This window comes from Pantherophis guttatus, chromosome 1 (genome assembly GCF_059756535.1).
Source record: "Pantherophis guttatus breed Tessera chromosome 1, ASM5975653v1, whole genome shotgun sequence".
NCBI classification, from domain to species: domain Eukaryota; kingdom Metazoa; phylum Chordata; class Lepidosauria; order Squamata; family Colubridae; genus Pantherophis; species Pantherophis guttatus.
The window spans coordinates 247,394,817-247,603,365 of NC_142063.1; the positions used below are offsets into that span (position 1 = coordinate 247,394,817).

At 37.9% G+C, this 208,549-nt stretch overlaps 3 protein-coding genes across 39 annotated transcripts; 1 reads left to right on the forward strand and 2 right to left on the reverse strand.

Annotated features, from left to right (window-relative positions):
* Positions 1–19,381: 19,381 nt before the first annotated feature.
* Positions 19,382–139,708, reverse strand: FYN (FYN proto-oncogene, Src family tyrosine kinase). 33 transcript variants are annotated; one of them, XM_087882661.1, is made up of 16 exons: positions 139,128–139,708; positions 86,201–86,272; positions 85,429–85,466; positions 56,220–56,293; positions 52,577–52,670; positions 43,683–43,940; positions 42,327–42,423; positions 40,142–40,240; positions 39,232–39,335; positions 38,355–38,504; positions 30,708–30,863; positions 28,999–29,178; positions 25,808–25,884; positions 25,562–25,715; positions 21,278–21,409; positions 19,382–20,952 (listed from the first exon to the last, which is right to left on the reverse strand). In XM_087882661.1, exons 6-16 carry the CDS (start codon positions 43,927–43,929, stop codon positions 20,744–20,746), a joined length of 1,605 nt encoding a protein of 534 aa, XP_087738787.1. In that variant the 5' UTR covers positions 43,930–43,940; positions 52,577–52,670; positions 56,220–56,293; positions 85,429–85,466; positions 86,201–86,272; positions 139,128–139,708; the 3' UTR covers positions 19,382–20,743. The 33 variants fall into 33 exon arrangements, with proteins under 33 accessions (XP_087738787.1, XP_087738786.1, XP_087738775.1 ...); XM_087882660.1 differs by having other exon boundaries at positions 52,564–52,670; XM_087882649.1 differs by lacking the exon at positions 30,708–30,863 and adding an exon at positions 31,281–31,445 and having other exon boundaries at positions 52,564–52,670.
* Positions 139,709–172,822: 33,114 nt separating this feature from the next.
* On the forward strand, positions 172,823–180,564 carry CCN6 (cellular communication network factor 6). Of its 3 annotated transcripts, none has more exons than XM_087882672.1 (5): positions 172,823–173,111; positions 176,773–177,064; positions 177,700–177,942; positions 179,252–179,445; positions 179,977–180,564. In XM_087882672.1, the coding sequence occupies exons 1-5, from the start codon at positions 173,061–173,063 to the stop codon at positions 180,256–180,258; spliced, it is 1,062 nt and encodes a 353-aa protein (XP_087738798.1). In that variant the 5' UTR covers positions 172,823–173,060; the 3' UTR covers positions 180,259–180,564. The 3 variants fall into 3 exon arrangements, with proteins under 3 accessions (XP_087738798.1, XP_087738799.1, XP_034265082.2); XM_087882673.1 differs by having other exon boundaries at positions 172,824–173,111; positions 176,784–177,064; XM_034409191.2 differs by having other exon boundaries at positions 172,827–177,041.
* Positions 178,742–192,745, reverse strand: TUBE1 (tubulin epsilon 1). 3 transcript variants are annotated; one of them, XM_034409189.2, is made up of 12 exons: positions 192,577–192,745; positions 192,380–192,453; positions 190,776–190,828; positions 189,691–189,748; positions 188,418–188,533; positions 187,282–187,403; positions 186,434–186,621; positions 184,922–185,097; positions 184,187–184,327; positions 183,205–183,345; positions 182,220–182,394; positions 178,742–181,775 (listed from the first exon to the last, which is right to left on the reverse strand). In XM_034409189.2, exons 1-12 carry the CDS (start codon positions 192,599–192,601, stop codon positions 181,617–181,619), a joined length of 1,428 nt encoding a protein of 475 aa, XP_034265080.2. In that variant the 5' UTR covers positions 192,602–192,745; the 3' UTR covers positions 178,742–181,616. The 3 variants fall into 3 exon arrangements, with proteins under 3 accessions (XP_034265080.2, XP_034265081.2, XP_087738797.1); XM_034409190.2 differs by having other exon boundaries at positions 189,691–189,743; positions 192,577–192,711; XM_087882671.1 differs by having other exon boundaries at positions 192,380–192,709.
* Positions 192,746–208,549: the final 15,804 nt, after the last annotated feature.

The window sequence follows — 208,549 nt, forward strand, 5'->3', positions numbered from 1 at the left end:
AATAACAAATTTATAGTATCCAGAACAGCTGTGTTCCATGAACAGGCCAATTGGTCAAAATTGCACCTTAATGAAATATTTCCTAATAAATGTAAAGATACGATATCTTGCGAGGAAGGAACAACAGAAAATCAAAATATTAACAAAAGTAAGAACAAAACCAAAACTTGGACTAATAGTCAGCATAAAATAAAGACAGACACATTAACAAAAAAGGAAGCTAGATATTTGCATGATAACCATAGCAAGCCTGAAAGAACTATTAGAAACAATAGAAACCAAATACCAAATAAATACAAAGATTACATAATGCATATGAATGGAGAACAAATAACACCTTGTATCATTGGGAAGCTGTCAAAAGAATTCTAAGATATCTGAAGGGTACATTAGATTTTTGTTTAATGTTGGAACCCAATAATGACAGAGAACCAAAAATTACTTGTTATGCTGATGCAGATTGGGCTGGTGATACAACATGCAGAAAGAGTACTTCTGGTTATGTTTTTCTATTGAATGATTGTCCAGTTTACTGGTATACTGGTAAACAAGAACTAGTAGCCACTTCTACTACAGAAGCGGAATATGTTTGTTTGTCCAAAGCTGCAAATAACCTTGTATGGTTCAATGATCTGATCACTGATGTTTGGAAGAAACCCACCTTACCATTTATTATGCATGAAGACAATAAAGCGGCCATTGAAATATCCAGATCCGATGCAATTGGACAAAGGTCCAGGCATATTGATATAAAGTTTAAGCATGTGAGACAACTGTCTCAAGACGGATTCATTAAAGCAATACATTGCGATACTTCTGAACAATTAGCTGACATATTAACAAAACCCTTACCTTCTAAACAACACAAATATTTAACTTCTAAATTATATGTATTATATTGTCCTGAATCAGAATGTAATTGGTGTTGTGTAACGAACCGGCATTTAGAGGGGGATTTGTCAGATGTAAATGCCTTATTCTCCAATGTGTAAATAATGTATATATGGAACATCAGAGGTTAACTTATTCTTTGGACTTTAATGTATTCATAACTTACCACTCCCATTCCTAGCTCCACCCCTTGTATATATAAGGAGCCACCCTCACCATTCTCGTCGCTTCTACCTCGAATATTCAGTGAATATAGAATGCCTATCATAATTAAAAAGAAATATATTTAAAGCTTTAACTTCTATTATCTTTATTGAGTCTGATCCTGAAAATATTGCAACAGTTTTAAATTGGTATTTTTCAAACTTTTCAACTCTTAAGATGTGTGGAATTCTGGGAATTGGTCAACACTGCTTTAAAGAAAGAGGTGTCAATTTTTTAGCAGCCAGGAGGGGCAGAAAGACTGATGTGGTTAAGGTGTGGAAATACCCCCCCCCCCAGGTTCTGGTTCACCCTCTCTCTCTCTCTCTCTCTCAAATTCAAGATTATACGACAGCAGATTAGGAGGATATACCATTATGAAACAAACAATATGTTAAAAAGTTATGATATTTATGTTACTTACCAAGCACATTTACATTACATTAAAGTAACCAAACTGGCATGTCACAACTTTTGAGCATCTTTAAAGTTTGGAAATTGAAAGTTGAAAATTTCATTCGCCCTAAACCATATGTTATAAAAGAAAAGAGCAAGATGGCTACGTATGTCTAAATAGTATTTTGGAAGCCTGACTGAACTATCACTTCAGTACTATGTTCAGGTAGTCCTCAATGTATGACTACAATTGAACCCAAAATTTATGTTGCTAAGTGAGAAATTTGTTAAGTGAGTTTTGTCTCATTTTACAATTTTTCTTGCCATGATTGTTAAGTGAATCACTCTATTCTTAAATTAGTAACACAGTTGTTAAGTGAATCTGGCTTCCTTGCTGACTTTGCTTGTCAGAAGGTCACAAAACGAGATCATGTGATTCATCGACTTCCTCTTCTTCTGCATCTGAGATAGGGCATAAACTATCATATTAAATGGTTGCCCGTGAAATCTAATTGATATTATTTGGTCATTGACTAAATCGACAAATATTGTCTCAATTATGTCTTGCTATGACTTGAGTATGTTATTATCAAATAATTGCATTATCAAATATAAATGGTATAAGAAGAAATTCAAATGTATACAATTTATGTAACTGAATCCCCAATCATGCTTTGATTTTGTTTAGATAAAAATAGTTTATGGTCATGTCTACAGAACAGGACTCACCCTCTGAGTCCATCACACTCAATTTATTCACCTTAAATGCCAGCAACACTTAGTATAAGATCACTGAGTAGTTTGGCTGGTGCCCATATTTTAAATCTGGCCAACCACCTTAAGATATATCTGGAAATGTATATAGCCTTCCCTGCTTCCTCACTTTTTTATTTTATCCTGTCTCCTATAAAATAGAGATAGTTCAAAGCCTTTTGCAATCAATGTCATGGTGCCTTTAAGAACATATATATTATAATCAGTTGATAAGGTAACTAGTATCTTAAGCCTTCCTTCCTGAGGGAAATGGATATCAGATGTCTGTGCAGTAGAAGCGGATGACTTTTATACTTATGAATCAGCTAGCTTTACGTGATATGGGGGAATCAAATGTTCAGACACTGAAAAGGAATCTTATTTCAATGTGTGAATGCTAATGTATTTGGCATTTATACAGGGATGGGATTAATGTACTAGATTGTAGTTAGATATGTGGGAACTGATAACAGAAATGGTAGGTGGTTGCTATCTATGATAATGATTGAAAACTGGTTACATATATTCCATGCATCCCACAACATGTCTTCATGACATGCAACTATCTCTAACTCAGTTGGATAATGCACATTTTTATCTTTATACAAATTTATATCGAGAGAAACGGAAGTGGTTTGCTTGGGGTTTCTAATTGCTTTTGAATTCTCTGCAGTAGCTTGATTGGCAAGAGAACATGCAAATACTGATATATATTTTATGCTGTTTATATAATTCAGGGGAACTCAGATCTTTAGATTTTCAGGACTGGGCTGCCAGAATTCTTTGCTGCTGTCTAGTGGTTGTCCAGATTTTGCAGACAGATCTCATAAAGTAGTAACTGCAAAGTGATTGTAAAATATAGTACTGCATGCATGACTGAGCTTCCTTATTTCAAATAAAATCCAGTTATAAGAATATCCTTCTGATATTGTGCTTGCTTTTTATTTGGATCATGCCTGGCTTCTGTATGCAGTGGTGGAATAGTTCTGAAGCTCTATTTGAAAGCCTTGTTCATAAATCTGGACATTTGAGGAATGCCTGCAGCTGATAGGCCAATGATGACACCAGGGTTTCTTATATGAGCTCACAGGCTCAAAACTGAAACAACCATAGTCAGAAAGAATGCTTGGTCTGCCTGCAAGTATGTATGTATGTATGTATGTATGTATGTATGTATGTATGTATGTATTTATTTATTTATTTATTTATTTATTTATTTATTTATTTAATTTTTATATCGCCCTTCTCCTGAAGGACTCAGGGCAGTGAACAGTCAGAATAACATACATATAATGTGAAATAAAAATAATTTAAAATAATTAAACCAATTTGGCTCATCAATTAAGATCTTCAGCGTAGAATTTAGATAATCTGAAAAATTTATGCCAGTCCGGCTTGGTGAAATAGAAAGGTCTTCAGGGCACGACGGAAAGTACGGAGATCTGGGATCATTCATATCCCTGGGGGTATCCTGTTCCATAGGGCAGGTGCCCCCACAGAGAAGGCGCTCCTCCTGGGAATCACCAGCAGACATTGCTTTACTGACGGTACTCTGAGGAGGCCCACTCTGTGGGAGCGTACTGGTTGGTGGGAGGTTATCGGTTGCAGAAGGTGGTCTCGTAGGTACCCAGGTCCTAAGCCATGGAGCACTTTAAAGGTAAGAACCAACACCTTGAAGCACACTCGGAAGACCACTGGGAGCCAGTGCAGCTTGCGTAGGAGAGGTGTTACATGTGAGCGCCATGTCGCTCCCATAATCACCCGGCCACATTCTGGACCAGTTGGAGCCTCCGGGTGCACCTCAAGGATAGCCCCATGTAGAGAGCATTACAGTAGTCCAGTCAGGAAGTGACGAGGGCATGAGTGACTGTGCATAAGGAGTTCCGATCTAGAAAGGGGCGCAACTGGCAAATCAGGCGAACCTGATAGAAAGCTCCTCTGGCCACGGCCGTCATATGTTCTTCTAAAGACAGCCGCGTGTCCAGGAGGACACCAAGTTGCGAGCCTTCTCTGTGGGGGCCAATGACTCGCTCCCAATAGTCAACAATGGTATCAGCTGGCTATATCGGGACACTGGCAGCCACAGACACTAGGTCTTGGAAGGATTGAGTCAGAGCCTGTTTCTCCCCATCCAGATCTGCACGGCTTCGAGGCACCGGGACATCACTGCAAGGGCATCATTGGGGTGGTCTGGGGTGGAGATGTACAGTTGAGTATCATCACCGTAAAGATGGCACTGTACCCCAAAACCACAGATGAGCTCACCCAGCTGCTTCACATAAATGTTGAACAGAAGAGGCGAAAGGACCGACCCTTGTGGCACCCCACAAATGAGGTGTCTTGAATTCGACCTCAGCCCTCCTGCCAACACAGACTGCGACCGGTCAGAGAGATAGGAGGAGAACCACCATAGAACAGTGTCTCCCACTTCCAGCCCCTCCAGTCGGCACAGCAAGATACCATGGTCGATGGTGTCAAAAGCCGCTGAGAGATCTAATAGGACCAGGATAGAGGAGCAACCCCTATCCCGGGCTCTCCAGAGATCATCAACCAAAGCGACCAATGCCATTTCAGTGCTGTAACCAGGCCTGAAGCTGGACTGGAACGGATCTAGGTAGACAGTTTCATCCAGGTACTGTGGGAGTTGCTGTGCCACCACACTCCAACAACCTTTGCCAAAAAGCGAAGTTTGGAGACTGGACGGTAGTTTGCTAAAACAGCCGGGTCCAGAGAGGGCTTCTTGAGGAGGGGCCTCACCACCGCCTCTAAGTATAATAGTTCTTAACTTTGTTAGACCTGCCCCTGTCCCTCTGACTGATGATGACATCCTACTTCTCTGGGAAAAATCCAAGAGCTACATTCTCATGTACATCTTTGATGGCACCATTGGAAGTAAAACCAAAAGGTGCTTGAGGAATAGGTGGTATAGTTTGTGAATAGGTCTAGTGAATAGATAGGAAGTTCTAGTTATCAGTCAATATATTTTTCAGGAAATAACTTCATGGTGCAGTCCTCACTGAACCTTCCATAGACTGTTAACATATGTAAAACTGATCTCTATTGTTCATGCTCTAATGAGAGGGTAAATCTGAAAGATAGGACTGGGATGGAAATGGGGGGAGGAGTTTCCCCTTTCCAGTCATTTCTGATTCTAGGAGGCAGTGCTCATTTCCGTTTCTTAGCCGAGGAAGCCAGCTAAAGACATTTGTGGTCTGAAGACCTTTCCGTGGTCATGTGGCCAGCATGACTATCCCAAGGAGCAAAGAATGCTGTTACATTCCAACCAATGTGGTACTTGTTTATCTACTCACATTTGCATGCTTTCTAACTTCTAGATCTGCAGGAGGAAGTAACGGGAGCTTACCCCATTGCACAGTGCTCGGGTCTCAAACCCAGGGTGTCAGCTTTCCCGGATTTAAGAACCTTTAAAAGTTTATACAGTATTTGGTCATTTCTTTATTGTTTCACTACAAATAAAAATAACAACACCAACCCACCCCCTGGCCTCTTTTATATGTTTCTAGAAAAGCTAAATTATCCTTTCGAGGGATAAATCCCCCCCCGGTTTATTATTCTCCAAGATACAAACAAAAGAATAAACACAATCCGTTGATTTATAAGCAATTTCCAATTAATTCTGTCTTAATGATAAAATCCTCTCTTGCTATTTATTAAAGTTTTCCCCACAGCAATACATATCTCTTTAATTAAGATCAGCAATGAACTAATGCTTTCCTTATTCCCTGTTGCTTTCAATTAGTCATTCATTGATCATTATCCCAAAGACACATGACAATTTACAGAAGAAGAACAAACATTGGATAGATTCCTTAGAAATTATGCTTCAGGAGATATAATGGGGAAAGAGGTAACAGGGAAGGTATTGCAAGGAAAAATGACTTGCTTCATACAGTACTAAGACAAAACTATAGTAGCATTTAATATCAGTTTAGATTTTGCTCAATGAGACATGCCTTGATTTTATAGAAAAGCGAGCTTCTCTCAACAGATCCTTTTTTTAAATTGGGAATCACTCAGTGGTAGGATTCAGCCAGTTCGCACCACCTCGGGAGAATTTATTGTTAACTTTCTGAGCAGTTTGGCAAACTGGCTGTTGGAAGAAATCATTACGGCAGAGAACCGGTTGTTAAATTACTTGAATCCTACCACTAGAGTCACTGGAATAGTAAAGTATGAGATGTTTTACAAAATATAAAAAAGACAAGGAACAATTTGGCCTATACAGAGAACAATTGGAACTTGATAAGATATAACTAGGATCCGGAGACAAAATAATCACAAAAATGTATAATTTTTTGTTAAAACTTAAAATAGAAGAAGAAACCGTGAAAGAAACAATGATTATTTGGGCAAGAAATTTTGGACATTATATTTATTTGGATCAATGGGATAGATTATGGGAGAGAAACTATAAACTAACGATGTCAGCTGCTTATAAAGAAAAACTTTACAAAATGTTCTATCGATGGCACCTGCCACCAGTGAGATTGTCCAGGATGTTCTTGAACAGATTGTCTCCGAATTGTTGGAGGTGTGGTCACAAGCAAGGGACGTTCTACTACATGTGGTGGACCTGCCCTAAGATTAGGAAATTTTGGGCTAAAATAAAAAAATGGCTGGATGAAATAACAGGATGGAAGATAGAAAGAAAACCGGAACTATTTCTCCTGGGTATTCTGGAAGGGAAAATGGGAAAAAATATACAATATATCATATTACACATACTAACGGCGAATAGAATTTTGATAGCACAAAATTGGAAACAACCAGATATCCCTCTGGACCAAATTATAATAAAAAAAAATATATGAATGTGCAGAAATGGACAGATTATCTATGGAAATGAAGGAGAGGGAGGACTCCGAGTGCTATTTAATATGGAATAAATGGTATTCCTGGCTGGAGAGTAAACATAAAACTTAAGGGAAACTTTTATTATGAGATCGAATTGTAAATAGAAGTTAAGATAATTTAAACAAGGATGTAGTTTAAGATAGAGATATTTTGTGTAGAGGTTAAATAGGTTAGAGATACCGATGCAGAAAAGTTGTTACTAGTATTGAAAATTTGATACGTTTGCTTTTATATATATATATATATATATATATATATATATATATATATATATATATATATATATATATATGAGTGTGTCTTGTTTTTTCTGTATTATGTTTCTTTTTGTACTGTGTATTTTAATCTTTGGAAATTTAATAAACATTTTTTTTTTTTTTAAAAAGATGTTTTACATGGTAATAATGCTATCCCTTCTGAAGCTCCAATCAACATTATCATGGGAATTAACCTGGAATTTCTCATGTTTGACTGCAGAAATGTGCTGTTCTTACAAATAGGAGGCTGTATATTTAGCCCCCTTTCATAATGAGGAAATGAATTTCAAAATATTTCTTTTTTTTACCTTTATGTATTTATTGAATTTATTTGCCACCCATCTCATAATGAACTGACTCTGGATGGCTTCCAGCATTAAAGCATTAAAACCCTAACAAATAAGGCATACATTATTTTCTGTTGGACAATTCAGACATTTGAAGTTCAGATGATAAATCTCTTTCCTTACTGCAGTTGAAACCAGTTAAAGCTGCATTCAACAACGGACAAAGGTCACAGAGTAAGCAGAATCACCGATATGGTCCTTCCCTTTGCTCAGTTACACAGTGGCTATGTTGCCATGATTTACTGATGGCAAAAGAGCCAATCACATTTTAATCTATTATGTGGCGCAAACCTAGCCTGAATGGTTTGATCATTGTTCAGTGATTTGTACTAGTAATTGTGCTGAGTAAACTTGATTAAGTTAATCCTGAGTAAACATACTAAAAGGACACAGATAAAAAGAAAAAGAGACACTTGCATCATGGCATATTTCTTCCCCGGCTTCTGCAAGGTTCTTTTCATCTGTTTTGCAGGATTTTTTTTTTTTAAATGCTTCTTTAAAAAATAAAATAGAACCCACGGGGGAAAAACTGCTCTTCAGGTATTAGACAGAACATCAATAGCCTACCTGGCAGATTGGGAGAAGACTGATATCTGGTTTGAGACCTCTGGTTTGGGAAGAATGTGATGGATAATCTGGATTTTCCTTACTCCCCATCTAAAGGAGCTGCTAGTCTTGTTTCGGTTCTGACCTAGGCTTCCTGAGTCAGTAAAACACAAGAGTAGTCCCAAAAACCTGTTTTATTTTAACAGCTATGAATTCTGTTCATTCACAGATGAGTCCCAAATAGTTGTAAAGAGTCCTTCGGGATAAGGCTGATAATCACCCACCTTTATCTCTCTTGACAGGCTGCCAAAGACCTAATTGGCAAAGCCACATGGAGTCCAGAATCAAACAGAGTTTCAGACTTTAAACTGCACAGAATTAACAACGTTGCTTCCTGCAAAGGCCCACATGCCTTTGCTCCTCTTTTAAGGCTTATGGGAGGGGCCAATCATCTCCCAAGCCCTACTCCCGAATCGTCCCTTTTGTTTTAACTGTTCTTGCCTTCTGGCAGCTCTGCGCATGCATGCACTGGGAACAGGCTCTCCCTGTTCCTCTGCCTCGCTGAGGTCCGACTCTGGAGGCTCCGGAGGCAGCACGTACCTCCCAGATGGCCCTTTCTCTGCCTCCAACGCAGAGCCCTCGTCCGAGCCTTTCCCAGACTCCAGGACTGGCCCATGTTCCTCCCCAGCCTCCTCACTGTCTGACTCTGCTGCCAGCTCCGCAGGCTGCTGGCAGACCACAACAGTTTCCAAGGAGATCTATCTCTCATTTTTACTCTACACTTACTTGTGTACTCAAGGGTTGCAAGAAAGAAGCTCCTGGCTTGCTTTCTCTAAGAAACTTTGTAAAAAGGTGTGGTAGAAGCAAAAATACTGAAATAAAGCAATGGAGAAATGTTTGGTGACAATCACAGAATTTGCTGAGATCGCAAAACTGACATGTTTGATTAGACAAAGGACAAATGTCGGTGACTGGAAACCCTTGATTAGAGAAAGGACAAATGTCAGTGATTTATGGACTTTATGGACTTTTTGCTGAAAATGGGAAAAAACCCATAAATTTGTGATTTATGGGTTTGATGGTTAGAAAGGGTAGACAATAAGGGAGAATATTTGTAGCTCAGGGTTAGGATATCAGATTAGGAAGAGTTGAAAGGGACCTTGTAGGTCAGGGGTGTCAAACTCGATTTCATTGAGGGCCGTATCAGGGTTGTGTTTGACCTTGGGGAACAGGGTGGGTGTGGCTGGGATGGGCATGGCCAGCTCGATGTTACTTGTGTCGGGGGCATCTGTGGTGGCCCATGTGGGGGCTGGGGGATCCATTGTCTCCTTCCTTCCTTCCTTCCTTCCTTCCTTCCTTCCTTCCTTCCTTCCTTCCTTTCCTTCCTTCCTTTCCTTCCTCCCTCCCTTCCCCTTTCTTCTTCTTTCCCCTCTTTCCTTCTTTTTCCTTCCTTGCTTTCTTCCTATTTTTCCTTCTTTTTCTTTCTTCTTTCCCTTTCTCCTTTCCTGTCCCTTCTTGGATGCTCAAATGCAAAAGGGGAAACATTACTCCTTTTGTTTTGTTTTGCTTTTAGCTTGTTTTGCTAGTCCTCTGCCAGCAAAAATGGAGCCCTCTCAAGCTCCATTTTTGCTGGCAGAGGCATCGCGGGCCGGTCATTCGCTGTTTCCAGGGCAGCCTTGCGGGCCAGTTCTAAGCACCCCACGGTCTGGATCCGGCCAGCAGGCCTTGAGTTTGACACCCCTGTTGTTAGGTCATCTGGTCCAGGATGATCATGGTTTCCCAGTTGAAACTATGGTTAAGTCTGTCCTTATGTTCTGAAATTAAAGAGTTCTCACCATGTCTTCTGATTACTAGTTAAGTGTTCATGAATGCATTCTGCTAATCTTTTGCCTGTTTGTCCTACATAGTGTCTGTTGCAGTCTTTACACTATACAGATTATCTTCAAATTACAACCATTCATTTAGTGACCAAAGTTACAATGGCACTGAAAAAAGTGAGTTATGCCTCTTTTTCACACCTACACCCATTGCAGTATCCCCATAAGCACATGATCAATATTTAGATGTTTGGCAACTGACTCATATTTGTAGTCAGTGTCCCAGGATCATGTGATTACCTTTTGTGACCACCTGACAAGCCAGATTCACTTAAGAACCTTGTTACTAACTTAACAACTGCAGTGATTCACTTAACTGTGGCAAGAAAGGTCGTAAAATGGGGCAAACCTCCATTTTAACAACTGTCTTGCTTACAATTTTGGATTCAGTTATGCTTGTAAGTTGAGGTCGCGTATGTTGTAAATGACTCCTATTTTTTCTTCTGGGGTTGCTGGGTTTTTTGGTTTACTTAGGATGTTTTAGACAGCTTTCGTTCATTTGTGTGCTATAATGATGTCATTTGGTTGTAATAGTCTGTTGGTGGTTTCTGACATATTTTTGAGGTATGGTAGTGCTACTCTTTATACAATTTGTCTTGGTTTTGCTATATTGGGTTGCATGGAAAGGCGCTTTCTGTTGAAGTTGTGTGGATATCCATTTTGTTGGAAGATGTTGTATAGATGACCTGTTTTCTTTCCTGCTGTTCAGGGTTGCTGTAGTGTGTATGTCCTCATCTAAATACAAGCTCTTACACAAGTGAAAGAAACAGGTCATGTAAATCTACCGGTAAATATATCTGTGATGAGGGCTACATTCATTACAGGGCCAGTTCTTTTATTTCCATGTATGAATCCATAATCACTAATCTCATGCCACAGATCAGTGATGGGTTGCTCCCAGTTCGGCCCGGTTTGGCCGAGCCGGTAGCAGTGACGCTATTATGTCACCGAACCGGTTCTCTTTTTTCGGGAGCTGGGCCCTCCTGCCCGCCCCCGCATTATTCCAACCTTATATTTCTTCTTTTTTCACCCAGCTGAGAGGTGTGGCAGAGCAGATTGCCGCACCTCAGCTGGGCAGATTCGCAACGCGCTTGCGCAAAGCGTGCAACCAAAGAGGAAATCGCGCGCGAAGCACGCGCACAAAGAGAACTGGTAGTAAAGCTGGTTAGAACCCACCCCTGCCACAGATGAAAGGTTCACATCATCATTTCATCCATTTGCTTTCTGAAACAATTCCATCTATTACTCCTTCTTTGCCCCATCTGCCTCAGAATTTCCTCCCACCCATTTTATCATCTTTCCATCTTTCAAAAGACCGTTTTTTCAAGTAAATATTTGTCATAGTAGCAATCGCCAAACCATATTCTACTACTATCTTATGGACATCTCTCTAAAAATCCAATGAGTTGAATGTGCCTGGCTTCAGGAAAATATGTGCAAGATTTAAGCTACCTCTCCCTGCAGTTTTATAAACTAGTGTGCAGGAGAGCAAAGGAAAAAAAAGTAATAGGCCAAGAAGAAGAAAAAAATAAGGAAACGAAGCTCAAATTATATTGTAAGCCATCTTGGGACACTGTAAACTTTCTTGAGTAAAAAGGAAAGAGTACACACCCTTGATGTCATTCATGTCACACAATCAATCTACCCAACATCCACAGGCACAGAATAATACCTGTAGAAGTGAATTTGAGCACAAAAACATATGGAGGCCTTTGCATGAGCTGAAACCATACAGCTTGGAGTTCTTTTGCACAGAGACCCAAAGCCCTTTCCCTGTAGACTTTTATGGTGTAAACATAGACATCCAGAAGAATGGCTCGGTAACCCTTGGGAGATTTCCTGCTCTGTTCCACACTCTCACCCCTGGATTATAATATAATTGGGTAAAAAATAGGGAGGGAATACTAACAAATTATTCTAGGGACAGAGGAGAAATTGCTGAGTGGGAGAAACTAATTATCTTAGGAACCAACATTTTGTTCTTCAAATCTCTATGTTAAAAGGATTTACACTTTGCAGTATCTACATTGTTCTGTTTGTAGTCTTCTCTAACAATGCGTGATTATGCTTCCCCCCACCCCCTCATTCATAAATATTCCCATAGCTTCCTAGCTTTTAGTATTTGTTTCTCTTCCCATGAAAGGTTGATATAGATGAACAATACTAGTCCTTCCATCTGGAAGCACCTTTGTTGCCAACTCTAAGGTGAGACTACAGAGCATGACAAGATGTGGTTTCAATATTGCACATGAAATAAACTGAGCACCCTGCGTATCAGATGGAGGCATCATAAGCACTTTCATTGCACCGGGTTCCTCCTCATGTGACAGTGTGGTTTCGTGCAAATGGAAACTTTTGTTTGCATCACTGTTGCAGCAGGAAGAAGCCAGGAACTGACTTTCAGCAGCAGGAAGGTGGGTTCTGCCAATGGAAAAAAAAAAAGTCAATGGCATCAGTGCCTGATAAGCATGAGGTTTAATTTGCTTCCTGTGCAGAACTGAAAGCTACATTTGATGATGGCTTCTGATGATCTTGCAGTTATAATCTGTTTGCTTTAATTTTCCCAAGACACTGCACTACAATTAATTTTGGGGCCTGAGATTTTTCTTGAAGAAAAATCACCATCTCCCAGGTTGTCTTAAAACCAATCATGTTTTGCTAATGACTATTATTGAGTGTCTCCAAGCATGAGGATAATAGGGGAGTACCAGAGTGTTGAGATGTGCAAAGATGTTTTAAAATTCAAAACACTTTAAAGCTTGGAACGGGCTATTTTGTCAAATAGACTATTTCAGATTTGAAAGAATATTCAGAACTAAAGGGAAATGGATCTAAATCTCTGCCACTGATCTGGTAACTAAAAACTAGTGGGGAGCTGTGCCCTGGACTTTCAGAAATAGCTTAATGGCAAGAATAAAAACCAGGCCCATCTTTAGTTTAGAGAAAAAGCAGTTCTTGGTTGCTTGCTTCCTCTTCCATGCTAGAAAGATCACTCAGTCTCCCCTCTGGCACACAAAGACACTAGCCAGTTGCTATGGGAACTAATACAGACTTACTCCCCCATCCTCACTTGGCGGCTCCCCAGAGTCACCAGTCTTGCCATGCAGTCGGTTGGAGGTGGAGAGTCCCCCCCCCTCTTCCTTCCTGTTGACCTGAGCTGGAGATCATCATGGTGGAAAGGACAGAATCTTCTTGGTCCTGGGCTCACTTCCTATTGAAAGTTGGGTATATTACAGATATGAGGCTTGTCTGAGAATTTTCAATGAAACTGCTGTGCAAGAAGTGGTCATCTGTTGGTCATCTCTCACGACCTCCCAGGGTAAGGATTTCAGTAAACCAGATATTCCAAACAATCCTGGCTTCATTGCCCAAAGTACATTCCACTTCATATTCTTCTTTGTTCATCAATATAGGAAGGGGAAGGGGAGGAACAGTTTTCAAAAGTAAGGTACACAGGGGCTTCTCATAAACCAACAAGGCACAATGGAAGACCAGATGAATTCTAACAGAGTAGACAATTGCAAAGAAAAGGTCACAGGATTAATTTGCTAGGTAACTGGGAAGGAACCAATAATCTTTTGAGTCCAGCTTTTTAGATGAGCAGGCAGAAAGTAAAAATGTAATGGAAAGCCACATCAAATCCTCCAAAACAATCTTGCCTGTGTGCATATGTGGTCTGCTTGTATGTAGCCTTTGCTAAATCTGACAATTGAAATGATTGGAGTAGCCTGCTTCTCCTGCAGGAAGTCTGAGGCTCAAGGAACCTCAGATGCTGGCATTCTGAAAAGTAAGATGGGAGGTGGAAGTGGTGGTAGCCATAGACTGCCTGAAAGAGAGACATGCCTATGGAGAAAGGTATTAAGATGTGATATACAAATTCCACAAGAAGCAACAGTTCAATCTAATTGCCTTGCTGATAATAGACCTAGCAGTTCAAGTAACTGTTCTAGGAATTGGTTTTTACCCTCTCTGTTAATAGACTTAGCATTTTTAAGTAGCTGTTCTAACAATTGGTTTATTCTCTCTCTTTTCCCATTAAAGCCCCGTTAGAGGTTGGATCACAAATGAATTTGAATGTCTAACTGCTGGAATCGCACTTTTCAAAACTGAATCTACTGTAAATCAAGAGCTGTAATCTAGGATCACATAATTGACTAGGCCCCTGTACATAAAAGTACACAAAATGTTGTGCGGTCACCTAGGCTGATGGAAAGCTATTGCAGGTAATAAAAATGAGCTATCTTGGTAAACAAATTGTTTACCACAAAAAAGGGTAGTAGAAAAGAGCCATGGTGGTGCAGTGGTTAGAATGCAGTATTGCAAGCTATCTCTGGCCACTGCCAGTAGTTTGATTCTGACCGGCTCAAAGTTGACTCAGCCTTCCATCCTTCCGAGGTCAGTAAAATGAGAACTCAGATTGTTGGGGGCTGTTAGGATATGGTGTATGCCTAACAGGTTGTCCAGGCAATATATGCGTTTTATGACTTTAACATGAATATGTATTCTATGGCTTTAAGAAGTACTACTGAGTCATTGTAATGCTGAGTCATTGTAATGCTGAGTCATTGTATTCTGATTGGATAAGCTCTGTTGTAACTGTATTTAAGAAGGGAGCGGAAATGTAGTCATTTATGATATGCTATCATCGTGGGTGGATATGCTACCAGCGTGAATGTGCTGCTGTTTTTATTACCTACTGCTGTTTTGTATGGTAAGAAGACTTTTGTATCACTGGACTGATTTGATTGGCTAAGACTTGGATTGATTAAAGACTATGAGATTGTTTTTCACTACAAAGTAAAAACTTTGATAAATCAGTTTATATGTATTTTATTCATTATTGCTCTCAGCACCGTTTCCATGTGCTCTACGCTCTGCTGGTTGTTAACACAACAATATCCTTAACAGGGGCAACATGCTGACTCTGTAAACTGTTTAGAGTGGGCTGTAAAGCACTATGAAGGGATATATAAGTGCTATTGCTATTATACTGTACATGAGAAAGATCAGCAATAAAACCCATTGAAACAGTATCCCACACTCCCAATAGATAAGGGAGGAGTTAAGGTAAACCGGCCAGACCTTCCGAAATACTCTAACCTCAGCCACCAAATTTCTCTGACTACTTTATGGGCAAACATTTTAGCTATTCGATTCATAAAGCCACAGTGTCACTGCTCTTCGTGTTTTCAATAATTCTACTCCATATGATCAGATCACCTTAGAAGAACAACAGAATTGAAGTGACTGTGGAGATCTTCTAGTCCAAACCTCTGCTCAAGTAGAAAACCCTACACCATTTCAGACAAATGGTTGTCCTATTTCTTTTTAAAAACCTCCAGTGATGCAACATCATCTTCCCAATCCACCATTTCTGTTCACTTGCACAATACAATCATTTTGAAGAGCTTGTCCACCATTCATTTCTACAAACATAGGTTTCTCTACAAATTGTATGGACAGTTTATATCCTTACACTGGGGACTCACATACGAAGCTGGCTATTGCACCTGGGTCTAGAGGAACTAAGAATTGAATATGCACAAAACATAAAAGGGATAATAAAATATACTTGCCTGTTGTCAGCTGCCAAAGCTCTTCTTAATTGTCTTGAGGTCAAACCTGCTGAGCTCTTGAGAGCGAGCCCTGCAAACATGTCAAAAGATGAGGCTCAGGCACTTGCCTGCAGTTCCACAAGTGTGGCACTTAGCAACTGAGGCCTATACCTTAATGGGGCAAACCTTAACTCGGTGTCCTGGGGCTCCAATACAGAAATGCAAACCAAGACCTTTCTTCTTCTGCTTTTCTGTTATGGATAGAATCTTACTGCTTCTTTTGCATGGATGGTCCAGCACTCACCTCCAAGGCTATGGAGAGGAAGAGGTGAATAGAGTCCATAAAAGTTATTTCCCTTTTCTCTCCCGTGTCTTGTCTCCTCCATTCACCCATGAATTTGGAACAATTTCTCCAAATTCTCTGGTGTGCTTGTTTCATTCATTCATTCCCAAGTTCTTCTTGGAATTGATCAATCAGAGCAAGATCACTCCACCACATATCCCTAACGTGATTGCAAATCTGACGCACTCTCTCAAACTCTGTGGTTGCCCTGTTTGCAACCTTGCAAATCTCTCCATTTCCTGTTGCTGTCCTGAATTATTAAATGCAGCTATACATTTTTGCATGCAGTTCTCATACTTATCCAGCAATGGATCCATGCCTTCAATGAGGGGCATAGCTCATTTGGCTGAGGACACTCAGAACAAAAGTTGGAACGATCTGTAAAAAAAAATATGTTTGCTGACATTCCCTAAAATAAATTACAATGAGTTGTGAAAGTCAGAAACTAGTTCTGGGTTCTTCCAACTTCTCCAGAAAAATCTTATGAGAGTGAAGAAATACCACTTGGGCTGCAGCTGTTGAGACACTCCTGGCTGAACAGCAAGCTGTGTCCCAAATGCAGAATTACTTGTACTATGACCTATTTGCTGTTGAAGTTGTTACAATGCTTCGGCAGGTTCTACTGTAATCTTGAGTTTCTCAAAGATAAACTGCCACCTCCATAATGAAAGAGAAGGGCTGGTGTTTCTCTGAATAAATAATAGGACCTGAATAATATCAAAACTCGATACTAGCTCTTTGATATAGGTTAGGAAGCAGACACGACAGAACGACTGGAACTCTTCTCTACTGTTGGGAGGGTATAACAACAGACTCTTGAAAGCCTTACTAAATTTCCTTCTGCATCCTCTTATTCTAAAAAGAATCAAGGTGGGACTGCATTCCTTCAAAGTTAGCTCTGTATTCCCCCACAAAGTGCAAAAGTTTCTTCCTGGATTTTCTTAATCAAGGTTTGGCATCAAAGTCTCAGCAGGACTGTTTTCCTTAGCTGGATTTAACCTCTCCAGTTTAGTTATCCTGGTGAATTCGTCTTGGGTTTCTACTTCTGTGAAACGAGGGAGCTTGAGGTTCACAAATGTCCCCTCTAAGGAACAACCTCCTGCTGGAAATCAGATTGGCTCCCACATTACTGACCTTTTTAAAGCTTCAAAAATTGTTTCACATTGCCTCAGGGGGATGAGAAGATACCTTTGGCTTATGATGCTATTGTTCCTTGATTTATTTTGATCTTATAGTGTGAATATTTTATTATGATGATACTATATTGCTTATTGCCATGTGGTCTGAGTGCAGTGGCAGGTAAATATCTAATAAACAAATAATAATCATTCCATTTTTCAAACAGAGTTTACATGCCACAATGATTATCTGATTTTTAATACCACCGACAAAATGCACAATATGATCACATTAGAAATTATGGCAGTTCACTGCTGTAGTTATATGCTGAAATTCATTCACAACAGATTGTCCCATTTTCTTTGAAAATGGTCGACAATGAATGAAAAATGCTACCTTTGTCACCATTAAAAAAAAATCTTACAGGGAAAACAGAGCTAGAAATGGAATACTGATCTACAGTGTGTGAAATAGCGCAGCACTACATATATGTCAAGAACCAGTATGGTATAGTGGTTAAGGCACCAGGAGGACTGTGATTTCTAGTCCAGCCTTATGCACAAAACCAGCTGGGACACCTTGAGCCAGCCACTCTCTCTCAGCCCTAGGAAGAAGGCAAGAGCAAACTACTTCCAAAATCTTGCCAAGAAAACTGTAGGAACTTGTCCAGACAGTCATCAGGAGTCAAGATTGGCTCAAAGACACAGACACATTTATACACCTTATTGAAGAACTGCCCCTTTCTAAGGCTAAGACTAAGAATACTTGTTCGTCAGGAATCAGACAAAGTTTTAACATTTAATGAAAAGCTAGCTCTTAGAAATCACACCAAATGGACATACATGTCTTCAATTTTATCACAAAGTGGACTGCAAGTATTTCCAATTGCTTTTAAGGGTGGTTCAGACAATGCCTTCCATTTAACATTCCTTTGTTTCCCCTCCATGTTTTCCTTATACAACATCAACAACAAAGAGTTGAGCAGGGCAAAACAAAGTAAATGGACAATGCATTTTGACTGATTTGTCAACCTTCAGGTATATTAAATCTCTTCCCTTAAGGAAGGGCTGTCAAACTTGGATGCGTCATGCACTGGCCATGCCCACACCCAGTTTAGCAGAGGGGTGAAGTCATGATATGTCATGTGATGGCGTTGTGACAACGCGAGTTTGATACCCTTTCCTTAAGGCATCTCTAAGAACTAAATGGGTGACTTATTTGACTAGAATAGAAAATCTTTTTATTCTTTCATTTTAAGAATTTGAGGATTTGTATCCTCAAACTATGAAACAACTAACCACTGGTTTCCTCTACTTAATGTAACATTTAGAAATTACAGCAATAAAGTAGCATATTTATCTAAAGTGGATATTCTTAAGGCTACAATAGATATACATTTTTCTTGCACTAGTATCTTAGCAACAAGACAAAGGCATTCATGAAACTGTTTTTAAGTTCTTTGTCTACAATTGAGTATGCAAAGGCAAATTCTGAAGACAACAATTTAATAATACTCATTACTTGCAAATAAATAATGTGAGTTTTATGAACAAAAACCTCCTAGTTTCTTCTTTCCATAAGAATAAAGCAGCGATAAATGGTGAATGTATATATATATATAGAATAAAAAAAAATAATCTGTACTATAACATCACAGAAATTCTGAGAGAGAAAAAATATATATTTCTTTTCTGCCAAAAAGGTAATAATGGAAGAATACATGAAAGCATTTGTTTTTTAAAATGAAGGCTGATTGATAGCAGTGTTGTCAAATGGAGACCTTTCTTTGCATTTTTGAAGATCCAGTGACACCTAGTGATATTCTGGAAGGCCAACCGATGCTTGATATAATGCTTGAGAGGCATGGATTTGCATGACTGCTTCTAAGAATACTTCTTTATCTTACGTTATCATTGGTTTACTTCAACTATTTTTGGGAAGGAATTTCCAGGTTAATTGTTGTGCACAGTTAATTGTTGTTCTCTTACACAAATTCTACCCAATGCTCCCGGTCCATCTCATGACAACATACAATCTAATATTAAAGATGTAATTCCGGAATAATAGCAGAGAAAACAATGTTCAACATCCTCTAAAGTTGGAATCCAGATAAGTCACACAGTGTCTGGGAATAACCATGCCCAATAGCCAAATAACCGTAGACGTTCCTCCTCTACCACAAACTCTACCTCTGGCTGTAATTTAAACAAATCAACGAAAATCCAAATGTAAAATGGTCTTTTTAATTACTAAATTAAGACAGTTAAACATTTAAAAAACATAAAACTTGCAAATAAAACAATAACAAAATGTAATTAAGTTCATAGCATTATTTTAAAAAAACTTAAAAGAGAAGTAGAAAGGACTGGGGTTTTTGTTTCTTTTTGGTTAGAAAGAAAGAAGGAAAGAATTCAAGGTTGATAGAGACAATTGAAGAAGTAATATTTTTGTGCATCCCACTGCTCTCGTTTCCCAGAAAAGAAGTGCATAGTAATTCTACTGAAACACTTGCAGACATATTGAAAGTAATTTCATTAGCAGTACAGGACATTTAAAACACCTATATAATGATGGAAAATGGTACACAGAAAAGATATTCTAGCTGAGCTTGATGAATGAAAAAGCATCTCGATATGACTAAAAGGCTATGAGGTTGAGACTATTGCATGGGGTTACAATGTTTATTATTTTTTTAAAAAAAAAATCAGAAAATTCAGTTTACATATTTTGATACACAAAAGCACTTGCAGTTTCAACCTTCCGGTCCAGGCAGGGGTACTTTTCATTAATTAAGTCTGCTTTAATTCTAATCCCAAAATCAAACGACACACTTGGCAAATGTTGTTGAAATGTTGTACATGAGTTTTGAAAAATCAAAACTTACAACAACCTACGGGTATATAGTAAAACCAAAAAGTGCAATCCAATTTAAAAAGTCATGCTGGGCAAAAGCCAAATATTCAGTCACCGGTTTTAGAATCATCACCAGTGTTCAATGTCCCCAGGGAAATCTTTCAGGGTGCTTCAGCATTATGGAATCCGTTTCTGAAATGAATTTCCTTTAGCTATAGCACCTGTGGACTATATATACAGGTATGTATATATTTTACATATTTCTATATATAAAAGAAACAAAACCAAACCCCCAAACACTGGTCCTGATTTTATTTTGTTAGAACATGAAAAAATGTAGACAAAAAGAGGCCACTTCTGGAAAATAATACTTTAGTTGAATCAGGAGAAAACTAGTTAAAATCACATAATTCTGCATTTTTTTTTTAAAAAAGGAAAGCACTAGGATAAATTATTGGCACTGAATTACTATTTACAGTGAACAAAGATTTTGCAGTTTACATAACATTAAAACAATGCAGTTTCAAAGTCTTTGATTAAGAAAAAAAACCCCCACGTGTTCACCTTTCTGTTCGGAGAAGATATTCAGAATTTTAGGACACATAGTTTTAGAAGTTCTCATCTTCTGGCTTCAGTATATTTGGTGCTCTAAGATACAGCCTTGAACCATTCAACCTATGTCAATTGCAAATGGAACACCTGGTAACTGGCTTGCGCAGCCCACCCCAAATTACAGGTTATCACCTGGCTGGTACTGGGGTTCAGTTGCCGTAAAGTAGTCTTCCAGGAAACCCTGTAAGTACTCAAAAGTCGGGCGTTCTTCTGGGTCTTTTTTCCAGCAATGGATCATGAGCTCATGTAGAGAGATTGGGCAATCTTGAGGACATGGCATTCTGTATCCTCTTTCTACCTGTTCTAGGACTTCACGATTATTCATACCTAGGAAATATAAACAATGTTGAAGAGATGTAAAGCATATAATCTGAGCAGGGTTGCAATATAATTTTTATTTGAATTTGTATTATTTGGAAAATGGATTTTTTCCCAATGTTTATGGAAGTTTTATTGGACATGAACCCCTAACCACCACTGCTATGTCATGTGTGCTCTATGTAATTGATCTTAAATGATCAGGATCCTGAAATAGTCAAAGATAGCGTTTTTCATGCAAAATATCATGAATCTATCACTTATTTGGATCTATCAATTAAAATGCTTGATTTCACTTTGGTTCTCTTTTCTTTAATTTGTATTTTTCTCTTACCTGGATATGGTACTCTCCCTTTTGTTACCAATTCTGTTAGTAATATCCCAAAGGACCAAACATCAGATTTTATTGTAAATCTTCCATATAATGCAGCTTCCGGAGCAGTCCACTTGATAGGAAATTTTGCACCTGAGGCACAACAGAAATTATCAGTAAGCCTTTCATTGTGAATTAATGGCTAATAAACTTACATAATTCATGAGAATGAAAAATAAATAAAATTATTCACTACCTTCTTGTGAAAAACCTTGTCTTATATTTTAATAAATGACCCAATTTGAAACATAATTCAAACCTTTTTATCTGACACTGAAGTCTGAACTTTTGGAGCACAATGCTAACCTGTTTCTACAATTCTCAAGCCATGATTGTATTTTCAAATAAAGGAAAGGTAGAACTTTAAAGTAGTGTATTTGTATTCATAGAAACCATATTTATGTTCTACGATCTAAATGCTCAATTACTTAAGCATTCTAATTGTTTTCCTGATTATTAAGTCTACAGCCCCATTACACTCCAACTGTTAGACTTTGAAGTGTTTTGATGTAGCTCTAAATCTTTATTATGGCTGGTTGCACAGTCAGCCAGATGTTTGGGTTTGGCATTTTTATTGCCTATCTTTCGGATATGCAGATACTATTGTTTAATGGTGTTAAAGGTATCATTGCAGGATGTAAGCTGTTCCAAATAAAGCTGCCTTTTGCAATTGACTGATGGTGATTGTGTCAATGCCAATGGTGTTCAATGGTGCCCCAGAAGTTAGGAGACTGTACCCAAGTGCCTATTATTGTTAATGCTCTCCTTTGCCACAGTCACTCTATTTTATTTGCAGGGTTTTTGTATTTTGTTGTCTTCTCCAATTCTTTCTCTTCTATTCTGCCATCTAAAAGTACTGCAATGCCCACTATCCAGACGTTTGGCTTTATTGATAATCGTTAAATCGGGGATTTATGTGGCAGATGCTTTGTGTGTTTGAGTTCTAAAGCACCAGAACAATTTAGCGTCTTCATTTTCAATTTACTTGATTTATTTTGTGATACCACCAGTTGCTTGCAGGCAGATAGTATTTCTTGCAGATATTCCAATGTACCATTGTTGCTATATGCTGTAGTTTGCAGTCAGTCTATGCGATCTTCTTGCAGCACCTAATGGTTTATCTTGGATGTGAAACAACTGCTTTGAACATGAAATGGGAAATAGTCCTTTATGACTATTTATTTATGACCATTTATTTAACAGTGGTCCAGATTATGACAACCACAAAATGGATGCTTTATGGCCTATAATACACACTTCTGGCCACTGCAAAATGTTGCACCACCACCATCATATGATCATGACCAGAGTGCATGGCTGGGTACTGTTTTCATTTATGACCAGTTGCCAAACATCCCGTGAACATGTGATTGCCATTTGCAATCTTTTCTGCCGGCCTCCCAAGAAAATCAATCGAGAGAAAGGAAAGTCTCCAGTGAGTTGCAGAAATGGAGCTCAGAACCTGAAGATCTGAGTTTTGTTCCTGCAGTGCTTCAAAGAAATTCCCTTGCATGCATATAGGGCAGTGATGGCTAACCTTTTTGCCATCGCGTGCCAGGAAAGGGGGGGGGAGGGTCGCGGGCACGTGTGCTCACACCCATAATTCTATGGGCCCTGCCCCTGCGCATGCGTGTGCGACCCCCCCACTCCTGGCACGTAATGGCCTGGTGGGCCCGGTAGGCCTGTTTTTCTCTCTCCCCAGACTCCAGAGCCTTTCTAGGAGCTTGGGGAGGGCGAAAACAGCCTTCCCCACCCCCTCAGAGGCCCTCCGGAGGCAGGAAACAGCCTGTTTCCCTACTTCCAGTGGGCTCAAAAGGCCCCAAAATCAGTTGCCCGGTGCTTACATGCGCGCCAGAGCTGAGCTCACATGCCCAACGATATGGCTACATGTGCTACCTGTGGCATGTGTGCCATAGGTTCACCATCACAGATATAGGGAGTTGAAATCGGCAAGCAGCTCTTTAGCTCTATCTGCTTGGATTACTGCTTAACAACTGCAACCAGTAGTGCCAGGATTGTGCTCATTGATTGAAGCAGTCATGTGGGCATTTTGCTTAATGACCACTTTGCCCAATGGCTGACATTCTGATTCCAATTGTGGTTATAAGTCAAGGATTACCTGCACTTGGAACATTTTGAAAGCTTGAAGCAAAGTTCTCTTGATCATGAAACTTTTCTAAAGTGCTTTAAAGATTTTAAAACTGCTTGAAACATGTTTTATGTTCAAAGTGGTTTATTTCATTTGTCAAGATGGCCATTTTGAATTCAAAATGCTTTGTACATTCTTATTATGGAGGGTTCTTTGAATTATCTACCGTCTGGCTTTAATTGAAATTACTAGAAATCCCATGTCTGGCCTACAGCTATATTAGCACAATAGAAACCAAGTAATATGTGTAGAGATCATCCAAATAAGCATTTGGGAAAGCATTTTTCCATCTATACCAAATCTTCCTGTTTTATTAAACAGTATCTACCAATTTGCCATTTCACACACAGGACAAAAAAACATAAGCATCTCCTCCTTTATGTTTGTCATTATCAAAGTTACTATAACCGTGTTATAACTGTATCAGTGTTAGGAGAAACCTGTTTGTAATATTCCCCCAAAATGACAATTTGTACATAGCTTAAATTAACACAAAGAAATTCCAAGCGCCTAACGTACAGCAGATCCTCAGAATATATCCAATGTTCCCACTGTTTTAGCTAACTCCAGTTGTTTTCGCACTCACTGAAAATTTCATTAACCCTTTTGTGTTATACAAACACATAGCCTTTCAATACTTTAATCCTTCAATCCCATCTCTATAACCTTTTAGCCTTTCTAGGAAACATCTAGAAATATTTTAACATGACTTGATCAATTATTTATCTAGGATGAGGCAGGGTAATGAAGATGGAATTCAGAAATAATTTTATTGGCCAATGTACATTCATCTCTTGCTTATGATTTATGGAAAATAACGTTGATAATCCTATTGGCTCTCAACTATAGTCAGCATAGCTGTTAGAAATCAATACAAAAAGAATCAGACTGAACTCAAAATTCTATGTCCTGCAAATTAACTGGGGATGGGTATCTTAACACCATCTGCTTCCTTTAGTAATGTCTTCAGGGATTCAAGAAAGCTTTTGGGGGATGGAAAAGGCAGGAAGTCAGCCCAGTTAATGTCAAGTACACAATACTGGTAAGAAAAAGAAAAGTCTGTTTTTGAAATTCAGTCTTCAACTTTTCACAGGGGTGAGTACTTCCTGTCTCTAGAAGCTACTGCCAGCCTGTATCACATTTTCCCAGCCAGTCTTCAGTTCCTGCATGTCAAAACCCTACAGGAACACTAGCTAGTTAGATAAACAATCAGTCCTCTAGTTGTACCCCAGTGGAAAATCTATGTGACAGAATCATAGGGGGTGGGGAGGGGGACGGGAGAATGCGTGCCAGAGCCTCTAGAATTAAGTTACTATGAGCAGCAGAAAAGCATTTGATTGCTGTATTTTAAATATAAAGAGCATATTTAGAGAAATACTTAATTCTATAATACTATAAGAAGAGAAAACTAAAAGTGTATCTATGATTGTTTTCAATATACCTAGATAGTTTTTCAAACTGATTACAGTTTTCATTATGAAAAGATTTTCTATTTCATACTGTACGGGTAAATTTCCAGAATACAATCAATGCATTTTAACTTTATTTGAAGAGGAAATCACTTAGTTCCATTTGTGGAAGCCATAATTGGCCAACAATCTATGAAGACCTAGTATTTAATAGTATAAATAATTAGGATTCCTCATGTTTGTTTTTTTAAAAAGTGAAGTCACTGTGAGAGATAATCTATTCTGAGATGTGTTCAAAGGCAGCAGACATTTTTTTAAACGAGAGGGTCCCTCCCTCCCATTTACAGAAACTACTGATCACAAAAGTTGGTAATCAATTATTTCTGTTGCTTAAATGTTTGAAGTTATTTCTTTTAAATGTTTGGAGTTATTAAGCTGTTCTAATTGTAATCTGTTTTGCTGAAGACTACTATTTCCAAATTTGCCAGAGAGGTCATGGATAAAATAATGATACATAACTTTTCTATCCAGCGGATTTGGCAATAACAATTCTTTATCTCAAACATTAAATGCAGATTATATTTAAAACATATATGCATCAGAAAGATACCCACTTTGGGTATGTCTTTCTGCACATAATACTCACAAGTACAATATAACAATGGTTATATTAGCCACTTATCCTACCTTGTCTGGCTGTGTATTCATTGTCTTCAATTAATCTTGCTAATCCAAAATCAGCAATTTTGCATATTAGACCATTCCCCACCAGGATGTTTGCAGAACGCAGATCTCTATGTATGTAATTCATTCGCTCTATATAAGCCATACCTGCAGCAACCTGTTTAATTCACAATACGTGATATACACTAGTTAATAAATACAACTTGCTTTCACATGCATAGCTTGGATTAATGACATATTTATATTTACCTGTGCTGCCATGTCTACCAGATTTGGTAATTTCAGAGCTCTTCCTTCACCATCTTTTAGGAAATCAAGCAAGCTTCCTGCAATACAAATAAAAATAGGTTTTTTTTATTTGTAAAATATTATCTTAAATAATATTTGATTGTCTCAAAATAGTTAAAAATTACATTCATAAAGTGTTAATACAATAATAATAAATAGAAATTTACTCCTCCCAAGCAATGGGGATTAAGGGAAAGCTGGGAATTTATTTCATGATCAAAAGAACTCAATTTCTCCTTGTTTTTTGTTTTTCCCCAAATCTCTTATTCATATGATGACAAATTATATGTATGAGGTATAGAGTTGTTTTTCCAATGGTGTATTAATAATTCTTTAGCCATCTCCATATACAAATATAATTCAAAGTTTTAAAACCAGCAATCATTTAAAGTTTATCAACATAATTTTATGGACTGTAACTCTGGAAAACATGTACTACGTGTTTACTTATTTATTCATTGCATATATCTTTAATCTTTAGATTAAAGATTAAAGTCATGGAAAATGTCAGGTTAATATAAAATCCTACTGAATTCTAGGGTTAACCCAAAGGCAATTTTCAGTGATTCCACCTTCCCTGTGCAGCCAAAATATTTCAGCAAACCATCAACAGCTGCAGCAGATTTAATATATCATCCCACTTCAGAGGTAGAACATGTTTGATAATGAGGCAAACTTTTTAAATTTGTTTTTGGACTAGCAATGGATGCCAGGAAGTGCAGAAATGATATAATGATATGGGTGATGCCTGAATTTCTATGTTAAGAGATTAGAGTGTGTTGGTTTTGGTGATTAAAGCTGAATACACTTTAAAAGCCCCCTCCCCTTTTGGGAGGAGGGAGTACCTTGGAGTTATTCTTAACTTCTGGCAACTGTCTGGAAAGTTCCTGAAGTTTTTTCTTGGCAACATTTTTGGAAGTGTTTTTCATTACCTTCTTTCTAAGGCTGAGATAGCCCAAGTCACTCAGCTGGATGCAAGAAAGGACCAGAATCCAAGCTTTCTATTTACTAGCTTGGCACCTTTAACCAGTCCATCCATCTGGTTCTATCCTCTGCTACCCACTTCCCTCTGCATACACAGGGAAATTTTTGCCTCTTGATGATCTCCTACCAAAAACACTGTTGCAATTTCTCATTGCTTAGGAAATCAAGCGATTCACTACTGAACTATGGAAAAGAGCAGAAAATGCTACCCTTTATCTAAAGCACCATTAGATGCAGGCTTAAGTTCCACATAGCTTTGGATTCAGGTTCTCCCCCTCTCCCCCCAATATAGTTATTCTACCCCTAACCAAAAATAATTCTCCACAATGAAGAACAGAAGTGATAAAGTTCCTGGAAAACTGATTTGTGTGAAGTAAGTACCAGCTGAAGAAAAAAAAAAGTACATTCTGTAATATCAGTTTGCATAAGGCAAACACAACAAAGAGGAATCCTTATTAGGACAAGCAAAGTGTTCTACATTATTATTTAAAGAAGCAGCAGTGCCCAGTCATGGGTAAATCATTAAAAGGAACTCTTCCCACCACTTTATCATCTGCACAGAACTTTTGTGTAGATAATATATTTAAAGAATAAGTTCAGAATGCTTACTTAAGCATTTCTGGAAGGAGAAAGTAGCTTGATCATGCAGCAGTGCTGAGCTCAGCAAATTCATGAAGCCAGGATATAATTACTTTAGGGTGTGGAAATCAATAACCCTTGCCATTTAAGGGAGAGTAAGATGCAATAATATATAGATATTTTAAGATATTGTGATAACAGCCTGATATGAATTGTCAAATAGAATCAGAAGAATGGAAAAGAAGAAAACTGAGCATCTTAAAATATTTCTGTGAAAGGTAATCACAAAGCTATAAAAAACTAAAGGAAATAAAAAAATAAAATTGTTGTGGATATTCTCACAAAATACTGAAATATGAAATAACTGTGAAATGGTATTGTTTGGAAAGGCCTTAACAATTCTATCTGGATCAGTCAATAATTTCCAAAAATGTCATTTTTGCTGTCTGTAGATTAGATTCCTTAGATTCCATTCAGCCCTCTCAAATCTGTGTGATTCCAGTCAAAGAGACAATGCCAATTTTTGAAGTTCAAACCATGGGTATTTGAAAATGTGGATACAACAGGCAAATGGTTATGACCACAGGAATATATGAACATTTGATTAAGGTTCTTGTCCAATATAAACTCCTAACTAATATATGAGGGAACATTCATTCTTTTTACTCACACAAACAATATTTTCTTTTCAACAATTTAAAATTGGGATGTAAAACAAACAAAATCTGTGCTAGATTTTTACTCAGAATGAAGCACAAGAAAAAATATACAAGTGGAAGGATTTCATAAAGGAATAAATCAGAATTTGGATATTGCAGCTCAAACAGATTTTATGTTGTCTTTCAGTAAGCAACTAAAATGGTAAGGGTATGAAGAGAAAGAAGTAGTTTTAGTTCTTTGTTGGCAATAAAACTTTTTGTGTAGTTATGGAGATCTTTCTAGTATTACAAGGAAATCTTAATTCTTTATTCCTTACCTTTATTTATCTTACCGGTAATTTCTAACCCTTATGTTCCTTCTTTCTACTCATTATAACTATTACACTGCAATGGTGCTTAAGAGTTGGAAAGGATTCTAGAGGCATGTTTTAATGCCTTATTATTTCATTATTTTAATATTTGACATAGGACACTTTGTCAAAAAATTATCTGCTTGTTATATTCTAACACAGAAACATACAAGCTACTTACAAAGATGGGTTTGACGGTAAGAGTCTAGTTAAGAAAAAGATATAATTATAGTTAAGAGTTTACATTTAATGAAATGATAGCTTGTGGTCAATTTCTGCATGCTGCAAAAACTATTTTATGTCACCGTCTTGTTAGTTCATCAATTACATTTTAAAAGATAAAGAATTCTAGAAGCCACACCCTACATGCTTTCTCTACATTGTTTAATTAGTGTATATTGCAGTGATTTGAGGGATTGGGTTTTCATTTATGCATTACTATTTATTTTATGTTTTACTCCTAACAGCCAAGAGTCAATTGGTATAAACATTGTACAATTAATTAAATACAAGGTAGGATTAATAGCACAGTTTAATTTGCACTCCGCAATCTATTGAGTACACATGCTTCTCATCTTACCTTTACCCATATATTCTGTGACAATGTAGATGGGTTCTTCTGACACCACTGCATAAAGTTGTACCAGTTTGTCATGCTTTAGCTTTTTCATGATCTGGGCTTCTTCTAGGAATGATTCTGGGGACATAGTGCCAGGCTTCAATGTCTTTATTGCCACTTTAGTATTCCCATTCCAAGTACCTATTAACAGATGGATAGATAAATAAATAAATTTTAGACATTCCTGACTGAGAGCTAAACTACAGAATGCTATTTGCAGATATTAACACAGCCTTTCCCAATCTGATTATCCTCCAAATGCATTGCCTTTCAACTGTCAGCATTCTTAAACCACAGATCTGAAGAGCACCAAGTTAGGGAAGGCTGCTGTGATACAGAAAACAAGTTGGAAAGATTAATCCATAAATGTTACATATAAGAAGCAGTGAACACTAATGCAGCTGCAGAACATTGGTGATACAACTACTTCAAGTTAGGTTCATCCTCTACAGTTGAAAGAGGGATGAGTACAAACATGAAAAACTTGATGACTTAGCTCATTGGGTGACCTAGAACAAGTTACGTGAGGCAAATGTATTTCATAAAGCTATTGCCCAGCCAAGGCATAGCACCAAGCTCCTGGGGGTGGGGTGGGAATGAATTCACCTTCATTAGAAGGTTCCAAATTATTGAACAAATTTATTAGGGTGAAATGTATTGATAAATATTCTCCTGCTAACATTGCTATCACTTTTTTTGAAAAGTCATTATAAAGAACTCTTTCTACTGGAGAAAGACTGCACAAAGGGTCAAAGCAACATACAACATAGTATTCTTTACAATATAAATAATAGTAAAAAATGAAGATAAGGATCCCATGGACTCTTGTGCAAATTAATTCTCCTCTGAGCTTAGAAATTTTGAGGATACTAATGAATAGGAAAATTTATATATCAGCTAAAAAAAATTGTGATTTGATCTGTCTACAGCTCAGAACAGTTTTATTTCATAATCATCTATGGAATTATTTTTGTTAATATTCCAAAACTAGGAACTTTTATTTTTGAAGGAGGAAAAAAAAGACTGAAAGCTAGACAAATGTTAACTAATATAATGAATTCATTTTCATGTTTGCTCTAGAGTTGACAGTTTGTATACTGAAAGAAAGCTACAGCCATGTGACTCAGCTACTTATTAGTAACTAGCAAAAGACTGCCCCAATAATTATATGCATATAGAAGCTATTTTGCTATAAGGGATAGGGAAAGGGTGAGTCCACAAAAAAGCCTTGTTTGAGATTAAATCTTGATTACTATATCAAAAGGATTTGCATCCCAAATTATAAGACACTTTATTTTGTCTTATAAATGCTAACAAGAGCTCCAATAAATGAACCAGCACCCAATAATGGTATGGACTCTACCCAATCTTGGACCATATAAATAATGGTGGAACTTGAGAACTGGAAATCTCCAGTTCTAGAATCAACAATGCATATTTTTACAAGATAACACAGAAGACAACATATAATGTTTTCTTTCTGTGCTTGTATGGACTAGAAAAATAAGCCTAGCCTTCTCCACTTAAGGGCCTTATCAAATGTTACTCTTAGGTGATAATATTAGTTCATTGGAACTTGTGTTCATAATGCCTTTCTTGTTCTGAAATTGGCTTCTTTCCTGATGGCTTTAAGCATCCATCCCAAACCAGAACAGTTTTCGCTGCCTTACCACTCCACACTTCAGCGAAACAGCCCTGACCCAGCTTCTTTTCCAGAAACAATGAATCTCGTGCAACTTCCCATGCATCCTTAGCCAATCCGACAGTTTGTGGAGTATAATTCGATGCAATCACAGTTAAGTTAAAACATAAACCATCAGCTTTCTCTAAGAAAAGGAAATTAATAAAAGAAATACTTATAATTCATAGAGTAATTGCATGCACAGGGAAAGATGGAAGGTGCTTCTTTTCCTCATTAGTTATCATTCAGTAGTAGTTTGATTCTAGATAGTAGGCTCACAATAAATATTTGCATAGCTATCCAATTAGTATATTTGAAAACTGAAGCAGCTTGTCAAAGCTAGTAACTAAACTCACGAAGCCCATTGCATCACTTGTCTTTTTATCAATTTTTTTAAAAAATGGTAAGTTTTTCAGAGAGAAGCGTATTACTCTAAGTAATGGAAGACATCTGCTCTTCCTACTACTGATTCCTATTACTTTTGTTTCCACCTTCCATCTTCCTCACCTGTCCCCAATAGCTGGGGGCTGACTAAATAAATTAAAATATTTTCTCAGCATACCCATCCATACTTCCCCAAACTGCCCATTTCCCAGTCTCTTGATCAACTGTAGTGATTCTCGTGGAATTTCCCAGACATCTTTGGTTTTGACAGACAGGTCAGTGAGCCTTGGCATTCCTTTATGACAAGGGACTACTAAGCGGCAGCAAAGACCCGCAGCTCTCTCTGATGAAGGAGAAGTAAAGCACAGGGAAAGAAAAGAGTAACAAACATCAAACAAACATAGCAAGCACAGAAGAAAAAACAAACAAAAATAGTGCTAGTAAACAAGTTAAAACGTCTGTTAGTAGCATTCCAAAATCAGCTTGAAGATTAATAATTCCTGCATACCACTGGAGGTGAGAACTGCTTCCATTCTTTTGGAAGACTATAAAAACTTGGCTTTGCTGGTTGGCCTAGGGTCCCAAGGGGGCCGCCGAACACTGGAGGTGGCTGACAGGATAACAGGAACTCATCCCCGTCCCGTCAGTATCTTAGTTCTGGCTTCAGCATAGTTTAAATTTTTTAATCTGTGTAGTTTTAATGTCTTAATATTTTAAATATTTTTCTACTTGTTTTATAATTTGTAAACCATCCAGAGCCACCTTATGGGGAGATGCGTGGCATAACAAACAAACAAATAAATCCCTAAAATTTGTACTTCCATTAATTCTGAGACCTCTGTATTTTAGATGCCACACTGCTTTCTTTTGCTTCGTTTGAATAGGAGACGGTTATAAAACGTAAAGAGATGAGACAAGATTCTTAGCCTAATCCTGATTTCTGCTTTGCATCTATTTACTTTAAGAGTCTTTTTCACAACTTCCCCAGAATGTCACATATTAATAAGAATGACTCTTTAACAGAAATCACTAGTCTCATTCAACTTCATTCTGTATTACTGTTTCTTTCTTAATTGATTGGAATGGCATTCAAATGTTGGCATGACCTACTTCAACCTGCCTTCTTTTCTCTCTATTATATTTCTATTCCTTTCCATTCCTCTATTCTTCTCTATTACCACTGTTAACAGGAGCATCAGTATTAATTTTGGTTGTATTTTAAAGTTAATCAGACCTTAGACTTGAGAAGAAGTGGGGGACATATACAATCATGTGAAAAAATTCATGTAAAGTTTCCTCCCCTTTCTTTAAACATATATGGATATATAAATATTTTATCTTCATTACACAGTATAGGAAGAAAATGTGACCAAACAGCTATGAAAAACTGACATTTATCCACTAAAAAAAATTAACACATATGCCATTCCCTTCTATGGAAAAAATAAATATACCCTCAGCGCTGATACCTTCTACTTTTCCTCTTTGGTAGAAATAATTTCAAATATAGCCTTTCTTGTAACTGTTTGCCAGTCTCTTGACATCAACTGGGAGGGGATTTTTTCCCCCTACTCTTCCATACAGAATTTTTTTCATCTGTGAAATGTTTGAGGGATTTCTTGTGTGAACAGCTTGAGTCAAATTACCTCATGTCACCTCAGTGGGATTAGATCCAGGTCATTCTAGAACCCTTCACTTCTTTTTTTTCAGCCCTTCTTTGGTGGATTTACTGCAGTGTTTAGGGTCACTGCCATTTTGCAAGGGTCACTTTTGGCTGAGCATCAGTCTTCTGACAGATGGCCCCACATTTCAACCTCTGTACGAGGAAGAATTTATAGTGAATTCTAGGATAGTGAGTTGCCCAGGTCCTGATTAAGCAAAGCAGCCCCCAAACCCTAACATTTTCACCACTGTGCTTTATAGTTGGTATCAGGTTTTTTCCCCTGGGGAATGCTCTCTTTGGCTTCCACCAAATATGACTTTTGGTATTGTGGCCAAATAATTCTATTTCTGCCTTAGCTATCCAGAGTACATGTTCCATAAATCACGTTCTTTGCCTAGATGCCAATGAGCAAACTTTAGACTTGCCCTGTTGTGTCTTTGGACAGCAAATGTTTTCTTCCGGCATACCTCTCACATAGATCTAATTTGTGCAGGTTCTTTCTAATAGTAGACTCTTGCACGTTGGGGAGAGCTACCTGTATGTCCCGTGATGAAATTTTGCGGTTCTTAGAAACTACTATCAACATTTTATATTCTGCTCTCAGGTTGCTGGCCTGGTCTGGCTAAGTTGGCAGTTGTTGGAAATCTTGTCCATTGTAGATGATCTTCCAGACAGTAGAATGATTGATGTTAATTATTAGGCAATGTTTTAATATTCCTTCCCAAATCTATTGACATATATAATCTTCTTTCTGAATGCCTCAGCGCGCTCTTTCAATTTAGGAATAGCAATCCCACAAACTTCAACAACAAAAAGCATTTAAATGAGGTTTAAATAAGACTGGTTTCTCCCAAAGCCTCTCTCATGATGTTGTTTATATACAATTATACAATTGTATATTCAATTATATACAATTAGCAATTATGTTTATTTAAATTACAGAATGGACTACAAAATTTAAATAATCTATGTATTTGTTTTATACCCTTCCTCTATCAATATACATTGAAATAAAGATCAAATGCCTATATGTTGAAATATATTAAAAAGGAAAAAAATTCAATAGGGTGTACTTTTTCACATTATTATACATACTATAGATGTTAAATGTTGCTAAGTAGGCATTATGCAAAAATGAAGGATGGAGTTTGGTCATGTGGGTTATACATGAGTATCATGAGTACACATGGGTATTAGAAGTTGAAGTTTTAAATCAGGAATGTTAAAGTAACTCTTAAAATAAAATTTACTCAATTGACTCTTTAGGACTAAATTACTCTTTTTTACATCTTGATATTTCTTTTAAAAAGAGGGGAATATTGAACAAACATCAAAAACAAGAAGCCCTGAAATGGCAGATCTTTAAAGTATTTTTTTTTAAACTCTGGGAAAAGGCAGAGTGCCAGTCACTATTAAGTTTAGGAATATACTGATATCAGACAGTTGTTTCTGAGAAGTGGAAAAAATAGTGTATATCTTCACATAAGGAAACAGTACTTTCAAGTTTGTTCTGTAGACTCCATATTGAGTTAAACATTGCAAATGCAGCAGAACTATGGAAATGCATATGCAGATTTGATTACCAGGAGCCAAATATATTGGCAAGTTCTGGAAGGGTGTATATTATATACATCCAACTGGCTATTTCATTCTTGGATTCAGTTAACATATGGAAATCCTACTCCTATGCTGCCTAAAGCTTCTCTTGCCACACCATAAGAATAATTTCTGACACACAACTTGCTGTTTTGAGAATAGCTGCTCTATTTCTGATATTCCAAACTATTGCAGGGATTAATATGCATAGAAAGTGTTCACTGAAATTGGTGAACATCTGGAGAAGGAAGACAAGGTTTTCTTCAATTACTGGAAGATACAGGGAGGAAGTCAGCTAGAGTAAACCACAGAGGCTACAAACCAATGCAAGCATAGGAAATCCCTTAAAGGGAGTCTTAGATGCAAATAGTTTACATATCTATTTCCAATATTTTTATTCTGATCACTCATTTTACAGTGTGGTTTACATAAAAAGTTGGTTTACATAAAAAGTTGATAACAAATAAACTATCATCTATAAATTCTAATTCTTGATGATATAGACATAGACAAATAGAAAGGTTTTCATCTGACACCAAAAAAGAATTCAGACTTGGCATCAGGAGAATGCATTGTATAATCTGGACTTCACAATCAAGGATGCTTTTCTTTCTTGTCTGGTGAATCCAAAGAAAAAAAATTTCAACAAAGATTATGACAGCTATCAGGTTTATATTTGGTGCAGTTTTATAGATTTAAATTGTGTTTGGGTTAAACTTGGAGCCAACACAGCTGCTTCATGTTGGATGGCAATTCACGCTATTTTGAAAATATGTAGGGCACATCATATATTCTAATAAAATATTAAGATAGCCTGAAGTTACCTCTTTCTTGTTTTATTGTTGTACCCTTCCCCAATTTCTCAGAAGAGACTTGATGTTTGCTGGAGAGTCTATAGGCTGATTTATCTATCTCTTCTACTGTACTGTGACTAAACAAATGGTTCTTAGCCATCCTATTCTTTTTTGTAACAAGAGCCAAGCATTATCTTTTTTCCAAATTGCATTATGGCATGATTGACTCTTGAAGGACAGAATTATTTCTATCACACCTAGCCCGAGAATAATGAATGCTAAAAGCAGGAGAAAGCTGGTCAGGGTTGACAGAAATAGACCCATAACATAAGTCTCAGTTATTGTAGCATGTTTCTGAGCATGCTCAAATAATCTTGGGCCGAAAATGAATTTTTAACACTATTATCCTAAAATGTTTTTATTCATTACTGTCGCCAGAATGCTTCAATGGGAACAAAAGAATCTCTCAGTCAAGTGAATCTCAGTCTTTCTCTCTCTCTTTGTTTTTTCAAGTTATATGAAGAAGTTTAAGAGGGCAGGGGAAAGGAAAGCTGGTGTTGATTTACCAAGGTGGCTTGTGAGATGCAGCAGAAAGTAATCAATGATTGACACTTTATTGTCTGAAGAAGAAACCGCACTTCTTTTGTAAAAACAGCTGGAATGGCATAATGCAAATACAGAGCTGGTAAAACATCATCGGCTCTTGCAAGTGTATTAGCTGATGATATAATTGCCTATGACCAAATACCTTCAACAGGCCCACCATTAATTTTAAGGACTGTCTCCTATTCACTCACTGTTCTCTGGCAATTATGGACTACTTGATAAAACTTCCAGGCAAAACTCCAGATTGACATTCTGGATTCTGATATCCTCTAGAAATACTGCTAGGAAATTACAGATGTTGCTATCTGAACAAGTGCATGGTACCAGGTTGATAACAGTTGATCCTGGATGATACCCCTGGAGAAGCATATACTTTTTAAGTAGAATTTGTCCTATTAGTGACAAAACTATGCCATGGATTACTGCAATATTATAGCAATAGCAAAAAATGAGATTAAAAAAAGAAAAAAATTATTAGAATTGGAAAGATGCAAGTGGACAGAATACATGGAAGCAAAATAGCTTTCTCTGATGCAATAGAGAACAAGGAGACAACATCTAAGAGCTTCATGCAGTATTAATTAATTAATATATTAAACAATAGATGAAACATAAATGTATAAATACACTCTAGTTAGCATGCATCCTTGGGTGAGCAAAAAGAGAAGCATTTTAAAAAGTGCCTGAATATAGAAGAATGAATATTGCATAATGTTACTAAAAAGATAAAATAGTTCAAAAACATTGCTAAACGGATTAACTTCTAAAACAATTTAGAAAACAGTTTAAATATTGAACATTCTTGGAAAGTCATCTTACAATAAGTAAATATATTTCTAAGTGTCTGGAATGTTAAGAACTTTGCACAGAATATTGTATGCATGCATATAGTAACACACAACCATTCTAAGACACAAGAAGGCTATTTTTAAAAAATGAATTGTCCTAGAGACATGCTTTTTTACTTATTTTACAACAGTGAATCAGAGTAGATAGTAATTAGCCAATTAATACCACCTACATTCAATGAAATGAGAAGGACAAGATTTCCCCTCCCAAGTGTTTAGGAATCTTTTAATTGGATGAGGGCAATTAGAAACTTTCAGGGGAAGGAGCAATATTATTAAATGAAAAGAAGCCTACTTGCAAGAAACTGGATCTTCCCCAGTGCTAAAATAAAAACTATGGATTACTGCTCAAGATACAGGAAGTATAATTTTTCCCACCTGCTATCAAATTTATCATTAATTCTAATGTTAAAAAAAAAGAGCGTGTTTAAGGACCTTAGAAAGTATATTACTTTAAAATATTAAACACATTTATTATTTCACCATTATTATGATCCAAAACTGTCTAAAAGAATTAAGACTGTTTTATAATTTGCATCAATATTTGTTAATTAGATGAAGAAAAAATTAAGTTTCTAGGAATGTGGTGTTTTGTTTTGCTTTACCTAAAAACAATTCTGACAGACAGACAGCTCTGTAATTTTAATGTACTATGTACAATCTTTAGAGCCAGTTTGGTACAGTGGTTAAAGTACCAGGCTAAAACCAGGAGATTATGAATTGCAATCCTGCTGGGGACATTGGTCAACCACTTTTTCTTAACTCAATGAAGAAGGCAGTAGCAAATGACTTCCAAAAAATCTTGCCAAGGAAACTGCAAAGGCTAGTCTAGGCTGTTGTCATGAGACAACAATTACTGAAACGCATGCACGCACACAAACACACAAAACCCCAGCAACAAAACCATACTTGCATAAATATAGCACTAAGTGTGGTTTGATCTTAGCCATATCAAGCAATGAGCATGAACTACAAACTTTCTATTTCACCACTGTTTACAGCATTAGCTGTCAAATAAAGGAAAAAGGGGAATATAATATTTGTGGAATGCTTGTACTAAATTGTACAAGATGTACTCAATCAGAATATACAAGCATAATGAGGTGATGATGAGGGTCACTGGAAGGAAGAAAGAATGTTCTGTCACTTACTTAAGGTGGCATGAGCTGACAAGAACAATTTCTTATATATGATCCTGATTTGTTTACTGTCAGCTTCAATCCCAGCATTGCAGAGAATGAGGGAACAGCCTTTATCTGTACAATTTGTCAGAAGAAATATGCTAACAACTATCAAAATTCAAGAACTAAGCAAGTCCATATAAGGTATTCTGATGATAGGTGGATGAAGCTCTTTCTTTTTAAGTGCTCCGAGTTACAGCAAAAAAGCCCGCAACTTTGAGCATCATTAATATGACCATAACTATGGTCTAATATGACCATAACTATGGTTTATATATGCAGGTATATTAAAAAAATTGCTAGTGAAACTGAAGGAGTACAGAAATGCTCTGAGATTTATATAACAAAAGTCACATTTTAAAATGGTGAGTCTTTATGTGTTCATATTAATATCAGAGATTCATCTAAAGTATTTATCTCCAAATTAAAGACCAAAAGAAAAAAGAAGACTGTAATTTCGTTAACGTTTTCTATTTAACAAAAGATAATAGAGAGCCATTATATCAGTAGCATTTTTATTTTAAGGAAGCTGAATTTATTTAACAACTGAATTTTCAAGGTTACCTGAATAATGCTGAACAAGTTGTTGAAGAGTTTCAAACTGCGCCCTGGTTGTAATGTAATATCCTCCACTGTCAAGCTTGCGGATTTTATAATGTTTGACATGATCACCTTTCATATCATCCCAATCACGAATAGACAATGAATAGGCACCTATAATAAGAAAATTTAACAGCTACATGTAAATAAATACATAAATACAATATTCTAACCAAAAATTATTTAAATTATTTTGGTAGCATGTTACTATAAAAATGGAGTATCCAGTATAATTTTTTTGAAATTAAGGAAAGCAGAAAAGGACAGCATTACAGTAATTCTGAACTGCTGAACAATTTAGAGCAGGGGGGTCAAACTCATGTTGTCACGGCGGTGTCACGTGACATATCAGGACTTCCCCCCTTCACTAAACTGGGTGTGGGCGTAGCCAGTGCGTGACGTATCCAGCCAGCGGGCTAAGAGTTTGACAGCCCTGATTTAGAGGTTCTTTTACAATTCTTCCTTGATCATTATAGTCAGAATTAGATCTCTTTACTATTGTTTGCCACTTTCGATTTTTAGAGCAGAATTAAAAAAATAAAATAAAATAAGGCCTTCTGAAAGGTCAACTCATAAGTTAGATGCTATTTTTTTTACTTAAGACACAATCACATCCAGCACAGATTTTATAAACACAATGTGATGTTTATCTACTAGGTTCTGCTGAATTTAAACTTAAATTGCTAAACTGAATGTAATGTTTATCTATTAAGTTCTACTAAATTTAAATTATTATGAAAAATTAATTTTCTTATAGTATTTTTTGTTTCATTTGAGCATGTTCATCACCTTCATTGATGCCTTTTTCTCTGCTTCTTAATTAAAACATAGGCATTACTACCTTTGGTGGTTTCACTTTCACGAATCAAGAAGGTTCCTCGTGGATTTCCAAAGGACAGCAGCTGCCTCTCAGCATCTTTTCGCCCAAGTTTCCCAAAGTACCATCTGAACAAACATGCCAGAAACAAAAGTTTTCTATCTGGAAGTGGAATTGTTTTTTGAGGATCTAAAACACTTAAGCTTGCATAAGGACCATCTGTGAAGATCATTCAAGTTTTTCTTGTGCCTTCATCACACTTATACGCAGATTTATCCCAGCAGTAAAATTTTGATTTCTGATAATGATGTACTAGCAGAAGGAGCCAACACTAATAATATGATTCTTGAGACATGATGAACATATAAAAAGTTGGCAACTGTAGTCAGACTAATTTGCACACTGATAGGCATAACCTCAGAAAGGCCCATTGACAATTGATTATGTATGATCATGTAATCCTAAATCAGCAATTCAATGTAAAACACTGCACAGCATAATCCAATACAAAAAAATATTTCTGATAAGTTATAGATAGCATTGTAGGGCTAGGAGTTCATGTTTATTCAAATACTGCTTTTAGAAAGGTTTCAATATTTCCTTTACTTTTGATATTTAAAACTGAAATAATAAATGTTGTTCCATCTGCCTTTATTATGAATTTAGCTTTGGGCAGATAACTAGAATAAAACCTTTACAATCTCAGTGTGTTTAAAACCACTACACTATAAAGGATATATTTCTAGACCAGAAGATTCTGGATATTTCTACTCGGATCTAGTAAAAGCTAGCTCAACCCCCCCCCCGTCTTTTCTTTAATTACCCAAGCGTTTAGCTGAAAAAGGAAGGTAATATAATGGGTAATTCCTTGAAAGTCACCACAGTTTTAACTGTTCTCTGTCCAAAACAATCCTATTTTTTTTTAAATACATACTCTTCTGCTTGGATGGAGTCAACTGGAGCCACATAATTACTAGGAATATAACCAGTTTCTCCGGTAGTCAGGGATCGGGCTTCCCACCAATCTCCTTCCCTGCAAAGCAAGAGTTAGAAAAACACAACATCGGTTTAAAGATAGCCATCATAATATGCCTACCTTGGTCCTGATTCAGTAAAATAATCTATCCTTTTTGAGCATTCATAATTAAAGAAACAGACAATGGAATGTATTTTTCTTTTGGTACTACTGCCTAGAAATTCCACTAGATGGAGATCTTTTATAACAGCCATAACACACTGTGGTTTGTGCCAGGTTATAACACAGAATCATTCAGAAAACAGAGAAAGCAAGCATTAACTGGTATTGCTGTGTTTGTACAGTTTGCTTCCATGTTAAAAGAATGTAACAGTGTGGGTGGATTCCATAGCTCTCTTGAAAAGATGCCTGCTTGTGTAATTTCACTGATTTTCAAACTACTGCACTCTGAAATGACTGACAAAAGACTGAAAATGTTTAAAGTTGAACTTTAAAAAAGAAACTGGAATAAAAAAAAATATATCCAGCACAACATGGGGAAAAATGATTAGGCATCCTTTGGGCATTTTGCCAGCATAATTATGGAAACTCTAATATCCCCAATAAAAAACTAATATTAATTATATACTATTATGTACTGTTATGTAAATCTGGATAGCCCTACTGCAGATTTAGAAAACTGTAATAAAATTGCTTATTATTCAAGTTTGTTAACTTTAACAACAGGACCATTTTGACGCATAAAGAAAGCAGACATAAATGAAAATTTATAATCAAAATATGATTATGAAAATGATGTTATTCTTAAAGTAAGTTTTAGTTCAACCAACTATGCTTACATAACCAGCAAAGATGTTTAGGCATAAGGAATCATGGAATATTCCACAAATTACTTTGTTTTTTAGTTCAGTTTTATAATCAGCCTGTTATCTCTGGAAAAATACTGTTTTGATTTTCAGAATCTTTATTAATATTTCAAGGATGGAATTGCCACTATATAAACAAGAAGCACATTATGCATTTAAGAAATATTTTAACACTGTAAGGGAAAGGGAAATGTTCCCCTTGCACATATGTGCTAGTCGTTCCTGACTCTAGGGGGCGGTGCCATCTCCGTTTCAAAGCCAAAGAGCCAGCGCTGTCCGAAGACGTCTGCGTTGTCATGTGGCCAGCATGATTAAACACCAAAGGCGCATGGAACGCTGTTATCTTCCCACCAAAGGTGGTCCCTATTTTTCTACTTGCATTTTTTATGTACTTTTGAACTGCTAGGTTGGCAGAAGCTGGGACAAGTAACCCTGTTACACGGCAGTAGGGATTTGAACCGCTGAACTGCCGACCTTTTGATCGACGTTGTAGGGTTTTTTAAAAAAAATGTTTTAAAATAAACACTGCATTTTTAGAAATTCTTAACGGCCTTGTTTTCAGTATTTCTACATTTATTTTAATTTCCAATCTAGGATAGAAATATTAATCCTAGCAAGTCAAGGCCAGCTAAAAGATAGAAGAGTCCAGATTATTCCTCTTCGTAGATGTCCATAACTAACTACAATAACATCAAAACGACAAAATGTTAGATCATAAAATCTGCTTGAGGCATGGAGTTTGCATCATGATGCAGATTTTGTCAGCCCCTTCTCTGGAACACCAGATTCTTTCTGTTCTATGATCAATCAATCAATATTTATGACCAATGACCAGCGAAGTAACTCAGTTCAAAAGTTCCTCTCATCAGCTACCAAGATAATATAAGGGTGAACAGCTCTTGTTTTTTGTATGTGATTTGATGGAAACACATTATTTAGATGAATGGCAATAAATTTGAAAGACATGAAGATATAGGGAGAAAATTAATCTATCCCCCCCATGTTACATACATCAGACATCTACAATATTACTGATTTTATTTATTTATAAGTGAATACTGTTACTCATCAAAGTAATAGTAGCAATAGCTCCAGCATAATTAACGAGTAACTATTTTCTCTCCTCTTTTATTATCTTAAATAATCAATAATCTAAATGTCCTGCCTGATATGGAACATTTCTTAATATCACAAAATAGAATTTAATACATCATTGCAATCAAGGGAACAAACCATCTAGGCATTAAAAAGTAAGTCATATAGTAAACAGAACTTACGAATTGTTAAGTATCTGGAATTTTTCTCCTTTATGAAAACTTAAATCATCTTCTGTTCTTGCTTCATAATCATATAGAGCTACAAAAAGAGTTACACCTATAGAAAGATAATAAAAGTGAATGCAACTTTTACAAATTGCAGTGTTTTTAAAACAAATTCATTATTTCATTTTTTTTTTCATAATGGAAGAAGGAAAAGATAAATTTGAACCTCTCATTTTATTTTTCACACAGCATTTTGCATAGGAAGCCCAAAACATTTGGTTATATATACACTATATAAATTCTAATGCTATCTTTTTCTAAAGTGCTTTGTATGTATTATCTTTGATTAATGTTGTCCAGCAGAACTGGAGATTCTAATGTGGTTTGCAGGGCACCAATGTGTCAGTGGATACTTGTTTTGGTGCTGGGTCAGGCTCTTCATTTATTTAGTGAATTAATCACATTTATTACTACCACATCTGTAAGGCTCTTTCCCTCCCCCATTTTCCTTTGCATATTCGAGAAGAATATAAATTTGAATTAATAAATCATATCTTGGCATATTGCAAATTAAACTGACAACTTCCAGCACTATATTTATTTCCAAGAATGCAACTTAATAATGAGCTTACAAGCATCATAAGCTCACAACATCATTAGATGACCATGGAGCATAAACCTAAGAAACAAACACCATCTCTTTATTCTGGATATCTATAGGAATACAATCATACACCATACAAAATAATAACATGGTTTGTTTGGCTTTGGCATAGTATGTTGTAGGAGCATAGCCACTATAATTTGTAAATCATGGTTAATGGCTTAGTGTGTTATAGATGCTGGCCTGCTGGTATCACACCACAACTTAGTGTCCTGGGTTAATGCATACACTGATATTTTATTTAGGTTCAACTATTAATTCCATGGTTGGTATCAGCAACAAGCAAAATGAACTTCAATGTTATTATCTATATAGCCTTTAAGTTCTTATGCTGCTTCAGAAGTTATAGAAAATTAAATCTTAAATCTAGAAGAAAATATGTTTTCAAAACTTGTATAAGAACTGATTCCATAAGAATGTTGGGCTCGGTATATTGAACATACATGATGAGAAAATAATATCTACTAAACCTATATGACTGATTTTTGCCAGTAGGGAAGCAAACAATGACACCGGAGTATGAATAATAAGTATGTGCACATCTGAATTAATACACTGGTGAACTCTGATAATATTTTCAAGAAGTATGTCTGAGATAAAGGCAAAGGGATTTAAAGAAGAAATCTACACTGATTATTTTTTCTTATTGAGGAACATAAACATGCTTTAGAAAGGGAATGGATGCAGTTCTTGTTGTTATTATTCACCTGTTCCTCCTCTTGTACGCAATGTACCAGTATGTGATGAAGAATTAACACCACCGAAGACCGTCAATCCTTGTCCTCCAGCTGTGGGGAAATTGTTGTAGTTTGGAATTGAAGTCACACCAAAACTTGGGTAATGCTGAGGGGTAGGATCTGTTCCATAGCGATAACCCGAACTCTGGTTTAAACTACCATCCCTCTCATCGGTCAGTTTTGTTGCTTCTTTATCCTTACATTGCACACAGCCCATTATCTAAAATCCTGCAAACAGTAAAACAAAATATACAGTATAACACTTGTACATTTCAACTAAAGTATACAACACATACATATTAGGGAGTTACAGAATTAGAATCATTTTTGGGGGGCGAATACCTAGGCATCAAATTGCTAAAATCAGGCTAACTTTTCTTGGGGTGGAGTCTAAAAAAAGAAATTATTCTTGGACTACAGTGTTAGCATTTACAATAATTTACAACTCTAAATTGTAAATATGATAGGACATCTTACATATTTTTGTAGGATTAAATATACCAATTCAGTTTATGCCAACTCCATTCTTGCTGCAGTGAGGGCAAGAGTGGATATTCTATCAGTGTTGATTATGGCTTTGGATATCAAAGTAATTAATATTATTTGACTTATGCTCAAAAGGCAAGGAATCATAGATTTCATACTCTCTACAATAAACTGGAAAACACCTTCATACCTGTAGGATTTCTACATGTTCATGTTGTTGGCAATGGTATTATTTTTCTTTAGGAACGGTTAAATTGAAAAGATAGTGCCTATGGCATAATTTTATAGAGCATGGAACCCTGACTTCTTGACCCTGTAGCTGAACTCTGAAGATGGGTAGTTAGAATTTCGTCCACTGCCCTTTTTCATCACCAAGCTTTCCCCTTGGCACTCCTCATTTGGGTCATGAACTCCTAACCAGTTTGGCCTTTTCCAAGAATCCTGGATGAGACTGAGCTGTTGGCTGGGAAAAAACTTTACCTAGTACCTTGAGGAGTGAGGCAGATGCAGCCTTAGTCCCTTCTCTTTATTTTATTTTATTTATTATTTTATTTTATTTATTTAGTAAAGTATGTAATAAGTAACAGATATAAGTATAAACATAATTATGAATACATGAAATGGATACATATAAAAGGGAACATTAGGACAGGAATGGTAGAATGGTAGAATGGTGCGCTTATGCACGCCCCTTAGAGACCTCTTAGGAATCGGGTGAGGTCGACAGTAGACAGTCTAAAGTTAAAGTTTTGTGGGTTTGGAGAAGAAACCACAGTCAGGTAGTGCATTCCAGGCATTAATGATTCATTTACTGAAGTAGTATTTTCTGCAAACAAGTTTAGTGCAGTTTACTACAAGTTTGTATCTATTGTGTGCTCATGTATTGTTGTGGTTGAAGCTGAAGTAGTCATTGACAGGTAAGGACATTGTAGCAGATAATTTTATGTGTTACGCTTAGGTCTGACCGAAGACGGCGAAGTTCTAAACTGTCTAATCCCAAAATTTGAAGTCTGGTGGCATAAGGTATTCTATTGCGAGCTGAGGAGTGGAGGACTCTTCTCATGAAATATCTCTGGACTCGTTTGATTGTATTAATGTCCAATATGCAGTACGGGTTCCAGACAGATGAGCTGTATTCAAGAATTAGTCTAGCAAAAGTTTTGTATGCCCTGTTTTGCAGTTCAATATTACCGGAGAAGAAGCTACGCAAGATTAAGTTAACAACTTTTAATGCTTTTTTGGCAATGTTGTTACAGTGCGCTCTGGCACTTACACCATTTGAGATGAGTACTCCAAGGTCCTTGACAGAGTGAGGGTCATCTACAAGGTCGTATCCACCCAGCTTGTATTTAGTGTTTTGATTTTTTTTTGCCAATGTGTAGGACAGAATGTGATTTTGTGACTTTGCGCTCAGCGAGCAGACATCAGCCAGGAAAACAAAAACAAAACAAAACCAAACAACTCACACTGGCTCCCAGTTACTGTACAAATTAGAGGGAAACAGCACAGCAGGATCTCAGATCTTGCAGGTCTTTTATGCTCCCTTTAGTTGGACACAAAGTCACCTTTCCACAAAATTGTGACAAAGCACCTACATTTAACCGTCTGGAGATAATCTATGGAACTTTTCCTTTGGGTTTCACACTATCTGCATGCAATACTTTATAGGTTTCTGAAAAGCTTCTAAAACATGAAGTTAAAAAGGACATGGTTTATGGCAGGGGAAGATGAGAATATGACCAGAGATGTATTATTCACCTGCTGAGCCAACAGAAAATGAATTAACTTTCCAGTTATTAAAAGGTGGGAAGAGAAGAAAGCAAAGAATAAAGTAATTCTTCAAAAATTTATGATCTTAGAAAAGTTATGCCAATAATGAAAATACCTAAAACTTCCAAGCTGTAAAAGATGATGATGGAGAGGATGATGATGATAGTAATACGAGTAATATTTCAAAGAGATAAAAGCCTATCTGTGCAAAAAGGGTACTAAATTAATGGGCTGCGGCCAAATCTCTCCCTTTTTTGCTGGCATGTATTTTCTGTGAAAGAGATGGGGAGGAGTACATGGAAATGTTTAATGGAGAGATTTTTCCCCTTCCTTTTCTGTTGTCTTTTTCAACTTGGCTCCAATATCTAGGCAATGCATTTTTAAAAGCTCCTTGATTGCAGGACTGCATAATTTGTGATGAAGGGTGTAACCTACATGTTTTTTTTTCAAACCAAGACTTAGAAAAGTGGTCCATTCTTTCTTGAAAACCCCATGCATGATATCATTGAAAGCTTAGTTAAGAATCTGGAGGAAGTAACGAAGTATTATTGGATGGGATCCAAAATGACTCCAGGGCTTGTGTAGGTCATTTTAAATGCATCCACTATTCTGCAGTAGCACAGAGCTCTAAACAGCCAGAGGACGAAAAATTAACTCCTACAGTTTTCACATCAGAAACATCACTTGCAGGCATTTCAACCTTTTAGCAAGCTAGAAACATATGGCTTAGCAGGACAATGGTGATATCATTTCACAAAATCTGGAAATCATTACAGCCTACAACCAGCAAATATTATTTTGGTAGTAGTTCTAAAATGTCACATCCCTTCTTAATTATTTGGGCATGTCTGGGTGAAATGAGTGTTTTAGCAAATGACATTGGTTTTACAAAATAAGTGTATTAAGAAGTTCAGTTTGTATGTACTTCTCCAAAGCAAAATGAGGAAGGTGCTAATTAAAGGCCATAGAAATTATGAAACTGAAATACGTATTTCCTCATAAATTCCAGGGTTTGTTTGCTTTATGAAATCAATCAATAATTCTGTGACCACTTGACAGTATGACTGAAGTTGCAGTATGACTGCAATCTTACAATATGCTTTCCTAGAAATAACTCCTAATGAGCATTTAGTAGGTGTGTGTGTAGGTGTGTGTGTGTGTGTGTGTGTGTGTGTGTGTGTGTGTGTGTATCAGACTATTAATTCCTATGCGTATTACCTAAGGGAATACGTTCTATTCTACACTGTACAGAATTACCTTGCAAGTGATAGATTGTCTCCTTGTGCAAGAATATATAGATATACTGATTGGAATGATGCAACAATATGCAGGAGCAGATGGACAAAAATGTAGGTATCAGCAACATTCCACCTCTTACAACAACATCCAGATTTTAAATGTTCTATTTGCCAATATACTTATGTTGCAAAAAGCAAATGTGTCATCATGTTTCAGAATCTAAAGTTAAGCTGTTCATATGTTTGATCATGAGCACTTTGTTACAGTCCAGAAATAAAAGAAAAAGCTCCACATAACATATTGTGTCTTCTTTTGAAATCCAGAAGATTGGAGTTAAATGAGTTTCTACAAAATTGAAAACCAGACAAATGTTTATATAAACTCTTGCTCTTAGTTTCCTCCTACTCACTTTTTATCAATTCTTCCTGGCAAGGAAAAGAGAAGCAAAACAAGCAGAGTTAAATTGAAGCAGGTACTTTTGCTCTGATTCAAGAAACAAGCTACAGTTATGGGCAGTTCAAATGGGATACCAATCTCTCCACAAAAAAATTATGCTCAAATAATTCCACTCACTTGAAGCCTGGAACAACAGCCAGGTCCAAAGATAGAGCCCAACACAGCACACTTTGGGCTTACCCCAGCCCAGCAGTGTGCTGTCCTCCCATTTTTGTGATGAGAGATAAGTATGTTTTCTGGAAAAGCACTGTCCCCGTGCATTCCTATAGCCAGATGTCTGAGATTAGATTGGCAGAGACTTCCTATCAAGAGCTATGGCAGGAAGGCTACTGGCTATAGCACAATAGGTCTGCCTTGCAGTGTCACAACCAATTCATTCATATGCAGAGTACTTGCTAGAAGCCCCGGCACTACCATCATTTCAAAAAGTCAATCCAACTACCTCTTCTTTTCTGTAGAAAGATTGGCAGCAGCTAAGGTGAATGCCCCCTTCCTGAGAAGTGGAAGAGATCAGCTCCAGGAAAATTTACATTGCCTGGAAGGAAGTGGGTTGACTTTGAGGACCATACAGGAAGTGGTGCACTTGAATGAGGACAAAGAAAAGGGAAGTTCTAGGAACTGCCATTGGAAGTTTTGCTAATGCATAGCTGCAATTAGGATAGCTGATCTCTTTATTTTTTGTGTGCACAAAGGGTATTATTGACCTTGTGGAAGACCTTGATATTCCCCTTACTGAAAAAAAAAATTGGCTGCCATATGAAGATCTATTCTTTCCAGCAGCTAAAGCACAGATGGTCATGGAGACATACAGCCCTGAAGCCAAAGGGGAGAAGGGGAACTGGCAATAGATCAACTGGAGCCTTGCAGGTCCTCATCTTCCATTTTTCCTTCCTGCAACATAAAATGTTCCATTTTCCAGTGGAAAACACCAGCATTTCCTGCCAGCTCACCTCCATCCTACTTTAGCCTGACTCAGCAACAGGTTGACACTGAGATGGAGGCATTGTTGGGAGAACTTGCCTGCAACAAAGAGTAAAAAGCCTATCACATTGACAGGGCAAGGTATGTGCATGAATTAATCTTCTGCTAAGATGTTGTGCTCTTGTATGTTTGCATGTAGTGCCAACTATGTAGGACAGGATAAGCTTGCATAATCCAGATTACATGTACATTAAAACTACAAAGCTAGAGTAAAAAGTACATGCAAAGCAGAAAACTCACTGGGACAAAACTTCAGGCAACAAATTAATTCACTTCTGGCTCCTAGAGTAGAACATGTATTCTTTCAAGAAATCACATACAGAAATATTCCAAAAGGTTTTAACAATTATACACTGAAGCAAAGAGCACAAGTGGATTTCCAGTCAACATGTTCATCATGGAAGTTATAATTCAAAGCATCTGAAGAGTGTCAAATTGGGGATAGCTTGTATATGCCAGATTATCTGGGAATTCTTATTTGGAAATAATATTTATTTACAAACAATTATAAATCATTCAACTCAGATGACTTTGTATGACCTACAATAATAAAATGAAAATTAAATATCAAACAATGAAAACTCCATCAAAATAACTGCACATGCAACAAAATGTAGTAATAAGCTATATCATGTGTTCACGAATTGATAACAAATTAAAAAAATATATACAAGAACATTCATATAAAAACAATATTAAAACATAAATTAAAATCTAATCAAATTCTGCTACACTAATAAACTCGGAAGTAATCTTAGCATAAAAAGGCATTCCTCTAATTTGGAACCAATGTAATAATTGCATACCCTACACCTCTAAAAACAGGTCCTCAAAAAAATGTCACTTGCATATTTTGGAATAATGGGACTGCTGTTGGTAGCTTCAATCAAGCAATATGTTCCAGAATTGTCTTAATATCCAGGAATAAACGTGTATCTCTGGAAAGGCTGCAACAATTGAGTCCCTAAGACTGAACTAGTCTGTAAGAACACCAAGACAATAAAACAGTCAAAACTGGCAAGCCATAAATTGGATCGCTTATGTAAAACATAGACCAGGTGTCTTTCAGTCTTAAAATTTGGAAAAGAACAGCCAAGAATCCATTAACTCAAAAAGGTGGGAGGAAAAAGTTTAGCTCAGTCTTATGTATAAGTGTAACCAATATCTTTTCATGTATTCAAATTATGTTTATACTTTTACCTGTTATCTTATATATGCTTGACAAATACATTTACGATTACGATTATGATCTTATCTTCAATAAAGCAACATATTGAGTTGTATCAAGACTGTGTTTCTTTTTGCAAAAACAAGTTTCTTGTTAGGAAACCAAGTGGACTGTTGCACTTTTTTAACTGATCTACCAGTTATGGGCTTATGTGCTATTTATGGTGGATAAATGTCACTAAAATCAAGTCTCCAACTCTATGTAAACTATATATAAAACAACTGGCGTGATTTTTTATCTATTATTGTGTTCATTTATAATAACTCCAAAAATGCCTCTACTCAGATGTTGCCATTTCAGGCCACCTATGGTTACTACCTATTACCTACGGTACATCTATACCCATTTTGCCTCCCCCCTTTCCCAGGAATGCTGAATCTCTTAGTACCTTTTCATGGATCAACTGGATCACACCAGTTGAACACTTGTGCAAGTGTTCTATTGACAGATAGCAGCAGGAAGCATTTCCCTCCCTTCCTCCATTGTTGCTGAAGGTCACATCTGGCTTTGTATCAGATTTCTCTCTGTCACCCAACAGACTAAGAAACTAGATGCAAGTTTATTGAACCATTTGCCATACTTGCATAGATCAATACTATAGACATTATTCTGCAGTTTCCAGCCACACGCAGATTCTTTCCTCCCTTGTGCATCTTTGAACCGCTATTCAGTTTTTGTTATGGGATAAGGGAAGAAGAATTGGCATGGAATGTATTTTAGAGTTTCACTGCAAAAAGACCAGACCTAGAAGACATGATTCATTGGCAGAGTTACCCAGACATAGAAATGCCATGGGATGTGATTGACAACATTCATGCTCTGTACTTTCTCTGACATACCTTTATAACCAAATGACCTAATTGGTGACCCATTCTATCTTTGGCAATAATCTGCAGTTCTGACTCTAAGAGAGAAGTAACCTGTTTGGGGGATGGAAAAGGGGACATCTGTACAATTAACTAATAAGAGATGAAGATTATCCCATTCAAAAGGAAGTTTTGAAATGGGCAATATTCCTAATGAAGAAAATAGATAAGATGGAAACTAAGCTCTGCTATGAGGAGTCAACTGGAAGTGGAGATTGGGACAAAATAGGAAATTCTCTCTTATTGCAGCCAAAGAAGAAATATGATTTATATGTATTATTAAGATCCTTAGGCAGAATGAAGGAGTACAGACTTTGAAGGGGCTTTGTCAGCTTCCAGTTGGCAAAGATATGGAAACAGACAAGGAGACACAATGCCCTTCAGTCTCCCACAAACTGAGGGAGGGGGAAGAGCCATCTGGCACCTTTAAATAGGAAGGAGAAAATAGGAAGGGAGACAATATAAGAGGTGACAGTGGTGATGAAGGAACCAACATAGTTCAGGCCAGCTGCCTGCTAAACTGAAGGCTGGGGAAAAATAAGTAATAGACAGTTAATGCAACAAGGTGAGAAAAAAATGCTTAGGATTTAATCTCTGCCTCTGTCATTCATTCATAATTCAGGCATATAATTCTACATTCTGCAATATGCAGGCTGCCTGCTGGATATTTTTTTTTTTGTCTGCAATAAAGCAATTTATCCAGGTGCATCAAAATGACAAAACGTCTGCTAGATTGAATATGGGCTTGATTTTCTGAAGAGATATTTATTGCTCTGCTTATGTTATCTCACAAACATATAGAACTGAGCACTGCAAAAATGTTCAAGAGAATCAATAGCACAACAATTTTTTTGCCCAATTTCCAGTTCCAGTCATTCACCAGCTGACTGAACAGTGTTAATCCTATTTCCTGGTTGAAAGCCTGAGTGAAATGGGTCCACATAAGAGATGCCATCATACATAGAATAAATAGACCCAAGTCTACAGCTGAGTGAAAATTCCTTATTCCACCCACCATGACATTTTCAGAATGTCATCCAAAGGAATAAGTAGTTTAATGGAAATAGCAATGGGGATGTGTTTCTTCATGTCACATGTGACAAGAAAGCTTTCTATAATTTTCTTCCTCCTCACAAATATATGTAGTCCTCAACTTAAAACCACAACTGGAGCCGAAACTAAGCAAGGTGGTCGTTAAGTGAAACACACTACCGATTTAATGACTTTTTTTTTTGCTTCAGTTGTTAAATGAATCATCATTGTTAAGTGAATCTCATGGTCTTTGAGTGAATCTGGCTTCCTCCCTTGACTCTGCTTGTCAGAAGCTGGATGGGAAGATCACAAATGGTGATTAGGTAAACATGGGATGCTGCAACTGTCATAAACACATGCTGACTGTCAAGTGTCCAAATTTTGATCATGTGACTGTGGTAATGTTGTGATGGTTGTTAAGTGCAAGGACTGGTTTGTAAATCACTTTTTTCAGCACCATTGATGACTAGCAGTTACCTAGTTTGAGTATTGAAATGTCTTCAAGAAAATAACCAAGTGTTGTAATTTTGGACAGTCACTAAACAAATGGTCGTATGTCAAGGACTATCTGTATATCTTAAAAACACATTGATATGACACAGCAGTGTTTTGATAAACTTTCCTGGGGGAAGAGGCAGAGAAGGGCGATCAGTAATGTCTCTATACTCCAGGCAGATATGTGGTTTCTATGGCTCAAAAGTTACTATCAAATTATAATTATTTAGATGACATAAGGGAGAAGTTATTAACACATGGATAGTAATTCTATTAGTATATGAAAAAAATGAAATACATTTTAACTGAACTTTAAATTGAAATGTAGGTTCATCCACTTTGGTTGCGACATGCCATTCAAAGGACAAATGTAGATCTTGACTCCAAAGCCCCTTCAAAGTGATGCTATATAATATGAGGGACACAAAAGAAGCAAAAAGTAAACTATAGCTGCATGTAATTCTGATAAATCAAGTAGCCATCTAAAGGAAAAATGAAGATACCTTGTTCAGAGATGCTTCATCATATTTGCACTTGTAGGACTAGTGAATCTACTAAATATATGCTGTTTATTAGCTGCTAGGTCTAACAGTTCTGAACAGTTAAGTGACTGAAAATTTAGAATTTAAATTACTTTTAATGCTATCAGTCAAAATTTTGTAGGCACCAGGACAAGACTCTCACCATCAAGAAATATCCCCATTTTTTTTTTAGCACCAAGACTGATTTATGCTCAATACTGGAAAAAGGAGGAAATCCCCCCAGAAGAAGAAATAATAAAGAAAATTCTGACATGTGCAGAAATTGATAGGCTGACACTAGAACTTAAAAATAAGGTTGAGACAGAATACTATAAAATTTGGAACAAATTGTACCAATGGCTGAAAAGGAGAAAAGGAGTTGGAACGAAAAAAAGTTAAAGTTTGCAGAACTGACATGGGGCAATATTTTGACAACTATGCAAATGAAGTCAAGGGGTAGTAGCAATGTATGGTAGGTAGTAATTATATTTGTTGTTGTTAAAAAAATATGTATGGATATGATAAAACCAGGATGGCCACACTGTGTCCAATGTTTTTAATATGTACGTAATAATTTTTTTATAGATATATAAAAAAGAAATACTCCATTTTATTTCTGGCTTGCTAATAAGCTCTGGAAAAAAAAAACGAAAACAGTGGCAATACTGGAATAGGAGGGGTTATTTTTCGTTTTTGCTTCACTGGTTTGAGGCTATTTAATGGCTGGTCTTGCTATGCCTTGCAACTGACTCTGTTCTCAATATATATTCATATTACTTTTTCTATCCGCATTTCTCAGAATGCAGAAAGGAATTCCAGTCTTATGATTTTGGAAGTGAAATTCAGGCTTGTTCTGGTTTCTATTCTGAGGGGCACCACACTTTTCAAAGAAGCCTTTTACTGTAGATCCAGTGGGAGGAAGCATCCGAAATTGTCAGTATCTGGCAAGTCTAGACATGAATAAGTGTACATTCCATTCCATTTTGACACTACTTTCTTTTTTCCCAACAGGGCATTAAAACAGAAAAAGAAAAGAAATTCATAAATATATTTTGATCTCATAATTATTACTAATTTCATGCTATATTTTATTATATTTGCTGCATGGAATTTGTAATTCCTAAGGAGATAGGCAAACAAGATTGAAAGAATAATTTGCTCAAATATAAGGCATACACTGGAACCATAAACAAGCATTGCTTGACAAGGAGAGGCATGCTTAGAAACGTGAGAATAGCCGTAACTGAAATTAATAGTAATGAATTTATGAATTATAAACTTAATACATTTGAGGTGAACACCCTACTGAACCTATGAATTATGTGCAGCAGCTGTACTTTAAAAAGTGGGTTAAGGGGAAGAACAAAAGCTAAATTTGATTTAAACTTAGATTTAATTACGGTTTAATGTATTAAATAAAATGTAAGATGATAATTCCCTTGTATTTATCTGACATATTAAAATGATATCCTATAGGGACTCTGGAGATTGTTAACAGCAGTTTGGGGACAGTCTATCAGCTAAAGTGTAGATTTAGGCCCGTGATGGCGAACCTGTGGCACGCAGAGCCCTCTCTGTGGGCATGTGCGCAGTCGCCCCAGCCCAGCTCCAATCGTGTTTCTCCACTGCGTTTCACTCAATCAATTCCAACTTCTTGCGAAAGAAAAAGACATTCTGAAGTTGGATTTGATTGAGCGAACTTTTTCACTCGCACGCTTCACAATAGGGGAGACAGGGTCCTGTCCTCCTCCTGAAGATCATTACAATGCAACCCTGTGTTGGCTCGGCAAAAAAAAAGCAGTTGCTTTTCCTGCAGAGCTGCAGGTGTTGGGATGCCCCATCTCCCTGCCAGCCAGCTGAGTGTGGATGCGCTGCTCCTGGGCTTGTTAGCCTTCAGATGTCATTCCCACCATCCAGCACCAGTTCAGAGGTTCCTTCCCCCCCAAGGGGGGAAACAGAGAGAGAAACAGAGGGAGGCAGAGAGAGAGAGAGAGGAAGGGAAGAGAGAGAAACAGAGAGAGAGGGGGGAAGGAAAGAGAGAGAGGGAAAGAGAAAGAGGAAAAGAGAAATGGTATTACAAAAGTTTTTTTTTAATTGTTGATAAATGTATTGTTTCAAAAGCAGAAAAAGTTGCCCCAAAGGAGTCTTTGAAACTGAACGCTGAGAGGCACCGATTTCCTCTGCCTTCTGCGTTCCCAGCCTGCAAAGCAAATGGCCCAGAGTCTCCTCGCTAAGCGGCCCTGCCGAGGCTGCTTGCAAACTCCGCCAAGTGCGGCTCCAAACATTCAGCTCACATGTCCCTCCCGGCCAGTGCCAGCACCATAGCGGTGGTGGTGAAGGTGCACGCCCTGCCTGCTCTGCTTTCGCTGGCCAGAGGTGGGGCTCCATACCGCCGCCTCCCAGCCAGAGCACCATATTTGTTTGCTTGATGGTTGCCTCCGAAGAGGAGCTGCGCTCAGGCTGCCTGGGCTCCTGCCACGTGGGGTGGGGGGAGAGAGAAGGGGGTCGTCTCCCCAACAGGATCCAGCTTGTAGTTGCCTTATTTTGTGTGGATGTCTAACACTTGGCTTTGGCTGCCAGCCTCCACTCCCCCTCCACAGCCCAAGTGGTTGGATTCACACAACACGTGAAGCTGGGCAGGAGATTATGTATATAAGGATGGATAGATAGAAAGATGAGACAGAGAGACAAAGAAATGGAGGGAGGGAAAGAGAGAAAAGACAGAGAGAGAGAGGGAGGGAAGGAAAGAGAGAGAGGGGGAAAGAAAAAGAGAGAGAGGGCAGGAAAGAGAGAGGGGGAGGGAAAGAGAAATTATATTACAAAAGTTTTTCTTTTTTATTGTTGCTAAACATAATATTTCAAAAGCAGGAAAAAAATGAAGGGGCATAAAAGTGCATTTATCACGTTTTTCTTAGAACAATTAGCTGAACTCTGCATTGTTTATCATTATTTTAGGTAGTAAAACCTCATTATTCAGGTTAAATTGCCATGTTGGCACTTTGTGATAAATAAGTGGGTTTGGGGTTGCAGTTTGGGCACTCGGTCTCTAAAAAGTTTGCCATCACTGCTTTAGGCAGTACTGTGCATTCTGATCCAGCGTATCCATTTTACGACACAAATAAAAATCAAGAAAACTTTATGCACTCTATTACTTAAATCAGTGAAATGTTAGAACATATTGTAATATTTCAACTACCTGAAAAAGTAACTGCTGTAATATGATAAGAAAACAAGCTTTATCAGAACCCTCTCAATTATTTTTTAAAAAATGTTTAGGACCGTTCTGCATGCTGAGCCCAGAGCACTCTCTTCTTATTTCTAAGATAATTTCTTGTGTTCATTATAATAATTTGTACCTATTCCATTTGGCTTAGTATTCCAAAGAAAAGTCTTGAACGTGTTAATAGAATGTAGCTAATCTTGTTCAGCTCACCTTGAATGAGTTTTGCTTCCACCCACTGCTCCTTTGCTTTTACGTTGCTCTTCCAACAACCTTCAGATCCCTTTCTGCCTTTAAATAGAAAAGAAAAATGAAAGACAAGTGACTTCGCAGCAACTATATCTTAGTACTAAATTTTTATTATCTATTAAATACAATGATATAGAATTAGAAAGATAATTCTTCACCAGGAAGTTGAGATGGCAGTGGGAATAAAGCTATCCAGGAGCCTGGATAGCTCAACAGAGCAGACAGAGCACTGTAATTTAACACCAGCTGTCTGCAATTAAAGTAAGATCGAATCTCGCCAGGCTCAAGGTTGACTCAGCCTTCCATCCTTTCAAAGATAGATAAAATGAGGATCCAGTTTGTGGGGGCAATAAGCTGACTTTGTATAAATATACAAAAGTATGAAGGCTATTGCTTAACGCACTGTAAGCCACCCTGAGTCTCCGGAGAAGGGCGGCATATAAATCAAATTTAAAAAAAAAATACCTGGGGCCACGTCCTACCGCTGATTTCACAGTGCTGGAAGTAAGTTATGGTCAGTGGCAAGCCAGGAAGCACTGCTCAAGAATTAATTAGGAACTAAAAGCAAGACCAGAGATCCAAGACACTCTGAATACTGAACTATGTGTGGTTTAGAGCATGGCTCAACTGGAAACAAATAAGCTGTGCATTCTGATCCAGCATATGCATTTTGCGACACAAATAAAAATTAAGAAAACCTGGGGCCACGTCCTAGAAGTAAGTTGCTGGAAGTAAGTTATGGTCAGTGGCAAGCCAGGAGGCACTGCCCAAGAATTAATTAGGACTAGGAACTAAAAGCAAGACCAGAAATCCAAGACGCTCTGAATATCGAACTATGTGTGATTTAGAGCATGGCTCAACTGGAAACAAATAAACTTTTTATACCACATCTTTGTTCAGGGCAGTCCTTTTTCACTAGAGGTTGTAATTAGGTGACTTCCTAGATAGTGGGTTCCTGATATCTCAGAAGGTAAGCTAAGCTAAGCATAGTATACAAAATTGTCTGCTACAACATCTTGCCTGTCAACTTCTTCAGTTTCAACCACAATAGTACACGGGCAAACAATCTACCAACTCAAAGTAAAATGTTCCAAACTCGATAGCAGAAAATACGACTTCAGCAACAAAGTGGTCAATGCCTGGAATGCTCTACCCAATTCTGTTGTTACAGCCTCAAACCTTCACAGTTTCAACCTCAAACTGTTTACTGTGGACTTCACTCCATTCTTTTTTATTATTATTATTAAAAAGTTTTTATTTTATAAACACGCATACATACAATATATAATCAATCAGTGTATCATCTGAATACATCTTTTTTCCTCTTACTCCTCCAATATTTATTATATCTTGATATTATCATTTCATTTGTTGTAACATTTTCCCCACATTTACTTTTATATTTGTACCTTTATCTATTCAACAATTCTATCCCACCCCAACCCTCCCCCCTCCCCATCCACCCCCGACTTCCCAGAGCAAAAGCATTTAACAAGCAAAAGCTAAATTATACTAACCTACTACAAAGTTTAAAACTCCCTCACACTCTTTAACTCCTCTTTTGCAAATTCATCAACCTCCCTATTGTAAATTCTCAAAATCAGTTAGATTAAATTCTTTCTTCCTGAATATAAGAGCCTTTTTCTTGGTATGTAATCCAATAGCTTTAACAATATTACAAGCATTTTTAAACATTTTATCACCTATACCTTTTAAAATAGTATAATCTTATATTAAACATTTAAAAAAAACTCTTTATACATCAATAAGACCTTCTTAGTTCATTCCTCAAAATATAAATTTCAAAACCTTCAGGAAACTATCCCTTAAATTTTTAATTAACCATTTCTATATTTTTTCCAGTCCTTCTTCCTCAATCAACATTGCTCCCTAATGAAGTTCTAAATTAGACATTTATCCTCTTTAATCCTTCATAAAATTAGACATTTTAAAACTTTAAACATTTTATCTCATATACCTTCTTAAAGTACTATAATCTTATGTTAAACATTTTAAAAATCTCTTAATACATCAATAAGACCATTAAGTCATTTCTCAAAATATAAATTTCAAACCCTTCAGAAAGGTGTCCCTCAAATTTTTAATTAACCATTTTGATACCTCGATAACTCTTAAAAAGCTATCATTTTTACCTCGATAACTCTTAAGAAGCTATCATTTTTATATCCAGAACCAACTGTAATAACACACTTCCTTTATATTATCTTAGAATAAACTTTAAAAATATAAATTTAATTAAGCTTTTCAACCTATTGCCGAAAACCTCCCCAAAAAAGATTAATCTTCAGTTCTTCCCTTCTTTCTGTATTTTTTCCAGTCCTTTTTCTTCGATAATTCTTTCTTCTTCAGCATTGCTCCTCCTCCTGCTTTTATTTTCGAGAATTTTAAAATTTGGATTTGAGGTTGATGTCTCTTTGAAAGTTTTTGTATTTCATTTAATTTGAAACCCCCATAAATCTCTCTCAAGTCCTCCTGATTAAACTCTTCCAAATTCCTTTGCTTTCCCCTCTTGGTCTGGAAAGCATCTTTTTTGTCCAAAGTCACATTAAACTGAGTTTCTGCCCCATCTTGTTCCAACAGCTCACGACTGTCTAACAAGCCTTGAAGTGATACTATATTCTCCTTTGTCTCCATGTTTTGAGTCAAAACAGTTTCCTCTTCCTGAGACCTTTCATCAAAAAAACCTTTAAGACTTTCCAGTAAAGCAGTGATTTGTTACTCAAAAATTTCATGTATTATAGCTCTTATTTGTGTATTTGCTGGTGTGTGTAATAATAGTCCTTCAGCACTTTCAAAGGTGCCAGCCATTTTCTTTTTTTTTCTTTTCCAAAGTCCAGTTATTTTTAAATTTGTTCAGCAATCAGGTCAATAAATCCAATAATTTTCCACACAATTTAGAAGTATAAAGTAGTTAAGATCAATACCATAGTCTTTTTCATTTCACTAGCACTTTAAATCTTTTTCTTGCCACGTTTACAATGGTTGCAGCTTTGATGATCACTTTCACTTGTAACTTTAGTTTTAAAACGCCCTTAAGCGCCATCTTTTTTGCTTTTTCTTTTAAACGGAGTTAAAGTTTAATACTTGCATTTCCTGTTCTCCTGATTTGCTCTGCCAGCATCCAGATTCGAATTTTCTCATAATCCTTAAAATTGCGCTGCTGGTGTGGTCGCGACCCCTTGTTCTGCTTAAAGCAGAATTGTCCCGGATCCGGAGCACTGAAGGGCTTTCAGGGAGCTCTCACCCTGCAAACCCCAGGCTTAAAAAAAAAGGCTGGGGGTCTAGGGGAGTTCTACCCAGACCCTTCTGCTCTTCTCTCCCCCTTTTTCCCTGGGGGGGGAGTTTCGAGCCGCTAGAACAGCTGATTTTCGCTGTTCTAGCGGCAAACGGAATCACGGGGCTGGAGCTCCTGAAGGAGCATCCATTCGGGAACGCGGAGCCACCGGAAGTCAACCTCACTCCATTCTTAAGGGGGCATGCATAAGCGCACCAGCGTGCCTACCATCCCTGTCTTACTGTTCCCATTTATTTGTATTTACTTCCTTTGTTTAATTTTATGCTCATACCTATACTTGTTATCTTGTACATGTTTGACAAACAAACAAACAAACAAATAAATAAATAAATTAAATGGCAGTAGACAATAGACAGAGATTTCACTATGTTGTGGTCTATCTTATTTAGAACAAATGAGCAATAGAGATGAATGCAAAACACTGAATGGTGAGTTACTGTATTAGGACATCATCATTGTAATATTGAACTTAGTCTCTATAAATACTTTTATCAACTCAATCTACTTTAAAAATGCAAATGATGACAAATTATTGTTGGTAGGACGATCAATTTCCTGATTATTCAATGGCAAAAAGCCACAAAAACATGGTACTACATGAAGTATGCATCTTATTTTTTTCATTTCTTACTAGCCTCTCTTTTGTGTAAAGTTACAGATCTGTAGCCCCTATCACTTCATTGCATTAGTTCAAACCTAGAATGGTTCCTTCATGCCTACATATATTCACTGGCAATGAATACAATGTCGTTGAAACAGCTCTGGCTGTGTTCCCTTTCTCTGGGAGAAAAATCAGGAACAAGCCCAGATGATTACTCCTTTGCATGTAAATCTCAGGACTAATTGTATATCATGAACTGGATTAACTTCAGAGCCTAAAATCCTTACTTACAAAACTATCCTACATTATACATGTACTAAAAGCTAATTACTACTCCATAGTATAAAGAGTGACGCACACACAGAGACAAAAGTACCTTGCAAAACCTCACCAAAAGCAATCATTTTAGTTCTGGTGTTCTGTGAGCAGTCTTTTAGTCTTGCACTGAGGTACTTTGTTTGTTTAAATTTAGGATATATTCACCACAAGCTGAACACCCCCCCCCCCAGGAATAAAGTGTTCCATTTGGAAAGCAGTAGCAAAAACTGACTTCACTTGCTATGCTTGTTTAAGGAACAGTTACTGTGGTGGAATTGGCTGGGTGCCTGCGAATCAGAGGTCACCTGGCAAATCCACAAGAAAACACATTAGCACAAAGTGGCTGTTTGAGCAGGCGTGATAAAAAAAAAAAACAACCTCTCCATTCGGCCTACCTCCATGGTCTTAACAAAAGGCCACATGCCTGCTTTTCTTGATTTGTTCAGTAGTTTCATTGCCAAATATTTCCATGAGTGGTAAGGACTCTTCCACTCTCCCCCCGCTTTTTTTTTCATTAGGAATTATTTTCATTTGTTTTGTTCCAGTTTCAGACAAGAGAAAAATGAGTTTAAATTGGTGGAATAGCACTGACAAGAATAACTGCTCAACAAAACCACAGACTGTTTTTATTTTTGCTTATGTGAAATACAAACAAATTTATAAACTGAGGAGTTTCCTAATTATATATTATTTTTCCTCTTAGGGTTTTTATTTAAATTCATTTGAATTTGAATGAAATTCCAACTTTATAATAGTGGAATATTAACTGTTGTGAGTTCAGTAGCAAATTCACTTAAGGAAGAACACTGCTTTGATTTGAAGCAGAATTATCGATCAGATATCTTCATTGGAGGCTCCAGCTGGTCCAGAATGCGGCCGAGCGGGTGCGCTCCCATGTGACCTCCTTCCTGCGCGAGCTGCACTGGCTCCCGGTGTTCTTCCGGGTGCGCTTCAAGGTTTTGGTTACCACCTTTAGAGCGCTCCATGGCATCGGACCGGGGTATTTACGAGACCGCCTTCTGCTACCAATAGCCTCTCACCGACCAGTACGCTCCCATAGAGAAGTGCTTCTCAGGGTGCTGTCGGCCAAACAGTGTTGACTGGCGGCCCCCAGGGGGAGAGCCTTCTCTGTGGGGGCACCTACCATCTGGAACAAGCTCTCCCCGGAGATACGGAGGATCCCGGATCTACGCACATTTCGTCGTGCTCTCAAAACATTTTTATTTCAGCAGGCTGGCCTGGCCTAACTCTCCCTTTTAAATTTTTAAATCGTTTAATCTGTTTTACAAATTGGGTGTTTTAAATTTGTTTTTGGCCAAAATATTTAATAATTTTAATGGACTTTTAATGTTTGTATTATCTGTATTTTATCTTGGCTGTTCACCACCCTGAGTCCCTCGGGAGTAGGGCGGTGTAGAAATTTGATAAATAAATAAATAAATAAATTGTTCACTGTTAAAATGTATACTACTGTAATACTGTGCATTGTCTCAGAATTTCTGCCCATTTTGATATATTAAATTTGGATTTTTAACAAATATTTCAAAAGATACTAATTTCTACTTCATGTTCTTGGGAAAGGACAGTAAAATGTTTTTTTAAAGATCATTTTCCTGATTTCTATATTTCATATTTTCTAATGCTCTAAAAATCAAAATGAATCTTACTGTGTGCATTTTTGCAGATGTATTTTCCCCTAAAGCAATCATCGAAGAGCTGTGGTGGCGTTGTGGTTAGAATGCAGTACGGCAGGCTACTTCTGCTGACTTGCTGGCTGCCTGCAATTTGCACCGAGCTCAAGGTTGACTCATCCTTCCGAGGTCGGTAAAATGAGGACCCAGATGGTTGGTGGCAATATTCTTCCCCCAAAAAACAGTTAGATAACAATAATACTGTGGAAGACTGTAGTAAAATAGCCTCCATAAATGGGGAATTATGAGAAATGAAAATGGCACAAAAACAATTTAATTGTCTTCCAAATTCACCAGATCTTCCAAATTTTCCTGGCAAGGGATGGAGAACATTAAGACAATCAAAAACTAAGTCAAACATTCTATCACAAGTCAAAGTCTTCTCAAGATGAAGAAGGTGGATAAAATATACTGGTTTTGGTTAAGTGTTCATTTTCATTTTTTTTTTTGCTGAATTCTTCATTACTTTCATTGTTGAAGTTCTTCTGTCTATCACATAATTTCCAGACTTTTTCCTCTGTTTTCCTCACAATTTTTTTTTCTCTTTTTAGTATTATTGCTATACTTACCAATTTTAAATTTAATTTAAACCTTTAATGCTGCTGCACACATTTCTACTTTTCTTTTACTAATTAGCTTACCATAGTAAGAATTTGCTTTTATTTATTTTAGGAACTAAAAACAATACCTTCTACAGGTAAGTCCTTAGTTAATGGGATTGAAATTGGGAAGTATACTGCAAAGCACCATGGTTATAAAACAAAAAAATCATGTGACCACATTGACTTATGCTGGCAGTTATGGCAACTCCGGTTGCAATCATTAATCATATTATGTGATTGCAACTTGCACCTTCCTGTCTGCTTCCTCATTGACTTAGCTTGTCAGAAGCTGGCTGTGAAGGTTGCAAATGATGATCATGTGACTTTAGGACTATCAAAAATATGCACCAGTTGCCAAGTGCCCAAACTGGAATCACATGATTGCAGGAATGCTGCAACAGCTGCAACTTTGAGAAGTCTTGTTCAGTACAATTGTAACTTTTTCTGGTTGCTGAATGAGTGGTTGCTAACCAAGGTTTACAGTAAATAGATTACAAAAAAGTAAATGAACATTGAGATTCTTGCATATTCACAGGAGGAGTTCTGGATCTTGCGAACCTGTAGTAATGGCGGCGGAAGGCTCCGCCCACCCACCTGGACATCATCACGGACGCTCTGCGCATGCACAGAAGCACGCACGAGAGCGAAGCAAGCACACACATACATGCTCCCATTGTGAACTGGTAGCAAAGGTAAGTGGAACCCACCCCTGAGGAGTTCCATTCTTGCCACTATATTGCAGAAAACAAATGTAATAACCTGCATTGAAAATAGAATTCAGTGAAAGAATGCAGGAAAAACAGTTGGGCAGGAAATAAAACATTAAAAAGATGCAAAAAGGGTTTAAGGATACACCAGCCTGGCAAAACAGGCTGCCATAATATAGCCCAAATAAATGTCAAGGGATCACTTCAAGAAAGGGGATTTTACACCTGACATAACTGTAAATTGAATTCGGACTCTTCAAGGCTACTGTTTAACCAAAAAAAGTGTACAAATTTAAAGGAATGAGCATTTAAAGTAATTTAATTTAAAGGAATGAGTAACATAATACTGAACTCCAAAGAACTCCTTGGAGTTAACCTCCAACTACCAACACTTATTTCTTTTTTATGCAGATATCTGTAATTCTTAGCTGTTGTTACCAGCTTGTCCCTTCAGAGCACTCAAGAGGTACTCTGATATTTTGAAGATTTCCAAGTTATCTCTTAAAAATTCTTGAAGCTATTCCCCAACCACTGATTATTTTATTATTTGGGGATAACATCTCACAATTTTTTTTTTTTTAAATACAACTCCCAATAATGAAAATGTTGCCCATCTTGCTACATGTAGAAGGCATAATCTTAGTAGGAATATATCCTGCAAGAGATGCTGCACACTAACTTTTCAGAGACTTTGTTTTATTCATATGCAAATGAACATGCAAATGTTATTTATTTTAGTGTGCGGTTAATTTAATTGACTGGCAGCCATAGCTTTCTCTGAAGCAGTGAAATCTGTAGTGGTCATCCTAGGGGCAAATTTCACTGCTAACAATACTGTTGAGTTGATTTAGCAGAGAAGTCCTGCAGATAAAGTGACTCGCTCAATAATGAGATTAAAATTCTGGTACTGACAGAAAGAAATGCAGTTTCCAGGGGGTGTGCATGAGATAACAGGAAATCTGTTCATGCTTCTTAACATTTAAATAATGTTCCTATAATCAGGAAATGTATTACTGCTTTCTATTTAATAGCTAATTTATTAATGACTGGTTTAATTGATCAAGATATTGTTTAAAAATTCCCCAGAAATAGTTCTTCTGCAGTATAGGAATCTGCTGATCACCATAAGTTACAGTTACAAAAGATTAGTCTGTCCTACAAAATTATCTGACTATAATGCTGACTGATAACAGTAATGTATTGCTTAAGAACATTTATATTTATCAAATAATTTGCTTTTATATTACCAGCTACAAAATAAGTCAAACATGCGAGCAACGGGCTTGGCAAGAACAAAAATATTTCAGTAAAAATGTGGTGATATCAACATATCTTACTGCAATATAGTAAAATTTTATTTCAAAACATAACAGACCAATTTAATGGACCAAAAGTTTAGCTATCATCTTTTTCACACTCAAGCAATTTTAAACTCTTGTGTTAATGTTTTTATTTGCCTTCTACAAATTTGTCTGGGTAGCCAAACTTACTGTGCAAGAGTGCAACTACTAATAATTTCCCTAGCACTCATTCACACCCTACAAACATCCAGTTTCTGAACTCACCCTTACAGCTATCTTATACAGGAAATATTTAATGTATAATATACTAAATTGTCAAATAATAGTATGTGCTATTAAATCACAAAATTGGTATGCAATGATTTAAACTTAAGTCCTCATTATTTGCTTCCATGATGGTGAGGTTTTACACTTCAGATGCTGCAATATTTTATTTTAACTGAAATGCTAACAAATGCAGAGACTACATCCATTAGAATATGACTGATAATCACTGACTTTGCATTTTAGAAGTCAATTCTTCATAATCGGGACTAAGAGTTTTCAGGCCTCCAACACTCCCTTAGTTTACTACCTCTCCCCCCAACTAAATTTAGCTGTTAGTAACTAGCACTTCATATCTCCAAAAACCAATTTAGATTAGAGCACAACTTCTATTGGCACTCTAGGGTTTATATGGATGCCACTGAAGTATGAAAGCGGGAGAGGACAACTCCCATTTTAGGAGAGAATATCAGAGGTTTTCAAGAGATGAAATGCCCCAAACATCTGCAAGGAAATGACAGTGTTCCTGGCTTTCCTTCCTTTCTATTCCTGGAAAGAGAGAGAAAAGGATAACCCAGGGTGCAGCCCAGGGGTGAAATCTAGCAGATTCTGACAGGTTCTGGATAACCAGTAGCGGAAATTTTGAGCAGTTCGGAGAACCGGCAAATACCACCTCTGGCTGGCCCCAGAATGGGGTGGGAATGGAGATTTTGTAATATTCTTCCCCTGGAGTGGGGTGGAAATGGAAATTTTGCAGTATCCTTCCCCTGTCATGCCCACCAAATCACACCATGCCCACCAAACTACGCCCACAGAACCAGTAATAAAAAAATTTGGATTTCACCACTGGTGCAGCCTAACAGGGTTTTCGTTCCTCAAATGAGACGGGGCCCACCAGAAGTTTGTAACCCTATCAGAATCTCTGTATAAACTGTAGATTTCCTGAAACATCTTTAATGTGCTTCAAAGCACAATAGAAGCTTTGTTGTTTTAATGTACAGGGGCTACAGTTCTATTGATGAACATGAATGGCTGAGATGGGAGGAATGGGAATTATCTGACCTGAGGCATCTGTTATCTACAAGTTATTTTTATTTCTGGAATAAATTCCTCAAAATATAATAGCAAACAACCATCATAATTCTTTCAAGAAAAAAAATCTAAGTAAATGAAAATGAACTTTATCTAGAAGCTGAGTTACATGTTTCAGTTGCTAAGTTAAATACAAAACATTTCAATGAAATATATGTCAATGGTTCAGTACTTATTTGTAAAGAAAATTATTTAGAAGAACTTGTGGTGAGATGGGCAGCAAACAAATTTAATAAATCAAAATTAATTGGGTCTTGAAAGAATCTGAAACTGCATAACTATGTAGGTGGCAATACTATTATTTATATATAGTATTTTTATTAGAAGTATGTTTACATTGCTTCTCACCGCAAAGATCCTGTTTTATTTTATAAAGATAATTTAACTATATTACAATAATTTAAAAAAAGCATTGTGTACAAACACTATAATACACTTACAAGATAAACTAAGAAAACATTTTCAAAACACCAATATTCAACACAAATTTGCAAAACTTTAAATTTGCAAATTTAAAGCTAAAAATTACTTACATGATAATTAAGCCAAGTAGAATCTTAAACATAAATACATCATCAGGACTTTGATTTAATTTCTTATTCTTATAAAGAATATATCTAGCTACTTAAAATCAACATATAAAGTTTTCCTTGGCACTGCAATAGGTTAAATTTAAAATCTTGGTCCTCTGTGAGGGTAAGGATATATTGCTTTGGACTGCTTTGTTGTTTGCTTGCTTGCTTGGTTAAGTAGAAAACTCCTTTTGCCCTTCTTCATTTAAATTACTTTGGTGGTGATAAATTATGCGTCTCAAGTCAAAAATACAAAGCAACTATCACCCCTGTCCTCATCCAAACAACAATCCAAAATTGAATGTATTCCTGACCCAAACAGAAAGCAGCAGGAAAAGCCACATAGAAAGCAAATTAGGTGCAAATTAGATCAACTTAAAAGCTTTCCCCCACAATTTTCATCTTTTAAAATGATTGAATTTATGCACATAGAAATAAAATGAATTTTTTTTTTTTTTTTTTTGGAGAATAGCAGAGACTTGATTATTTAGTGAGAAATACCAGAGTTAAATATCTCAATATCGCTTATATGGAACAGAAACCACAAAGTTTGAAAATTCCGATAAAAAGCACATCACACTGAAACGAAAGAAAGATATTCAAGATTACCTGACCTTTCCACAGGGTCTATTTTACATAAATAATTTATGATTTTTAAATGTTCCATATGACAATGAACAAGGCAAGGTTATAGGAACCTTTAAGAAGAAATTTAGGTGTGAGGTTTTTTTTCACTGCAGCCAGCATACAAGCTGGAATGTGAAATTACTTAGTGAATTTACTAAGTGAAATTACTTAGTACAGGTTTCTCTACTATGTGGTACAAAATGCCATCTGTACTCAGGCAACATTTTAAAAGTCTATAATATTATTATAATTATATAATATATCCATTATATTATAATGGCTTTATTGGGAAGCAAGATCTAGAATGCAAACTTTATTATTTTTTCAGATTTGTTCCCACAAATGAATCAGAAGAAATTTTATTCAAATAAATCTAATTTGGCCAAAAAAAAAAAAAAAAAGTGATTCTCTTATGTCACTTCCTACTTTTCCAATTGTTGGTGGTTGTTTTATTTCAGGATTCCAAGAATCTTTTTAGTTTAAAAACCATTATTGGTACAATTGGAAAGGCATTATGTGGCCCTATCATGAGAGGTGCTTGGTTCCTTTTTTAAGGATTATACCAAATTATACTACATTCATAGCATTTATAGCAACCAAATGATTTAGCAAGAAACATATTTCAGCCACAAGTCTCTTATTTGAGATTCATACAGTACATTTAAAATTTATAAAACTTTCAGATAGCTACATCAACAATGCCTTCACATATAAATATATACAGCAGCAAGAAATATACTATAGTCTTCTTCACTTAAAAACCGTTTCAAATTATCATGGACCCACACCCCAACTAGTTCTAGAGTTCTGATGGATGCACACACACTCTCTCTCTCCGTGGTCACATGACTGCACTTTGCATGCTTGGCGACTTGCTCACTTTATGGCCAGTTCCAGCATTTTGTGGTCACATTATTACAATTTATGAGCCTTTTTTGCTTGTTTCCAGCAAACAACTCGCACTGAAATAGATTGATTTGCTTAATGACTGCAGCATTCATTTAACAACTGCCGCAAAAAAGGTAATAAAATTGGGTGTGATCATGTGGAGTACGTGGACTTATGACCATCACAATATATGATGGAGATTATGGTCATAAATCGAGGACAACCTATTTTTAAAACAATTCATCTCCTTTATATTTAATTGCCATAATTTCTAATGATCTAGTGCTGATCATTTTAATTTTGAGATCTAAATCCGCAACCAAAAAAAAAAAAGATTATTTGGTGGATCCCAGATCCAGCAAAACATTAACCTTATGTAATTTACACTTCAGCGTGTAATGAATTAAATGTTTCACATGAATTGATTCACCAATACAGAGGCATTTCATTATCAGTATCCCTCTGTACCACCCACACACCAATGTGCTAAAGGTTGAAGGTGAAGTTCAGCTAAAGCTTTCTCAAGGATGGGTTTGCCAGAATCAGTAAACATGCTGATATCCCTTCACCCAATTTAATCACACAGAGCCATTCTGAGCATTCTGCTGAAAACTGAGGGCAATCAATCCTTTAAATTAACATTACTTTTGAAATATTACAAACAATCCCAATCCCAGCAGTAACTTTTAAGGTTTATTTCTACAGCTCTATTTAAATAAGCACAATTCCAGTATATCAACTACGTATATCAAGCATCCATGGTCATTGGAAGTCAGATAGTGTACAAATTAAATAAAAACTAATATTTCATAAAACAAGGATTGCCTTGATTCTGTGATAGTAATGTGAAAAGACCCGCCTACATTTCTGCCAAGGCTTAGTGGGAAATCCAGGATGATACATTATATTTATTTTTAATTACTTCCAATTTACTCATTTTCCCCAATCCCAAAATCTTCACACCATACATAACAACAAAACAATTTTTGTTTGGAAGATATTTACGGTAGCTATCACTAAAGGTTCTTCTGGAAGAGGGGAAAAAGTTTCATAGATCTTATCGCTTCCCTCTTTTCATGCGATCTTATTTTAATAATATAAAAGCATACATCTAACATAATCACACGTGTCACATCTTTTCTGAATTAAATAATCTGTCACATATTTGAGTCTTAAAAATATACTTATATCATTATCCTACAAAATCATCTAAAGTTTTATACTGACCCCATGACCTTGGTATTAGATGCCTTTCTGTAATATTGAGAATTTTATTCAATTTCAAAAAATCTCCTTAATTTTCCTTAAAACGTTATTATATTTATGGACACTATTTTGAATATTAAAAAGCAGGGCTGGCAATGTTCAGTTCCAAAAAGTTGCTTTCAGTGTACTGGAATATGCCTCTCTGCAACTTTTCATTCAATCTAAAAAATTCTAATTTGGTCTCATCTGTCCACATAGCATTCTCTTCCAATAGCTTTCTGACTTATCCCCATAGTACACCAGGCTGTCCTTGGTGTTCTCCAACTTGGTTGTTTTTTTGCAGATGTTTCATTACCAAACTAGGTAACATCATCAGTGCAAGGCTTTCTCCTTCCAATCCTTCCACATGCAAATATGTAGCTTTTTCCTCTACAACTAAATAAACAAGTATAATGTTCTTCACTCGTTTATTTAATTGGGTTCTCTTTATTTAGTTTCAGGATTTGTATAGAAAACAGATTACATTTTATGTCATATTTACCCGGAAACATTGAACATCAAAAGGATTCACAAACTTAAGCACCACTACAGTTGACACCTTCAAAAACAAAAACCAAACATTTAAGCACAGGCAAAAATTTAACCGCTAAGATTTAATAGTCTGAGGTGTCGGGTTTTACAATCTGTTTTTATTTTTAACATGCATTTTTTAAAAATCCTCCAAAATAGTATTTTTTTAAAATAAAAAAATTTAAAACTTACAAAAAGAAACATGTATGCCTCTCCTTGATAACTGTCATAATAATACCTTATTCATTACACTTTTTTATTAAAAATAATGGGCTGCAGTTGCTGCAGGAAAAAAAAAGTAGGGTGTCCATCTCTCCTTATCTTTTGCATAGGCATTTTTTTCTTTGGTTTGTTCAGTATCATTGTGCCATCCCTAATGATAAATGATACATACTTGTGCATCTGTTCTTTTACTGAATAGGCTTTTATAATTCTTTGAAGGGCACAGGAAGGATGTGGGATTCTTTTGATTCAATTGAAGCAAATTAGCCTTATGCTGCATGCTACAAAGTAACGCTCATGGTACATTTACGCATGAAAAAAGAAAGGAAACCCACCACACCATCCTATGTAAATTAACAAATTTGCCAAATTCCAAATTGCCTTCCTTCTCATAGTTATTCATAAATGGTTACTTCAAGGTAAAGTATGCATGCGCAGGGGACAGGGCGCATGCATTGGGACGTTTGCATTGCATTTTGGGGGGTGTGCATTTTGGGCTTGGAAGGCCTCCTGCACCAACCTGGAAGCCAAAAATGGGTGAGGGGGGCGGGGTGATGTGCATGGGGGCTCACATTGCGTTTTGTGGTTTCGTGTGTGCATTTGCGTGCACACGCTTTTGGCACTCGGCACCAAAAAGGTTAGCCATCACTGTTCTACCCTCAAGATGCTATAGGACACTGCACACCAAAACAACTAGACACAAGGACAGTTTTTTCCCGAATGCCATCACTCTGCTTAACAACTAATTCCCACAACACTGTCAAATAATTTACTAAGACTGTATTACTATTATTCTTCTCTTCCTTGCTAGTATCTATCTCTTCCCACTTATTACTATAACCATGTTGCTTGTATCTTTCAATTTATATTGTTTTTATTTGTTTCCTAGTACGATCTGATAACTTATTAGTAACCTTGACTATCACTAAGTGTTGTATCTTTTTATTCTTGATGAATGTATTTTATTCTCCTTATGTACACGGAGAGCATATACATCAAAGACAAATTCCTTTGTCTTTGGCCAATCACACTTGGCCAATAAAGAATTCTATCCATAAACCAATCATCCCTCCAAAGAATTGGAACTGCAACTCCAGCAACTGCCAGCCAGTATGATCTTTGGCTAGGAATTTCTCCCAATATATCTGGCAGATGCCAGTTGTAGAGAAGGCTACTATAGACTTTGGTAGGTTCAAAGAAACTAACTGAGTGGGCATCATGTTTCCTTTGATAGAGGGGGAGACATGCCTACTGCCCATGTGAAGCATGGCTGTGTAAAGCCTATAAAAGGCAGGCTCTATAAAACATCTTTAGCATGCCTAAAGCTCAGGAGGATCTTCAGCCCACACAACATATGTACACACTTTAAACCCAAGAATACACTAAGGCAGAAGCTTGTCCAGCCCAAGGATGAAACACCTAGACACAAACTAATCAACATGGTATATGTAGTACAATGCAGTGAGCCAGGTGAAGATCTGTACATCGGGAAAACAAAACAACCACTTCATAAACACATGGCACAACATAGGAGAACAAACCCATCAGGACAAGATTCAGCAGTCCATCCGCATTTGAAAGACAAAGGCCACTCTTTTGTAGACAGCAAACCCTAACTTAACCCTAACCCTTTCAGCAGTTCCAAGAAGCCTCCACACCCATTTGCACTACTCATGTGACCCTGAGGACACAGATAAACCTGCAAGTGGTCTCAATGACTCTTTAAAAGAATGCAAATGACCAGCTGTCTGCAACGAATATAAATCTTTCCATTCCCCACCAGTCAGTCAGAGCTGAAGAAGCTTCTTGGATGAGAAGTGAAACGTCTTCAAAGAAAAAAAAGACAGTCTACTTGCCTCCTGAAAAAACACCTTTGGGGGAACCATGACCTGGGTGACTGAGAATCTCCACAGACATTTAGCATAACTAAAGTGTGCAATCAGTCCTCTGCAAAGTGTGGAGCAGCCAAGCTATATAAAGGCTTGCATAGATGTTTCAAAGGTTGTTCTCAGCTGTCTGCATGTATATGCCAGGGAAGCAAGTGTGCATGCAGCAAATGTGCAAACAGCTGAGGACAATCTCTGAAGCTGGCCTGTAAGCTTTCCAGGGGTTACAGCTGCTTGAATATTTTGAGAAGGCTTGCGCTCACTGTAACATGTTCTGCAAACTTCTCAATTGCAAGCTCAATTGCAAAAATAGGACCGGGGTTACGGGCGACACCCAGGGGGAGAGCCTTCTCTGTGGGGGCACCAGCCCTCTGGAATGAGCTGCCCCTAGAAGTTCGTATGATCCCCGACCTGTGTACCTTTCGCCGCACCCTGAAGACTCTTTTATTCCAACAAGCTGGGCTGGCCTAATAGGAATTTTAAATTGGGTGTCTGTTAGCTTTTAATTCTGTGGGCCAAATTTATATATTTGTTCTTAAATTGTTTTTAAATTTTGTAGTGTATATGTGTTTTAAGATGGCTGTACACCGCCCTGAGTCCTTTGGGAGAAGGGTGGTATAGAAGTGTAATAAAATCTAAAATCTAAATCTAAAATCAAGCATTTCTAGCAGTATAAAGAGAACCACCATTAGATCAGCAGCGTACTCAGTCAACTCTTTCTTTCTCAAGTTAAATAGCAAGGGACAAGTTTGCTAGAGGCTTTCTTTTTGTAATATCCAACAGCATGTGGCTGCACGGAAGGAAAAGAATCTTGTGGTATAAAATCTTTTAAAACTCAGGATAGATTTCATCTAATCCAGACTGCTAGTACATTAAGTGCTCAGAACAGCATTAAGAGTTTGATTATATTACACATGTGCTCAAGACAAATAACTGGCTTCCTTCAAATCTATTTTTTCTGTGAGGCTTAATCTACATTGGTCCCAATGCTGTTTTTTGTTTGGCAAATTCTAATTGTTTTTCTTTTAAGTCTACCATCTGTCCATTTTTATTGCTGTTGTGTGTATATCTAAATCAATGTTAAACAAATATATTAATTGCCATTTTATATCTGGATTTTTAATGTGCAAATAGACAGGTAGTCCTCAACTTATAACCACAACTAGGATCAGAACTTCTGCCGTGAAATGAGGATGTAAGTGACTCACAAACGATTTTATGATCTTTATAGCCATGGTTGTTAAAGTGAATCTCATGGTCGCTAAGTGAATCTGGCTTCCCCCATTGACTTTGCCTGTCAGAAGTCAGCTGGAAAGTCACAAATGGCAATTAAGTGACACTGCAAACTTTGCAAATGCCGGTTGCCAAGTATCCAAAATTTGAACATACGACTGTGGGGATGCTGTGGTGGTTGAAAGTGCAAAGGTCAGCTGTAAGTCACGTTTTTCAGTGCCGTCATAACTTAGAACAGTCGACCAATGAACAATCATAAATCAAGGACTACCTGTATTTCAATAGGCCTTGACCTTATTAGACTGAGTATCAGATAATCGCTTAAGAATATCCTCTCCTATTTCTCAAGTAGCAAAAACTGGCAGGCAGGTTTTTTTGTGTAAATTTTTTTTGGCCTGGTTTCTATCACCCTGAAGGGAAGAAAAGAGGATGGTGGCAGTGAATAACAGTTGAAGGACATTAAATACTGCACTAGCTCAGGCTATCTTAGTTAGATATAGCAACCTAGATAGTGAGTGAAAACCTTGTAGTTTCTTTCGAATGTACTGTAGACTCTTAATACAGAAGCTTTCCCCATTCTCTGAAACAGGATCAAAAACTTTGTAGTTATTGTAAAGTTTACATCACTGAGTATGCTAACATTGAAATAACTGTGTGCACTTTATGTCAGTATTCCAAAGAGGCAAACTTGAAGCTAAAACCACTCATGCTGTAATCACGAAATCTCCAGAACAGTAAAGCCTACAAACTTGAAATTTGCCACATATGTTCCTCTTGGCTTCTAGGTCCTCACTAAAAAAGGATTTTTTGAAATGACCATCAGAGCATTAGTATTTCCTATATTATTATTAACATGCTCTGATGCTAAGGAGTTCTACTCCCCCTCCCTACCTAAAAAGAAATCTGTTCCAAATGCAAAAGGAGAGGAGAGGAGTTTCACTCTCAGTTTTACTTCCACAGCAGGAAGCAGCTTTAATACAGAACACTTGAGCTAAGCCACGGTCAGGTTCTTTCCTGTCTCCTTCTTGCTCACACAGCAAATACTGTTTCACTTTCCAAACAGTCCTCTGATGCTAAGATATTATGCTAAGCATAGTAGAATTATGCTAGTTCTACTCCCGCTCCCCACCTGAAAAGAAATCTGTTCCACACTCTGATGCTAAGGAGTTCTACTCCCCCTCCCCACCTCAAAAGAAATCTGTTCCAAATCCAAAACTCAAGCAGAGGAGAGGAGTTTTACTTTCACTTTCACAGCAGCAACCAGGGGATAGGATAGGAGAGGCTTCTGTGGGGCAAGGCTGGGAGAGAAGGGGATAGGATAGGGAGGCCTCTGTGCTGCAAGCCTGAGGGAGAGAAGGGGGATAGGATAGGATAGGATAGGGTTTTGTGGGGCAAGGCTGAGGGAGAGAAGAGGCCGATCGTAACTACTCAGTAATTTTCAAGCTGTGTCGATTTATCAAGCCCCATCACATAGTTTAAACAGCTAACCCAGCAACCTCCTGACTTCTATGTATTGATGTACTTGAATCAGGATGTTTTTTGTTTTTTAATCTTCCCAGCAGCTCTAAATAATTTTTCTTGCTTTCTTACTTGCTGTCCCTACTTTCATCAGACTGGGGAGGTGGGGGAAGCCTTCTGGTTTTGGCCCCCTTTCATTTTATGTGTAGCAGAAATAATCATAAACTGCAGGATCCAATCCGGGTTGATCATCAGGAGCAGAAGTTTGTTCTTCCAAGCTTTTGGACTTGTGCTGGAGCACCAGCATGAGTCTGAAAACTTGAAAGAACAAACCTCTGGTCCCAGTGACTGACCCAGATTGGATCCTGCAACATTATCCTGGGAAATGTACACTTGCCTTCATTCACATAATCATAAACTGCCTAGAGAAAATCGTTGTCTCTGCCACAGATGGAGATGAGCGTATTTAATCCCTGGTCAGCCACTAGGGTGAACCAGTTGACTGGGGGAATTAATTTAATCCAAGGAAATCAGGTACTGTTTGAAGCTAAATCTAATTGACTTTCATTTAATTGGCTGGAGTGATCCAGTTTGCATGACACACTTCCTCTTTCTAACAACTTACAGCACATCCAAACTTCCAGTTTACCCAAGCATGAACTGCCCACCATTTCTGGAAAGTAGGAATGCATGAGCTTGTCCTCAATCATCTCCCATCAAACAGGCATACATAAAGAGTTCCAGCTCACTCACCTGCTTTTTCCCCAGAATCATAGGGTTGCAATGGACTTTGGAGTCTTCTAGTCCAATCTAATTGACCTCGGGCAGTAATCTTTTAAAATCCTTCTGCATACTGGTAATCCTCTACTTACAACAATCTTTTTTAATGACCATTCACAGTTACAATGGCACTGGAAAGAGTGATTTCTTTTTCACACTTATGACTGTGATCAAAATTTGGTCACTTGGGAACTGGCTCATATTTATGACAATTGCCATATCCTGGAATCATGTGATCATCTTTTGCGAGCTTCTGAGAAGCAAAATCAGTGGGGAGGCCAGATTCACTTAGCAACCATGTTATTAACTTAACAGGTGCAGTGATTCATTTAACAACTGTGGCAAGAAAGGTCGTAAAATGGGGCAAAACTCACTTAACAGTCTTGTTTGGCAACAAAAATTTTGGGTTCGATTGTGATAATAAATTGAGGACTACCTGTACAGATGGACAGAAATGAATACTGATCAACTATGTGAAAAAACACATGAAAAACTGAGGAGTTTCAATAGTTGCTTTTTTCCCCACTCTACTAGAAAAATATTTTTCTTGACAGGTTAGGTGTATTTGGATGTAACTTAATAAGGAATTCCTAGTATTGTATGACTTGCAGACTTATATATTTAACTTTTTTTGAAGGTTATGGTACGTTTTACAGTAAAATTATTACCATCTTATTTCCATACTAGAGATTTTGTAATGTAAATAGAATTCTATTTTAGCAAAAATCGAGTTGGTTGGGAATAATTTTATATCGGGTATAAAGACTGAAACTCAGTGAGACAAATTTTAAGCCAGTTAACATGCTTTGGGTCCTCTCCAAAATCTTTCAGCTGTAAATCAGGTTCTTATCATAAATTTCACACTAAATGCTAACAAAGCTTCCATATAAATAGCTCACTACTCTTGTAGTAATATATGTTAGCAAGAGTGCACGGATACACACATACTATGCTGAAAGTACCATAGAATTTATCTTATTCAGTATATTTATTATGGTTGGGTAATTTATTTGATTTTTCAAGGTAAAAGTGAGAAGACAATAAGTAACTTAAAACTAAAAGAGCTGAATTTGAGGAAGCTAAAGATGCAAAAGAACTAAGATTGAGAGAGGCAAATCATGTATACACCATGGGTGAAATTCAAATTTTTTCCCTACCGGTTCTGTGGGTATGGCTTGGTGGGTGTGGCAGGGGAAGGATATTGCAAAATCTCCATTCCCACCAAGTCTGGGGCCAGCCAGAGATGGTATTTGCCAGTTCTCTGAACTACTCAAAATTTCGGCTACCGGTTCTCCAGAACCTATTAGAAACTGCTGGATTTCACCCCTGATATACACCTTTTAAAAAATTGCATCCAGTTTTTCTATCCAAGAGAAAAAATAGTTGTGCAAATAAGCAGTTAGTGAATTTGATAATGAAGCATTAATTTAAAAATATCTGCTTTCAGAGTAGTACCTTTTTATTGTACTTAGGTTATCCTATGTACTTTTCCAACAAGCAGTTTAATAATAATAAAAAAGGCAAACTTGTTCCAATTTAATTTTAAGACATCTTTAGGAAAACTGGAACAAGGAAGGAAAGATTTGTGCAGGCATGCAGCACAGACTTAGAAAGGTCAGAGCAAGAGTGCAAACAGAATTTGTAAGTGCATGTGCTGAGTGGGTATGGAACAGATTAAAGGAAGCTAAAAGAAAAAAAAAGGAAATCAAGGATGTTTACAAAGGAAGCAAAAATCAATACCACTATTAAATGCATGGTTGAGCATGATAAACTAAGTTATTGTAGTAGACTTAGGCATACCCAATTCTGAACAGGAGGCAAAGTGAAAACCTCAAAGAAACACCGGATTTAACTTAGTCACAGCACATAGGCAGAAAAAGACCGCAGAGAGGGTACATCTGTATAGAAATGTAATTATTCCTGTGTAAAATACATGGTGTCAAAGGAACCATGCTCCAAAATAGTTTGGGCAAATTTTATGAGGCTGATACAGTATCTTGCTTTACTATAATGACGTGTACCAATAATGATGAATTACACTAACCAGCTTTGCGAGAGAGAGATTCTTTTTGATTCACTGCACTCCATTTAAGTTATATATAGCAAAAAAATTAATTTGCTGCGAAGTTACTGGGATTGCCCTATTTTGCCTGAGAAAACACTGAAATCGGTGACATAATAAAAAAAAAAAGAATAATTTATAATAATCAGAATGAGAGTAACCAGCTAAGTAGTAGAGGCAACTTCTGCTGGAGAGTTATAAAGATAAGGTAAAAATGAAACACATACTGCAAAGACCTATGCTTGTGTATGTGCTTTGTGCATGGAAGGGAAGAGCATTACTATTAGAAGAAAGATTGTTTTGGATTTCTTTGCAGAGCTGATTTAATAGCAATGTGGCATGCAGTGTGATGCAGTGATAAGAGTACACAGCTAATGCAAATGCAGGACGGGTGCATACTTATTTGGCTGTAAAAATGATCATTCCTCAGTACAAAACTTGCTTCAGTGAACAAAAGGGCAAGAAGGCCCATCATAAAGAAAGTGAAATAAAGTAGACAAACAGCAAGAGAGAGAATCAGTAGAAAAGATGGCAACAAAAGGGAAAATGGCAAAAAAAGACTTTAACATGTTAGTTTTATTCCCGGTCTTAAACAGTTGTTCAAAGTTGGCAAAAAAAATAAGCAAGGTAGGACAGAGAAAATCCTTAAACAATGTTTTTTAGCCAGTCTTTTTTAATCATACTACTTTGAGCTTCATAAGGGCCTCATAATTCCCCAACCCTTTTTTAATATTGATAGGCAGCGAGTACTGAACCTGTAGGGCATTTTGCTGTTTCCAGTTTATGCAAGGATTCATATTCATGAATACTTACTTATCCTATAATCTTTAGAATAAAAATAAAATTATGCTATTATAAAGTACTCATGGAAGCTTAATAGTAGGCTGAATAATGTGATTTGTAAATGCAACATTTCTAATGAAAGTAATATTCCATAATCATAATGTTAGTTCCTAGACTCTAACATGTTAGTTTTATTCCCAGTCTTAAACAGTTGTTTTTCATAAGGATAGGACAATACCTTAGGCTTAGATGCACAAAATGGAAAGTAGAAAGTTGACTTGAAAAATGCTTTACATTCCATTATCCAAACTTGACTACAGTATAGTTTTAGACTAAACTGTTATTAATGCTTGTATTATACTTTAGAGCAGTGGTCACCAACTAGTGGTCCGTGGACCACTGGTGGTTCGCGAGAAAATTTTGGTGGTCCACAGAAAAATTATTTGCATTTTTTATATTGCAGTAAATCAGGGGTCCTCAAACTACAGCCCCTAGGACAGATATGTGCAATGAACGTTTGTGTTGTTGCAGAGTCTCCCCCTTAGGGGTCTTTTTGTGTGTGTGTGTGTGGGGAGAAATTCTGAATCGGCTTCAGCCTCCTGGTGTGGGGCTTTGGGCAAAGGCTGGAGGGAAGTGCCGCTGGTGGCGAAGAGCTGGAGGGCCTTGTTCCACTGGGACTGCATCATGGCCTGGAACTGGCCGATCATCTCAGCCTGCTGAGCCTCCAGGCACTGGTACCTGGCCTTGGACTCCCGCAGGTCTTCCCTCTGCTTGGAAAACCTATGCTCGTAGTCCTCAGTGAGGTGCTTTTGCTGAGCCCCCTTCTCGGTCAGATCCAATTTGAACTGAGCCAGCTGTTTTGCCAACTCTTTCACATGGTGGTTGCTTAGCTCCAACAACTGCTTCCTGTTGGAGCCCTAAGGAGCCCGGGCGGGGAGGCGAGGAGTGGCTGGGAGGGGAGAGGCGAATAGAGGCTGGCGAGGCACTCCTCGACGTGAGTGACATTGAGTTGTCCACACCCACCCAGTCACATGACCACCTAGCCACGCCCACCCATCTGGTGATTAGGCAGATCGTATTAGTGGTCCGCAGGATTTAAAATTATGAATTTAGTGGTCCCTGAGGTCCACTAGATTTGGTGATCCCTGCTTTAGAGTATTTTAGAGTAGGTCCAAGAGATCTTCAAGATCATCACAAAACAGCAACAGCAACACAAAGCCCAATATCCTGGATGGGAAATCAAGTGTAACATTAAGATAAGAAGGAAGAAAATGAATAAATCTTATGAAGCAGTGACAAATGTTGCCAAGAAAACCTGTCAATAAATCAAACTTTACTGGATGAAACCTTTGTCTTAAAGATCACAAAACACAAGAATTCTATCTTAGTATGAATTATGATATATCCTCTCATATTCTTTGCACATTCCTTTAAAAATTCTGATTGTAGCCTGAGGTTCCAGGGGACCGAAGAGATATCCTGAGAATATAAATGATAGTCACATATGTCTTGATGTGAAATAGGCAGCAGTATTTTTTTTAAGGTACAACAGTAACAAAAAACAGCTGCATTTCTACTTTACTGTTTGCAAGCTTTCAAACACCCCTTTTCAATCAAAGCAGTACTCAAAATCATTGCAACGTTTTTAAAAAGTTAAAGTGATTTAATACTATCAAACTAGAAGAACAAACAGAAGAGCCAAATATAGATTTCAAGCATCACATTTCACAAGCACATTAAAAAGTTAGTTTTGCAAAGCCATTTAGGCTTGTGAAAGACAGAAAAACTGCTTTGACCTTTTCTTCACGCCAGTGGCATTCAATTTAATTGATTATCTACATATACAGGGTAACAATCATGTTAATTACCCAGGGGGTTTAAAGCAATCAAGTTACTGACGAAGTAACAAGATCGGCGCATATGTCTGCATCCAGACAGTCTTTATCCCTGTCCCTCATTTTAGATACTGTGCAGTGTGCTTTAATAGGAGAATCATCTCTGCAGATGTTCCATAAGCAGGCAAGGAATTATTCCTGTTAGTTTACATATAGCTGAAAATTCAAAATCTATGTGGGAAATAACTTTGCAACAGATGCAAAGCAAACACTATCAATTTTGTGCAAAAATGTCTTCTCACGGTATTTGAAATACTTGAAATCACAGGAAAACAGTATCAGCTCTGTCACTTTGCTGCAAGCCTGAAGTAATTCAACATTAGCTTTACAACACAGGCATTTGCAAAATTCATGTTCTAGTCTGGGATAGCTAAACCAAAAGATAAATGACACCTCCAATAATTAAGCATTTATTATGAGTGAATTGAGAGAATTAGTGGAGATGCTAATTAGTGGAGGGCAGGGAACTTCTGCATATGACTATTTCTTGGCAGCATCATATACAGCTGAGAAAATCCATGTGGAAAGGGAAAAAATTAAGATGAAAGTAGAAAAAAAGTAGAATGACTGCAGGGAGAGAAGTATGAGTTGTATGAAAATATTAAAAGAAACTTAATCTTCCAATAGAATGAATGGAAAGAGATTATAGAAGCCAACTGTCACTGAGTGAGGAGTTGCAAACTGCCAGAAAAGTATGTGGATTTAACCAATAGGAAATATTTAAAAAATGGGTGACATGATTTAATGGAAAATGTTGATGAAAACAAATGCATATACAAGAACAATAATTGGAAAAAACCAAGGATGAGTGAAAGGTATTGTGTAATGTATACAGAAAGGGAACGGAATGTAATAAAAATGGAACAATTAAATAAGGCATGGACAATGCAATCTTACTAGTGACTTCCTATTCCTTGTGGACACTTACAGAACTACTCCTTCTACTGTTCCAGTAAGCAGGACCAAAGTTTTTATTTTGAACATGATTGTACAGAGCAACCTCTCAGCCATTTCTGTGTCCAGTAATATTTCAAAGAGTTTCATATCCTTAATACAAATAGATTTAGACACATTACCCCAGAGGCAATTCTTTCCTTAGCATAACAATGCTTTGTATTTACCAAGAGAGGAAAGATCTATAAATCCTTTATCTGTGGTAGGAAAAGCAATTTTAAAGTAAGATTACGGCATTTTTTTTTTGAGGGTGTGCGGTGGCTCAGCAATGAAAGAAGCTGTGCTTGTCAGCTAGAAAACTGATAGCCTGGGTTCAAGATCCAAGTTCCACACAATGGAGAGGGATCCTGTTCCTGCCCCAGCTCCTGCCCACCTAGCAGTTTGAAAGCCCACAAATGTGAGTAGATAAATAGGTACCATCTAATGGATAGATAACAGAGTTCTGTATGCCTTGGCATAATCATGCTGGCCAGTGGTGGGTTGCTACTGGTTCGCTCCGGTTTGGGTGAATGGGTAGCAGCGGCGGCGGGAGGCTCCGCCCACCTGCCCAGATGTCATCAAATGCACTCTGCGCATGCGCAGAAGTGATGCACGTGCAAATGAAGCGAGTGCGCACATGTGAGCAAACCAGGAGCAAAGGTAAGTGAAATTCACCCCTGATGCTGGCCACATGACTGCAGAAATGTCTTCGGATAATGCTGGCTTCCTTAGCTAAGAAACAGAGATGACTGCGCCTACAGTAGAGTCAGACACGATTGGACTAGGGAAACCTTTATCTTTATGGCATTTTTAAAAGAAGTCTGTTATTGTACGGCAGGGTTGTCAAACTTGCATCATCACGGCAGCATCATGTGATGTATCACAACTTCCCCCCCTTCGCTAAACCGGGCGTAGGCGTGGCCAGCACATGACGCATCCGGCCCGCAGGCCACGAGTTTGACAGCCCTGTTGTAGGGCATCCTCCATGTTGGTAGTGAGCGGTGCATCACCAACAAAATGCAAACTACTCACTAGGGAAGCCTGCAAATGAGTCATTATTTGTTGTAGGGCTTGTCAACTGTCAGCCTTTTGAGCACATCAGATTAAGCAATCAAAGTTATGAATACTAATACATTTCTGCCTCAGTCTTTTTTGTGACTATTGTTTTGGTTATAGTTACAGATCTTCCTGTTCCTCGAGGTTATTCTTACTACCCATTACATCAGGTGAAGCAAGCTTTGGGTGAAGCTGTAAAACGTGTAATGCCTAAGAAACAATAGTAAGGGAAATACTGCATAGTAGTATTAATGCAAAAAGAAGTTGAGGTTTGCCATACTCATCCTCCAGGAAAACATCTTGGGTCTAAAGAGGTCAGGGCTGATGGGAAGAACCCAAGTGGAACTTTATGGTCACAGCTGCTTCAGTTATAAAAATCAAGGTTTTCTGGGCCAATTGGAACCTATCATGATGACTTCACACTTTTCCATTTGTGCTTGCTACAAAATGAGAGCTTGCCAGAGGAGTTATAGGAAAGCTAAAGACCCTTACAACATGTAGATATTCAGGCAAGTCTTTTTCCATAGGGATCAGGGTAATGAATTCATGGAATTTGCTGGCTTATAGTCTGAAAAATTCTATGAAGGATTCTATTCCAGGATTGTCCTGGAATACCTGTGGACCTAGGGTTCAACAAAGGGTGAAATCCAGCAAGTTCTAACAGGTTCTGGAGAACCGGTAGCAGAAATTTTGAATAGTTTGGAGAACCGGCAAATAGCACCTCCGGATGGCCCCAGAGTGGGTTAAGAATGGAGATTTTGCAATATCCTTCCTCTGCCACGCCCACCAAGCCACACCCACAGAACTGGTAGGGAAAAACTTTGAATCTCACCCCTGGTTCAATATCCAAGATCCATGATGCTGAAAGAGACAGAATATGGGACTTCGTCTATTACAGCATCCCCTGAAACCTTCCCCATGCAGATGTGAGGCATATCATGAGAGATTTCTTTCAGGACTAGCACACGATGGTGACATAGTAAAGATCAAATTCATAGTAAATATCAAATTTAGAGTGCTGGACTGATTTGTTTATGTCTAGGAAATTTGCACCTTATCAATGATTTGCTAGTTTGATTGTTAAAGTATTGATTTCATGAGTCATCTTTAAAATAATGTAATCATTAGGAAATTTGGGGAAGTCACTCCTATCTCTCTAAACCAAGGAAGCTATTAGAGATCTATCAGTAGTTCCTTTAAAGTTTTTGACATGGTCTGGAACAAACTGTGGTAATGTTTGGCTGTATTCTTGATGAAACTGCTCAGTTTATCAAGGAAGGGTGTATTTGCTGCTGTGTCTGAAGCTACAAGACCTATTTCAGCTACCCAAAATGCAAGAATGACTGGGGTGGTGATGGGATTGTGTTTCTTGAGTGGATTTTATGGATTTAGGAAAATGAAATTGCTCTGATAAATCAACTTCACAGAGTTCGCAGTAGCCTTTTCTACCTCTAGCGCAACCTCTCCTTGCTTCTCTCCTTTAGTTCTCTTTCTTCCCTATTTAAATGCCTGAGCGCGTGCGAGAATCATTGGGTGAGATGGAATCTGAGAAGCCTTGCTCAACATTCCAGGAGATTGTCTTCTTGAGTATGTGAGCTGGGAATTTGCTTCCCACAGAAAGCCTCTTTGGGAAGTCTGAAGATAAAAGCAAAGAGGAAGTGCACTGACACTTTCGTTATAGTCATTTATAAAAGTTGTGTTCCCACTGGGTTCTGAATAGGGTGAGGCTTTCCTCTCCTGGAATTCTTCAAAATGACAAATGCCATATGTTTGATGAAAGCAAAGTAGGACAGCAGCCACAGGTTCCCATAAAAAATGCCACATATTTCGGTGTAGACTTTGAGATCCAAGTGAAGAAGGGAAGATCAAGCAAGGGAGTGAATTATTCCACGTTACATGTGTGAATTCCTGGTAAGGAGAAGGGAGCGATGGAAGGGAATGGTAAATGCAGACTGGCAAGGTAGGTGAACTGAAGGAATGACATCAAGGCTGGGAAGGAAATAGAAAGATTGGACAGATGATATGCCAGAACAGTGGCTGGCTAGAGCCACTGACTGAGTGGGTGAAACAATGAGATATGATCTATGGGCAGCAATGGCAATTCATTTTCCATAGCCTCCTCCAGTCTCAACCCTTCCTTGCTTACTAAGCAACTAGATAAAACAGGGATCCTCAACAGTCTTTATTATGGTGCTTAGTGGACTCAGACCTTCCTCAGAGCTTTTCTTCCTCTAAGAAAGAGCATCTCTTTACTTAACCATTGGGAGAGGAAAATAAAAAAACAGGACCTTTGGATTTAATACCCTGCCCACTATGTTAAATCAATGTACTGTAAATAAATAAGCAAATGATAAATTTCAAGGAATGTGTATGGAAAGGGATTACTATTATGGGATTATTCAAGCCCAATTAATTGAATGTGCTTTTCTAGTGTTTGCTTCATCTGAAGTCAGAAAATTGATTGACAACAGTTCTAAAATTCCATTTTTTCCCACTAAGTACATGAATTATGTAAGAGATTACATAGGGAAGAAAAGGGAAAAAGAAAAAAAGAAACAGGAAGGAATAGGAATGCATTTATCATAAAATGTATATATTTCCCGTAAATTCCAAACTTATTAGCTGGTCTGAATAGTCAATAATGCATAAAAATATTCAAATATATCCTGCAATTAAGGTAGCAGTGTGGATGTACCCTGCATTTAATTTTTTAATATTGGTGGCATTCACATAAAGCATATTGTAGAACAGTGTGAAACTTATTGTGGCAATTGTCTGTCTTAGCTTGAGGCATAAAGCCCATTTATGTAAAAATAAAATGAGTGTTCCTATGATCACACCTTACAATAAAGCTGGAGAAAAAGTAAATTTACTTCATCTTGCCCCCTGTTCGTTGTATAAATCCCCAACAGATTACTTCCTAGCATACACTATATTTCAGTAAATAACTATGGTCCACTAAATATCCTGTCTTGGAGCATACTTTCATTTCAAATGATGCTTTTAAAATATCACTTGAAAATGTAAAGTACACCCACATTATCAACTTAAAAAATTTCTTCAGTGAGTACACTTGAAAACTACTGGACAAAAATAAACACAAATCCTACCTGGATTAACTCCAAGGTACTTTAAGTCAAAGTCCAGTCTAGCAAAAACAAAGAATAAATATTAAAAGAATCAAACTCATTTTTTTAAAAAAACTAGAACAAAAAATAGTCATAGCCTGTCAGTGTCAAGTTTTCCAAATAAAACCATTTCAATGTGCTTTTCTTACAGAATCAAAAATCACTATTCTTAACTCCCAACTGAACTATGAGTTTTCATGGTGATATAATCGATTTGCTTTTTTTTTGAAGCAAGACTTTATAATATATCCCTTCCTTAGATTTTAGCCCCAAGTATTTTATAAAAGCCATAGCACAGTACATACAAGCTAGTTTGACAAATTAAATTCCCCAGTACATTCCTGGCCTGCAGGCTTTGCTAGATTTCTTGCAGATTTAAAAGAAATTAAAAAGAGGAAAATATTGCTAACGTATTAATGGCCAACTTTGTAAAATTATAGTTTCCAATATACCATATTAAACTAAAAATGGCTGAAAAAATAGATTTGAAAATAGAATCATGGTGGCGCAGTGGTTAGAATGCAGTATTGCAGGCCAACTGACTGCTCACTGCCAGGAATTCAATCCTGACTGGCTCAAGGTTGACTCCATACTTCCATGGTCAGTAAAATGAGAACCCAGATTGTTGGTGGCAATATGACGACTCTGTAAACCATTTAGAGAGGGCTGTAAAGTATTATGAAGTGGTATATAAGTCTAAGTGCTATTGCTAATTAACTGCAAATACTCCTATTGTAAAATGAAAATTGCTTACCACAAGTTTCCCTCCTGAAAATGCAACGAGCTTTTATTCACCACATTTTTTCAGCACTTTCTTTAAGAGAGTCTGCAAAAAAAGAAAAGACTTGCTCAGTTATGCCTTTCCATATTGATGGAACACAAACAATCCTAATATTCTGGCATTTCTCATAAAATGTCTTCTTTTAAAACTACTGACATAAGTTTACTATGTGCAATACTGGAGATGGGATATTGGGCCAGTTCTCTTTTAGAAATTTTAACACGTTCTATGCTCAAAAGTTAAAACTTGTAGATAATGAGAGCTCCAAACTTTATTAGCTAAGCGAAGGGCTATCATACACTTTTCAACATACCGAAATTTCAATTAAAAAATTGAAAATATCTACCAATTATCAAATGTACTCAATCGCACAATGAAGCAAAATGTTCCCATAGAATAATGAACACTAACTGAGTGCTAGATACACAAATAAAAGCCCACAGGACTTATTTTAATTGCATTTCCATTAATTCTCTATTTTATATTTTTAACTTTTGCCCATTTTTCCTGAATATAGATTCATTAAATAAAGTGACATTAAAAATCTTCAAAAGGAACTATATTATTAAGCTGGTTTTAAGTCATATTAATATTCCGTGTTACTTCAAAATTGTTTAGCATAGCTTCCTGGGTTGTTGGTTGAAGATGCATGAAAACACCAAAATATACGTTCATACAATATGACCATGGAAACTTGTCTCATCAATCATACCTACTTGACTGTAAACTTTAAAATTTCTGATCTTCAAATCCATCCAAATTCTTAATATTTTATTCTCTCACTCCTTTAAGAACATATATATTGCTATCACTATTTTATAGAACTCTGCAGGTTTATTGTGAATCAACGTTTATTGCAAACAGCAATAAACATTTATCAATTACGGAAAAACTGCTAGACATGCATGATCCAGTTTGGATAATTTGAAAATAAGAAGGCTAAGATAGAAAAATATAACTATTTGCCAATGCTAAAGAAATCTTTGTGGTAGCTATCCCAATTCTTCCCTTAAGCCACTGTATATATAGAACAAAATACCTTACAGTACAGACAATTTACACTGACAGAATAATTTTTATATTAATTATTGGAGAGAAAAAGCATGTGTAAAATGCTGCTGATAAAAAAAAGAGATTTAATATTTTTTCTGTAGTGACTCTAAAACATTTTATCAACTTTGTAATAAAATGCGATTTTGGAACTATGGTGAATTAGCACTTGACTAAAAGCCACTTAGATTGCAGATTATGCCTTGATATATATTTTCATGCCATAATCCAGTTGAATGTAATCACAGCTATTGTTGGTTAATAATAAATTGGATGGCCAAGGATTATATTGATCTGTATACAGAATTTCTGTGTTTCAAATTTGGTTCAGTGTATAACAAGTAAAAATTTCCCTCCAATTGAATTTATTTAATTTCCATATGAATCAAAGAGCATTCTGAACACAACACACAACGAATGCCATTATCTAAATTTTAATAATGCTTTACAACTCTTTCTTAAAGTTAGGTGTAGGAGTGGCAGAACCCGTGGGCAGGGTTAAAAGAGGACTCAGCCTAGAATCCCTACATTGCCACAAATTAACAAAGTACAACTTCCCTTGAATTCTGTTGACCCTTATCTAATCCCAAGCAGTTGAAAAGATTCTTATGCATAGGCATAAGAACATTAAATCAGTTTAATTGGACCTTCACACGTGGACCTGATTTTTCACACCTAACAGTAGGAGAAAATTCCAGAGGAGCTTGCTTTTCCTCTTAAGATCTTCCCTGGTGTACTTCAGAGTTTGATAGATGGATTATCTAGGTAAAACATTTTTCTACTGACAAATGTAGATTAATTTTGGGACAATCATTTATTTCATCAGTTTTATGAATGCTTTTAAAAATTTAAAATTCAAACCTATAATTTGAACAGTCTAAATTTAAAAACTAACTGTATGACCTCCTTTATGTTCCAACTTAACTCACAATGAAATTAAATGATGTATTATTGTTTGAATTCATTTAGATCCCCTTTAAGGCTGAAAAGTATAACTGAGAAAACAGAGGAAAAAAATCCTCTAAAATTTTCTTATATTTTATACAGATAGTCCTTGAATTATGACAATTCAGTCCAAATTTCCACTGCTAGAGTTGTTAAGCAAGTTTTGCCCCATTTTACAACCTTTCTTGCCACAGCTGTTAAGTGAATTTCTGCAATTGTTTTTTTTTTGATAATTTGTTTTTAAATTTTAAAAAAAAAATTATAAAACACATCTTTTCAAAACGAAGCTTTTGCTCCGGTCACAAATTAAAACAAATCATTAACAAATCTTATTTTCAATTAACACAACTCAATATTTTAAACAAATATTTCCCGCAAATCTATTTATATAACTATGCCATTATCCCCAAAAATCCGTTACTTAAATCTTAAATCCTAACCAGTTATCAATTCATTTTTCTCTTTCATTTGCTTAGATGGATATTTTAACAATATAAATCATACAATTATATTAAACAGATTAAACATTCATTATTTAATTATTATTAAACCTAATTTATGCATTTTATCTTAACTATCACTCTCAACATACACCTCCTCATTCTAATTATGCCACCTCTTTTTATTATCTTTGATGCTAAACCAATCATTTCTATTTCTTGACTGTTAATCACAGCATAACCCTTTGTGTTGGCTGTTGAATATAGCGTATTTTTATTTTTTAGCCATTGCCCAGCATGCCCTTTGTTTGGCTGTTAAACACAGCATATTAATTTTGTTTTTTGGCTGTTACATAGCATCTTCAGGTTTGTTTGGCTGTTTAACACAGCATCTCTATTTTTGTTTTTTGGCCATTACATGGCATATTAAGTTTTGTTTTGGCTGATAACCAGCATGACCATTTGTTTGGCTGTTCAATACAGCATATTTTAGCTTTTTGGCTGTTAAATACAGCATATTCATAGTTGGTTTAACAATCTCTACTTTTTTTTTTTTTTAATTTGATTTATATGCCGCCCTTCTCCGGAGACTCAGGGCGGCTTACAATGTGCTCAACAATAGCCTTCATCCTTTTGTATATTTATACAAAGTCAGCTTATTGCCCCCACAACTGGGTCCTCAATTTACCTACCTTAGAAAGGATGGAAGGCTGAGTCAACCTTGAGCCTTGGCGAGATTCGAACCTGCAGTAATTGCAGGCAGCTGGTCTTAATAACCAGCTTAATAACAGGGTGCCTTAGACCACTGTACTACCAAACCTTTCTTTGTTGTTTTCCTCCATCTATGCATTGCTTTTCATTTAATCATATTTTTTTTTATCCTTTTTCATAGCATTCATAACATTTTAACCTTGAGACATGGTTCTTGCTTAAAACATATTTTTAAGTATATTTTTAAATTCCTTTTAGCATTTTCAATTAATCATATTCACCCTATTCTTTACCTTAACATTTTACCATTAAAACATAGTTCTTGCATTAAACATATCTTTACATGTATTAGTTTCATTTAATATTCTTAATTACTATAAAAGCCTCCCTTTAATTTATTACAATCATCTTTACTTTATTTTATTTTTAATCACATTATCTTCATTTCCTCCTCTGCAAACATAAATTTCCTTCCAAGTTTTTAATTTTATTCTCCACAAGTCCAATTAAATCTCTTTTCATATTTTTATTCCGGATATAATGTATCAAATCTCTTTCTTTTAAGGCTGCGCTTAATCCTCCTTCTATTCCTGCACCAACATTCAAATTATTATTTGTTCAACTGTAGGAGTTCCATTGTAGATTCCTTTTCTTTTCAGCAAAGTCCAACTGCTTGCAGTCAGGAAAGAAAAATCCTCCTCCACAGTTCAGCATTTTTTTTCTATAGAGCTCAAAGTTCTCATAACAAAAGGAGGTTACAAAGTTCTTCTTTACGCCAGATGGTTTCTCTCTATAATCCACATTTCCCATTAGTCATGCAAGACTCCATTTTATTTCTTATTATATAACCATCCACTTTATTTTCTTCTTTTAGTTAAAAAAGTATCAAATCTTCTTCCCCCTCCCTTATTCCAATTCAAATTTTTAAAGTGTTTAGTTCTTTTACCATATCTCTAAATTAAGTCTCTTAGTTCTGTGCCAAAATTAGTTGTTTCCCGGGTCTTTGTTCTTTAAAGTTACAGTTTTAAAAATTTCCAAAGCCCCTTTGTTGCTTAGCCGCTGTTTTAGGCCAGGGGTCTTCTAGTTACTAATATAGCTCCAAATATTTTTACAAGCCTGGGCTGTTGTCACTCACCCGGCTTCAAAAGGCTCCGTTTTACTTCGCTTTCCTCCAGCACTTTTCTTGCCCGGTTGTCCCAGCTTCATGGCAGCCGCCATGGCTGCCGCCCCCCGCCATGGCTGCCTCCCCCCTGCCGCCGACTCATAGAGGGTTCCCTCTGACCTCCGAGGAACTTGCCTGTTCCTCTCGGTCTTCCGAGGCGCCCCTCTTCTTCCTCCGTCCCTGCAGGACAGGTTCGGTCCGCAGACCCATCAGTGGCGGTTTGGCAGCCGGGGTTTTTGCGGGACTCATCAGAGCCGGTTTTCGCGGGACTCATCAGAGCCCGTTATTTCCCCGACTGTCTCGCCACGACGTCAACCGGAAGTTCTGCAATTGTTAAATTAGTAACATAGTTAAGTAAATCTGGCTTCCACATTGATTTTGCTTGTCAGAAGATTGCAAAAGACGATCACATGACCCTGGGATACTGCAACTTACATAAATATGTGCTAGTTGCCAAGTATCCAAATTTTGATCACATGACCATGGAGATGCTACAAGTCATGTGAAAAATAATCACAAGTCAAGTTTATAACTTCGAACAGTCACCAAATGAATGGTTGTAAAACAAGGATTACCTGTAATCAAATTCAGCAATTTCATCATGAAATTAAAAACAGATGCAAATGTACTTATAAGCTATGAACTATCATTAAGTGGCAGAAAATATTGGCACTGTGTTGCACAGACATGAATACAATCTTCCTTTCTTTTTCTAAATCTTCTAAATTGGCTCTTATTCCTCAGCAGACGTTATTGGCAGACGATGTCTAAGGAATACCTATCTATCAGCCTTCAAACTGATATAATAAGAAACGTATTTATTCCTGAGGCATGCAAAATGATTATTTATACATATTTATCTACTTTTCAATCTTAAAAACAATTGGCAAGATAGGTAACAAAAGCAATTTACCATACAGTTAAACACCAACAATTAAACATGAAACTAAAAAAGAATCCTTAGAATGATACATTGCTTAAAGAAAATATTGAACCAGATTATAAAGCTAAGCAGTATCTTAGCTTTGATACTGCTTAGCTTCCAATTTGATATCTGGATTATATTGTTTGCCATGATAACTGATCATGGAGTCTAGTTCACAACAAAGATGCTCATATCAAGAATTTTCTCTCTACCCCCCCTCTCTCGTGAGTCATTGACAAATGGGCACCCTCTTCCCTAGATCTTAACTACTTTAACGGCAGATGTATATAATGGAGAAGTTGCCCCTTTAGATAGCCAGGTCTATAATTGCTTTATATTTCTGAAAAGTGCATGAATCCTGCTAGAAAACAGCAATGCCAATTCAGGTAAGATCTTGAACTAAATGAAATGGTTCTTGGGAGTAGTTAATATGCATTCTGTTCAGCTTGTATTCAGGTCATATAAAGAGACATTTACAAAGGTCCTTTATTACAGCAACCCACAAGGAAACACTAACTGCCTACTGCAAGGCTTCCCACCTGCTCTAAACAGGGTGGAGAGGGGGAGGAAAGAGACTATACCCAAGTTTCCGGGGAGAAAAAAAAAAAGAAACTCAAGTTTACATGTTCTCTGAAAACTATACACACCCCCACGCACTATGTAAAAAAAATTAGTCTTTCTCATGTTGAAGTCATACTGAAGCTTATGTATGATATGAAGTGCAATACTGAGTAGAGCCCATAGTTAAAATGTCACTTCTTCCAAAACTTCGCCAGCTGGTTTTAATCACACAAACTGTTGTCTGGCTCCTGCAAATGATTGATCTCTGTTTGATCATAAGTTCATTTTTATCAAGAAGATTAATTCACTCGTTTTAAATTTACAGCTGCTCTATATGAATGCTTTATCAAGAAAAGGATAGCTCTTTATAAAACAGCAAAGCTTGCTTGTATTACACAATCAACAATGTTAAGTTTCCCTGAGGAGCTTTTTCTTTGGTGGGGTGCTAAGACAGAGTTGATGAGACATGTGTTCCCATTGAAATGGGCACACATATTACGTGACAGGCACATTCCAAGCATTTCGAAGGCCAGAACAAGGCTCCTATTTATAGGATTCTTTCAATGAATGGACTTATGTTAAAACACTGAGTTGTTTACAGCGATTTCAACAGACATGAACTGCGCATGGTGACTGTTCTTTTTAAAGAAACTGAATTTCATACTTTGAAAAATGTTTTGAATCCCAATATTTTATAAACTGCAAAGGCTTGTGCTGTTGCATGTACCCACCACTTCCTATTATATAATAGACACAGGATCTCACTGTAAGTCCTGGCACAACGGGAATGGTATTTAGACTAAAGGGAACCAGATGTTTATTTGCACACTATTATCAATTATACTCCATGCTGAGATTCATTGCTTAGGATATTCTTCCCATTCTGGTGATATCTGGTGGAGCATTCAACCCCCATATAGTTTTGACTGGACACCATGGAAGTGAAAATCCTCTATATCCAGAAGGCACCTGATTGAGGAAGTCTGGGGTAGGAATGAGAAGACAAATGGAGAAAGGCAATACTGATTGCTAGGACTCTAATAAAACTATCATATGATTTCAGTATCTTTTTTGTTCAAAATCTTTGCAAATAATAAATCTATACACATTCAGGGCAAAAATATTTTCTGATAATATTTGATACAAATCCTACTAGATTGAATATTTGGGCAGCTTTCAAATCAAATCAATCTATAAATAAGGAAGCATATTGCTTTCAATTTCAAGGGATAGTTTCACTATTATTTATTTATTTATTATTTATTTATTTATTTAAATTTTTATACCGCCCTTCTCCCGAGGGACTCAGGGCGGTGCACAGCCAACAATAAAACACATATATCCATAAAACTAAAAAAAAACAGTTAAAAAACATATTAAATAATTTGGCCCCCAATATTATTAAAAATTAAAACAAACCATTAAAATTCATATGTAAGCCAGCCCAGCTTGTTTAAACAATAATGTCTTGAGGGCACGGCGAAAGGTGTGTAGGTCAGGGATCATACGTATCTCTGGGGGCAATTCATTCCAGAGGGCAGGTGCCCCCACAGAGAAGGCTCTCCCCCTGGGGGTCGCCAGTCGACATTGTTTGACCAATGGCACCCTGAGGAGTCCCTCTCTGTGGAAGCATATTGGCCGGTGGGAGGCTATTGGTGGCAGAAGGCGATCTCGTAAGTACCCAAGTCCTAAACCATGGAGATTTTGGGGAGATAATTGAGAATATGCTCAAACCTAGTTTAATAAAATAAAAAACAAGCAATAGGAGTAGGGAAGCTTTTGTAGCTGGATATGACTTGGAAAGAACTAATGTACATTTAGGGAGTTTTCTTGAACTCTGTACTAATAGGTAAAGTTCAGTTGCAGTGACCAAGAACAGTTTTAAAACAGTTTATACTGATATGCTACCGTAGCACTACAACTCTAAGTGGAGTTTACCTTAGTTAGTCACACGATAGCCTAAGTTCAATAATTATTCCATAAAAAGGAAGTTTTCTCCATGGAGCTATCTTGTAGAACCATGAGGGAGCACTGGCTAGAATGTAGTATTGCAGACTAATTCTGCCGACTGCCAGTAGTTCGATCCTGACTGGCTCAAGGTTGACTCAGCCTTCCATTTTTCCAAGGTAGGTAAAATGAAGAGCCAGATTGTTGGGGACAATATGCTGACTCTGCAAACCACTTAGAAAGGAATCTAGAGCACTATGAAGAAATATATAAGTCTAAGTGCTATTGCTACTGTGGAAAAAAAACACATGGAAAATTCATCCAGTGCAGAACAAGGCTGTACAAGAGTGAAGAACTATTTCAAACACACTTGTGCAGAATAATTAAAAGCCAAACTCTTGGTTTCTTTCCTGTGGTTAGAAAATTCAAACAAATCCCTAGACATCACTGTTGATTTTTTATGGCCATTAGATTAGAAATTCCCAAAAAGGAAAGTGGAAGCCAACCCAAGTAAAGCAATAATAAAAAGAAAGAAAGAAGATAAACTATTGAGATGGCCCTGGTCACATATGAAGCTGGCAGAGCTTTCCAGAACAAAGTAGGACTGGAAATGGAAAAGAAAGCTATCTTCTCCCACAAAAACTGATTTTAGAAGATTTTTCTAGCCCTGCTCTTGGGAATCAGTAGAAAGGAAATATTGGCTTCATAAATACTTTGCCTCCAGTATAGAAAAAAAAATTGTTGATCTTCTGAAATGTTTCTTGGGGAGAATTGAGGAAAAAATCCTCTCCAGTTGATTGTGAGAATCCTTACAAAGCCTAAAACAAACTGATTATTAATGTTGGATGTCAAACATCAAGTTTGTTTATGCAAATATGAAAAAACAACCTCAAGCAATCTTGTAACTGGATAGAATTCTGAACAGCTGCCGGTTTTTTTACATTCATTAGACATGCAATTCTAGGTAAAAGAAATAAAAGGCTTAATTTAGTAAATGTAATTCAGTTTCAGACATTACTTTAAAGAAGATAAATCCAGTAATAATCTATAGTACAGTATGTTGATATGTAGCAAATGTTCCAGAAGATAAGATCTCAATAGTTTTATTGTGTAAGGGGAATCTAATGCCAGCAGGGTGTTCGCAGATTCTTCTTCTAAATAATTTCCTCAAAAAAAATCAGAAAAAGGAACTGTGATTATTAGATGTTAAATCCTTCCTTTTTCACAGTATTTTAATCCAGAGTTCAGTAGAATTAATAGAACTTTTGCCTTAGAGAAATTTACATCCAGTTAAATATATACAAGATTGCCCTATAAAAATGCAGTTGACATTATGAATTCAAAAGCTAACAAGTTTTTAAAACGTTATAACATAGGTTCAAGTTCTATAGTGTTTACTTGCTGACAGTTGCCTAAAGAACAAAATACTTTGCAATGTTCAAATGTTTTTTCTACTTTCTGTCATTCATAGAATTTTAAGGATTTTGATTGTTTTGTTTCTTTTAAAATCCAAATATTACAAACAAATGAAGAACAGGGACATTAACATTACTATTACTATAGATTTTGGATCTTATTGCATTTGAAAAAAACATATAGGCAAATACAAATATCATTTTGTATACAAAATCACTCTCTGATATTCTGCCAGATTCCCCTAAGAAACAATCACTTTCTAATGTGGCTAAAATAGAGAATTCAAGCTGGAGGACATATAAACTCTTAGTTCTGAATAGTTGTAATACCACTGATCTGATTTAGTAGTTTCCATCAATGACGTTCTCAAATAAACTTTGTATATGTATCCATATATAAATGAGCTCTCATTGGAAATAAGTGAATCACCATTTACACGATAACATTATAATTAGGAGCTCTCCATTCACTAATATACTAGCGATCTAGTCCACAATGAAAAAGTGATGCTATAAGCAGATAACCTTTTAGTGTGAAGTCAAGATGTTGTGATAATTACAAAAGAGAAAATAAAAATAATTGAATATAATGGAGTTTCCCCCCACACTTCTATATTGTTATGGTTCCATATACAGCTTAAATATTGCATTGATAACCCCAAAAGAATTCTTACAATGAAAATGTCTTAAAAACATATTCATTTTGTTACATTTCAATTTATATTATAGAGGTACAGCAAGACAGTGCCAGGCCTGCCTTACCCAGATATGATAAAGATCTGGGGATGAAGGAGTTCATTTCTAATTATCTGTAAACTAACATTCTTCAGGTGAAATGATTGCAAAAGCAGAAATAAGATTTTATGATATTCTCATAAAATCAAAACGATAATCTTTATGATATCCGTAGAACTTGCTTCAGCTGAAACTCTTAAGGTAACTCTCGTTTTTGTCCTTTATATGCTACAAATTCTACACAATATTTCTTGGAATAGAGATCCATCTGATCAATCAAAAAACAGCTACATGATTATAGGAAAAGACACAAAAAAGTTGAGTTTCAGACAACGTTCTTAGCATCTTTAGTATCAACAGCCATCTTTTATCAAAGGATGCTGAGAGGTAGTATGTTAATGGGGAGAAGATCTAAAAGCCCTTATATGAGAAAATATTATGCTTTTGTGAAATGCAAAGCTCAACTTAACTAAAGAAACAACTGAGAAGCACAGAAAATAGGAAGTATCAACATTAGAACCAATGCTGATCTTAACAACTCTTTTCTCTTTAGGTAACTGTAGATATTAAATTGTCAACTACAGGTAGTCCGCAACTTATGTCCACAATTAGGACCAGAATTTCCATTGCTAAGCAAGATGGTTGTTAAGAGGGTCATGCCCAATATTATGACCTTTTTGCCATGGTTGTTAAACTGCAGTTTAAATGAATCATGTGCATTTGGCTTCTCCCATTGACTTTGCTTGCCGGAAGCCAGCTGGGAAGATTGCAAATGGCAACCACATGATGGGAATGGGATTCACATGATTCCAGGATGCTGCAACCCTCATAAATATGTGCCAGTTGCCAAGTGCCCAAATATCAATCATGTGATCATAGGGATGCTGCAATGGTTGTAAGTCCAAGGACCAGCTGCAAGTCACTTTTTTCTGTGCCACTGTAACACTGAACGGTCGCTAAACAAATGATTGTAAGTCGAGGAGTACCTATATATTAATTGTAGCCAGCTTTTTTTGTGCTAAGTCATAATTTATAGCCAAGGGTTTTGCAGTAACAAGGAATAAGTTTATAATTACTAGCAATGGCTAATATAAACTTTATTTATGAATAAAATGAAGATAGTGTGAACTAGGGAAGTTCATAAAAAAACAACCACTTTTTTCTTCTTCTCTAAATAGTATTATTGAATGATCATTTCAGGGTACTGCCAACCATTAAGCGTGGACAGGTTCTTGCCATTATAATGTATTCTGTAACATGTTTTTTATGACATCATGGTTCTAGAATAACCCAAAAGACCATGTATATCAGCAACACAAATCTTATGCCATGTTTCAATAGTGAGACCTGGGCAACTACACCGATTGCAGGAAATGTTAAAAAGATAACACATTTTTGTCACACATTTCCTGCTACTTGTAGCAAACAGAAAATACAGTTGTTGCAGACTTTGGGGTTTTTCCTATCTATCACAAAGACCATTTTCTCTGCAACTGTTTTCCTGTTACTACAAAAAACTGCATTTCTCAACATACTACAGCTCCCATTCAAACATATCCAATTCAGGACCGATTTATTAGCTATCAGAATACTTTTTCAAGTTGAAGAATTCCTGCTATTTTAAAAACTTTGCTTTGGCTTTCTAAATGCAGGAACTGCCTTCTAGCAGGTTAGATATATTACTAAATTGAATTCAATGTTAGCTTTACATGTAAGGGAAGCCATGAATGCATTAAGGAGGGAGGGGAAATTGTAAACTATGGTAGCACAAAAGAACCAACAATAAAGACTGCACATCTGCCTATGGAGAGACAAAGTGCTTGGGTTTTGGAGAGGATCCAACAATTCTGATACCAAGTAATTTAACTGCTCATTTCTATGGCTGAAACATCAGTTCAGAGGAAGTCACAGCTGTTGCTTCATCACATCCTAGACTTCACGGGCAGCTGTCAGGCCCCATAAATTCATATCTTGTTTTTAGCAGGAGTATTTGAGAAATTCCATACACTATGATTTTTTTGTAATTTTAGGAATTTAGGAGTATGTGAATTGATAGTGATGATCAAACTACCTTCCCCAGCAAGTTAATGTACCATTTCAAATCTTATCTGCAGTCAAACTACATATACAGACATATTTGATAAGTTAGGTTAGACTGAACATTCAACTAAAACCACAGATGAATGACTTAGCCACACAGAAAGATTTTTTTTAAAAAAATAGTAAAAAGTAAGGCTACAGCCAAAGTATCAGGCCAAAACTGAATGCAGAGAGATAAAGTAAGTGCCCTTCTGACCAAGTGAGGAAAAAAGAACAGGAGATGGTAAGACTTTTCTAGAGATTGCTAGAAATTTAAATTTCATTAAAGAAAAAAATCACGGTGCAAAAAAAAGACAAATATATCTGCGCATAAATGTTTGCAATACATCGGTGTTTCATAAATATAGTGTGCATAATTACTATATATGATTTAATGAACTTTTACATGAATGTATTGTAAGGACTCGTAGGAGAGCAATGCTATTTGACTGATAACCTTTCAATGCAGGCTGCTTAGTAGGCTTTTTAAATGCCTCAGTGAATTCATTGAGGAAGGAAAAAGCCATTTGCTTCTCCTCCTCCAGAGCTCATTGCGTTTCCATTCTGACTGCCAGTGTGAAAATCAAAGCCAGAGGAATGATGAGGCACTGTGTCCTTCTACCACAAGCTTACTCATTCATCGAAGGACACATGCACTCATCACACCAGAATCCTTGGTTGATTATTGCTTTGAGGCAAATTGTCAAATCTGAGCTGAACAATTTTCAATGTATTTGGTTGAACTGGGAAAGAAAACGAGAAAGATAAATGGATTCAGACTTAATCTGAACTGAAGTTAAGTAATTCTGGGCCAGTGTCTACCAATATCTAAATAAGAATTAGAATTTTTCAGAATTATTATAATGTGTAGAGTTGACAGAAAAGTAACAGAAGTTAACAGAAGATGAGAAGACCTGGAAGTCTATTTCTCCATGTCTTAAAAGAGTGGAAAGAAAATAAATTAATACAGACAAAAATTCTGTGTTAATCCAGAGTGGCTAGCTGAAATCAATTTCAAAAACTTTTCCTCAGCAGCATGTTCATATAATTAATTTGTGATATGTGGATTTAAACATACACACATATTCACACACACATATCTCCCTCCCTGCCAACAGAGAAAAAACATCAAACAAACAAATAAATAAAAGCAGGGACCAAGCAACAACAAACAATTTAATAGCATCTGATTAAGTGTAATCTGTAAAGTAAGGTGCCACTTTACAAGATCTATTAGTTCCCTCATTTGCAAAGGCCAATTATTCTTTCACAACAAATCAAGCAAATCCATCTATTCATCCATTTACCCCCTCTCTCATTTTTTATTTTATTTGTCCATTTATATCCTGCCTTTTATTATTTCTACAAATAACTCAAGATGGCAAACATATCCTACACACATTCCTCCTCCTATTTTTCCTAGAACAACCACCCTGTGAGGCGAGTTGGATGAGAGAGAGTGACTGGCCCAAGGTCACCCAGCTGGCTTTTATGGCTAAGACGGAGCTTGAACCCAAGAGTTTCTTGTTTTCTAGCCTGGACCAGGGGTGTCAAACTCACGGCGGCATCATGTATCGGGACTTTTTTCCCCTTTGCTAAACCGGGTGTGACGCATCTGGCCTGCAGGCTGTGAGTGACAGCCCTGCACTAGACCAAACCAAACCGGTGTTCATTTCTGCATAAACAGCAAAAGAGAATATAAAGAGGATGGAAATACAGTGAAATGGAAACAAAACTGGACTGATACACAGAAAACATCACAGGGCAAAAAAGAAACCTGTGTAAGTTTCCAAAAAGAATCAAAACTCACTAAGAAGAGAGATGGGTATTTAGGCTAATCTCCCAATTTTCAGCAGCCAGGGTTGTCTTATTGTAGACAAAATAGTTAAATATTAAACCTACTGCAGGATCTATTGTAAATTCCTCTTGCCTTTGTTTCCAGCAGTTCCTTCTATTCTTATCGTAAATGCTCTCTCTCTCTCTCTTTTTCAATTAATAGGCAATTATTCAGGGGAGGATGATCTCCTACTCATGAAAACCAATTCTTAACCGTACTTAGTGAAACAGAAAGTTCTACCCAGAGAAAATGGCTATGCAGCAAAGTAGAGATGAAATAGTCTGTTAAAAGAAAGATTACACTGTTATAATGAAACAACTGAGTCACTTTGTTTTACTAAATTTAAAAATCAAACCCACTTTAAAAGTGTTTTTAAAGCTTATTCAAATAAACCAAGATAAGTTTGCTTATTGGTATATTTATCTGCACTTGAAGAAAAAACTTCTGCATCATATATCCCAGAAGTAATTATGAGACAATGCATTTTAAACATCAGCTTTTTTCCTACTTGATTTTGTTGTTAGAATTTAGAGCCCTGGCAAAATAATTCAGAACAGAGGTCTAAGAAAAGCACCTGTAAAATAAAATTTGAAAAAGGACGGCTAACTGCTTCACAGATTTTTAGTTAACCATAGTGAACTTCAATCCTACTCACATTAATTTTACAGTATATAAGAATTGTGTAAATTACTTCTATGTAAACACTGTATGTAATAATATATAAAATTCATTCCCAAAAGCACATTTTGATCTTGTCAAAAGAACAAGTTTACTGAATCTTCAATTCAGCAGCATCAGTACTAATATTTCAAACAGAAATATTGCTGTCCTGGCCAGGGGTGGGTTCTAAATATTTTTACTACCGGTTCTGTGGCGTGGCTTATTTTGTGGGCGTGGTTTGATAGTCATATGACAATTCTTTAGGATTTAGCAGAGGTACTGGTCTACCAGGCTTTTAACTGCTTGCAGAGCTGTACTGGTCTACCCATTTGTTCTTGGAGCGTCCTGGTCTACCCATTTGCTTTTGGAGGCACTGGTCTACCCATTTGTTCTTGGAGCGTCCTGGTCTACCCATTTGTTTTTGGAGGCACTGGTCTACCACCCCATTGCCTCTTAACACTGATCAACTGTAGGGCGACCCTTTGAAGCCCCGCGGCAAGAGTTTAAACAGTTTTTTTCCTTCCAGACGATCAGCTGGGACTTGGAGGCAGTGAATAGATTGGAGGCAGGGCCAAATAAAAGGTAAGAATAGCAGGGTGGGGGGAGGGCCCAGCTCCTGAACAAAGAGAACTGGTTCGTGACATCATATCGTCACCGCTACCAGCTCAGCAGAACTGGGCAGAACTGGGAGGAACCCACCACTGCTCCTGGCACATACATCCCCCACAAACAATGATTGATTGCATCAACTAATCCATCTCTAGCCATTGCCTGCCTGCGTATTGGCAAAGAGGCAAAAGATGTAATGAAGGCTTACCAGAACTCTCCTGGCATTAAAGTTATGGGATTCCAAACACATCCTGGAAAATGTGGGTGGGGACTCTATTCCCCAAATGTAAATTTTGACCCAATTTGTATTTTTGTGGGCTGCCAGAAGCACAAGTAAAAAGATTTGGCTGATTGTGGTTAGTGGCTGACTGTCAAACATGCCATAATTTTGCAGATATAAGATACTGTTTTACATATTTTCCTATTAGAGATAAGATGCATCTGGCTCTGATACTCAGACTTTTTTCATTAACAAGGAATAGGCAATGTTGTCATTCAGTACATCCTATCCTGGAAATCTGCATTCCAAATCTTTTGCTTCATTTTAAGTTACATTTTTATGAGACAAACATCAATATTTACCCCAAGGAACTCTTTATCAAATGATTGCCAAATGCAGTATACACCCATATGTCTTTGGAGTGCAAATACTTTCCAACCATTAACTGTGCTGGTTAATCTCCTGGTTTCTAATATGATGCTGTTAACTACTATACTAAATACACACAAGGCACCATCTCAAGTGATGTACTGCATTAACTAACTCAGTTCCACATGACACATAATATTTATGTATTACCAAGTATCTTCAAGTAGCAATGGCAACAAACAGAATTTGGCTACTTTTTTTAGAGATTTCCAGGAACCAATGTTCTAATACAAAAAATTGTCTTCCTCTCACTGGTTGGGACTGTTATTGAGTCAGCTGGTCTGGTCAGGTAGAATGGGCAGCTAAGTAAAACTTTTGTGAATGATTCAAGGTCCCAAGCCAATCAAATCCAAAAGTCATTTTGTATTGGGGGAGTTATCATTTTCCCTTCAGATACATTGGTGGCAAATCTCTGAATTTGATTAATATATAGGTTCTCTAATATGGTTGCATAGAGCAGGGGACCCAAACCCACGATCTGTGGATTGTCACTGGGACAGTGGCATTCGCAAATAAGCGAAGCCCCATCTGTGGAATGCAGGCAGCATGTAAAACCACATCCCCTGTGGAACGTGGTCTGCGGAAAAACCTTTCCCCATGGAACTGGTCCCTGATGTCCAAAAGGTTGGGGACCACTGATATGGAGTATTAGTAAACGGTCATCCAAATATTCATTACAATAATGCAATTTTTATATTCCAATATTTCTAAAAATTAGAATCACACACATTGCTTCAACTCTATAGTGGTTCTCAATCCCAAGTGGAATCAAGGAAGTCTGTAGTGTCTAAGATCAAATTCTATTCCTTTTTACCAGGATGTACAAACTTACACTATATACAAGGATCAATGGAAACAGAGGTTCCTGATTAAAAGACAAATCTAATCAATACCTTAGCTGGCAGAATCTCATGCTTGTCTTTAGTGTAGATGTCAGGCACAAAGAAAAATGGAGAACACCAGGAAGTGTAAAATAAATCCTGTAGGAATTTTGAATCCCCATTCCCACCCCACTCTGGGGCCAGCCAGAAGTGGTATTTGCTGGTTCTCCGAACTACTCAAAATTTCCGCTACCGGTTCTCCAGAACCTGACAGAACCTGCTGGATTTTACCCCTGGTTTGATCCCAGAAATACAAAAGTTGTTTTTTTTTTCTCCTCAAAAAGGATAGCATGGTAAACAGATAAAATACCGTAGTACTGTCTTTACTTTTGTTGATTTTCATCAGAGCAGAAGAAATTCTGCTCTGCAAGACAGGCCATTGGAGAGAATGAAACATACCCCCAAGCATAAAAATCAGTGGATGAATTATAAGAAAAGTGAATAAGTCAGGGAGGAGGATCACAACTGAAACCTTGGCTTTAAAGAAAACAAAACATTGAAATTCAGAGCATACATTCTGGAAGAAAAGGATTAGATGAATGGAAAGAATGGATAAGCAAACTAGTGAAAGAAGATCAAGTGAGAATGTGATTGAGTATTGTAAAAAATAAATATGTTTCTGACAAGCCTATTTATTTAAAAGTTGAAATCAATGAGGTTTGTTATAGAAGGTAATTGTATATCTTTGCTTTCTACCAACTATCCAAAAGGCTGTGTTTGGAACCATCTGTAGCCTGATTATAAGAGTAACTCTGATTTGGGGCTAGACTAATTGACTACTGCCTCCATTAGTGATGACTTGGGTATTTGAATTCTACTTGGGAGAAAAACATTGTAGTTAAACTAGTAAATAAATTAAAAACTTGACATAAACAGGTTGTGGAGTAAGCTTCTCTAAATTTGTTTTTTGCCATTGCATCTGCTCATTTTCACACTTTGATGGGTGGCTGCTTGCACTATTTTGTGGCTTAAGGTTAAATTCTGTGATTGCTTTTACTTCATGCAAAACTATCAACTTAAGCCTATTGTAAAACCACAGAATTGGCAGAAATAAATTGAGCCAAAGGAGGATTAGTTGTGAGGTCTACTGCTTCAGCTGCAGCATTCCACCTACTTTAGTTGACAGTCACACCATCTTTGCACAAATCTGTCATTTTACAAATGCATTTCACCTATATTTATAATTTACCAGTAAATTATCCTTTATAGAAACTAACACACTTGTGATATAATAGTCCATGTGAAGAAGTCCAACTTGAAGTACACGAAGTTGGGGGATATTGTTGTGTAGTCATTTAATAAGTCAAAATATCCAATTGTGTATATTTTTGTTTTTTAGGACTAAAATTCAGATAATGATCTCTATAGAAGGAATGATAATTTTATGTCTGATTATTGTCTCTGGATTCAGGAAAAAAAATGGAAGGCAATAAAATGCTCAACATTTGTTGTTTGAAATGAATAGATGAGTATGTTAATCTGCTTCAAGTAGAAGTCAAATTCATCAGCAAGCTAAATTATACAGTTAACATTTTTGACATTTCTATAAATATAAAAAGCTTGGATTTGAAATTGTAAGGTCTTGAAGAGACAGGCTTGCATTATCTTAGAAGTTACTTAGTATTGGACAATTGCCCCCTCCCCCCAAATGAAAGATTCTACATTTATAATTGAAAGGGTGTAGTTAAAAATAATCTTTGGTGGTTAGAAAGTTGTTAACATTACAGCTGTATTTATGTTACAAAGCTATGGACAAAACCTATAATCATAGCTAGCTTTCTATAAATCTATACTGCTTTGCCTTTTAACTTAAATTCCAAAAGTAAGATATACACCAAATGAAGTTGGTGCTTCATTTCCAACTTCATGAATCTATGTTTACTTTAAAAAATAACTTCATATTTTTATTTCTTTATATTAATTTTGATTCTCAGGTTTGAGAATTGGAGTGGTAATTAGCATAAAAGAAATAAATACTGGTTATCAGAAACAATTTATGAGTCTTTTCTAAAACATGCATTTGACTAATTCATTAAATTAATATGGGAGTATTATGCATCACAACAAACTTTGTTTTCACACAAGGTATGTGAGAAGAAATATACTGCTCAAAAAAATAAAGGAAGACATCTGACATCTGAATGAATGAAATAGCCTTATTAAATACTTTGTTCTTTACATACAGTAGTTTATACACTGCTCAAACAATTAAAGGGAACACAAAACTACTGTATGTAACGAAAGAATAGCATTTCACTTCTTTGACTTTTTTAAAAGTATGGGAAAGAGTTTTCTGTTGGTATTATTTTTACTGAGTTGAAATGAAACTTTATGTAACAAACACCCTTTGTGTAACAAACACCCTACAACCAATGAAACTGAATAAAAGAGCTTATAATAGATACGGTGGCTCGTCAGCCATGGTTTGTGTATTTATTATGGCTTAGCATGTCATCTAAACTCAAGAGTTGCCACCGTTTTCAGTTAATCCTAGCTGGAATAAAGCCAATCTTCCTGATTTCAAATTCTAGTTAGTTCTTACTAAAAATGATGTGCTTGTGTCTTCAACAAGTTTGGAAGACATATTTAATCATAAGAAAGCCATTAAAATCATCATATGAAATGATGATTAGGAAGGCAGCGTGTACATTCCTATCATTACCTTGTTGGCTAAATATGTCATTTGACTATAATCTATTAATTGTATTAATGATCTAACATGCAATGCTAGTATTTAATGGAGGAACTGCTCTACAGTGGTACTGCTTCTTTCTCGGTTGGTGGTTCCAACCAGTAATGCTGGAGGAACAGAATTTGGTCCTTTGGCCCTGTGTGAGGTGCCACAGGGATGCTACTGTGTCACCTCCTGCTGTTTAGCATTTACATGAAGATTATTGACAAAGATCATCAGGACATTTAGGTATGATGCCATAAATACACTGATTCAGCTTTCTGTTGGCACCTCTGGCCCATCCGGAAGTGCTTTCAAAGTCTTGTTCTGGCATCAGGATGTTGGGTCTGACCCAAACAAGATGGAGTTGTGGTTTATTTATTACAATTCTCTGCCAATATTAGAGTTGTCTCTCAATAAGGAAACACTGCCCTTAGAGGTTCCCCTAGAGCCGTGATGGCGAATCTATGGCATGCGTGCCCGAGGTGGCACACAGAGCCATCTTTCCGGGCACGCAAGCTGTCACCCAACTCACCTATAGCTGCACATGCACCTCAGTTGGTGTTCAAGCCTCCAGTGCACATGCACACAATTCAGGGGACCCAGCTGGTCTTTGGAGCTCTCCTGCGCATGCGCATTTGTGCATGTGTGCAAGAGTACATGCATGCAGCACGTGCATGTGTAGATGGCATTTGCATGCATGCATTTTGTGCGCGAAAACCATGTGCACGCAGATGGTGATTGCGCATGCAGTACATGAGTTGTGCGAAAGCCGTGCGCATGTGCAGATGGTGCAATTGTGCACAGTGCACAGGGGAGGAGCCGTGTTAGTGCGGATAGCACGCATGCATGCGAAGCGCATACCTGTTCGGCACTTGGTGAGTAAAAGGTTTGCCACCACTGCCCTAGAGTCATGCTTCCTACTAGATGTACAAGTGGAGGCCATGGTTTGGAGGGCCTTCGCCTTGCTTATAGTGGTGCAGCAGCTGCATCCCTACCTAGAGTGAAAACACCTGACTATAATATACCCTTAGCACCTCTTGATTGAATTTCATAATGCGCTTATAGGGGGCTGCCTTTGAAGACCACCTGGAAAGTGTATTTGATTCAAAAGATAGCATCCAATTCATTGGCCAGAGCTTCGAGTAGGTCTTTTACTGAGTGTATAGCACTGCAAGTTTTAATTTATAAATTGCTTGACAATAAGGTGTTCCAACCAGAAATTGATACACTGAGCCACCCAGGATAAACTGTTTGTGGTTTCTATTTCACGAAGTGAGAAAGGGTGAGGCAAAACAAAAAAAACCTTGTTTTCCAGCTCAACATTAGTGGCACACTAGTTTTTTTTTTAAATGTAGCACTAGTGCTGTGGGACAACATTGGCCTAGATTTCTTTGGTAATGACTTTTCAGAAATTTGCAAAAATGTATCTTTTCTAAGGGGAATTTTGTCACTGTTGTGTTAATATTTTGTTTTATCACATATCTATTTTGACATTGTTGGAGGTAGATGGGTTTCTTTGGCATTATTAACATGACAGCTGTAATTTTTTATTATGTATTTATTAGTCTTGAAAGCCACCAAGAGTCTTGAAGGATTTGGTAATCAACCAATAAAATACATATGCACACAATGCACACATGCACACAATGTATGGCTCTATCTGTTTAATGTGAATATTCAGGCTTTATTTGCTCATGTTGCTCACACTGGTTGCACAAATCCAAAAGTGGTGGAGTCAGTCCTGTTTTGATGAAATTATATAAACTGAATGAGCCAACACAGCATTTTTGTGTGTGACATCTGCTGGTGGGCTGCAAGCCAGTTAGCTAGCTAACCAATGGGGAAAATGTAAAAAGTGGAAAGAGAGATGCATAGAGGTGAACCTGAAGAGAAGAGTGGTTCTATCCATCATTGACCAAGTGGCATCCCTGGAAATAAAATACTTATCTATCAAACTACTATTTTTTCATTCCCTTATCTAGTATAGAACAGAAAGGAAGAGGAAGAATCGGAGCTAAGGAGCAAAATATGTTTTATGCAAATGCTCACGTGGCAGTAATTGGGAACAGAATAAATTCAGTGGAGACGGAGTGCTTTGGTAACATGCAAAACCAGGAATGGAATTGCCCAGCAGGCAAGTACACAGTTAACCCACCCATTAGGAATAGCTGGCTAGCAGTAATTCTGCAGAGGCATACACAGTGTCATTTTGCCATCAGTCAAGCAAAGCAGAGTGAATTTGGGATAGCATCCAAGATCTTGGGTAGAAAGTGATCAAGGGAGCCAAAGATGATATAATGGTGAAACAGGCCCTTACTCAGCAGTTTAAATTAGAGTTTGACTAAACATTTAGAAACATTGAGCTGTAATTGGCATAAGTCAAATTAAAGTTTACATCTGGAGTAGAATGTAGTGAATTCCACTTCTGTTTGAATCTTTTTGGATCTTTTTTGAAGAGATGAAATTAACAAGATAGGCACTAGCAGTAGTTCCAACATTAGATCCCACAAATACAACTCTTGTCCCTGTAATTTGTAAATCAAGTTCAACAAGAACAAATAAAATCTCAATATCCTCATTTTTAATTCAGGAGGCCGACCTGCTCCCCTTTTATTGCTTTTGCATAAAAACATGTTAACATGTTCTTCGTCATAATACAACACTTTATTAGACTAATCAGTGGACTTCAAGATATTGAAAATACATCATTTACACTGGCCTTGTTCGCTGCCAGCAGAAAATGCCACAGAATAAATCAAGTTTGTTCACCCTAGTGAAGTGTCTAGACATCTTAGATGTCTTAGGATGGCAACCCTTAATCAGCATAGATTGAAGCAAGTTAAAGCCTTTTAATATCTAGGAGTTTTTGTTCAATAATCTGTAGTGTGGAAGAAACAAAACCATTTCTGACTAGACTTAAAAGACAGCAAATAAACCATTTGCCAGCAGTAGATTATGTATTACAGTACTGTTTTAAGGCTAAGACTCTTGCTTCATAGCTCTCTAGTTTGTATTTATAAAGTTCTAAGACCTCTAGAGGTAGTACATTTTGCAGTATCCTTCTCCTGAAGTGGGGTGGAAATGGAGATTTTGCAGTATCCTTCCCCTGCCATGCCCACCTAGCCATGCCCACCAAGACACACCACTCCCACCAAGCCACACCACTCCCACCAAGCCACGCCCACAGAACCGGTAGTAAAAAAATTTGGATTTCATTTCACCACTGGATCAAACTGCAGGAAGGACTACTCCCAACCATGTGCATTTTTTTTAAAAAAAAAAGTGCCTTCAGATCAGTTCTTGAATGCTAGTGACTTCCTGCATAGTCCCTCCAGTTTTTTTCCTCCCCAGGGCTTGCTTGCCCTTGTTTCCTTCCTAGGGCTGGGAGTGGGGGTCCCAAGGTTAATCAGCTGTTTTGGTCCCCAAGGTGAAACTAGAACTCAGTGTCTCCTGATTTCTAGCCTAATGCCTTACACACTATACCAAACTGGCTTTTGTATGCAATGGCTATTTTCTCAGCCTTCATTCTGGTGAAAGGGAATAAAGTAGTCTCTGCAGAATTCTACTTTCTACCTTGCCTTGCCTTTTTGTGTGTTATCCCCATTAATCTATCTGATTAATTCTCCCGCTAGTTGTTCTTTAGCAGCAACTGAGTACCAATTATATCAGTGGGTTCTCCTAGGATATGAAGAGTCAAAGGTAGGAGGCTAACACATGAATCATTATATGTACAATGATACTCTGAACATAAAAAAGGATGAAGTGGGTGGGGGGAGTGTGCACCTAATATTTTATTGTTGCTGACAGATGCCAAAAAGAATGAACCTCAAAGAATTAACCTCTTTGTTTAGCAACTGAACAGTTGTGGCAGAGGCTGCTTCTCCCACACTGCTTAATGATTTGGCCGCATTAGAAAGTAGAGGAAAAAAGCTTGTTCTGTTTCCATGACTATTCACCCTTTAGCATCTCAGCTGAAGGGGACAACAACTGATCCTATTGATGTCAACTCCAACCACTACATAGTAAGCTGCAAGCTACAAGTTGCATTTAATATTGGCCAATAAATATGCTAACCACATTCTGACAATACTTGTCTTTTAAAAATGTTTAGGATTTTTGTTTTGTATGTTAAATTGCAACTGAATTTATAAATACTGAGGAAGATATAATGCACAAACATTGGCATACTCTATTACTATACTGTAAATAGAAGAAGACTTAGATATATTATTTGTTATCTGCATTAAATGGAGAAAAATGCCTGCCTTTACTTTTGCTTTTTGTTAGACATGCCATATTGATTCCCAAAATTCTTCTACGGTTGTCAATCCAAGAAGTTTTTTTTTAGAAGAGAAATTACAGTTACGCAAATTTGGCTGACCTATGCAGACTTGTTGACTTTTTCCAAAGGAGAAACCAAATTAAAACCAAGGGAAGAATTGGAAATAAAGGGTCGTATTTGTCAATGACATGCTCAGTTGACAGAAATATTTAAATTGGACAAGTTTGATTGTATAAATAAGAAAACCAATTTTGAATTGGATCTGTGTACCATTGATGAGTATGTTATTAATAAGATGTATACATTTTTACTGAAACTGAATTAGGAATATGTTAACGATTGTGTGACTAAATGGGAAAATGGATATAATATGCCTTATCAATGGGAGAATATATGAAATATATATTGAATTATAATGTGAAAGAGAATTTTTATAAGAAGAAGTACCCTTGGGATTTAACACATGATAAATTATCAAAGATGTATAAGGGTGTGTCAAATATATGTTGGAAGTATAACCTATTTGAAAATACTTTTTATCATTTTTAGGGGACATGTAAAAAAGTTAAAAATATTGGGATCAGATATGTATACTTTAATTCAGAGAATTCTTGGAATAAATGTGCAATTGAAATAAAAAAAATTCTTTTAGGTTTGATTTAGAAAAACATCTTGAAAATAAACATGGGACCCTGTTTTTATGTATAATAACAGCAGCAAAACTTTTCTATGCACTGAGAAAGACTTACAGATTCCCACAATGCAAGTATCTGTATCAAAGGAAGTCAGAAGTTATTTTTTCCCCTTTTTTTGCACCCCTACTCGTTCCCTTCTTGACCTTTGCTTTCCAATTACTCTTTAGTTTTCTGTTTATTTTACTTTTTATTGTTACTTAAGTTTTATGAAACAAATAAACAAAGAAAATAAAATGTGTAGGCTAAAATAATCTCTCCAGCTGCCCATTCAACTTTTTGAAGCCCCACTTATCAGTTTACAGATATGAATTTATTACTAGTTATATTTAAAATTCCACTCCTGATTATCATTCTTTCTTCTATCTGCTGATTACATCCTTTTGTCTTTTTTCAATTGTGCAGAGTTGCATGTGTCTGGCCAAAATCGCTTACAGATATTCCACTGATTATTATTCAGGAAAGTCTACCTACATTGTCTCTGTTAGAATGATGAGACTGATTCCTGGATCATTTCCAGGAAAGTGAAATCACCTATGAGCATATGATCACCAACGATCCAGTCAGCCATTTTCTAAGTCCTTCCAACTGCTGCAAAGCAGGCTAAGAGGTCGTTACTTCCTGCATTTTTACTAAAGAACTGAACAGAAAATTTGAAAAACTACACTATCATGATTAATTTCATACCACACCAGATAGATGGAGGTGGTCTTATCAACCTCCAATTTTTCTGTGTCATTTTCACCCTAAAAAGAAAATCAGGACCCCATATTATTATTTATTAAATTTATATGCTACCCATCTCACTATCAAGCAACTCTATTAGCCTTGGCAGTAGGAAGGGAAGCTAACTTCCTGCACACTTTCAAATGATATAGCAGAGTGGAGGAATTAATTTAGTCCCAAACAGTCAGAGTGGCTCTTAGGGATGAAAACTATATCCTGAATAATAAATGCAGAAACAATCTTAATATAGTAAGTTCAGTGATCATCAAAACAGCATATAATTCTCTCCTTTTGTAACTGCTGCAGTTTCCATCCTTTTTCTTCTTCAACTACAGTGAAACAGATGGCAGAGTGTTGTCGAACTCATCCATATCCTATTGTTCTTTGTCTACATGTTTTACAAGCTCAGTGGCATATATGTGTTTTTATAGCCTCTGCTGCAATGATGGGGGTGGTAGATAAAATGGCAAAGTGACCTACATTGAAAAGGATTTCCCCTGACCATATCTGTTTGATTAGCGATTTGAGATGATGAGATGGAGTGGAAGAAATTAATATACAGCAGAAGCCAATAGCAACGAAAAAGGGGAATTGGGTTAAAAAAAGTTTCACCTCTTAATAATGACTAAAAATCAATTCTCTATATGGAACACAGATATGGAACACAGATTAAAATTTTAAAATCTGTTCTCTAATGAAAAATAGAAGGGCTAAAAATACATCCTTGACTGAAAATATTTTCTTACCCATTACAGGAAAATGCAGAATGAAAAGTGACAGTAACTCATCTTCATTATCTACAAAGCAATCAATTTAAAAACAGGAAGTCAGCACCATTAAAAGTTCATTTTTTTTCCTTTTGTACCAGCTGAAGGGGAGAGCCTTAAGAGCTCATTTTGTCTCTGTGTGAAATCTGTGTCTTGACTTCTTCTGTCTCTGCCTTTATGACTCTTTGCAATGCTTCCTGTTATGTTTGCTGCAGCTGTATCCTCCACATCAGTCAAACTAGCACATTCTTCTTCTCATGGATTCCTTTCACAAAGGATTTCCTAAAACACCCGTCCCATATTTGCTATAATTGGTTACCACTATGGAAGCCAAATCCTGTTTGTTCTTTGTTGTCTAAAATAATGTTTATCTTCTTGATCCATACAACCTTCATTTGTCTTACTATTCAACTGTCATTCATTCTCCCTGTTATGACCAACTACCTCAACATACGTTGTCCTTGTTGATTATTCATTTTGTATTGAACCTGTACTCTTTCAGCACCCATTCATGCTTGACTATGTCTTCTCGTTTTATACAACCATTTATTTTTTTCAGTATGAAGCTACCACTGCATCCAACTTACTTCTATGTTTTTCTTGACATAACTCTTAATTTGATATAACAAAGTGATCAAAAGCACATTCTTATACACAGCCATTTTCATATTTTCTCAATAAAAATGTATTCCATGTGAAAGATCAGACACGATACACAGTACTTTTCTCCTAGCATTTATACAATTTAAGATTTCTCCACCCATTTCCCTACTATAGTAAAGATTCAAAGTTCACAAATTCATATACTTGCTCTAGCTTTTTCGAATCAGTTTACTTTGCAATTATGAATTCCATTTTTCTTGTCAAATATGATCGCTTTGGGCTTTGACACATTAATTTTCAGATACACACCCCTTGTTGCTTCATATAATCTAACATTTGCTGCAAATCATTTGGATTCTAAGCCAATAACACCATATCATCTACTTACAAAAATACAACACATTCATGGCTCCAAACATTACACACATTTTCTAATCATTTATGTATAACAAACAGAAGACAATACACCTCCCTGTCTCTCTATTCGATGTCGAATCATTTGCTAAGCATTACATTTATTTTTTACCTACCTATCTACTAAATTTATTAGGCTGCCGATCTCACTTGCATGTGACTCTGGTTGGCATACACAATTAAAACACACAAAAAAATCAGAGTCGTCTTCTATGAAAAACTATTTACAAAATTAAGTTATATTTAAAGATGCAAGAGGGGAGTGCACTCTAACTACGTACAACAAATCCATTTAAAGGATTCCACAATTCCTTTGGATCTCCAAACCCAGTTGCCACATCCAAGTTTTGAGGGCATTGCAAAGGTACGCAGGGTTGGGGCCAATCTTACCTCTGGGAGAATGAGGTTCTATTTATTCTCATGACTTCTTTCATTTCATTACTCATGTTTTAGTTCCATTATATCCGTCTCTTATCCAATTCAGATGTACGGTAACTTTCAATTACATATTGGAAAAAATATTCCATTATTCAAGCCTATTCATGTTATCATATGCTTTCAACGAATCAACAAATGGGCAATTAATTTTTCATATTCATACATTTCTTAATGATTTGCTGAAGAGCAAAAATCTGGCCCGCACATTCCCTGCCCACTATAAATCTGCACTGTATTAATAGCTGTATGTTTAGTAGAAGTCCCTAAGTCATACAGCTGCTTCTTAAGGGCAGTACCATCCTCTCAAAATATCACTCTGGAGCCAACACACAACGTCAATGAAACAGCAGTTCCACCTTGCTTAAGTTAAATTTCAGATTGTTTTATCCAATCCAGACCTCAACACCCTCCAGGCACAACAAAATTTCAACAGCATCTCTAGATGAACCTGAGGTTGCAATTTACAACTGAATATCATCAGTATATTGACAGCATCTACTCCAAATCTCCTGATTATATCTTTTACTGGTTTCATTTTAAATCTTAGATATTATGGGAAGAGCACCAATTATTCTCTTAGCAGCCTTCTGAGATTCAGCTTCTGAGCATTCCCAGTGCCAGGAAGAATCCAGATAAACTGTTTTTCCTTTCTCTCTCTCTCTCTCTCTCTTTTCTAGATACCTTCCATCACCACCCATTATCTTTTATATTCATGGGCTCTCCGACTTTACCATTCACAAGGTAGCCATCATTCCAGTGGTGGGTTCCTCCCGGTTCGGTCCGGTTCGGCTGAGCCGGTAGCGGTGACGATATGACATCACCGAACCGGTTCTCCCCCCCCCTCCCTCCCACCCACCCATGTTATTCTTACCTTTTATTTGGTCCCACCCCCAATCTATTGCTGCCTCCTGAGTCCCAGCTGATGACTAGAGGGGAAAAAAACTGTTTAAACTCTTGCCGCGGGGCTTCAAAGGGCCGTCCTAGTGTTAAAAGCAAACAAATGAGTCGGGTCGTAAGTGCGAGGACTGGTCGTGTGAGGACCTTCCAGAAATGACTCTGACCAGCTAGCCACGCCCACCTAGTCACATGACCTCCAAGCCACACCCACAAAGTAAGCCATGCCCACAGAACCGGTAGTAAAAAAATTTAGAACCCACCCCTGCATCATTCCTTCTCTTCTGCCATGATTATGTGCCCTATATGGTACAGTAACAACTTAGGCAAAAGGAGAGATGGGACTCTGTGGGAAGGAAAGACCATGGAAGGGCCCAGGGGTGAGATCTAGTTAAAAGAAGATGGCGGTGTAGGGGAGGGAAAGGGGTGAAACTGATTTACATAGTGAATGCAGATAGCATCTTTTAAGCTGTGGTGCTGGATTTTCCATTAGAGAATGCTTGCTGTGCAACAATGATCTTAAGAATGACAAAGACATGAGTGAGATATGGGTTATAAGGGTAATGTATAAAATAGTGGGCAATCACTTAGCTCATGTTTTAAAATGTGATTTAAAGATGCTGGCTTTTCAGCTTTCTTCTCAGAAAAATAAGCAACCAGAATGTCTGAGAGATGATGCAAAATCTGTCTGCAAATGAACTGTCATTTTGCATACCTGCACTGTAATTGTTAACATCCTGTTCCTGTCTAGACTTCAGCTCAAGGAGACTTTGCATAAGATTCTTCTTGCAAGCAAAAATCCAAACAGCCTTTTGAAAAGCAAATCAGAGCAAACTTCTTGCACTCCTAATGAAAAGGTACAACTCTCAATCTAACTGCTTCTTCCATTCACATCATCTTCCTCCTCTTTCTGGTTGTTATGCACATGAAAAAATGAGCTCACTCTTCATCAATTCTATTTGCTGGAAAAAGCTCCAGTGCGGATGCCAAAGCTTCTTCTGATACTACCAAATGCTGCTAGAACTGCTTGTCTACTTCAAGACAAGACTAAGCAGTTCATTAAGGTAAATCGCACTAACTCTGCTTTGATGAAGACAATTGTACTGCCTCCTGGATGTGATACGCCTTAATTTTTTAAAAAATACCCCAAGATCACAGGCTTGGATTGGTAACTTATGATTAGAAAATAAGTGAATTAACACTTCAAACTAAGCCTTAGAATGAGGCAGAATTATTATTCAAAAAGGACTCATGCCACTTTTCAAATTCTTAAAATGGAATACACAAGCCATTTCTTTCCCATCCATTGTCTCCTGAATTATGTGGGTGCAATGGTGTCTTCAGATATACCGGAGAGCCTGTTAGAGATTTTTTAAAACAAGCTTTCATAAGAGATTATTATTTCATAGCAGTTTACAGGTATGAGTAAACGTATAGGTAAAGGTTCCCCTCGCACATACGTGCTAGTTGTTCCCGACTCTAGGGGGCAGTACTCATCTCCGTTTCAAAGCCGAAGAGCCAGCACTGTCCAAAGACGTCTCCTCATGTGGCCGGCATGACTAAAGGCGCATGGAACGCTGTTACTTTCCCACCAAAGGTGGTCCCTATTTTTCTACTTGCATTTTTTACATGCTTTTGAACTGCTAGATTGGCAGAAGCTGGGACAAGTAACGGGAGCTCACCTTGTTATGCAGCACTAGGGATTCGAACCGCTGAACTGCCGATCTTTCGATCGACAAACTCAGCATCTTAGCCACTGAGCCACCGCGTCCCTTCGAGTAAACATATAGAACCATATAAAAACGTTTCAAAAGATCACTCGTAATATAATATCAGTAACGAATCAATCGGATTAAAACAATTGATTTAATTTTTTCTCTTAATAAGCAATTTATGATTTTACTTGATCTGAGTCAAAGGAAATAAAAAACAAAAAGTGGCTTTATATAAAACTAGTTCAACAGTACAACACTGTCATTGAATTAAAATGTTTAACGTGAAAGGGAAGATTAAAATTCATAATAAGCTTTAGCTTCAAGTTTGGCCCTACCAATTTTTGTTCTGGCCCTATTTGATTTTGGGGCTGGGGGGTGGAGGTAGATCTATTTGTTCAATTAGCACAGGAGCCCCCAGGGCTGTGTGCTCTCTCCATTATGCTTCTCTTTATATACTAATCACTGCATCTTGAAGGATCCCTCTGTTAGAGTACTGAAGTTTGCATATGATACAACAGTCATTGGTCTCATTTGAAACAATGTCTGCATATAGAAAAGAGGTAGATGAACTGCTAAGTAGTGCAGCCAGAACAATCTGGAGCTGAACACTCTTAAAACTGTAGAGATAACAGATTTTAGAAGAAGCTTTCCTATTCTACCACCTCTTACAATATTAGGCAACACAGTATCAGCAGTGGAGATCTTCACGTTTCTAGGTTTTATTATCTCCAAAGACTTGAAATGGACATCTAACATTAGAACCATCATTAAAAAGGCACAACAAAGAAAAGTTCTTCCTACGTGAACTCAGAAAGCTCAGATTGTCCAAGGATCTGTTCATAGAGTTCTACAGAGGAATTATTGAGTCTGTCAATTATAATTCAATAACTGTCTAGTATGGCACAGCAACAAAACAGGACAGGTACAGACTTCAACTGATAGTTAGGACTGAAGAAGAAAACAATCGCAACCAGCCTGCCTTCCATTGAAGATCTGTATCTTTGTTGTTTATGACAGTTGCAGTGTCCTAGGGTCATGTGATCAGCTTTTGCGACCTTCTGACAAGCAAAGCCAATGGGGAAGCCAGATTCACTTAACAAACAGGTTACTAACTTAATGACTACAATAATTCACTAATCAATCTAACCAAGGAGAAAGTTCTCACCTGCCCTCCCAGCAGGACAAGCTACTGTAAATAAACAGGGAGCAAATCCCACACTCACTAGCACTGATGTTATCTAATAGGGCCATGATGGCGAACCTATGACACGCGTGCCACAGGTGGCATACATAGCCATATCGGTGGGCACGCGAGCTCAGCTCTGGACCGGAAGTCGGCAAACGGGCCGTTTTTGGCCTCCGGAGGGCCTCCAGGGAGGTGGGGAAGGCCGTTTTCGCCCTCCCCAAGTTCCTAGAAAGGCTCTGGAGCCTGGGAAGAGAGAAAAATGGGCCTACCAGGCCCACCGGGCCATCACGTGCCAGGAGAGGTGGGGAGCGGAGGGTCACGCGTGCATGTGCGAGGCACATAGAATTATGGGTGTGGGCACGTGTGTGACTGACCCTCCTTCCCCTGGCACACAATGGCAAAAAGCTTAGCCATCACTGTAATAGGGTAATGAAAACAACCAATCTCAAAGAGCACCACGGACTTCCCAGTTCAATCCTGAGCTACACATATTCTACTTATTAGTGCTATTTGATGCTATTTTAACAAACTGATTGCCTTTTTCTATATTTTAATTGAGATATTTGAGCTGTAAGACTTTAAAAGAAAGGAACACAATTAAGCCAAGTTCTGAATAACTTAAAGCCATCCTACTGTTCTATTCAGCACCATTTAACACTGTGGAAGTGATTTCAGGAGCCATTTTTAGAATTATTTCTAAAGCCCTTTACAGTATGTCCTATCTTTTTAAAAATGAAATTAGTCATCTAATAGTCACTAATTAAAATAGTATTTTAGCTTAAATTAAATAACTGAAACATTTATTGAAAAGAATAACGCTTTCATAATTGTTCCTTTCCAAGGCATATAACTGTTGTACTGAGTAGTATGAAAATACATATACTACCATATCCCGGAAAATGTATAAAATTATAGACTAATAGTACAAAAGTTTTTTGCAGTTTAAATGCCATTGATTTTACAGTATGTCACATTTTATGAGATGGGTGGCTATATAAATCTAATAAATAAAGTAACCATGAAAGTCAGTTTGGTATAATGGATAAGGCGCCAGGCTAGAAACCATGACTGTAGTCCCATCTTAGGAACAAAGCCAGTTGGGTGACCTTAGACCAGCCATTCTCTCTCAGCCCTCAGAAACAGGCAATGGCAAATCACTTCTGAAATCTTGCCAAGACAATTGCAGACTAACTGAGGAGTCAACCTTGTCTCGGAAACACACATACAACAAAAGTAATAATTCTTCACATTATAAATAATTCTTATTTATGGTTGAGATCAACGTCTGGTAGTAGAGGTAGTCCTCATTTAGCAACTGTTCAAAGTTGCAACAGCTGTCCCCAAAAGCTACTAATGACCTGGTCCAGATTTCCAATGGTGGTAGCCACCCCATGATCACATTTTGAGTGCTTGGCAACCAATCAGCCTTTTCAGCCAGTTTCAGGAAAAAACAAAAAACACCCATAGTAATCCAATGACTCACTTAACAACCATGGTGTTCGCTTTAATGACCACCACAAAAAGGGTTGTAAAATTGGATCAGTCCTGTGGGTGACTCGACTTACGATGGAAATTTTTCCATTATGGTCATAAATCAAGACTACCTGTATTACTGTGCTTTCAGAGTAACAGATCCTAAGACAAAATGACTCGTGACTGAAAAAAAAAAGGCTCATCTTCACCTTTTAATATGAGTCTATTAAGATAAAATAAGAGAATGGATGAAGGAACTCTATGGAAAGCTTTATCTTGGAATGGAATTTCCAAGAATAATTTAATCCCCAAATAAAACATCCATGTGGGGAAAGCATTTCATCTGTTTTCCTTGGCTTTTTTTTTCCTTCTTGAATGTAGGAAGATTGTAGTGCAGGTAGTCCTTGATGTATGACCACAATTGAGCCCAATATTTTTGTTGCTAAGTGAGACAAGTGAGTTTTGCCCCATTTTACGACTCTCATTAAGTAAATTACTGCAGTCATTAAGTTAGTAACCCGAATCTGGCTTCCCCATTGGCTTTGCTTGTCAGAAGGTCGCAAAAGCTGATCACATGACCCCAGGACACTGCAACTGTCATAAATGTGAGAAGTTGTCAAGCATCCAAATGTCGATCACGTGCCCATGAGGATGCAGCAACGGTCATAAGCGTGAAAAATGGTTATAAGTTGCCGTTGTAACTTCGAACAATCACTAAGTGAACTCTTGTAAATTGAGGACTACCTGTATATACATTAATGCAGAGGTCTTCAAACTTGGCAGCTTTAAGACTTGTGGACTTCAACTCCGAGAATTCTGAAAGTTGAAGTCCACAAGTCTTAAAGCTGCCAAGTTTGAAGACCTCTGCATTAATGGAACCCTTCTACTAACCACAATGATATCTTTTATCCTTCTTCCTTCAACTGCTAAGTGTGAAGTTAAGTTCTTGCAGGTTAAAAAAATGCAATATTACAAAAATATTAGTGTCACTAAAATAATATTTCCCTGAAAAAGATTGGGAAAATGAGAATTGTAACACAAGAAACAGTAGCAGCTTCCTCAATATACCTTAGAAAATGAGACATAGCAGTCTGTTCAATGTCATGACTATGTTAAGATTCAGAAAAGTATTTTTTGACTTTTGATTATCAATGGGAAAACTTTTGATCTTATTAGTCATATTATTCAGAGATCTATCTGCATCTAGGAGCATGCATAATGTTTTCATGCTTGCATCAGTGATACCCTCCCTGAGCTACACAGCTCATGAATGACACCACTGATCTGCATTAAGGCATGACATGAATAATGGAATGTAATAAAAAATCAGATGCTTTGTCCTCATATTCCATCTTAATATGCAGCTAATTCAAATATTTTATATCTCATATCATTCAGGACTGCTCATATTTTTTTCTTCCATTCAATTGTATGAAGCCATAAATTTTGGTTATTCACCATATTGTTTATTTTGAAAGCATATATTATTGGACTGACACATTTCCCGTATGTGAACTTCATTTCATGTCCTGTACATGAAGTGTACAGGACATATTTTCATGACTGAAACAGCATATGAGCCTGAGAAATAAACAAATAAAAAATGTAGTGTGTGTGATTTAGCCTACTGTGGTTAGGAATCTAGCCACTGGACTTAGTATCATGGTTTATGACTCAGTGTGTTGTGTCTGTTGTGGTTTATTCAATAAACGATGTTTCAGGGTGAACTTGGTTTCTGCCTATTAACTGTGAGAGTAGGTTGGTGAAGAGCCTTGGTGGCCAGCAGACTAAAGTGCTGTTAAATAGCACCAGCTGCCTGCAATTACTGCAAATTCAAATCTCACCAGCTCAAGGTTGACTCAGCCTTCCATCCTTTCGAGGTAGGTAACATGAGAACCCGGATTGTGGGGGCAATAAACTGACTTTGTATAAAAAAGAACACCACTGGCGGGGGGGGGGGGGCGAAAGCCCTACTAAGCAGGTATATAAAAAAGTATGAAGGCTATTGCTTAACGCATTGTAAGCCGTCCTGAGTCTCTGGAGAAGGGCGGCATATAAATTGAACCAATAAATAAATTGAATTACATTTCAGCTCTTCTCCATGTACAAACTTGTCTCAAAACAATAAACTCAATTATTAGGAAAACAAATTTATTTCTCACATAAAAGTCTTCTATGGGTAATGAATTTTATCCAATAGGGTAAATTCAATTATGCTCATGTACACTTTCTTCAAAAGAATATTATCAGGAAAAAAGTGCCTTGCTTCCATTATACAGACTGATTGGTTTTTAATAACTGTTCAACATAATTAGCGTAGTAGTTCATAAACAATCCATTGCATTATTTGCAATGAATAGAGTAGTGGGGCTCTGCTATTCTATTCATAATACACCATATAGCAATGTCACTTACAGATTAAAAGAGATTCAGGAATTTGGGAATGGTTTTCACCTAGGACCAAGTAAATAGCAATAGCACTTCGACTTATATACTGCTTCACAGTGCTTTAGAGCCCTCTCTAAGCTGTTTAGAGTCAGCATATTGCCCCCAACAATCTGGATCCTCAGTAAAGCTAAAGAAGAAATTCTAGACAAACCTTCCTAAAGAGAAAGTTCCAAAGTTAGAATGCCACCATTACAAAGATTATGTCTCCATTCATTACCTGCTTTATTTCAAAGGAGCTGTTTCACTGCTAATGACTTAAAGTATCTTCAAAGCATCACCCAAGAATATTGTTGAAGTATTATTTTATTTAGTTGTTGAATTTATTTGCCACCTATCTCACCATGTGGCTATTATTGCAGCTTACAATAATAAAAAGAAGAAAATGAAATTAGTGTAAACAGAAGTAAAATAATAGAACCTACAAAATAAGCAATGAAAAAGGAACACAATGAGAATATACTAACTGTGTTTCACCAATAAAACTTTTTCAATAAAAAAAAAAGAGAATATATCAATATAACCAAAAAGATAGATGGGTAGAGAGCAGAGAGCAAGCTGGTAGGAATGGGAATGTGGAGTCTGTCATCAATTCAGCAGCCACCTCCACTCTAAAAGTTTCCCATTTGGACTCCAGGCTAACCGGCAGAGTAGGTATTCAGACACTTGCAGAAAGATGGAGGGTGAGGATAGATCTTAGAGCAGGTGTGTCAAACTCAAGGCTCAGGGGCCAGATCCAACCTGCGGGGTGCTTAGATATGGCCCGCAGGGCCGCCCTGGAAAAGCAAAGGAGCGGCCCCCAGTGCCTCAGCCAGCAAAAATGGAGCTCGGGAGGGCTGCACACAGCCCTCCTGACCTCAATTTTTGCTGCTGGAGGCCATCACAGCCTAAAATAGAGCTGGCAAAAGCCGCTGGTGGCACTCCCAAGCTCCGTTTTCACTGGCAGAGGGTTGCGGGAGACTGTCGCAGCCGAAAATGGAGCTCAGGAGGCCATTTTCGCTGGCAAAGCACTCAGGCCATCACACGTGTGACGTCGAGCTGGCCATGCCATCCCTGACCCCACAAGGTAAAACACAAACCTGATGCAGCCTCAACTCAAATTGAGTTTGACACCCCTGCCTTAGAGGATAAGATATTCCAAAGGGTAGGCACTGCAACAGAGAAGGTTCTTCTTCTGGATCCCAATAGAGTTCTTTGACTGACAGGATCTGAAGTAGATCCTTTCTGACAACATGAATAGGGTGGACCTGTCCTAGCGGGACAAGGCAGTTCGTCCTATTTTGGCTCAAGGATGGTTGGGTAACTGTAGAAGATACTGTAAGCTGAGCAGTTTTAAAACTGGAGCAAGAAACATTGATAACCTGTGCTATGCTAATTTTGCTATCCTGATAGCAAAAATGCAAAGGATCTGCAAACTGTACTAACAGAAATTAAGGAGCACAGAGAAAAAAAGAGGCTACAATTACATATAAAAAAGGCCAATTAATGAGAACAGGTAGAGCAACCAGCCGTAGAATTGGCAATAAAAAAATCAAAGTGATGGATAGCTTCTGCCTTTTAGGATCAACCCTCAAAAGAGTAAAGAAACAAGCAGTCAAAAAAATACGCCACAGCCTAGCACTTGATAGAGAAGCCATGAAGGCCTTGGAAAAGATTTTCAACTCCATGATGTGTCTATACCCACAAATATGAGAATCATAAAAGCCATGGTATTCCCTAAATATACCATGGAACTGAAAGCTGGATTTTAAAGAAGCATTAAAACCAATAGATTACTGAACAAATCAACTCATCTCAGATGATAGGACAATAAATTTTGCTCTACGTTCCAGTTTAATTAATAATAATGGCTTAAATTAACTAATATGGCAATTGCTGAATATTTGTTCTTTAATTCCTCCCGTTTATAAACTTATGTAAAGTATAAATGAAATAAATAGTGGTCTTCCTTCACACAAAACTCATTTCCAAACCATTTCCTTTTCTTTTTCTTTTTCTTTTTTTTTTTATAAATACTTTATTGAGTTTTCCAAAACAAAAAAGAAAATGTACAATCTATCTCTCCTTTCGGAGGTGCAGTGTTTATACAATGTAGTGAAACAAAAGTTTAAAAAAAAGCTTCATCCTTAACTATACATTATTCTATACAATATAACTATAATTCATGTGCTAGGTCAAATTCTAAAGTCATGTTTTCATCTTATTGTTCAACCAGTGATACCAAATACCCCATACATCATAAGACCTTATAGTCTTGGTGTGAGTATTGTAAGATATCTACACGAGGGAAAATTTAACTGGTTGAAAAGGAAATGGTTTGACCTTTTTTGACCTTTTAAAGACCAAACCATTTCCTTTTCAACCAGTTCAATTTTCCCTCGTGTAGATATCTTACAATACTCACACCAAGACTATAAGGTCTTTTGTAATCATCTTAATGTAGTTTTGTCTTTTAATGTGAAAAGCTCAAATGAGATAATTTTGCAGAAGTTGCAGTATTTGGTAAGAACATTAGGGACAAGAGTCCAGCTGTCTAACTTAATTAAGTTTCTTCTTTAGGCAAGGATTTAGGTCAAACTCTGAGAATTACTGGCAGGATTTTAAATTGCTATAATGTTTACTTGAGTTAAAATGATGCAATATAGGCCTAACATTTAAGAATGTAGCCGAATTGGAACAGAAATGACTCCACTAGAGCACATTAAAAAAAAACCACTATCTTGCTATTAAAAATGTCAAGGTTAACTATAAAATACAAAAGTTATAATTATATAATTAAATTTTCTTTAATTATTGTATATAAAATATTTTTATGTATATAATTTATTTAATTGTATAATTTAATATAAAATATGATAAAAATTCCTCAAATAAAAATTCAATAATACAGCATTTTCCAGATTAAACTTGCTTTAGCGCCAGCTCCAGAAAGCTGTCTGAAGAAACAATGTCATTGTTTGCCAATGGAAGGACAAGTGAATTACAGTTAGCTGTTCTTCCTTGGCAGGGAGCTCCAGCACTGGGAAATAACCTCTAGAATCTCCTTCAGGGTCACTAATTTAACATTATCCAGCCCATCACAGTAGCAACTACAAGTTATTATACACTGTCTCCTTGGTCTTTTCTATGGGAAATAGCTAGAGGAATTTCAGTCTAGTTTCAACCTGAATGCTAGCCATAGAGCAACTGTATCTAATTTACATGTTTGATATCTCAGGAGGCTCAAAGCCTAGTGGGCACAAAGGGTAGATTTCCAGTGTTTCATTGTTACTGTAAAGGAAACTTGAAAGATTTGATTAATTTTATTTTTTTTCAAAAATTCATGATTATCAATATTTTTTAGACCAGCTGTTTGTTTTTTCCTACATCCAAAGGGCCAATTCTTGGAAATGCAAACACAGTTTCAGTAGTATCTAGTCTCTGCTCTTTTCATCCAATAAAACAAAGTCCTAATCTCATTAATATCTGTCATCAGCCTACATAAAGTAGTTTATCCTGCTAATATTGCTAAACTACAATTCCCAGCAGTCTCGGACAATGATAAAGGATGAAAAAAACATATTATCAGCCTGTATGAGACAGGCTGATAACATGTTGATGAAATTAAGATTTTATTTTACTGTGTGTGTGTGTGTGTGTGTGTATGTATACACACACACATACGTACATACACATATTTAGGTATTTATTTTGATTTTTTTTATCCTCAGCAGAAGCAAACACTTGCTAAAAAAAACTATGTCATTTTTTATAGCAGCAGAGCTTCTCAATATAGTGCCATCCAGCTATACTAGCGTAAAACTCCACTATTTTCATCCAGCACCAGCAGTGTGTTTCCTTTATCAGAGACTCTAGAAAATAACAAATATTATGTGTTCTGTGAAGTAGATTTTTACGCAAATATACTGCCTGGGGTGGATAAAAAATAATTCAGAAAAGGTGAGCTGAACTTTTCCACATCTGAAAGAAATCCTTAATCTTCTCCAAATTAAAGAAGCAAATGAGATTACTCACTAATGATAAAAAAAGAACACTGTTCATAATTAATATGCAGAAACAATCATATTCACAAAGTATAGTCCTGTATATGTTTACTCAGAAGGAAATCCCATTGCGTTCAATGTGGGATTGAGGCCTATTCATAAACAAAAGTAACACGAAAGGAAACAAAAACATACATAAAAGATTATGTTCAGAAATATAGAGGTTTTCTAGTATTATGTTTGTTTCCAAATCTTGTGAAAGTACTATAATAAATGGAAAAATAAGGTATCAAAGCCTTGTCTAGAACCAATAACTAAAACCAAACTATTCTTAATCAGGAATTTGTATTTCTTTATGGCAGAGTTTTCACCAAAAGTTCTGAAGCCCGTGGCTCCTTGTATAAAGTAAATACATCAAGTGGGAAGAATAAAGCACCATTATAATCAGGGATACTGATCCCATGGATAGTGGAAATCAGCGCTAAGAATTTACAGGCCCCAACTATAAGTAAATATTTAGTCTTGTTTGTGTTCTCTTGTCTTTAATCTAGGTAGAATTGTTAAAAAGTAAAACATGAGTCAGCAACTTTTGCAGCACTCTTTGTTAGATCAAATGTTAGTAGAAAAGAAGACAAAAAGGGCAGGGCAAGAATTCTTAGCATGAGAACCATGTAACTTTGGAGTTTAAAATAGAGACTGCAGAGATTATTAGGCCTCTGTGGCAACTGGGATTTGTTTATATCACTTTGTAATCATTTTGTACAACCGTTTCTTATTTATTTATTTATTTATTTATTTATTTATTTATTTATTTATTTATTTATTTATTTATTTATTTAATATGCCGCCCTTCTCCGGAGACTCAGGGTGGCTTACAATGCGCTAAGCAATAGCCTTCATCCTTTTGTATATTTATACAAAGTCAGCTTATTGCCCCCACAACTGGGTCGTCAAACCACAAAAAATAAAAGAAAAAAAAACAAAGTGCAGAAATATTAATAAAGAAAAACATATAGCAAAGAAAAATGAAATATATAAAGAAGTAACTTAGTTACAACAAGTATAATTTTAACATCATCACTTTTTTAAAAACACAACAAACTTTTCACCCCATATCTCATTTATTATCTATACACATATCCTTAAAATCTTTCAGTCTGGTAAGCAAAAGTCCATTAACAGTTACCAGGAATACGGGTAATCCTCCAATTATGATCAGGGCCCAGAAATTCAGGCCATGATTAACCGAATGAAGCAGTTAAGTGAGATGCCATGTAACCACTTCACTCAATGACTACAATCCTGGTTCTCCCAGTTGCAGTCATTAAGCAACTGCATAGGTTGTTGAGTAGAGCATGGGGGAGAGGGCCCAGGTCTCCTGGGTATGGTGGGATAGGGAGACAGCATGAACTTCCCACCCTATCCAGGAGAATGGATCCTTCCCCCCTCTCTTCAGGGAGAATAATACGAATCATAGTGTTGATTAATGTTTTTGCCATATTTGAGGTCTACTCCTCCAGTGTACTGAGGGATTTCCTTCAGGGGAATCCCCTAGTCCATTGAAGGAATAAACCTCTAATCTGGTGAAAACATTACACTCAATAACAGTGGCATTTGCTAGCGTTTTCTCTTTTGGTGCAGAAAAGGCTAGCAAATACCAGATTAGGAAAGGCTCAGAGTGTTACCATTTGCTAGCATTTTGTTAGATTTGAGGTCCATTCCCTCCCTGTATAGAGGGAAAGGGAAGTCCCTATGTGCATCCAGTAAACAGACTTCAAATTCAATATCCCCTCTGCTTGCGCTTTCTGGGGACTTGACATTCTGGGGAAACCAGCAGAGAAGACTGCAAAGGGTGTTCACATGATCGCAGGGCCCTTGGGAACTGGTTGTAAATGCAAGCAGGTTGCCAAGCACCCAAAAAGTGATCATCTGACCAGGGGGGGCTGGTATGTTTTACGACAGCTGGAAGTGCTTTATGGGCCATAAAGTAACCATTTGGAGGATGTTGTGACTGCAGTTGTCAAACAACTAGTCATTAAGTCAGGGACTGCCTGTAACAACATCTCTATTTTGATTTTGATCAAGTAAACCCACTTTACATTCATTCCTTTTACTTTTAACAATCCTAATCATTAATCTGTTCAAATAATATCCTAGAGCTTGTTTTATTTTTTTTTCTTTGTCCCTTCTCACAAAATCCTTCAGAACTTTCACGTGTCTTTTTTGTAATTCAATATAAGAAAGTTACTCAAGTCACTGTTTTGATTTGCCGTTTGATATTTCTTTTAATTATTAAGACATCAGCTGGCCTTATTTGTATATCTAATGTAACATCTTTTTACGTTTAATTCTTGTAGCTTGCCATTTTTAAATGCAGTTTCAGATTAGACTCAGTCTAGTCTGGTGAAAGTTATTCCTTTTTCTTACCCGAACTAAATTCAAGCTATATATAACAACAGATACTTTTAAAATTAACCTCTGGACCCATTACTCACAAGAATCTTCCAATACATCCAATGTTAAAGTATTTTGCTCCATTCTGTGCTAGTAAGTGAAATTTAAGTGATCTTTTCCTTTAATTGTAATATTTAGTTCCTTCTGATACCCTCTAGTATCTAATATTCAAATTCCCATCCTACCACTTTCTAAGAATAAAAAATACCACTTTCCCATGGGAAGGATTTTAATAATTCAAAATGTTATCTCAAATCTATCTGGATCCTTAATACATTTATAAATTTCTAAAATCAATATCATAATCTCCCCTTTGCTGTTTATTAAAAAAAAGAGTGAGTGGGTTGGTCCTTAAACCCATCTTTAAAACTTCTTTTGCTAAGTATTATGAATCCTCACCAGAAGTCTGTATATCATTTCGTAGTCTTGACAGACGCTTGTAAAAGCTGAAAATGAGATTTCTAGTACTCAAGTGGAAACATCAAAAGACATTTTTGTACTGGCAGAGAAGTCTTTTTCAGATATTGAAAGTACTAATCAAGGATGTGGAAAAGCTTTGGAACAGGACAAAGCAAAGCAACATGGATATTAGTTGTTCTAACTTCAAAAAACAGCTCTAGAGAACTGCTGCATTTGAGGTTTCACTGAAATACTGTCCCTCCTCAAGAATCTACATCCTTATATAGTGAGTTATGAAGTAAGCTTATGGTATATATGGAATAGTGGCATATACACAATATTACAGTCTAAATTTTAAGATAATTGAATAAGAGTGTTGATTAAACTACACAGAATAAACAATATTGTTAGAAGATGGCTGCATAGTTGCTCACAAAATACATTCAGCAGCATTCACTGATTTGTGGCTGTATATGGCGCCATTTTACACCCATAAAACACAGCTGTTTGAGGTTTCAAGCTTAATTTATCATATAAATGGCTGTCCTCTTAGAACATCATCAACTCAGTGCTATACTTAGGTTTGTTGCATATCACAGCAAGATAAGAGCCATTTTGATTCCATGCAACACAATAACTGAAACGTCAGTTCAGCATATCTTTATATTAAAGTAGGCAAATATTCTTAGCAAACGTTGTCTTCTAAAACTTAGTATCTGCAAAATGGTATTGTGTTTAATAGTGAAGTTAATGATTACAAATTTAAATATGTATAAAGTAGGGCATTTTATCTTCAGAGGTTTTTGGAATGAGAGGCACCTGACATTTTAAAAACAACTATTTTCAAATAACAAATCTGTTTGTTAAAATAGGGAAAAACAAGCAAACAAGTCTGGCTCAGCAGACTGATAGCATTGTGATTAACACCAGCTGTTTGCAATTACTTTAAGTTCGAATCTCACCAGACTCAAGGTTGACTCAGCCTTCCATCCTTTCCAAGGTAGGTAAATTGAGGACCCAGTTTATGGGGGCAATAAGCTGACTTTGTATAAATATACAAAAGTATGAAGGCTATTGCTTAACGCATTGTAAGCCGCCCTGAGTTTTCGGAGAAGGGCGGCATATATATATAAAAAAAGTAAAACATAATAAAAACATCAATGATGAAAAAGCATAAAAACTCAAATTATTGGTTGCTGTAATAAAATCAGTTTAAAACGTTTGGAGAATAACATATCTTAATCCGGTAGTTCGAACATTAAAGAGTGAAAGTGGCAGAAAACCCTTTTCAGAAATGTATTCTATAAATTAAGTATTACAGAAGGGATTTTTCTGGTCTTTGTCCTCATTTCTGAAACTAGAGCAATGAATTTGTGACTGGTTCTAGATCTTTTTCTTGAGAAGTCAACAGATCAGATATCTTTCATGTACCCAGTACATTTTTTAAATGTTAAATCCTACATTACCTGTAAACCAACAGGGGAGACCTTGGTAATTTTCCTATCCTATCCTATCCTTCCCAACCCATTTCTAAGTTTTAGACACAGCATAGCATGGTTCAAGTATGGAATTCTGGTAGTCAAAATAACTATATAGTATGCCACCAGGTACATCAGGAACTGCTTTACAAAAAAAAAAAAATCTGCTCATTCAGTCCAAATATCCTATTAAGAGATCCACATAAGATCATGTAAAATACAAGGGGAGAAGGCCAGACGTCAGGCATTGTCAGTGACAGCTTACTTTCTGAAATCCCTTGCCAGGGAATGATTAAGACTATTTTTAAAAAACAGGATAAACTGATTTTATGAAAACAGCACAATCAGGAGCATCGCAGTCCTTGAAATCAGAAGCCAGAAGTGCACATTCATCATGTGTAGAAGATATATGAGCCAGTAAAAGTGTTATATTTTCTGTATGTGTAACACACGTGGGGTAATCAGTTCAGGTAGACTGGATATAAATCAGGCATTGTTTGGTTTGCTCTTGACTTGCTTCATTACACAGAATATTGGCAAGGACCTTGATTTGGAAGGGCAAAACAGTACTGGCATCATCAAGGGGAAAAATGTCCACCCCACTGACTGTTCACATAGCAGAAAAGAAAATCATTTGAGCTTGACATTTAATCAGAATAATAAAGATTTATTCCATCCTATGCCCGCACATTAACAATCCACCAATAAGTTAATGACTACCATAACAGAATCAGCAAAATTTTTATTTCAACCAAGTTATTTTTCCCCTCCAAAAGTGAATCATGCATCCATCTACAGAGGTTTGTGTAATCAAAATCATGGTTTAATACAAGCATATTTAAGCACAAGCATATAAGGCACATAGCACCCACATCTATACACAAGATAAATAGATCTGTAAGAAACTGGGTCTACTGTGCATTAGGAAATTCCAACAATAGAATCATTAAACTAAAGCAGGGGTGTCAAACTCGCAGCCCATGGGCCGGATGCATCATGCGCTGGCCATGCCCATCCCCAGTTTAGTGAAGGGGGAAAAGTCAGGATACATCACGTAACGACAACACGACACCGCAAGTTTGACACCTCTGAACTAGGGGTGGGTTCTACTTACTTTTACTACCGGTTCGCAGCGGGGCCGCACACGTGCACTCGCTTCACTCTTGTGCACGCTCTTCTGCACATGCGCAGAAGCATTTTGATGACGTCGAGGTCGGTGGGCGGAGCCTCCCGTCAATTTTACTACAGGTTCTATAGAACCGGTGCGAACCGGGGGCAACCCACCACTGCTCTGAACTAAAGCAACATCTAACCCTGTATATCAGATCCAAAAAAGCAGGCAGGCAAAGCATGTCCATTGAATTGTTTCCCCCCCCCGCCTTCTGTCAGCAGCTTCTTATTCCTATCAGGAAGGCCTTGTATGTGAAGAATGTTCCTGGGAGTGAAATCTGCCATTTCGACAAAGAGAGACAAAGGAAAACTTGAAGGTACACTTGGATTCCATGTGTAGTTATTTGAAGCTTGTATACAATATATGCATGTCACATTGATGAGATGATTGTATTACTGGTGTTCTAGCTCACGTGCAAGGACAAGTATCTTCGAGACCGCCTTCTATCGTATAACTCCCAACGACCAGTAAGATTCCACAGTTGGTCACCTCCGGGTCCCGTCAGCTAAACAATGCCGGCTGGCGGGCCCACGGGGGAGGGCCTTCTCTGTGGCTGCCCCAGCTCTCTGGAACCAGTTACTTCCTGAGGTCCGGACCATCCCCACCCTATTGGCCTTCCGAAAAACGGTGAAGACCTGGCTTTTCTGGCAGGCCTGGGGCCGTTGATCTCGCTCTTGCGATCTGGCGAGATCCGGCCATGAGTGGTGTGAATGAGTTTTAATGTTTTTAATGTTTATAATTTTTAAATGTTTTTTATGATGATTTTAAATGCATTGTGAGCCGCCCTGAGTCTTCAGAGAGGGGGGGCACACAAATTGAATTAATAATAATAATAATAATAATAATAATAATAATAATAATAATAAGAAGAAGAAGAAGAAGAAGAAGAAGAAGAAGAAGAAGAAGAAGAAGAAGAAGAAGAAGAAGAAGAAGAAGTAGTAGTAGTAGTAGTAGTAGTTCCGCACTGTACTTGAAATGATTGCCTGTTCACAATATGGTTTAAGGGAGGGGTTAATTGTGGTGGAGATTGTGCACTGCTTCCCATAGCCTGAATCCTATTTGGAAATATATTACTTGAAAAGAGCTTGGATGCTATCCCATTCCTAATGCTCTAGAAAAAAAATATTTTAAGGAAAGAAGTTTTGGTTTATCATATAGATATATTGCTTGATCAATACTCTACAGAGTCTACACTGTGTCAACACTGTTCCAATTTTCTTTCTTAAACTACAAATTTGTATAGATTTCTATAGAACTGGACTTTGCCAGAGAAATGGAAAACTGGAAATATGATAGAGTTGTAACTACTGAGAACACAGAAACAGCATTTGGACACTGCAGTATATTAATATTTTTTTGGGATCTCCAACCTTTTTGGACCGATGCCTCAAAAGGAATTTTGAGAATACTTTTGGTGACCAAACTGACACAATAGAATAAGTATTAGAATTTTGAAAGGCACAACTGAATAATAATTTGAATATGCCAATTATTTCTGGTTGAGAATAACAAAGTAAACAGTATATCTGCTTTTTCATTATTCAAATTCAATTCTATGAACACTATTCTGAAGTTAGTTATTTTAAAAAAAAGTAAATAAGAAAAAAAAAGAAAAAAGGTACTAATTTTCCAATAATGGGTTTCTCTGTAACATACTTACTTTTCCCTATACAGTTAGAAGTAAATGTTTCCAGTTATTCCATTGCAGTATTATTTGAGACAACATTTCTCAGGTGATTTTTTAACTGCAAGCATTTATTTACTAGAAGTTTAATTATAAATACCGAAACAAACAATTTTTCAGATATAGTAAGTTGGCATCATACATGACCTTAAAGAATTTCCAATGATTAGCATGCAAATTAGAGCATAAACTCATTGAAATTAAACAGATCCCACTGATTTCAGTAGAATTCTATATTTAGAATTCCTGTTAAAATTAACAGGAGTGAAGTCTTTAATTTTGGCTGGATAGTATCTTTATGTTTTTACTCTTTTCAAAATATAATAAGAAAGCCAAGACACCTTTCTGTAAGCATTCCCATTTTAGCATTCATACCTTATCTTCACTTAGATTTTACAGGAGAGGTGTCTAACTCATGTCATCATGGCGGCATCATGTGACTAATCGGAACTTTCCCCACCCCTTTGCTAAATAGGGAGTGGGCGTGGTCAGCACATGATGCATCCGGCCCATGGGCCAGGAGTTTGACAACCCTGTTCTAGAGCATTGTTTTTTTTTTTTTTAATTTTTAAAATTAATATTACTAACATTACAAACAACATGTACAATATTTCACCCTGTGCTATACATAAGAAAGGAAGATTTGGTTCTTCGGATATATCCTCATGATCGCCAAAATCCACGTTCTCGGGGTACAGGTACCGAAGCATCCAATTTTCCCAGCGCATAGTCCACAAGTACGCGCTAGAGCATTGTTTTTAATCATTCTTTTTCTGTGTTCTATTATCAGTACAAGTAACATTTAGTATAAAACTAAAAATTGGTTAGATCCTCTCCTCAGGAGTCCAAGGCCACCTACAGAGCATTCCTCCCTATGGATTCTACAAGACGGTCAAAGCTTTTTGATCGTGTTTTAGTGAAAGACATTAAAAGCTGTTTTATATAAAAGGGAATTTTCCCCTTCTTTCCTCCTTTTCTGACTTATTGCTGAAGGACAATGGTTTTTACCCATCCCTTGTATCTTCTTTTTAAAACATCCCTCTTGTATAAATAATTTATAATAAAGGCAGAATTTACAGCCCAGTATTTTGAAGATGGGGAAGCTGCTCTAACCAGACTGAATAACTATGTAGAAAATTACTATGAATGTAAGAGCTTCCAGATGTCTTTTTTAAAATATTAGATAATTCATGAAGGCAAAATATAATACTAAATCCTGAGTCCAAGGGTAGAATCCAAATATATCCAAAGGTCACTTCTGGAAGGAGGGCAACAAATAAAGTTTGTTGGTTTGTACATTTCCTGGTAACATTTTAGTCACAATGGGAAGCAGGAGGCAGAATACAGTGAATGCTAAAAGGCTCTTTTTAGGTTTTTGGTTTGATTCTTCCTTCTGTGACAGATCTTTTTACTTCCATAATGTAAGGGAAAAAAGTCCTATATTTTCAGAACTTTTCAGGCATGCAGTCCCACTAATCATGTCTGAAATATTTATTTCCTGGTTAAGCTGCTATGTTATATACATGTATTATAAAAATAGTTCCCTCTTGACAGAGATCCGTTGGGACTATAAATATCTTTAGTGACCTATTTTCATACCAAACAATTATTCTATGAAAGTTAAAAGGAAAGGGGGGGTTATTGAATTGGAGCCTGGGATCCACCAATAAAGGTTTCCATACGACAGTGTACATTGATGCAAATATTAACAAAAGCACATAGAAGAGATGTATGACATTATAACGGTACATATATGACTTTACTAACAGTTCATTTTAGCGGATGGAGAGATTGTAAGAGTAAATATTTGCATCTATGAACTTACGGACGATAAAATAATAAAATGTGTTTTCCAAAAGGTTAGTTTAATGTAATTATTAATTGAAGCATACTGCTTGAAAGGGTGAGCAGTTTTAACTTCTATAATCAAATTTGCATTAAATTCATTGCATATCATATTATGCCTAGAAGTGTTTATCCTAATGAAGCTTATTGGTCTGTAAGCCTCAAGGATGTCTTGTCAAACAATTCCACCTACGTATACTTGCATCATGTGACTCAGGCTCATGCAGCAATATATTGTTTTCTATGGACACATAAAGAAGATTCATATTCATAGCTTTATAAATAGCAAGTATTGTTTCCACTGTTACCTCTTCGATGGAAAATTCAACAGACAAAAACTTTCAAAGCTGCCTAGCATCTGCATCGCCTGAAAAAAATTAGCAGATATATCTTATTACAAAAGCCCATTTGTCCCACTGATAATTAAAAGTCCATCTTTGGAGCAGTTAAGGAAATTACAGTCACTTCATTCTCATGACTGTACCAGTGGAAATGTGAATTGACTCATTTCTAATGAGCTGAATGATAAGGATTTAAGGGACACTTCAGGAAAAAATGTTTTGACACTAGATATCTTGAAATGTTCTAATTTTTTTAAACTCTAAAATATGTCTGAATGTAACAAGATATACACACATAAAAGCATGCACTATTTGCTCTGCTGACAAATATAAAATTATTCCCCAGGCTAGTATTCCCTAACTGGTATTATAATTGCAACTATATTAAAGGTAGTTAAGTGCACCCATAAATTTGCATATTCAATGGAATATGGTGTACCACATATCTGAAAGACATCCAGTCAGGAAATTTTACCACCCATCTTCCTTATGGGATACAATTTTTTTTATTTTTATTATTATAATAGCAAATACGTCTTTTCTGGAACTGAACTCTTCAAAAAACCATATATACTCACTCAAGAAATATTAGGCCAAGACAATGGCTCAGTTCAAAATTATTTCTGTTCTGCAATTTTCGCTGTAATCTGAAAGCCAGAATCCCCTTGTGTCCAAATTGTTTCCTGAACTGCTATTCTAACAAAAGAAACTACTACATGGTATATCAGCACTTCAAAAAGAGCTTTTGAAGGCATAAATGAAATAGTATGAATTTGAGAAGCAGTTCTTTAAATAACTTCCCAACAGCACTAATATCCCAGCTGCAACTGTCAAATTCTTCCATTAAACAATATAATGACATTCAGCCCTGTCAAGATTGTCTCACACAGCCAATGCTTGTAAAGCATTCTGTATGCAGCATTTTCTTTAATGCAGGACCGAAATGTGAGGTGAAATTGTTTCTGGCTGAAGTTGCCCCGCCCACTGCCTCGCCTCATCCTGCGGGATGAGCCTCCCGCTCATTGCCCCACCCACTGGAGACCCTTGTAAGCACATTACAATTATTACAAATTATTAAACTATTTTTAAAATCTCAATGATTATTTTATAAAAACAATTTAATTAAAAATCAAAGGACACAATGCAGATAAATTCATGGAAGCAAACATTACTGGTGATGTGGTATATCTACCTACATTCACCTATGTAAAAAGTCAATGGCTGTGTTCCCATATCTTCATCAAATACTGTACGCAAGAGTTAGTATGTTAGTGAACAGCTAAGGCAAGTCAAGAGCTAGATGGTCTTCTTGCTAAAATTACCACTTCCAGAGAACTGATTCACTGGTGTGTGTACCTCAGGTTTGTAGAATGAAAATAACAATCATTGAGAAGAGAATCAAACCCTCTTCCCACCACTTAAATCTAATGACACAAATTTGAGCTGAGATTTACTTCTGATAGGAATCAGTTTTCTTGGCAACAGGACAGTAGTAGTTTTTACTCTTCTGAAGCTTGGGTGTTGGTATCTTTTTTAGTTTCAGTTACATGGTGCTGAGAGGTAGTCCTCAATTTATGACCACAACTGTGACAACTTCCATTGCTAAGCAATGCAGTCATTAAGTCATTGTGTGACCACTCCGATTTTAGGAATCTTTTTGCTGTGGTCATTAAATGAATCAGAGAGTTATTATATGAATCTGGCTTTCCCCCCTTGACTTTGTCTGAAACCAGCTGGGAAAGTCACAAATAGTGATCACCTGACCCTGGCATGTTGCTATGGTCCTAAGTTAGCCACCTTTGGAGATTTACTTCAGAGGAGTGTGCGTAGAATGATATAAGAAGCATCTTGGCATTGTGATACAAACCTAACCCCTTTGTACATGTATTGTAATATCATATGAACAAACAAAAGGGGTGGAGAATCAACAGCATAACACTACACAGTTGATTTCATCATTCTAATGAAAACAGCCAGTTCTTGGGGATGCCCATTCCAATAACTTTCCTTTTCTTTTAGCCAGACTTACTCTTATTCTCTGAGCCCAGATAACAGGGAAAAAATTCAGGGAAGGGGTTGAGAAATCAGTGGGGCCACCTGCAGTTGTACCTCTATTATGGTGTCATTTTTGTTTTTAAATTTTGGTGTGCATGTACTATAACAGAAGTTATAATGCAGTATAATGCCTTAGCCTTTTTCTTCTTGGAATTCAGTGTAAGCAATGAACATATTTTAAGTGGAATTAGCACCTCTTTACATTTGTTCAGGTAATACATAACCCTTATAGTAGATATAACTATGGGCAAATTAAAATATAATAAAAAGCTAGGGAATTTCATAAATTAAGTATTTGTCCTCTGCAACCGCAGAATACAGCCAGTTGCTAACATAAGGATAATAGGACCATTTATAAAATAACTTTATTAAATAGTAAGCAATTAAAAGTATTATTTTATGAATTGTCAGTCACGCAGAGTCAATATGCTGAAATAGGCAGCTTTATGGTTCAAATGAAATTAATTCTACTAAGTTTATTCTAGAGTTACATGTATTATTATACCTCATTAGTAGACAGTATCTTTTAAAAACCAGCACAAGTGTATTCAACAATTGGTATAATTCTTACAATGGCATCATGTGATAAGTTTACTGTAAAGAACAGCTCACTGTAACATAGTTACTTAGGTAGCATAAAACAAGGATGTGCAATTGAAAATAAGAAAACCACAGACTTCTAAGCAGAGGTTTCAAACTCTGTTTATGTCAGACTAAACTGAAGTTCCCAAAACTCCCAACCAGCAACATTGAGAATTCTGGGAACTGAAGTTCCCATTATTCATGTAGAAGGTGCCCAGAAAGAAGAAGTTATCTTCCAAACTCGTTTCCTTTTTTGGAGGAATCAGATCCACCACAGTATTAAAGGTGGGGTGAGAGAATAAAAGAGAAGGCGTGTGCATCCTTTATTTCACCTTTATTATGTGCATTATAGATTGCAGTCTTACACACTTAAATCCATTAAACTTAACAGGATTTGTTTCTGAGTCAGCATGAATAGGACTATGCTTTTGGCATTATCCTATCTCAGAATGAATTGAATCACTTGCATGAATCACTCTTTCATTTTTAAATTTTAAAAATTCTATTTTTTTTTTTACAGATGGAGGATTAAATCAAACTCAGCAGCACCACAAAACCTTTAAAAAAAGATTGGTTTAAATGCCCTTTAAGACTGCAGGTACCAAAAATGCAGGCACCCACGGTAGAGCATTTAGAATCCTTCACTAAGGCTAAATGTTTAAGGAAAGTGACTGAGAATAGAGTGATGGTCTCTCCTGAGGAAAGAGGACTGCAAAGCTAGGGAGGAGAGAGAAGAATCAAAAGGAAGAGGAAATGGGAGCCCCTTTCAAAGTCAGCATAAGAGTGTGAAAACCCAGCTGAACAGGAAACTCGTCAATTATTAAAGGATTACATCATCAGAGTTATTACCATTCTTTTCCACATTCACAAGCTACAGAACATTATATATTTCATTATCTTATTTAATGTTCTCACACCTCAAGGCATCTCCATCAGGGATTATCCAGTCTTTCTCCTATTATGGGCCAAGGGAATAAGTTCCACTCCAATGCCAAAGCCCTCATTTCACAAAGCCTCTGCTCTGCAAGATCCCACAAACATTATCCCCTTTTGAACATTTTGTCATATGGCGCCATCAGTCCTAATCAGCAGGTCACAAGAGCCGGTCTCACAATTTCTCCAGCATGTCACACTAACCCGACACTTTCCGGCGGAATGGTCCAAATTACCCTTCATGCCAACACATCCTTGGGACAAATCTAGTAAAAGGAGAAACTTCTGCTCTCAAAAGTCTTCCTCTCGTGGACTTCCGCCCCCCCTCCCCCCCCAAATAGCACAAGTACTCTTAACCCAACAACAATATGAATGACACCCCACAACCATTAGAGCTGGACTACACCCTTTGTAACTCTTAGCCACGGAGGCCTTAGCCAAGCTCTGGAGGTTTAATTTTCATATATACGTTTAAGAGAACATATATAAAATGTACGGTATTAAGTACATTTGCATCTAAAAAACCCCGACTCTTTAAAATGTAGGGGAATCCTCACCTCCCCACCCGGCCACGTTCAACGACACAAATTTAACCCTTCCCGCACCGCCAAAACGCAAGCGATTTCTCTTCGCAGGGGTGGGTAAAGGCTTCCCCCGCCACTCGTTCTTTGGGCCCACGATCCCCACCCACTCCCCGTTACCCACGCACTCATCCACGTTTCGATTACCGCCGCCCACCTTTCCAATTCTCCCGCGGGGGGGGGGATTTTAGGTTCCTACGTAGCCCCGAGGGGGGGGGGAGGAAGGGGTGTTGCAAGAGGGAACCCCGAAGGAGAAAAAGGCACGAAGAGACAATTACGCTCGGAGGCACTTGAGGCGAAGAAGTGAGCACAAAGCAGGGCGAAGGGAAAGCAACCCAAGGCGAGCACACAAAAGCCGGCGCACGTTTCCTTCCCTTTCCCCTAAGGCGGGGCGGCGTCTGTGTGTGTCTGTGTGTGTGTGTGTGTGTAAAGGGGGTGTGTATATGGGGGGAGGGGGGGCTCGCCGTTCCGGGTCTTACCTGAAACGCAGCAGGACTTGGTCTGCAGAGCCCCTTTCTCACCAACGCCCCCTCCCCTTCGTTTTCCTCCTCTCTCTCTCTCTCTCTCTCTGCAGGATCCTAAGGGCGGAGGCAGGAGGAGTCCCTCGTGAAAGGCTCTCCAGGTCCCTTCGCTCGCTCACTTCCCGCCAGCTCCGGAGCTCGCTATTAACGAACGCAAGAACCGAAAGACGGCGGAGGGAAGGAAACGGGTGGGCGTCCAAAGTCCCTGCCTCAGCAGCGAGGGACGCCGAGACGAAGAAGGCGGCCGCAGCTTTGTTCGGCGCGTGGGCAGCCTCGCGGTGCTCGTCCGGGGAAGATGGGGTCGGGCTCCCGTTTCCTCCCTTTTTTCTTTTCCTTTCCAAATGCAAGTCTTAAGGAAAAGCCGCCTCAGTCAGTCTCCTCCCCTCCTTCCACTATCGCCGCCGCCGCCGCCGCCCCCCAGGCTCCTGACAGATGGCGCAACCGCAGCATCGCAGCTCTGGCGCTGCTCCTCGCTAGCTCGGCGCGGCTGGGAGCCTGGACTCCGCTACCCTGCCTTGCCTTGCCTCCTCACCCCTGCGTCAGTTCCCAAAGCGGGGAAAAAGCGGCTCCGAGACAGACATCCCTAACCGGCCTATGGCGAAGCGACTTTGGGGGCGGATGGAAACGCTTCCGTCCTTATTGGCAGGCGGCCCCGTACGGGAAGGCGGGCATGTAACAAAAAAAAAGGATAGTGTGTGTGTGTGGGGGGGGTCGTTTGCGCGTCACCATCAGCTGCAACAGCGGCGGTGGTAGCTTCCACGCGGTGGGCTGGGCTGCGCCTTTAGTATCTCTCGCCGCGTAAAAGAGCTTTTTTTTTTTTTTTGAGGCGCCCCGTTCAACGGAAATAGAACTACTACAGAGAATAGTCTTCTCTTTCTTGACCGGCGTGCGGATTGCAAGATTGCAATGAATCATACGTTTGGGAAGATCCAGTTTACGATTACACCCCTCGCCCCCCTCCAGCCTTCCTCTTTCGCATCCTATCGCGCGTAAAGTACAATGACTGCCGGCGTTTCTAAGAAGGCAGTCTCTCTAAGCCACGTTCACCCGCTTCGTTGGGTTGAAGTCGGAAGCCACTTGAATTAGGTGGTTCTGCAAGCAAGTGTGGATGGTTTTTGTGGCAATTAAGTAGTGACCTTTAGGCAACTCTCATAACTGGTTTGTCAGAAAGCCGGAAAGTGGAAATTATTTTGGTGGACTAAAGTTTGTGGTCACAATAGTGAGAGCTTAATGGACCACAAATGTGAGATTACTCCCTGCCATCTCTCTGAATGCTCTTTACCTTTCCTGCTTATCTTCATTTCTTCTCATTTGGGCGCTTCTCCAAATCTCCCAAATAAAGCACTGGTCTGTAATTAAGTTTTCTAAACAGGTTATATAGAGCCCAGAGAGCGTGTTGGCTGGGAAATTCTGGAAGTTGAACCCCACACATCTTTAAAAGTTGCCAAATTTGAAACACACTGCCCAGAGACCTTTCCTTCCTCCATCCCCTCCATAGACTTGTAAAGTCTCCCCCCTCCTATTTTGTGACTTCTGGTAGCATATACCAATTAAAAATAATTAAAAAAGCAAATTATAATCAACAAACAAGGCTGGCAATAATAACATTACAGAACAGGCAGGTTTACAAATAAACTTAAGTAGGGCAAGAAGCCCCATTTTGCCTATTCACCCTGTCATAATACTTCAGATTAGAAGACAAACCTGAAACCGTTCTCATCCCTGAAACGCTTCCCAAACTCGTAGAGCTATTGTCATTGTACTCATTTGACTATTGCAGGAATAACTGTATTGACTTTGCTCCCTCCATAAGGAAGTGCCGAAATCAGCTCCAGCTAATGCCCCCATCCACCCCAATTCTCATTAATTCATGGTGAAGGAAAACAAAAAAGTATGGCCTGAGTGGACATGGGTGTCAAATCACTGTGGTACCCTGGTATAAGGCTTGAGATCAGCAAGATAAGAATCAGTAGTTATCCAATTTTCAGGTTCCTCTAAGACAGTAGCCCCCAACCTCTTGGGCACCAGGGACTGGTTCCGTGGTGAGAGGTTTTTCCATAGACCAGAGGTGGTTTTGGATGGGGATGTGGCTTTGCTTGTTTGCATGGCCCAATTTCTGGCATGCTGTGGCCCAGTGCCAGTCCAGTTGGGGACCCCTGCTCTAAAACCAACAAGACACGAGCCAACAATCTGTTAATTTAGACAGCAAGGGAAAGAAACCAAGCATTTAAACTGTAGCAATCAATAATTGTAAGCTTTCATTGTTGCCTATGATGAAATAGTAAGCTAGATGAGCCACAATTAAGAGTATGGCAGATAGAAGGAGGCACCAGTTTTCCAATTTTGGATATTGATTAATTAAGTTTAAAGATTATTCACTGGTGCTGTCAGTAGTGCCATATGATACTATGCCAGGGGTAGTATCAAAGCCAACTTGAAAGTGCCCTTAATTTTAGGAAACATGGCATATGGTGGCAGGATTTTAAGAGAATGATCAAGAAGTTGGGGCAAAGTAATCTGATTAAAAAATATAATTATGAGTGGAAAATAGAACAGAAACAGTCAAAAGAAGTGGGACCACATGAAACCCAACATAGGAGCAAGGAATGAAAGAGGCTCTGCAGTGTTAGAGGGGTGGAAGAGCTAACTCTGGAAAGATGTAGAGCAGAATACTATAGACCCTATAGGAGACACGTTTTGCCTAGGAGACAACATAGACCTTAACTGGGTGTGTTCTAACATTAAAACTTGTAGTTGTGAACTCTTCATACTAAAGTATACTATATATCTAAACATTCTTGTGGCATTTTTTATTCAGTAAGTGTGTACTCATGAGCATATTTCATTTCCTATGAAGGGGGGAGATTTCATTGCCATGAATTGCAAAGTCATAATTGCAGTCTTCCATGATTTTGTAAGAATGTAGTGTACCTTACTTTGCAATATCTGTGTTCTGATGATAATATGGATCATGCTGGTTTTAATTCTTATAACAAGATAAATTAGTTGTTAATACTACTGTAATCTGTGTGCTATGTGCATATCTGAGTGTTCTTTTTTTTTTTCTGGTGATAATACCCAAATATACATCCATTGATAATCTGATTTATGTCATGCTTCAGTTCAACTTTATTTTTTTCCCTGCAAAAATTCTTGCAGTAGTTCAGAACTCAATTTTTACAATATTTTATTCGGGTTTTTTTTACGTTTCTTCTTTTTCTGAAAGAATAACAAAGAAATGGTAATTTGCATAACATTTTCATGCATATTTATATATTAAAAATTAAAAATAATTATTGAAATTTAAATGGAAATATACCTCTTACCATAAGAATGCAAGGAAAACTGTATTGGATTTGATATCCTATTTAATGCAGCATATTGTTTCTCCACTGTGATTTAACAATCACACTTTCCCAGCAAACCATAGTTTCCTTATACTAGTAGTTTCCAGTAATTGGAATTGAATGGTATCTTGCCTGTGATGGAGAAGATAATATATTACTCTCATAATTTAGTAGGTAATGGAAAGTTCAATGAGAACAGTGTTTCTCATTTGTACTTATCCAGCTTATATGTAAGAAACATGTTTTCCTCTATATATATTGGTGGGTTTTTTTAGCTTATTATACATGACTGAAGTAATAAATGAAGCACATCTGGCTTGGGTGGTGTTCCTGGATTATTTCTGCAGGAGTTCTGGTGTTTGTTTTATTTGAATCCATATCCAGGACTAGCATATTGTAATGGTTTGTATGTGTTAGTCATTTTAGATACTTATAGTTTTACAAGAATTTCTGTGAAATACTTTCCTATTAACTTTTCTCAGCTTTCTGCCATTCATTCTCATTGATTCTAGCATTATATCATACACACCCACATAAGAAATATGTTAATTCTATTCAGTTTCTCAACATCATCCATGATTTAATAGGGCTATACCCATCTGGGGAAATCTGTAGATGCATCCATCTAGACTCAGCTTTGGACATGTGTGGTCTGATGGCATCATCTATGCCAAGAAACTGATCCAGTTTCTGGTTTTGCTCAGTGGGTATGTTTCTAAAATCATATCCAATATGTTGCATTTCTCTGAAATGCTGCTGTACTACAGAGCTTGTGGGCGGTGTTTTCCCATTGGGAAGAACCTTTGCCTCACCCTGGCTCCTGGGTTTCAGCTGACACTGCAATTTGCTTACTGTATTTAAAAGGGGGAGATCTTTGACAGCATCACAAGTCCCCTTTTGCAGCAGCCTCTGGCTTATTCATTTATTTATTTTGGTCAGTGACCAGACAAAGACATGCAGAGCTCTTGCTGCTTCCACTCGGAAAGGCAGCAGGGAGTAATCCGGACTTTTTTGACTCTTAGACCTTTGCAACTGTTTCCAAGTGCGCATTTCTCCCAATGAAGGAAATTGGGCTGAAACTGACAATAATTCGTCCTGTTTTTCTCCTTTTTTTTTTTAGAGGGACGGGCAGCCAGTCTGCAAAGTGCCGCTCCATTTGAGGGTCCCCAGTTCAATTTTATGTACAGAACAAGGTGCTAGCACATCACATTCTTCAGCTCTGCGTCATCTTCCCAGACTTCCTATAGGAAAATTTTTAGCACCTTGTTTATAGTGTTCAGTTGTTATTCAGAATTTCTCCTCTTCTCGCCTTCATTCTACCTTCTGCAGGACCACGTGAATATAGTGACAATTACAAGGAAAAGGCCTTGTTGCAAAATTGCCAGCACAGTCTCCTTTCACCATGAATGCAACCGAGGGACTTTTGAATGCAAGACAAATGGTGGGAAGAGAAGAGCAGCTAAGATGATTAAAGGCTTGGATTCTAAAACACATGAAGAACAGTTACAGGAATTAAGTATGCCTAGTCTAGAGAAAAGAAGGATTAAGAGTGACATGATAGCAGTGTTCCAATATTTGAGGGGCTGCACCAAAGAAGAAGGGGTCAATCTATTTTCCAAAGCACCAGAAGGCAAGATAAGAAATCAAGGAGAGAAGCAATCTAGAACTAAGGAGAAATTTCCTAGCAGTGAGACCAATTAATCAATGGAACAGCTTTGCCTTCAGAAGAGGCTTTTAAGAAGAGACTGAGGAGCCATTTGTCTGAAATGGTAAAGGGTCTCCTGCTTGAGCAGGGGTTGGACTAGAAGACCTCAAGGTCCCTTCCAACTCTATTAGTCTGCATTCTGGTGGCTTGGTGAGTTTGCAGCTCTTCTTTATATAACAGCTGCTCAGCTTTTTTTGCAAAAGGACGAGGCAAACACATACAGTATATTTGGAAATGTGGTTGGACTGCTGGGGAGGGGTCTTTTTCTGTTCGAGAATATGCAGCAATTTGGAATTGGACACCAATTCAATTCTTCTCCTCATGGTTCTCCCCTTAGACGGAGGAAAAGTATTAATATTTTCCACCTGTTCTTTGCATTTCAAGTTTGGTAGAACTGAAGATAATTGCCAAATTTAAAGTGTTCTACATAGCAAATGTGGACATCTCAGTATTCAACTCTGGTTGTAGAACCGTTGTAAACAATTAAAAGATTGACCCTTATAGTGATTCTTGTACACATCTCCATGTGTTCTTGTACACATTTCCATGGCAAGGACTGTCAATTTATATTCCTCTAGTCTAGTCTGTTTCCTGCTGGCTAACTAAAAGTTTTAGGGGAATTTGAAGAGGCTATGTTGCAATCTATTGAAAGTCACGTTGATATAAACAGTTAAATCTATTAGTAATATATGGCTTAACTTTGCAGAAGCCCCGCTGATACTTCTTTATCAAAGCTGATTTTTCTATGTCAAAAAGAGGCAATTTATTTATGATCAGGGGAGAAAATCCTTTGGCAACTTTTTGATGGTTATTAAAACTTTTGGAAGTCATGCTGTCAATTCTGCAGCCCTGATTTCTAAAAGTCAGTAAATCTCAAATAGTTATACAAGAACCTACACTGAACTTCTAAGATGTAAATTCTACTCTTTACATGTCTATGCATATGTATATTTACATACATACACATGGGAAAAGAGTGTATTCCCATGAAACAAAAGTAATGTGAGAAGCACTATTCTTTTTTTTAAGAATAAGCTCTGTTATATATGTACAGTATATGATGTTACAATATCATTATTCCCTTTCTTTTGACCTGGAGCTGGGTCTGGAGTGTTTCCTGTCCTGTTTCTTCTCTTTCAGTTCTAGGGTTATTGGTCAGACTTTTAAAACATTATTTCAAAGTTGCATCAATTAGAAATGCAACTGCCTATGTAATGTTTATTTTGAAAACCGTATGGTCTCTATAGCAGTTCAGATACAGAGGCTGATTTGGGACTGATTTAGGGACTGATCTTGCAATGGTTGATAGGATTTCTCTTGTGACTTCCACATTATGCTTGGAGCATATGTTCTCCATACGCACAAAAATGGTAAAATACAAGGTTCTGTCTGATATTTTGTGCTAGAAATACAATTCTGTGCCACTGATCTATTGTACTTAAGCATATAATACAGGTAATCCTTGATTTACAACAGTCCGTTTAGTGACCTTTTGACGTTACAACGGTACTGAAAAAATGATTTATGCCCATTTTTCACATTTATACTGTTGCGGCATTCCCATAGTCACATAATCAAAATTCAGACACTTGGCAACTGATTCATATTTATGATGGTTGCAGTATCCCTGGGGTCAAGTGTCCCCTTTTGCAAATTTCTGACAAGCGAAGTCAATGGGGGACCCAGATTCACTTAACAACTGTGTTACTAACTTAACAAGTGCAGTGATTCGCTTAACAAATGTGGCAAGAAAGGTCGTAAGACGGGGCAAAATTCACTTGACAAATGTGTCAAGTTAGCAACAGAAATTTTGGGCTCAATTTTGGACATAAGTCGAGGACTACCTGTATGTACAGATAAGATTTACCTACCGGTATTTGATTCCTGTCTTGTCTTTCTGCTCTGGTAAGCACAACTTCATTAATATGGGGCCTGAGAGCAATAACTACATATGGGGAAATAAACTATTTGTTTTAGCAAACAGGCTCTAGGGTACATTCTACTGTGCAACATTACCTCTCTTTCAAGGTGTTAAAGCATAAATCCCACAATTAAAATGCAATTGGTAAAACATACAAGTGACTATCATTGTTTCTACATCCTTTAGATTCATGTGTGACTTCAGACGGGAAACTCTGTGTGCCATATTGGGAGCTACGTTTTATGGGGTGATTAAATATATCTGCAAGCCTTCAGGGATCTGTTTTACTTTTTAACCTCCCTAAAATGACAAAAAGAGCATAATTTTCTGGCCCCACTCACCCTGGGGCTCTGAGCCTTCAAAAAACATGCTGACAGACTGCAAGCAGCCACAGGAGTGCATTTGTGCAGCCCTCCTTTAGACTTTTACGGCTCCCAGGCACAAGCAGCTTATAGAAACGCAGGTGGTTTCATCTTGGTGTCAAAACACTACTAGAATGATTAAACGAGTGAAATTAGGAGATTTCTTTATGCAATCATTAGCAGTGTTCTCTCTGCACCTGGTTTTAGAGAGATCATGTTACCTGTAGGTTTTAAAGATAGGAATTAAGTTGGTTGTCACAAAAGGCACAATGTCCAGGGCTGCTTTGGCACGCCATCACAATGAATAAGGTGCCAAAGTTGAAGTGAAGCATGTTTCTAACTATGAGGGTCCCTTTTTCTTCTTTCTTCTTGCAGGTTTTTTTCTTTCTTTCTTACTTCACATCTTGCAAAGCCTGATCTTTCGCTGCCTCTAAGGCAGGGGTGAAATCCAGCAGGTTCTGACAGGTTCTGGAGCACCGGTAGCGGAAATTTTGAGCAGTTTGGAGAACCAGTAGTGGAAATGTTGAGTAGTTCAGAGACCTGGCAAATACCACCTCTGGCTGGCCCCAGAGTGGGATGGGAATGGAGATTTTGCAATATCCTTCCCCCAGGAGTGGGGCGGGAATGGGTATTTTGCAGTATCCTTCCCCTGGAGTGGGGTGGGAATGGGGATTTTGCAGTATCCTTCCCCTGCCATGTCCATAAGCCATGCCCACCAAGCCACACCACGCCCACCAAGCCATGCCCACAGAACCAGTAGTAAAAAAAATTGGATTTCACCACTGCTCTAAGGACCATTGAAAGTCCAGGTAGTCTTCAATTTACAATAGTTCGTTTAGTGACCATTCAAAGTTACAACAGCACTGGTTCATATTTATGACCATGGCTGTGTCCCGAGGTCATGGGATCACCTTTTGCAACCTTCTGACCAGCAAAGTCAATGGGGAAAACATATTTTCTTAATGACCAGGTTACTAATTTATCAACTGCAGTGATTCACTTAACAACTGAGGCAAGAGAGATTGTAAAATGGGACACAATTCACTTAACAAATGTCTCAACAACAAAAATAAGGGGTGGTGGTGATCAATTGTAGTCGTAAGTTGAGGACTACCTGTATTGTGAAGAAATAACATGAATGATATCAGAAAAAAATTCCTACCTCTATAACTGGGGTCTCCAACCTTGGCAACTTTAAGACTTATGGACTTCAACTCCCAGAATTCCTCAGCCAGCTTTTCATCTTTAGCTTTGCTGGCTGAGGAATTCTGGGAGTTGAAGTCCACAAGTCTTAAAGTTGCCATAACAGCTCCAAAGAAGGCAGAACAGTTGCTAGTAGCTCAGTGTGACTATTGCTAAAGTAAAGAGACTGTCAGTGTATAACCTGGGTCTCCACAGGTAATGAAGAAATGTTTAAAAAGAGGATGAGAAACAACTGAAGCACAGAAAACAAGGAATCCTTAATACTCATAAGAAGGCTTCCCGATAAGGCACAATATCAGATACTTATATGGCACTGCCAAAGTACTGGGGAGGCTTCACTCCAGGTATCTGTTTAGTCACATCAGAAAACAGAAATATCATCTCTACCTCCAGGTTCATCTTTGGCTAAAAAAACCCAAAATGTTCGACAATTCACTTTTCACCATAAAAAAATAATTGCTCAGCTTCCCATTGTTCCTTTCCTTTTCCTTTGCAGAGTATTTTTAAAATTCCCCTTTGAACTGTTTTATCAAATATCTTAATATATATTATATCTTTGTTCAAATCATACTCTTTGGACTATGAAATTACTTGACCGGGGGTATTTTGCCTGATCTTCTCTGGTATTGTATTAGAGGATTACATATCAATAAACCTTTTTTTAATTGGTAAAAGCTACAGTATTCAGGCCACATGGAATGGTGTGGGTGATTAACCAAGATTATGATGTACCAACCTGGGACTTACATAGACATGTATGGCCAAATTCACATTTATTTAATTATGGGATTTATGGCAGAATCCGGGCTGTTAATCTTGTCGAAAGCCTTCACACATTTTAATACATTAAGAAATTATACTCCAACATTTAGGATTTACCATTGTTATTATGCATTTAGTAATTTTAAATGAAAATGTAACCACTTATGGTGAGCAGATGAGCTGAAATCAAATTCTGAGGAGAAGCATCATAATTTGGAAAGTGTTTTCATTTGGGGGGGGGACAAAATAGGTGAGTCTGAACTCTCTCCAATCCAATATTATTGATATTTGGTCTTGGTCAGTATCTCTGGATTCTGCATGCACTGTGAAGGGTTTTTATGCAGAAATTCAGTAAAGCAAAAAGTTCGTCACTTATATAAAATGCTGCAGTGAAGAGAGAAGAATGACAGGAATTACCGTATTTTTCAGAGTATAAGACATAGCTTAGTTTTTGGGGAGGGAAATAGGAAAAAAAAATCTGCCTACCAGGTATTCATCTGGCTAGCGTCCTTAGTCTGGTCAGCTTCAGCACATTACTTTGCTGGTTTTTTATCCCTGCTTGGGGATAAAAAACAGTTTCTAAGGCACAGCTGAGAGGAAGCAGCAATGAGAAAAGCAGGCAAAGCACGGGGAGATCGCTTCACTCGGCTAGCGCCTAGTTAGGGCTGAAAAAAAGCTTCTAAAGAACAGCTGAGGGAGTAAAGCATGGAGATCGCTTCATTGCTAGTGCCTCGTTAAAGCACAATGGAGAGTTGAGGGAGCAGGCAAAGCTGGGAAGATTGCTTCATTCATTAGCGCCTCGTTAGCGCCTCGTTAGAGCTGAAAAAAAGCTTTGAAAAAGTTACATTCAGAATATAAGACACACCCAAATTTTCAGCCTCTTTTAGGGGGGGAAAAAGGTGCGTCTTATACTCTGAAAAATACGGTACTTTATTTTTTATAATTGTCTTGTTCTCAAAGATCCTTACAATCCTACCACTTTTAATCACTCTAATTATGGTTTTCTTTAGTATGGAGAGATGAGAGAGTGAAGATATTCATTTTTTTGTTGTTAGTTGTGAAGTCCTGTCCGACCCATCACAATCCCATGGACAACATTCCTCCAGGCCTTCCTGTTCTCTACCATCCTCTGGAGTCCATTTAAGCTCACACCTACTGTTTCAGTGACTCCATCCAGCCACCTCATTCTCTGTCGTCCCATTCTTCTTTTGCCCTCAATCTTTCCCAGTATTAGGCTCTTCCCCAGTGAGTCCTTCCTTCTCATTAGGTGGCCAAAGTATTTGAGCTTCATCTTCAGGATCTGGCCTTCTAAAGAGTAGTCAAGGTTGATCTTCTCTAGGACTGACCGGTTTGATATTCATAGTTTTGCCATTTAACTTGTATGATTGTGTCATTGATGCCAATCATTCATGTTGAAATAGTAGTGTGCAACACCATGTAGATGGATGACTTTGGATACCATTCTCTCTGAAACTCTTTGAACAACATCCAGCATTTAGTTTCAATGGGCTTCAAAGACTTTTTAATAGGTAGTCTTCTGAATTAAACCTTCTGTTAAAGGTTTTTAGTATTTTCAAGGCAAAATATATTTTGCTTGCAGGTTCTTGCTTAGTAAACTAAAAATACTTAGTTTGTCCTCATCTTCCTGATACAGAATATCAGACTGCAACTCAACCCTAGCAAGAAGGAGTTGCTTTGAATTTTGGGGGGACCTGAATTCAGGGATTTATTTATCCTGTTTCTGATTTCAATTACATACTCTCATACACAATTGCTATGGAAATCAGCAGTTTACTCAAGGGACATAACAGTACACAAGGTATGCAACCCAAAACAGAATCTTTCAAAGAAATTTACCTGGTTTGCTTTTAACTGGAGCGTGTAAAAAGGTAGCCAAAATCCAGTTCACTGTTACAAGATCCCAAGTTAAGGTTGTTAGCAGATCCAGACTTTCACAAGCAGAATTCATACAAACTCACATGAAAGCCAAAGATCAGACAATTGATTCCAACAAGGGATCATGGGCCAGGGCTGCCTCTTAAATCAAACTGCAGCCAGATATCTTTAATCAAGGGATTTACTTCCTTGCTTGTCAAGAAACATCATAGAACAGCTCTGATGCGCTCTTTTCTGTATTTGCCAGGTGTGGGAGTCAGGAGACCTACATTATCCTCATGTAAATCCTCCAGTTGCTTAGGGGGTTCCTGTTTTTGATCAGCCTCATGTGATTCTTGGTTTTGTACCTCCTTAGCCTGACATTTCACAGGTTCTGTTGGAGCTGCTTCTTCAAAGTCAGAATCAACTGTTATGTGAGCTGCACTAACTCTTGTTAAGCTTCCAAATGCAAGATGCTGGTTATGGTTTTTAAAGTATGGCATCGCGCGCACAGTATGCACCACAAGGAGGCTTGGGAATGTAAGTAGAAAAGCGAGGGGGGGATAAGCTGTGGCGCACAGTTTAGCTTTGCTAGAAAGCAGGAAATCCTGCTTTCTCTTTCGATGAGCACAGGTGATCGTCGGATCGTAGCTTTTTTAAACTACCGGTTCGCCCGAACCCGTCATTATCGCTACCGGTTCGTGTGAACCGGAGCAAACCGGTAGCATTTCACCCCTGGAGCATATGCAGTCCATACCACTTCCCCAGTATAGACATACCACAAAGACACAGATGCAACACAAGAGAGAGGCGAAACACACAGTTTTGGTTTGGAAAAAAATACAATTTTCTGGACAAGATCAAAAGAACAAATAGCAAATGAAGGTTACCAACCTTTGGTATGAGTGGTACTAAAAAGGATATTCTGTATGTTTCTCCACTTTATTTCCTTCTCTGACTTCTTTCTCCCTTTCTCTTCCCTGTGCAGAGGGTTGCTAGACTTGGGATAAATTGGCATTGCCAGAGAGGAATGGATAGTCCTCAGAAGGCTTTTTAAAATAAGACTGAGTGACACATGAAATCTGATTAAGCTTCAGACATGGCTATTTGGTTAGAGATTGCTCACTGACTACTCTTTTTGTATAAACATTGATATTAGTAATATGCAGAAGTATCCCTTATCTTATCTATGAAATGTTAAAGACTTTGCATTGTATTTCAGTGGCATTTAAAAGATACGAATCAAATCCATAGGATACATGGGAATTGCTAGTAATAACATTTAGAAAGACCTACATTAATTGTGACTGATTCCAGGCTCATTAACATCAACAATAATGCTTAAACTTTTAGCAATAAAATGTAAGCCTATAATCTTTTACAGTTACACTGAATTTAGTAAAGGCGTAAAAAGGTTTGGCAGTTCATCTTGAATAAGGAAAATGCTAGATTGCATCACTATTTAAGTAGACTATGGAGAGATGTTTCATTTACTTAAATATTTACAACTGTATGAAAATGGTGTTTTTTCTCTCTGCAATGAATGATCATACACTATATTTACTGTATTTCACAGAAATGCATTTTAATTAAAATCTAAAGGAACATATATTCATACACTGTCACACTGTGCTGAAGCTTTTAGACAATTGAAATATATTTAGACAGTCATAGATTGTTCCTTATATTGTCAATATAAATGCTGATGTTGAAAATATTCTGCAACAACTATAATAGCAAACAGCAGTGTCCTGCCTGGATGGGGAGTGGGCATCAAAACAAGAAAGATGCCAGTCACAACACTGAAAACTCATCTCTTTGTACATGTGTACATCCCTCTGGATGCATATGCCTTTTATTTATTTACTTAGCACATGGCAATGTTACATTAGCTAGGAAACTACAATGCTAATACAAGAGTAGTAGATTGGTGGCCTAAGACTACCATGTTTCCCTGAAAATAAGACCCAGCCTTATTTTCTTTTGGGCTTGAAAATAAGCACACAGGTTTATTTTTGGGGAGGTCCTTTTTTTTTTAACTGCAGAAGGCGGTGAGTGTGGGGGCCAAGCAAATTGCTCTGTTCCCAAGCACCTGATAGGAGACTAAACCCTTTTCACCCAGATGGAGAAATGATGGAAACTCAAAGCTTCATGTGCTTGCAAAGGGGACGGTTTGAAACTTTGCAAACACATGAAGCTTCATCTCCCTCTGGGTGAAAAGTGCGCAGGAGAGCCAGGCAGAGGCAGAGCGATCCCGATGCATTGCCCACTCCATCCTACCATCTCTCCGCTTGCCTGCAGTTATGCCAAACAGGCACCCGCAAGGGGCATCGGGATTGCTTGTTTCCCCCATCCTCCACTCCTCTGCCTCCGCCTGCTGCGGGTGCCGCCATGCAAGTTTCCTGCGAGCCTCCCATGAGTCAGGCAGCCGCGCAGCAAGTCCGGATTGCCTGTCTTCTCCCCCGCCTCTGCTTCCACACTCAGAATTAACAGTATTTGCACTGCGCCAATGGAGGGCTGAAGCTGCTGCCAGACACTGTTGGCCGTGCGCTCGTGCTGGCCACGCCCATACCCACAGGCTTATTTTCAGGATAGGGATTATATTAGGCCCATCCCCCAAAAAATCAGGCTAGGTCTTGTTTTCGGGGTGGGTCTTATTTTTGGAGAAACATGGTACTAAGCTGTTTGGTTCACACTTTTGTGGTTTCCAAGGTAGCGAGGTACAGTAGAAATAAAGATGAGAGGATTTCCTGCCTCTAGAACCCTCTCCCTCCACTGAAACCATCTTGCAAATGGGTGTTGCAACTGCGAAGGTCCCAGGCCAACAAGATTCTAACCATCCACACTAAGTACTGGCTCTTTTCTCCACTGAAATAGTACCTGTTAATCTACTCGCATATAACATGCTTTCAAACTGCTAGGTGCGCAGAAGCTGAGGTGAGTGATGGGAGCTCACTCCGCCATGTAGGACTTGAACCACTGGAGCAAAGACCATCTCCAGCATCATTCAGCCACTGAGCCACAGCACTTCTCTATGCCTTTGAATACACTACTTAGGAATGCTGTACCTGTAACAAATGCAATGTGTGTGTATCCCTCCCTCCCTCCCTCCCTCCCTCCCTCCCTCTCTCTCTCTCTCTGTGTGTGTGTGTGTGTTTGTGTGTATATTCACTGACCCTGAAGAAAAATAAGAAATATTTTTTAAGGGTCCATTATGCTGATATCTTGGCAGGCCAAGTATACATAAATCAAATTATGTTCCCAAGAAAATCTAACAGATGCTACAAACATATAGAAATATAATTTACTCTAGAAGTCTGGGATGCAGCTATTTATTGGGTTTGAACAATTAACATTAAATAATTAAATTTATGCTAACCCTGCATAGTCTAGATCATAATGAACAATGCCCCTTGGAAGCATAAGAATATTCAGTATGTTTCTGTGCCTGTAGTCCTAAATGTACTTAGAGAGTCATCTCTGACTTTACTTCCTTGTATGATGTGCTGCACAAAATACCAGAGGGCATATAGTTAAAGAGCTTCTTCACTCATTGAAGTTGTTAGTTGGCCTTATTAATGCATATTGTTGTGGCAGTATTGATGCCTTCTTTGGGAATGTTGATAAACATCCCCCAGGGGGAATATGCCTTTCCTAGCTAAGACATTTGGGAGCACTTAAAACCTGTGATGCAGGGGTAAATACACGAAGCAAATTATTTAGCTGCCCTTCTTTGTGGGTTTGTCTTATCAAATGTTACAGAACTGCAGCATGTACTACACGAGCACTCCAGTTAAGTCCCACACTCTTCGATGTCCTTCAAATGACATTTGCGTTATAAAACGGTCCTAATTCACACGGAGGCCAAGATGTATACAGCTTTATGGTTTTCCTTTCTCTGACATGATTCAAGTGATGAAGGAGGGAACGACCTGGAAGTCTCATGGCAAGTGCTTTGGACAGGGCTAGAACAATGAACTGATTTAAATCAGGAGTTCTGCTTGGAGAGAAAGGGTGGTCTAACTCCCAGTCTTTTGCATAGAAAAAAAAATAACAGAAAAAAACCCACATATTTTACATAGGAACTTCATTGGCACCAAAAGGTTTTGTTTTTTACCAAAAAAATTTTTTTACATCTTCATTGGAAGGTAGGTATGCATGTGAGTTTTTCTACTATTAAAAAGGCCTGAAAAAGGATAGTTAGGTTTATTTGTCTCTTCTTCGTTGGGCAATCATTCTGTTCTACATGCAAAAAAAAAAAAAAAAGAAAAGAAAAGAAAAGAAAACTTGGAAAAGCAGCTTTCAAATATAATTCTGCAAAGTGTTCCAGGGAGTCATCATGCCCTGAGTTTCCACATTCCATATGTGTGCTGCTGCTATGTAAGTGAAAATAAACCCATCCCTTGATGAAAGTTCTTTGGGTTTATATAAGGAAGGGAAAGAGTTAGCTCAGAGGGTTGCAGTTTTAAACATCAGCCTCCCCCGCCTACTCTATGTATATACATCACTCTTGAAACTTTGCCTTTGATGGAAGAGGGTGATCATTGAGATAGAGCCCATTGTTCCTTCGGTCAAGCATATGCAACCTCCTCCCCCTGCTAGAAATTCCATCAGAGTGTAGCATTCATCAAAATAAATATTCACTTGAGAAACCAGTTTAATATATTGATATGTATCTAGACATTGTAAGGGCATTCCAAGCCAAGTTTCCTTGCACCATGGAAATGATAGATCAGTCTATGGAAAGACCAAGCTGGATCAGAGATGGTATTCATCAGGTTCTGATCAGTTCTGGAGAACCGGTAGTGGAAATTTTGAGTCCTTCAGAGAACTGGTAAATACCACCTCTGACTGGCCCTGCCCCCATCTATTCTCTGCCTCCCAAGTCCCAGCTGATTGGGAGGAAATGGGGATTTTGCAGTAACCTTCCCCTGGAGTGGGGAGGGAATGGAGATTTTACAGTATCCTTCCCCTGCCATGCCCACCAAGCCACGCCCACTAAACCACGCCCACAGAACCAGTAGTAAAAATTTTGAATCCCACCACTGAGCTGGATAATGATATCTCTTCCATAGAACACAATACAGTGATGTTACTTAATAGTGATGCAAGTCCTTTTGGCTGGAGACAGTATGAGAAGACCCAGCTGACAAAACATATTATCAACACCGCTTAAAAAAAAAGTCCCTGGGCAGGATGCGCCACATGAAGATGTGGCAAACATCAGGAACTCCACAACTTTGAAGGAAACAAAACAGGAAACACGCTCCAAATAATCTTGGGGCAGGCCTAAGACAGGTTGCATTGCTGAGTCAGGCAAGAAACAGCGAAACATTAACTATGAGCATTGTCACTCTGACAAGTTATTCTGACTACAATCTTGTGTTCACATGCTTTGTAACATTAGCAAAAGAAGGAAAAATCTATAGGAATATACAAATCAGTATTTTAGACTCTGGACATTTAGCAATGTAGGAAGTTAGCACCCAGCTCTCTCCTAGAAGAATTAAATATTTTAGGAAATATTAAAAAGGCAGAATATATTTCCCTGGATGAGAAACATGTTTTAAAGACAAAGCAGCTTCCTGCCTCACCCCACCTTTGTCATTGGGCCATTAAGGCCTCAGCCAAGGTCACTCATTCCCCCCACCTTTATCAATGGACCATCATCTGCAACACAATAGGACCCATCTAGCAACAGAAACTCACCACATGACACCTGGGAAGATTACATCAGCCAGCAAGGCTAGCTAAGCTTTCCCCACCCCCGGAGTCTGACAACCAATCAGGATACTCTTCCTCTGCCCCAGGAAGTCCAAAGCTTAGAGTGGGCATAAAGGCATGCCCTTGTCACCTCATGGTTAGATTATTGCAACAGGCTCTACATGGGGTTACCCTTGAAAAATGTTCGGAGACTACAGTTGGTCCAGAACGCAGCCGCGCGAGCTGTTGTGGGTGCACCTAGGTACACCCACATTACACCAATTCTCCGCGAGCTGCACTGGCTCCCTATTGGTCTCCAATCACAATTCAAGGTGTTGGTTATTACCTTTAAAGCCCTCCATGGCTCAGGGCCAGGTTATCTTCGAGACCGCCTTCTGCCGCATAGCTCCCAGCGACCGGTAAGATCCCACAGAGTTGGTCTCCTCCGGGTCCTGTCAGCTAAACAATGTCGGCTGGCAGGCCCGCGGGGGAGGGCCTTCTCTGTGGCTGCCCCAGCTCTCTGGAACCAGTTACCTCCTGAGGTCCGGACCATCCCCACCCTATTGGCCTTCCAAAAAGCGGTGAAGACCTGGCTTTTCTGGCAGGCCTGGGGCCATTGATCTTGCTCTTGCGATCTGGCGAGATCTGGTCATGAATGGTGTGAATGAGTTTTTAATGTTTTTAATTTTTCAATGTCTTTTTATAATGATTTTTTAAATGTATTGTGAGCCGCCCTGAGTCTTCGGAGAGGGACGGCATATAAATTTAATTAATTAAATTAAATTAAATTAAATTAAATTAAACCAAGGCACGCTCAGCATCTCGGCTCTTTTTCTGTTCAGGAACTCAAACCATGTGATCCTGTCCACCATTAAACCATCTTTCCAAGCAGTCTCCATGTTTCCAGTGTCTTTTTCCCCACTTGGACCCCAGATGGATATTTCTTCCAACAACAATAAAGCAACACCTGTTCCTGCAGCAGAGACCTAGAAGAGAAGATGCATTGGCCAAAAGAGCATTTATTTATTTATTTATTTATTTTTATTTATTATCAAATTTATAGACCGCCCTTCTCCCGAAGGACTCAGGGCGGTGTACAGCCAAAGTAAAAAACATAAATTCAAACATTAAAAACAATTTAAAAAGATATATATAAATTTGGCCCCAAAATTAAAAAGCAGTAACAAAACATATTAAAAACATTTAAAAAGCATTAAGGCAGCCCAGCTTGCTGAAGAAGAAAGGTCTTCAGGGCACGGCGGAAGGTACCGAGGTCTTGAATTCTTCGTATCTCTGGGGGCAGTTGATTCCAGAGAACAGGTGCCCCCCGCATTGAAGAATAAACAAGAAAGTCCCTCATGATCAAACAGAATAATGAAGGGAGGGGGGAAGAGGAGGAGGAGATGTGGTGGTGGAAAATTTTCAATTTCATGAGCACATTTGTAGGCACTAATACATTTTCAGGAAGTGTGAATCAGATTTGACTCAGTGTAAAATGGAAGTAATTAGCATTGACAAAGAAACTGTAACTATCTCAACATAACCCCTTTGAAACAGAGTTGCATTCTGAAAGATGTATGAAAGATATTATACAGATTCCTTAAGGTATCTTAAGTGATACAATACATCAAATTTTTTCAGTATCTTTTTTTTTTTTAGTTTTGTTTAGCTTACATAATGTAACAACAGATGGTACGGTCTTTAAATGTTTACACTGAATTTTTCTAGAGTCATCCAACCATCATTGTACCTATATGAGAATACTATATTAAGGACAGGTGTTACAAGTAGCTAGTTATAAATTACATATACTTTTGTGTGTGTGTGTGTGTAGCATGCTTAGGTCTGCTCTAACCTTTTTCTTCTAGTATTTCACATCAAACACTTGGTTAATGTGACAATTCATGCCAAGTACCTTTGAAAGTGTTACTAAATGCAATTAAATTGCCTAATTCTTTAGGGCAGCAGAATTTTCTAGAAAACCCACATTGTTAGCAAATAAATTTGTTTTGACTGTTTGATGTTATAAGTCACCTAGAGTCTTTTGGAGTAGGCAGTTGTAGTACATTATAATGGCAAAGCAGATAACAGGAAGACCTGGCAATAGCTTAAAGAAAGAAAGTTGAAGAAAGGGACACAGGGACCAATTCTGCACAAGTCCATGCCTTAAGAACAAATACAAATAAAGTCAGAATTGAGAAGACAGCAATTGACAGCAAATGCCACCTCTGCAAAAAAGCTGAAGAAACAGTGGACTACTTACCATATTTTTCAGTGTATAAGATACACCGGAATATAAGACGCACCTTAGTTTTTGGGGAGAAAAATAGGGAAAAAAATTCTGCCTACCAGGTATTCATCTGGCTAGTGTCCTTAGTCTGGTCAGCTTCAGCACATTATTTTGCTGGTTTTGAGCACGCGGGTGCCGAGTTGGCGATAAAAACAGCATCTAAAGCACAGCTGATCTTCAGAGAGAGAAGCAATGAGAAAAGCAGACGAAGTCCGGAAGATCGCTTCGCTCGCTAGCGCCTCGTTAGGGCTGAAAAGCAGCTTCTAAAGCACAGCTGATCTTTGGAGAGAGAAGCAATGGGAAGATCGCTTCACTCGCTTGCACTTCGTTAGGGCTGAAAAAAGCTTCGAAAAAGCTACATTCGGAGTATAAGACGCACCCAAATTTTCAGCCTCTTTTAGGAGGGGGAAAAGTGTGTATTATACTCTGAAAAATACGGTAATTAACTACTGCAGGAAGATTGCATAGACTGACTACAAACAATGGCATGACAAAGTAGCAACAATGGTGCATTGGAATATCTGCTAGAAATACCATTTGCCTGCAAGTAAGAACTGATGAGACCACAAAACAGATAAAGTAAAAGAAAACAAAGAAGTTAAAACACTCTGGGACTAAAGCATATGCCACATAACACTACAGACTTAACAATTGTCAATAAAAAGGCAAAATAGTTGCCTTAATTATCTTAAAATGGAAATCAACATAGAATGAGGTGTATGACAAGGTGATACAATATCACCTACCCTTTTCTCAGCCTGCCTTGAAGAAGTATTTAGCAAACTAGACTGGGCTAAAGATAGACTAAAAATCAGTGGCCCCTATTTAAATCACTTAAGATTTGCAGATAGCAATAGCACTTAGACATATACCGCTTTACAGAGCTTTACAGACCTCTCTAAGCAGTTTACAGAGTCAGCGTATTGCCCCCAGCAATCTGGGTCCTCATGATGATGTTGTTCTGTTCTCACAAGACCCAGAAGAGTTACAAAGACACATATAAGAGCTGCACAAAGCAGGAGAACTGTTTGGCTTAAAAAAAAACGTGAAAAAGAGCCAGGTTATGTTTAATAAATTCACCAAAGAAATAAATAAATATATATATATATATACATACCGCTATATCTGGAGAAGAACTAGATGTAGTAGAGCACTACATATACCTTGGCCAACAGATCTCAGTGGAAGGTGATAAAGGAAATTGAATGGCATGTTAAATGTGGTTGGTAGGCATTCGGCAAGCTAAGCATAATTTTCAAGAACAACCTCCCCCTATGCTGAAGAGAAAAGTTTTTGATAAGTGTGTGCTACGTGCTCTAACATATGCCAGTGAAACATGGACACTAACCTCACAAGCAATACAAAAGCTACAAGCGATGCAAAGAGCCATGGAAAGATACATAGTCGGCATTACAAGACAAGACAGAAAAGCCTGCACATGGATTCGAAAACAAACAAAAGTATGCAGTATCATCAAGAGGGTAAAAGAATGGAAATGGAAATGGGCTGGTCACATAGCAAGAAGAACTGTTATGGCAGGTGGACCAAAGCAGTTGTAGAATGGATCCCACTTGATAAAATGCATCCACGAAAGAGACCTAAACCAAAATGGATCAATTACATCAGCAAGTATTGCAGGCCCATTTTGGCAAAAGAAAGCTCAGGACTGTATTGATTGGAAACATGCGGAAGAGGCCTTCCTCCTGCAGTAGATAGACAATGGCTAAAATGATGATGATGAATGGACATTGCAATATGCTGGAGGCAGCAAAATAGAAGAGAAAGAACTGGAAAAAGTCACAAAATACAAAGACCTGCAAATAGAACAACTCTAGCCAGTAGTGGTTTTCAATTTCAGTCGCTACCGGTTTGCTCGTGGGCATGCGTGCGCTCACGCGTGTGCATGCCGCTTCTGTGCATGTGCAGAGATATCCTGGCGAGTAGGTGCAGCCTCCCGCCGCTGCTGCTACCGGTGTGCCCAATCCAGGGTGAACCGGTAGCAATCCACCACTGACTGTAGCAAAAGAAATCAAAGAGTGTATCACTAGAAATAGATGCCTTGTGTGACAATTCCAAAACAGCTGGAGCACCACTTGAACCCCCATGGCATTGACAAAAGCATCATAAGTCAATGGCAAAAAGCAGATTTACTGGGAAGAACTCACATCCTTCAATGATAATTTAACACCACCAAAGAACATCTGCCTATCCCTTAGGAAGATCTTGATAAGTTAACAAAAATCCAAATCCAGTCTAAACATCTGGCTGACTGTGTGATGAACTATAATAATAAAATTTATATGCTGCCTGACTCCCAGTGAATCTGGACACTTATCTGAAGTGATGTACCTTATGTATCTAAAAATGTTGACTGATTGCACTTTTGGTCAAGGAACAAGGAAGAAACTGACAGTAACACCCATAAATAAATAGCTAGCTAATCTAAATATAATTCAAAGGCAGCACATTCTAACACCAATCAAAATCAAACCAAATTTAGCAACTTTGACAGACCAATTTGTCTAGTGGAAAATGCACAACTCTATTTTAGGCTAACTTGTACATTCATCAAGAAGGACGAATATTATCTTAGAGCACCAAATGTAGTACTGGGGAGAGCACAGCAGGTTGTATGAGACTAGTTGGATGGCTTTATCTGAGAATAAATAAAAGTGCCCTGCATTTATTTATTTGTATTAATTGATATGATTGCCCATCTCACCAAAATAACTTTAAAAAGTATTAAAATACAATATAAATATATGTAAATGGGGGGAAAAAAGATACACCATTCCCAACCAATTAACACAAGTAGAAGATATGTGATGAATTGGAAACATTATTAAGAAGTATCTACTTCAATAGTAGCAAGTTGAATATGGCTGGAAAGTTTTGTTTTTAAATTGCTATTAGCTATACATATGGTGGTTATGGCACTAGATCAGTGATGGCTAACCTTTTCCGGACCGAGTGCTCAAAGCGTGCCTGTGCAGGCCCCCACATGTCCCCCTACGCGTGTGCAGCAGAGACTCAAAGACCAGCTGGCCGGTGGGAGGCGGGCGCGCATGTGCAGCGGTGCTGAACTGGGGCGACGGCTCGCGTGCCATCAGAGAGGGCGCTGCGGGCCACCTCTGGCACACATGCCATAGGTTCGCCATCACGGCACTAGATGAAACAGGATACCATGAATTCTAGTCCTGCCTTAGACACAAAGCCGGCTCAGTGACCTTGGGCCAGTCATTCTCTGTCGGTCCCAAGAAAGAAGCAATAGCAAACCACTTCCAAAAATCCTTTGCCAAGAAAACTACAGGGACTAGTTCAGGCAGTTGCCAGAAGTCAACACATAGCTCAGAGGCATGCATATGCAATCCCCCCTCCTGCTTAACAGTGCAATAATTTTTTTTTTAACTGTTAAAATGGATCTTTCCGATCAGGGACTTCATCCATCTTGCCTTATCTCATAATGCCAGGGATTGGAACTACATTTTTTTTAATCTGCGAAGATTAAAAGATATACTTTCCTATTGACCTAAGGGATATCTCCGTATATTAGCAATGCCCTTCGATGCATTCAGCCACAGATTAAAGTGACCTCTGTAAACCAACAGTTTCCTGGTTTTAGCACATCAGATTGGAGCCTAAACTGATTTAACATTCCGAGAGGTGAGGGCAACCCCTCCCCCCTTATAAACATGTAAGAGAGGAATAGTAGTATACTTGATTTGGGTTTTTTAATCCCTCTAAGGAGCAGAAACATGACAATTGCAATAACCGATGTGTCCTAATTGAATTTTATTACACTGACTAATCCAAGTAATGTTTTAAACAATTTTTGATTATGCATTCGGAGTGAAATAATGAATGGCTTTCAGTTTCTCTTAAATGATGTATTCTTTTATTATAAGAGTGACCTCTAGTGTGTAGTTTGCAGCATGTTTTTCCATGGCTATTCATTATATAAAATGACAGAACATTCTATTGTTTAGTGCAGGGGTCAGTAACCTGCGGCTCTGGAGCCGCATGTGGCTCTCTCACCCCTCTGCTGCAGCTCCCTGTCACTCAAATTATGTGTCACAACCGCCAATGTGCGACATCTGCTGGCACATGATTTATTGAGCTTTTCAACTCCCGGTAGGCCAACCATGGATAAATCCAAGAAAATAAAAGTTTCATAAGAAAACAGAACGTTTAATTCAACTACATATGTTAGTTTTGTGGCTACTCAAGAAATAGTCAGGCACAGGAAGGGTTTTGTGGCTCCTGGTGTTTACTTATCTGTGGGAAACAGGTCCAAATGGCTCGTTGGGTGTTTAAGGTTGCAGATCCCTGGTTTAGTGAAAGGTTGAAAATTTTCTTGAATTATTTAATGTTGCATTCTGGATTTTAGTATGGATAAAGAAACAAAATTTCCAAAGGGCAGAACGTCCGGGAGAGCAGTAGTAATAGGGGACATCCTTTGCAAGTGGAAGACCCCAAGTTCTCTCTTCAGCATTTCCTAAGAGGACGAGAAAAATCCTTCCTTCAATGCCTAAGAGTCATGCTAGTCAGTGCCAATAAAGTCAGTGCACAACAGAAGTAGCCTAAGCCCTTTGACAACTTGCACTCAATTACAACAATCATGTTCTGACCACATCAATGTCCTCCTTTCTCCCCACAATATTGCTCTTTCCTCCCAATCCCATGAATTCATCGGTCTTAGGTTCTCATGTGACACATTAGTTTTTAATGAAGTCTTTCCCTATCAAGTTGATACTACCCTTCCAGAGGTGGGTTTCAGCAGGTTCTGACCAGTTCTGGAGAACCGGTAGCAGAAATTTTGAGTAGTTCGGAGAACCGGTAGTAAAAATTCTGACTGGCCCCGCCCCCATCTATTCTCTGCCTCCCAAGTCCCAGCTGATTGGGAGGAAATGGGGATTTTGCAATAACCTTCCCCTGGATTGGGGAGGGAATGGAGATTTTACAGTATCCTTCCCCTGGAATGGGGTGGGAATGGAGATTTTACAGTATCCTTCTCCTGCCATGCCCACCAAGCCATGCCAACCAAGCCATGTCACGCCCACCAAGCCACACCCACAGAACCGGTAGTAAAAAAATTTGAAACCCACAACTGTTAACCCTTCTTCAAATTCAAGAGGCATCAATCTGTAATGGTTTGTCACACATTATCTTGAAATCAGGGGATCGCTGAGGTGGGTCTGATCATGGTTGGGTTAAGGGATTCAAACATTCCCTTCTTCTCTGGCCACTAGTCCTCCACACAGCCATCTGTCTCCCAGCCTTTATTTTCTTCATTAGGACCTTGCTTCACAAGTTCTTTTCCTATCCATCCTTCTTTCCCTTCTCTAGTTTTGACTCCAGGCTCTTTTTAGGGGTTCCTACAAGGTAAAAGTTGGAACAACAGAGTGCCACTGTTTCACTCGGGGAGAAAAAAGGCAGCATAATTATGCTTATCTGCTTTAACAGCATTCTGAAATACATCTTTATCTTGAGATGTATCTTTATCTTAAGCTGCCTCACCTTTTTCTCATTGTAGAGTCAAGAAATAACGTTGGGCTTTTTAACTGGGCTTTTGTTGCTGTACTGTTTTGCTGTATTTCTCAGTTTTAGTCATTCATTCCATCATTACCTCAGCAGCTAGTCATTTTCAATTCTCCATCAATATGGGCCTAGTTAATTGCACAATCATTGCTGATTTGCTTCCCTCCTCTTTAGTATGCTCTCTCTCTCCCCAGATTACTTTAATTTGAAAAATATCCACGAAGATTCTGACAAACCAAACCAGGCTGAAACCTGAAATCAGATGATTAGCCCCTCAATGTATTCCAGACAAGAAGCACAACTAGGTATGAGTGCTAATTCTGTATTTTTTGTAAGGTTACATTAATAGAATCTTGCAAGCCTGAAAGTAGTTCTTTTCCCTTTTCCTTTTACTCTCCATAAAACTAGGGAGGATCCCATTTGAAATGCTTCCCACATCTCCTCTCTTTCTGTGAGATACTTTTTGCATGACGGTTGTCTAGCCTGTGGCTCTTCCTCCTATCTCCCAAGGTCCTTCCTACATATCATTAGTCCATTTGTGCTGAAGTGCTCCAAAGAGCAAGATGTTTTCCTGATTACCTACATGGTATTATCACAAATCAGGAGGATGCTATTCAGCAACATCTTAAAATAGACACAATCAAAGCAAGCTAGAGGTCAACAATGCATAGAACAATTTTTATGCTACCATTGTTTTGTGATATTTAGAGGATAAGATAAAGGTTCCCCTCGCACATATGTGCTAGTCATTCCCAACTCTAAGGGGCGGTGCTCATCTCTGTTTCAAAGCCGAAGAGGCAGCATTGTCCGAAGAAGTCTCTGTGGTGATGTGGCCGGCATGACTAAACACCAAAGGCACACGGAATGCTGTTACCTTCCCACCAAAGGTGGTCCCTATTTTTCTACTTGCATTTTTTTTAATGTGCTTTCGAACTGCTAGGTTGGCAGAAGCTGGGACAAGTAATTCCCAGCTCACCCCATTAAATGGCACTAGGGATTCGAACTGCTGAACTGCCAAACTTTCAATCGACAAGCTCAGCGTCTTAGCCACTGAGCCACCAGTAATTTAACTCAGTAGTGGGGAAAGGGCCTAAGGAATGTGCTGCCAAGACAAGTCTGTGATGGCTATCTCAGGACACCTGACATTGTAGCACATTAATTAGTATTGTGGTCTTTGCAAATCAATAAAATAAATAAGATTTGCACGCATGGTTAATACAGGGTTTACTGCATGAACATCTTTTCCATGCTAAGCTATCATACCAGTTATACCATCTAATCTGATGACTTCTGCTTTGTCTACATGTCTCATATGATAGCATTAGTTCATGTTGACTATTTTCTGTGTTATCTAATGGAGAACCATCATCAATGAGAAACTTTAAGATTGGTGGATAACCGACTTCCGCTGGCACCGCCGGCGCTGCTGCAGCTCCTTTGTGAGCTCCTAACCCCGGGATCTGTAAAACCACCAAAACAGCGTAAATCAGCCATTTTGGCGGCTGGAACTTCCCCCTTGGGCAAAGAGGGGGAGGTGAGTGCTCAGGTGTATAGGGTAGAGCCCCCCAAAACCTCCAGGATTAATCCTGGAGGTGCAGAGGATGAGGGCTCCCCAAACGTCTGGAAAGCAGCTCCAGACTCGGGATTCCATCTCTGACGGAACAAGGCGCCGCGACCATCCCTGCGAAACAAGTGATTTCAAGGATTGATTTTTACGTAGGCAGAAGAAAACAGGAGAGCTTCTCGCAAATATTTTTCCTTCCTTTAACTCTGATGAATAATGAGTCCTTTCAGATTCGAGTGAAAGTTTTAAAGAGATCCAAAATGGCGCTGATAGAGAATGGAAGAAAGTGATTGTTAAAGCTTGTTTGCATTTGTTAAGGTCATTATAGCTGTCAGTACTTTGAAGCTTTGATGAATGAAGAGGGAATTTAAGTTTGCAGCATAAGAAAAGATGGCAGAGGCAAAGATTTTTGAAGAGAATGGAGGTTTCTCAGCACAGAATTCAGCAAGTGTACAAACACTGCCAGTGGATTTTTTGGAAGCATGGCAAAAATCATTTACGGAAAGACTGGATGAGATCTTTGAGAAGTTTATTACTCAAATTGATAATAAAGTTGCAATGTTGAAAGAGGAGGAAGAAGAAGTAATTCAAGTAAAAGAGCCTGAGGAACATGGAAAGGATGTTTCCAAAATTATGAATAAACTGATGGGCTTGAAGGAGGTTAATCTGGAGATATGGAGTGAGATCTAGCCAGAGGTTTTGATGCAGATGAGAGGAAAAGTGCTGGGAGAAGCTTGGATTTTCAAGATATCAAGAAGGATTAGAAATGAAACATTACAATTTCTTTATAAAAATGGACTTTTAATCCTAATTAAAGAGGTGTGTTTCTTAAAAGGAATTACTTTGCGAGCTGCACAGGACTGGAAGATAAAATTACAGTTGAATACACAAAAGCTTGTAGAAATAAAAGATGGAATAAAGTGGAAGAAGAAGGCTTGGAAAAAAACTAGGGGGAAATAGAAGTGGAAGAATTTTATTCCTCTTTGTTAGGCAGGATAACATGGTGAATGATTGTATGGGTATTCAAGATTTTTATTAAGGATATGATTTGTTTGGTTTTGAAATTTTTTTTTTACTTGTATTCAAGACATGATTAATTTTTATTAAGGATATGATCTGTATGGTTTTGAATTTTTTTTACTTATGATTAGATGGATTATGTTAAATTTAAGGTTATATACATTAATGATTGTATTGGTATTCAAGACATGATTAATTTTTATTAAGGATATGATCTGTATGGTTTTGAAATTTTTTTACTTATGATTAGATGGATTATGTTAAATTTAAGGTTATATACATTAATGATTGTATTGGTATTCAAGACATGATTAATTTTTATTAAGGATATGATCTGTATGGTTATGATTGGATGGATTATATCTAAAAATTACTTCAAGTAATGGATTAAAAAAAAAGAAACTTTCTTTTGGATGTTAAATTTAATATTAATGTTATTCTGTGGAGGAACAAGTTGGTTTTGTTTAACTACCTTTAAGCAAGAAAAGTTATATTTTGTTTTGAACAAGGAGAGTTAAAGTACAAGTGATAGATAAATCTATAGATAGTTTGTGAGGTTTTTTATTAAAGTTTGTTAAATGTTTTTACCCTGTATTTGTTCTGGGAAGTCCGGGGAGGGGGGTGGGGGTTGGGATAGGAGGGAGGAAGGGAGGCGAGGTGGGGAAATAAAAAAAATATATTATTGATTTTTTGTTTAAGTGTATATGATGTATGCTGATGAAATAAAATTTGTTTAAAAAAAAAAAGATTGGTGGATAACCAAAGAGTTGCTATGCTAGTGCCTACTTACCTTTTGATTCTATTGCTATTCTTGCATCTATTATTTTGCTGCATGAATATCCCAGTGTAATTGTGGCTAACGCAATGGAAGACCAGATTAGCTTGCCTGTTTTTGATAATCCATGCTGCTGGTAACCACCCACCATTAATGCTGTGTTTTAAAGATAGATTGGCTTTATCATTACTCTGCTGCAAAATCAAAATGGATAGGCATCATTACTCAAATTATACGTCTTCAGAAGGTCTTTCACGCAGGGCAATATTAAAAAGCCCATTTAAATGGAAAGCAATTTTCTCTCTTTCCTATTTTCTGTATTCCCTTAAGTGGCATTGAAGTAAAAGCTTTCCTTGGTGCTATACTAATTTTCTTTTCTTCCTTTAACCCAACTGTGAAATCATAAAACCTAATGTTCATGCCAATAATTTGTGGAGACATTTATGATGTTATGCATTTATTCCCATGATATAATCTCCTGTGCTGCAAATAAAACAGGAATATGTGTTGTGTGTGCTATGAATTATATTTAGGAAAAAAGCCATTTTTTTTTTTAAACATTTTGCTTTTAAACTTTCTGGCTCCCCATCAATAATAAGTCTTTTGTTATGAACTTCGAGATCAACCTTTATATCTTTTGGATTATTCTGAAATTCTTGCATGTCAGCCATCTTTCACCCGTAGCTTTCTTTTGTAAATTTTGATTCCCATCCCTCTTAATAATATATTATTATGCTTTTGGCAGTTACACCATCTTCTTTTGGCCTAATTTTGTTCTGACATTTGCATAAAATTATGCAAATGTTATCATAGACCAGAACTAGAAACAGCTGTTTAACTTCTGTCCAGAAAGACTTTGAAACTTCATTCAAAACCCATGGATTGTAGTCAATAGTTTATTTAACAAAATCATTCATTAATCTTAAAATTATTTTTTTTAGACACTCTGTATTTTTACTGCACTTTTTTTTGTTTTTAAATGTTGAATAAAGTAAAAGAATGAAATCAAATGAATTTGAAAGTATCAATAAAAGATAATATTTATAGCTCGGGGTTGAATTGTGGAGTCCTTGGTGCTCTGTGAACATTTTTTCTTGCAGACATTTCATTACCACACTAGGTAACATTATCAGTATCACCACAGAATTTAAAAAATATTTTTTTTATTCAAAAATAATGCAAGTAAAAGGACAGGAATTAGAACACAATTTTTTTTTTTTCAGAATTTAATTGGTATGCTATGTAGTAATAATATTTTATTACTGAGGACATGAAAACTGAAAAAAGAACTAAACTAAAATTCAATTACTAAAATTTAAACATAGGTAAAGGTAAAGGTTCCCCTCGTACATATGTGCTAGTCGTTCCCGACTCTAGGGGGCAGTGTTCATCTCTGTTTCAAAGCTGAAGAGCCAGTGCTGTCCAAAGATGTCTCCGTGGTCATGTGACTGGCATGACTCAATGCCAAAAGTGCACGGAACGCTGTTACCTTCCCACCAAAGGTGGTCCCTATTTTTCTACTTTTTACGTGCTTTTGAACTGCTAGGTTGGCAGAAGCTGGGACAAGTAACGGAAGTTCACCCCTGTTATGCAGCACTAGGAATTTGAACCCGTGAACTTTCGATCGACAAGCTCAGCATCTTAGCCTCTGAGCCACTGCATCCCTTAAAATTTAAACATAAATAAATCCAAACTAATGACAGCAAGTATAACAACTAGCCTTAGAATTGACAATGAAAATCCTGAAGTGGTGGATAAAGTTTGCCTTTTAGGGCTGAGTATCAATCCTAACTATCAAGGCACCAACAGTTAATAGATACACTGCAGATTCGCACTGAAGGTTTTGAAAAACATACTCAGATGTGGGGATATGCCTATACATCATCACAAAGATCAAACAACGAAGGCAATGATTTTCTTTATGACACCTTATGGAAATGAAAATTGGACTTTGAAGAAGGATGGTAGGAAGAGTCTTAATGTTGTGAGCTCTGAGGAATACCGTGGGTAGCCAAGAAAACCAACCAATGAATCATAGACTGCATGTATCCAGACTTCTCACTTGAGGTACAAGTGACTAAGCTCAAATTATCATTATTATGGACATGTTATGCAAATATCTCGCTCCCTTGAGAAGTGTATAACACTAGGAAAGGTGAAAAGTAAAGAAGTACAGGGTGACCAGCAGCAAGATAAATAAGATTTAATTATAATGGTGATGGATGCACCAGACCTGAAGGGACAGGTTGGAGGCAGAACATCCCGAGGAAATTCTATCTATAATAAGGATTGACATAAACTTCTCCAATCTCTCTGCTCTGCAAGGCAGATGAGGGGAGGAAAAAAAAAAAGCAATTTCTGTAGGCAATCTCTCCTGTACCTGACGCCTTCCCCCTCCACATCATGTATGTACAGTAACAGTAACAGAGTTGGAAGGGACCTTGGAGGTCATCTAGTCCAACCCCCTGCTCATGCAGGAGACCTATATTAGGGATTTGAACCACTGAACTGCCGACCTTTCCAATGGACAAGCTCAGTGTCTTAGCCACTGAACCACCTAGTCAGGCTATACCATAGTTGTCAGCTGATCAATATCTATCCCCACCCATCTTGACTTTGGTCAATCAAGGCTTTGATATAACTTTTTAAAATAAAATAAAGAAGGTGTAGACTAGGTTGTCAGCCTTAGTCATACCTGTGCCATATGCAGCATCCCAGTTACCATCAGTTTTGACACATTTTGCCAGTATGTGACAAGCATAATTTTATTCAAATGAGGTTCTCTAATTCGGAGACTACCTTACGGTATACTTGAAGCCTACATCCCATTAACTAGGAGATACTGCAAACTACTGACATCCACTCCAGGTGCAAACCTGCTCCTGAGTATTATGTTAATGTTAATACAGCATCAATACATAGTACAACTTTCTACCTTTTCATCCCTTGACAAATGTGTCAAAGCAAAGTCTTTTATGCATGAGCATACTTCTATGTCATTTAATAATTTAGATGACTACAACTTCATTATGTGCAAATTAGCCTTAAATTCATCATTACTTTCTTGGATCATTCTGACTTGGGTACCGTTTTCACAGCTTTTTATAGGAGATAAATTTTGCAACGCACAAGCCTTCGCCAGCATTCTTGGGTCCAAAAGGGATATTAAAGCCCCCCCCTACTCATTTCAACAGCTGAACGTAAGGGAATGCTTTTATACATGGCTTCCAGCTGGCATTTCCATGGAAACAGAGAACTTGATTATCCATTCACTCACATGTGTGTAAATGGGTGAATAGTATTTCCCATCACAGAACGTTTGTGAAAAACTGAAAAAAAAAAAAAGGAGAATCAAGCCATCTCTTTTTTATGGAGTTTGTCATTGAATACATATTTCTATAGCAGCTGTATTTAAACCCTTGAACCGACTGGCAGAAACAAAGATGTATATTGTATTTCAGAAGGGAAATTGATATATGTATCATTATAGCAATGCCAATTTATCCTATTTATTTCTATCTCTGTGTGTGTGTGTGTCTCTCTCTCAATATATTCCTAAATCCAGCAATTAATGAGTTACTCTTTCATAAAAATTCTATGACATTATGGGGTTACTTGGTTTATATCTCAACTGTCCAGCAAAAATTATATTAAAAGTAGCTCACCATAAAGTATAAAACAATAAACAAATATATAAATCAAAGAAAAATACTTCTAGAAGAAAAAGATTAAAAGTTCAAATTTTCAGCTAGGAAATATAAAGATTAAAGAAACAGAACAAAGCTCTTATGGTAAGCCCGAAATGCTACTGCATCTTTGAGCAAGAGTTTGGCACTTGTCCCTTTTTGCTATGAGGTGTAATTTCAAGGTTGCTCACATCTATACTGCTGAGCACAAAGTAATGATTCATGTCTCTGTAGTTGAATATTTGCCATGGTTTCTCACAGAAGGAAAAACAGAACTCCTGTCACTTTCTTGAGAAACACTGAAATAATTCAGAGTTTTTTTCCTTGGTATTGCTGTGAACCAAGAATTGTCTTTCAAACCGTTCAACTTCCATTTCTGCGTACTTGAAGCAGGCATGATCCTCAAACTTTGGACATTGGAAATGTGGTAGAAGTCGCCAACTTGCTTGAGCTGTAGCATTGTTGCTGTAGAGAACATTGGAAACAAATATTTGCAAGATACTGTATATCATGGTTCCCTTCAGCCTGAAGCTCCTGGAAGAAGAGTTATGGAAGTTCACCATCATATTCTGAGGAGCAGAAATGTCTCTCTAGTGGCTACAATGAAGAGTGAAAAAGGACGTGGGGGGGGGGGAGAGGAATAAAGTACAACATGGACAGACTTGAACTGAAGAAGCTTCTTGGATGAGAAGCAAAATGTCTTCAAGGAAAAACAAAGTCCACTTGCCTTTTGAAAAGTGCCTTTGGGATGGACATATTTACTTTGTCTGACATTTCTGGAGAATTATTTTTCTGTACTAACCATGCCAAAAATTGCCTGAATAATTCTCTATAAGTGTTCCTTAAACTATTGGTATGCTGATATTACTGTTTTACAGAGCTAGAGCTATAAGACCAACTGAGGCAAATCAGCAAAGATCACAACCATGAATCTTTTACATTTATTCATGGCGTAAAAATAGCTGAATTGAGCCTGACAATGTTATAATTTTGGAAAGCAGTGTTAAATGTTGCATGCTCACCCAGTTCAGGGAAAGTCAAAAAAGAAAATATATACTGTACCTAAAAAAATCCACCTTGATTGCTGCTATAAGCAATTTTGCATTGTAAACGAAAAAAGCGAAACATATCTCAGCCACGTCTTAAAGCTTCTAATATAAGTCTATCTTCCTCCTGCCTTCATTGTGTGTGTGTGTGTGTGTGTGTGTGTGTGTGTAGATAAGGATGGATATTATCCTTGCTTACACTGGCTAGCATCTGTTGCCCCCCCGTCCAGAATATTTATGGGAGTAATAAAAATCTCAAATTCACTGTCCCCAGGGATCTATCTAGAATTTATTTGAATTATATTTATGTCCTATGCTTTGAAATCAATGGAACTTGAGTCATAATGAAATATTCACACCTTTTCATAATAAAAGTCCTAACAGGAAACTTCTTGATATGCACTCTAGGAGACAGACTTTACCCCTGAAGAAGATTACTCCTTGATATGAAATTCATAGGCGTGTTTGGTAGGACAGAGTTATGTTGGCAGCCTATTAGATAAATTGGGAAAAGGTTGAACAGAGACATCTCTAATTGGTTTGTCAAATGGAGACTGCCTGCTACAATACTGTAATTAATTATACCTGCTTAACCTGCTTGTATTCCTTTTCTAGGAACTGGACTGGAGATTTGTTAATATTGCCACATCCCACTATGGATATTCTCATGGATCTATACATTGTTCAAATAAATAAATAAAAATAAACGAAATGTTTCTTTCACCCATGCCTTCTAATGGACCAACAGAGCTCGACCTCAGCATCTCCTGGATCTGAATTGTAAAACCATGGAATACTCCAGGCTCCAAAAATGTTCTGAGATGAGGAATGAAAGACATTCCGAAAAGTCACTGTGACCAAACCATCCTAAGGAAGAGAAGGTGCCCCAGAAGAAGAAATAAGAACTACTTGACAGATTGAGGGCAAAGCTTCGTCTCTGTGGAGAATTCTAAATATGAATCTGTCTTTTGTCAATGTGCTGAAGAGAGGAACCTGGCTGGGTAGACAGAGGAGACTCTGTCAATAGCCTTGGCTCCCGCACAGCTCAGCTTGTTCACTCACTCTCTGCTTTTCACTTCTGCCATCCCAAGAAAATGCAGTGGGTCCTCATCGCCACCCTTCTTACAATCCATTATGCTCAGCAGGTAAGTAAGCTCTTTAGAAAAATGACCTTGTCATATCAAAGACTGATCTGTTTATTCGAACAGGCCAATTTTCCTTTGAGAAAAGGCTAGGGCATAATAATCAATTGCTCCTACTTGCTTGCATTAGTTGTCTGTGTGAAGTCACATTTTGGAGAGTTCTTGATGGAAATCCTTTTCTTCAAAGCTTTCAATAAGTTGATAAAGTAAAGTATATGTCTTTATGAGTATAAAGAACCACACAATATAAGCTGTAGGGTCCTTTGTTTAGGATCATCTTGCAGTTTCATAGCATGAACTAGTCAGGTTCTAAAGGTACAGAATGCTATCAAGCTGCTGTCACTTGAACTACATTGATCCGTTTTTCCATGAACACTAAGAATTATCCAAACTTATCAGAAACAGGCTTTATAAAACAGTTAATGTTTTTTTACTATGGATTTACAGAAGAGGCTTTTTGCTTAATAACATCTTTCCCTCATGAGATTTCTACAAAGTGCTGCTATTTTAATTTCTGCCCTGTGAAGTTAATTGAGAAAGCTTAAGTGTTAATTTTGTATAATGTGAACACAAGAAGACAAAATTAGAAATATATTGTAGACCATTCAAATTATAAAAAGGCAGATTAATACTGTAAGGCATAAAATGGGGACATCTAAAAATTTTAAGGTGATCTGATCTGTTAGTCTGTTAAGCATGTGGGTTATTAAGGGATTATTTTTATATATTCTTCAAAATTCAAGTTGTTTATCTGTTTTATGGTGAAAATGTGCTTCCCAAATCATGCTATAATTTAATTAACATAAATTAAGCTATTCTTTTACATGGATACAGTGCAATAGGATTATATCATATGATATTAATTGCAAATTGGCTCTTTGTTATCTTAATAGAATGAAAGTCTTACTTAAATTGGTGTGAATATTTCATAATGGCTCAAGTTCCTTTCATTTCAAAGTGTACGACATAAATAATCCGGATTCACACTACAGTCTACAGCAGGAGGGATTAAAGGTTTACCTGAATTTACTGATTGCATATTCAGCAGATACCAGATCCAGGCTGCAAAAATCTGGATAAGGTCATATTTTGTATGTTGCTTTTCTGCCATCTTGTGGTTCTCTGGATTTTTGCAGCTCAAATCTGCTAGCCTATTTTATTTTATATTATTGCTTTTTAATTTTATTTATAGTTGATTGCTCAACTCCTGTTAGTTTTTTGAATTCTGGAAAGGACTTTTGAATTAGATGGACTTCTAGTTGGTTAATTAAACCAGAATTAGAGCTGAAAGAAGCATTGTTATAGTGCATGGAATGAAATACAAATGAAGAAATAAAAAGGAAAGCATGATTTTAGATGTGCCTGGTTCTCAAAAATTTGGCTTGCATGAAATATGCAAGTCCATTTTGCCTCCAAGTTAGGAGCTCAAGTAAGATCTTCAGCTTCCTGAATGATGCCAAATGTCTTTATTAAAATTATAATTTTTAACAATAAAATTATAAAGATCATTAAAATTAGGGGCACGAGCAGAAAATAAGATTTCTCACTATCTCAAGGGAGGCAAAATCCCACAATTGAAGAATGAAGCTAGCTTTTGTTTTATTTTAATTTAAGCACAGAAGCTAACACTCTGTGATAATTTGGGATTTCAATTCAGAGAATTCCCAACTGGAGTCCAGGTTGGAGAATGCTGTTACCAAGGATATTACCTTGAATAAGTGGATTCAGTCACTGCAACATGTTGTGCTTTGTTGAAGAAACTCCACATGGGTGGGTTTACAAATAACACCAACCAAATTGTTTTACAAATAACAATGATTCCATGCATCCAACATGCTAAGGCTAAGCCAAATTATAGTACTGGCTAGAGTGTTATATGAACCTACTCTAAATGAAAAGTAATATGTGAAATCTCTGTAGGAAAGCAAATGTTCTTTGTTCCAGAATATCTTAATTTGGTACTTTATTTGTCCTGCTACTCCAATAATCTTTGCTTAGTATACTCACTGGCTGTGGTGATTGGGGGTGATAGGGGTCATCATCATCCTTGTCAGCCATTCATTCACGTCTGACCCTTGGCCACTCTATGGATCAGCATTCTCCATGTCCCTCTGTTTCACATCATCTCCTTCAGATCCACCATGATCATCCCAATGCCATCCTTTATAGTATCCAGCCAGCGGTTACTAGAGTGGCCCCTTCTCCTTTTTCTACTTATCACTCCCATGAATGACTTTTCGAGTGAGTCATTTCTCATGACATGACCAAAGTACGACAGCCTTTGTTTGGTGAACTTGGCTTCAAGTGATATTTTTGGGGAGGTTCAACCTAGGACTTCTTTGTTATTTTTGTAGTCCATGGAATGCATAATAGTCACCTCAGCACTACAGTTCAAAGGCATCCAGCCTTCTCTCCCATCTGCCTTTTTCAGAGTCCAGGTTTCGCAGCCATAAGTAGCAATTGGAAAAAATTATTGCGTTAACTAATCTTCCAAGTGCTACACGCATTCTGATCTCAGGGCTGCAGTCATCACTTTGGTCGATTTAAGAACCCAGGTAGAGATGAATTCCTTTACTGTTTTGACGGTGTCATTGTCGATCTGCACTGTGTGTTCTCTCCAGTTGCCATTATCTTTGTTTTCTTGATGTTAAGATGCAATCCAAATTTTGGAATGATAGGAACTGTAGTTAAATCCATCTGCAATGTACTGAATCAGATAAGTACAAACGAATCTGTCTGAAAGGAGGACACATTTTCTGGTCTGCATTTTCCATGTGGACTGATAGTAAAACTGTATGAAAACCTTTTGCAGCATCAACATCCTCCTCCATGAACTGCCCTGGTCCACATAGGTATAGTCTCAAAGCGAGTCAAGTTATTTTGGCCATTTACCCTGATTGGTAGAAAAATATAATAATGAATCTATTTCCTGAGGCACCTGTCTTGACCTGTCTTAAGGTAATGTGTACCCTGAGTGATATGGACTGTTTGCTTGTTTGGCACACATCCATCAACATCTACAGCCAGTGCAACGTCAGACAAAGTCTCCTTCCATCTGGATTTTTAATATATGTATTAATAAACCAAGCACACTTGACTTGGCTCTTTGAACCTTAAACACAGCTGAAGAGAGCATACAGATACGCAATTCAATTGTAGTCCAGTTAAACCTGTTTTCACTATGCCTGCATGCCAACAAAAGTCATGCTTAGACCACAATGTGACACAGACATCCTATTTGGCCCAATTTGCCTTGACATTCCTGGTAAGGGGTGGTTATCATTTGGTTGGTAGGCTTGTGCCTCAGAAATAGAAGAGGAAATGTCTTTTTCTGTGGCAAGGCTTGTCTAGCTAGGGAAGATTGATGATAGACCTATTCATTGTCCTCTTGCCTTGCTCCTGGCTCTTCAATGGCTCATGAGATCAGGCTGTAAGGAAACACATTAGGCATTACTATTAGGACTCCTAAGTAGATTTCTATGTGTTATGCTATTTTGTATTTTAGGAATCATTATGGTGGAAGAGTAATTGTACAGGTTGTAGAGTGTCCCACCCTCTTGTAATAAAGAGGTATTAATATTCAGGATTTTGTGGTACTTGGAAGAAAGTTGTAATATTTCATTGCAAGCTTTCCAGCTCTCAGATGAGTCCACCTGTATGAAAGCTTTCTTTCAGGGCATCAGGCCAGAGGCAGCAGCAACGAAACAGTGGAGAAAGCGCAGCAAGCAGCGAACTGCATCAGCGCCAAGAGTTATGTCACTGGCCCTGCAGATGCCCACCTGTGCCAAGCTGCAGTCCTGGGGTGAGCCTGGTGAGAGATGGCTGTGGATGTTGCTGGATGTGTGCCAAACAAGCAAACACCACCTGTAATGAAGCAGAGGTCTGTGACCATCACAAGGGACTCTACTGTGATTACTCTGCAGATAAGCCTAGGTATGAAAGAGGAATATGTGCATGTAAGTCTTCACTGTTTTCTTTTCTATTTCGTATAAAGGGGCAGCAGGGCTGCAAAGAAAATGACACTCCCAACTGACCCACATTCTGCACTCTGCTATTTTTCTTCCAAAACAGAGACAAATGAGCACACTCTGGAAGACTGACTTGGATCACTCTCTGGAATAACAGAGGAACATTTTCTTTAGCTATCAATTAGACTGAGAATTAATTGAACAAGTGAATTTCTGAACCGGAACTTTCTTAATTGTTAGAAATCTAATCTCACCAAAGAGCTTTCCAAAGCTAACTAAACAGATCTCCCCTTTAAAAAGGATTTTTAGGATTAGAAAGCTGAGATAATGGAGATATTATTACCGTTAGATCCTGTTTTCTTACTACGGAAAATACTGAAGAACAGCCGAAAATATAAAATATCAAGCAAGAATACTTCAGATCGTAACAAACCCGCATGTGGGTTTTTATGTGCATGCAAAGTTTTTTGAATAGTGTGAAACATTAATACTAATTATTGCTTCATTATTTATTAAATTTATATGCCGTCTATCTCCTTGATAGGTAACTTCATAAATGTCACCTGCAATATTTAATTAACTGATTTTCCTGACATTTATTCATTCTGTTTTGCTATTTCAAGATATGATAGCTGTTGGCTGTGAGCTGAGTGGTGTGTACTATACCAATGGCCAATCTTTCCAGCCTTCTCCTCTCTTTTCGTGCCTGTGTGTGAATGGTGCAATTGGATGCACACCGGTATTCATCCCAAAGTCAGCATCAAATGACTGTGCATTGCTGAAGGACAAAAAAAAAGCTGGACATTCCAAATGTGCTTCAGGGCATTTGGAAGAACGGCGATCAAGACATTACCGAATAATGTCAGGTATACAAGATTGGACCAATGAAATATTATAGGCGCTAAAAAAAGAAGACAACATGTTGCCTTATTAAGGAAAAGTTAATAATAAGTATTTTTTATTTATTTGTTAAATTTAGTTGCCACCTATCTTGCCATAGGGCTGCTCTACTTTTCTTTTTCTTTTTAACCCAAAAGCAACAAGATTTGAGAACAGGGCTGGCCACTCCACATCTGCCAGATATCCAAGAATATCCTACTTCCCTGGGAAATCAAAATTCATTCCAAATCACACACATGGCTGCTAAAGTTTCAGGATATTCTGGCATTATCATGAGATCTTGTGTGATTTCTGCGATCTCATATGAAATGTCTACCTTGAGAGATTGGTTTTCTTTGGGTGGGGGGGCAGGGGAGGAAGGAATGCCTGGCCCACTGCATGGTGTCAAACTCAGGGCCAGAAAAGCTGATGTCCGTTTTGAGCTTGGTGGGAAACTCCACTTTTTAATTTGGGATTCAAGGATACCAATCCTTTTCTCACACTTGACAGATTAGGATAAATAAGCAATTGTGGAAATGCTGCCTCAAATTCTAAAAATGTAATTATAGTTCAAGCAGCTTACCACTTTTATGCTATAAATGCATGGTTTGCATGCAGTATTATAAATAATTGTTTTTGAAGTTGTTTATTTTGCCAGATGCAAAGCTTTATTGGAATGTCCGCTACTTTCTTGCTTTCCTCATTTACTATCCTAGTTAACAAGTCCCCTTAGTAAAGGCAATGCAATTATTTTATATACAATAAATCTAAATATACTATCTGTTAAAATATACAGCTTTGTAACCTTGCTTTATTTATTTCAGATCTGTGCCAGGTTTTTACTTTGCTTCCTGCACTGAGATTTTAAGCTGCTGTTTACTTCCCAGGTATCCTGGCTCTTCTGCTTTGTCCCTTGAGCTGTGCACTTTTTATATCTGGTCAGTCATCCTCTGAAACCCCATCAGGATTTGCTAATGGAGACTTTAAAAAAACAGTTTAACACAGAGAAATGTTAGTGCTTCAAATTTTTAAGGCCATTCATCTTGAAGAAAAACAAATTCTTATAGAATTAAGTTCAAGAGTAAGATATTTGAAGAGGCACACATCCATTGGCCAATTCTGCAAAAAACCTTAACCTCATGAACTTAAATACAGTGGATTTTTAAAAAAACATTTTTATCATATTTTATCTTACCATATTATGGTTTGCTCACTGAGCCCTGATTGGAGGTATCATTCAATATTTTTAACCTTTAGATTCAAATGTAAAAAAATTAATATATTTCTGCATTTTAGCTTTCAGAAATGTTCCTCTTGTTTTGAAAAAGAAATGCCTGATACAAGCAACTCCATGGACACCTTGCTCCCGAACTTGTGGTATTGGCATCTCTGACAGAGTGACCAATGGAAACAGTAAATGTGAAATGAGAAAGGAAAAGAGACTATGTTATATTCAACCCTGCCAAGCAAATTTTACAAAGATTCTGAAGGTAAATTGTGATGCCCAAACTGCCTCCTTATTCAGAGAGCAAATGCTTGATGAACGCGGTTACAAAAAGAAATACAGTGCACAGATGATTGTGCAGAGCTATCATTTTGCCCTTCAGTTGAGTTATGGGCTAGGAAATAGTAGGGCTGAGGAACAGGAGTCAGGATTAATAGCTCATTCATTATAACTCTGTAGGCCTTTTCCTACATTGCTTTTATATCTACCAATTTCTTCTATTTAAGGATTTGTTGCCTTCTCTCTTTGTTTTAGTGATTGCTGATAGAGGGAGTAGGCATTTTACCTCAGTTGCATGAGTTCTTGTGCTGGCAGCCCATCCTGCAGGGCTAGGAGGAACTTTAGCCATCATTAATTTTTAAATGAGATACCTTGAAAATATACCTCCCCCCACACACATATTATAAATTTACTTGACCAAATTATGTAAGGGCATTTAAAAAGCTGCCCTAAATTCTACTATGTATGTAATGTGCATTTTGACCATAATTTCAACTGTATTCTGTTTATTTTCGAGATTCCAAAAGGAAAAACATGTCGGCCCACATTTCAGCTTGCTACAGCTGAGAAACTTGTCTTCTCTGGATGCACAAGTAGACAAATATACAAACCTGTGTTTTGTGGAATCTGCCTGGATAGGAGATGCTGCATACCGAATAAATCTGTCATGATTACAGTACAGTTTGATTGCCCTGAAGAAGCATCCGTTAAGTGGAAGATGATGTGGATTACATCTTGTGTTTGTCAGAAGATATGCAATGATCCAGGAGACTGGTTTTCTGAACTCAGGCTTTTATAAGAAATGTGTGGGAAGAAAATACCACCTCCTCCTTTTTTGCCATGAAAAAGGTGGCCACATCTGTACTGAATGCCATTCACCCAATATACTGTATAAAATATTAACCAAAAATATTATTTTAAAATACTTTTGAATGTCTTGAAACTGTAGGAATAAAAAGAAAGTGTATGAAAAAACCCCCTCTTATTAGCACTATTACAGTCACTCTGAACAAGAAGCAAACAACTAGTAGACTAATTTGCTGATTTCAACTAGTGTGCTGATTTTAATACAACTCCTGAACATAATAAAACAGATTTACTTCAATGTGGTTATATGCTTGAGAAAAATGTCTTCATGCATATGGATGGACCCATTTTATGTTATAGATTTGGCTTGCTCGTTACAACTTGCATGTTTCTGGAGTAGGTAGGTATCTTTTTTAAAAAATCTGTGCATCATAACATGATTCAAAATGTCCACCTTTCATAACTCAACATTGCTATGTAATTTAGTTTGCATTTAGCAGTAATTCCCCAAATTTCAGCCAATAGCATAGCAAATCTAGCAATGCTGTACATATACTTTTGTAGAAATAGAGACTGTAAAATTTCATTTTTCACTCAACCTGAAGATATGCTCTATAATTGCTGTTTTTGTTATACTTTCTACCTGACCATCAATAGAAACAGGAAGGATCCTGGTCTGCATGAGATTATGACAGTGTTTCACTTTCTAGAACACATAGAAAAATTCATTTAAAGCTACAGACTTCTGAAAGACTGCCTTGCACTTGGCTCTGAATCAGGGTAACAGGCAGTGAAACTAGCAGTATCCATGCCTAAACCTCAGTTAAACTGGGGTAGCTGATAGAATCAGAAACAAGGAACTGGGTTTTAGACTAGACAGTTTTTACTTCACATTGGGATTTCTGTCTGCAATGAACCACAGAGGTCAACACATTCCAAGTTCAACACAAGGGATTTTTTTTACATTTATTAAAGTATTAATAAAAATATAATGAGAAATATTTATATTCAAAATGTGCTCATTTCAAAAAATATACATACAAAAATAAACAGTGCTTAAGATAAAAGTGCATTTCACAATATGAAAATTGAGATTTGCATTATCCAATCTCCGTACAGCCTCTGTGCAAGATATAAAAATATTTTACGAAACTGTTGGGCAGATTGAATGTTTCCACTGTCTTTCAAGAGTAACAGTAGTTCTGATTGTCACAAAAGATCATTGTTAAGAATTTATCAGCCAGAACTGGTCTTACATCTTCCCAACTGAATTCAGTACTCACCATGGGTTAGACTGCATGTGCAGTTTTTGCAAATATTGATTTTTTTTCCTGCTATATCCCTGCATTGCTACATCACGATCTTCAATCTTGGTGGATCTACTGTAGGGCCACTGTTAGCAGCTTCAAGCTGATTATAGTCCTCTATTAAATTTGACAGCGATGAAAGTGCTTCAGAGAAACAGTTCTGATCCATCCCATCAACATGTAGGTAATGATGAAGGTGAGCCTGCAGAAACAAGTATTAACTTCAGTCATGCAGTATATATTTTACTGGGATAAATATTCCACATAAATGCAATTGTTCTCCTAAAATTGAAAAGTAAGCAGAACACATGACCACTTATGGTGGAAAATCAATGGAGTGTAGTTTTTTAAAAAAAATCTAGGATATCATCTGTCACTTGCACCCCCCACCCCACCCACTCTCTCTCTCTCACAGTCTTTTTCTTGTTCCCTTTCTCTCCCATTCTTGTTATATAACTTTGCACTGCAGTCAACTGGCCATTTATATACCTTCAAATATATTACAATCTTACTATTCTGGGAAACAAGGAAGCCAACTGACATGAGTAGAGTTTTTTTGATACAGAAGATTTCCTAATATTGAGAATAACGCAAGTACAAATGAACTAATTAAAATAGTTGCATGACTTCTCATTTTAGGGCATACCTTTTTCTTGTACAACTTCATGAATCTCTCTTTGAGTTCAATGAAAGTTGGTTTAATGCAGGTGTTATTTGCCAGTGCCAACAAAGAATGGGAATGGCCAACTGGAGGTACTGAACATAAACCAGTTTTCCATCCTTCTTGATTCCAGGATACAAACTGAAGTGAAGGCTTCAACCTGCAACCAGCAAATTAGGGCTTGAAATAATAACAAGCAATAGTGCTACATTATGCTTCGTAAGTGAACTATATTTCCAGGTAATAAAGTCAGATTGTGATGACAAGATTAGACTGGCATATCTTAAGGGTGCCTAGTTGGAGAAGATGCCATTACACAAAGCAAAGTTAGTGGCAGATTTAACTATTTCCAATGATATTTAAATTGATGTCCACAGCACTAGTATGCAATAAAGTATGCAATAAAGACCTTCTAACTATCCTATTAATGGAAGTGTGTTCAAAAGCATATGCTAAATCTGAGTTTTACATTCTGTGTGCTAATTTCTAAACCACATCATATTATGATGGGATGCCTAAAGGATCTTGGGAACGCAGAGGAGGCGAAAACAGCTTTGTTACAAAAGAGATTCTTGAGTCCAGGGAGGTGGTGGTGGGGGAAACACAAGAAAAAGAATATGCCTTCCTTAATACAGCAGGTGTAAATTCTACAGGATAATGACTCTGTAGGCTTTATGATTCTTACATATTCCTAGCAATACATATCTTTCTAGAAATCCAAATGACTCTTGTTTTCTGTGTTGGCCTCGCAGGGCTTGATATATAAACATATACTGTATAACATTACATGCACATCAAATGCTATGTTAGGGAAAATGTAAGATTAAATTACCAAATGTTTCTGTATTCTCAACAATATAATCATTTAATCATCATTTAGGCATAACTGGGCATTAAAAAGAGATCACACTAAGTTGGCCTTTTGAAAAAGCAGTTAATAATTCTTGAGAACATATGTTTTAGTACAAACCGTTCAATATTTCTACGAAGATCTGAAACTTGTACGTTTCCTCTGACTAAGAGGGCACAAGCAAGGTACAAATTATGTCTTGGATCAGCTCGTAACAGCTGGTGTTCTTTGCTAAAAGCATCAGAAAACATTTGATCCAACCTAAAAAACAGAGGAATTGGTTAACAGTATTAAGAATATATGCCAAATAAGATAAATACGTATTTTGTATATATTCTGGTTGCAAGTTTTTAGAAACTATATAATAGTTATGAATAGTAAGAACATATTTGTGAATTTCCTACAATCCCCGTTCCCGAAAGGTCAGGTACAAGTCCTATGGCATCTCAAAAAACAATAAAATCCTTCTGAAAAGGAAAAGAAAATCAGATTTATTCGCAATACAGCAGTCTGAAAATATAGCAGTCTGGACAAAAGAAATACGGATTTTGGTCAAGTGAGCAGAAAGCCTCACGTCTCCCAAAGAGATGTAGTTAAACTAATACAATCCTTAGGTCAGAAAGGTCTTAGGTTTTAATTATATATTACTTGAAATAATGAAAATGAATTCTTCAAATTTTAGCATCCTTATTTACACACATCACAAAGGGTTGAGAACTAGCAATAATAGTATCAATACACAAAAGGATAACACAAAAGATAAGCCAGCTGCTTATCTTCTCAGTGCAGTTAGCAAATAATATGCCAGAGGCTTAAAACTTTAAGAATGGATGGAAATGGAAAGTATAACTGAAGATGAGCAAGCAGTTGACACAAGGCTATGCATTTAAAATATTTATTTTATTTTATTTAGACTGCTGATCATTGATCCAAAGAAATTCAATTTTTTTCCTATGGATGTTACAAAGCAGATTCATTTTCAAGTTAGTATACAGTTGTCATTTACATGTAAAAACAAAGCAGCCAAGTGTTGGAAGTCTTCAAAGCACATTGCTATTGACAAATTACCTTTCTAGGAACAATGTTGAATAATAATACTCACCTTCGAGAAGGCACATTAACATCAGCCAGAGTATAAAGAGGAGTTAAACTGGAAACTAGATAATGAAGTCGAGGAAAGGGAACCAAGTTCATGCTGATTTCATTAAGATCCATATTAAGAGATCCTTCAAATCTAGCAGAGCTGAAAATAACATAAAGTTGTATAAAATCAAAAAGTCCTTTGATTGCTTGAGAAAGAGATTACATCTTCTCTGCCAAGTTATGTGGTGCTTTAATAGCTCTGAGTTTAACAATCAGATTAATCATAATACTTATTTCAGAAGGGTAGAAAAGCAAAAAAAAATAATCCTGTGGCTTTGCCCTTATTACAAGGCCCAGGCTGATGGAAATTCTACATAAGGATTTGCTGATATTTTGCAAAGCTATACCTATCCATTATGCAGAAATGCTGCAGAAACAAAGTTTTAAACATTCCATTCAAAGCCAAACAGGGCATCAACAAAAAGAATGAATTTTATCCTTTCAATTTAGCAAGTGTGCTTAGGAGCTTTACAACTATTTATTTTCTTTTAAGCTTTTCTGCCACTCCCAGCACCTGGCCTTTTAAACTTCCCATAAAAACACTACCACCCATAATTTTTTAAGGAGGTGGCTACTTGCAAAGAAGCAAATGACTATGACCTACAGAAAAACGCAGAAGCTTTATTTCAACAAGATAACATATTTTAGTATAAGGACAATTTATTTATTTTTATTAGAAGGCTTAAAAGTTCACCTGGTCAAGTTCAATAGTAAATTAGCCACAATGTTGTTCATAGCATCAAAAGGTTTTTCTTGAAGATGTTTTATTCCACCTGTACTCGAAGTCACCAAGCTGCTCTGTTTTACAGTCGATCCTAGCTTTCCAGAGTTGGTCATCTGGTTAATTTTACTAACTATGTCAAATAAAGACTTTGGAAGATGAAAAAAAAAACAACAATGAAAAACATTTATATTATGCAAAGTTAATAATTTTTGTACAGTTCTAATTAAATCCATTGAGAAGGGAAGATATTTTCAAAGAAGTTCATCACAATGCAGGAATGCAGCCTTATCATGTTTCTAATATGTTTCAAATACATTTAAATCTCAAAAGACAAAAAAGGCAAAACTACAATGGACTGGATTTTATAATAGAATGACAGATTTAGTTGATCTTAGAGTAGCTCCATGAAATGGATAGAGCTTATATTCTAAACAGTGCTTTCAATTAAGGAGTTGGATTAGGAAGAAGAAAGACCAGGTGCATGCTCCTTCATGGATATTCAATATGTGATTGTGGATTGTCAATCACTCAGCCAAATTCACAATGGAAATGTGAATAGGAGAATGCAATTTACACTGCCTTGGGCTCCTAGAGATTGGACATACACATAAACAATAACATTATTATTAAAACTAATTATAAAGTATTTTTTAATTAAAAAGTTGCAAGATGCTTCACAAATTTAACATCCAAACACTTGCTAAGTGAAAGCAGACAACCAAGCAAAATATTTAATTCCTGTTAAGTGCAGATATATTCATATATACATACAATATATATACAAGAAAAGTGAAAAATGTACACAATCTGAAGAGAAATCAGAATATATATTATCAGACTATCTCTGTCTGTGTATATATACACACAAAAAATATATCAGGGATGTCAAACTGGATTTCATTGTGGGCTGCATCATGGTTGTGTTTGGCCTTGGGGGGGGCAGGGGGGGGCGTAGCCACCTTGACATTTGTCGAGGCTCTGTTTTTGGCCGTGATGGCCTCCTGCAGCCCTCTGCTAGCAAAAACGGAGCCCGGGTGAGCTGTGTGCGGCCTCCGTTTTCGCTGGCAAAGGGTTGTAGGCCATTGCAGCCAAAAATGGAGCTAGGGAGGGCTGAGCGGAGGCACTGTGGGCCAATCCTTTGCTGCTTCCAGAGTGGCCCCGCAGGCCAGATTTAAGCACTCTGCAGGCCAGATCCAGCCCACGGGCCTTGAGTTTGACACCCCTGGTATATACGTATATGCACACATACATATTGGTTATATACTTTTTAAATAAGAAAATATTTTATTTTAAAAAGTGCAAAAATGTCTCTTCTGTTCACTTTAAAAAGCAAAGTTGTCATTGGTCTTGACTCAGAATAGTTCTACAATGGAAAAAACATGAAGAAGCTATCAGTTCAACATTTGCACTATAAAATTTATATTAAAGATAGAAAAGAACTACTCTTCTAATGAAAATTCTCAGGCCCTGACAAATGCTTACTTCATTTTCAATTGGTAATGCACAGTCAGCATGTTCACTGAGTTCCTTCATAGCCAATACACTGTTATATGGAGATGTGATGACATCATCCTCACGTGATGGATAAACTGAAGTCACAAATCTATATACTTCTGGAAATTCATCTTCGAGTACTGTTAGTAAAAATGTACCAAGACCAGATCCTGTTCCTAGAAGAAATAAGGAAATAACTACAAAGCCAAATGACCTGTCTTACAAATTTTAAGAATTTTTTAAAAATTCAAAATCAATGTTTATACAATTTATCTCAGGCAACGTTTTTGGAAAATCTATGAGAAAATGTCTTAGATGATGGCATTATGAAATGCAAGAACTCAAAAGTAAGCTAACAACAACATGATTTTTGTAAAGTAGATAAACATAAAGAAAAATGTAATTTAAAAAATTGCACTGAGATTCACTAATAATTTTAATGAATATATCTTTTGAGGCAAATTGCAAGATATCTCCTTTATTTTAAACATCTCTGTTTTCAATGTAGTAAACTTTTTAATTCAGTTAATTAGTTCAGTTAATTCAGCATTCAGTTTTTATAGAATTTTTGTAAACGGCGATTGGGCGTACTTTGCCCAATGCAATAGCACTTCCAATAACATGACCAGCAAGGTGGAGATGGAAAGAACCTGAAAAAATGTTGCCTCACAGCAAAAAGAAAAACAACTGGGATGCTGGATTCAGCTCTCGGAAGTCAGAAATTTCTGTCCAATTTTAACCAAATGGAAATTTCTTATTGGATGTAGTAGTGTATGCTACGTTTTCCTTCACGTCACCTGACAATGCTATATCTCTGGGACTAAAACAATACTTACCCCCTCCCATTGAATGAATAACAAAGAAGCATTGCAGACAGTCACAGTGCTCTGCAGTTTTCCTCAATTTTTCAACAATATGCTCTCGGTACTGACATCCATATACATTGTGACCCACAGCCCTGAAAATAGGAGACTTTTAATATGCTACCCTTCTATTTTAGTGCTAATATTAACATGCCATCTTCTGAGCTCATATGCATTAGTTTAAGCACATTTAAGCACAGGCCACATGATAAATGGAAGCAGGCCTCTTAGCCCCTTCCTCTTCTTTTGGTCACACTGCTTTGCTTTTCCCATTCCACAGCTAGTAAAGGCAAAAGCTGGTTGACCTAGACAGAAAGGGCAAAATCTTTTGTCTGTTTAAGGACATTCTTTGCCATCATGAAGACAAAAAAATAAACAACAAAAATAAACAAGAAACAATTAAATTGATACCAATAAACCACTCTTAAATTTACACTCTTCTGGTCTTCACAGGCCACTTAAAATGATTGTGGCCATAAGCCAAGAACTACCTGTACATACCTTCTATGTAATTTGAAACCTGTCTAAAGAGCATTTGTATGAAGTTGGGACTGGGGGTGGGTGGAGGACTTAAAGGTCTAAATCTGTTATTTGGTTAGCTGCTCCAATTTGTTCTTAGATGACCGAATGAAATGAAGCAGCAGCAGTTAGGAACAGATGAGCACGTGCCTGAGAGGAGAATTTGGACCAGCTGGATTCTTCCTCCCCACAAAACCAGCTATTACCAACTGTCCTAAGAGAGTTATTTCAAAAGGCAAGCAAACAGACTGCACTTGTGTCATCTGGACTGTTTCCAACCAACTCTCCTATTGGGATAAGTCTAAGCCATCATATAAAGGTTTATATTCCGAAAATCGGGATACAAAGTATACAATGAATAGATCAATACAATTATATGGGGGGGAAAATGAAATATCTATTTATGGAAGCATGAAAACAGGAGATATGAGATATTTGGCAAGACAATTATAATTTTGGGATTTAAATATTTATCTTAATATCCTTTCAGGGATTGCAGTAAGTGCAAAAGATAAAAAAATTATATTGCATTTGAAGTTTTACAAAGAGAATCTGGTTGAAGATTTTTATGAAACTGAATTTATTCTTACCAATTGTTCCCTGAGCCAGAAACATCTGTGATCAGCTGTTTGCTATCAAACACCTCTCTTAATGGCCCCTGAAGAATTTCATTCACTACACCCTCTTCCATGTCAATCAGTAGAGCCTTAGAGAGCAGAATAAAAACAATTTACTCAGCATATCTTTAAAAACAGGACATGAAAATAAAGTAGGTATCTGCTTTGTTTAATTTTCACATATACTTTTAATTTTCAAAAAGCTGACTCCAGAAAAATGTGCCCTATATTTTCATATAAAATGAAAATTTAATTTCAATTATAATTAAAAATAGCTCCAGGATTAAATGTACGCAAACATTATATACAAACCAGTAAATGTAACATTTATATACTAAGATACGCTTTTACTAAACTAATATTTGCTATTATGTGTTAGTTAACTGGATTTATCAACATGATCTTGTCTCAACAAGCATATTTTCTAAGCTCCAGCATGATTTTTTTTTTTTAAGTAACTCTGATTAAACTTTGTAGTTTTAATAATGATGTTCAAGCCAAGAATACTTCTGCAGCAAGACTGCTCAGGAAAAATAATGACTCTTGATAGTATATATCAACCCTTTCTGACAACTGAATATAAAAAGGGAAAAGTTATCCAACAACCATAAAGACATTTTTTCATTAAGAGAAGCATCTGTGTAGACAGATTTTTCCATGTAATCTATCTGCAAAAGTGTTATTTTCATTTTTAAAATTTCTTATTCAGATTATACTCACAATAAATATATTAAACAAAATTTGTTTTTGAAACTTAATTTAGTAGTTAATAATTTTAACTACTATTTAGTTTATTAGTAAATTTAGTAGTTAGTAAGTAGTTAATTTAGACATACATACACACATATATATAACTACTTACTTTATTGCTAATCCTATATTGTATGTATGTACTGCATGTGAGAAATAAATTACATCTGACATGATGTAACAGTGTTATAACCTGCACAATAATAGTTCCTTCTAATAGTTCACTTTACATTTCCTTCTGAGGTTCACTTTACATTCCCTCTCCTATCTATTTGAAAATGGGGCAAAATATGAGCAGATATTATAGAGCTTTACAAAAGATAAAGCTGAATGACACAAAGACCTCACTTTATATGATTTAACCAATCACATAAATATTATTTCAATAGTTACAAGGTAAATATGTTTGAAAATAAAACTTTCCAAATTAGGAACAGTTTACAGTATTGTCTACAAAGCAAAAGAAAGGGTTAAATTAAATATTTTCTCTTCTTACACGTGCTTTTAAGGAACAGATTTTTCCTCTGGAAATGTCAGCACTGTCACCATCTGTTCTAGAAAAATCAGAAGTCAGTTAGTTATAATCATGGATAAAGATCAGCCTGCCTTTGCATGTGACATCATTCTCATTTTATAAAAGAAAAACATTGACACATAAAAACTGAAAAATACTGTCCCTAATACAAAAGAAACAAAAGAAATATAAATATTAAAAAAAAAATGCTTGGAATATGTAACACTTTTTGCAGGATCTCAAATAGATAACATTGGAAGACTATAATATTATCAGCACTATCTTCCTACTTATCATGAAGCAAGCCAAATAAGAGGGTTTTTTTTCAGTGCAACTTGATAAAGTGATGGCGTTATAGCAGGTCAATATATTAGCAAATCAGAAAGATACAACTATACCATGCAGGCAATGGGGCTTTGGCTTGGAAATAGCTTTTTGTTCAGGCTATGGAGGATAGCAAGTAAAATTAGAGTGACAAAAAATTGGATGAACAGTTAATATCCTCTCTATCCACCCACCACCTTTGCTGCCAATTTATGACCTAATAGCTCAGAGATTAAAAAAAACAGAACTATGATATTATTCTAAAACAATGAATACCAAGAATTATGGCCCAGTCTGAATAAATTAAGTCATGACAGTGGTGTAACATTTAATTAAATCTCTATACTGCAGATCTAATCTAAATGATTGTTTACAAATAAATTTATTTTAAGTCTGCAACAAGTTGACATGAATATCACAACACAACTTACCCACTGGGATTTCACTTAACTAATCCAGTAATAAAGACATACAAGCTTCAATTCTATACTCACTTAATTAAACCCCATTTAATTGCTCACATACAGAATTATAACAAAGCAGATTACAGATTACAGCATCAATGGCATACAGCGAATGATAAAATCATACCATTAATGCCAGAACTTTATTTTTCATAGGAGAAGAAAATGCTAACTTTCAGCAATGCAGTGTGACACAAAAGACTCTCTCAACATATACAGAATAGTTTTAAAACAAAGTATCTCAATTAACGTATTACTGTACTTCCCAAAGAAACTTACCTAGTGTTCACATTTCTAAAGAAACTGCTTAATGCTTCATCATAAAGTCCTTTCTAAAATAATAAAAAATACTTTAAGTAAAAACTAAACTTGGAACTTGCACTATAAGTTCTAGCACAAACATTTAAAAATAACTTTTTGAGATTATATTCCTTATTGTATTTCAAAAAACATGGGTGTGATTCAAAGAATGCATAATGCGTTTATCTGGTTTTCTTGTACAGATACATTCCGAAGTTATTTCAACTAATATTCTGCAAGATGGCTTTGGATTTTTTGACAGGTAAGTTTGTAAGTAGGCTCAAGACATACTGAAAACTAGTCTCTCAAAATCTTACAGTAAAATTCATGTTAATAACTGTGTGAAGAAATAAAAAAGGACAAATTACCTGTACTATTCAGAAACAAAAAACATAACTGAATTATAATACTGTTAATTAAAACAATGAATAATAATGAGGAGTTTGGTAGTACCTTTTCAAACTGAAAAAAGTTAAAAGCATAAGTTAAATGGCTTAGGCCCAGGATACCTGGCAGACCATCTGCGGCCAGCGACAGCTCCCCATCGCCCGGTGCATTCTCACAGGGAGGGCCTCCTTGGGGTTCCATCGGCCAGAGAGTGTCGACTGGTGACTCCCAGGGAGTGGGCCTTCTCTGTGGGCGCGCCCACTCTGTGGAATCACCTCCCCCTGGAGCTCTGGGTGGCTCCTGACCTTCGCTCCTTCTGCCGTGATCTTAAAACATGGTTATTTGGCCTGGCCGGATTGGACTGAAGGGGTTTTAAATGTGATTTTAACGGGTTCTTATATTTGTTATATTTTATAATTGAATTTGTGTATTTATTGTGAGCCGCCCCGAGTCCTTTGGAGAGAGGGCGGCATACAAGCCCAAATAATAAATAATAAATAAATTATCAGGGGATGTCTTATTTTCAGGGAAACAGGATAATTAAATTGAATTGTTGAGTTGTCCTGCGGCAAGTTGGCAGCTGTGAATTGGCTGTGGCGAGTTGTCCCATTGTGCCTGACACTATTCTGTGATCACACAATAAAACAAGTGACGGATCACCGAACAAATCAGCCCAGAGTTCTTTATTTGGTACAGAATTCATCAATAATCGAAGAGGTCTATCCGCACGAAGCCACGTTAAGGAAGTAAGGAATAAAAAAATTAAAAGGGGGTCGATGGATTTTACTGGAATCCCACTCCACCTAACGGTTTGCCGGGGAGCTCCAGAGCATCATTGGAACCGTAGCCATGGCAACAGAACGCCGGGAGGGCCGTTAACCACAGTAACCAGTCGCCGGGAACAGAAGGGCTGCAGCGCCTCACCGTGGCAGCATAAATGACGGCGATGGCGGAAACCACCTCGCCGCAAAAGAGGGGAATCTTCGTTGCCGCGTTCCGACTCGGTAGCCTGTTTGCTGTGGTCTTATGCGGATGGACCACAATGGCAAAACAAGGAAGTAAAGACACCCCCCCTTTTTTTTTAAACAATGAGAAGGGAAGCGGGTGAGCAAGGAGCCTTTGGAAAGCATAACTACGCATGCGCTTATACTAGTGGGCACGCCGCATTTTTTTTCTAAAGAGGCGGGGCTTGTTACCTTATTAACAGTCGCGTGTTCACGTAACGCCAGATCCCAAAAACGGCAGCCTATTTGGTTTCCGCATTGACCCACTGTATTGGGAGAGAGGAAAAAGAAAGAGTGGAGGGAGGTATCCGTAGTGGAAGCAGAACGGAGGAAAAAAATAAAGGGAAAAAAAAAACCTAAGAGAGACTGGGAATGACGTGCACGCTCACCCTGGACTACTACAGACTGTGTCATAACTGCTGCTCGCGCCGGTCTCGTGTCTCACGCAGGTCGCGCCTGAAAGATACTAGTCTCCCCACCTCCCTCTGTTCCCCCGCCGCTCCGTTTGGAAGCGGCTTCAGAGCAGGAACGCGGAGCCCCCCCTCCTCCCCGCGCCTTGCTGATTGGACGCTCGCGCGCGCGAACCAACGGACATGGCGGGTGTGATCGTTTGCAGTGGAGTGGGAGGAGGGAACAGTTTCAGCCGTTGGTTTGGGCGCATGCGCTGAGGCCTTTTCACCGATTAGCGCGGTTTTGAATTCTTTCCGCCTGCGGTAATGCCGGTTTATTTTGGAGATGGGTTTGTCGCTCGTTTGGTTTTTTTTTTTCCTTCAGGATGGTGACCGGCACGACTCGTTGGCAAAAGAGTACGCATCTCTTCACGTAGCAGCGGGAACTGTGACGCCAGCCGTTAGTAACGGCATAGTAATATATGATAATATATATCATATATATTATACAAATTATATATATGCTTCATACAAATTATATATATGCTAATCTAACTCAGGCTGCGTTAGATATCTAACGCGGCCTGAGTTTTGAGTCAGGGTTGTGGGTGCTGCCTCCTCCAAATTAACGAGCCCTTCTGATTAATTTCGGGTGTCAACTCTCATAATTCATTATATAATTCGTAATTCATATGATTTCACATAAGCAAGTGTTACATGCCTAAGTGGAAGTGATCGTCACTTAGTGGAAATGGACATTGGAGCCTCACCGCCCACCCCCTCCACTCCGTTTGAGAAACACTCTAAGCTGAAACACATAAAAGGAGAATACAGGTAGTCCTTGGCTTAAAACCACTACAGAGCCCAAAATTTCTTTTGTCAAATGAGAGATTTGTTAAGTGAGTTTTGCCCCATCTTGCCACAGTTGTTAAGTGGGTCACTGCAGTTGATAAGTTAGTAACCTGGTTGTTAAGTAAACCCGGCTTCCCCATTGGCTTTGCTTGTCAAGAAGGTCACAAATGTGAGCTTGGGACAAGGCAACGGTCATAAATATGAGCTAGTTGCCAAGCATCTGAATTTTGATCCCATGATCATGGGGATACTGCAAAGGTCGTAACTGAAAAACAGTCCTAAATCACATTTTTCAGTGCCATTGTAATTTTGGATGGTCATTAAACAAATTTGCAAGTCAAGGACTACTTATATAGTATTCTGAATGGAAATAGATCATAAGAGTTATAATATGTTTTTATTTTCTCTTATTTTAAAATGATTTTGATGCTATTTATATAGTCTTCATTTTACTGTTTAAATTGTAACATATACAGGCATACCTTAAGAGTGGTTTCTTTTTAAGACCAGTGCAATAAGTGGTGAATATTACAATATCGGTAGCAGTCACATTTTTACGGGGTTTCCCAGTACAGATAAAGTTATGTTTACACTGTGCATTTAATCTATTAAGTATAATGTGCTTAGCTTTATTAAAAATATTCTATTGTTAAAAACTGTTAATCATTTGAAACTTCAACCAGTCATAAGCTTTTTGTAGGTGGAGGGGTTTGTAAAAAATGCAATACCTGCAAAGTGCAATATAGTGAAACAAGATATGTCTGTAAGAAAAGGATGAGTCTGTATCATAATCTTCAAATAGGTGCACTCACACTGATTTAAGCTGCTCTAGCCTGTTTAGCAGCTGGCCATTGAATGTGCAATTTAAGGTCTGAAACCAGGAATATGCTAGGATGGTCTTTTGTCCTGTTCCTCCATTGAAAACATTACTACATTAAACTATACCACTCTTAAGAATTTTGATTGCTTATCTCTTCTCTGTTTTTAATACTAAATGTTCTAAACCTGTATACATTTTCATGCAAACCAAATATTGCTAATGTCATAATTAGTTACTAATAATTAGTAATAATTAGTAAGAACTGAACATGATCTTTTTGCAATGATTTTGTAAAAGCCAATATAGTTTAGTTGAGAGTTCCCAAATCTTTCCAGCTTTGTGGAGTGGCTGGGGTGGGGAGGAGAGAGGGGAGGGTTCCGCACAATGTATTGCCCACCCCTTTTGCAGCCCGGTTCCAAATGGCTCAATGCACGATAATGGGCCACGGACCGGGGGTTGGGGACCACTGATCTAGGTTGCTCTGAGAATAAGAGGGTAAACTAAGGTATGTATACAGTAAAATAAGGACTGGGTGGCCCTAAAAAAATATCAGTACCACTTAACTTTTTAAATTTGTTTCTTTCCTTCAAGACTCATTAACTAAGACAGTATTCCCATTTTCCTACTATATGATATGTTGTTTGTTGGAAATACAAATCCAGTCTGATATGAGACTGAAGTTGTGTAGTAGCTTTTGTTATTATAAATTAATGCTTCTACCTGAAATAAAAAATATTCTATGGTTCTTAAGGGAATAGAAATTTGGGTAACAGATTCAGATTATTTTTTTTATGAAACTGCTTTTCAGTTGGAATTGTAGTGGAATGGAAGGACTAAAAAACATTCCCAGGCCAGTCAGAGACAGTTTATTGCGCAGTTTATTGCGCAAGGTTCAGAGCCAGATTTGTACCTGAAACTTTGAACAAAGAAAGAACTCTGATACAATGGTTTTTATACATTTCTAAGACAAAGGATTCGGTGAGATCATGCATTTTCCATATATGGTTAACATGAGATCATACATCCGATTTTCCTTCTATGGTTACATACTCTGTTAATAAGTTCATCTAATTACTTAAAGCATTAATCTTAGTTTATAAGATTATTTTAGCCATACAACTTTTCTTAAGTGCTCAGAGTCGCTAATGGGAGAGTTACTACTGTCCTTGGGTAAATTCATTGGATTAAGTAACTCTTTGTAACATATAGGTCTTTGTGTCATTCACAGTCAGGTCACTCAGATGTTTTTCCATATAGCAGTCCTTTCCGTGACATCTAGGTATCAGAAGATATATTACCACTTAAAAGGGTTTAACTGTTTGTTAATATAATTTCCAACAAGCACTTTCCTCTCTTATAATAATGTGAATAGATAGGGTCTCTCAGAGTTCATGTATCCAAGCACGTCTTCCCCTTATAATAATGTGAATAGAGAGGGTCCCCCAGAGCCCATATATCTGACTCTGTATGATTCCTATTTTATTCACATTATTTCTTTTATCTACATTATTCTTTATTTGCTCTTTACCTCATTCCCCCCTGTGGAAGTTTTTCCATGCATAAACTTCCATTACGTCCTACACAACACTCTATGTCCCTTAATACACAAAGCCAACATATAATATCCCACAACATATGACTAATCTAGGCAAGAGATAGGTATTTCTTGATCTTCACCCTAGTAATCCTTGGAGGTATTCCCTCCATTCTTTTCCCAGACCCTATTTCGACATATGTGTCTGTTTCAGAAACTTTTTTTCTTCAAGAAAGCGCTCTGTCAAAACTAATTCCTTCGCAGTCTGTATCTCTTTCACTGCTCTGATAGATAGCTGTTTCAGCACAGGGATTGCACAAGGAATAAAAGCTAGACCTGCCACAGCCATATCAACAAGAATAACATTTGTTTAATCCAGCTGGATCCAGGCAACCAAGAAAACCACCTGTCAGTTGTTTGTAACCTCTGACTTATCTTGGATGCCCTATCCTGCAAATCCTTGGCAACTTCTCTGACCACACCTGATTTATTCACATAGAAACAACAATCTTCTCATACCTCCTCTCTCTGCGGCCACAAGGACTAAGGCACGTCGATTTTGTAGGACCACTGCTGCCAATGACTCTATCTGGTCTTGGACTTCCACCAGGGTTCCAGCAATTTGGTTCAGGCTTTCTTCTGATAATTGCTGAAACTGTATTACTGAGTGTGTTACCCCACCTACACCTGTTCCACTGCAGTTCCTATCCCCATGATTACTAATAGTGGGACTAGGATTGGTACCCGTTTCTGAACATGCCCCATGAGAGGAACAGGGATGGTATGTTCTCCACTGACAACATCTATTTCAGGAAAAAGGAGTACTAGTGTGCATGTTCCCGTCCAATTTGTTGGCAAACATAAATACGCATCCCTTTCACATAAGAAGATTTACGGAAAAGGCATGTGCTTGGTTGTTCCTTGCATTAGTCCAGACCCCCAAAAGCCCCCACCACAAACATTCCTGTCAGCGGCTGTAATGGGACTTTTAGTGAAGGGTCCTTTGGCTTATCTCCGAGGATTGGACCTTCAAAAAGATACCATTTTGTGATGATGGCAGTTGGTGGTGATGAGAAAGTGAGTGGTGTGCAGAAGGAAAAAAGATCTTTGGTTAGTTTTACATCCCTAAGGTTCATTCTAGGACCAAGGTACACTTCTGATGGACATTGTTCTTTTGTCAGGGATCCTATAGGCCTACCAGGTTTCTGATGTCTCTACACACAGGGAAGGTGACCCTATGATTTAACAAGGTTTCAACCCAATTCCAGTATCCCTGATATGCAATCTCCTCTTTTCAATTATTGTAGGGGCCCTTCTATTCCCCCCTGTACCGGGATTGTTAAACTCTTAACCTTAGGTCTAGGAGTTGGTTTAGGAATAAGGTACCCACTCCACCTTCTGATGCCACGTTGTTGGCGGGAGTGGACTTGACCCAAAGTGTCCCCATTCAGTGTCTTGATGCTGCTAGGTCCCCTGGGATTCTTGACATCTTCAAATCCTTCCGCAGAGACAAGGGGAATTTCTTGAACATCCACACAACCTGGGGAACTACTGTTCAAGCTAGCATCACTCACTAGACCCTTGGCTAATAGTACCCACAACCCCAAATAAATCATAGTGACTTTATTCCCACACCCACAAGGCCTTAAGAGCGCAAGACCCGAAGTTTACAAGTTCACCATGTTAGGAAGAGGGTTAGGGATATGTGTAACTTGGGGTAGGGCAATATCAATTGTATTAAAACAATACCAACAGAAGGGCTAAAGTAGCTGTTGCCCAGAGTCCCCACACCCCAATCTTCCTCAACCATGAGTGTTTTTAATAAGTGCTTACTGGATACTATCACTGTTAATGGGTTTTACATTACAAACTACAGTCATGGAATGTTTTCTTCCTCCGTTCCAAGCTTCGGCCGTGCGTAGAGAACCAGCTTCCGGGGTGGTTCAGCAAAGCTTGACGATCACCACTGTGCGTTGAGAGCCCGTTACCGGTAGGGCTCAGCAGGATGTCTTCTTGAACCTCAACACCAAGGGCCGGTCAGTTGTTGTCACCTGGTATGTGGCTGGATCACTTTGGTCTGCGGGCTTCAGTCTCGTCCAGTGGATCCAGGACCGTTCTCCTAAGATCTTAAAAGCACAATTACAAAACCAATACATCTGGGAGAGAGTGCAAAGGGATCTGAGCAGTTGTAGTCCTCTTCAGTTGGGAAACAGCATAGGCAACCACTCAATCCTTCCACTCCTTTGGGGCTGGCATGGGCCCTTTCACTTCCTTCCAGGAACATCCAATCATCATGGTGGAATTTATGGACTGGAAACTTCAAAGGTGGTGTTTGGGCTAATAGTCCTTGTTTCCTAAAAACTTTAAAATATCTGGACAGGTTATACACATATTGTTTCAATACTTTGTCTCTGATTTCCAGAAAATTAATGCATATGCTTCCTGTAGTGAAAACTACTCCAAACAACAGTTCATATGATGATAATCTTTCTAGGTTGGGTATAATAAAACTCTTGACACCACTGTTGCTGTAGTATTTCTGCAGAAAAAAGCTTCAACCCACCCTGTGAGGTGGTCCACTATGACCAATAAATATTTTACTCTCCCCACTTTTGGCAATTCTGTAAAATCCACATGAATACATTGAAATGGTCTTAAAGCTGGTGGTCTCCCACCCATCTGTTGTTTTCTGACAGCTTGTTCATTCACCTTTTTACAAATCAAACATTTGTTTATAATTGATGTTACTAAAGGATATATCCCAATACAACCATAGCTTTTTAAAAGTTCATCTACATAGCTTGAATTCCCCAATGACTCCACCCATATTTTGCCAAATGAATGCACTATCCCAAATGCATACAGTATCCAGCATCCCCATTTTTTTTTTTTTTTAATGTGCCGCCCTTCTCCGGGAGACTCAGGATTATAATGCATTAAGCAATAGCCTTCATAAAGTCAGCTTATTGCCCCCACAAACTGGGTCCTCAATTCACCTACCTTAGAAAGGATGGAAGGCTGAGTCAACCTTGAGCCTGGTGAGATTCGAATTGACAGTAAGTGCAGACAGCTGGTGTTAAATTACAATGCATTTGTCTATTGAGCTATCCAGGCTCCCTGTCCATAGAGCTTAATTTAATGAATACCATTCAAAGGTTTGAGCAGACCAATTTCGAGGCAAACACCTTGTTTCCAGGATTTTTCCGTACTCCCCCTTCCACCCTAGAGGAACCATTTATACAAATTGCTTCTCTTTTCTCCAGGGGGTGTTTCTCCAAATCAGGTCTTATTTTTGTTTGTAAATCAATCACTTCAGCACCATAATGTTCTAACCCAAACTGATCCATTGATCTGGTGTTGGCTAAGAACTGTGTTTGATTCAAATTGTGATCTATTAAGTCTGTCTGCTGCATTAAAATTGTTTCTTGTGTGTGTGTGTGTGTGTGTGTGTGTGTTAAGTTGGGTGAATGAGGACGCAGCAAGCCAGAGTAGTTCGTGTCAACAGCTCTTTATTGTATGGTGAGACTCCAGCAACTAAACCTGGGAGCCAGCTCCCTTTATATACCTTACAACAGTAGTGGTCAGCCAATCAGCTGAGGGTCAGTTATTTCTAACTTCCCGCCAAACAAACCTATTTACATAACACTCCTCCCCTCCCAGAAGTCACTTGGGGTGTTATTTGCATACAAAGTCTCTCAGGTGACTAGGGCGTGTACGAGTCCTAGTTGACCTGCGCAGTTCAGTCGGTGGGGTGGCGTCGAGCAGGTTGGAGGGACTTTCTGTTTCTCCCTGCTCCGCCAATGAGGCCTCCGGGACCTCCTCGTGGGCGGCGACTTCTCCGGCTGTTTGGACTACCTCGATGGGGCGGCGCTGGATACCAGAATCCTCAGCTAAGTCCTCCGCTCTACTCGGGCTTGTGTTTTGTGCTTCTGGTTGGTAGTCATGGTCAGAGATGGGGTCGTCTAATTTGTCGTCGGTGTCTGTGGTTACCCGTTTTCTTAGTTGGTCAATGTGTCTGTGCCAAACTCTCCCATTCCCCATATCTACCCTGTATGATTTGGGCCCCGTGATTTCTGTGATTGTCCCGGCTTCCCAGAGTGGGCCCTGTCCATAGTTTCTGGCGTGAACCGGTGTTCCTATGGTGAACTCTCTAAGCTTCCTCTCCCCCCCTTTGAAAACCTCTGGGGAGTAATTGGGGTTGAGCCTATCTAGTATTCCTCGGAGTTTCCGACCCATTAATAGTTCTGCTGGGCTTCGGCCTGTGGCTGTACAGGGTGTGGAGTGCTGTGCTATTAAAAACTTGTCTATCCTTTCCTGCCAGTCTCCGGGGCTTAAACGTGAAAGGGCCTCCTTTGCTGACCTTACAAATCTCTCAGCCTGTCCGTTACTAGCCGGATGAAACGGGGCTGAAAGGACATGTCTGATCCCTAGTCCTGGTAAATAGCCCTCGAATTGTGTCACGGTGAATTGTGGCCCGTTATCTGACACTAGGATGTCCGGTAACCCATGGGTGGCGAATAACTGTCTTAGCTCCCTGATGGTTGCGTCAGTGGTAGTGGCCTTCATTAGCTTGATCTCCAACCACTTGGAGAATGCGTCTACGATGACCATGAAGGTCTGTCCGTGAAATGGGCCTGCAAAGTCAATGTGTATCCTGGACCAGGGTCCCTGGGGCCTTTCCCACTCCCTCACGGGTGCCGTTGGTGGATCTGATCTGGACTCTTGGCAGGGCTGGCATCTCCCCACCCACTCAGTAATGTCTGTATCCATGCTGGGCCACCAGACGTAGCTCCTGGCTAGCCCCTTCATTCTTACAATCCCAGGGTGCCCCTCATGCAACAATGTTAAGACCTTTTCCCATAAACGTAAAGGAATAACAACCCGATCGCCCCATAGCAAGCAACCCCCTTGCATTGTCAGTTCGTCCCGTTTTCCCGCGAACGGTTTAAATTCCCTGCTCCCAATCTTTTCCGGCCACCCCCTCATGACCCAACTTGCGACTGTCCGGATCACGTGGTCTTTGGTTGATGCTCTCGCAACCTCTGCTGATGTTATGGGCCCAGAGTCCAAAACGTCTATCAGCAGGATGGGGATGCCGGGTGTGGGGTCTTCTAGGCCGTCGGGTAGTGGGCATCGGCTGACTGCGTCCGCGTTGCCCATGTCCGCCCCTGGTCGATGTACCAGGCGATAGGAGTATGCTGCAAGGAAGATGGCCCAGCGTGTCATCCTGGGTGATAGTGCTGCCGGGGTTGGTCGATCTCCCGCGAGGAGACCCAGGAGCGGTTGGTGGTCGGTGATTAGTTCAAAGTCCCTCCCGAACAAGTACTCATGGAATTTCTTTACTCCCGAAACGGCGGCGAGGGCCTCCTTGTCGAGCTGGCTATAATTTCACTCGGCGCTTGATAGAGTTCGGGAGTAGTATGCGATGGGCGCTTCTAGGCCATTCGGGAGTCTATGGCTCAGGACGGCTCCCACCCCGAACGGGGACGCATCACATGCTAAAACAAGGGGAAGCGTTGCGTTGTACTGAATTAGGAAGCTTTCAGCTGATAGCAGTTTTTTAATGCCAGCGAACGCCCTGTCTTCAGCCTTCCCCCATTTCCAAATGGCTTTTTTGGTTAACAGTCTATGTAAGGGTTCTGCCACTGTTGCCTTGTCTTTAAGGAAAATGGTGTAAAAGTTTAATAGTCCCAGGAAGGCCTGTAATTCTGCCTTGTCTTTGGGGGTGGGTGCTTCTTGGATTGCCCTGATCTTGCTCTCTGTGGGGTGTATGCCGGTGCCATCTACCCTGTATCCTAGGAACTCGACTGAGGGGACTGCGATCATGCATTTATTTCTTTTCACTCTGAGTCCTGCGTCCCTGAATTTCATTAGGACTCCCCTCAGCCTTTCTCTTAATTGTTGCTCATTGTCGGCGGTAATGAGCACGTCATCAAAATAGGGCACCACCCCGGGGATCCCTTGTAGTAGCCGCTCCATGGTACTTTGGAAAAGTCCGGGGGCTACGCTTACTCCGAATTGCAAACGGGTGCACTTAAAGGCCCCTCTGTGGGTTACGATAGTCTGTGCCTCCGCGGTAGCGCCATCTACCGGCAGTTGCTGGTACGCCTGCGCAAGATCGAGTTTTGCGAAGATCTTGCCGGGGCCCAGGGAATGTAACAAATGGTGAACGATGGGCACTGGATAGGCGCTCTGCTGCAGGGCCTTATTAATTGTGCATTTGTAATCAGCGCATATGCGCACTGATCCGTCCGGCTTTACCGGTGTCACAATCGGGGTCTCTCATTTGGCGTGGTCAACTGGAACGAGCACCCCTTGTTTGATTAATTTGTCCAGTTCAATGTCAATTTTGGGCTTCAGGGCGAACGGTACCCGCCTAGGCTTTAAGCGGATGGGTGCAATATTGGGGTTGAGGTTAAACGAAATCGGGGTCCCCACATACTTGCCCAGCCTTTCGTCGAACACGTCCTGGAATTCCTGCATCAGGTCTTCCTTCAGGGTGCTTCTAACATTTCTCACTCCGGTGAATCCCATGCCTAGGGCTCTAAACCAGTCCATGCCCAGGAGGCTTGGGAGGTTGTCGCTGACTATGGTGAGGGGCAGTTTCTCGGTAAACTCCCCGTACTTTACTTGGAACTCGCCTCTTCCTTCGACGGGTATGCGGTTCCCCTGGTAGTCTTTCAATCTGCGTTGCTGTGGCTGGAGCTGTCGCTTGCGTGCGCTGGGGATGACTTTCTTTAGGTTTTCCCAAGACATGATGGATATCGGTGATCCTGTGTCGATCTCCATCTGGCACTCCCGTCCCTCGATCTCGACCGTGGTGTAGGTCTTTTCTCCGGGCGAGGTGCAGGTCTGTGCGATGCGTATGGTGTAGGCCCCAGCGTCTTCAAATTTCGCGCCCTTCCGGTTTCCGCCATCTCTGTTGGGCCTTCGGTGTGGTGCCTGCTCTGATTGGAAGGGTTGGCCACGTGGTTTGTAGCTCTGGTGTGCCTTGGATCTGCAGACCCGAGCGATGTGGCCCCTCTTTTCACAGGAACGGCAAATGGCGTCCCTGAACTTACAGTTTTGTCGTGAGTGGGACTCTTCGCAGCTGGCGCATCCGTCTCTGGGCTCTCTGTGGGCTGTGCGGGACTGCTCGGTGCGGTAGACCTCTTCTTCCGACTCCCCTTCGCTCGCGGTGCTCGTGGCCTCTTGGTGCACCGGTGCTGTCTTTTGCGTTGTTCTGGTTAAGTGGGAGCTCTTTAGTCTCTCTGCAGCCTTTGTTGACGACTCTTGCGCCCTGGTCTTGTCTAGCGCAATGAGTAGGGTCAGGTTTGACCTCACAAGCAGCCTTCTCTGGAGTCGGCTGTCTCTCACTCCGCAAATTAGTTGCTCTAGGAGCATCTCATCTAGGTCTCGGTACTCACATTGGGTTGCGGCCTTACGCAGGGCAGTGATGTACTCGCTGATTGATTCGCCCTCCTGCTGTAGCCGTTGCCGGAAATCATAGCGTTGGACGTACTTCGATGGCGTTGGTGCATAGTGGTCTTTCAGCAGGGTCTGTAGCGTCGACCAGGAAATGTTGTGGACCGAATTCGGCTCCGACAATGCTTCGGCTGTGTCGAAGACCCTTGGCCCGCAGTGGCTCAGGAACAGGGCTTTCTTCCGAACGTCCGGTAGCCCTTGCATGTCGTTTGCCACCATGAAGCACTCGAACCGAGACATGTAGGATCCCCACTTCTCTTCCTTGGGGTCGAAAGGCGCTGGTGGGGTGTAGGCAGACATCGTTTCGGGATTCTCCTGTGCTCCGCTCGCTCGCCTGGCTGGACTCGGTTGTGGTCTCTGGTCCCTTCTCCGCACGTGGCTTCAGCTCTTTTTCTTGAGTGTGGCTTCAGCTCTCCTCTGCTTCTGGCCTCAAAATCCCACCTTCGTCGCCAATGTTAAGTTGGGTGAATGAGGACGCAGCAAGCCAGAGTAGTTCGTGACAACAGCTCTTTATTGTATGGTGAGACTCCAGCAACTAAACCTGGGAGCCAGCTCCCTTTATATACCTTACAACAGTAGTGGTCAGCCAATCAGTTGAGGGTCAGTTATTTCGAACTTCCCGCCAAACAAACCTATTTACATAACAGTGTGTGTGTGTTTTCAAAGAGATTGAATGGCTTTTCCGAGTTTGGTAAACTTAATACAGGAGCCTTGGTCAAAGCTTGTTTCAAATTTTCAAGGCTCCCTCTTTCATGTCCCTCCCATTTCAAACTCCAAGGTCCAGATACAATTAATTTTGCATAGAACTATCTTAATTTTTGCTTGTTTATAGATAGAGGCTGAGACTCTACTCCTGTCGGAAGGAAAAAGAAGCCTTTCTCTTTAAGAATTGTTGAAAGGCAGAGCTTTCCCTTCCTGAATTCAAAACTCCCGGCTGGGAGATTACTTCGAAATGATTGGAGGTCAGCTGCTTGAGAGTAGAATCAGTTTATTGTTTCTGGGGAGGCAGGCAAGAAACAAACACAAGCACAGTGTTCCGAGGCTAGCCTGTCGTAACTGTAAGAGTAACCCCTTTTCCCTTTTCCCCCCCCAAAAAACATCTTTTGATTTGGCGTGTGAATTCTTTATTTTGTGTGTGTGTGGTTTTATGGTGGTTAAATCCTGTTTTTGTTTGTGATTAGGTTCTTCGGTCTTGGATCTGGCAAATAAGTAATAGTTGTATAGTTCACTCTCTGTTTTTCCTAACCCTTTGTAGTTGTTCGTTCCCTATAATTATTCAGCTTGGCATCTCTGTGTTTTAGTGAATCTCTCTCTTTTATAAACAAATTAGCTCCTTCTTCGAAAGGAACAACAACTTATGCTGCTAACAATCAAACAAACAAATCTGAAATATATCAAACTTTAGTTTCAATTCTCTGCCTTTAGTAAAATGCAAGTCAGATTAAAAAAAAATCTTTCAAAATCATTTCTTTTATATAGGTTTAATTAAGCGTTTTAAACCTCAAAAATTTCCAGAAAAAATAAAATCAAAATTGTATTCAGAGCAGAAAAGCTTTTGTATGGAAATTAAAGAGATCAGCAGCAAAAACCACATTAGCCGATCTTTCCTCCCTCCTTTCTCTGCTCTTTCAGCAGAGAGAGAGATGTCCGCTGAAAAAAAAATCCAACAGCCCACCCTTTTCCTGCTTCTCACTTCCAAAGGAGAAGGGGGGGGGAGAGGAGAAAAAAAAACGTTTTACAGCAGGCAATCAAGCAGGCAACCTGCTTCATTCAGCATTCTTCCAATCAAAGCAACTCATTCTGCATTTCTCTCTAACCTCCATAATTCACAGACATTTCCCACAAATTATATGAGGGGGAATTAAAGTGCATTTTCACCAACTTTTACCCTCAACACACTTCACATTCACGCTGCAATCAAACTGCGTACACCAATCGCACATGCAAAAATCTCACTTCATGCAAACCAATCATTACAATTATTCAAACACAAGTTTACTTAATTTGCTGGCCAGCCAAACAATCAATTCAATTCCATTCAATTTTACACACTATCATTATATGTATATATATATATATATATTTAACAGAAATCACACCAAATTGATCAAGTCAAATTATCTGACACTTCCCATTTAGACAGGCTTTCCTCTTTACGGCCTGCTAAACCCCGGGTGGGAAGAACAGTAAACAAAGTCTTCTTTATTCTTAGTTAAGAATGGCAATTTATCAGAAACTTTATAACACTGCAATTAGTTCTTTTCTCTTACCACACATAAAATCACACATTTTTTTAAAAAAAACCTTTTATTGCATAAGGTTTTCTTTCTCCCCTTTCTTTAGTTATCATCAAACAGACCCTAGCAAACTCTGCCTGATACTTGAGTAATTAAGGGGGTTTTTCTTTTAGTCTTCCACTGATCAATATTTATTACCACCCCTTCTAACAACACTACCCCTGGCTCACGACGCTGGACATTCCGACAGTCGTCTATGAGAACCGCAGAGGTTTAACCACCCGCACAATCCCACACAATACTTAATTCCACAATACTTAAATACTTAATTCCAGAGACTTCAGGATGCCACCTGGTCCCTTAGGGGGGTGATCAATCCCCACTCTTCTATCCCTTAAAGAGTAGGCACCTCTAAACAGAGAGACTTTAACTCTCTGATTTATACTTACCTGTTTTCTTTTTCCTTTTTTTTCTTTCTTTCTTTCTTTTCTTTAAGGTCTCTGTGTCTGGCTAACCTTTAAGGATCCTTGACTAGCCTGTTTCGCCAGCGGGTTACGGCACCTCCTCACCGAAAGGTTCCGTGGACTTCAAAGGAGTCCTAATGGCCGGCCAGTGGATTTTCCTTGGGGAGGCGTCGGTTCCGCTGGGGCAGGCTGTCTGGCAGAACAAAAGTTCTTTGTTCTCTAGTCCCATCTGGGGTGCCATAAATGTAGTGGAATGGAAGGACTAAAAAACATTCCCAGGCCAGTCAGAGACAGTTTATTGCGCAAGGTTCAGAGCCAGATTTGTACCTGAAACTTTGAACAAAGAAAGAACTCTGATACAATGGTTTTTATACATTTCTAAGACAAAGGATTCAGTGAGATCATGCATTTTCCATATATGGTTAACATGAGATCATACATCCGATTTTCCTTCTATGGTTACATACTCTGTTAATAAGTTCATCTAATTACTTAAAGCATTAATCTTAGTTTATAAGATTATCTTAGCCATACAACTTTTCTTAAGTGCTCAGAGTCGCTAATGGGAGAGTTACTACTGTCCTTGGGTAAATTCATTGGATTAAGTAACTCTTTGTAACATATAGGTCTTTGTGTCATTCACAGTCAGGTCACTCAGATGTTTTTCCATATAGCAGTCCTTTCCGTGACATCTAGGTATCAGAAGATATATTACCACTTAAAAGGGTTTAACTGTTTGTTAATGTAATTTCCAACAAGCACTTTCCTCTCTTATAATAATGTGAATAGATAGGGTCTCTCAGAGTTCATGTATCCAAGCACGTCTTCCCCTTATAATAATGTGAATAGAGAGGGTCCCCCAGAGCCCATATATCTGACTCTGTATGATTCCTATTTTATTCACATTATTTCTTTTATCTACATTATTCTTTATTTGCTCTTTACCTCAGAATAAAGTAAGGAAATAAAAGGTGGACTTGGGTAGTAATATAATTTGATGACATTAGGGCATTATACGTATAATAACAACAACAATAATTTATTATTACAGTCTTAGACCAGAACAAATAAAAGCACTCAATATATATACACTTAAAACTTCTAGTAAAAAATATTAAATAACAACTAAAACCTATAATAAAATCCAATATCAATTATACATGGTCTGACTATACTATAGTTGCAATCCCTAAACTGTGTGGCCCGTTGTAGGTTCAACGCTAAAAGGGAAATGACTAAGTGCAAAGGGTTTGCTACAATTATATAACATTGCTCCACATTGCGTGGAGAAGACAAGTGCTTGCAACGAATCCCCAGTGCTGCTGCACAGAATCTGGCTACCTGTGCTGTAGTTATGGACTGTTCATCCTTAAGCAGCCACTGAAGATAGGTAGTGTCGGAACGGCCAGGATACCTAGCAGTTATTGGCAGAATATGTTTTTTCCTAATCTCCGTATAAAAGGAACATCTAAGGAGCATGTGACCCACAGTCTCCACCTCTCCTGAGCCGCAGGGATAGCCTTTCTGTGAATAGTATCCTTTTATACTTGCCACACAGGACGGCCGATGGTGAGTTGTATAATATACAATCAGAATATCCACAATTCTACAATCAAGAAACAGTTTAACAATCAAGTATCCAGATTTCTCACGAACAACTGAAAATACTATTATAATGAAAATGGTTTACTGTAAGGATAGGAAATGGAAAGTAGTTTATTTATTCAAAAAAGTGGAAGTGTTCTGACTTGCTGTTGTCCATTTAGTAGATACGTTGACCTTCAAACGCTAGAAATCATTTATTGGTTGTAATTTTTCCTCTACTTATTTTGAGGCTGATAAATAAGTTTATCAGTTATTCCCATGCTGATGGTAAAATGCGCATGAAGCAAAAGAAAACTTGATTGCATATGCTGCTTTATCAAAAGAGACAGATCTGACCTTTTATAACTTGCAAAGAATATTCCATCAAGAAACATATTCATTAACTTACCATGATTGTTCAAATTCTATAAAATCTAAGAACTGATGTTTTATTTAGTAATAGTTTATTATTTTTATAAGAGTATTTCCACATGTATTGTTTTTGCTTATGGGCATCTGGCAAGTGATTCATAATCAGCTTGTTTGCATCAGTTCAATCTTGGCTCTGGATCCCAATTTTCACTTAATGTTGGTATTCAAGAGCAAAGTACTCTTCCCCCCCACTATTTTGATACCAGTGTATTTGAAAGTGGAGCAAATACGGTATTTTACCACAGTGCTGTAGACCATGCTGTTGATTCATTTTCCCATTGGGGAGAACTTTTGCCTCATGCTGCTGCTTTTCACAGAGCTTCAGTATCACTTAGGATGTGCCTGTCCCTTTCCAGTGGCTATAGCAACGTAATTAGTGATACTGGGAACGTGCTTGCTTGTAAAAATGTTGACATATTCTCATTTTGGCTTCATAGCTTGAGAATTTTAATCTTAGAAGCAAAGGCTTCAGAACAGGTGGAAATTTTTCCCATGATATAAACTATTCCATGTTTTTTTTTAAGTTTACATATACAGTAAAATATGTTAACTCTGCTTGGAATTTGTTTTATTTCTCGTTTATGTA

Bases quoted from the DNA above. Each gene is read 5' to 3' on its own strand.
- FYN (XM_034409185.3), bottom strand. From the start codon at position 43,929: ATGGGCTGTGTGCAATGTAAGGATAAAGAAGCAACAAAACTGACCGAT. The intron at 42,424-43,682 runs GTGAATAATAAC...ATCTTTCTATAG, and splicing joins GCGTACAAGAGGAGGAACAG to GTGTAACTCTTTTTGTAGCT. The intron at 31,446-38,354 runs GTAACCTTGAAA...CTCCTTCATCAG, and splicing joins ACTTGTTCAGCATTATTCAG to AGAGAGCTGCGGGTCTTTGC.
- CCN6 (XM_087882672.1), top strand. From the start codon at position 173,061: ATGCAGTGGGTCCTCATCGCCACCCTTCTTACAATCCATTATGCTCAG. The intron at 173,112-176,772 runs GTAAGTAAGCTC...CCTGTATGAAAG, and splicing joins CAATCCATTATGCTCAGCAG to CTTTCTTTCAGGGCATCAGG. The intron at 179,446-179,976 runs GTAAATTGTGAT...TTTATTTTCGAG, and splicing joins ATTTTACAAAGATTCTGAAG to ATTCCAAAAGGAAAAACATG.
- TUBE1 (XM_087882671.1), bottom strand. From the start codon at position 192,601: ATGACACAGTCTGTAGTAGTCCAGGGTGAGCGTGCACGTCATTCCCAG. The intron at 189,749-190,775 runs GTAAGTTTCTTT...TGATTTTTCTAG, and splicing joins TTTAGAAATGTGAACACTAG to AACAGATGGTGACAGTGCTG. The intron at 186,622-187,281 runs GTAAGTATTGTT...TATTTCTTCTAG, and splicing joins TATTCATTCAATGGGAGGGG to GAACAGGATCTGGTCTTGGT.